At 41.8% G+C, this 248,730-nt stretch overlaps 6 protein-coding genes across 15 annotated transcripts in view; 2 read left to right on the top strand and 4 right to left on the bottom strand.

The window, feature by feature from the left end:
- Positions 1-47,555: 47,555 nt before the first annotated feature.
- Positions 47,556-99,662, bottom strand: LOC113437573 (beta-parvin). 5 transcript variants are annotated; one of them, XM_026702654.2, is made up of 13 exons: positions 99,173-99,662; positions 71,083-71,172; positions 69,217-69,287; positions 67,285-67,387; positions 65,412-65,552; positions 62,515-62,630; positions 61,064-61,122; positions 59,859-59,878; positions 58,724-58,785; positions 56,548-56,616; positions 52,903-53,004; positions 50,191-50,263; positions 47,556-49,223 (listed from the first exon to the last, which is right to left on the bottom strand). In XM_026702654.2, exons 1-13 carry the CDS (start codon positions 99,282-99,284, stop codon positions 49,147-49,149), a joined length of 1,095 nt encoding a protein of 364 aa, XP_026558439.1. In that variant the 5' UTR covers positions 99,285-99,662; the 3' UTR covers positions 47,556-49,146. The 5 variants fall into 5 exon arrangements, with proteins under 5 accessions (XP_026558439.1, XP_087790318.1, XP_026558431.1 ...); XM_087934192.1 differs by lacking the exon at positions 99,173-99,662 and adding an exon at positions 82,550-82,598; XM_026702646.2 differs by lacking the exon at positions 99,173-99,662 and adding an exon at positions 80,786-80,917.
- A 4,805-nt stretch (positions 99,663-104,467) lies between these two features.
- On the bottom strand, positions 104,468-128,205 carry SAMM50 (SAMM50 sorting and assembly machinery component). The gene is made up of 15 exons (XM_026702634.2): positions 128,145-128,205; positions 125,426-125,527; positions 123,852-123,953; positions 122,648-122,735; positions 119,472-119,578; positions 118,492-118,622; positions 116,280-116,367; positions 113,256-113,384; positions 112,854-112,925; positions 111,170-111,256; positions 109,789-109,859; positions 108,052-108,119; positions 106,634-106,780; positions 106,321-106,462; positions 104,468-104,650 (listed from the first exon to the last, which is right to left on the bottom strand). Exons 1-15 carry the CDS (start codon positions 128,163-128,165, stop codon positions 104,605-104,607), a joined length of 1,401 nt encoding a protein of 466 aa, XP_026558419.1. The 5' UTR covers positions 128,166-128,205; the 3' UTR covers positions 104,468-104,604.
- A 4,543-nt stretch (positions 128,206-132,748) lies between these two features.
- LOC113437587 (1-acylglycerol-3-phosphate O-acyltransferase Pnpla3-like) lies at positions 132,749-167,649 on the bottom strand. 2 transcript variants are annotated; one of them, XM_026702667.2, is made up of 9 exons: positions 167,329-167,649; positions 150,243-150,475; positions 149,441-149,506; positions 146,242-146,451; positions 142,685-142,745; positions 139,193-139,408; positions 138,199-138,331; positions 136,465-136,581; positions 132,749-135,196 (listed from the first exon to the last, which is right to left on the bottom strand). In XM_026702667.2, exons 1-9 carry the CDS (start codon positions 167,522-167,524, stop codon positions 134,911-134,913), a joined length of 1,518 nt encoding a protein of 505 aa, XP_026558452.1. In that variant the 5' UTR covers positions 167,525-167,649; the 3' UTR covers positions 132,749-134,910. The 2 variants fall into 2 exon arrangements, with proteins under 2 accessions (XP_026558452.1, XP_087790313.1); XM_087934187.1 differs by lacking the exon at positions 149,441-149,506 and having other exon boundaries at positions 167,329-167,606.
- Positions 167,650-176,157: 8,508 nt separating this feature from the next.
- Positions 176,158-200,770, top strand: SULT4A1 (sulfotransferase family 4A member 1). 3 transcript variants are annotated; one of them, XM_087934185.1, is made up of 9 exons: positions 176,158-176,838; positions 185,867-185,997; positions 187,373-187,453; positions 187,557-187,683; positions 193,957-194,051; positions 195,880-196,018; positions 197,162-197,210; positions 199,026-199,149; positions 200,264-200,770. In XM_087934185.1, exons 1-8 carry the CDS (start codon positions 176,670-176,672, stop codon positions 199,141-199,143), a joined length of 909 nt encoding a protein of 302 aa, XP_087790311.1. In that variant the 5' UTR covers positions 176,158-176,669; the 3' UTR covers positions 199,144-199,149; positions 200,264-200,770. The 3 variants fall into 3 exon arrangements, 2 of the variants coding, with proteins under 2 accessions (XP_087790311.1, XP_026558474.1); XR_015743773.1 differs by lacking the exon at positions 197,162-197,210 and having other exon boundaries at positions 176,167-176,838; positions 200,264-200,286; XM_026702689.2 differs by lacking the exons at positions 197,162-197,210; positions 199,026-199,149 and having other exon boundaries at positions 176,169-176,838.
- LOC148125550 (uncharacterized) lies at positions 178,222-211,708 on the bottom strand. Of its 2 annotated transcripts, XM_087934186.1 has the most exons (3): positions 211,418-211,708; positions 204,436-204,574; positions 200,816-202,255 (listed from the first exon to the last, which is right to left on the bottom strand). In XM_087934186.1, the coding sequence occupies exons 1-3, from the start codon at positions 211,581-211,583 to the stop codon at positions 202,252-202,254; spliced, it is 309 nt and encodes a 102-aa protein (XP_087790312.1). In that variant the 5' UTR covers positions 211,584-211,708; the 3' UTR covers positions 200,816-202,251. The 2 variants fall into 2 exon arrangements, 1 of the variants encoding a protein (XP_087790312.1); XR_015743774.1 differs by lacking the exons at positions 200,816-202,255; positions 204,436-204,574 and adding an exon at positions 178,222-178,659.
- A 7-nt stretch (positions 211,709-211,715) lies between these two features.
- EFCAB6 (EF-hand calcium binding domain 6) overlaps positions 211,716-248,730 on the top strand; it is a 121,583-nt gene continuing 84,568 nt past the window's right edge. For both annotated transcript variants that reach the window (XM_087934184.1, XM_087934183.1), the window contains exons 1-10: positions 211,716-211,863; positions 214,000-214,170; positions 217,013-217,233; positions 219,391-219,473; positions 221,112-221,178; positions 231,071-231,207; positions 234,636-234,757; positions 235,127-235,245; positions 239,129-239,277; positions 247,475-247,585. In XM_087934184.1, coding sequence (XP_087790310.1) covers positions 211,821-211,863; positions 214,000-214,170; positions 217,013-217,233; positions 219,391-219,473; positions 221,112-221,178; positions 231,071-231,207; positions 234,636-234,757; positions 235,127-235,245; positions 239,129-239,277; positions 247,475-247,585 — 1,223 coding nt within the window. In that variant the 5' untranslated portion in view covers positions 211,716-211,820. The remainder of the gene's footprint in view (positions 211,864-213,999; positions 214,171-217,012; positions 217,234-219,390; positions 219,474-221,111; positions 221,179-231,070; positions 231,208-234,635; positions 234,758-235,126; positions 235,246-239,128; positions 239,278-247,474; positions 247,586-248,730) is intronic.

Below are 248,730 nucleotides of genomic sequence, written 5' to 3'. Positions count from 1 at the left end.
ATATTTCAAACACAAAGAATCTCCCAACACCAACCAAGATACTCCAAACGTCCACAAGGCTTGAGTGCAAAAACTTCTTTGCTTCCTGCAAAGAACTCCGGTTTCTCAGCTGGCTTTTATCTCTTAAGGGAGGGGCCATTACCTCCCAAGTCACCCGTGCTGCTGCAGCTGCTCTTTCCTTCGAGCAGCCCTGCGTGCATGCGCACTGGAAACAGGCTCCTCGGGGACCTCTTCATCACTGCTGCCAGCCTCCACAATCTCCAAAGGCAGCACTCCACTCCCTGATGGTCCTGGCCCCATCCCTGCATCACACGCAGGCCCCTCATCTGAGTCCTCGCTCTCTGAGACCTCAGCCATCCACACCTGCTGCCGGCGCACCACAACACCTGTTTTTGCCATGTATAATCATCCACCAAACCATCAAAAGCACCACCAGAAGGTCGGAATCAGAATCCAAGGTTCAAGGAGTTTTTACACACATTCATTGGATGTTTCCCGATTGAGGGCAGCGGTGGGCAGTCCATTAAGCTTCAAAGAGGATGTGTTATAAACAGTGGTGGGATTCAAATAATTCAACCACCGGTTCTCTGCCCTAATGACCAGCCAGGTGGTTGTGGCCCTGGTGAGCGGGGCCAGGGGATGTGACAAGCAGCACTTGGCCTCCTGCACCTCCCTGGGAGCAAAAACAGGCCGTGGGATGGTGCACCGCCCCACATGCCTTGTTTTGGGCCTAGTAGGCCTCCCTGCAGCATCCTGGGAGCAAAAATGGGCCACAGGAGGAATGTCTCTCTCTCACACACGCACACACACTATTTTGGGCCTAGTACTTACCTGGGAGCTACTTATTTGGGAGCCAAAACAGGACGTGTGGGGACTCCGGGGAGGAGTGGAAGTGGAGGGGCCAGCCAGTAATCTAACAACCAGTTCAGCCAAAGTGGTGCAAACTAGTTGAATCCCACCACTATAAAATATTCACTATTATAAAATAGCAAATAGGTGGGAATCATGATTAGCTTCTCAAAACCGAAATCTTTCTTTAGCCTGTGCCGAAGCACTTCTCTTCTAAAATGCACTGCAAGCTTTCTTCACTTCACTTTAACACCTACAATTACCCAGCTCCCAAACAGGAGATGATTTATTGCATATTTTCTTCATACCTCTTAAAGTTGTTAAGGTTGAGAAAAACTTGCCTAATTCCCTCCCCTCCCCTCCCCACACGCACAAACACACATACTGCTAAAACTCAAACCATGATAGGGATGAGAGAATATTATCATTTATCATTTAATTCACACAGTTCCTTTTTAAATGATATTTAGATGGGTGTTTATTTTATATATTTGGGGAGGTGTTAATCCATGCAGAGCTTCCCAAATTCAGATTTGCAGGTAGTCCTGACTATTCGAAGTTACAATGGCACTGAAAAAAGTGACTTATAATCATTTTTCACACTTATGACTGTTGCAGCATCCCCTTTAAATTCGGATGTTTGATAACTGACTCACATTTATGACGGTTGCAGTGTCCCAGGGTCATGTGATCAGCTTCTGACTAGCAAAATCATTGGGAAATTCAGATTCACTGAACAGCCGTTACCAATTTAAGAACTGCAGTGATTCCCTTAACAGATGTGGCAAGAAAAGTCATAAAATGGGGCAACAAATTAACAAATTTCTCACTTAGCAATGTAAATTTTGAGCTCAATTATGGTCATAAGTTGAGGACCACCTGTATTTTATTTCAAGCACTGAAAATCCTTCCCAACATTACCATCTCCATATGAAAAAGATCAGTAAGATAATAAAAGAGATTACATTTCTAATGCCAAATTCTAATATCCTTTAAAATGAAATCTATTAACTATATAGATGACTATGTAAAAGGTAAGCATATTATCATAAAGATAAAACTTGGGTGAACATTACACTAAGCTTTTTATACATATAATACAGTGTTGTTGTTAGAATGCAGTGTTGCGGGCTAATTCTGCCGACTGCCAGCAGTTTGATTCTCACCAGCTCAAGGTTGAGTGAGGCTTCATCCTTCTCAGTAAAATAAGGACCCAAACTTTGGGGGCAATAGGCTGACTCTGTAAACTGCTTAGAGGGGGCTGTAAAGCACTGTGAAACGCAAGGGTGGGCTACCGGGGGTTTGCAAGGAGTTCAGGAGAGTCCTAGCTAAGATTCTGTGCAGTTTGAAGAACCCCCAAATCCCACTCCTGGCTGGACCCCCCAGCTCCCCTTCCCAGGAGTCCCCGTTTTGGATGCAGGTAAGTACAGGGCGCGTGCAGAAGTTCGTGGAGGGCAAAAAACTGGCCTCCCAGAAGTTCAGGACGGTTGAAAATGGGCCTGTATCTGGCTTCCAGAGAGCCTCCAGAGCCCGGGAAGGCCGTTTTTGCCCTTCCAGAAGCCCAATAAAAGCCTCCTGAGCCCGCGGAGGGCAAAAACACCCCCCACATAGTGCAGGAGGCCAACTAGGCCACGCCCACCATGGCCACGCCCATCCAGCAATCAGGCAGAGAACCCATTGCTTCAATTTTTGAAGCCCAACCCTGGTGAAGCGGTATATAAGTGCTATTGCTATAATAAAACACGATACTGTGCTAATAGGCAATAACAGCAAGACATAAACGAGATCAAACAGAAATACAGATCCTATAGAAACACCATAGTATAGTTAAATACATGGAGCTTTCGTTCGATGTATTTATCTTTTATCAGCAGTCAATTTCCATCGAATTTTACAAATTGCTATACAATTGAGCAGTACTCTATACTAGATTAAGATCTAATCTAGTATAGATTAGGAGGGGTGGTGAGGAGGGATTTGCCGATCAGAAACAGGTCCTGTGTAACCTGGAGAAGCCTCCATGTCAGAGATGAGACCTGGCCAACAGAACTGTCAAATAATAACAGATCTCTCTTGCCAGCAGAACCAGGAAGAAGAGGCTGCCTTTTGCACAGAAATCTGACTCGGTTGCATGCTCCTGGGTTATAAAAGCCAAACGTGGGTATGTTTACCAGAGATCCAAAAGTTTAACAACACAGCATCTGTAAAACAGAATTAGCGCAGTCCAAACAAAATGGAGCATTTGGCAGAGGAATCACACCCACAAAGGGAGACAAACAAAAAGCAGGCCCTCTTAAGTTGGCATGAGTAAGAAATACAGCACACAGCACCACAACAACAATTAGGTATTTTCAAACACAATGAAGAAAAGCTGCTTTCTTTTGCTACGGATGACTTCCAGTGTTAAAAACAGGAACCAGCATAAAGAGCAATGCGTCTCTCCTTCCCTTGGTGCATACTTAAATAAAACCAAGGAGCCCCTGATTTTAAGTTAAGGAAAAGGTACAGGGGAAAACTGGGATAAGTTATGAAGGTGACAGCAAGAGCTGGGAAAGTCAGAGCGTTCAGCTGGAAACTCTTATTGCCACCGATTTGCAAATTAATGGTGTTAAAAGGCCAGTCTAACATCACCAAGTAACTATCTCAGAATCATCATGTAACATCCACAGCAATTGACCTTTTTAATTACTCATTTTCTGCTGTTCCATTGCAGTACACATATTGGGGAATAAGGAGGAAAGTAAAAAATTGTCCTTAAAACTTTTACAAGGCACACATTCCTCCATCTACCTCGGCTAGGGGGGTATCAAACTCAAGGCCCATGGACTGGAACCGGCCTGCAGGGGGCTTAAATCTGGCCAGTGGTGGGTTTCAAAGAGGTTTACCACTGGTTCGGTGGGCGTGGCTTGGTGGGCGCACTTTGCACATGTGCAGAGGCTTTCCTACTCACCTCCTGCAATCCCTCTAGCTTCAACAGCAGCAATCTGCTGTGCAGCGCAAAGGAGCTGCGCTTCAAAAGCAGGGAATAAAGGTCAGTATGGCAGTCCGTGGGTGGGTGGGCCCAACAGCAGCTCATCAGAGAGAACTGTTTCAGTTTCAGCCAATCTTCGGTGCTACCCAGGGGTGGGATTCAAATTTTTTAACAATCGGTTCTGTGGGCGTGGCTTAGGTGTTGGGCATGGCTTGGTGGTCATGTGACTGGGTGGACATGACTTGGTGGTCATGTTATTGGCTGGGTGTGGCCAACTCAACATCACTCACATCGAGGCACGCATCTTCTTGTCTGGCCTCTCACGACTCTGGGGATGCTGCAATAGTCGTAAGTGTAAAAAAGGGTCATATGTCACTTTTTTCAGTGCCATTGTAACTTTGAATGATCACTCCACACAAGCAAAGTATCAGCAAAGGAGGGGAAAAAAACTCCGGAGAGGTTCCTGAGACAGGAAGTCTAGTCCTGCCAAGAATGTAATAAGGGTTAATGGAGAGGCAGTTTCTGTAAGCAATACCAGAATGTTTCCTTCCTGCCTTCCTTACAGGATTAGGCCAGTAATTTCTTCTAACAACCTGTTCTAGTGAATAGGTACGAACTGGTAGAATCCCTGTTGAGGTAATTCCCTGTTAGGAGAATGAGCGCACACAGGGAGACGTAGTGAGAGTGGTGAAGAATAACACACAACTAGCACAGATACACTGTATAGTAAAATGTAGGTTTTTACTTCCAATAAATCTTTAAGCAAAGTCCAAACAAGCAGTCCAAATCATTTAAAGCAGTCAGTTTTCAGTCCAGAGATAATCCAATAACAAAGTCTAGTATCATAAACAGTTCAGTAACAGACTTACATCAAATCCAAGAATAACGATGATCAATAACAGTCAATGGGAATGGCAACACTCTCCAGAACAACAGAACAGGAACTAAACAATCCAGATTTCTGGCTCCATCTTATGGCCATTTGAGGAACCACACCCAATTACAGTTTTAGCATTCGCTTAAAGAGACAGTATTAAAATATCTATCCTGGTTTATATACTTTCCAACCCAACTATTAGGTGACTTACATACCTAACATTCTCCCCTTTTGGTAGGACAATATATACAACCTTACATTCTAAGTCCATAATTCTCACAGCAAGCCTTATGCTTTACAGAGCCTTGGGCTTTTGTAAAATGATCTGTGATGTTATGTTCTGACATACAGTATTCCAGCTTAATCATCTTACTTTGCACACATTGTCTTACTTTGCAATTGCACTTATATACTGCTTCACAGTGCTTTAACAGCCCTCTCTAAGCAGTTTACAGAGTCAGCCTCTCGCCCCCAACAATCTGGGTCCTCATTTTACCTATCTTGCAAGAATGGGAGGCTGAGTCAACCTTGAGCCTTGTGGGATTTGAATGGCCAAATTGCAAGCAGCCAGCAGTCAGCAGAAGTAGCCTACAGTACTGCACTCTAACCACTGCACTACCATGGCTCATTGTACAAAGGTCATTCTCCCCCTTCCCATTCTTCTTCTGGGGCATGGTCACAATCTATTTTATGCTATAACTGCCCAGGAGATTGGTCCCCTATGTGAAATTAGCTCATTAGCTCATTGGTCCCCTATGTGAAATTAGCTCATTAGCTGACTTCTCTGCCTCGCTAAGTAAAACCAGACACATCTCTTCCATTAGGGGAAGATCCCATCCAATTCCTCTGGTTCCCAAGAATCCATGACACCTGAAATAAAGCCTCAGATACAAAAACATACTAGCAATTTTTTTCAAGTTAAGTTCACCTCTTGGGGGTTACCTGGATATTTCCATACTATTTGGGGGGCAGTCTTCCAGATGTGATTTGTTTTCAATTTCACATGCTTCCCTGTATCATGGAAATGCCCGGGGAAATAGACCATTCATGGCTATGTCCAAATAAACAATCTGAATAATAAAGCAGAGCAGATTTTATTTATTTTATTTTTTATTTTAAATTTTATTTGTGTTGTTAGTGATCTCTGAACTTGGCTGTTTGGTTGCAGAAGTTTCATTACCTGACTAGGTGTTGTGGCACACCAGTGGCCAGTGGAACTGGCAGCAGATTCAGACAGTGAGGAGGTTGAGGAGGAACATGGGCCAGTCCTAGAGTCTGGGAAAGGCGCTGATGAGTGCTCTGCGTCAGAGGAAGAGATGAGGCCAGGACCATCTGACAGTTATCAGCTGCCTTTGGAGTCGGACATCAGTGAGGCAGAAGAATAGCTGGAGCCTGTTCCCAGTGTGCACATGCACAGAGCTGCCAGAAGAAGGGAACAACTAAGGAACAAGGAGTAAAGCCACAGGTGGATGGTGAATGGCCCCTCCCAGAGGGAATAAAAGAGGAGTGAAAGGGGACTGGGGTTTGCAGGAGACAATTAGTTCATTTGGGTGAAGATCTGTTCCTGTATTCTTACCAAGTATTGTCTGCAACAATGTGGCATCTGAAAGATATCAGCCTGGAAACTCTCCAAGCCTGATAAAGGTCTGTAATTGTGAAATATCTTGAAAGACTGTTGGCCAGGACTTTGCTGGAGAGGAATTCACTGTAAACTAAATAAAAGGGATTTATCGGGACAAGGAGTCAGCTTTGTGCTGTTGTGGAAGCCTAGGTCAGAATACTAGGTAACATCATCAGTGCTAATGAGTGTGAGGTTTGCTCCCTATTTGTATACAGTAGCTTGAAGGATTCTTGTACAAAAATGGTGCCTCTATTCAAAGCCTACAAAATGAACCCAAATGACTCATATTTAATAGGGTTTTTATAGGGTTCGGCAGTTTTCTAACAAGCAATGTTTCATCTATTGCAAATCAAGATATTACCACATTTCAAGTTGCCTACTCATCAGTTTCAAAAAATTTCCAGTTTCTAATGACATGCTCCATTAGACAAAGGTGTTGCAATCATTAGCTACTTTCACATTCCACTGGCTAGGTGCTTAGTGCCTAAAATTCCATAATATCTGGGATTATCTGATGGCCTCCAACAAAGCTTGACAAGAAACCCAACATTTTAAGGGTTGGACAAGATTAGCTAGTGCTGCCACCTCTTGTGACAGTCTTAAGAAAGATCTCACCAAATGGAGAGAAAAAAAAGTCTCATCTCAGAAGATGAGACTGTCTGGCATACCAAACCAGTCACTAAAAAATAAAAAATAAACTCAGGAGACAAGGCTACCATCATCTGTTGAATAAGACTAGGGAACTTTCAAGGTGAAGCTGTGGTCCAACAGCTCTCCTGGCCTGCAGACACTTTCCCAAATCCAACTCTATAGCTGATAAAGGTAAAGGTAAAGGTAAAGATTCCCCTCACACATCCGTGCTCATCGTTTCTGGCTCTAGGGCCCGGTGCTCATCTCCGTTACAAAGCCGAAGAGCCAGCGCTGTCCAAAGACATCTCCGTGGTTATGTGGCCAGCATGACTAAACAGCAAAGGCGCACAGAATGCTGTTACTTTCCCATCAAAGGAATTTTTCTACTTGCATTTTTTACCTGCTTTCGAACTGCTAGGTTGGCAGAAGCTGGGACAAGTAATGGGAGCTCACTCTGTTATGCAGCGCTAGGGATTCAAACCGTCGAATTGCCAACCTTTCTGATTGACAAGCTCAACATCTTAGCCATTGAGCCACTGCATCCCCACTGTAGCTGATACAGATTATTCATTTCCCGTATATTTCAGTTTGAAATCAATTTAGGAAAGGAAAGAATGTTTCACTTGTTTTTTCCTTGGATGACTTGCTTTTAGCATGCATAACATTTCTGGAGCTCTTTAAAATATGAGAGAAATTTAACTTAGCTTAAAATGGGTACTCCTAGGACCTCCAAACATTTTACCCAACAAGGTTGAAGTTATCATTGTTTTAAGATATTTGTGGATGAGTCATGGGCATAGAGTGTAAGCTCATTTTCCTGAACATTTATTTTAAGAAACAAAGTTTTTAGGTGTCAGAATTGAATGTTAATCATTTTCCACTAGAAAAAATATTAATAGTAGGAACAGAATGTCAATAGTTAGCTAAATTCCTACATAAATAAGAGCAACAAAAATTTTAAACAGCATTTGTGGTTGTTCGTAATGCACAGATTTGACCAGTGTATTTTACCAAATAGGAATTGCCTAATTTCATGTGAGTCTCCAGTGATGCCGTTCAAAATTGGGCTTATTATACAAACCTTTCTTTAAGTAAAATGTTTAAGTTCACAAACACACATCTTCATCTCAGATAATAGTTGGATTTTTTCCAAAGATTAATTCTGAAATTTAGACTCAATGTGTCTGAACTTTATATCCAAGGCTGCCAAGATTTTAAAATGTGGCTTGTTTAAATAGGAAATGGAAGCACGGAGAGAATGTAGAATTGTTTACATTCATAGTAAATAATCAGAAAACCTGAGAAAATACACACAATTTACAGGATTATCTCTGGAAATGTCTCTCCTATTTTCTGTAATATGTTCAAGTAGCCTCTGTCTATTAATTCCTAGAAAATTACAAAGCTGCAAAACCTTCTTAGTTTCCAGCACGCATTCCTAACATGTGCATTTGGAGAGAGGTTTTAAATAGCCAGTTGTGAGATGTAACAACCGAATTATTCAATACTCACAACACAGGAACAGGTCTGGTTCACAATTCAAAGGTTTATTAAAGAAAATAAGCATTTGCAAAAAGACCTTCAAGTCCCTTCCAAAGTGGATTGGGTACAAGAAGAGCAAGCTTCCATATTCAAACAATACATTTTATACCCCTGCATGGAACATGCCACACCTAAGAAGCCCTCCCCACACACACCCCTTATTCTCTATATTCTAAACTAAAAGCTTGAGGGTCATGACATTGTTTTCTGTGTTTCAGTGTCTTATCTTGGTTTTAGTGCTGGGCTTTGGGCTTTATCTTGGGAGGATGTCCTTTACGTTGCCTAGCCCTGGCAGATCTTCCCGTTCTCCAAGAAGATTACAACAATGGATCATGTACTTGTGACTGAACACATTTTAGGTTATAGGGTGGGGGGTTCATGCAGAAAAAGAGAAAAGGGGAAGCTAACAAAAAAGCATCAGAAAGAGCAAAAGAGAATCTTCTAGTCTAACTATATAAGTTCCATTATAAAAGAGTAACTTATAATTCTTTTCTCTCAAAGTCCTACCAGCCAGTATAGGCCAAAGAAGGATATGCAAAATATTTCAACTTGAAACTGTTCTGAATAGAATAGAATAGAATAGAATAGAATAGAATAGAATAGAATAGAATAGAATAGAATAGAATAACAGAGTTGAAAGGGACCTTAGAGATCTTCTAGTCCAATCCCCTGCTCAAGTAGTAGACCTTGTATATCATTTTTGACATATGGCAGTCCAGTTTCTTCTTGAAAACTTCCAGTGATGAAGCACCCACAACTTCTGAAGGCAAGCTGTTCCACTGGTTGACGGTTCTCACTAAAACTTTGTTGTTACTTGTGAAGTCGTGTCCGGCCCATCGTGACTCCATGGCAACATTCCTCCAGGCCTTCCTGTCCTCTACCATCCCCCGGAGTCCATTTAAGCTCACTGCTTCAGTGACTCCATCCAGCCACCTCATTCTCCGTCGTCCCCTTCTTCTATTGCCCAAGAAGTACTCATTATATTCTGTTGTTGCAAGAATTGGGCAGTTCAGATGGGGGAGGGAAAATTCCAAGCATTTACATGCAAACAGGAAAGCCTGATCAAGTGTTTGAATCCTGATTTTACACAAACCCATATAAATAGTCACCAATACTACCTACATAGAGCTGGAGTGAAGGCCCTTGGATTTATGTGCCCAAATCCTGGCTTTTGCTACAAACTTAGATTAGCAGAAGTTTCTGCAATACAAGAGCGAAACACTCTTTAAAAAAACTGGGCAAGTGAAGAGAAGGACCAAGGGAGACATGATAACAGTCTTCCAATATTTAAGGGGCTGTTACAGAGAGGAGGGGATCAAGCTATTTTCCAAGGCACCTGAAGGCCAGAGAAGGAATAATGGATGGAAACTGAACAAGGAGAGATTTAACCTGGAAATAAGGAGACGTTTTCTGACAGTGAGAACAATCAACCAATGGAACAGTTTGCCTTTGGAAGTTGTGGGAGCTTCATCATTGAAAGCTTTCAAGAAGAGTTTGGACTGCCACCTGTCAGAAATGGTGTAGGGTCTCCTGCTTGGGCAGGGGGTTCGACGAGATGACCTACAAGGTCCCTTCCAACTCTGTTAATCTGTTAAAGTCTGTTAAGGAAGCTGGAATCTAAGCAGCTGCCTTTCCTGATGTTCATCTGATGTTATTGAAAAGGGTCTGTAGAGACAGGAGGTAAAATTATCAATTTTCCAAGGCTCAATCCTCCCAACAGAATTTGGCCAAAGGGTCCTCTTTACTGGCCATGGGTTCTTTTTAAAGAAATACCATTTGCTCTTTAAACAGACCTAAAAGGAAAAACATAAAATTCTTGAGGGGTGAGGTTTATCGGTTCTTTCACTAAACATAAAAGAAAGCTTCAGTCTGCACTTTGTATGAGGAGAAAATCTCTGCAGAGTCAAAAATGAAAGTATTTGCCAAAAGCTCAGCTAAATCAACTGAAAAGCTGGCAAATACAATGTTGTGATGGCTTTTCCAGGAATATACATTCACGTTAGAAAAGCCTCTTTGGTTCTAGCTGGATTATTTTCAGAAAATCCTGTTTGTCTTTGCGCATGGTAGGTGGGCTGCTTCCTACTATCTTGATGACCTCAGTGGGATCAGATCACTGCAGCTCTATGCCAAGAGCTGTCATGCTGTACATCAGCCATAATTTTTTTTAAAAAAAAAGGACTTTCAAGTTTGTTATTTCAGAAAAAAAAGGCAGCAGTAAAATAACAAGAGATAAATTAAAAGTGACCGGGTGAGATCTCCAAGCTCCAAGACTCAGGGAAACTGAGTAGCGAAACACCTTAATTAGCAGTAGAACGCATACAGTAATTATATTTTTGACATTTTATATTTTATCATGACCTAGCACTCAAATCAAAAGTGGATTTTCTTAGTATTATTCTTAACCTCCATAAGCTGTTCTGGAAGGGGCGGGGGCGGTGGCTTAAAGGATAAGCTAAAATGCTTTCAGGGTTTTTTTTAAAGGGAATAAAAGGATTCCGCAAAAATGTGAATTATATGGATTTGATCCACACACAATTTCTTTCTATACTTGAAATGTTTTACAAGTAATCTACTTAGCATTTGATTGAGAATCATTTTTAATCAGTGGCCAAGCACTTCTATTCACAAATGCTGATTTCTTGAGATTATTATGTGACATCAGAAGAAATACTGCAAAAAAAAATCTTTTTTCAAGATTTATCTGCCTTTATATAACTCCGTAGCACTTATCAAGCAATTGTGTGTGTGTGTTTCATTTAGACCCCTAATTAACACAACTAAACCGGCATCAAACCAGCATGGCAAAGCAAAGACGGTTGTGGGTCATATTATGAATATGATTTTTCACATCTGATACACATTTCAACAGTGCTAGTAACACAGCTCTTGTGCATAGCTTATGGGTTTGTTTTTTTAAAATTTTATTTGGGTTTTCACAAAAACAAAATACAAATAAAACATCTTTTTTGAAAATAGTATGGTCCCAGGTTATCTGTTCCTCATACAGACACAAAACTCAATTTCATGCTCATTTTATATTCTATTCCGTATCTTATTACCATTTTATATTTTCTACATAGTTTTCCCCCTCTTTTAATTTTCTCACCTTTGTTTTAATTATCTCATCTCAATTCAAATCATTATATTTATACTTTTGTCTGTCCTGTTTCAATTTCACATTATCTTTTCTTATTAAGCAAATTTTTCCCTGTAGTTACCAATTAGAGTATGACACCTTTATATCCTTTAATTTTATCCATTCAAACTCTTATTTAAGCTTCAATGTATACCTTTAAGATTATAGCATTCAGTATAATACATAACTTCAAATCAAGTTCTGATTGGTACATTCTTAAAATAGAGACTATATTCTTAAAAAGAAATATATATGTGTGTGTGTGTGTGTGTGTGTAAATAAAACACATATTCCATTCCAATTCAATTCTATCATTAATATGCATTAAAATCTTAACATCTTTAACATTTCTTTTCAATTAAATATCATACTTCCTTGGGAACACTTATAAACTTTCCATAGTTAATTCTTTTTTTCCCCATATTTCTCACTTATATTTTTATAAATCATTACTAATAATTAAAAATGTTCCCTTTTAATTCTCTCAATCATTTTAATTCATCTATTTATTAACAAACATCCCACTACATTACAGTAAATATTTTATCCATCATATTTTCTAAAATTATTTCTATTGATAATATAACAATGCTATCTTATGTACCTTTGCAGAATCCCTTTTGCAATTAAATTTTCACCCATTATCTCTAAACAAGCTTATGGTTACAATCCTTATATCTTTTCTCTGTTTCTCCATTTCTTGTTTCTGTTTTTTACAACTTCTTTTCCTTGCCTTCTTCCTCCTCTTCTTCTCCCTCCCCTTTTTACCCCATTGTCTCTCTACTTCTAAGTCTCTCATCTGTAATCCCCTCTTCTGTTGCTTTCTAATATTATACTTATCTTTCAAATTGTTCTTCTTTTTGGTTGTTTTTTCTAGTCTTAAACCTTTCACTCTCTTTCCCCCCTTTTCTTTTTTTCCCCCACTTAAAATTATTTGATCATTAAAGATGGCTTCTTCTTTTGTCGCAATCTTCTTGTTCTGCAAGCGTTTCTTGTTGCTTCTCATAGTTCCAGATCTCCATTTCTAAGAATTGAAACACGAAGCCAAAAGAACTTCTCCCTTCTTGTGCGTCTTCTTTCCATTTTTAAAGTTCCATTTTCAGTTCTTCTAAGAGTGATACCATTTTAAAAACTTTTAAACAATCACCCGGTTAATTTTAGTCATCTAGATGCAAAAACCAAAAATCACCAAATAATCCAAATAATCCAAGGCTGTTTCTACTTGCTTCTTTTTTCCTGGGGTTCTATTATTTTGTTACCAAGTTTCAATTAAAATGTATCTTTGAGGAATCTTGTTAAAATTTCACTGTAAGTTCCTTTTAATTACAGTTCCATTCCTTAATTCCAGGCAGTCTCCTCCATTTTTCCAGATCCTGCCCTTTTATTATTATTTTTCTCCTTTCCTGCTTTTAAAAACTTTTACATGTCCAGAAATCTTTATTATCCCTTTGACTTTTATTTTCAGCTTAGATGCCTATTAATGTCAAAGTGGATTTTTTTTCAATTTCTTGCTTAAGTCTCTTAGCAATCAGTATAAGGAAGGGAAGAAAAAAAAACCTAATCCTTTCCCTTCTCCTTCGCAGCTTCAAAATCTTCTTTGGGAACAATGTTGTTAAGTTTAAATTCCAGGGTACCTTATTTGTTGCTTTTGCTGTTTCACCCCGTCAACCAAAATTTTCTCTTCTTATCTTCCTCCTGCAAATTCTTTTCCGGTCAAGTTCTTCTTTGTGGTGGCCATTTCTGACCACTGATGCAACCACCTTCAGGAAAGGGAGTAATGACCAGCTGGGGAGGAGAGATGCGGCTCTCCTCAACCCTGCTGGCAGTCTCCCCCTTCTTCACCACCTCTACAGGGTGGCTCCCAGCCGCTCAGAGTGCTCCAGCAGCAAGCACGGATCAAAGCCTCGGAGAGACAAGGTTTCGGTCTGTCGCCAAAGAAGCTCAAACCGTAAGTGCTTATGGTTTTTTTTTTAACTCCCTGTTCTTTTGGGTGTGTAAGTAGGTCCATGCACATATGTGTGCTTTAGATCAGGGCTGTCAAACGCCTGGACCATGGGTGCTGGCCACGCCCACCCCCATTTTAGCAAAGGGGAGGATGTCACAATACATCACGTGACAACAATGTGATGATGCGAGTTTGACACCCCTGCTTTAGAGAGACAGATGAAAAGAGAGTTGTCACCACTGCAAACCTTCCAACTAGCTTCTCTCCCCCTCATGTTCTTCAGGCACTTTCTGGTTTTGTGATACATTGCACTTCCTTCCTAAAGAAAAGATCTTCCCTTGGCCCCTCCTCCTTCCTTTGGCCCCTCCTCTTTCTCTTAGCCCCTCCTCCTTCAACCTGGTTTGTGAGAGAGATGGGGCTCTCTGGTCTGAGCAATTATCAGTAAACCATCCTAATTATGGTGATGATAATGTGGAGAAGGAAGAGAGAGAATTGAACTTTATAGAATTTTGCTACTATCAACCAACAGAGCACTCCAGCAAAGTAATTTTGAGGTTTGTGGACAGAAACAGCAGCTTTCTCCTTTGGAGGAGATTAAAACTAAGGCATCCATCTTGACATTTAAAAATCAATGTTTTTGATAGTAAGAAAGCAGACATGTAAAACTTAAGTAAAGGTAGAGGAAATAAAATATCTAGGCAAGCCCAACCACCAGTGCCTGCAGGGACATCCAGTTATGCACAACGGCAAGCATGACATCTGTGTGTGAAAAAGAAGTGTGGCTCCAATCACAATATTGCAACCAGATTAAACCTGCTTAAGCTTAACTACAGGACTAGATTAACTTAATCACGCTTCTTTTAATATCACGACGGGGGAGAGATTGAAGATTTCATATTGAAAGGGATACATGTGTGCCCACTACAAGTTCTTTTTTAAAAAAAAAAACCTAAATATTCTCCAAATTGGGAGAAGAAATGAATCTGACTACAATAAATAAAAAGAGATATGTCTTTCATTATAAACATGTCTATCTTCCTTTCAATATTTCATTCATTATAAAGATGTCTATCTTCTTTTCGATCGTTTCCAAGGTCATCTAGAAAAGATTCATATCAGACATACATCATCATCACCACGTCCAGTGCTAAGCACAATTGGGCTACAAGTATACCTCACAATTTTCAATCTGCAACTACAGTCTCCTAATCCTTCCATTTTTAGGTTCATGTTTTTGTAGAGAAAAGTAAAGGTTTTACATTAAAGCCAGAAAAACCAAATGCACAATTATAGAATAGGTAGTACCTCACTCAGCAGTAGTAACTGCAAGAGGGATCTCGGATTTCTTGTGGACTTAAATATGAGCCAGCCGTGTGCTGCAGCTGCCAAAAAAAGCCAACACAGTCCTAGGCTGCATTAATAGAGGGATCGACTCAAGATTACATGAAGTGTTAATACCATTTTATAATGCCTTGGTAAAAGCACACTTTGAGTATTGCATCCCGTTTTGGTTGCCATGATATAAAAAAAGAAGTTGAGACTCTAGAAAGAATGCAGAGAGGAGCAACAAAGATGATTAGGGGACTGGAGGCTAAAACATATAAAGAACGGTTGCTGGAATTGGGCATGTCTAGTCTGATGAAAAGAAGGTCTAGGGGAGATATGATAGCAGTATTCCCAATATCTCAGGGGCTGCCACAAAGTAGAGGGAATCAAGCTATTTTCCAAAGCTCCTGAAGGCAGGATGAGAAGCAATGGATGGAAAGTAATCAAGGAGAGAAGCAACCTAGAGCTAAGGTGAAATTTCCTGACAGTTAAAACAATTAATCAACAGAAAGAGTTGTACATGCTCCATCACTGGAGGTTTTTAAGAAAAGATTAGACAAGCATTCATATGAAATGGTATAGAGTTTCCTGCTTGATCAGGCTGTTTGACCTCTCTTCCAATTCTGTTATTCTGTTAAATGTTTGTTTGGCACCAAGTTTTCTTTGCCCGTCCTTTTTCTCTCTGACCATCTGGTGGTATCCAATTGATTATGGTCTTTGCTGGACATTGTTCATTCATGCAGAGCACATGTCCAGCAAAGTACATTCTATGTTCTGTCACCATCTCAGAGATTTGGGGGGAATTACTTCTTTGTAGAATTTCCTCATTTGGGACATGGGCCCTATATGAGTTACAAAAAATCTTGAACACCCAATATTGTTGGAAGATGTTGATCTTATGAACAATTCTTGTAGATTTCCAGATCTCACTGGCATAGATGGCATAGTTGGTATGACAGTGGCATTAAATAATCTGATCTTGGTTACTGTTTATAGCAGATGTAGTCCATATTGAGTGCGTTTGCTGGAAGATAGCAGTTGCTTTATCTAATCAGCATTTCACGCCTGCTTCTGTAACCCCATCAAGGTAGTTAAATTGTTCCACTAATTTTAATGCCTGTCCTCCTAATGGTATCAGAGTGTTGTCTTGATCATTTCCAACTTGAATCAGCTTGGTCTTGTTTCACTAATTTTTAAGTCCACTTTACTTGCCTCTTCTTCAAGTGCTAGTGTCATATCATTCAGCTGTGGCTTAGTGTTTGCAAGTAAAGCAGTGGTGAGATTCAGCCAGTTCACACCAGTTCGGGAAACCAGTTGTTAACTTTCTGAGCAGTTTGGTGAACTGGTTTTTGGAAGAAATCATTAGGGCAGAGAACCAGTTGTTAAATTATTTGAATCCCACCACTGAAGTAAAGCAATGTCATCAACAAAATCTAGGTCAATCCAATTGCCTTGTTTATTCCACAGAATGTTGAAATCCAACGTATTCATTGCCTTTTTTGTGGTGTAGTTCATGATAATCAGAAATAAAAATGGAGATAGAACACAACTCTGCCTTTCACTGGTATTAATTGCAAAGAAGTCAGTATTGCCATTTTTAGCTTGTACACAGCACTGGGTGTTGTTATAACGGTTTTTAAATATGTTAACATATCTCTCAGGCATAATATATGTTTGTAGTGTGTTCCATAATGATTCTCTGTTGACAGAGTCAAATACTTAGAGTCAGATGCTACAGCCTCAGAATCCTGAATTGATTGGGATCATTACTGAGAACCATGAGGGATTCTTTTTCTGGATCACATTCATTTTGGATTGCCATCGTTCAGTACAGCACTATACAGCGCCACCCACACAAACCCTAAAAAGAATTAAACCATCATACATCAAGAATATCTCAGACACCACAAAGAGACAACTACAACCACATGGAATTGGTGTATCACACAAGCCAATGGAAACCCTTCAAAATATCCTAAGCAATCCATAAGACCCAGCAACCCCAGAAGAAAAAAACAGGAGTCATCTACAACATAACAATGTGAGAACTGCAACATTATGTCCCATTATCTAGGACAAACAGAAGACTGGCACAACACATCCATGAACATCAACTGAATCATAGAATCACAGATTTGGAAGGGACCTTGGAGGTCATCCAAGTGCAACCCTCTGCTCTAGCAAGAGAGTCTATTCCAAATATTAGCTTTTACCTAGGATCAAACTCACAACCTCCTGATTGGGAGGCAAGTGCTCCACCTCTAGGCCACGAATGTGCTACTGCATTGGGTAGTTATCAAACGGGGCCTCCCACATGGCAGGCAAGAATTCTACCACTGAACAACCAATGCAAGATATGATTAAAATCCTAAGGGCTTAATTCAACCTTTTTTCCTTTTTTCCTTTCTTTCTTTCTTTCTTTCTTTCTTTCTTTCTTTCTTTCTTTTTTTCTTTCTTAATTTCTTTTTTCTTGTTTGGTTCTTTCTTTTTTCCTTCCTTCCTTCCTTCCTTCCTTCCTTCCTTCCTTCCTTCCTTTCTTTCTTTCTTTCTTTCTTTCTTTTTTCCTTTCTTTCTTTCTTTTTTCCTTTCTTTCTACTTTTTTCTTTATTTTTTCCTTCCTTTCATTCTTTCTTTGTTTCTTTCTTTTTTCTTTTTTTGTTCTTTCGTTCTTTCTTTCTTTCTTTCTTTTATCTTTTTTCCTTTCTTTCTTTCTTTCTTTCATTCTTTCTTTTTTATTTTTCCTTTTTTCTGTTTTCCTTTCTTTCTTTAATTTTATCTTTTTTACTTTTTTCCTTCCTTCCTTCCTTCCTTTCTTTCTTCTTTTTTCATTCGTTCTTTATTTCTTTCTTTCGTTCTTTCTTTTTTCTTTCATTCTTTCATTCTTTCTTTCATTTTTCTTTTTTGCTTTATTTCTTTCTTTTTTCGTTCCTCTTTCTTTTTTCTATTTTCCTTTCTTTCATTTTTTCTTTCTTTGTTTCTTTGTTTCTTTCTTTTTTCTTCTTTCGTTCTTTCTTTCTCTATTTTTTTCTTTCTTTTTTCTTTCTTTCTTTCATGCTTTCTTTTTTCTTTTCTTTCTTTCTTTCATTTTTTTCTTTTTTTCTTTTTTCCTTTCTTTCTTTCTTTTTTTTTCTTTCTTTCTTTTTAGTTTCCTTCTTTTTTTCTTTTTTCCTTCCTTCCTTTCTTCCCCCAGGAATCATCTACAACATACAATGTAAGAACTGCAACATTATGTCCCAATATCTAGGACAAAGAGAAGACTGGCAGAACACATCCATGAACATCAACTGAATCATAGAATTATAGAAAAACAGATTGAAAGGGACCTTAGAGGTCATCTAGTCCAACCCCGTGCTCGAACAGGAGAGTGTATTCCAGCCTTTACCTGGGATCGAACTCACAACCTCCTCCACCTCTAGGCCACCTGACAAAGGGCCAGGAATCTGCTCAATTGGGCAGTTATCAAACAGGGGCCTCCCACATGGCAGGTGAGAATTCTACCACTGAACAATCTGTGCAAGATATGATTAAAATCCTAATGGCTTAATTCAACCTTTCTTTCTTTCATTTCTTTTTTCCTTTCTTTCCGTCTTTCTTTCTTCTTTCTTTTTTTCGTTCCTTTTTCATTCTTTATTTCTTTTTTCATTCTTTCTTTCTCTCTTTCTTTCTCTTTTTTCTTTTTTCTTTCTTTCATTCTTTCTTTTTTGTTTTTTCCTTTCTTTCTTTCATTTTTCCTTTCTTTCCTTCTTTCTTTCTTTTTTCTTTGTTTTTTCTTTCTTTCTTTCTTTCATTGTTTCATTTTTTTATTCTTTCTATTTTCCTTTCTTTTTTCCTTTTTCCGCTTCCTTTCTTTCTTTCATTCTTTCTTTCATTCTTTCTTTTCTTTGTTCTTTCCTTCTCTCTTTCTTTTTTCTTTGTTTCATTCTTTCTTTTTTGTTTGTTTCTTTCTTTCTTTCATTTTTTCATTTTTTCTTTTTTCCTGTCTTTCTTTTTTCTTTCTTTCTTTCGTTCTTTCTTTCTTTTTTCTTTTCTTTATTTTTTTCTTTTTTTCTTTCTTTTTTCCTTCTATTTTCCTTTCTTTCTTTCATTTTTACTTTCTTTTTTTCTTTCTTTATAGTTTCTTTCTTTTATCATGAACTGAATCATAGAATTATGGAAAAACAGATGGGAAGGGACCTTGGAGGTCATCTAGTCCAACCCCCTGCTCGAGCAGGAGAGTCTATTCCAAATATTAGCCTTTACTTGGAATCGAACTCAAGACCTCCTGATTGGGAGGCAAGTGCTCCACCTCTAGGCCACCTGAGAAAGGGCCGGGAATCTGCTAAATTAGGCAGTTATCAAACGGGGGCCTCCCACATGGCAGGCGAGAATTCTACCACTCAACAACCAATGCAAGATATGATTAAAATCCTAATGGTTTAATTCAACCTTTCTTTCGTTCTTTCTTTTTTTTATCTTTCTTTCTTTCATTCTTTCATTCTTTCCTTCTTTCTTTCATTTTTTCTTTCTTCTTTCTTTTTTTTCTTTCTTTGATTCATCCTTTCTCCTTTCTTTTTTCTTTCATTCTTCCTTTCTTTCTTTCTTTTTTCATTCTTTCTTTCTCTCTTTCTTTTTTCTTTTTCCTTTCTTTCATTCTTTCTTTTTTCTTTCTTCCATTTTTTCTTTTTTCTTTCTTCTTTCTTTCTTTCGTTCTTTCTTTCTTTTAGGCTTTCTTTCCTTCTTTCTTTCTTTTTTCGTCCTTTCTTTCTTTCATTTTTTCATTCTTTTTTTCTTTCTTTTTTCATTTTTTTCCTTCCTTCCTTTTTTCTTTTTTTGTTCTTTCTTTCATTCGTTCTTTCTTGGTTTCTTTTTTTCTTTATTCTATTTTCCTTTCTTTAATTTTTTCTTTCTTTTTTTCTTTCTTTTCTTTTTTTGTTTTTTTTCTTTCATTTTTTCTTCCTTTTTTTCCTTTTTGTTTTTTTGTTCTTCCTTTCGTTCTTTCTTTCTTTCTTTTTGTTCTTTCTCTCTTTTTCTTTCTTTCATTCTTTTTTTATCTTTCTTTCATTCATTTTTTCATTTTTTCTTTCTTCTTTCTTTTTTTTCTTTCTTTGATTCATCCTTTCTTCTTTCTTTTTTCTTTCATTCTTCCTTTCTTTCTTTTTTCTTTCTTTCGGACTTTCTTTGTTCCTTTCTTTCATTCTTTCTTTTTTTCTTTTTTCTTTTTTCTTTTTTCTTTCTTTTGTTTTTTTCTTTGTTTTCAGTTTCTTTCTTTTTTCTTTATCCATGAACTGAATCATAGAATTATGGAAAAACAGATCAGAAGGGACCTTGGAGGTCATCCAGTCCAACCCCCTGCTCGAGCAGGAGAGTCTATTCCAAATATTAGCCTTTACCTGGGATCGAACTCAAGACCTCCTGATTGGGAGGCAGGTGCTCCACCTCTAGGCCACCTGAGAAAGGGCTGGGAATCTGCTCAATTGGGCAGTTATCTAATGGGGGCCTCCCACATGGCAGGCGAGAATTCTACCACTCAACAACCAATGCAAGATATTCGTTCTTTCTTTTTTTTATCTTTCTTTCTTTCATTCTTTCTTTCTTCTTTCTTTTTTTTCTTTCTTTGATTCATCCTTTCTTCTTTCTTTTTTCTTTCATTCTTCCTTCCTTTCTTTCTTTTTTTATTCTTTCTTTCTCTCTTTCTTTTTTCTTTTTCCTTTCTTTCATTCTTTCTTTTTTTCTTTCTTCCATTTTTTCTTTTTTCTTTCTTCTTTCTTTCTTTCGGTCTTTCTTTCTTTTGTTCTTTCTTTCTTTTAGGCTTTCCTTCCTTCTTTCTTTCTTTTTTCTTTTTTTGTCCTTTCTTTCTTTCATTCTTTCATTCTTTTTATCTTTCATCCATTTTTTCTTTTTTCTTTCTTTTTTCTTTCTTTCTTTCTTTCATTCTTCCTTTCTTTCTTTCTTTCATTTTTTCTTTTTCTTTCTTTTTTTCATTTTTTTCCTTCCTTCCTTTTTTCTTTTTTTGTTCTTTCTTTCATTCGTTCTTTCTTTGTTTTGTTCTTTCTTTTTTTTCCCTTTCCTTCTTTCTTTTTTCTTTTTTTCATTCATTCTTTCTTTATTTCATTCTTTCTTTCTTTTTCTTTGATTCTTTGATTCTTTCTTTTTTCTTTTCTTTCTTTTTTTTCTTCCTTCTATTTTCCTTTCTTTCTTTAATTTTTCTTTCTTTTTTTCTTTCTTTCGTTCTTTCTGTTTTTCTTTTTTCTTTCATTTTTTTTCTTTCTTTCTTTTTTCCTTTTTGTTTTTTTGTTCTTCCTTTCGTTCTTTCTTTCTTTTTTCGTTCTTTCTCTCTCTCTTCTTACTTTCATTCTTTCTTTTTTCTTTATTTCTTTTTTTGATTTTTCTTTTCTTTCTTTCATTTTTTCTTTTTTTCTTTCTTTTTTCCTTTCTGTCTTTTGTTCTTTCTTTTTTTCTTTGTTCTTAATTTGTTTCTTTTTTTATTTTTTCATGAACTGAATCATAGAATTATGGAAAAACAGATGGGAAGGGACCTTGGAGGTCATCTAGTCCAACCCCCTGCTCAAGCAGGAGAGTCTATTCCAAATATTAGCCTTTACCTGGGATTGAACTCACAACCTCCTGATTGGGAGGCAGGTGCTCCACCTCTAGGCCACCTGAGAAAGGGCCAGGAATCTGCTAAATTGGGCAGTTATCTAACGGGGGCCTCCCACATAGCAGTCGAGAATTCTACCATTCAACAACCAATGCAAGATATGATTAAAATCCTAATGGTTTAATTCAACCTTTCTTTCGTTCTTTCTTTTTTTAATCTTTCTTTTTCTTTCTTTCATTCTTTTTTCTTTCTTTCATTTTTTCTTTTTTTCTTTTTTCTTTTTTCTTTCTTTCATTCTTCCTTCCTTTCTTTCTTTCTCTATTTCTTTTTTCTTTATTCTTTCTTTCATTCTTTCTTTCTTTTTTCCTTTCTTTCCTTCTTTCTTTCTTTTTTCTTTTTTCTTTTTTTTTCTTTCATTTTTTCATTCTTTTTTTCTTTCTTTTTTTCATTTTGTTCCTTCCTTCCTTCCTTTCTTTTTTCTTTTTTCATTCGTTCTTTCTTTCATTCTTTCTTTTTTCTTTTTTCATTCATTCTTTCTTTATTTCGTTCTTTCTTTTTTCTTTGATTCTTTTTTCTTTTTTCCTTTCTTTCTTTCTTTTTTTCTTCCTTCCTTCCTTTCTTTTTTTCTTTATTCTATTTTCCTTTCTTTCTTTAATTTTTTCTTTCTTTAGTTCTTTCTTTCTTTCATTTTTCCTTTTTGTTTTTTTGTTCTTCCTTTCGTTCCTCTTTCTTTCTTTCTTTCTTTTGTTCTTTCTTTTTTGTTTTTTCCTTTCTTTCATTCTTTCTTTTTTCTTTCTTCTTTCTTTCTTTTGGACTTTCTTTCTCTCTTTTTTCTTTCTTTTTTGATTTTTCTTTTCTTTCTTTCATTTTTTCTTTCTTTCTTTCTTTTTCTTTGATTCTTTCATTTTTTCTTTCTTTCTTTCTTTTTTCTTTCTTTTTTCTCTTTCTTTCTTCCATTTTTTCTTCTTTCTTTCTTTCAGTTTTTCTTTCTTTCTTTTTTCCTTTCTTTCCTTCTTTCTTTCTTTTTTCTTTTTTCATTCTTTCATTTTTTCATTCTTTTTTTCTTTCTTTTTCCTTCCTTCCTTCCTTTCTTTTTTTCTTTTTTTGTTCTTTCTTTCGTTTGTTCTTTCTTTGTTTCGATCTTTTTTCTTTTTTCCTTTCTTTCTTTCTTTCTGTTTTCTATTTTCCTTTCTTTTATTCATTTTTCGTTCTTTCTTTCTATCTTTTTTCTCTTTCTTTTTTCTTTTGTCTATTCTTTATTTTTGTTTTTTCCTTTCTTTCCTTTTTTCTTTTTTCCTTTCTTTTTTCTTTTTTTCTTGAAGCTGCTAAATTGGGCGGTTATCTAACGGGGGCCTCCCACATAGCAGTCGAGAATTCTTCCACTCAACAACCAATGCAAGGTATGATCAAAATCCTAATGGTTTAATTCAACCTTTCTTTTGTTCTTTCTTTTTTTTATCTTTCTTTCTTTCTTTCATTCTTTCTTTCTTTTTTCTTTCTTTCATTCTTTCATTCTTTCTTTTCTTTCTTTCATTTTTTCTTTTTTCTTTCTTTCTTTCATTCTTTCTTTCTTTCTCTTTTTTCTTTCTTTCATTCTTTCTTTTTTCTTTCTTTCTTTCGTTCTTCCTTTCTTGCTTTTTTCATTTTTTCTTTCTCTTTCTTTTTTCTTTCATTCATTCTTTCTTTTTTTCTTTCTTCCATTTTTCTTTCTTCTTTCTTCTTTCTTTCTTTCTTTCTTTCTTTCATTCTTTCTTTCTTTTTTCCTTTCTTTCCTTCTTTCTTTCTTTCTTTTTTCTTTTTTCATTCTTTCTTTGTTTCATTTTTTCATTCTTTCTTTTTTTCTTTCTTTTTTCCTTCCTTCCTTTCTTTTTTTCCTTTTTTGTTCTTTCTTTTGTTCGTTCTTTCTTTATTTCATTCTTTCTTTTTTCCTTTTTCCTTTCTTTCTTTCTTTTTTTCCCTTCCTTTCTTTATTTCTTTTTTCTATTGTCCTTTCTTTTATTCATTTTTCGTTCTTTCTATCTTTTTTTCTCTCTCACAAAGAAGAGGCAGTCAAGCTATTCTCCAAAGTACCTGAGGGAAGGACAAGAAGCAATGGGTGGATACTAATCAAGGAGAGAAACAATCCAGAACTAAGGAGACATTTCCTGACAGCTAGAACAATTAATCAGTGGAACAACTTGCCTCCAGAAATTGTGAATTCTCCAACGCTGGAAGTTTTTAAGAAGAGATTGGATAACCATTTGTCTGAAATGGATAGGGTTTCCTGCCTAGGCAGGGGGTTGGACTAGAAGAGGGGTCTCCAACCGTTTGGACCTCAGGGACCACCAAACTCATAATTTATATCCCGCGGACCACTAATATGAATTTTGATGGACGGTGGCTTGCTGACGTTGGTGGGAAAGTTAGTCCCATATTCCAGAGCTGCCGTAGTCACAGGACTGGCCCTCTGCTCATCTCGGAGCAGCTACTCCTCCACCCGGGTGCACCAGCCTGCCATGGACTGGAGGAGCTGCTCCGGGATGACCAAAGAGCCAGTCCTGTGACTATTGCAACTCTGGAATATGGGACCAAATTTCCCACCAACGTCAGCAAGCCACCCCGGGGCAGATTTCTCTCCCCCTCCATTGGTCTTATCTTCCATTTCCAGCTCGTGAGGCTCTACTCAAGGTAAGGTTTGTGCTTGGCCAAAGGTGGGGGCCAGCGGATGGGCGGGCCATGTGGGTGGCGCAACCTTGTGTTCCCATGCGGCCTGGATTAATTGCTTTGGCGGAACATTTCTCTGAGGACCACCGGTGGTCCCTGGCCCACTGGTTGGCAACCACTGCTCCAAAGCCCCTGGGGGCAGGACAAGAAGCAATGGGTGGAAACTCATCAAGGAGAGAAGCAACTTAGAACTAAGGAGACATTTCCTGACAGTTAGAACAATCTATCAGTGGAGCAACTTGCCTCCAGAAATTGTGAATTCTCCAACACTGGAAGTTTTTAAAAGGAGATTGGATAATCATTTGTCTAAGCAGGGGGTTGGACTAGAAGACCTCCAAGGTCCCTTCCCACTCTTATTCTATTCAATCTTTTATGTGACCCATATGGGGGTCGAAAAAAATAAATTCAAAATAAGGAAACTTTGTATTTGGATGTTGGAGGGTACAACAAAAGCACTCTCCTGCAGGAGTGCTGAAAGCTAAGAAGCCTTTTTGAACTACGATGTGCTGTGTTTCCCTAAATACACGTTGTCATCGTTTGAAATACAGGCTGTCATTCTATCAGCGGGAATTGTTGATGGTGCCAGTGTCTTATTATTTTCACTTACATTATTATTAAAACTAGTGGCTGAGTGTATCTTAAAAGCTACTAATGGTACAGATAAGTCAATTCATGAAAAGCATTTATTGGCGACTACATGGATATATTGAAAAGCCATTTTCTGTTAACACCATAGCATCATTGTTGCTTCATATGCTTGGCAGAAAGAGGACATTGTACACTCTGCCTGGAAGGGAACTAATGTCTAAAAAGCAGAGACACCCTGATAGGCTCTGTTGTCCACTTAGGTGAATGGAGAGAAAAGCACATTCACAAATGTCTGCTTTTGTAGAAATTCCAAAAGACAAAATGCTTACCAAAAAATATGACAAAACTTGTGTGAAGAAAAACAAAAGAAAATATACACACACACATACATATATACATATATATACATATATACATATACATATACATACATATATACATCTATATATATACATCTATATATATATATATACATCTATATATATACATATATATATACATACATATATATATACATACATACATATACATATATAATATATATACATATATATATATATATATATATATATATATATATATATATATATATATATATATATATATATATATAAAAAATGCCTCTGCCAAGATGGGTGGCATTCAAGATATATTGACAGAATAAATGATAGATGATAGATGATAGATAGATAGATAGATAGATAGATAGATAGATAGATAGATAGATAGATAGATGAGAGATAGATGAGAGAGAGCGTGAAAGAGAGAGAATGAGAATATCATCCCTTCAAAAAATAGACTGGACCCCACTATGACAGTCCTTCGTAAGGCCCTGAAGACTAGGTTTTGCCAGCATGCCTGGGGAACTCAAGGTGGGATGGAGCCCATCAAATAGCTTATTTGACTGTATCAGAGGTGGTATTCAGCAGGTTCTGACCAGTTCTGGAGAACCGGTAGCAGAAATTCTGAGTGGTTGAGGAGAACCAGCAAATACCACCTCTGACTGGAGATTTTACAGTATTCTTCCCCTGCCACGCCCACCAAGCCCCGCCCACAGAATTGGTAGTAAAAAAATTTGAATCTCACCACTGGACTATATGTCTTCAAAACATCAGGACCAAGGATCATTCAGCAAAGCTGATTGGAAGGAGATGTTAGAACTGGAAAAAGAAAAACATTTCTTCAAGTATCGAGTTAACTTGGGCTGGACCTATTGTAGTTGTTGAAACTAATGTTCCCTTTCTTCCTTATTCTCCAATTCTATTGCCACGTAGCAGTAAAAAATATATATAACTATGAGGTCTGTGCAAGATGAACTTATAAAATAGGATCCAACTGATTGATATTCACCAAATTGATTTGGATGTTGGGTATATTTAAATGGTCAGTTTGAAGTTGAGTCCATTTGAGCTGAAAGTCCAATTCAGTTCAGACAGAAGGACCTATTGCACTGATGGGCTGAATCAGTGTGATCCATGGCATTTTCAGGAAGTTTTTAAAAAAATCAGAATAGCTCTCCCCTGCATGTATAAAAAATAAAAAATTAGATTATGACTGTGTAGTTGTAGCTGCCATCTTGATGTTTGACACCTTGAATATGGTGAAGGTTTGTCCTGTTCATTTTCCCCCAGCCCCCAAATAACCCAGTGTCAATTGGTGAGATCCTTGTCCAGGATTGATTCATACCCCTAATTTGGGAAACCGGTCCTTCTCTAAAATTAGCACAGCCAAAACACTTGGGCTCCTAAAATGGCACTGGAGTTTGTGCTGAATTCAAAAAAAATGGAAGACGTTCTGATTCCTACAAGGGATGAACGGTTGCCAAAGTGGATGGAGTTAGCAGAGATGGCCAAGTTGACTGTATTGAATGAAGAAAAAAAAACACCACACAATTACTTTTGTGTCTACTTAGAAACCGCTTCTGGATTTTGTGCTTTAGGTGGAGGTGGTGGAAATGAAACATTGATTTGGGGTTTTACTGATTAGATATGTTTGTTGTTATAGAAATGGCTGCTTTGTATTATTGTGTAAAAGTAACACAGAAGTAAAGTGCTCGCAACAGAATACCCTACACCACCAGGCTCGAGATTTTGGGCTTGGACAATCTTGAACTACACCACCTACAGTTGGACTTAAACATAGTAAACAAAATTATCTGCTACAATGTCCTACCAGTCAATGACTACTTCAGCTTCAACCACAACAATACAACAGGTACAAACTTAATGTAAACTGCTCCAAATTTGACTGCAGAAAGTACGACTTCAGCAACAGAGTGGTCAATGCCTAGAATGCACTACCTGACTCTGTTGTTACATCCTCTAACCCCCCCATTCCTTTAACCTTAAAATATCCCCTATTGACCTCACCCCATTCCTAAGAGGTCTATAAGGGGCATGCATAAGTGCACAATCCTGCCTACCGTCCCTGTCCAATTGTCCCCATTTATTCATGAACTTTCTTAACTTTAGAAATAAAAGACAAAAGAGAATCTAAATATTATAAAACATGGAATAATTTTTATAAACGGTTATATAGTAGAAGACAAGGTCGAAATGCTAGTAGTTAGGATTAGATTGATTAGTAATTAATTTATTAATAAGATTATAAATGAGGAAGTAAAATGTATATATGTATAACAAGGATAAGTTGAAAGTATTGTGTTGTATTTGTATAATTAAAATTAAAACTAAATTTAAAAAAAGAAGAAGAGATGATTGAGGGAAGATATGATAGCAGCCTTCAAGTATCTGGAGAGATGTCACATACAAGAGGGAGTGACTTATTCCTCCTTCCTCCTTTGTTGAGTTCTTTGTCAAGGGAGGTCTTCAAATAGAAGTTGAATGATCATCAGCCAAAAAAGCGCCATAGCAATGTTTCTCAACCTTAGCAAATTTAAGATATGTGGATCTCAACTCTCAAAATTCTCCAGCCACCCACCCACACATTTTAAAATTGTCAAGATTGAGAGACACTGCCCCAGGGGCTTTTGTGCTAAACAAAGAATTGAAATATATGACATTTTAGTAAGTTTATTGTTGAAACCACAGGTCTTAACATACAGTACTCAATCAAATTCAACAAAATAACAGTAGAATATTAAGATTAGCAAATGAACTAAAGAAAAGAGTGTTAGATGTAAGAAGAATAAAATGGTAAATATAAAAAATGGAAAGAACTAAAAGAGAATACCAGCAAATAGCCTGAAGTAGGGAGTCAGGAAAGTTAAGGCTCAGAATGAACTAAGACTTGCAACAAGAATATGCCAAAAATAACAACAAAAATGTCTTTCAATATGTAAGGAACAAGAAGAAAGTCGAGGAAATGATAAGTCCATTAACAGGAGGAAGAAATATCCTTCTGGGTTCAGTTCCAAGTGGGGAAGAAAGACACTGGAAACATGGTGACTGCATGGAAAGATGGATTATTGATGAATAGGGTGGGTTCCTGGGCAGAAAAGGGAAGAGATGCTGAGAGCCCCTGGGTTTTATGCCCTCTGTTGGGCTTTGAATTTGAGCTTGTGTTCTGATTGGTTGTCAGATTCCCATGGGGCCATGCAGGGGTAACTTTGCAGGTTGTCTTCTGAGTCCCAGGCTTGCTTGAGCATGTAAAAAGGGCTTTGGGCAATTCCTATTATGGCTCTGCCTAAATGAGGTAGATCTTTGTTATGTAAAATAGACTGGCCCAGACCTTAATGGCCCATTGACAAAGATGGGGGGGGGGCTAAGTTTCTGCCTCTCTGAGTTCCTACTTCTCTTTTAGGGGAAATATTCTGCCTTTTTAATATATCCTAAAATATTTCATTTTTTTTCTAGGAGAGGGGTTTTAACTTCCAACAATGGCAAGATGATGACAGGCAACAGAGAGAAAGCAGAACTGCTTAGTTCCTTATTTGCATCTGTCTCCATGCAAAAGGAAAAAATAGTCTAACCTACCAAAAGCAGCACCATGGGAGACAGAACAGGAATGCAGGACAAAATAGGTAAGAAACTGGTAAGAGAACACCTTTGTACTCTAGACGAGTTCAAATTGCCAAGCCTAAATGGTTTACAGCAGGGGTCCCCCAGGCCGCCGGTTTGCTGGGCGCCGCCATCTTGTTTGATGAGAAAGTGCTTCCGGGTGAGCTTTTCCAGTTGGAAAGCGGCGTTTGGGTCCTGAAGGAATCCTCGCGCCTTAGTTTCATCGAAGGGGGGGGGGCTTCAAATGAAACTAAGGCGAAGTCCATCGACAAAGGTACAAAGGAGGAGTTGAAGGTGGCAGGGAGAAGCGGGGGACGGCTGGCTGGCCGGTCGCTCGGCTCAGCTCGCCTTGCCTTGTCATGCGTGCTGATGCCGGTACCGGGCCGCGGATCATTTTGTGATGCTGGTACTGGGCCGTGGCACAAAAAAGATTGGGGACCACTGGTTTACAGGATTCTGAAGGCGCTGGCAGATGGAATCTTGCAACCACTGAACAGAATCTTTCAGGGATGCTGGAGCATAGGAGAACTACCAGAGGACTGGAAAAGAACTGATGTAGTTCCCATTTTCAAAAGGGCTGGGGGAGTGGATCCAGGAAACTACAGACCAAGGGGCTTGACATCAAAACCTGAGAAAATCCTGGAAAAGATAATCAAGCTGCAGATTTAGATATAAACATGTGATTACTAGAAGCCAGCATGGGATTTTTGAAAATAGATCTTCCCAGACAAACCTTATTGCTGTCTTTGACAAAGTGGCTCATTTACTGGATCAGGGAAATTCTGTGAATATATAGCATACTTGCACCTCACTAAGGCATTTGACAAAGTAGACCACAACGCTTCTTAGGTTGAAGCACATTGCTTCAAAACACAAATGTTTAAATGGATTCTTTTCACCAAGTTTCTAAACTTTGTTCACGTTTTTTAAATGGCATTGAAAAGCCTGCCAGCATCTTAATTCAGAACCATACTGCACCATTATTACACAACTGCAGCCTGGGCATGGAGGAAAAAGTCTGGTGTAGCCAGATGGTGGGGGATGTTTATATAATGGCTGGAAATAGCCTGAAATGTTTGCTTATTTTTACAAATGGAAGGAGGCCATGGCCAGGGGGACATTGCCCACCTCCAGCGGGTATGGAAGTTATGGCTTTGCCTGGAACAGGGACCTAGTGGCAGCAACGCACGGTCTCATCACCAGTCATTTGATTATTGTGATGCACTTTACAAAAGTTGATGTTAGGAATGGTGCAGTGGCCTAGAGGTGGAGCTCTCGCCTTACAATCGGGAGGCTGTGAGTTTGAACCTAGGTAGAGGCAGATAATTCTCTCTCCGGGCACACTGAGAATATAACTGCTGAACAAAACTCTGCAGTGGCAACAGGAAGGGCATCCGGCCATTAAAACAATCTGCTAGTTCCATTCAGTTGCCCAGACTATCCCGCAAGGGATTATGGGGTCGTTAAATGAAAATGATGACTTTACAGAAATTGATGTTAGTACAACGATCAACAATGCATATGCCAACTGGCACTAGATCCCATCAAAATCAGGTCCTACTCAAAAGCATTCATATCCTTGAAACATCCTTAATTGGACTAATTGTAACATGATCTACATGGGGCTTCTGTCCTTGAAGACACTTCAGAATTCCTACACCCTGGGTATGTGAGTGCACTGCCTTTCAATTCAAGGTGCTATTATCACCCTGAATACTCTACGTGGCATGAGGCCAGGTTACTTGCTGGTAATCCACCAATCTAACCCACCAGATCTGTCGGGGCTCTCCAATTCCCCTTGGCAAGTCCTAAGAAGCATTCCTCTGACATGGGATCTGCTTTATGGAAGAGTATCTTCATGGGAATACACACTGCCCCAGTCCTGCTGACCTTCTGAACATCTGATTTTCACTAAGCACTGAAGCCAGAATGCAGGATCACCAAATCACAGGATATGGAGCAGGATCACAGGATCACCTGGTGGAATCTGAGACATATGCCTTCTCTGTCATAGTGCCTGCTCCTATGGAGTAAAAATTGTCCCAAGATTCAGATGGCCTTGACTCTACTGCCCTTTGACATGGCTCCAAAATGTTGATGGCTTCCTAAGCATTGGACCAGAGTCAGAGCTGAATCTATTCAGAAATGAAATATTTTGAACTAAATATGAATGAGTTTTTCTCTTCTGGTTGTTTGTTGTGTCTAGTTTTCCATTGTTTACTTTCTATATTGTACCGTTCCTTATTTTCTATACTGTACCTCTATACTGTACCTTTCTCTATTGTACCTCTATAGTATACCTATATTGTACCTATATTGTAAGCTGAAACACAAGTAGAGAGGTCGTACACCTCATATCACATCAGATCAGATCAATTAATCAATCAATCAATCCTGACAAGGAATATATCTGCCCTGTAGCAGTACATGGATTTGGAAAACATTTTATATTTTTCAAGAAAATGTAATTCTCAAATGCACCAGAAAGGAACCATAAAAAAAATGCATCCATTTTTCATTAGAAGTCATATTGTCTTGAATGGGTAAAGTCCAGCATTCATTGCTAATTGCCACCATACTGTTGGCTTTATTATTTGATGCTATTTTAAGTAGCTATTGAAGTTACTTCATTTGGGTTCTTGACCTTACCGTATATTTAAATGTGGTTTCTCATGCTGGGAGCTTTTTAGGAAATTCATATCATTCCTCATTTTGTAGTCTCCTTTGTATTTTGTCATCTTGTCCATGCAGTTGGATACGGTAGGTGACAACGTTGTCACATAAGATTTTGAGGTTGGGAGAAAAACAACGATCAGTTCTTGGAGCAAGTAAGTTTGCAACAGGAGATGTCAACAAGGTTGAGGGACCATGCAATTGAGCTTACCTGTGTTGCAGGTAAAATAGGTGTCAAACTGCAAAATGACTTCAACTTGAAGCCATGCTTACTTTTACTTTGTTTCTTGGTTGCCATTCATGGGAGAAAGGGGGGAACTTAGGAATGTGGTGCCTCAGATGGTTAGCGATAACATCTACCAGCCGGCCTGCGAACCAAGGACATGTCAATGGACACCTGTCAAGGCCAGCTGGGAGCCTATGACTGGATTGATTGGCCCAGATGACTTGAGAGACCTAGAGGGGGTGGGGAAATCCTATTCTTTTACTATCCCTATGCTAATCAGTTAGCTGAGGTATGCAGGAAACATACAACTGAAGAAAGGGGAAAAGTTAACTATCTTAACATCAATTGGGAAAGAAACTCTGCAGAAGTAGATCAAACAACTTCCTGACATGCCTAGCTGACAATTTTGTTATTCAAAAGGTAAAGGTGAGAGCTAGAAGTACAGCTATATTGGACTTTGTACTTACTAATATAGGGATGAAATAGTTGAGGGAGTGGAAGCTACAGGAACTTCAGGGGAGAGCGACAATATCATACTTGAATTCACCATAATGCAACCATAGATAATTGAATGAAAGTCAGACTGTTGTTTTAGACTTTAAGAGAAACTGAGAGAGACTAGGAAGGATTCCAAAGCTGGCTATCCTAAAAATTGAAACAGTTGAGAAACCCCGAGAAATGAGAATAATGAAGAGGCAAGCAAAAACAATACGGCAGGAAAAATAAAAAATAAAAGAAACCAGATGAGACCAGCATAGTTGCACAAAAAGCTGTCTGTCAAAATGAGGAACAAAAAAGGTCAAATATCAAAATTGGAAAGAGAGGCACATAAACCAAACAAAATATTAGTAGATATCCTGAATCTGCAAGGAGAAAGTCAGAAAAGCTAAGGTCAGAATGAACTAAAACTGGCAAATAATGTCAACAACAACAATAATGATGATGATGGTGGTGGTGATGGTGATGATGATAATGTTTTTTTCAATATTTAAGGAACAAGAATGTTCAAGGAAAATCAAGGAAATGATAGGTCCACTATTGGAAGGAGACGGCAAGAAGGTGAAAGGCAGCAGAAAAAGTAGAATTGCTTAATTCCTTCTTTGCATCTGTTGTTACATAGAAGGAAGAAATAGCCCAGCCTATCAAAAGCAGCACCGAGGGAGATAGAAGAGATATAAATATCAAAAAAAGGCAAGGAATTAGTAAAAGAATACCTATAAAGAGCTTATATCAGGGGTGTCAAACTCAAGGCCCGGAACTGAATCCAGCCCGCGAGGTGCTTAGGTCTGGCCCACAGGGCCACCGTGGAAACAGTGAGGGTGTGGCCCTCCCAAGCTCCGTTTTCACTGGCAGAGGGTTGCAGGAGACTGTCGCAGCCAAAAATGGAGCTCATGAGGGCCACCTATGGTTCTCCTGAGCTCCGTTTTCACTGGCAGAGGATTACAGGAAGCCGTCACAGGAGCCCGTTTTCGCTGGCACAATGCTTGAACTGCCACAGGCACCCCTGACACGAGTGACATCAAGCTGGCCACACCTCCCCCGGCCCCATGAGGTCAAACACAACCCTGATGAGGCCCTCAATGAAATTGAGTTTGACATCTCCAGCTTACAAAATGGGGTGGGAATAGATCCAGGAAAATATAGGCTAATGAGCTTGACAACAGTACCTGGGGATATCTTGGAGAAGATAACCAAGTGACAGATTTGTGAGCACTACAGGCAGCAACTTGGCTTATAGCTGACTTATATCAATGAAATAATTGTTTTGAGGGACAAGTTTTACATAGACTTTATTCATATCCATCTCAGCGTCCTGTACCTAGACTTTTTTATGGAAGGTTCCTTTTTTTCCTTTTAGTGTAGTGCAAAAGTTATGGTTTTTCATTGAGTCTATGCCCATGAATTGAATAAAATATATTAAGAAGAAGCTGAAGAAGCTACTTGGGTAAGCAGCAAAACGTTTCAAACCAAAAAGAAAAGAAGTCCAGATGCCACTCAGCTTCCAGACAACCCTACCTGGATGACTGAGAATCTTCATCAATATAAATTAAGTAAAAATTAAGCTTTTATCCTATTCACCATTTGGGGCATTAGAAAAGGGGCACTGGAGCTCCCTTATGGTAAAATCTCTCTCAAGTTACTCTCAAAATGACCATGGTTCTGACCAGTTCTGGAGAACCGGTAGCGGAAATTTTGAGTAGTTCAGACAACCGGCAAATCCCACCTCTGACTGGAGATTTTACAGTATCCTTCCCCTGCCATGCCCACCAAGCCACGTCCAGAGAACCAGTGGTAAAAAAATTTTGAATCCCACTACTATCCAAGATGCTTAGCTTTTGACGATCTGGGTGGCGAGATGTTACCGTTTGCTGCAGACTATTCACCATTCGGAGCATTAGAAAAGGGGCACTGATGAGCAGAAGTCAATGACAGAAATGTGCTTTTTAAATTCTTTTATTTTTTAATTCAATTTTTTGTTGAATATAAAATACAAAGGGAAATGAAAATAATGGAAAACTAGGGGAGGAAAAAGGGAAGAAAAGAGAGTGTAGGGGAAAAGGGGGAAGGGGGGAAAAAACTTCCAACTCTTTTTTAGCACAGTAGAAGATAATAATTATAGCCTCAACGTTTTGCTTTTGCACAGTCATACATACTAGCCATTTCCATCACAACAAATGTAAAGTATGTGGGATTTCTAAGTAGAGGTATACAGTCCTTAGCTTATTATTGTAATTTGAGCCTGGAATTACAATCAGATGTTGTGGCAGTCATTAAGTCACCACCACGTGACCAGAATCGATTTTACATTTCTTGTGGTGGTTATTAAGAAAACACTGTAATTGTTAAGTAACTCCATGATACCCATTGGGTGTTTTTTCGCTGTAAACCAAAATAAATGCTGGAAACTGGCAAAAAATATTGACTGTGGAATGCTGCAAATGAGCATAACGCTGAGCTAAATGTCAAAAACCCAAAATGAGATCAGGAGTTGCAGCCATTGTAACTTCGAAGTCATGTCAAGTAGATTTTCAAGAGGTCTGTCGTGACTTTGAAAGGTTGCTAAGCAACCAATCATACATCGAGGACTGTATTTCAAATGCAAAACAGAACCAACTGAAGATACCACTTCTCCCTGCTTTCTTTAGCCATGAAGAGAGATTCTACTTAAAAGAAATTTTCATTTCCAAATAGGGCCAAGTCTTTTAATAGCTTCCTCTAAATGTCTTCTCACTTCATCAATTCTTCATCAATTCACTCTTTATGCATTTATTTAGACAAACTGGGAAATTAATAAATTCCATAGCTCAGAGCTGATTTAAATATACGTAAATACGTTAATGCTGTGAAAGCAAGAATAAATAAAAGAAAAATAAAATTCAACGATTGGTTGCAAATTGTGCATCAGGGCCTCCGGGTGGCTTCCTTGCAGTAAATAGATCTGGGTTTTCTCCACTGTGGTTTTTTGCAACATCTGCTGCAGAACCTGTGGGATTTTTCTGGTGCTCAGTAGATAGGAACAGCTCAAGAGGAACATTTTAACATCTCTCCCGCTCAACATTTTTATCCTCTTCACAGATGATCTTCTCTTTGCCCCATTAACAGATCTCAGGAATCCTCACCAGAAATGGGCCTGCATATAATTTTTTTTAAAAGAGCCTGCAACTCACTCTCATCTCCATCAATGAATTACCTGTTAATTCTTGCCTTTCATGTTGGACAATGCTGAAGTGTAATTTAAACATTCCATTTATCCCGCATTATAACAGAGTCTCCAGACATCGATGTAGTGCCATGTTCCTGAGGAGGATATAAGCAAAGACCCAGCATTATTTTGTGATGGTGTAAAAAAAATGAGGTAACCAGATGCCTATAAGGCTGAATAAGTCAATTTTGGAGAGGACCTGAGAAAAATAAACAACACAATCAATTAGAAATATGGAAAACTGAAGGGAGTGTTCTGGATATGAATGTAAAAGCAAATCAATTAATATTTAATAGATTTTAGAGTAGGATTAAGGCTTAAACACAAGCCATCACAGATTTCTACCTTCTTAGTTTGAGTCCAATCAACTCCCATTTTGTTAGGATTCAGGAAATTATTAAAGCCCAATCTCTGGTGTCACCATCTATTTTTATTCACCATCTATTTATTTTATTTAGTTGTTTGCTTGATATACTTACAATCAGAAGTGGAATTCAGTAGGTTCTGACCAGTTCCGGAGAACCGGTAGCAGAAATTTCTCCGAGTAGTTCGGAGAACCGGCAAATCCCACCCCTGACTGGCCCCGTCCCCATCTATTCTGTGCCTCCCGAGTCCCAGCTGATTGGCTGGGTCTTTTTTTGTTGCCCTGCACAGAAGAACGGAGCTGGAAAGCAGGTTAGTGGGGTGGGGAGGGAATGGAGATTTTGCAGTAACCTTCTCCTGCCATGCCCACAAAACCGGTAGTAAAAAAATGTTGAATCTCACCACTGCACTGGAGTTATTTTCTCCTCTACCCACCATTTCTCCTCCAAGAGCACCCTCAAATTTCTACTTGGTCCTATAGAAGAAAGGGCACCCCACTCTGCATCAGAGTAAAGACCAACATATGCAGGAAATAATACTGCTTAGCAAGAGAGTTTCAGTCTTCCTGAAATTCAGCCTCGGCCATTTGTCCCCACCCAGTCCAGCTGTCTTTAGCTGCAAATCCAACTAATTCTACCACCTCATAGACTAAAAGACAGTTGAACATCATCTTCACACCAAATCTTTTGATGACCTCTCCCAACAACTTTAGGCAGATACGAAATGGCATGGAAGCAGAGTCTGATCCTTGAGGAACCTTGTGGCACAATTACCAGAAGGCTGAACGTGGCTGTTTTTGGAGCATAGAATTTTGGAGGTAGAATTAGAATCGCTGCCACACAGTGGCAAAAACCAGGGGTCTCCAACCTTGGCAACTTTAAGCCTGGCGGACTTCAACTCCCAGAATTCCCCAGCTAGCAAAGAGTAGAAGTCTTCCAGGCTTAAAGTTGCTAAGATTGCAGACCCCTGGCATAAACTACCAAGCTACAGAGCTGGCCCAAGAAGATAGCATGGCCCACCTCATGGAAAGCCATGGGGTCAGTGGTGAGATGCTGCTGATTCAGATGGGTTCAAGCAAACTGGTAGTTTTGCTGGCCCTGCCCACCTCGTCCCGCCCTATCCCGTCCCATGTTCCCTTCTTTCTGACTCAGTTGATTCGCATGGCCACAGGTGATTTCCATGCCTCAGCTGTTCTACTTACTGAGACTGCCCTAGAAGAGAAGCAGTTGAGCTTCAAATTCCTGTATCTGGAATGCTGCACGCGCTCACACAACCAGTTTTTAAACCAGGTGCAGCACACCACCGCACGGAGTTCAAATAAGTTCCCCCTTATTCCAAGTTTTTTTATATACCCAAATTCTAAGCTTTTTTTTATATGCTCATTCTCCTCTTTTTCTTACCAGGAATATTTAGTATTCTAAACATTTTATGGCTAAGTCCTGCTAGTGAAGCTTTGGCTTCAGCTCTGGGCCTTGAAAATAAGTTGTTCTTTTTTGCAAGCAGTTGTAATTTCCCTCTTATTTCTGATAAGGGACTCAGCCTGCTGAAAGAAAGTAGCACTGCAGAGAACAAAAAAAGCAAACTTGCAGGAGCTTAACTCATGTTATAGAGGATATTATCATTCATACAAAATTTAAAAAATTAAAAAATTAAATAAAAACCCAAAACAAAACCCAAAGAAGGTCTACAGCACCATCTTGTGTCAGGAAAAGTTATAAAACCTTACGAGTGTATTTTCAGTTCTCTTCTGCACCAACCTGTCATAACTAACCAAAAATGAAAAATACAAAAATGTAGACATAGAGAGGTATAGAAAGGCCCTTTTGGGGGGCTCCAGAGAGGGCATGAGAGAATGCCTCATTCCCACATGACCTCCTCAGCTTTTGAAAATTGTCTGAGAACAGGAATGTTTATGAGAATAGTTGTCAGGTGTTGGTGAGCATTAGTATGTCACCCAAAACATTGTGGTGTGTCACCTTTGACGTGTGTGTGTGTGTGTATTTCACAGGTTCTCCATCACTGTTTTAAAAACTGCATAAGAACAGAAAATGGAAACTTATTATATGAAAATTATTTCCATTGTTCTTTTGCTTGGAGACTATCTTAACGGAGATATAGAAATGATACAGTGGTGCTCTATAATTGTGACAAATAACTGAATTTATTCTGTTAAATGTTTGGCAGCATTGTGCTGACATTGGCAATGTTCATTTTCTTAGCATATTGGTCCAGCCCCTTATTTTCTTTTGCCACTACAATGGGTTAATTCACTGAATGTATGTTTTTGCTTTGTTTCATTTTGTGTGTTTTATTGTTATGTATTTTGTGATAAAACAATAAATTTAAAGACAAAACAAACAATACATTTAAAAAGTGAGTTAATTCATTGTCACTATCTGGTTCTTTTGCGCTAATAGGAAGCATGTGTTATGGAATGTACATCACTAGATATCTGTGGCTCCCAATATCTCTTCGGTTTTCCTTACATAGAATTGTTGGACATAAGGCTCAAAGACCCCTACTCTAGGCAGGAGACTTATACCATCACAATCAAATGTTTGTCCAGTCTATTTTTGAAAACCTCCAGTGATGGAGCACCTATAACTCTGGGAAGCAAGATATCCATTGATTCACTGTTCTCGCTGTCAGAAAATTTATCCTTCTAGGTTGGATCTCTGTTTAACAAGTTTGCACTCATTACTTCTTGTCCTGTCCTCTGGTGTCAATCCACTCTTCTTTGGCTTAGAGGTCAGCTTTCTTAAAGTCTAAAACAATAGTCTGACTTGGTTGAGTTAGCTGTTATCGCATTATGGTGAATTCAAGTATGACATGGTCGCTCTCCTTCAAAGTTCCTAAAACTTCTACTCATTCAATCATTCCATCCTATTAGTAACAATTCAGTCAAGTATAGTTGTCCCTCTAGTTCAGGGGTCGCCAACCTTTTGGACCTGAGGGACCACAAACTCATAATTTTAAATCCCGGGGACCATAGACGCTGGGAAAATCCCCCCAAAAGGCTGTAGGAAAATTCCCCACCCCATTTTCTTACCAATCAATCATTCTTTATTTGGGATCTCAGGATACCTTCTCTAGCTCCATTCTTGGGGGGGCGGGAGAGAGAGAGACTTTTGCCTCCATGCAAGGAAAGCAGCAGAAGCAGCAGAAATCTTTCTTTCTCTCCGCCAAACGCCGCCAGAAATGAGTCTTTCCTGGCACAGCCTCTTGGAGCAGGAGGCCTTGCGGGGTCCCAAAGTCTCATTTCTGGCAGAGTTTGGGGGAGAGAAAGAAAGACTTTTGCTGCTTTCCTTGCGTGCAGCCAAAAGCAGAAAAAGAAAGAAGTGGAAAGAAGCAGCCCAGTAGCCAGGCGAGGCACATGAGGTAGCCTTGTGTTCCTGCGCAGCCTGGATTTATTGCTTTGGGGGTGACATTTCTCTTCAGACCACCAAAACTTTCTCGTGGACCACCAGTAGTTCCCGGCCCACTGGTTGGCGACCACTGCTCTAGTTCCCTCTTTCATCTTTTGTATGACAAAGTTATCTTGAAGCAGATAAGAGGCTTGTGCTTCAGACGGAAATGGTAGTATTTAAACTCTTTCTGAGCCATTTTCCTACTAAACTGGGAGTTTAACATCTGTTGGCTTAAGCTGTTTGCCATCCAAATTCCAAATTCAGCTGTGGAATTAATCAGACCCACAAACTGCAATTAGTTGATAGTACTTATCTGCTTTGAACATCCTTGCAAGTACAGCTGAAATTATCAGAACTGTTTATTCTGTTTTGACTTAGAGTATTTTGACTGATCTATAGCCCTCACTAAAGAATGAATAAATTGCAAATAGAAAGAGGAGATGGGGATATTGGTTAAATTCCATGAGTATTTAGCCAGAGAACGCTCTGACATTTCATCCAAAAATTGATTTTAACATTGAAGAACCTCAGGACAAAGTTTTAAACACATTCTTCTAGCATAGCTACTAGGTGTTATAAATGGTGGGCTATGTGTCTCATTCTCCAGCAGGCTCAGTGGTACTCAGCCATCCTCCTCCAGAAACAAATGTGTTTTGAAACAAATATGTTGTTAAAAATAGCCAATGCTGGGACCAGAACTCTTGTCAACACTATCCATTGTAGGTAGGTAGGTAGGTAGGTAGGTAGGTAGGTAGGTAGGTAGATAAGGTAAAGCTTCCCCTTGCACATATGTGCTAGTCGTTTCCGGCTCTAGGGGGCAGTGCTCATTTCCATTACAAAGCCAAAGAGCCAGCATTGTCCAAAGATGTCTCCGTGGTCATGTGGCTGGCATGACTAAATGACGAAGGTGCACGGAACGCTGTTCCCTTCCCGCCAAAGTGGTTCCTATTTTTCTACTTGCATTTTTTACATGCTTTCGAACTGCTAGGTTGGCAGAAGCTGGGACAAGTCACGGGAACTCATTCCATTACATGGTGCTAGGGATTCGAACCGCCAAACTGCCAACCTTTCTGATCGATAAGCTCAGTATCTAAGCCACTAAACCACTATGTCCCACATACATACATGCATGCATACATACATACATCCTTGGTGCCCACTTCTTACATATGACTTCAAGTCAAGGTTATAGACAATTTCCTTTTTAAAGGATGTGCTTTTAAATAAGGGACCTCTCATTACCGATGCCAAATTTATTATTATTATTCATAAACATTCGTGTATAAGAGATGGATTTGAAGGGAGTCATACAGATTCATCAGACAAATATTGAAGAACATGTTGCAAGTTTAGAGCAACTGTAAAAATAGCTTTGATGCGCATCTTTTTTAAAAAATAGGAAATCGGGGAGCAAAATATTTCTTAGCAACTGGCTTACAGTAAACCTTCTGGTTCTACTTTTTTTTTTTTTAGATGGAAGAAATTAGACACATGGAAGTGATTTTGTTCTGTTCACACTTCTTTCTAAAAAGAGAAATCAGCTGTGGTAACGTTTATCTAATCCCATTATGCCCACTCCCCACAGCCCAACATTTTCCTCCTCTCCTGAAATAGGCAAAGCCACTTGATGTGAGCAAAATTTAGCAAAAAAGAAATCACCAGGCATCTGTGGTGCCCTCAGCGGTAGACCAAACCTGTTCCGCCATCTGTACTGCTTAACTGGGAATGTATCAGAGCCAGATACGTAATAACCCAGGATGAATGTCTGCCTGATTCTGTTCCTAATTAAACTGTCAGCCTCGGAAGCCATTTTTTATTTGGAAGCTTCGAAGCTGCCACATTCAGTGCCTAGGAATTTGGGAGGGGGGATTTCATAGTGAGGTGGCAGATTAGACACAACAACATTCTTTCTCAGAGAGTCAAGGACATGTTGCCCTACACCTGGAGAGGAGTGTCTGGAGGAATGTCTCCAGTTGGGACGGCATTTGATTGGACCATCTGATGGATGGATGGGGTGCAGGGGATGGATCTTTGAATTTCTTTTGGGAAGGGAAAAACCCAGAACTCTCAGATTCGGGTTTTTCCAGATGTGCCACTATGACAACTCTAATAAAATGAAACTTTGAGGAAATGTTAGTCTCGGAGTTTGTTGGTTTAGAGTTGGTTAGTTGGAACGCTGACATAAACTTTCACTGATTGGGTGGGGAGGTGAGTTTGAATACTTATAGCACCCAGACAACACCCAGGAAAGGGTCACATTCAACCAGATGGCAGAGTTACTAATTTTCTATAAAGGGGCACTTAGAAAAGGGATGGAGCTTCATAGCAATGTCCTCCTGCGTGTAATATAGCTCTATCACTTGAACTGTCAAAATATGTGATAGAAGCAGGAATAGCTATTTCAGGCGCCTTTGTAGCAATTGCTTGCTAATTCCCATAGATAGAATGATTTCCAATAATCCTTTAATTAGGATGTTGTCGGTTCTTTGCTCAAATTTTTTACAGGTATTCCTTGAGTTATGACCAGTTGAAGTTAAAGCGAACCTGAAAAAGGAGACTTACAATCCGGTTCTGAAATTTTGACAAGTCATTTCTTTTTAAAGAGAACGGAATCTGGGAGACAGGTGACTCCCTTTCAAAAAAAAAAAAAAAACCTCATTATTTAGCCATGAAAAGGTTGCACAAATGGCAGGTGAATGTTTGTACACATCCAAAAATGATACAGCTGGATCTTCTTCTGCCATCCTGTAACCTTTAAAGCAAACTTTTTCATTCCATTGTTATTTTTCCTTCTTCCTCTCGGTATTATTGCATTGGGCAGGTCTGTGTGTTTTTACATTTTTAAGATAAATACTGACTTAACGGACTCTTTAAGATAACAACTGAAAAGGTGGTTAAATATCATGGGAAGAATTTTTTTTCCCTCTAAGACCTAATGTCAAATCTTACAATGATCCTCAATATATCAACATAGCCCCATAAGGTGATGTAATGGGGTAACCCTAGGAATGTCACTTTGGGCAAAGGAATGACTAATCAAATAAGGGGCAGATATTATTTATCATAATGATAAATTGGAGTGTTGGTTAAGTTGATAAGTTGGAGCGGGTCTTTGATGGCCCCAAATTGTAGCAGACAGTTGCATAACTTTAACTTAGAGACTGGACAGCTATTTGTCTGAAATGGTTTCGGGTCTCTTGCTTGAGCAGGGGTTGAACTAGAAGACCTCCAAGGTTCTTCCAACTCTGCTATTCTGTTAACTTTTTTTATTGCTAAAGAGAAGCTGATGATCAGGGCAAGAATTTGCAAAACTTTGCACATTAAGCGGAGCTTTTACCGCCAAATGCAAAACACCAGGAGACCTTAGGGGGAAAATAGACTTTTATTTGTTTATCTATCAAAAGTATATAGCTGCTCATCTCATGGAAAGTGGCTCTTTGTTACTTATTTGGACTGCAGTTGCTGTTTTTCATGGGAATTTATGTGGATGTAAGAATAGTGGGGTAGGGTAGCAAGAGAATTAGATTTAGGCTTATAGAACCCTGTAAAATAGATTAAGTGCTTACCTTTGCAGACATCATCAAGAAATATGAACTGTTTGGGTGTATTGTTACAATCAACTGAAAAAAATGTTAACTTCCTTGTTTTCTTCAGCTTCTAATGTGAAGCTTGGACATTTGTAAAATCAGAAGGAAATCACATCACCATCTGGGCTCAACATCCTCTTAAACAGGTACAAACAGAAAAAAGTTGATATAGAAATCTAAGCACCCACTCTGCCTTTCAAAGCCAAACTTTTAATATCACTCCTGGCTTGTTCCCTTTCTCACTCAAGATACGGTTTTCATTTTTCTTGACAGCAGATAAAGGAAGTTCATGTGTCTGCTTCCCATTTTCAAAGTGAAATCCTGACTTTTAGGACAATATGTGATGACCCAGGGTGGGATACAAAACATAGTCACAGAAAACAGGTGAAGCTTTGCTTCCAAGCTCTGACTATTCTTGACAGAAGACAAAAAACTCCCACACAGTTACAAGAAGAAGGAAAAAAGCAACACAAACCAGGCAAGATAAGGGCTGGAGGACGTCCACAGATAACACAAACTGGGAAGGACACCAAATTCAGAGAGAAATCATCAACTAGAGCTATTTCCATGCTTTGTTTCCAGCGTTCACCTGTATGCACATCCGTTCTCTTATTCAGTTATCACAGCTGCAGCCCATGAAGAGGATCAAGGCCCTCTCCTTCCCCGTAGACCATGTTTCTCCCTTATCCTCTCCTCCCTGCGTGCCCTAGGATGGAGAGGGGATGGGCCTGGGTCCTCCTCTGACTGCCCAGCTGGCCTCTGCTCTTCCCCAGCCTCCTCTACAACTCCGGAGACACACTTCCACTCCCTGTCAGCTGTTCCTCCTCTCCCTCAGAGTCAGTCTCCACCAGGGGCATGACACAACAGATGTTGGTTGCCCCTAACTATTGGTGTACATCTGCAAAGTTATCGTTGCTGCAAGAAATTTTAGGTTTTTTTTAAACTGCTTGCACATATTTGTATGAGAAATATTTGGGGAAGGGCCTCATTCTATTTTTCATCAGCATCTACAGTACAATTCAAGTTAGAGCCAGCATGCAAATTGCCATGGATAGAAATATTGTTCCAGAAAAGTATAGAGGCAAAGTACCCATTCCATTCCTTATGGTTTTTCATTATTTCATCAACATAAAACAAATAATAAAAGTTGGTGAATTTATTCAAATTGCAACTTATCTTTTATTAGATATAAGCAAATCAATTGCCAGGTAATATAACATTTTTTAAAAGGACAGCAACAAGATATCAGCTAGCCTCATTATCTGTGTCCTCAAAAAATGCAGATAAATTAATTTAAATAAATTAAAAGCAAAGGAAGGCAAAAAGAAAATCAGTTTTGTGTAAAAGGAAAAGAGACGGGGGAAAAAACCAAGATCTGTTCCAACTAGAATTGATGGTTGAGATTTACTAAAAATGTGAGATAAACCCCCTTGCCATCAAAGATAGATTATTTCCCTCTAAAGGCCTGGGTGGATTTAAAAGATTTTTGTTCTTTAAATTCAGATCTCCTTCTTCATCGCATGAGGATCAAAACCCCATCATTGCCTGAATCCAGGAAAGATAGAAGGAAAAACAACTTTATTTGCTTTTCATTAGCTGAGGGTCGAGCTTCTGCTTCGGAGGCATCAGTGAGGGAGATGTGGAAAAATAATGTTATCGTTTTTTCTTTCAATTTGAGGAAAGCCGCCTGCAAGATATGGGCATGTCTGTCAAGAAAAACAGAGCAAATGGAACAGTCTTAAGCTGAGTGGAAACAGGAAAACTGGCATGGTAATGAACACATGTGCAACACAGGTTATGTCACGCCCCTGTCAGAATCTGATTCTGAGGGGGAGGCTGAGCAGCTGACAGGGAGTGGGAGTGTGGCTCCAGTGGCTGTGGAAGAAACTGGGGAAGGGCAAAGTCCAGCTGGGCAGAGCAGGGAAGAGGTAGAGCAAAGCAGAGGAAATTCAGGGGAAGATCCAGGCCCACCCACTCTTCATCCTAGGGAACGCAGGGACTAACGTAGAAGGGAGCAACATGAGTTGCGTGGCTTACAGGGGAGGAAAGGGCCCTGATTCCCTTCATTAGCCGCAGCTGGGAACAGTGTTTAAAAAGGGAGTTTGTGCACAGCAACTCCTGGGAAGCAAATCGTGAGTTATCTGTTATGGTTGAGGCTTATCTGGGTTCCTGGCGTCTTCCCAACGGTGTGTGTTTTGTTGGCCTTTCATTCTTCATCCTGCCCTGTCCAGTTAATTGCTGCAGTGTGGTCTGTGTGGATTTTTATTTACAGTTTATATGTACTTCGTTTTCAGACTGAATTTCCTTCATTTAAAAACTGTTCTTGGGAGTGTTTTCTCCAGCCAAAGGTAACTGGACATTGGGGGCAAAGTTGGAGGTATTAAAGGGACTTTTCTTATTTATGTGACTGTGTTGCCTTTGTGCCAAGCCCTGGGTCATCACAGATTAAGAGAACAAGGTATGTCCAGCCTAACGAATAAAAGAATTAAGAGTGAAATGATAGTTGTCTTCTGGTACGTGAGGGTCTGCCAAAAGAGTTGGGGGATCAACCTATTCAGAAAAGCACCTCAGGGCAGGACAAGATGATTAATGGAGTTGGAAGCAGAGGGTCCCAAAGGTGCTTTTGTTCTTTTTTTTTTCAAGAGGCAACTGGACTTTTGTGTTTTTCTTTGAAGATGTTTTCGTTTCTCATCCAAACAGCTTCTTCAACCTTCACTGGATGGCGGGGAATGGAAGGATTTATACTCCTTGCAGACAGCTGGTAATTTGCATTCTTTTAGCGAGTCGTTAAGGTCACCTGGAGGTTTATCCTGTCCTCAGGGTGGTGAGGACATTTGAGTGGTGCAAATGTGTGGAGGTGTGAAGCCTTCTTGGAACTGTTGAAAGGACTGTGATGTAGATTAGAAATGGACGATGATGTATCCCTCCCTCTCTGTTGAGAGGTCTGCTCAGTTTGGGCCTCTTTGACCCCTCATTCAAACCAGCTGGTTTGAAAGAGAGGTCAAAGAGAGGGAGGAATGCGACATCTCCACACTCATTTGCACTACTCAGGTGACCCTGACGACACAGATAAACCTCCAGGTGACCTTAACAATTCCCTAAAAGAATGCAAATGACCAGCTGCCTGTCCTTCCAATCCCCACCATCCTGTCAGAGCTGAAGAAGCTTCTTGGATGAGAAGCGAAACGTCTTCAAAGAAAAACCAAGAAAGTCTAGTTGCCTCTTGAAAAAAGCACCGTTGGGCTAACCATGGGTGCCTGGATGACTGAGAATCTCCATAGATATTCTGATCGTATCAGTAACTTGGGAACCAAAGCCAACATTTGATAAGAAGAAAATGGATGTTTTGGGAGAGACAAATGGTCTCCAACTCCTTAAATTAGTGTTTCTTAAACTTGGCAACTTTAAGAGGCATGCTGGTTTGGGAATTCTAGGAGTTGGGGTTCACATGTCTTAATTGCCAAGGCTGATAAACTCCGTTTTAAAGCATCAAATACAATTAAAAAATAAATTCAACATAACATTAAATCCTAATTGGAAACAATTCCTTGAGTATAATTGAACGTGTGGTTCTGTACTATTCCCCCAATTAGATTTTTTTACACAGTCTATAACTCAACTTTCTGGGAAATTAAATTGCTAGCGTTGATTCATTTCATTATATTTTACCGTGTAAGTTAATGATTTATGCCACAATAAGCAGGCATTTTAACAGGGATATTCTTTTTCTTAGAAGAAATAGATTTATGATCATTGTATCGGTTATTGGAAAATAGTAATTTTTCTATTCTATTTGCTTACCTATGGTCCACTATTTGCATTCTAGATTTTATTCATTTTACGCATTTTCTACGTATATTCTTTCTTTAAAGCCTTTCATAAAAGAAACACTTAAAAAAATAAAAATTAAGTAGAAAACTGCACTTCCCTATGGTATACCACTCTCAGAAATGGGCTTTATAGAATTTCATACTCATTTAAGGATTGGCCCCCAACAGCTTTCCAGGATCTGAATCAGAAGAATTCCCAGCACTTGCTCTACGTCAAACTTAGAAACTTGAAAATATATGGATTCCAGCTCTTAGAATTCCCCAGCCAGTTCTGCTGGCTGAGGAATTCTGGAAGTTAACATGCACACCCATTAAGTTTGAAAAATGTTGATCTAAGTGATCAAGTTGGTTTCTGTGGAACAGGGAGCAAGGAAAAAAGAAAACCAGAATATGAAAAGATCCAATTTCCTTTGGGTACTGATCATGTTGATGGTAGCATGTCCAACCTACCCAGACAGACTACCTCAAGAGAGTATAAATATTGTCAAAACAATGTTTGTCATTTCTGGATTATTTGAAGGAGAGGAGTATGACGGGGTGACTTTAGAGTGGGGAAAGCCATGTTCAAATCTCATACAAAATTATTTTGGCACAGTCACTTTCTCTCAGCCCAGCCTACCTTGCAAGACTGTTGCTATTGACTTACTTCAGGAAGCATCTTTATGGAACGTTTGTGGTGCATGTTTCATCCAATTCTATTCTGAGCGGCTGAAGTTTGAGTCAGCCTTCCTTCCTTCCGAGGTCAGTAAAATGAAGACCCATATTGTTAGGGGCAATAGGCTGACTCTGTAAACCGCTTATACAGGACTGGTAAAGCACTATGAAGTGGTATATAAGTCCAAGTATTATTTTTAAGAAGAGAAAGTTTGAACTGCAGATTGCCAAGAGTTACGAGTCCACTCTGTTTCCTGAGGCTATCAAGAGCGCATATTGTAAGATTAAAAATGACCGTTCCTTCGCAGGCCATCAATCTCAGTCTTAAGGATGAATCCCCATTTGCAAACTGGGGTTTTGGGGAACCAACAACTCTACGCACCCAGAATTTTCATCAGAAAAGATGAATTATTTTATTCCAAACAGGCAACTCTGCCATCCGAGATGTACAATATATATGGAGTGAAGTCATGGGATAGGTGATATCAAAAGGGAAAGCAATGCAGTCAAAGGTTTAGAAAACAGACTTGGATCACCACCACCACCCCACCCCCAAAATGAAAAGGAAGCCTAGATGTGTCTGAATCAGGGCGAAAAGGAGACAGAATCAGTGATCCCAAATGGATCACTGTCTTTCTCATCCGGAACACGTTTTTGAAAACCAGCTGCCACATCACAATTAGCATTCCTATAAGCTTTCGCCCTTCACAAACCCTACAATGACTAGGAAAGTCAATGCTAGGAAGGTCAGAGTTGTTTCCATTATACTACCAAGGTAATGGGACTCAAGCAGTGGTGGTATGCTACTGGTTTGGACTGGTTCCCCTGAATCGGTAGTAAAAAAAAAATAAGCCTCCAAGATCTGCTGAGAGGAGAAAGAAGAGAAAAGCGCAGGGTTGGCCTTCCCATCCACCCCTGGTCTTTTCTCTTCTTTCTCCTTTCAGCTGATTGGCATTGCAGGCCTCAGCTGGTGTGTAGAAAGCTGCGCGCATGCGTTAGGTGCACGAGCGATCACCGAACCAGTAGTGGACCAGGTAGGATCCCACTGCTGGACTCAAGCGTGTTCAGACTCTCACTGCAGAAGTGAGATTTGGAGCTCAGACTAAACCTATGCCAAGCTCCAGACAGGGCACTTTCTTCTCAACAATGCCTCGCCAGTCTGTGACACACACGCCACTGTTGGGATAAGGCACTATTGCTCAACAGGGGAGACTGTAGGCAACAGTTCTGCAGAAAAAGGAAACAGAACATGGATATTTTCCAGGGAGCGAAATTTCATTTCCAAAGGCAGGCTGTAGGGCTTAAAGCACAGAAGGTTTTTTACAACACAAAAAGCAAGCAGAAACCAGCCATTCCCAACCTGGTTAGCTTCTAGATCATGGGTGTCAAACTCAATTTCATTGAGGGTTGCATCAGGGTTGTGTTTGACCTCAGAGGGCCGGGGGGGTACGGCCAGCTTGACATCACTCGTATCGGAGGTGTCTGTGATGGCCCGAGAGCTCTCCCAGTGAAAAAAGTCTCCCAAGCTCTGTTTTCGGCTGTGACGGCCTCCTGCAACAAACACTCTGCCAGTGAAAATGGAGCTTAGGAAGGCTGCCCGCAGCCCTCCCAAGTTCCATATTAGGCTGTGATGGCCTCCTGCAACACTCTGCTAGCGAAAATGAGCTGTTTTCACTGGCAGAGGCACTTCAGGTCAGTCCTTCACTGTTTCCAGGGTAGCCCCATGGGCCAAATCTAAGTACCCCACAGGCCAGATGCCACCCCCGGGCCTTGAGAGGTTGACACCCCTGTTCTAGATTATTGGACAACAGCATTCATTCTTGAACCACTTTCACTCACTTCAGATAATGGGAGCTGCCTACCAACCCAACTGAAGGGCCACCAAGTTAGGAAACTGACTGGAAAGACAACAAAACATAAGAAGGGAAATCGAAAGCCATTTCCTGGGACATCCCTTGCGGTTTCTGGAGAACTTCCGGTCACTCTGCATTCTTGTACTTTGTGAACAAGTTGTATAAAACCCGCAGGGTAGACTTCAGATCCAGGTTGACAACATCTGAGGGATAAACCGAAAGGAAAACATGTAGTGCCTTTTCTTTACCAAAACATGATTTTGAAATGCAAGGGGGAAAGTCTTTATCTTTAGGTGCTAGTTTTGGTTTATATGTTTATGGATTAAACTTCCTGTTGGGCATCAAGGTGAATTTTGGTCTATCTCGAGATCCAAAGTTAAATCCAGTGATAGTTTCAGAATTATCCTAGGATCGAGGATATTTGTTAAGGGTAAAAATTATCATTGGCATTAGAGTGAATTTAGGATTAGGGTTCTCTGGGAAGAAATAATCTGGGGGCAGCCTTAAAGTGAAAGTTTTATCTTTAGTGCTAATCTAATCTTGGAGTACAGATAGCATTCAACATGTGGAGCTAAATATTCCTATTGGAATGAAGTACACTTTAACAGTAAACAACCTTGATATTTTAGGGTTCCATTTCATTTATGGTGAGGTTATATGGTTAGTGTTGTCTGAGAACTGCCCTATAGCACAGTTTTAGTTTACATGTAATGCTTAGGGCAGTTATGGGTAATCTTTTCATTGTGTGCCGAAAGTGTGTGCCTGCACCCATAATGCAATGTGCGCATTACACCCCCTGCCCCCATTGCACATGTTTGTGACCCTGTGTGCTGCATACCTATGCGCATGCAATACCCCCCCCCACGCATGCGCACCAGATACCCGACAATCAGCTGGCTGGCGGGAGGTGTGTGCACATGTGCAGTGGATCTATTCCAGGCAAAGGCTCTCATGCCAGCAGAAATGGCTCTGCGTGCCACTTCCGGCATGCGAGCCATAGGTTTGCCATCATGGGCTTAGGGTTTATAATTCCTAGTGGCATTAGGGCAGTCAGGAACAGTTTGATACTGTTATCGTTTGCAAGAAGCCATTGGCCATCTCCTCCGGCCAGACACGGAGCCTCCTAAATTTATTTTCTGAGGACATTAGTTCCAGGTCTTCAGGTAGTACCTTCCGGTCGCGCTTTTGGTTTCTTGAGTCCCGCATCTTGCATCAGCTCAAAAGAAAAGGAGACATTGTGAACCTGGAGAAGGAATCAGACAACATAAAGGTGTGTTTAGATTCTAGTAATGGATGATAACCCCTTTTCTGAGTAACCAATTTTATGAAAAGGCAACAACTTTCATGAACTGAATCCATCCAATGGCAAGGAGAGGCTAAACCTTATGTTCTTCACCACCACTAGATGGACCCGCAACTGGCTGGCAAACCGTACTCAATGAGTAGTCCTTAATGGGTCTAAGTCTACATGGAAGGAAGTAAGCAGTGGAATGCCACAAGGTTCCGTCTTAGGCCCAGGACTCTTCAATATCTTCATTAATGACTTAGATGAGGGAATAGAAGGGGAACTTACCAAATTTGCAGATGATACTAAGCTAGCAGGAATAGCTAACACCCAAGAAGATAGGCTCAAGATCCAGATGGATCTTGACAGACTAGAACACTGGGCCATATCCAACAAAATGAAATTCAGTGTAGAGAAAAATAAAGTCCCACACTTAGGCAAGAAAAACCAAAAACATATAGACTGGGTGAAATCAGGCTCAGTAGCAGTAACTGTGAGAGGGATCTTGTGGTCTTAGTGGACAACCAGCTGAATATGAGCCAGCAGTGTGCAGCAGCAGCCAAAAAAGCTAATGCAATCCTAAGTTGTATTAACAGTGGGATACAATCAAGAGAGGTACTAATACCACTCTATAAAGCCTTAATAAGACCCCACTTAGAGTACTGCATCCAATTTTGTTCACCACATTATAAAAAAGCTGTTGAGACTCTAGAAAAAGTGCAGAGAAGAGCAACCAGGATGATTAGGGGACTGGAGACTAAAACACATGAAGAACGGTTACAGGAACTGGGCATGGCTAGTCTAGTAAAGAGAAGGACCAGGGGAGACATGATAGCGGTCTTCCAAAATCTGAGGGGCTGCCACAGAGAGGAGGAAGGGGGTCAAGCTGTTCTCCAAAGCACTCAAAGGGCGGACAAGGAATAATGGATGGAAACTGGACAAGGAGAGATTTAACCTGGAAATAAGGAGAAACTTTCGGACAGTGGGAACAATCAACCCATGGAACAGAAGTTGCCCTCGGAAGTTGTGGGAGCTTCATCACTTGAGACTTTCAAGAAGAGATTGGACTGCCATCTGTCAGAAATGATGTAGGGTCTCCCGCTTGGGCAGAGGGTTGGACTAGATGACCTACAAGGTCCCTTCCAACTCTGATTATCTGTTATCTGTTATCTGTAACTTGTGCCGGTGTTTTTCAACTGTTAGGAATGCCAAGATGTGTGGACTTCAACTCCCAGAATTCTCTGGGCTGAGCAATTCTAGGAGTTAAGTTTTTTTTTTTTAATCAGGGCAACCTGGTCTACAGGTTCAAATCCAAGAAGGCTATGGCTAGCTGATGAGAGCTAAATAGCTTGAAACAGATCTATAAAAGTCACCCTTTGTTTCTTTGTTGGCAAACATAAATTTAACACAATTCCAGGAGTTGAAGTCCACATATCTTAAAATGAAAATGTTCCCAATGTTGAAAAACACTTGGCTTAGGCTCACCTAAATGCATTCCATTTCTCTATTGTCTGTTTGCAGGGTGTGGTTAAAAAAAAACGTTAAAATGGTGGCAGCAATGATGCAACTGAAGCTGTATCCATTTAAAAGAAACGCGTGTCATAACTAGACAGACTCTCGGACCGGGCAGTTAACTGCCTTAATTTTTTTTCCTGTCTACTTTTCTGGGGGGGCTCTTACGTTCCAGGTTGCGTTCCCTTCAGGTAAACATGGATCACATTGAAAAGGAATTTGTTGCAGGCCGGTTACATCACTCTGGAGGTCAGAATGAGATCAGAAGCACAATTTGGAAGGAACCCTTCCCCAAATACAGAAAATCAGGATGATACTGAAGATGATGAATGACATTTACAAATGCATGTGGGTGGCAAAAAAACTTTCCTTGTGACAGGACAATAGTTTTCTACAACTCCTTCTCTTTCTCTCTCTTTCTCGCTCTTTTTAATGAACTAGTTTATTAAGGATTACATTGGCACAGTAGGAAACAATTCAGTTAAAACCATCCGATAGCGATGTAAGTTGGGGCGATATAAACAAGAAAATGCATTCTCCCTCTTAGAATTAATGGTGATTTTAAAAGGTTAATTGCACTTTCCAATTCTTGCTTGGTTCTCATTCATGATTGCTGCCTCCTGCTGGTCGTACAAGGCATTGCACCAGCATCAAGGAAATTCCAAATTTTCACCTTTTCTGGAGCATTCTGAATGCAGCAGGATATTGTTCCTAGTGCAGTGACAAAAGATCTCCCAGTGCCTTGGGTACAGAAATGCATAGTTTCCCAATCTCTGACACGAATGCATTATTCCCTCCGCTCCAATATGTAACAGACTTATTTGGGACTTGTTAAAAAAGAAGGGTTTGCAAACATCTCTTTCTCAATGTGCAGCAATCAGAATTTGCATCTCTGGAGAAAGAGGCTGATCAGTTTGTGCTGCTGCTAGTTGAGGCAAAACTATTTAGTTTTAGATCTCTTTCAATGCTACGCTCTCACACATACCCAGGGCTGGAATTCTACCGGTTCGGACCAGTTCTATAGAGCTGGGCGGTCATATAAATTTTCATAAATAAATAAAATGCCCAATCTGGTTACTGCTCACCTTCTGATCAAAACTTTCAGGTGTTAAGAAGAAGTGATGGAGAGGAACAAAATAATCTTCAAGGAGACCCATCAGGAGCACCAGGTAGACGCCATCTGCAAACTGAGAAAAAGGGCCAGATATGAAGATGAGAATCAAGAGGCAGCAGAACCTCACCGGGCTGAAGATCTTCCAGCCAATATGGCCACCTGAGCTTCTGGTTATGCGCGTGCTGGCCACACCTGGTCTTCCGTTTTCTGGCGTGCATGTGTGCGCAAAGATCAGTTGGCTGGTGCGCATGTGCGCCCCAGAAACCAGAAGCTCAGTTTTGCACTAGGGAGCTGCTCTTATCGTTTCAGGTGCTCCCACGCGCATTCCCGTTTTGGCACTTGGTGCCGAAAAGGTTTGCCAACACTGCTTTAGAGGATTGTCTAGAAGAATTCCCAAAGTGTTCCCAGGTGACCCCAAGAATTGATCAATTCCCATTCAGATTTCAACTGGCATCCAGTTGCAAAGCCTCCCAAACTTGCCTTTGAGCTGTCAGAGGCAGAAGAGTGCAATGGTACTTGTTTAGAACAGTGGCCCCCAACCTTTTTTGAACCATGGACCGGTTTCACGATTATTTATTCTTCCACGGACCGGTACCTGAGTAACGCAAGACTCCACCGCCATCGGGATGGCTCTTTGTTCGAAGGCCCCCCTTCGACGTAACTAAGGCGTGAGCACCCAAACGCTGCTTTTCAACTGAAAACCCAGAAGCACTTTCCAACCAAAAACCCGAAACAAGATGGCGGCATCCAAGCTTTGCAGCCCGGTAAAAAATGATCCACGGACCAGTACTGGTAGTTGGGGACCCCTGATTTAGAACACAGAGTAATAGGTTAGAAGGAACCTTAGAGGTCTTGTAGTCCAACCCGCTGCTCAAGCAGGAGACCCTCTACCAAATGGCTGTCCCATTTTCTTGAAAATTTCCAGGATGGACCACCAACAACTTCTGGAGGCAGGAAATTTCTCCTTAGTTCTAGGTTGGGTCTTTTCTTAATGATCTCCCATCCGTGACTTCCGATCCAGCCCTCAGGTGCTTTAGATCAGGGGATGTCAACCTATGAGCTGCGGCCCACTACCAAGCCAGGGCCTATGTGGAACCAGGCCGCACGAGCGGTGGGCCAGTGTGCACACAAATGTTCACCAGGCTGCCGCTCCCACAAGTGGAACTGAGCGCGCGTGTGTCGGCCCGCCACTCATGAGGCCCTGTTCACCTCTCTCCCTTCCCCAGCTGGGTGTTGTGGTTAGCCGGCAGCAGGTGCGGACGGCTGTGGAGAGCGAGGACTCAGATGAGGAGCCAGGACCATTAGGCAGTGAACTGCTGCCTTCAGATATTGTGGGGGCTGGCAGCAATGAGGAGGAGGTTCCCGAGGAGCCTGTGCCAAGTGCATGTGAGTGCAGGATTGCTGGTAGGAAAGAGCAGTTACATCAGCACGGGCCACTCAGGAGTAAGGCTGCAAGGTAATGGCCTGTCCTTCAAGAAGATAAAAGCCAGCTGTGAAACTGTTAGGCATCCAGAAATTTTCCATGGTAATCAATCACTCCAAGACAAGTATAATCTCCAGCTGATTTATTAGGAACAGCTCTGGTGCTTCTATGGCATTTCCAAAAGCGAAAGTCATTTTCAGCGCGTTTCACAAAATCCACCTTCTCTCTTCCCACTTCTACACTTCATTAATCACGAGAACCAATTAAATGCAGCTGGAATTTTTTAATGCGACATACAGCATAACCTTGAACTTTTGAACTCCTCCACCCCCCTTCCATTCCTTTCTTGGCAGCTGAATCTCAGAGCTGACACTAACCTTCTTTGCAGAAGGCAAAGACGTTTTGAAACTACAGCTTTGTGGACATTCCAGTATCCTGAGTTTGTATTTGAAGATTCTTATTTTGCAAATTATTTCTTGTCTGTTATCTTTTGGCAAGGCTCGCTCTGTTTGGCAAGGCTCGTGCTTATCACAGCTAATTATTTTGTAAAAGCATTACAAGGTTTCTGTTCTTTTTGAATTGTGTTTGATTTGTCGGAAAAGGGCGTGAGTCAGAACACTGGGCCACCAAGTAGCAAAGGTTGGGAACCACTGCTTTGGAGGATATGTTGACCCCTTCTTCTCAGCAACAGCCTCTCAAATACTGGAAGATTGCTATCATACCAGCCCTAATCCTTCTCTTCTTTAGACTAGACCAGGGGGGCCCAAACTTGGCAACTTTAAGACTTGTGGACTTCAACTCTCAGAATTCTCTAGCCAGTTTGGAGACCTCTGGCCTAGACGTACTAGTTCTCTCCATCATTCATCATACAGTTTAGCCTCCATAAACTTTGTTATCTTTGTTGTTCTTCTCTGGACGCATTTTAGGGTCTCCACAATTTTTTTTTAATAACGTGACGACCAGAACTGTATGCAATATTCCAAGGACAGCCTCACTAGTATGGTATAAAGTGGTACTATCACTTCACATGATCTTTGTCATGCCCCTGATGGAGACTGACTCTGAGGGAGAGGAGAAACAGCCGACGGGGAGTGGAAATGTGGCTCCGGAGGTTGTGGAGGAGGCTGGGGAAGAGCAGAGGCCGGCTGGGCAGTCAGAGGAGGACCCAGGCCCATCCCCTCTCCATCCTAGGGCACACAGGGAGGAGAGGATAAGGGAGAGACATGGTCTATTCGGGAGGACAGGGCCTTGATTCTCTTCATGGGCTGCAGCTGTAACAACTGGATAAGAGGATGGACCTGCATATTGGTGAATGCTAGAAACAAAGTGTGGAAATATCTCTAGTTTATGGTTTCTCTCTGAGTTTGGCGTCCTTCCCAATGTGTGTTATCTGTGGACGTCCTCCAGCCCTTATCTTGCTTGGTTTTTGTTGCTTTTTTCCTTCTTCTTGTAACTGTTTGTGTGGGAGTTTTTTGTCTTCTGTCAAGAAGCTTGGAAGCAAAGCTTCACCTGTTTTCTGTGACTGTGTTTGTTTTGTATCCCACCCTGGGTCATCACAATCTTGAAACTATCCCTCAAGTAATGCAACCTAGGACTGCATTAGCCTTTTTGGCAGCTGCAGGACACTGCTGGCTCATACCTTGTTGCCATACGCCATAGAGACACAGTTCATCTTTGGAACTTTTTATGTAAAAAAAATTCCACTGAATGTTAGGAACAATGCACAGTGAAATAGCAACACAAATGCCTGCTGGATTTGTTTTGTTTTGTTGGGGATCAGGTGGTAGCTCAGCACAATTGTGCCTGGTTAAAATTTGGATGGGAGACCACCAGGAAATCCTACAGCAGAGAGCTATTGGGTGTGGAAGAGCATTCTGACAAAAAGGCCATGGCAAACCACTTCCACACTTCTACCAAAAAAAAACCCTAACTGCATCCCATAGTCTGTTCAATAGTCTCCTTACCTTTCCAGCTTTTTTTTTTTTTTTGCAGAAAGATTAAAAGCAAAGTAATGTTCAGTTCCAAAATGGAAAGACCTCCTCTGAAAATCTCCCTTCCATATTTGGGGACATAAGCAACCAAATAAGCTGGTAACCAAACTAGTTTCAAATGGGCCATCAATAGCTTCTTACTATTATTACTGATCCAAATAACTGGAGTATAAATATCCAGTATTGTTCCTAGATGTCTTACCTGGCTTTCTAATTCCGACACCTCCAAATTCAGCTTGTTTAAGTGTTTGTTTACAAAAGTGATCAAGGACTGAAAAACGGAGAAGAACACAGTGATTAGAGAAATAAATATCCAACCAATATTCAATTTAAAAAAAAATAACTTAACTATTTACAGTGTTTCCTGGAAAATAAGACCCAAGCAGAAAATAAGCCCTAGCCTGATTCTTTTTCCAGGATTCTCGTAATATAAGCCCTACCCTAAAAATAAGCCCCAGTTAAGATTGCCAGCCAGATGGATGCATTTTAGTTTCGTATTTCCCCCAAAATATGACCTAGATGGAAAATAAGCCCTACTGCATCTTTTGGGGTGAAAATTAATATAAGACCCAGTCTTATTTTCAGGGAAACAATTCATTCAAGCCTTCCATTCATTTGCTAGGACCTGCACATCAGATCTCAGTTTTATTACAAGGAGCAGAAGTTTTACCTTAGGCAGAGTGATGCATATAGAAAAAGGGTAGGGTTCACCTCACGATCCCATAATGCTGTTTGCATCACTCTGCCCCTCCCTCTTTTGTACAACCCCTTGTAGGGTTGTACAAAATTTATAATATTTGGAATTTAGGGGAACTGAAACAAGTTTCAAACAACTACCCAAGAAGTTTAATAATATTCCACATGCTTATTCCCATGAACAGGTACAGCACTGAGGACAAGGTTACTCTAAAGCTGAGCTCAACCCTGGATAATGTTATTCTATTTAAAATAGCAACCTAAAGGGACGAGATTCTGAGTTCTTGGCAGTCATCCACAGGTAGTCCTCGACTTACAACCCCAATTGAGCTCAAAATTTCTGTTAAGTGAGGCGTTTGTTAAGCGGGCTTTGCCCCATTTTACAACCTTTCTTGGCACAGTTGTTGAAGTGAATCACTGCAGTTGATAAGTTAGGAACCCGGCTGTTAAGTGAACTGGGTTTCCTGGTTGCCTTTACTCATCAGAAGGTCGCAAATGGTGAGCACAGGACCTTGGGACACAGCAATGGTCATAAGTATGAACCAGTTGCCAAGCATCTGAATTTTGATCTCATCATCATGGGGATGCGTCATGTCGTAACTGTGAAAAACAGTCATAAGTCACATTTGTCTGTGCTGTTGTAACTTTGAACAGTCACTAAACAAGCTCCTGTAAGTCAAGGACTACTGTTCTGACCTAGGCTTCCTAAACCATAATTACTCACACTCTTATTTCAAAAACAAGACTTATTTTATTGCAACGCTGGGAATTGTTTTCATTCCCAGCTGGAATTAATCTCAAACAGTCCCCCAAGATAAGCACACACCTTTCAGTTCTGTGAAGTGCTGCCAAAAACAGAAGGATCAAATGAACTAGAAAGGAAACCAACTGAAGTACAAAAAAAAAAACCCAATCGAAGTACAAAGAGCTTCAAGGAAGACTCTGAACCAGTTGAACTACTTTGCTTCCTGCAAAGGTTTAGTCACCTTGGCCTGACTTTTATACCTTATGGGAGGGGCAATCACCCCCCAACCTTATTCCCGAGTCGCCCCTTTTGTTTCAGCTGCTCTCGCCTTCTGGCAGCTCTGCGCACACACGCACTGGGAACAGGCTCCCCTTGTTCCTCTGCCTCGCTGCTGCCAGACTCCAGAGGCTTCAGAGTCAGGACACCATTCCCAAATGACATAAGACATAAAACATAAGAATTTATTTGTCATTACACTCGCAAGCGGGTGCAACGAAATGAGGTGCTCTTCCACAAGTAAAACTGGACAACACCATTGAAAGAAAAATAAAATTAAACACAACAGACCATACAATAATCTCTATACAATTTAAAAATGTAAATACCCCATTACTCTCAGCCATTAAATTCCACAAAAATCTTATGACCCTGCATTCAAAACTGCACTTGGATGGTCCTGTCCTCATCTCTACATCGGACACAGGACCCTTGTCCAAGTCCTCTACAGACTTCCTGACTGGTCCCCGTTCTTCCCCACTGTCCGATTCTGCTGCCGTCTGCACTGCGAACCACAACAACTACCTCTACTGCATCCTAGGAGTCTAGCTATCCTGTTCTTCATTAAGTTGCATAAATTGGTCTTTTTCAGTGCACCAAGGAAGCCAAGCATCCCGCAGTAAACAAAAGCAGTGAAGAGGCTCATTAAACACAATTTTACCTTTTTCACCACACTTAGTTTATCTGGAGCATGGTCAAAGAGTGTATCAAAAGCATCTCGTTCTGGTTTAAAAGAGAAAAAGAAAGGTTTGTTAAAATAGTGAGAATTCACAGCATAATATGAAAACATGACTAGACATGGTAAATTTATCTAAAAGGAAAAGGGTTTTAAATTTAAAATGACATTATTTTCTAAGAGAATAAATAAACATAAACACAAGACAAAAATCTTCTATGCTATCTTGCTTCCCAACCAAATCCAGTGGATTTTTCCTCCTTATAAATGTGTACATCTATCTGTATGTAAGCCTATACTTCTATATGTGTATTGTGTGTATAGAGATATGTGTACATAGATATGTGTCAGAAGGCACAGGCTCACAAAACAGCAGACTCCAGGAAAATAAGTGTTTACTTGAATTAACAACTACTGATTAAATTTAATTGCCTGTAAAACGTAACATCCCATTTATCAAATTAATTCATTCTACAACTGCAAATAGCAGCCATTCTCTTGGACACACAAACCATTCTCACACACAAAAGCACAAAATTATAGTGTGTGCCTAATCTGATAGGTTAACTTTAGAAATAAAAGACAAATATTATCTAAATATTATAAAACATAAATTTTATAAATGGTTATATAATAGAAGACAACGTCAAAATAGTAGTGATGATTAGATTAATTAGTAAATATTTTAATAAGATTATAAATGATGAAGTAAAATGTATGTATAACAAGGATAAGTTGGGTATTGTTGTATTCACATAATTAAAAATAAAAATAAATTTTAAAAAAGCACAAAACTACATTCTCTCTCTCTCTCTCACACCCCCTCCAGGAACCCTTATCTTCCAATTGGGTCAATACAGTATCCTAGGTTTGTCAGGATTAGACCAGTAGGCCAGCATGCTGATTAAGAAGCCCAGAAATTTGTCCCCAGCTTGAAAACTGGACTGGACTGAGCAAAACTACCACCAACTTAGACACAAAATGCTTAATACTTTATAATGATAAATGTCTCATATCATTAAGCTTGAAGAGTTCAAGCTACAATTTAAGCCACAATGTCAGTTCCTTGCATCTTGCTCTCAAGATACTTTTATTTTCCAAGTTAAAATCTTTTACTTACCAAACCTTCCCATCATCATTCTGGAAACAAGAAGTTTAAAAAAAAAATTAATGGCTTCCTAATGTTCATAGTTCTTAAGGAATCATGCAAAGAGGCTGCTTTTCATACTCTGATGTTTTTAGCCTTGCAGAGCTTTTCAAGCCAGACAGAATTGCTGTCCACATTGCTGAGGGCATTTTTCTGATTTGTTCCAGAAAATTCTAGAACAAATTTTAGCATTCCCCCCGCCTCCCAAACCTCTCTCCCCACAGCATTTTTTGGCACTTCACAAATGGCTCCTCAAACTCTCTTCAGTTTGAAAGCAGCAGGTGGGGGTGACCAGAGAGAGAGATCACTGCCCCCAAAATATCACAATATTGAAAGTAAAATCTCCTAGCACATCAATAGTGCTCCTGCTTCCTGTTGTCTGCAACTTTTCCTCTGGAAATCCATTCCTACTCCCACACCATTCATCACTGAGGTGGCCCTGAGGACACAGATAAACCTCCAAGTGGCCTCAATGCCCCTCTAAAAGGATGCAAATGGCCAGCTGTCTGCAAGGAATATAAATCCTTCCATTCCCCACCATCCTGTCAGAGCTGAAGAAGCTTCTTGGTTGAGAAGCGAAACGTCTTCAAAGAAAAACAAGAAAGTCCAGTTGCCTCCTGAAAAAAGCACCTTTGGGACTTTCTGATCGGATTCCAAAGAATAATTCTTTTTTCTAATGAAGTTTTATTCAGTTTTCCACATTTTAAAAATATCTTTTTTAGTGAACAGCATAGTTCCAGGTTCTCCCATTTATATACAAACATGACTTTAATTACATACCCATATTTCACATGTAATTTCATATCTTATCATTATCTTACATATTTTCTATCGTTTTTCTCAAATACTTTTCTCCAGCTTATTTTATCAATGTTCAATTCATTTCTTAACCTATTTCCTTAGACTTTAAATAACTCTCATATCTTCAGATTCCATGTACTTAATAGTTTTTATCTGTCAGGTTTGCAATGTCATCGCATATTCTTATTTCATCCTTTCAAAAATTCCGTCTCAGTTCAAACATTTCAAAAAAGAAACATTTTCCCCACAATACCAATTAGAGTATACCACCTCTGTAGCTTAAATATCATTCAGAGAATAATTCTATGTGCCAACCAAACTGAAGTAACATGGAGAGCTCAACTTTGTGCACACAGCAGTAAAAACACGGTGCTCACTCAGTTGTAGTAGTGATCTCCTCGGTCACATGGGCCGTCTGGAGTAACCCTTCTCGCTTCTGGAAGAAAATCAAAGTGAGAACTAGTGAAATGCTGAAAGAAGTAACTGAAGAATACATAAGACTGACATCTTACAAGAAGTGATTGTGTTATTTTTGCTAACTAGGAGCAGAATTAGAAAAGAGTTAGTTCTCCTTTATCTCAAACCAATAGAATTAATAGAAGCGTTAAAAGGCAGGAGACAATCTGATACACTTTTCTGCCTTCAGCAAAAAAAAAAAAAAAAATCTCACCCACATCTGGACAAACTTTAAATAAGAAGCAAACTTTCAAAGCAGAAAGAGGTATTAATCTGCCCCACTGGTGTACAAGCATTACAAACTGCAGATTGACCCAGACCATTTATTGTAGCAGCACTGCTGATGTAGCAGAGGAAAGGGTCCAAAGAACAAACCTCACCAACACAAAACTAGCATAGCATGATGGATGGATGGATGGATGGAGAGAGGGATGGGCAGACAAACAGACAGGTGAGCAGGCGGACAGATAGGATGTCCACAAAATGTGGTAGAAAAGTGAAGAGTGAAGCTGCAATGGTGGAAATAATTGCCCCAAAGAGAACAAGGAATGTGTTGGTGGATTGGTGACTCACTACTTAGAGCAGGGGTGTCAAATTAAAGGCCCGTGGACCAGATCCGGCCTATGGAGTGCTTAGATCAGGCCCGCAGGGTTGCTCTGGAAGCAGCAAAGGACTGGCCTGCTATGCCTCTGCCAGCGAAAATGGAGCTCAGGACGGGCACCGTTTTCAACTGCGATGGCCTGCTGCAACCCTCTTGTCAGTGAAAACAGAGCTTGGGAGGGCCGCCATTTTTGGCTGCGATGGCCTCCTACAATCCTCTGCCAGCGAGAACGGAGTTTGAGACTCCGTTTTCGCTGACAGAGCACTCAGGCCTCCACAGGCACCCCCAACACGAGTGATGTCGAGCTGGCCACACCCACCATGGCCATGCCCACCTAGACCCCGACATCAAACATAATCCTGAAGTGGCCCTCAATGAAACCTAGTTTGACATCCCTGACTTAGAGGAACAGGGTCCCAAAACCCTCACCTGACCCTCACCTGACCTACTGACCACACGAAGCCCTTATAAGCAGAAAAACATCGACAATGACATCACCTAAATTCCACTGAAGATGTTAGCTAGGCTGGTCACGAAATTCGGAAACCAACCCACAAGCTTGGAGAACGAACCTCTATCCTCATATTACACCCGAGCTACATATATATTCACCACTGTCCCAAAACTACTGGCATCTGTCTAGATTTTAAAAATGATTTTTTAAACAAATCTATTTGAAGCGAGGGTTTGATTTTTATATTTTGTATAGTACTACATAGCTTAATTAACACATGCATGGAAAGCTTAAAACTCTTTCTTGGCTAAACCTACCTTTACAACAACTACTTGCACAGAAACATGTTCAGGAAGCCGAATATTAGCCCGGAAATGCATGGCCATAGCCACCAGCAGGTGGAGGATGGACACCAGGTTCTTGCCATGGATCACTGAAGAAGGAAACCAAGAAGTCATCATGGGATGATTTGAACAGACTGGGCTGTTTCCAGGTGGAAGCCTGTTTAATTCCACTCCAGGAAAACTTTGATTATCTATGTCTGTCTGTCTGTCTGTCTCTATCTGTCTATCAACAGAGTATCTATCTATATCTATCTATCTGCCTGTCTTTCTATCTGTCTATATACAGTGTCTGTCTGTCTGTCAACACAGTATCTATCTACATCTGTCTGTCTGTCTATCAACACAGTATCTTTCTATATCTATATCTGTCTATCTACACAATATTTATCTATATCTAGCTGTCTGTCTACATTTCAAAAAGAATAAAAACTAACAAGAAGTAAGAAAAAAGAGAGAAGAAAAGAAAAACAAATAAGAACAAGCTAAAAGTGCAGAAAAAAATTGTAAAGAAATGAGTTCCGATTGTCTTGTACAAGTTATAAGTGTAAATTAACCTCTTCCCTTATTCTTACATTCTTACATTTTTTTCTAAAATCTATTTTTCCCCTAAACATCAAAAAAATATATCATACTTTCATTTTTTTTCTGAATCATGCAAAGTCAATAAGGGTTTTCTAATCAGCATGAAATTTAGATCATCTCTTAATTAAACCTGCCAATTGACCATCTCAGCAAGTTCTGTTCACCATCCATTTGTCTATTGTGGGTAAAGTTGAGTCTTTTCCCCTTTGAGCATATAATCATCTCACTGCAGTTGTCATACACAAAAGTAAATCCAGGAAAATCTTAAGAGAGCCTCTCCTTCATTACATCTTTTGGGGCTTCCTCCCACCCTTGTTAATCACATCTAACTGGAAGGAGATTTATTCTGTTCAAGCTGCTTTTCTTTTCACTTTGGCTCAAATTTGGGACGGAGAAAGACATGCCCCATTCTGCCTCTTCCATCTCTCCTTTGTGGACCTCCTTTCCGCTGCTCCTTTCTGCTGCTGCTACAGCCAAGCCCATTTCTGCAACGCAACCCAACTCCCTACTAGGAGGTCCTTAAAATTTGGGCCTACCGGTTCTCCAGAACTGGTCAGAACCTGCTGAATACCACCTCTGAGCAATACCCCTTATTGCAGGTACTATTCTGAGACATAAAATGTCATAAGTTCCTGGTAGCTGCAAATGGCATAAAGCCAGGCTGTATCAGGACAGAGGCATGCTAATATTTATTTTTGCTACTGTGGGCAGAAGGGGAGCTTTGCAGATTAGGAAAGCTGGCCAAGTCACATGTGATGGGGACGCTCTAAATATTTTCATTTTCCCAGCTTTTACATCTCCATTGCCTCTTAAAAAGGTCTGGATAAGTTTTAAAAGCAAAACAAAACACTCGGATCTATTCCTCATTCTCATTCTGATGCAGTAAAATCGAGAATGGCACGGGAAACATTCATAAAGAATGCAGGCAGAAATAGGGAGGAGTGAGCGAGCCCATTCAGGTCAGGAAATGGGTCTAAAAACTTCATTACAGGTAGTCTTTGACTTACGACCATAACTGAGCCTGGGAATCACGGTCGTAAGTTGTGACAGTCTTAAAGCAGGTCATCACACGACTGACCCAATTGTACAACCTTTTCTGCAGTGATCGTTAAATGAATGCCACACCCGTAAAGCTAATGCCAGAGTCTTTAAGCCCTGTTATTCACTATGTGGTGTTTTTCCTAGAAGCTGGAAGTGTCTCTCTTTTTTTGCCAAGCAGTTTATTAATCACGGTCACACGATTGTGGAATGCTGCTGCAAAAGGCCATTAATGTGACTGGATTGCTGAGCGCCCAAAATGCAGCCACAGGTGAATGTGATTTGCAGAATACAGAAGTTCAGGTGTATGGCAGGTGCAACGGCACAAAGTCCCACCCCTTTTGTACCTGTGGCTACTTTCATGACGCAGCACTGCCATTTTTGCAGATTTTGCTATTTTTTCCCCTGAAGAAACCTCTGTGTGTGACACTTGTCAGAAACCTGTTAAAATATTCCTTAAGCTTGAACAGAAACTCTTTGCAGCTGACATGATCCCAAGAAAAACATATTTAATGTGTTGCTGTTTTGATGTTGTTGTTATTGTTGTTGTTGTTATTGTTATTATTATTAATAATAACAACAACAACAACATTGCCCAGAAGATCATTGGTTGCCCTCTCCCCTCTTTGGAAGAGTTTTATAGCTCCCATTGCCTTAAGAAAGTTCAAAACATCCTCAAAAATCCATCTCATCCTGGGCATCCTTTTTTTTTAACTATTACCATCTGGCAGACAGTACAGGATAATAAAAACAAGGACAAATAGGCTGAAAAACAGCTTCTATCCCAGGGCAGTAACTCTATTGAATTCTACTGTATAGTGCAATATTAATGCAATATTCGGGGTTTTCAAATCAATGTACAGAACGTGAAGGATGTGTGCTTGTGTTTACTTTCATAGTCATAATGTACACTGAAGGTGGTATTTAAATTTGTTGTATGAGGTGCAATGACAATAAACTAAAGAAGAGAGCCAGGCTAATGTATGCAAATAAAGCAACCTCATCTAATCCGTATTAATTGTACGACAGTTTTCATATACTTTCCTAACACTGAATGAAATAAAAATAAGAGGTGGATCCCCATATTTATATCTTGAAACACTGAGATATTGCCCAGCAATAGAGCTTCAATGCTTCCAATTCTTGCCCTTTGGGGTATCTTTTACCCCCTGGGACCTTCAAAGTGAAAGACAATCAAATACTAAGGCACAGTAGCTTTCTTAGTATTCTTTTCAAAGCCTGAAGCTTACGGTCCACGCTCCATTTGATCGTCCAGCCATGAGGTCGAAGTAAATCATAGACGGCTTCCAGGACAGTCTGCAGTTTCTGTTTCTGTCCAATTTCAGACTGTGTCACTTCAGCCACATTTAGTTTTTGACCAGCAAGTTTTTCTAGATTGAAAACACAGATAATCAGAAGCAATTGCAATAGCACATAGACTTATATACAGCTTCACAGTGCTTTACAGTCCTCTCTAAGTGGTTTACAGAGTCAGTGTATTGCCCCCAACCATTTTGGGTCCTTTACCCGCCTCGGAAGGAGGGAAGACTGAGTCAACCTTGAGCCTGGTGAGATTCGAACTGCCGAATTGCAGGCAGCCGTCATTCAGCAGAAGTAGCCTGCAGTACTGCACTCCAATCACTGCGTCACTGTGGCTCAGCAACATTGTTCAGGTAAGGCAGAGGTCTTTACGAAGGTCTTTGCAACAACTTTGGCCCTACCGGCAGTCCTCCTTTATTGACCATTCACATTTATGACGGTGATGAAAAAGCAACTTTGCAGACAATCCTCACATTTAAATGCTCCAACACTGGAAGCTTTTAAGAAGAGATTGGCTAACATTTGTTTGAAATGGTATAGGATTTCCTGCCTATGTAGGGGGCTGAACTGAAGACTTCCAAGGTCTCTATTATTATTAACAGACCTCCAACTCTGTTATTCTATTCTATTCTATTCTATTCTATTCTATTCTAATTCTAATTCTAATTCTAATTCATTCTAATTCTAATTCTATTCTAATTTAAAACCTTCCCAGGGTGGTAAACCAAAGGAAACCTGAAGTCAAAGTGTAAGCACAGTTTATTAGTGACCGTTTCATGTAGCAACAGAGTTCCCAATCCCAATTGTGGTGGAGAGTTAAGTCACCTACAAACAGGGGAACATTTGCAATTTTTATTATTCGGTTTTTTAATTAAAAGCTTCATTTGCTAACACTCACACAAACACTAAACAGTGTGTATTAGTTTGAGTTATGCAAGTAAGGACACTCGCAAGGCATGGTACTTTCCATTATGTGGTGATTCACAGGGCTCTATAATGGCACCCACATTAGTCAACTTAAATATACTAGATATGCCAGTGACAAAGTGCAAATCGTGATACTCTGATGATTTGGCCATAGCAGTCCAACAAAAACAATGAAGGTGGCAGACAACTCCTGTCCAAAGATCTTAAAATCTTGGGAAAACTATTCACTGATTGGAGGCTCACTCCTAGCACCAGCAAAACATAACTACATGCTTCTACTTTACTACCATCAAACTAGCACAGGAAGCCCTGAAAGTCTACTTACTCCCATACAATCCCATTCTACAAAGCCCCTTGAGTAACACTGGACCCAACTCTCTCCTATAAGATAACCTAGAGCAGGAGTGTCCAACCCATGTCATCGCATTGTCGTCACGTGACATATCGCGATTTTTTTTCCCCCTTTGCTAAACCGGGGTTGGGCGTGGCCAGTGCGGGACGCATCCGGTGGCCACAAGTTTGACACCACTGACCTAGAGAATAAGGCAGCAAAAAAATCAACATTAGGAATAACATACTCCAGAAATTATGTGGAGGGGAGCTTCAGTTGCCACTTTCAGGTCATTCGCACCAGGGTTGGTCAGTCCAGAGTAGAAAACTGCCCCTGGATGATTTAACAGCTGCCACACTACCGATAGTAAATTAGACACCAGACTCAGCGATACCATGAGGATCATAAGCAGATGTATTAAACTGGTTGGCTTCCTGCTCTGAGCCAAATAGCACCATATAGCATCACCAGTTTTACGATTTAAGTCTGCGTTTCCCTAATCCAGACCAGTTCCCTTCTCCGCCATTTTCACCATAACATCTCACCTAGCAATTTCTGTAGCACTTGCCCATCATAGACGTCTTCCTCAAGCTGTTTGACAATTATCCTTTCTTCAACCAGGACATCATTTATCCAGTCAATCAGGACCTGAACAATGATGAAAGAGGACAAAAAATTATTCAAGCTGCCTAAAGCAGGAGTCTCCAACCTTGGCAACTTTAAGCCTGGAGGACTTCAACTCCCAGCATTCCTCAGCCTCACGTCTATGAGGACTTCAACCCCCAGCTGGCTGGGGAATGCTGGGAGTTGAAGTCCTCCAGGCTTAAAGTTGCCACGGTTGGAGACCCATGGTCTAAAGAATATTGTGAGGAAAGCAACTGAATGCAGATAGGCCTCAACTTACAACAGTTCATTTAATGACCATTCAAAGTTACACAGAGCTGAAAAAACTGACCTATGATCGTTTTTCACACTTACGGCCTTTGTAGCATCTCCATGAACACATGATCAAAATTCAGATGCTTGGCAACTGACTCGTACTTACAACCATTGATGCGTCTCAAGGTCATCTCTTGCAACCTTCTGACAAGAAAAAATCAATGGGGAAGCCAGGTTCATTTAACAACCATGTTACTAACATATCAACTGCACTGATTCACTTAACAACTGTGGCAAGAAAGGTCATAAAATGAGGCAAAGCTCACTTAACAAATGTCCCACTTAACAATAGAAATTTTGGGCTCAACCGTGGTCAGAAGTCGAGGATTACCTGTGTTGCTTTTAATAACCACAAATTTATTTAGAAATTTGATGTGTTTAATATTATTTTGTACGTTTAACCTTTTACTTTTTAATTCTCTCATAAAGTCAGAGAAACTGATCTAAATTGATAAATTACATAATTCTGATATGAATAAATATATAGCACTCACTAAACAGTCTATGTGTGATTAATATTGATATAAATCCTTCATTTTTATTTTTTGCAAATAATGAAAGAATGGTAACAATTGGAATAATTATAGACTGAATCTATAAAATTTATGCTAAATTACAACTTAGAAAATGGCTAAAAATGTTCTACAGATGGTATACAAATTGATCAATATCTAGATAGAAAATAATGCAGTGATTGTTGGAAATGTCATAAAGAGGAATATTTTTATCATATGGGGTGGTGGTATAACTCCCCGACCATCCCCAAAGCACTGGGAAGTTATATATATTACAATGAAAAAAATGCAATTTATATTTGAAATGAAACTGCATTTTTATTAGGCATAATCTAAGAGGGAAAAAAACATCCTGAAGCACTATAACCTAATGAGAGATTGAGTGGCCTCCTCATATGCTTTGTATTCCCCTTCTCCGCATTTTTTTTATTTATCACCGTTGTTATTTTTTTAAATGTGCCCTAGTTTTAATGTTTGTAAGCCACCCAGAGCCATCTTTGGACAAGATGGGCAGCACACAAATTAGATAGATAGATAGATAGATAGATAGATAGATAGATAGATAGATAGATAGATAGACAGACAGACAGACAGACAGACAGACAGACAGACAGACAGACAGACAGACAGATATGGAAAATGATGGATATGGAAGATAGGTAGGTAGGCAGGTAGGTAGAGATGGAAGGTGATGGATGGCTGGATGGATGGACAAATGGACATGGAAGATGATGGATGGATGGATATGGAAAATGATAGATCGATAGATCGATGGATGGATGGATATGGAAGATGATAGATAGGTAGGATAGATAGATAGATAGATAGATAGATAGATAGATAGATAGATAGATAGATAGATAGACAGACACACACATACATACATACAATTATTTGAGTGATGCTTTTGCACAAAAGGAATCTTATCTTTTGCACAAAAGGAATCTTATCAAGAAATGTACAGAGCAATCCAGATAAGATAATAAGATAAAGATATTATTGATATTATATAGTGCTACTCACCTTGATAAGTTCTTTAAACTTGGCATCCTCCTTTGAAGTGGGATCTATCATGGTACGTTCTTCATTTTCCTCTGGCAATTTCAAAAAGAAACCCCTCATTAAAGCCATCGTGTCACAAACACAGGCTCATTGTTTCAGACATTGCTATTAAAAGACATCAGCTGCCACCTGATTTATAAATGGCAAAAAGTAGTCATTTGATAAACCAGAAGAGGACATCTAATTATCTGCCAGTAAATTGGGCATGGCTAGTTTAGAGAAAAGAAGAACCAGAGGTGACATGATAGCAGTATTCCAGTATTTGAGGGGCTGCCATAAAGAAGAGGGGAGTCCACTTATTTTCCAAAGCACCAGAAGGCAAAATGAGAAACAATGGATGGGAAACTAATCAAGGGGAGAACAGTGAGACCAATTAACTAGTGGAACTTTCAGAAGTTGTAGGTGCTCCATCACTGGAGGTTTTTTCGAAAAAACTGGACAGCTAGTTGTCTGAAATGGTATAGGGCAGTAGTGGTTAACCTTTTTGTCACCAAGTGCCAAAAACAGGAGCGTGCGTGCACCAAAAAAGGCACCAGGTACTGAAACGCACACACACACGCACACACCAGAAACCAGAAGAGCAGCTCCTGGCACGCACATGCACACCGGCCACCTGGTCTTTGTGTTCTCATGTGCGTTAGAAACCCCGGAAGACCAGGTGACTAGCACGCATCCTAGGGAACTGCTCTTCCAATTTCCAGTGCTCCCAAAGACCATCTGGCCAGCGCGCATGCACACCCCGGAACCTGAGCGACATCTGGTGTGCCCGGAGAGATGGCTCTGCATGCCACTTCCAGCATAGGTTTGCCATCATGGGTATAGGGTCTACTGCTTGAGCAGGGGATTGGATTAGAAGACATCTAAGGTCTCATCCAGCTCTATTCTCACTGATTGAAAAAGGCACTGCCCAAAGGGTTACATGGTGTTGGTTGCCTCATAGTGATGGGCCATCTGTTAAAATAAAGCCAGATCATGGCACACACTTCAAAGTAAATCAGGAAACCTGTACTTGTGGAGTCTGGCAAGAACAAAGAATGCTTATCCACAGGAGATAGGCATGTGTAAATCTTGTAACAATCCTAGCTCATTGGAAAGCTGATAAAAGTAACATGGGTTAGCCAACTTGCAGATCTCAGCTAACAGTTAGGGATAGAGAAGGCCTGCAGCAAATCAAATCTGTATTAGGTAACTCCTAGGGCATTCATTAGCTAAGACTTGGGAATAAGGACAGCTAGAGACCAATAGAACAAATTGTAGAATTATTACTAAAATGTTTATTAGATTATATTTCTTATTATTTTGCCTCGTCCCGTCTTTTCCTTTAGTGAAAATGTATAAAGTTTATTTAATTCTTGGTTCTTGGCATTTTGTCCAGGAGCCCTTTTCCTTGGAGTACTCCAATAAAAAGCGATCAGAAAACCTGCACCTCGTGTCTGGAATCTATCATTATCTTTGGCACCAGGCTCAGGGACCCAAATTGGGGACAACAATAGCATGAAGAAGACACTGTTGATGAACTGGGCTTTCAGATCACGTGATATGTGACACCGGGTTGCTTGCAGAAGACTTGACTCTTGTTACCCTCAAAACAGGAGTTTTCCAAAGGCAACAGAGATAGGAAGCAAAGGGAGAATGAAAAAAAAAAAAAACCTTCCTATTTCTCTAGCCATACTTCCATATTAGACACTAGTCTGCATTTTTACCCAGGATTAAATACTGGATTAGACTCGTATCAGGCAGGGTAAGGCTCAGAAGGTACTTAATCTAAATCCAAAGGAAGCTGTAGTTGTTCCCATCATAAGTCTATGATGTTGCATTCATACATACCTAGTAATGTATCTTCTGGATGAAGATCGGTTGTAGCAGGGGACATCGGAGCATTGATAGCATTTTTACCTTCTTCTTGCAGATCAGACACTGAAAGAATGGAGAGGCTCAAAATATTTCATAACTGCATATAGCTTAAAATTTGATCTACTTGGAGACAAATGCTTCATAGATTGTATTTCTCTTTGCTTGGATTAAACGGACTGACTGAAGTTATGCACCTCCAATTTTTAGGGTAACTGTTCATTATAGTCCATAACTATTTCATAGTCTGCAAATTTTGAAGGGTTTTCTTCCCCGTTTTTATTTTACCTCTTTTCCTCAAGTGACTGTAGCTAATTCAGATAATATATTGGAGAGTTAAATCAAACAAATCATTGTGCTCTCATCTGGTGGAGAGAACTGAACATTTCTAGAATAACATAGAATTCTTTATTGGACAAGTGTGATTGGACACACAAGGAATTTGTCTCCAGTGCATAAGCTCTCAACTGTACATACAAACAAGTGATAAATCATGAACCTAATCATAAAATACGATAATTATAAATCATAAGGTACAACACTCAATGACAGGCATAGGATACTAAATAAGCATATTACTTTCAAGTCACATAAAATTCTTTGTATCTTTAGAACCTTGAAACACGAGCAAAATTTAAACTGCAAACTAAGCATGCAAGGGGGCAGCACATGAAAGGGGTTTGTGTATTAAGCAATCTGTGTTATTCCTCCAAATTATTAAAACTATATTTGTTTTAATTTCATGTATCTTCCTCTGTTCTTACTGAAACACAATGAAAGAACAAGCCATGAGAGTCTAATTTTGCTATTCAATCAATTGAAAGAGCGAAAAGCTATTTCACTATAAGAGTCTCAAATGATGAATGATCGATAACTGTAATTAGTAAAAACAGAAGTGGAACAGCCGTACTGCATATGCCAAAGAAAAGCCTCTGAGAAGTTAGCACCCAGTGATTAAACAGAAAGTTTTCTAACACCTCTTCAAAACGTGAGCCAGTTTCAAACTGGAGCTGGATTCTTTTTCTGAATTCTTCAAGAATAAGATAGAGACCAACCAAAATAGCATACTATAATATTGAATAATTAAGATTGATAATTTAATTATTATATGTATTAATATCAAATTTGAAAAATTGTAAACTATTGAATAAGAGGAATATTGTCATATTTTTATTGAAATGTAAGACACTACGGAACCACACTGTTCACACATTGATTTTTATTGTAACAAAAAATAAAAATACTATTGCAAAAAAAAAAAAAAGAATAAGACAGAGACCAACGGAATCAATCCTGTTGGTTGCATCGGCCTTTCAACTTACTCAGCCTTCAAACAAATGCCAGATTAAATTTAAAAAAAACAAAGGCCTTTTTGCCTTTTGGTAAAGCAACAACTATTGTGTTCAGGACAATAAAACTGCGCTGAAGGAGGCCAAGTCTCAAAAACTGAAAACACCAGAACTAAGATGGACTGTTCTCCATCCTGCTTGAATCCTTTTTTTTTTAATTTTATTGGTTTTTAAAAACAAACATAAACAAACAAAACAAAAACATCAAGCTATCTTCCATAGGTGTACATACAGTGTGCCGGTTGGTTTACAAATTGTTTTGTGCTTCCATTTCATAGTCTTCAATTACAATTACATTGCATATGATCTCATATTGTCAATCAAAAATTAAATACCAAGTATCATTATTAATCAATCATTTGACTACAGTTTTATTCATTCATGTTTTACAGGATAATCATAATTTACTTAGTTTATTTTATAACAGTTCATATTATCGTCCCAAATCTATCCTAAAATTATTTTGTAAATATAAGAAAAAAGTACATCTTTATATATTTATTATTTTCTAAAAAGTCTACGTATTTCATTACTGTTTTTTAGTGTCTAACCATTGATAGAAAAGATCACAAATTTTATAAAATTCTTTATCCTCTTGTTCTCTAATTTCAAATGTCAATCTACTCATTTCAGCACATTCCAATATTTTCTTAATGATTTCCTCCTGTGATGGTATTTTCTCATTTTTCCAGTTTTTAGCAAATACAATCCTAGCCGCTGTTAATACATTTACAATCAGGTATTTCAAGTCTTTACTATATATTTCAGGTAAACTTCCCAATAAAAATATCTCTGGGTTCAAATCTATATGTTTTTTTGTCATTTTTTCCAACCACAGGTGGATTTTAGTCCAGTATTTTTTAGCATCCGCACAAGTCCACCACATATGGTAATATGAGCCAGGTATCTGATGACATTTCCAAAATTTTTCAGATTTATTCTTGAACATTCTTGCTATTCTTGTCGGGGGAAATGCCACCTGTAAAACATCTTATACAAATTTTCTTTATATGCTGTTGACATTGTCATTTTATAATTTTGAGACCACAGTTTTTGCCATTTCTCTAAATCAATCGCATATCCAAAATTCTTCTCCCAAGCAATCATAGTTTCTTTAACTTGTTCTTCTTCTAGTTTAATTTCCAATAAATATCCATACAATTTTTTAATCACCTTTTCATCAGTACTGTCAAAATCTTATCTAAGTCAGTCAGTTTATCATAGAAACCTTCTGTTTTAGAATCTTTAGTGTACCTTGAATGTATTTGCGCATATGAAAACCAATTCATCTTTATACCTTGTTCCTCTAGTTTTTGCATAGATTTAAGTTCACCCTTTTCATTCAATATTTCACCATATCTAACTGTTTGTTCCTTTTTCTATATTATAGGATAAGAAAATGCTTCAATAGTCGATAACCAGACTGGAATTTTCAAATAACATTGTCTTTTAATCTTCTCCCAGTTTAGCCACAGAGACTCCCGTATATAATGTCTTCGAAAATAGCCCTGTTTTAGTTCCTTTATACCATAAAAAAGCATGCCACCCCAACAACAAATCATGTCCTTCTATGTCAACAATCTAGTATTTCTTAGTGTTATCCATTCCTTAACCCACATCAGATTTGTAGCTTGGTAGTACAACTCCCAATTAGGCAAACCAAATCCTCCTCTAATTCTAACATCTTGCAAAAGTTTTAACTTTATTCTCGCTTTCTTACCTTGCCATATATATTTCAACACAATTTTATTTAAATCTTCAAAGTAGTCTTTTCCAAGCCTAATTAGAATTGTTTGTTTCAAAAAATATAAAATTCTGGGTAATATATTCATCTTGATTGTTGAAATTCTCCCTATTAGTGACAGTTGTAAATTTTCCCATTTCGCCAAATCTAGTGCTATCTGTTGTTTAAGTTTGATATAATTATTCTCTTTTAATGTACTACATCTTGCTGTCAAATATATCCCAGGTACTTAATCTTATTCGTGACCTGAATTTTCAATAGGTCTGCCAGTTCTTCCTTTTGTCTTAATAGCATATTCTTTGTCAAGATCTTTGTCTTATCTTTATTTATTTTCAAACCAGCCACCTTTCCATATGTCTCTATCTTTTCTATCAATTTTGATGCTGTTTCTAAAGGGTCTTCAAAGATGAAAACCAGATCATCTGCAAATGCTTGCAGTTTAAATTCTTCCTTTTTGATTTTCATTCCTTTTATATTCTTTTCATCTCTAATATTTCTGTTTAGCACTTCCAAAGTTAACACAAACAACAAAGGTGATAGTGGGCATCCTTGTCTTATATTGATATAGTCTGTCAGTTCTCCCTCTATCATTACCTTTGCCGTTTGCTTATAGTATATAGCTTCTATTGCTTGAATAAATTTTCTAGAAAAACCCATCAGTTCCAACAATAATAACATGAATCGCCAATTCACATTATCAAATGCCTTCTGTGCATCTAGAAATATCAGAGCCATTTGTTTTTCAGGATGTACTTTGTAGTATTCCAAGGTGTCCAAGATTACTCTCATATTGTCTTTAATTTGTCTCTTTGGCAGAAATCCATTTTGATCAGGATGGATAAAATTATTTAAATATTTTTATGTCTTTCTGCCAATATTGAAGCAAAGATTTTATAATCTGCATTTAGTAGAGAAATAGGTCTATAGTTCTTAATTTGTAATGGGTCGGCCTCCTCTTTTGGAATAAGTGTAATATAGGCTTCTGACCATGATTTAGGTATCCTCTTCTTTAACATAACTTCATTCATAACTTCTAGCAATTGGAAGATTCAACGATTCTTGTAATGTTTTATAAAATTCAGCCGGAAGTCCATCTGGGCCTGGTGCCTTTCCATTATTTTGCTTCTTGAGTGCTTCAGTTAACTCCATCATCGTTATATTGCTTTCTAACATTTTTTCAGTCTCTTTAAGTATCTGAGGTAAATTAGCATTCTGTAAGTACTGTTTAACTCTTTCCTCATCAATATTCTCTTGCATATATAATTTCCCATAGAAGTCTCGAATGATTTCCTTCTTCTGTTTGCTACCATGGCAAACTTGGCCTTGGTCATCTATTAATTGCAATATTTTCCTTGATTCTTTCTCCTTTCTCAATTTGTATGCTAACCACCTACCTGTTTTGTTTGCGTCTTCAAAGTAGTTCTGTTTAGCACCTCTAATTTTCTGTGCTAATTCTTTGTTTTCTATTTGACCCATTTTGTGTTTAATTATATCCATTTTTAACTTGATGTCCTTTTCCTGTGGCATTTTCTGTAGCTCTTTTTCAAGTCTTTTATGCTCATCCTCTGGGGCCTTAGAGGCTAATCTTTTCATAGTATTCCTTTTCCTTGTATAGTCTATTATCAAGCGTCTAACATATGCCTTCATTGTATCCCATACATTCTGAATTGATGTAACTTCATTTTTGTTTTCTCTAAAGAAAAAAGGCAATTCTTTCTCCATCCACTGTGTGAAGTCTTTTTCCTTTCAAATAGTATTATTTAACGTCCATCTAGATCTTCTTTTTTGTCCTTTCCATTTGTCATTGGACTGTGATCTGCTCAAGTACTTGTTTCAATATTTATTTCTTGAATATTAGTTAACAATTCTGTTGACATCCATATCTTATCTATTCTGGACCATGATAAGTGTCTATTTGAATAGAAGGTATATTGTTTAGTTTTAGCATTTCTTTCTCTCCATGTGTCTTTTAAGTTTATTTCATCTACCATTTAAAAAAAAGATTTAAGGAGAATCTTTCTGTTTTGCTACCACCCTCCAGGCCTTTTTTTTTTTCCCCAGAAAGAGTCACTTCTCTGCATCAAATGATGTTACTTTGGTTTTGCTCTCTGGCTGGATGCTGCATCAGAGACATTCATTGGTGGAGAGGAGATCAAAAAAGGCAGCGTTTTGCCCACAGTGCACATAAAAAAGAAGTGAAGCTTCAATCACACATTTTATTTTATTTCCCACTTCAACCCAAGTGCCCCTGTTTTACTCTCCCAATTTTATTCTAAGTATTTACCAGATATTTCCTTTCCAACCAATTGTGTAGGCTTAATTGGTTATGTAGACACCTTCCCCAACCAAGCACCCTTCAGATAATTTAGGCTAGTGTTTCTCAATCTTGACAAATTTAAGAGATGTGGACTTCAACTCCCAGAATTCCCTGGGCTGAGGAATTCTAGGAGTTGAAGTCCACACAACTTAAAAGTTACCCAAGGTGAGAAATACTCAGACTTAGACTGGAATATCACACCCTGCATAGCCACTATCCACGTGAGATGGGGATAATAGGATCTGTGGTCCAAGACTTCTGAATGACCTGATATTAAAAAAAAAAACCCAACAACCCTCATTTGCTATTAGGTAAAAAGAAAACAGCAGTAAACTTCTCGGCACCAAATCACATAGTTCCAGTTACAACTTAAAAACAGCTGACCATAATCCACATTGCTTTAACAGTGCATCATTATATCACTTCCAATGATGGTCGACATCTCTTACAATGACACGTTTTTCAGCCAATTGTTGAAAAGGTGAAAATCCTTTCAGCTTTTCCTTCCGAACAGTCTCTGCCCGATATAAACAGCAGCAGCAGGCACCCAGCATTTCCCAATGCAATCTCCATGCTCAGAAGCGGAATCAAGAATGTGGAACTAAAAATAAATCACAACACAAAGCTGTCCTCTTCTTGTTACCGTCCTAGAGTGAGCTGGGAGGAGGGGAGGAGGCAGAGAAATGCAAGTATGTTTTCTCCCCACAACCCAGGTGAGAAGCCCTAGATAAGATTCTGGGCAGTTTGGAGAACCCCCAAATCCCACTCCTGGTTGGCCCCACCCACCCTGCCCCTCCCCTCCCAGGACGCCCCATTGTATGGCCTGTTTTGTATGCGGGTAAGTGCAGGGCATGCACATCTTGGGAAAGATGAAAAACGGGCCTCCTGGTAGTTTGGGAAGGCCGGAAATGGGCCCATTTCCAGCTTCCAGAGAGCCTCCGGAGGCCAGGGACGCTGTTTTTGCCCTCCTGGAGGCTCAAGGAAAACCTCCGGAGCCCGGAGAGGGCAAAAATACCCCCCGTGCCATGGTGCAGGAGGCCAACTAGGCCACGCCCACCATGGCCGCACCCACCCAGCAACTGGGCAGAGAACCCTTTGCTAAAATGTCTGAAAGCCCACCCCTGCCACAACCCATTTGTACATTTGCCCAGTATGGCAAAGACCAGACTCGATGCCAACCAGGAAAGGCCCAGGTATCTGCAAGATTTCCCTCATGCAGCTAACCCACAGAGAAGCAGGCATTCAGTCATATTTTTTTTCCTACCTCCTCCTGTTTTCCTGTGTTTTTTACAAAGCAGAGGTGACATACTAGCACCCTGTAGCAAGAAGGCTGCCTCCTGCCGAAAGGAAGTGTTGCCCGTCCAAAGGAGGTGAGGAGCGTGATAGAAACTGACCGGCCAGCTCAGATTGCCTTGGTCACAAGTGATTCCAGAAGGAATGGCAACTCCCAGCAGAGGCAAAGGGTGTAAAAGAAGACACCCTGGCAAGGCTGAGTGAAATTCAAGAAGAATGGATGCTTTACACAGGAGCTAAATAGCTGCCATTCTCTTTGAGTGTGAACAGGGTTTCTAGCTACCAGTCTACAGAGGAGAGTAACCCATTGCTCATCAAATGCCCACGACAGTGGGAGGAAGGCCTGCAGGGTACCAGACCCATCAAAACACGGGAAAATATGTCACAGTTGAGGTTGTACCCAGCAGCCAAGTGGGGGGAACATTTCTACAAAAAATAACTGGCGTTTCTCAGGATCACAAGCTAAGCCTAAGATCACAAGAGGGTTACAAGACTGTCAGCGCATGGCCCATATGAAAAAAAAAAATCCTGCTGGTATCTTCAGGAATTGGTGGAAGGGCACACAGAGCCAGTGAGGTTCCAGTGACAACCCGTGGTGAGGATAGAATCATCTTGATCCGTTAATCTCTAGGGATTATGTATCAGGTCTCCTACTGGTAGGTTTTGGTCCTTTTAACCATGTCAAAAATCCTGGAACTCTTAAGAAGAGCAGGATACCTAGCGGAGAAATAAAAGCTATTTCTCTTCATCACATGAAGTGCTGATACCCTTTTATAATGCCCTGGTAAGGCTACACCTGGAATACTGCATCCAGTTTTGGTCATCACGATGTAAAAAAGATGTTGAGACTCTAGAAAGAGTGCAGAGAAGAGCAACAAAGATGATTAGGGGGCTGGAGGCTAAACTGTTGCTGGAATTGGGCAGGTCTAGTCTGATGAAAAGAAGGATTAGGGTGATATAATAGCACTATTCCAATATCTCAGGGGCTGCCACAAAGAGGAGGGAGTCAAGCTATTCTCCAAAGCATCTGAGGGAAGGACAGGAAGCAATGGATGGAAAGCAATCAAGGAGAGAAGCAATCGAGAACTAAGGAGAAATTTCCTGACAATTAGAATAATTAATCAATGGAACAACTTGCCTCCAGATTTCTCCAACACTGGCAGTTTTTAAGAAGATGTTGGATAACCATTTGTCTGAAATGGCAGGGGGCTGGACTAGAAGAGCTTCAAGGTCCCTTCCAACTCGTGTTGTTCTGTATTCTCTCCATGCATCAACATCACCACTACACCAATAGCATTTAAACTTATATACAGCTCCATAGTGCTTTACAGCACATTATACTGAAGATAACATTGTTCAGGAAACACAGACAGAAACACAGAACACAAGGTTAACTATTCAATTCTGAAATCTGTCTTCTCCTCTTCTCCAAAAAGTCATACAATACAACATTATCTTATGCCAACGGGGACAAGTTCCTTTGCAAAAGCAATCTAAAAATCTAGCAGTTAAAAGTCAAAAGCCCCCGAAAAATTAAATGCAGCTCTTTTCTACATTGTCTCTACAAATGAGTTTCTACAAATGGTAATCTGGATATTCAAAAGAAGCTGGATGATAAGTGCTATTTAATTTTAGCTGCAGTTGTTTCCGGTTATTTCTAGTATTGAAAAACAGCAGCTGCTGTGAAGCCACTGAATAGAGTAGCTAATTATGGGACGCAAGTGCTCTCTGAGTAAATCAAGCTGGGATGGAGAACTTTACCAACTCAAAAAGATCTCAGTTTTACTATCAATTAGAATGCTATAAATAAACAACCTGGGGTTTTTTTAAAAAAAAATACATGATGCAAACAAAGTATTTGATTTATGGAGAATCAAAGCATTGAACTTTGCTATTTTATCAGTGACAGCTCTGCAAACAGGAACAAGCATCATTCTTTTCACTGTCATTTTTCTGATGTATTCTCCATTTCAAGCAATTTTCCCAGAACAAGCAAGAATCAGCTATTTAGAAATTCCAACTCATCACAAGCGGCAAGGCTACTATACTTACAAGCAGGAAATAAAACCAAACAATCGGCTTTGTCAGAAATTTTTCCATCTCTCTTTCAGGGTTATTAACGTTAACATTTGTGTAAATAAACATGATCAGATAGACCAAAGCAACACAGAATGGATACCACTTGATAAAAAGCATCCACGAAAGAGACTTGTAACAAGAGGGTTCAGAATAGCTTGATGAGTTTTAACTTCCCTCTGTCAATGAACTATCTATAGAATCAAATTTCAGAAACACAACTTTCAAATCAAATCTTTCCCTTTGTAAGAAAAGAAGCTCAAGCTCTATTAATGGAAGAATGATGGCTGGACTTAAAAACACACATTGGTTGAGAAATTCTGGGAATTGAAATTTTAACATTTTATTTTTAAACTGCCAAATGCTTAATTTTTTTTTCTTCCAATCATGTTGGATTCTTAGAAACTGCCCGTGCCTGGCTAAGATTAAAATACAATTCCATCTTTATGGTGGGTTCTTGTGAAGCAAAAAAAGCACCAGAGGAAGCCATGTCCTAAGTAACACCCAGCCAACCTTTGCTGATCTTAAAAAGTGAAGCAGTTAGACCATTTGGATGGGAGGCTACTGACAAATCTAGACAGGGAATTTTAAAAAAATGGAAATGACAAACTGCTTCCAGATTTGGCAAGGACTATTCCAATTCTATCTTCATTGTTAAAATTATCTCAGCTGTTTGTTCTCAGCAGGATAGCAGTAGGATCAGATTGGGACAAATTGCTCTTCTGTCAAGCCTCTAACATTTTATATAAACTTACAGACTGAGCACAGGCCAACAGAGGAATGTTAAATAATCAGTTAACCAGCTCTGGCATCCTCTCTATAACATAAGTCTTAGGTAAATTAAGAGTTTAAGTGACTTCTGAAGCAAAAGGAACAGAAGAGGAAGAGCAAATAACTCACTGTAGAACTGGTGGTCCCTCCAAGACAGAGAGATATGTGCAAGAACAGCTTCTGTTCTGAATTTCCAAAAGCCCACTATTGCTTGCAATTATAGAGAACAATTATTTGGAAATCTAAGAACAAAACCCTCCCACTTGCACAAATGACTCTGCAGGAAGATCAGTCAGAAGGCGATAAAACAGAAACAAACCACATAGCCGCTTCAACCCTTTTCTTCCTCGCAAGCCTTATTTGTACAAACACTGCCGGAAAACTGTTAGTTAGACAACCAACTGGTTAATTGTGGCCAGCCAGTAAGCTGTGCAGCTCCATTCTAATCCAGTTTCTGAGTAAGAAAAACTGGAATACCTTTGGTCCAGTCATTTTGGACAGTGGTGGGGTTCAAAGATCTTTACTACCGGTTCTGTGGACGTGGCGTGGCTTGGTGGGCGTGGCAGGGGAAAGGATACTGCAAAATCCCCATTCCCTCCCCACTCCTGGGGGAAGGTTATTGCGAAATGCCATTCTCTCTCCACCCTGCTAACCTGCTTTCCAGCTCTGTCCCCCTGTGCAGGGCAACAAAAGAAGACCCAGCCGATCAGCTGGGACTCGGGAGGCAGAGAATAGATGGAGGTGGAGCCAGTCAGATGTGGTATTCCAAACTACTCAAAATTTCTGCTACCGGTTCTCCGAACTACTCAAAATTTCCGCTATCGGTTCTCCAGAACTGGTCAGAACCGGGTAGTATTCAGTTCTGGAGAACCGGTAGTGGAAATTTTGAGTAGTTCAGAGAACCAGTAGCAGAAATTTATTAAGGGATTATTAAGGGATTATTAAGTACAGGGGACTCCATCTCTAATTCTTTGATTCAAACTTTATAAAATCTTACAAAATAATATTTCATTGCTGCTAAGAAAAGCTTTCTGGTTTACATTTTACTGGTTTAATTCTTCACTCTTCAAAGATTATCAGAGAAAAATTGGCTACAAAATGGCTACAAAAACCTGATGGAGATAGTAGAGATGGCTAAATTCATTGCTTTGATTAAAGGAAAAAAAATACAGATACCTTCATTTCTACTTGGAAACTACTTCTGGACTTTATGCTTGAGGTGAGGGAAAAATGAAACTTTGATTTTGGGTTTTTCCAATTAGACAGATTTGTTGTTATAAAAAATGGCTAGTTTCTTTTATTATGAAAAGTAAAAAGTTGAGGGTAAATCTTAATGCCTTATTCTACTGCACTGTGGTCGGAAATCAATGCCTTTTTTTTCTTTTTCCCTTGCTTTCCCCCACTATCCACTTCCCTTTTTCCTCTAATTTTCTTAGTATTTGCTTTTGTATTCTCTTTGTATATCATATTATAAATTAATAAAACTATTTATTTCAAACAGAATACATCATTCCTGCTAAAAGGGGGAACAATTTAACAAACCATCTCGTCTTCTGTCTCCAAACAGAATCCTGTGCACCTTTGTCTTGGACAGAAATTGCATTTTCCCATTCCCACCCCACTGCATTTTGAGGGGTATCTGTAGGTGCTGTGGTAAAAAAAAAAAAAAAAATCCAGATGGCAGACATAACAATTGAAGTTGTGGCTGTTTTTATGCACATCAGAGCGTGTCAACTGGCTCTTTTGACCAGAGTTTGTGAGCATCCCTGCTTGGACTGGAAGAAGTCACCACAGCATCTTCTACACCTTTATTTTTGCCTGAAAATGAATAATGGTAATGATAGTAAATCAAGCCCCTTTACCCATGTGGTGATGTTCGCAGGCTCCACTTACCAAAGAAAATAGCTGGACTTGGATTGTTGCAAGTATGCCACAGCCTCACAAAAACTGTTAAAAGAAGACATCTTAGGGTAATTTTTTTGGCGCCATAGAACATTGAACCATTACAGAGGAAGAAAAATGCAAGTCATAATTAAGGAAGTCAGAATAAATATTCCTATCCTTGCACAATTCTGCAATCTTTTCTTACAAGGATGAACAAGTCAACATAATTGACCATGCCCTTATTATCAACATGAGCAGCCGTGCAAAACCTATAGTTGTGTGATGAACCTCTTCACTCATTGCAAACCAACTTACTTACATGTCAACACAAATTTTAAAAGTACAGTTGCGTCTGTTTTTAAGAAATATGAATCCAAACAACACATGACTGAAGGGAACGTGAACTACGAAAATGCAAAAAAAAACAAACAAGATAAGGGAAGCATAAGGAAGAAAATTGCATTCAGTTCATTTAGATTTTTGTTTTCTTTTAAAATGCATGCACAACAATTTTGTGCAAATAAGTATTTACTGCGATGATTAAAAAGAATCAAGGGTCCAATCACACTTGGCCAATAAAGAATTCTATTCTATTCAATTAAATTCTCCATTGACTATTAACTTGCTGATTTGATTGGCTTATATGCTACACACCTCAGATATTTGGAGGGAGGGGATGAATTCCTTATAATTGCTTGTTTGATTGTTCTGTATACTGTTAAGTCGCAAGTATTTTTTAATCAATTGTATTATTGATTACAATTACACAGTAATATCAATTATTTAATTAAAAAAAAAAAAATAAAAAGAATCAAGGGTAGTAAGAGTATAAGAATAGAATCGAGAAGTAATTGGTATAGTTATAGACTTTGTTAATTAGTATGAACACAGTTACAGAATCGTAAAAAGTGGAATTTAAAAAAATGTTGAAATGTTGAATAAATAAATATTTTTTAAAAAATGCATAGATTGTATTGGACAGGACATGTAAGTGTATAAAAAACATCATAGTATTGTTTAGTATGTGATTAAGATATGTAAAAAAGAAAAATCCAATAATTTTTTTTTAAAAGAATCAAGGGTAAAAATAATGCTGAATTGTATTTGCAAATACCAAGGTCCGCCCATGGACAATGTTATAGATGTGTCCAAATGTTCATATTATCAATGGTCCTAAAGTGAGACCTTCATTGAAAAGAAGCATTTTAAATGTAATCTTCTATGAGGTCTGTTATGATATGTACAGAATAACCCTTGAGCAACAAGGATATGCACATGGAAACGTTCATGAGAGTACTTATGAATAATTATTCAGCCACACACAGATACACCAAATGGAGTTAAAGTTTACTTTAAGAAATAGCACAGCCCAATAAATGGTCCAGGTCATATATGTATAACAGTCCAAAGAATATCCAATTACAAAGTCTTCTTAGAGGTCGCCTTTGTCATTTACAGTAAACAAAGATATCAAAGTATAAGCACAGCATAAATACAACAGAGAACCTTAGATAGCAACAGAATGTCAGAGAGACAGAATGTCAAAAGAGCAAGCTATGATCTCTAGCTCCCTCTTATGGTAATTTGCAATATAATCAACCAATCGGAATATTGTATAAATGAATACAGTGATTTTGTCTTAAAGCTACAAACATACATTGTTGGTTTATATATTGCCAACCCAACTAATCGGTGGACAGATTCCTAACAAGGTCCCACTTACATAACACTTTGGAGGAAAAAGCTAAAGAATGGCTGAATATAAGAAAATCATGCAAAGCCTTGAAAAATCTATTCAGTTACTTTTAAATTTGAATAGAATAGAGCTTTTGGCACGCAACCTGGAAATGGCATCACAGCCCTGTACATTCCAGACAAGTGGCTATCCAGTCTCTTCTTACAAACCTCCAGTGTTGAAGCATCCATAACTTCTGAAGGCAAGCTCTTCCACTGGTTAATTGTCCTCACTGTTAGGAAGTTCTCCTTAATTCCAGATTGCTTCTCTCCTTGATAAGGTTCCATCCATTGTTTCTTGTCTTGCCCTCTAGTGCTTTGGAAAATAAGTTGACCCTCTCTTCTTTTTGGCAGCCCCTCAAATACTGGAAAACTATTACGTCTCCCCTAGTCCTTCTTTTCTCTAGACTAGCCAAACAAATTTTGCAACCATTTTTCATGTTTTAGTCTCCAGGCCTTTAATCATCTTCTCTGTACTTTTTCCAAAGTCTCAACAATATCTCAATCAATAAAAAAATTCAAAAATGTTCCCCATATTTTTGCTCTATCTTTGAAACATTCCACTGGATCCAAACACTTCCGCTTATTGTTCTTTGGAATCCCTTCCTGAGGCCCAAGCCTGCTGCAGACTGACCAGATTGTTATTATTATTAAAGGTTTTCACCTGTAGACAAAATATTAGTTTAAAATTCCTGATGTGTCGGAAAGAAGGAATTCACAATGTCAGATAGAATTATGCCAACTCCTGGTGCTAATCACTTGAAGAATGCTGAAGAAAAAACATCTATATTGATTTAAATAGAGGGTTTTTTTAATGTAAATCTTGTTTAATCTAAACTCAACTCTCTGGAGTCTATGAAGTCCTCCCTCACGGAACGTTTGGGACAATACTACAGAAGCGATTTGAGCTACTTTCTTCTAAGATGGGTTTTCAGCTGAGATTATTTTTTTTCTTTTAGTCTCCTACCCTAAAATTTCCCAGTGAGAATCTGCCCAAGCTCTAACCCAGGGGTTGGCAACCTTAAACACTCAAGGAGCCATTGGAACCAGTTTCCCACCGAAAAGAAAATACTGGGAGCCATAAAATCCTTCCTGTGCCAGACTATTTCCTGAGTGGCCACAAAACTAGCCTACATAGTTGAATTACACATTCTGTTTTCCTCTGAAACTTTTCTTTTCTTGGATTTACCCATGGCTGGCCTACTGGGAGTCGGAAAGCTCAATAAATCACATGCTGGTGAGTGTCACACACATTGGCAGTTGTGACGCATATTTTGAGTGACAGGGAGCCGCAGCAGAGGGATGAAAGAGCCACATGCGGCTCCAGAGCTGCAGGTTGCTGACTCCTGCTCTAACCATATCCATACCTGCTTAATGTTTCATTTCGGACAGGTTGCTGCTTCCTGCGCTATATTGGCATAAAAACAACAAACATCATTTGAGATAAGAAGTAAAGAAGAAAAAAAGAAAATGATAGTGCCGAGTTATTTCCTACTTTGGCATTTTGTTGTAAGTGTGTAAGGCATGTCTCTAAGATAAATTCAGAAAAAGTCAAGATGGTGACCACCACAGCGGAATCAAAGCTCTGTGCCATCACACAGAAAAATACAGGTACAGCTTTGATCCCATTGTGGCCACTATCTTGACCCACACTCTGCAGTCATGGCTGTGCGCAGATGAAATGATATGAATACTCTTAAAGCATTTGATTTTTAATTTATTATAGGCTATACCTCTAGTTATTTATTTTATAAATAATACAGGGCAGTGAATATATCCAATCTTATTCCTCCTGTTTTTCCCATAACAACAACCCTGGGAGGTGGACTGGGCAGAGAGCGTGACTAACCCAAAGTCACCCAGCTAGCTTTCATGCCTAAGGTAGGACTAGAACTCCTTCTTTCTGGATGATTGGCCCAAAATCACCCAGCCATCTTTCATGCCTAAAGCGGGACTAGAACTCATTCTTTCCTGGCGATTGGTCCAAAGTCATCCAACCAGCTTTCATGCCTAAGTGGGACAAAATTCACCATCTCCCAGGTTCTAGCCTGGTGCAAAATCAAACTGGTTAGTTGTTTATATTGTGTAAATCAAGTATTTTTAAGTGAAATGGTGATGTTTAATTTTCATTTAAAAGAACTGATGAGAAACATAAATAAGTAACTTAATAATAAGCGAAAAAACTACATTTTCTGATATTTCAGACTTCGTGTTTGCTTCCTTGAATTTTACTATTTGTATGTTAGCCATTTATTTATGTTACACATCTTTGATCTTGCTTAGTTCATAATCTTTTCTAATTCTTTTTTCATTGAAAAAAAAAAAGCAACTGGTGCTTTTGAGAGGCCCCCTGAGCCAAAGGTGACACAGGTCTATTGTCTGCAAATTCAACAGGAATTTTTCTTATCTCCCTTTCAGGAAAAGGAAAGGATAAAAGAGCGAAAATGAAGTTTCCTATCTGGAAATGATGCTCACTCTGCAAATAATGTGATTGATAAACACTCTATCTGGAACAGGCCAAACAATCCTGAATAGACCTTTCTACTGAAGTGGAATTTTGCAAATATACCACCCCAGCTGAATGCTGAAAGATACATCAAAAATCTAATACATTTTCCTCGCCCTACCTAACAGGTCTACAAACAGTGATAAACTTTCCTATCTATATTTAACTTTCCTATCTATATTTAACATTATATAAACAAATATCTCTGATGTAGAAATCTATTTATCTAATAATCCAATTGACTTTTCACATATATATGAAGTCAGTTAACCATCTGTCAGCTGTATTTAACACGTAGAAAATCCACAAATGGCTTCCATAAACGCCTCCCAACTTTTCAAAGGCCCTCCAGAGGCTCTTCACCCTTAAAAGCCCCACTCCTTGGCTCAAATTCTGAGCCAAAGTTGACCACACCATCTGGATGGGTTTGTGGGTTGCCGCCTTCCGAGATGGAATATTCTAATCTGGTGTCCTTCTCCACAGGATCAACTGGATTACCAGCAAAGCAGCCATCGGCTCCTGGCAGTCTGGGTAAAGGAGAGGAGAGAAACCCACCAGAAGGGGATTATGATAGTCGTGTCTCCGCACCCAAAAAGCAACATGAAAGAGACATCTGAACAACCTACATCCTGGGTGTTGAATGCAAATGGGAAAAGTGTGTCTCCTCTATCATTATTTGTAAAGCCTTTCCCCATCTCTTGCCATTGTAGAAAGTTAATACCCACCCCTCTCCTAGAAGAATGAAATATTTTAGGAAATATTAAAAATGCAGAATATTATATTCCCTTAAGGCAGGGGTCTTCAAACTTGACACCTTTAAGACTTGTGGACTTCAACTCCCAGAATTCTTCCTCCAGTCATGTTTGCTCAGGAATTCTGGGAGTTGAAGTCCACAAGTCTTCAACTTGCTAAGTTTGAAGGCCCCTGCCTTAAGGAGAAATGGAGGAACATGCTCTTGGAGACAGAAAGCAGCCTCCACCTTTCTTAATAGCCCCCAGCAGATGTCAGCACTTAAAGAGATAAAGAGCTTATTGAAAGAAGCCAAATATCTAGGTAGCCCTATTCATAGGCAAAGCAAATACTGCAGGCAGAAATCCATTCGAGACAGGATATTTTAAAACGAAGGCAGGATGGTAGGATTAGCGCTCACTCAAGATCCAAACCAGGACAAAACCATTAAGCCATAATAGGAATTGCCCAACATCCTTTCAGAACACAAGCCCCTTCATTGCATCATCTCAGTTGCACCACCCCCAGCAAACTTCAACCAAACCTGGGAGCTCAGACAACCTATAGAGCCAGCTATGACCCCTACATAACCCGTATAACAGCCACTAGAATACAAGTTCTTGCATAGAAACAGGAAGCTCAACTGCAAAGCCCAAGAGAAGGTATCTAAAAACCTCACTCTCAACCCCATAGGGTCAGCTGCCAGAGACACCTGTGGTTCTGTTCATCATTAAACCTTCTTTCCAATCAGCCTTCATGTTTCCAGTGTCTTTCTCCTGGCTTGGAACTGAACCAGATGGATCTTTCTTCCAACACCATCACCCCCAGGTGCTACCATGGGTAGGAAAGCACATGGCACCATCCATCAGGGAGGGAAGGCACATCAGATATCCTTTTTACAGCTGGATTGGCCAACAGGAGCCTTATCTGCATTTGGAAGAAGCATTTCAGATTAAAGTATTATCTTCGTGTACAGTTATTTCACAACTGGAAAAAAGATAACAGATCACACTTCTTGCTATTTGGAGAGGGGAAGATGAAGCGAAGCATTGCAGGCACAGAGGCTGCAAATACTTTTCCTGATGTCCGTCGAATTAAGAGCTAAACCATCCCGAGTATTGGGACTACCGAGTGGGACTTCCTCCTGGATAAGTCTGTCTGGAACTAAACATTTTTCACATGGCCCTTTTAAAATGAGAGTAGCAGAACAATCCTGGGGAAAGTTAAGTTTCCGCTGTGGGTACGGATGTGAAACTGATCCTACACATACACACATGCAACTTCAGGTGACTTTTTCCTTCTTTGAATCCAGGACATCGAAGGACCTATATGATTAATTTCTGGTGTTTTTTTCCATCGAGTTAAGAGCTAAATCATCCAGTGTATCGGAAAATACTGAATGGGACTTCCTTCTGGATAAGTCTGTCTGGAACAAAGCATTTTTCACTTGGCCCTTTTAAAATGAGAATAGCAGAGCAATCCTGCGAATGTGTAACTGATCCTACGTACACATAAGCATTGTGCATGCGCGCGCACACACACATCCATGCAACTCTAGGTGACTTTTTCCCTCTTTAAACCAAGGATGTTGCAGGACCTATGACTAGTTTCTGGTATGTCTTTTTTTTTTACTCACCATTAAACTCTGAAATCTCTGAAGTGAAGTTTGAACGAGTGGATTTCACCAACCTACACAAGAAAGCTGCTCTGTTTCCTTTCCCGATTCATGCAGTGACCTAAAAGCCAGGAATGTTCTGATCATCAAAACCATCAAAACAGCATCAGCTAAAGGAAGTGACCACTGGATTTCCTGACAGATACACAAGAAACACTAGCCTCCAGTTATACTCATTTTGAAGTTAAAGGCAAGTAAAGGCTGTAATCAACTTAGGCAATCCTGGGATATTCTTGACCAGTTAATTTTTTTTTAAAAAAATCAGCCTTTAACTGATAAAAGGCCTGGAGACTAAAGCATATGAAGAGCAGTTGCAGGATTAGGGTATGGCTAGTTATTCTCTCCTAAGCTTTCCCCCAAAGCACTAAGCAACTCTGTCTCCCAGCAAAACCTCTTTTATTAAAGGAATGTGAATTTATTGCATTCACATTCAGCCAACGGCCTGGCAAACAGTCTTGAAAAGGTATAATTAGGAGCTCAGGCCTTATCTATCTTGGAAAGCTGTCGGGTAAATATTTCCACACATGGTGTTGACAGGGAAGGGCTGCGCACAGAGTCTCTAGGTTACACAGACAGATCTTCACGAGGCTAGAACGAACGAACGAATTTGTTTCCTGCAAAAGCCCCTTCCCCTTTTGCTTCTCTTTTAATCCTTATGGGAGGGGCCATTCATCGTCAACCTATGGCCTTACTCCCACGTCGACCCTGAGTTCTAAATTGTGCCTTCCTTTTGGCAGCTCTGCACATGCACAGGCTGGAAACGGGTTCCAGAAGCTCCCCCGCCTTACTGCTGTCTGAGCCCGAAGGCAGCTGATGACTGCCAGCCTGCCCTGGCCCCATCTCTGCCTCTGATGCAGAGCCCTCATCCGAGCCTTCCTCAGCCTCCAGGACTGGCCCAGGTTCCTCCCCAACCTCCTCGCTGTCCGACTCTGCTGCCACCGGTGGGCCACAACACTAGTCTAGAAAAAAGGACTGGGGGGACATGATAGCAGTATTCTAGTATTTGAGAGAGGCTGCCATAAAGAGAAGGGGGTCAACTTATTTTCCAAAGCACCAGAAGGCAAAACAAGCAACAAGGGATAGAAGAGAAGCAACCTGGAATTGAGGAGAAATTTTCTAACAGTGAGGACAATTAACCAGAGGAAGAGCTTGCCTTCAGACATTGTAGGTGCTTCATTACTGGTGGTTTTTAAGAGGAGACTGGACAGTCACTTGTCTGAAATGGTATGGGAACATCTCCTGGCTGAGCATGCGCGGCAGATACCCGACAATCAGCTGGCTGGCAGGGGACGCGCATGCATGCGCAGTGGGGCTCTTCCAGGCAACCTCTCCAGTGCCGGTGGAAGTGGCTCTGTGTGCCACTTCAGGACGCAAGCCATAGGTTCGCCATCACGGAACTAAATCATATCCCTGATGAATATACAGTAAAGATGACAAATAGATTTAAGGAATTGGATCTGATAGACAGAGTGCCTGAAGAACTATGGATGGAGGTTCGCAACATTGTACAAGAGGTAGCAACTAAAACCATCCCAAAGAAAAAGAAATGCAGGGAGGTAAAGCCACATTGTAAAATTACATCTATCCTTCTACCCCCTGTTTTTTTCTGGACAATTAGCATTTAAGCAATATAGCCAGGATCCCTATTGCTCTTCATGGTGCACTTCAGTGAAGTCAGCTCTCTTTTATTAACCATATAGCCAACATCTAACCTTTTAGACTAATTATGTCTGGCTCTGGAACTATACATTTTTTCGCATTGTCAGCACCAACCACTCTTGGCCAAACTTCTGAAGATGTCCAACATGCGGCACGCCAGCACCATTGTGGTGGCACAATGACACCCCAGGAGCAGTGGCTGCAACCCCAAGAAACCTCTATTACATACACTTCTTACCTTCTTTTAAAATGTGTCATATTGAAATCAGGGGGAGGAAGAGGCAAAATGGCTGCCACAACCCTTGCAAGTGTTTGAGGCTTCTGTATCAGCCTGGACCCCTCAAAATGCGTTGATCCTCACTAGCCTGAGCAAAGTCTACTGAGGTGGTGGTATAAAGCAGGGGTGTCAAACTCAAGGCCCGCGGACTGCATCTGGCCCATGGGGTGCTTAGGTATGGCCCTCAGGATCGCCTTGGAAACAGTGAAGGGCTGATCCAGGGTGCCTATGCCAGCGAAAATGGAGCTTGAGAGAACCATGTGTGGATCTCTCGAGCTCTGTTTTCAGCTGCAATGGCCTCCTGCAGCGCTCTGCCAGTGAAAACAGAGCTTGGGAGGGCTGTTTTCTCTGGCAGAGCGCTGCAGGAGGCCGTCGCAGCTGAAAACAGAGTCTGGGAGGGGGAGCCATCACATAGGTGCCCTGGGAGGGGTGCACAGGGTGCCCCCTGACACCAGGGGTGGGATTCTACCATTTTGGACCGGTTCGAGAGAACCGGATGTTAAATTTGCATCTGGTTCACCAAACCAATATTTGACTGCCTGGCCCCACCCACCCTGCCCCTCCCCTCCCAGGAGTCTCCACGTGGCCCATTTTCGATGCAGGGAAGTGCAGGGTCTGCACAAAGGCTCCGAGAGAGGGAACAACAGGCCTTCCGGAAGTACTGGAAGTCTGGAAACGGGCCTGTGAAGAAGCCTCTGGACCTTTTGGGAAGGCGAAAAACGGCCCTCCTGGAAGTTCCAGTAGGCCACACCCACCATGGCCACGCCCACCCAGCCACGGGGCAACGAACCAGTTGCGGGGATTTTTGAATACCACCCCTGCCTGACATAAGTGACACTGAGCTGGCCACACCTACCCCGGCCCCGAGATCAAACACTACCCTGAGGCGGCCCTCAATGAAATCCCCCGCCTGGTGTAAAGAGAGCATCCCCAGCCACAGGGAGAGATGCAGACATACTAAGGGCATAATTCACACCATTTCATATAGCTTCATAGCTGGACTTCGTAGCTAGGGATGGCCAGCGCCATTACACGCTCAGCTGGTTTCAGGTCAAACCCAACATTTCTATAAGGTGTACAGGCAGTCCTTTAGTGATCGTTCAAAGTTACAACGGAAAAAATGTCTTATGACTGTTTTATCACACTTATGACCACTGCAGCATCTCTATGGTCATAAGACCAAAATTCAGACACTTGGCAACTGACTCATTTATGACAGTTGCAATGGTCCTGGAGTCATGCCTGATTCCTCCTTTTGCCGTTGTAACTTTGAATGGTCGCTAAGCGAACTGTTGTAACTCAAGGACTACCTATATTCTTGGTAATATTTTCTGAACAATTTGTCCTGGCCTCCGCTTTCTTCTTCTTGAGCTGAGATGGGGGGGCAGGGGGGAAGAGGACAGTTCCAAATTCCCTCAACTAAAGTAAAGACTTACACTTAGGCAAGAAAAACCAAAAGTACATATATATAGACTAGGTGAAACCAGGTTCAATAGCAGTGACTGTGAATCTTAGTGGACAACCAGCTAAATGTGAGCCAGCAGTGTGCAGCAACAGTCAAAAAAGCTAATGCAATCCTAAATTGTATTAACAGAGGGATACAATCAAGATCAAGGGAAGTACTAATACCATTCTATAAAGCCTTAGTAAGACCACACCTAGAGTATTGCATACATTTGTTCACCACATTATATAAAAGATGTGGAGACTCTAGAAAAAATACAGAGAAGAGCAACCAGGATGATGAGGGGATTGGAGAATAAAACATACGAAGAACAGTTACAGGAACTGGGCCTGGCTAGTCTAGTGAAGAGAAGGAACAGGGGAGACAGGATAGCATCTTCCAATATTTGAGGGGCTGCAACAGGGAGGAAGGGGTCAAGCTATTTTCTAAAGTGCCTGTAGGCCAGACAAGGAATAATGGATGGAAACTGAACAAGAAGAGATTCAACCTGGAAATAAGGAGAAACTTTCTGACAGTGAGAACAATCAACCAATGGAACAGAAGTTGCCCTCTGAAGTTGTGGGAGCTTCATCACTTGAGACGTTCAAGAGGAGATTGGACTGCCATTTGTCAGAAATGGTGTAGGGCCGCCTGCTTGGGTGGGGGGGTTGGACTAGATGACCTACAAGGTCCCTTCCAACTCTGATTATCTGTTATCTGTTAACTTCCTTGGTATCTCAGGCAGGTCTGTCCCTGGTCTCTCCACGATTCCTCTAGCAAATATCTCCAAAACTGCATGGCTATGAGAAAACCAGCATAGAGGATCTTCCCCATTTCTCAGTCTCTGCACCAGAACAGGGGTCTGTTCTGACCCAAACCTTGTTCCAAGAAAACAAACACCAATCAGAAAATCCTTTTAATGATTCTTTACGAATTCCGTTCCTTCACAGTTAAAAGGCGGTTTCAAACTAATTATCTCTGATAAGAATGAGCCTTGCCAAGGTGGTGCAAGGCTGCCAAGAGTACTAGATAAAGTTACTAAGAAATATTTCAAACACAAAGGGTCTCCAAACAAAAACTAAGTTTGTCCGAATGTCCAGAAGGCTTGAATACAAAAATTCCTTTGCTTCCTGCAAAGAACTCCGGTTTTTCAGCTGGCTTTTATCTCCTCCCGGAGGGGCCATTACCTTGCAGCCTTACTCCCGAGTCGCCCGTGCTGCTGCAGCTGCTCTTTCCTTCGAGCAGCCCTGCACACACGTGCACTGGGCACAGGCTCCTCAGGAATCTCTTCATCACTGCTGCCAGCCTCCACAATCTCCGAAGGCAGCACTCCACTCCCTGATGGTGCTGGTCCCATTCCCGCATCACACGCAGGCCCCTCATTTGAGCCCTCGCTCTCCGAGACCTGAGCCATCTGCACCTGCTGCTGGCGAACCCAAGAAGCTGTCCCTGCATTGCAGCTAGAAAAGATAGAGATCCTTTGCCAAAGGACGGGCAGAGGATTTGACTGGCCCTGTTCACTATAGTCATCTCCACCCCCATGAAACAATCCAGCGGATGAAATGTTTCCTGCGATAGAAATGGATGCAGCACTCGGCCAACCTTGGCAACTAAACAAGGTGAGATAGGCTTAGTCTTCGGATGGGAAAATCACGAGAAAATAGCAATAGCATTTAGCTTTATATACCATTTTAAGGGGTTAACAGAGTCAGCTTATTGCCCCCAACAATCTGGGTCCACATTTTACCAACCTCGGAAGGATGGAAGGCTGAGTCAACCTTGAGCCTGGTGAGAATAGAACTGCTTGCAGCCGGCAGCAGTAGTCTGCAGTAAGGTAAAGGTTCCCCTTGCACATAGGTGCTAGTCGTTTCTGGCTCTAGGGGCTGGTGCTCATCTCCGTTACAAAGCCGAAAAGCCAGCACTGTCCGAAGACGTCTCTGTGGTCATGTGGCCGGCATGACTAAATGCCAAAGGCGCATGGAACACTGTTACCTTCCCACCAAAGTGGTCCCTATTTTTCTACTTGCATTTTTTACATGCTTTTGAACTGCTAGGTTGGCAGAAGCTGGGAGAAGTAACAGGAGCTCACTCCATTACACAGCGCTAGGGATTCGAACCACCAAACTGCCAACCCTTTTGATCGACAAGCTCAGCGTTCTTAGCCACTGAGCCACCGCGTCCCTGCGGTACTGCACTCTAATCACTGCACCACCCATGGCCAGAAAGTTTTTTTTTAAATGACACCTAATTCAGAGCAATAGGAAACCACTTCTATATAGTTGTCAAGAAAGCTTCGCAGGCGTGTTCAAAAAGTTGACGTTTGGAGAGAGAGTTTTGCCCCTCCAAATTATGGCCGTCTTTAATATAGGTAGTCCTCAACTTACAACCACAACTGGATGTTGGAATTTCCGTTGTAAGTTGTTGCAGTCATGAGTCGAGCTGGACCTGATTTTATGACAATTTTTATGGCAGTCATTAATCACTCTGTCATTAACTGAATCCAGCTTTCCCCAATGGGTGTTTTTTCTTGTAAGTCGGCAAAACAGGTCTCAAATTGTGATCATGTGACTGCAGGACAGTGCAACCAGTTGTAAATGCGGGCCAGTTGCGGAGTGCCAGAATTGCAATCACGTGACCCCAGGGATGGTGCAACCGTTGTAAGTCTGAGTACAAATCGTAACTCGCTTTTTCTGGCTTTGTAACTTCTAAGTGTTCTTAAATAAACAGTTGTAAAGCGAGGAGTACCTCAATTCAAATTTGGTTTTAAAATGTTAATGTTCTTAAAAATATGAATCCACAAATCAATTTGTATCTTTTCTTATATTACCCTCCATCTCTAAGTCAAGGAAATGAATGCTTTAAGCTTCATGTGGCTTGGCTGAACTTGGGATGAGAGACCACCAGGAAATCTCAGAACTGCAAATCTGTGAGGTGGAAAAAATTATCCTGGAAAAAGACAATGTTTAAATTCGCTGCTGCTGCTAATGCAACCATCAAGAGTGTCGAACTCGATTTCACTGAGGGCCACATCAGGGTTGTGTTTGACCTGGGGAGGATAGGCGTGGCCAGGGTGGGCGTGGCCAGCTTGACATCACTTGTGTCGGGGATGCCTATGGTGGCCCAAGTACTCTACCAGCAAAAACAGGCTCCCGAGCTCCGTTTTCTGCTACAACAGCCTTCTGCAACCCTCTACTGGAGCTCAAGGGGGCCGCCCATGGCCCTCCTGAGCTCCGTTTTCACTGGCAGAGGCACCCTGGGCTGGTCCTTTGCTGTTTCCAGGGCAGCCCCACGGGCCAGATCTAAGCACCCCGTGGGCTGGATCTGGCCCCCAGGCCTTGAGTTTAACATCCCTGATCAAGATAAATAAATAGATATGTCATGCCCTTGTTGGAATCTGATTCTGAGAGGGAGATTGAGCAGCTGACAGGGAGTGGGAGTGTGGCTCTGGTGGCTGTGGAAGAAACGGGGGAAGGGCAGTCTGGCTGGGCATTCAGAGGAAGACCCAGGACCATCCCCTCTCCATCCTAGGGAACACAGGGAGGAACGGAGAAGGGAGCAACGTGGCTTGCGAGAGAGGAAAAGGCCTAGATCCCTTTCATTGGTTGCAGCTGGGAGAACAGGATATAAGTGGGGCATTTGCACACGGCTCCTTGCTGGAAGCAAAGCGTGCATTATCTTGGTCGAGGCTTATCTGGGTTTTGGTGTCCTCCCAACTGTGAGTGCTGCATTATTCTTTGAAAGTCTGCAATTTATCATCCTGGCCTGCCCTGTTAATTACTTCAGTGTGGTTTGTGTTTGTTTTTTTAAAATTTCTAATTATCTTTATTTTGGGTTCGGACTGCATTTCTGCCTTTCGTAGACTGTTTTTTTGGAAGAGTTTGTTATCCAGCCGAGGATAATTGGACATTGGGGCCAAGTTGGAGGCATTAAAGGAATTTATTCTACTTTTGTGACTTTGTTATTTTTGTTTCATGCCCGGGGTCATCATAATGTATTAAATCTGAATGGAGCTCAATTGAGAGAGAGCAAGGTAAAAGAATATTCTTGCAGTCAGTGAGCTTACAAGTCTCTGAAAAGCAAAAACAGCTGCTTTGGGGCTCATTCCAGTTTTGCATAATTTATCCGTACATTCCCATTTTGCAAACCTTAACTTATTGCACATCACAAAAACTCCCACAGTTCAGCGTAATTCTTTCAACAGCTTGGTGACACCAAGTCCAGGGATCATCTAGTTCAACTATTGATCTAACTAAATTCACTTAAATTTCAGCTATATGACCAGGTATTGTAAAAATGACCATCATTATTTCATATGCATAAACCCGGGGATCGTAACAACAACCTTGTAGAGTAGGGCAGTCTTACTGATCCTCTATAACGGCAAAGCAAAAACTCCGAGAGAGATTTCAGCTGGGCCCTTCTGTCTAAATACATAAATGCTATTAACCAGGAGGCTGAAATCCCCTCAAGATCATTTTGCATGGATCAAATCCATATGAAAATTCCCACCAAGCAACTGGAATTGCAGAGAAGGGAAAACGAATGGAGAGATTAAGCAGGAGACTTTTAAAGTTTCAGTCCCACTGACTTCTATTTCCTGGGAGGAATTCCTCTGTGAGTGTAAGTTGTTCTGACCTAGGCTTCCCAAGATCATGAAGCCGACTCCTCCTACCGATAAAACCCCTTTTATTTAGGTTAAACTGAATTCCTCTCCAGCAAAGTCCCGGCAAACTGTCTTCCATGAGATTTCACAACTACAGACCTTTATCAGGCTTGGAGAGTTGCCAGGCCAATATCTTCCAAACGCCACGCTGTAGCAGAACTTACTTGGTAAGGTCAGGAATAGATCTTCACTCTAATGAGTTGAACTAACCGTCTCCTGCAAACAACACTCCCCTTTCGCTGCTCTTTATTCCCTCTGGAAGGGGCCATTCACCATCCACCTGTGGCTTTACTCCCTTGTTCCTTAGTTGTTCCCTTCTTCTGGCAGCTCTGCGCATGTGCACACTGGGAATAGGCTCCAGCTGGTTTTCTGCCCCACTGATCTCTGACTCCGAAGGCAGCTGATAACTGCCAGATAGCCCTGGCCCCATCTCTGCCTCCGATCAGAGCCCTCGTCAGAGCCTTCCCCAGACTCCAGGACTGGCCAAGGTTCCTCCCCAACCTTCTCACTGTCCAAGTCGGCCGCCAGCTCTCAACATAGGTAGTCCTTGACTTACGACCACAACGGAGCCCAAAATTTATGTTGTTAAGTGAGCTTTGCCCCACTTTACGACCTTTCTTGCAACAGTTGTTAAGTCAATCACTGCAGTTGATAAGTTAGGAACCCGGTTGTTAAAGTGAATCTCGTTTCTCCTTTGCTTGTCAGGTCAAAAAAGACGATCATGTGATCTTGGGACACAGCAACGGTCATAAGTATGAACCAGTTGCCAAACATCTGAACGGAATTTTGATCACGTGACTATATGGGGATGCTGCCAAAGTCATAACTTTGAAAAACAGAAGTCCCTTTTTTTTTCAGTGCCGTTATGACTTCGAACCGTCACTAAATGAAGTGTTGTAAGTTGAGGACTACCTGTAGAGGCACTCCTGGCTCTCTTACCCAACACAGGCTCCAGCTGCCTTCACACAACATGCCCAATCCAGAGAGAGAGAGATGTTACACCTGGCAAGGGGTTGCAGCTGTGTTTGCAGCTCACATCCCTGACATAAACTGTTTCAACTCCTTCCCTCAAAATGAGAGCCCTGCACACCAGAAGAACTAGACATAAGGACAGATTTTCTCGAATGCCATCACTCAGCTAAACAAATAATTCCCTCAACCCAGTCAAATTAACTACTAAGACTGTATTACTATTCTTCTCCTCATCCTTCGTAGTACTTTTCTCTTCCCACCGATGGCTATATCCATGCTGCTTGTATCTTTACAATTTATATTGTTTTTATTTGTTTCCTAGTATGGTTTGATTGCTTATTGGTATCCTGTGACTAAGTGTTGTATCTTATGCTTCTTGACGAATATATTTTATTTTTTCTTTATGTACACTGTGTGTCCAATCACACTTGGCCAATAAAGAATTCTATTCTATTTCTATTCTATTCTATTCCTTATTCTATTCCATTCCATTCCATTCTATTGGGGTCCCAAAAGGTCCTTTTTTTCCTCCATGAGGGAACTGGACTTTCTTGTTTTTTCTTTTGAAGACGTTTCTCTTCTCATCCAAGAAGCTTCTTCGGCTCTGACCGGATGGTGGGGAAATGGAAGGATTTATACTCCCTGCAGACAGCTGGTCATTTGCATCCTTTTAGCAATTTGGAGGTCAGGGTGGCGCCTTTTATCCAAACCCAAATTTATCCAAATCCGGGAAAAGGATTAATTCCACCGCCAGGTCTCTTCCCGAGCTCCTACCCACCCGGGACACTCGGGCTGGCGTGGCTCCTAACCTGCCCGGCTCTGTGCCTTTCGCGGAGGCTCCGGGCGACGGTTCTCGTTCGAAGCACGCGGGGGGCGGCGGGGAGAAGCGGGGCCGGACGCAGCCAGAAGGTCGTCCCGTCCTCGTCCTCGTCCCCCGGGCTGCCTGCCCACCCACCCGGGTCCGGCTACTCACCCTCCTTGGCTTTCTTCTTCCTGCCCAGCGTCCCTCCGAGTTTCCCCAGGAAAGACTCGTCCTTCCTCATCCGATGGGGCCGCAGGGTGGGCGAGCGCACCGGGGAGGACATCGCGGCGGCGGCGGAGGGTGGCGGTGTTGGGCGTGCTCGGTCCGGGGCTACATGGACCGCCGGGCGAGGGGCTTTTGGAAGGCGCGCCGGGCTTGTTGTGGAGACCCCCCGCTTCCTGGCCGCCGTCGTCGCCGGCGAGGCTAAACGCAGGAAAGCCGCCGCCTCAGGATCGCGCTGTCCGGCTCCCTTCACAGCGCCCTGCTACGGCGAGGAAGTCCGCGGGCGGTGAAGGGGGGTAGAGAGAGACGCGGGAGGAGCTCGGAGAGGTGGGGATGGGGGGCGGCTGGACTGAGAGGCGAGGCGAGACCCCGCCGGCAATGGCGCACAGACGCCCGCCCGCCCGCGTCCGGCTCTTGCGGCTGCAGCTGCTGGATGAGGGGAGGGGTCCCTCTTTCTTTTTTTTTTTTTAGGAGGGGCTGCCCCGCCCCGCCGCTTCCCCTCCCAGCCTGAAGGCTTGACAAAAGGTTTCCCGGCTTCTTGGCGTCTTTCTAGCACTCAAAGCTGGAGGGAAGCTACTCCCGAGTTGCAACAGGAGTGGGGGCGGGGTAAGGAAGGGAAGGGAGAAGTTGTTGCTGGGGGGGGGGGGGGGGGGGGGGGCTCTTGGCTGAGCCAAGCCCGGGATTGAGGCGGGTCAGGGGAACCACTTGGAAATCTCCCTGTTCCGAGAAAGGAGAATATTGGTAGCTCAAGAGTTGAAATGAGGGCCGGGGGTCCTTGCCGCCCTATGAGCTTTGCTCGCAAGACGTTTCATGACCCGACTAGGTAACATCATCCGTGCTAGTAAGGAATGCTTTGCTTTTTTTTTTATATTCTAGTCCACGGGTGTCATGTCACGTGACATATTGCAATGTATTTTCCCTTCATGAAGCTGGGGTGGGCGTGGCCTGCATGTGACACATCTGCCTCATGGACTGCCATTTTGACACCCCTGTTCTAGTAGCTTGCCCTGTCAGTGTTGGTGGGATTGGTCTTGGTCCAGCCAAAGAACCACCAAGACCACACCCATCAACCCTGTCATGGCAAACCACTAGAATATAAATTGAGAGCAAATCCTATTCCCTCCTAACACTGATGATGTTGGGTAATGAAAGGTCAGCAAGAAAACAAGCAAGCTCAGCACCAAGGACGCCCCCTCCCCAAACCTCCGGGCTGTAGGCTAAGTTAGGAAGACAAAGAAGGCAGCAATGGGAAACCACTGAGGCCAAGAAAAGATGGCCTCATAAGGCATTTGATTTTCATTACTGTAAAATCAGGTGTGTCTTTTCATAAAACATTTTAGCTGGAAAAGAGATGATCGGATTTTTTGTTTTTGCTATCATGGACTAACAGTCATACGAATACATACACTATCATGTTTTCAGGGCATAGTAAAAATCACCTTTCACAGAAGTATGTGAAAGTCCACAAGTCTTAAAGTTGCCAAGTTTGAAGACCCCTGGATTACAACACGTGACTTGTTACTCCAAGGGTCTTCAAATTTGGCATTCCTGAGCTAACATGACTGGAGGAGGAATTCTGAAAGTTGAAGTCCACAAGTCTTAAAGCTGTCAAGTTTGAAGACCCCTGCTCCATGTCATCATTTTACAAAACAAAAGCCAAAATAGAGAAACCATATGTGACAAAGTATACCCTTAGTGCTTCCATAGGTATGAAAGCTAAGGTGCTGCTAATCAAAATGTCCTTGATCAACTGATCATCAGCAGGTGTGACTACTTCTATAAAATCTGAACTTCTAGGAGTTTGCTGGTCTGCAGCATTGAGGTGTGTATTAACACAATGCCAAGGAAGAAAGACATCAGCAGTGACCTTGGAGAAGCAATTGTTGCTGCCCATCAATCTGGGAAGGGTTATAAGGCCATTTCCAAACAACTTATTGAGGAAGATTATTTACAAATATTCAAGACATTTGCCAGTCTTCCCAGGAGTGAACATCCCAGCAAATTTGCCCCAATGCTGAGAAAAATCCCAAAATTTCAAAGTTAAATCTCACACTTTCCAGAACTCAGTATGTTAAATGGTTAACATTCATGGCAGTACAATTAGCAAAAGATTGAATAATACGGTTTAGACAAGACCAAAGTGGAGATGTTTGGCTGTAATACACAAGCAGGGCATATCAGCAAAAACATCTCATACTGACTGTCAAGCACGGTGATGGAGGGAAGGATGATTTGGCCTTGTTTTGCAGCCACAGGAGTTAGCACCTTGAAGCAATTGAGTCAACCAAAAACTCCTCTGCTAAAGTATTCTAGAGTCAAATGTGAGGCCGTCTGTCCGACAGCTAGAGCAGGGGTCTTCAAACTTGACAGTTTTAAGACGTGTGGACTTCAACTCCCAGAATTCCTCCTCCAGTTATGTTAGCTCAGGAATTCTGGGACTTGAAGTCCACAAGTCTTAAACTTGCCAAGTTTGAAGATCCTTGAGCTAGATCATGGCCGACATTGGGTCATGCAACAGAACCATGATCCCAAGCACACCAGCAAATCTACAACAGAATGGCTGAAAAAGAAAAGAATCAAGGTGTTGCAATGGTCCAGTCAAAGCCCAGACCTCAACCTGATTAAAATGCTGTGGTGGGACCTCAAGGGAGCTGTGCATAAAGAAATAACCACAAATCTCTCAATGAACTGAAGCAATGTTGTAAAGAATGAGCTAAAATTCCTCTACAACGATGTGAGAGACTGAGAAGAGTCATACAGAAAACAATTACTTACAAGTTATTACTTCTAAAAGTAATTCTGCAAGCTACTAAATCACAAGGTGTGCTTAGTTTTTCATACATGGCTTCTCCATTTTGATTTCCTTTTTGTAAAATAAATGATGGCATGGTGTAATATGCCATGTGTTGTTGTCCACCTGAGGTTGTATTTACCTACTTTTAAGAACTGCTAAGGACCAAATGATTTTTACTATGTCCTGATAACGTAAAACCATAGAACTCAAAGTGGGTGTGATTTCAACATGAATGTTAAATTTACATTACAATAAAACAGTAGCTGTCAGATGATCACAATCTCCACTTTCAATAAGGAAATAGCCCAACAGAACCAAAGCTTCAGCAATCATAGGAAGAATAAACATCCTGTTCATTCCAGGCTCTTCATGACTGGATCAGCTGTGTAGACAGTGTCAATCTTGATTCTCCTGCTCATGTGCAGAGTAAAAATTAGGAAAACAAACTGGGTCAACCAACAAACTTAAAAGAAGCTGTTGGAATTCAGGGTTACAGACAGGAATTCCCCCCCTACGTAATATTAAACATGGTTATTCTTTTTAGTAAAAAGCTACTGAAGCTTATTAAAAGACAGTATCCTCATTTGCTAAGGCAGGGGTCTTCAAACTTGACAGCTTTAAGACCTGTGGACTTCAGCTCCCAGAATTCCTATTCCAGTCGTGTTAGTTCAGGAATTCCGGGAGTTGAAGTCCATAAGTCTTAAACTTGCCATGTTGGAAGACTCTTGTGCTAAGGGAATAAATTCAATCCGTCATTTTCACAAAGAACTGTTCAAAAGCAAAAATGGGGGGGGGGGGATTGTCTCAGGAGCCACCTGAACTTTGCAAAGGATTCCAAAATTCCAGGAGAACAACCCAAAAACTTCTTGTTCTTCGAAAACTTATTTAGAAGAAAAAGGGTTCATAGAAAGATGACATTCCTAGGGCAAACTGGCAATAAGACCGGTCATTTAAATATTATAAAGAAGGAGAAACTGGTAACCACTGAGGTTGTCTCTTGTAAGAGAAATAACCTACATTCTGGTAATCAAAAAGCTCCATTTTATTATCAACTGTGATTTCTAAAATAATTAAGAGCTGATCTACCCTAATCTATATTCTCATCTGGAAGTAATTTTTCTTGATGTAACCTAAAGCCCAATTCACCCACCATAACTATTTATAGGGGGTGGGGGGAGATATTTGTCTTTAAAAATGGTCACATTTTGGAAACCCGCTTAATGTTAGAGGTATTATTCAACACACAGCAGATACAAACTATCTAGCTGGACCTAAATTAAACTCCATCACGTTTGGCATCTGCCCTGGGATCCTTTTTGGAAAAGATCAGAAAATCCAAAGAGATCCTTGGAAATGACCTGAAAGAAGCTGTCTAGAAGTCATTAGGACAAAAACAAGAACAGAAGAAACATGTGTTAAATCCAGGAAGTATTACTCAAGACTGACACACACACACAGCATTTCCTGGGGAGGGAAGAAAAAACACAGAGAGACTTCCTAGATTCTGCTACCTGAGCCCGAGCCCGATAAAGTTTAGTTCTTGTCATTCTGTGAATTGTCCCTGATCTGGTTTACCTCATAGGCCTGACAAAATCATGCTATATAAGTAAGTATTTTTAGGCAATGTGACAAATTTTGCCTGGTAATGACATTTTTTTGTTCTCAAGCTTTTAAATAACAAAAAATGCTAGATGGAAAAGGTGCTACCTTTTGATTTAGGTTTATTTAAAAAATAATAATCTCAAAGAAAGCTTGTTTAATGCAGTGCACAGAGTGTCCCTCCTCAAATGGGGTATTCAGCAGGTTCTGACCAGTTCTGGAGAAACAGTAGTGGAAATTTTAGGTAGTTTGGAGAACCAGCAAATCCCACCTCTGACTGGCCTCACACCCATCTATTCTCTGCCTCCTGAGCCCCAGCTGATCGGCTGGGCCTTCTTTTGTTGCCCTGCACAGGAGAATGGAGCTGGAAAGCAGGTTAGTGGGGTGGGGAGGGAATAGGGGATTTTGCAGTAACCTTTCCCCTGGAGTAGGGTGGGAATGGAGATTTTGCAGTATCCTTCCCCTGCCATGCCCAAGACACACCCACAGAATCGGTAGTAAAAAAATTGAATCCCGCCACTGTTCTCCTCCTCCTCATATGCATTTATTCAAAAAGAAAAGACCAACCCAGCACTTGAAACAGCCTGTTGCTGATGCATCTTCTCCTTAGCAAAGTCACCAAGAAGGAGCAACAGTTGGTTGGTCTCTTTGCTTTCATTCTGTTTTCAGAGTGTTTCACTCTGTTGAGTGACTCATTGCCAGACAGCTTTCAGGTTTTCCCCTGGAAGCTGATATTTCAGTGTCCATGACTGGGATGACGAGATCAAAACCTTGGTCTGAAGGCCAGAGAGAAGGTCACTTTATCTCTGACCGAATCATTAAAGATTAAAAAAAAAAAATACTACACAGAATGTTTTTCTGGTTTTTAATTGAAGTTAATCCTTCATACATAATTATACTTCAATAAAAATATATTTGGAGTATCACCCCATGACACTTGAATTCAGATGTTCCTTTTGGACCAACACCGCAAAAAGGCCGACCAATATTACAGGAATCTTATTCCCGCTCCAAACTGAACTCCATCACATATTCTGGGAAAGCAAAGGGGGAAAAAGTGTTAGGTATAATATCCTCTTTCCCCGCCGCTCAATAAATTCAAAAAACTTTATTTCAACCTGGTATTTCTAAATAAATAAAACGAAAATTAAAATAATAAAGTAAAGAATTACTGAAAGATAAAACCATTTTTTGTACTAACCCAAGGGATAGCTCCATGAAACAAACTAATCCCTTCTATATAATAAATACAGGCTTGTTGCAAACTTCCATCAGTAAGCCTGAGAGTTCAGACCAAGGATCAAAAACAGTACTGGCAATGCCAGGAACAATTTCTCATCTCTAACTAATTCACACCAGCATTTTCAGCCTCTATTTGGTTTGCTTGCTGCAACACAAAACAGAGTTGAATATGGTCTTCAGGCTGGATCAAGGTGGATCTAAGTAGATTAGCAAATTTACAATTTCCAATAATAACAAAAAGTTTTTTCTACGACCGCTCAAAACTCCAGGAAAAATAAAAACAAAATCATAGTTCCTAAAGGGTTTAATCTTGAAGTCTTTTTAATACCACTTTGCAACAGGTTTATTTTGTGATTCAGTGTCTATTTCCTAGGACTACTAATTTTCACCTTCCGAACATCCAGCACTAATACAAATAAATGTTTTAAATCTAAGGGCTTGTAGATGCTTCCTATAGATAGGAGACGAATGTGTCTACAGCTACATTTTATCAATCTCTCTAATGGAGAGAGAAGTCCCTTTATTATTGTTTCATGAAAGCAGCTTTGTGCCTGAAAATGGTTTGGAAGGTGCAAAACATGTCAGGTTGTGATCCTGAATGGCTCATTCTTTTACTTTTAAGAATGATGAAATGTTCTTTATAATCACCGAAAAAGAACCAATTCGATATATCTCCAATATAAGCCTGCGGACTCAGTAATCTGAACAGATAATGGTAATGACAGGTTAAATGCTATACTTTCTGCAGGGAGTGAAGGAGCATTTCCCTCTGCTAGAACACATTTTCTGCTCTCAAGGCCCCAATTCTGATTTTAGGTCAAATGAAAAAGAACAACAGCAAACAAAAATCTAACTCCTTTTAGCCCAGGGGTTGGGGTATACAAAACATTTTGAATTAGAAACACGCTCTTTGAAGTCATGAAGTGATTTTTTTTCCCCCGAAAATGTTTGCACCCAGATATTTTCTACTTGAAGTGGAATTACTGTCTTGAAGCATGAAAGGGCTTTGGGTATGAGCTGTAGTATTCTGACCCAGCTTCCCTGCCACACCTATTCCTCTCCGCCCCCTGCCTTTTATCCCCAGAGCTAAGGTGGGGCCTCGCTAGCAGCGGTGGCTCTTCCTTCCCAAGGACCGGCCCATAGATTTCCACTGCTCTCCTCTCCTCTGCCTTCTGCACATCCACGCATCAGCCACTGGACCCAGCTGTTCCTCCTCTTCTTCATCAGCCACCTCCAGACTTGGGGGCTGTTGACTCTCCATCTGAGGGCTGATGGACAGCCCAGGCTCTGCCTCTCTCTCTCTCTCTCTCTCTCTCTGCCAGCTCCACTCCCTCTTCCCCCCTCGGAGATCCCAGGTTGCCCTGATGCTGACCCTGACTCCCAACACCTCCTCCTTCTTCTCAGATTTGGCTGCTGAAGGGGCCACAACATGTAGATATTGAACATAAACAAGCCAACGTACCTATCTCCACTTTGTACTCCCATCGGGACACAATAGTTGAGTTCTAATCGTGCAATGTTGCCAAGCTTCAGGATTATGCCAGCCCCGTAAGACCACCGGATGCAATCAGCCAGTTTTTGAAGGTGAGCCTTCGGTCCTTCACCTGAGAAGTAAAAGGAAGATGGGAAGACTAGCAGCAGACATCGCCACAAACAATGCAGCTTGCAGAGCCTACATAACGCCCCGCATTGCTGCATTTTGCACCACAGAAGCTTCTGAACATTCTTCAAGGCCAGCCCCAGGTACAGCGCATTGCAGTAGTCCAGGCCCTTACCATAATTAAGGTTGCAGAGATTTCCAGCGTTGAGAAAAAAGTGCATTCGAAAGAGGTCTCCAAAACCGCCTTGGCCTGGCCGAAAAGGAAGAGGTGTGTAGAGATGCAAACCCCCGGCCCAGTAAGCTTCTCCTCCAAGGTAATCACCTAAAACCACAGAAAACATTTGCCAAATTACAAACCCAAGAGACGTTTTTCAAAGCAAAGATTCTTCTTCATCCGAAATAAAAATTCCCAGTTATACTCTGCAGGTATTTTTTCTCACAAGAAATGCACTGAACTGTTTCACGCAGTGTCTGATAAATCTTAGCAAACAGCAGCAACACAATGGAGGATATATACTGAATTGCTAGAAAGGAAGCTGGGGAAAAAAAGCAACCGCAGCTGTACTGAGTACTGTTTGTCAGCCAGTTACCAATCTATCTGGTGGTGATGCGGTCTATCCCACATTTTTCTAGCTTACCAAGAAGTAGGTTCTGGTCTACTTTGTCAAATGCCTTACTGAAATCTAAGTATACTATGTCCACAGTGTTTCACCAGTCTTCTAATTTAATCACTTTGTCAAACAATAAGACTGAATATATTGAGATAGAAGTTAAATCTCCCATCTAAAATAAATTACAATATTCTGATATAGACATAACTAGGGTGCGAGTGACTATGTTCAGTGCATTCTATTCCAAGTAATTTCACAACTGAAACACAAACCAAAGCTGTGCAAAAGCCACTTTAATCATGGTGTCCACAGAATAGTATTTAACATGTAATACGTTTTATCAATGGTTAGAGATAAGAGGTAGAAATTAGATGAAGAAAGAGCATTGTTATGTTTAAGTAAAATATGAATGTTGTTCATAATTACAAGTATGCTAATATAGTTAACAGGAACATAAACAAGCGAATATAATTGTAAATATGGCCAGAATTATTTTGTTATATTATTATCATTCCTGTCAGTATATGTGTTATTTTCTCTTTCCTTTTTGTAAAATGGTATGCCTGGACAATACGCTGTATTCAGAATACTTATATATAAATTTTAAAAAAACTTGGAGAAAAAAAAATCACAAATGTCCACTTGCTCTGTAAACAGAGCTCAGGAGGAACCCCAACTGTGATCGTGCTCTTGGGGAGCACAACTTTGTTCAGGGCCAAAGATGGCTCTGTTCTGAAACTACTCAGCCTCTGAAAGAACAGGGATTCCATCTTCTTTGAACTAGAACCTGTTTATCCCTATTAGGGTGGACTCCAGAGTGTGGTTTCCATTCCTTCTGCCAACAAGCCAGGAATGGAGGTTGATAGTTTATACGTAAAACTGCTCAATTGTAATTATACGTAAAACTGCTCAAAACCTTTCAGCAAGGATTGCTTGATCTCTAACGCAACTGCTAAGTGACTGTTTAGAGAGAAAGGCATACCTTCACTTTGAGGTCCAATACTGTACATACTGAATCCACGTACACTTGTGGGTCCACCAAGATAAAACCTAAAGGGCAAGTGGAGGGAAAAAAGAAGAAAAATTCAACGAAACTTATGTCTACATTACAAATGCTAAGCAAATAATTATAACTTGAACATTTTACAGGGTAATCTGCTTTATGTATTGGATGGATACCAGTCTCAGTGATTTTGACACTTTTTACCACTGTACATTTGCAGCCTAGGTAGTGTAAAGTACTGCAATAAATCCAGGACCCTACATTAAAAGTCTTTTTGATTAACAACTGAAACTTAATTAGCATATTAATACTAATAATAATAAAATAGTAATAATGTCTACAAACAACGGTATGACAAAGTAACAATAGTGCATTAGAAATCTGCAAGAAATACCATCTGCCTGTAAACAAGAACTGACGGGACCATAAAATAGAGAAAGTAGTAGAAAATGAAAAGGTTCCCAGCAATTCAGACACAGAAAGAAGAACCCTCCTTTGGAGGACTTATAGGGAGTTTAGGTTCTTTCAATGCGTTCACAAAACAATAAAATGTAAGCATTAAATATTGAAAAAAAAAAGAAAATGAAAAGGTTCTCTGGGACTTTAGAATTCAAGCAGACAGGCACCTGCTAGATTACATTCCAGACAAAACTTCTGTCAATAAGAAAGACAAAAATGTCTGGATAGCGGATGTGGCAGGATCTGGAGACAGCAGAACCCAAGAGAAAAAACTGGAGAAGGCTTTTAAACTGTTGACTGGCAAAAATGTAACAGAAGTTTCATATTCTTCTATACAGTAGAAAAAACTCACATTAAGATGACCATGTTTCTCCGAAAATACAACCTACCCCGAATATAATCCCTAGCCCAGTTTTGACACCTGTGCCTAATATAAGCCCTACACCATCACCCCAAAATAAGCCCTAGTTAAGCCCTGCTCACCATCTGGCTGTACAAGTTGGGGCAAGGCACAGGTGTAGATAACAAGTTAGGGCAGGGTAGGAGGGGAGGTGCCCCCCTCACACCCCACACCCGCTTGCCTTGTTGTGCCAGTGGAGCCATTCAAAGCAGAACGACGTGAGGCTTGTCTCTCGCGCACACAGTGCCACACCACCACACAGCGTCCATCCGCAAGCGGCTTCACCAGCGCAATGAGCCTCAGGCACAAGGTAAGCGGGTGCCGGGGTGCGTTGGGCACCTCCACCTCCAAAATAAGACATCCCCCAAAATAAGCCCCAGTGCTTATTTCGGGGCTCAAAAGAAAATAAGACTGGGTCTTATTTTCAGGGAAACACAGGTACTAGTTATGATCCACTGCTAAACCATTATATGCTCATGATAAAATATTTTTAATTCATTCTAAGTAGTCCTCAAAGTTACAACCATAACGCAGCCCAGAATTTCCATCACAAATCATGACAGTGGTAAGTGGGCGTATCTGATTTTATGGCTGGGCATCATCCATGGTTTCAGTCTCAGCAATTTCTGGATTGAATTCTGGGAGCTGAAGCCCACACATCTGAAATTTGCTGAGGCTGAAGAACACTGATTTAGGTAACGCTGCCTAATGGCAAACTCCTACATTATACTAAATAGGGGAATAGGTTGAGTGGACCTCAACAGGATGAAATATGTCAAGGGAATTTTACAAAATGTGCTGCCTGTAATGAAGGGAGAATAAGTCCAATCCAAAGCATGCTAATCAGCCCTACATACCTGTCTGCAATACTAGATGGTTTGTCTCCGATGGGAACCAACATTCCACCCCAAAGAGAAGCCGAGAGAACCTTCAGAAAAACAGAAATCTCTTAAATGGGAGTTATTTATTACAATAAAATGTGTAAAAAAACAAAACATTTGATCCAACTGACTTTTTTGCGCGCACACACTTTTTTTAATATACGTTTTCATTAGCAGAAAAGCATTTTCAGTTCATTCAAAAGAATGGGACTAAGATGAAACATCTGTGCCTGTACTCTCCAAGATCTCTGCCAGATCCTCCTAGGTCCCTGAAGGTCACTTTAAAAAGTCAGTCAAAACAGAAGCATACACCATTTCCTTGGCTATCTTGTACACAACAACTTTGAATTGGTTTTAAATAGTTCCTTAACCTCATGAAAATAACTAAACTTTATCCCATGCAAACATTTTAATTATCTCCGAGCTTCTACTACAATATTACCAAATACTTCTGAAACTGTTTTAGGTTTCAGAAGAATTTGTTCCATGACAGGGAGTGGCTGTTGTCCAAGAACCTATGATTGAAATCTCTCCTACCTCACATGACATACCCAAAATAGTAACATCTCTACAGTTCCCCCTTTGAAAATGGGTTCCCCCCTTATGCTTGTCTGCATAAGCCAATGTCTTAACTTTAGCAGCTTTAAGATGAATGGACTCCAACTCCCAGAATCAACTCACTTGCTGGCTGATGAATTTTGGGAATTGAAGTCTTAAAGCTGCCACGGTTGAAAAATGCTGCTGTAAAGAAAGAACTAGTTTTACACTGACCTGTTCATTCAGTGCTATACATGTCAGGGTTACGAGTTGACAATACAATTCAATATTTTTTTAAAAAATAAACATTCTAAATATGCTGTGTTATGTCTGTCAACTGCCGCCTCAATGCTTGCTTGTGCTTCTTTGCCATTCAGTGCCAGACTATTCCCTACTATTTTCAGTGCCATGAACTAAGGGGAGGGTTAGGGGAAAGCAAAGGGGGAAATGAAAGTAAGTGCTGTATTTCTTTGAGAAGCTGCTTCAAGATCACACAGCATACCAGCTGCATACCATTCTATGCTTGACCATTACAAAAACATTCTATCTGAATCTGACAGTAGGTGGACAATGGAAGGTAACTAAAGGAGGAAACGGTTTAAGGGATTTTGGCGCACGATTCTCAGTTCTGGCTATATGCTTTACAGCGATACACTTGCCTTCTAATAAAAATATACCTTTCCCAACAAATGGAGTCAAGGATCGCTTCTATTTGGAGGTTTAAGTGGCAGCAGGCCTGACAATGACATTCCAAACGAATGATGAAGGAAGTCATTTCCTGCCAGGAACAATGAGTGAAAGGCCGAAGCGGAGGTCTTACCGAATCCCATAAGAGGCGCTTGTTTAACTGAAGTTCAAAATCCTCCTTCAGAAAGCTCACATCGCCACCAGTATATCCAGCAAGCTCCTGGGGAAAAAAAGGGATTTTTTGGGGGGGGTGGGGGCAGGGGGAATTCAGAGACAATAAACCGAGTGCCTAATAATCTACTGATTTTAAACTAATAAACTTAGTGCTGCTATAAACGAAAATGACGCTATTTCAAAAACTGCTCGACAGTGCACAGTGCCAAGCTACATGATTGATGTGGAAGAGGGAATTCATGCTGCAAACCTTGCAGTGGGGAAAGTATGCAGAGTATGACAGAATCATAGAGCTGAAGGTAATTTAGAGGCTACCTAGTCCAATCCCCTTTCAGTGTAGCATTTCTAACAATCACCCGAGCCTCTCTTTGAGGACTGCCAGTGAAGGAGACCTTGTTCCATCGCGTGGAGCCTATTCCAAAAGCTGACCGTCATATTGTCCGGAAGTGCCTCCTGAATTCTACACTGAACTTCCTTTGCTGGAATTCTAACTTATGGGTTGTGGTCCCATACTGTCTTCCTCAATGTGACAACTCTTCGAGTTATCTGAAGGCTTAATACAGTTCCCTTCAGGTGTCTTTTTTTGAGGGCTAAACATATCCAGATCCTTCAACTATTTCTAGAAGGTTTGATTTCTAGGCCCTTCTTTGAATTCCAGTCTATCAATGTCGTTTTTAGATTGTGATGCCCAAACCTGGACATTGGATAGAGCTTTGGTACTCTCTAAGCTTTCTTGTTTTCTTGCAGATAGGTATCATCTTCAGTACTAATAAGGAGTGGGGTTTGCTGTCAGTTTACATTCTAATGGCTTGCCCTGTCAGTGTTGGTGGAGGAGTTCCATCAACAGGGCAAGCCACTGGAATGAAAACTGACAACAAACCACACCCCTTATTGACACTGATGATGTTACCTAGTTTGAGCAATGAACATCTGCAAGAAAACAAGTAAGCTCAGAGAACACCAAGGATCCCCTCATTACACCCCTGGGCTATAAATATTCTCCTTTCTTGGTACAAGACACAGAACAAAGTTACTTCCCATGATCTAAACCAGGGGTCTTCAAACTTGACAGCTTTAAGACTTGCGGACTTCAACTCCCAGAATTCCTCCTCCAGTCATGTTAGCTCAGGAATTCTGGGAGTTGAAGTCAGCAAGTCTTAAACTTGCCAAGCTTGAAGAGCCTTGATCTAAACCCTTGCTTCTTTTAATGCACCACAAGATAGCATTGGCAATTGCATCACAGTGCTGGCTCATGTTTAAATTGTGGTTGACAAAGTTTCACCATTCCCTTTTTCACAGACTACTGCCAGATCTGTGTAGTGGTAAAACATCAGGCTAGAAACTGGAACTGAGTTCTAGTCCCACCTGAGGTATAATCCATCTTGAGTGACCTTGGGCCAATCACTTTATTTCAGCTTTAGGAAGAGACAATGGCAAACTGCTTTTGAGACCTTGCCAATAATATGGCAGGATTTATCCAGCAATTGCCAGGAATCAACACTGACTTGAAGGGACCAAAAAAAAAACCCCAACCCTGCCATATCCAATCTCCCCATTCGCCATTTGGATTTTCCACCTTTCTTATCCAAATGCATTGTTTTTCTCTATATTACAATGAAACTTAGCAAATGAGGTATTAATACCTGATTTATCTTCAGCAAAGCTCCTCGTTTAGGCAAGATTGAGGAGTTTCGAGAATCAATTACCATGGCATGCTATAAACAAGAAACAAAATATGAAGTTTTGTGAGACAGAATTAAATGCTAACATTGTAGGCTAAGAAAACATTGCTTGGAATCTATTATTTCTTATTTCATTGTTACAGAGCTTCAAAAGGAAAAAGAGAGGTTCTCTGGCAGTTTTAAACTAAATAGCTCCATAATTCTACAGAACCAGTAGATTTGAATCCTTCTTAATGAGCAATGTTCATCTGATTAATCTTTTTTTCAGCACTAAACAGTTTATCTCATTTACCATACTAAACAGCCATCGTTTGGCAAACTGTGTTACTTTAACATTCGCATTCCAATTTTTAAAAACCTTACAGATACAGAAGACTTGAGGGAGTGTCCACTTTCTTCTCGAACAGAAAATGAGGCCGTTCTTGAAAGGCAACCCAGTTCTCTCCAGACTGTCTCCCACTTTAGTGTGTGGTTGGTCTTCCAGATAGGAAACTTTGAAAGAAAAAAAAATAACTTTGGATGAGGAAAAATATATATATATTTTCTCCATCTTCTGTTTATTTCAGAGGTCTCCAAACTTGGCAACTTTTAAATCTTGTGGACTTCAACTCCCAGAATTCCTCCTCCAGTCATGTTAGCCCAGGAATTCTGGGAGTTGAAGTACACAAGTCTTAAACTTGCCAAGTTTGGAGACCTTTGTAATAAACCTTGGATGGATTCACATATATAAAGTGGAATGTATTATCAAAACCCAGCAAAATTATAAAAATTTATACAGAAGAAAAACATTTGCTGGGCATGTTTGCATAATCTACCGTACGGGTAGATTATTTAGTGACTGTTCAAAGTTGTGACAGCATTTAAAAAGCGACTTATGACCATTTTTTCCCCCTTGCAACCTTTGGGGCATCCCCTGGGTCATGTGATCAAAATCTGGATGATTAGCAACTGGCTCCTATCTATGACATCTGCAGTATCCCTGGGGTCATAAGTGTTCATCTTTTGCCACAATGGAGCCCCAACATTTCTGTTGATAAAGCAAGGCATTTGTTAAGTCAGTTTCGTCTCATTTGACGAACTTTCTTGCCAGATTTGTTAAGTGAATCACTGCAGTTGTTAAGTTAGTAATGTGGTTGTTAAGTGAACCTGGTTCCCCCATTGGCTTTGCTTGTCAGAAGATGGCAAAAGATGACCACTTGACTCCGGGACACTGCAACCGTCATGGCTCAGCTGAGATGGACTACTAGATACCGTGAGATCATTCCAGCCTCCTCCTGCCAGAGTTGCTAATATAGCCATAGGATGACTTTGTTTGTGAAAAGCAGGTATCAGTCAAGTCTAGCAGCTCGCCCTGAAATGAGGGGTGAGATGTTGAGATACAAGCCAAACTGTTAACTCATAAAATATTTCTCTGGTCTTTTGCAGTTGCCAGCAGAGAGGGAGGGCGGGGGAGCAGTGCAGCAGCTTGCAAAACCGAAGCTGCATTCCATAAATGTTTTCATAGTTTCTAGGCGACCGAAGTTTCTGCCATGCAAAATTCTAACTGGAGAGTATGGTTGATGACTCTTGGCTATGGATTTGTCCCATTGGAGAATATCAATTATGATACACCCAGGGGGTGGGGGAAAACCAGGGTCAAAGGTGACAATGAATGAAGCGTCTGAGTCAGCTAGCTGTCAGGGCTTGTCATGCCCCTGGTGGAGACTGACTCTGAGGGAGAGGAGGAACAGCCGACAGGGAGTGGATGTGTGGCTCTGGAGGTTGTGGAGGAGGCTGGGGAAGAGCAGAGGCTGGCTGAGCAGTCAGAGGAGGACTCAGGCCCATCCCCTCTCGATCCTAGGGCATGCAGGGAGGAGAGGGTAAGGGAGAGACGTGGTCTACTTGGGAGGGCCTTGATCCTCTTCATGGGCTGCAGCTGTGACAACTGAACAAGAGGACAGACATGCGTACGAGCAAGCGCTGGAAACAAAGCGTGGAAATATCTCTAGTTTATGGTTCCTCTCTGAGTTTGGCGTCCTTCCCAGTGTGTGTTATCTGTGGATGTCCTCCAGCTCTTATCTTGCCTGGTTTGTGTTGCTTCTTTCCTTCTTCTTGTAACTGTTTGTGTGGGAGTTTTTTGTCTTCTGTCAGGAATATTCAGAGACATATCATTCATTATCACCCTTGATCCTGGTTTTCCTTCACCCCCTGGGTATATCGTAATTCATATTCTCCGATGGGACACATCCCTAGCCAAGAGTCAATCATACTCTCCAGTTAGAATTTTGCATGGCAGAAAGTTCAGTCGCCTAGAAACTATCTATGAAAACATTTATGGAATGCAATTTCAGTTTTGCAAGCTGCTCCCCACTCCCTTTCTGCTGGCAACTGTAAAAGACCAGAGAAATATTTTATTGGTTGACACATACCTTGCTAATTTCAAGAAGCTGTGCGGGTACAAAAAATGATCAATGCCAGTTTGTTGCAACACCACAGCAAAAAAAAAAAATGCAATGACACAGGAACAGGAAATGTTGTCTGTCAGCAGTCCGCAAGATTGTTTGTAATCCACTAAGAGCTCAATGACAAGAGCCTGATGTGGGACATGCAGCAGGCAGGACGGTAACCAGAGAAGCACTGATGTTAGGGCTACGTAGTACCAAACTGGAGCTTCAGAGCTCATGGGAACACAGAGATAGCATCTGCCCTCCATTCCTTAAAGAGGCTGCACCTTTCCCCAGGGTGAGAATCTCAGGAAAAGAAGTAGCTGCCTCAAACAGTTGCAGACAGGTGTTTGCTTTGCTAACTCTCAACCAGTTTTCTGAAATCCAGTCAAAAATTAGGATAGGATAGGATAGGAGCTGGGAGGGACGTTAGAAGACTTCTAATCCAGCCCCTTGTTCAAGCAGGACAATTTATACCCGTGTTGGTGAACTTTCTCAGCACCAAGTGCCAAAACGAGAGAGTGTGTGTGCCAGCAACCGGAAGGGCAGAGATGATTTTCTGCTTTCCGGCACGCACATGTGCACTGGCCAGCTGGTCCCCGCATGCACATGCATGCCAACAACCAGAAGACCAGATGGCCAGTGCGCATGCACATGCCGGAAACCGGAAGAGCAGCTGCCCAGTATGCACATCCACACCGGGCAGCTACTCTTCCGGTTTTTGGCACTCCCACGTGTGTGAAGACAAACTGGCCGGCCAGAAGAGCAGCGGGCAGTAGCTCGCGTGCCCAGAGAAATAGCTCTGTGTGCCACTTCTGGCACGCGTGGCATAGGTTCGTCATCACCTATACAATCTGAGACAAGTGACTGTCTAGTCTCTTCTAAATAATCTCCAGCACTGTGCCATCCCAGTTATTCACCATCCTTCACTAACTAGTAAACAAGGTGGCTCTATTTTACCTACATTGACTTCGGTTGATATTCCTCTGTCAGTTTCACGTAAGGAACTCCAAGGAAATTGTCCAGTTATTTTGTACACGTTGAGAGAAATGCTGGAAACAAGCAAGACACCAAAATTAAAAATTTAAAAAAAACCTACAACAAAATTCCAACATAGACTTGAGAAGGACAGAACACTTCTGCTGCATCGGTCTCTATGAAGGATTTGACCCTAAAGAATAAAATGTACCATTGCACCTGAGATTTGTTGTTGTTGTTGTTGTACTTTTAAGGTTCGGGTTAAAAGAAAAAAAAAGCTGATAGATTAAAAAAAGTAGCCAACAATTTAATGCTTAATAATCTTTGGCATCTCGTGAAATATTAATAGCTCAGATATTTGTATTAATTTCAGTTTGTGGTACAACTATTTGAAGACTGTGCCATTGTAATAGAAACCAAGCTTGTGTTAGCAAAATAAATGTTTTTCCATCATGGAAGAAACAGGATGTTTATAAGACAGGATGTAAGTAACAGAACTTGTGGTAAGATTGTGAGAAAGGAAACCCAAAGCACCTGGAAGGTACCAGGAATGGTATCTAGTCATCTAATAGCCTTTACCCCCACAACAGATTCTTCCCCATCTATAATCTGTTTATTACTAAAATCTATGAAAGCGATTAGACAAAACCCAGACTGCAAATAAAGAAAATAAGAAAAGAACTCATTGATAGAATGCAGACTCAAATTATCTTGCCAGATTTTATTATCCTAATGGCATGATATTGATCTTCATGAATAACAAGAAAGAGCAGCTATGTAATCCTACATCCATTTGTTCCTTTCCAAGTTCCCTAATGTCAGAAAATAACATAATTGAAAATAAATTACAATATAATCTCAACATAGGAATTTAAAATATAGGAAATTAGCCTCACAAGACGGATGTGTAATTTTGGAAGAAAAACTCCCTTTGGCCAAAGCTAAATATTTAAGAGAGAATTTTGAGCTTGATTTTCACACAGAGGGGCATGTATGCACAGGATCCACAGTATAACTGGGCACCACTTACCCCTGCCTATACTGGAGAATTAATAGCAATCAGATTGTTTTCCCATTGCCTGGTGCCAATGTGCAAAGAAGCAAGTAGCAGGGAAAATGTGAGATGTCAAATGTTAGAAATATCTGCCTTCCACTCCCCAATCCTCGGAGGCCTACATTTCTCTTCAAAAAAAGAATGGCAGAAAGTCTGCAGAGATTCTCCGTCATCCGGGTCATGGTTGTTCCAAAGGTGCTTTTTGGGGGAGGCAACTGGACTTTGTTTTTTGAGGAGGTTTTGCTTCTCATCCACGAAGCTTCTTCATCCTCAAAAACGTCCTCAAAGGAAAAATAAAAGATAGAAAGTCCAGTTGCCTCCTGAAAAAAGCACCTTTGGGACAAAAGGATGGCAGGTAACAATTTTTATAAAGATTTATAAGTACTTCAATTCTTGTCCATTATTTCCATACCAAAACTCCCTTGAAAACAAAAGCAGAAACAGGTTTATTGGTTCAAAACCATTATTTCCCCCCCCCCAAGGTATCTTTTGGATGTAAATAAAAAAAAAGTTAAAATCTTGCTCAAGACTTCTGCTAAAACATTACATTTACTTAAGAACACTGAAGTTGATTCTTCCCCTCACTGCAGAGTACTGTTTGTGCAATAGTTTAGCATCTTACTAATGCTAAACTAGCATCTTTTTCCTTTCTTATAACTTAGGAGTTCGGGTCCCGAACTCCTTGGCCGTGTACTGACACCGGTCTGTTGCCCACCAGGAACCAGGCTGAGCAAGTGAGTGAAGCCCCATCCGTGCATGTGCGAGATCCAGGCAGTGAACAAAACCAGCCCTTCCCCCATCGTCCACAGAAAAACCGGCCTCCACAGAACTGATCCTTGGCACCCAAAAGGTTTTATAAATAATGAAAATGCAAGGGATGATCTTGCAGCCTGCTCACTAAGCAAATTATTAGGAAAGCTAACTTTTTAATATATGCAAAAAGAAAAAATAGGCTCAGAGTTGGTATATTCTGGGGAGAAAAGTTATCAATGATCACACAATATTTATTCTGAAGAACCTTACAAAAACCTAAAGAGCTGCCCATTTATGTTTACTTGGTTAACAAGCCCTCTTGATTTAATGGGAACTTTAGAGACTCTAAAAAATATATGCCCATAGCATTCACGTACTTTAAAAGTCTTACTTTCTTTCAAAGTGACCAGGCTGTGGTTTGAAGACGGAGAGACCGTATGAAGTTTCCTTGGTGCCATAGGAGAACTGGAACGTCACCTTCTCAGCACGCCCCAAAATATTAGGCAGTTTGAGTCCAAGGACCTGTAAAACATGATAGATAGTAAGCTAGTTTGTGGCTCATACAGACACGCTCTCTACCATTAGCTTCTCTATCAGCTTTTCAAAACTTTCATTCTCCTTACAATCTTAAAAAGCCAATTCTAAACATTAATTGTTCCATATTTTGTTATTATCAACAAGAAAACTATCTATCTTTCTTCCAGACAACAACAAAAAATCACTTCTTGTTCTCTTAATCTAAGGCAGGGGTGTCAAACTCGATTTCATTGAGGGCTGCATCAGGGTTGTGTTTGACCTCGGGGGGCCAAAATGGGCATGGCCAGTTCAATGTAAAACTCATGTTAGGGGTGCTTGTGGCTTGAAAACTCTGCCAATGAAAACAGGATCCTGAGCTATATTTTCAGCTGCGACAGTCTCCCTGCAACCCTCTGCCAGTGAAAATGGAGCTCGCGAGGGCCACCTGCAGCCCACCCGAGCTCCGATTTTCACTGGCAGAGGCACCATGGGCCGGTCCTTTGTGTTTCCAGAGTAGCCCCCTGGGCCAGATCTAAGCACCCCATGGGCTGGATCTGGCCCCCAGGCCTTGAGTTTGACACCCCTGATCTAAGGTAAAAGTGAAGATTTCCCCTGCCCAGGCATGTTCCGCTCTAGGGAGTGGTGCTCCTCTCCATTTCTTACGTTAGTCTAAGGTGGATTAATCCCAAAAGCATAGAACTCGTATTTCTAAGTAATTACAGAATAATCAGGAATAATGGGCAGTGTACAATTGGAAGACTGTTTTCTCAAAATGAAGCCAAATCGTGTATCTATTTAAATGGCTGTCATGTTTCAGAGCCAACACTCGGAAGCAACCAATGATGCAAGACCTACCATGCTTCCTTCGTTGTTGCCAACCATGGTGTTGTAACTTCCAGTTAATCTTCTCAGTTCTGTTACATCAAAGGTGACGTCTAACCCATTTGGAAGAGCATTATCACCTAAACCCACAAACACACACACACACACACATGCATTTATTAGTCAAGGAAACAGTGCTGACCTGCCTGGCCAAAAAGATATGCACAATTTGAACAGTGAAATAAGATTCAGATTGAGTTGCACAGAATTTTTTAATGTAAAAACTGGGCAAACTAACTGTGATTTACTTGTCTCGGTGATACCATAGGCTTGGCACGCATCCTGGGGTAGTGGTTACAGGGCCAGACTGGCACCAAAGAGACATGGGCTGAAGTTACCCTCATTTTCTTTTAGGTTTCAAGTGAGAAAACTAAGAACTTTGGTCCTGTACTGCCCTGTTTCCCCCAAAATAAAACCTACCCTGAAAGTACAACCTACCCTGAAAGTAAGTCCTAGCTTGATTTTTACACGTGCCAATATAAGCCCTACCCACAAAATAAGCCCTAATTAAGATCCCGCCCACCCCAGAGTGGATGGGTAAAAATTAAGCTAGGGTGGGGATGGGGGTGGTGGAGCTGCCCTACTTCCCTTGCCAGCCCATTTCTTCTGCAGCCAGCAAGGCTTTCCTGAAGGCCTCTGTGATGACCCAAGGTGGGATACAAAATAAACACAGTCACAAGAAACAGGTAAAGCCCCTTTTATTCCTTCACTTTGCTTCCAAGCTCCAAATATCCTTGACTGGAGACAAAAACTCCCACACGAGCAGTTACAAGAAGGAGGAAATGCCATTTAAACTAAAAATGTCTATAAATTATAAAGAGTATAAACAACACAAATCAGGCAAGATAAGGGCTTGAAGACGTCCACAGATATCAAAACACACACTGGGAAGGACGCCAAACTCAGAGAGGAACAATAAACTAGAGATATTTCCACGCTTTGGTTCCAGCTTTTGCCAGTACACAGGTCCGTCCTCTTATCCAGTTGTCACAGCTGCAGCCCATGAAGAGGATCAAGGCCCTCTCCTCCCAAGTAGACCATGTCTCTCCCTTATCCTCTCCTCCCTGCATGCCCTAGGATGGAGAGGGGATGGGCCTGGGTCTTCCTCTGACTGCCCAGCCTCCTCCACAATCTCCAGAGCCACACTTCCACTCCCTGTCGGCTGTTCCTCCTGTCCCTCAGAGTCAGTCTCCACCAGGGGCATGACAGCCTCTGTAGCTCATAACAAAGCTCCGGATCGATCCGGAGCACTCTTATCGGCTGCAGAGGCCTTCAGGAAAATCTTGCTGGCCGCAGAAGTTCCCAAAGGCCTCTGACAGCAAAAAGGAGGCCGGGGGCGTACCTCACGCACAAGTAAGGTAAATCAGTGGATGACATTCCCAGAAAATAAGACCCGGTACCTTTTTTGCTGGCAAAAAAATAATAATTATAAGACAGGGTCTTATTTTTGGGAAAGCACAGTAGCTGGGAGCTGAAGGCAGAAAGCCCCAGGGGCCACCCAATTTCCCACTCTTAATCTAAGCAGCCTGATTCCAAGTACGATGCCCACTGGGCTCAAGCTCTGACACAGTTAATTAAAATACTGGTCTCTCCATCTGTTATTGGGTTTCGCTTCCTTAAGAAATGCAGCCAGCCCTCGATTTATGACCACAATTGATCCCAACGTTTATGTTGGTAAGTGAGAATTTTGTTAAGTGAGTTCGGCCCCATTTTACAACTTTTCTTGCCATATTTGTCAAGTGAATTGCTGCAGTTGTTAAGTGAGTTAACCCGGTTGTTAAGTGAATCTGGATTCCCCATTGACTTTGGTTGTCAGAAGGTCGCAAAAGGGAATCATATGACCCCGGGACACTTCAACCGTCGTAAAGAAGAACAGGTTGTCAAGTGTCCAAATGTAAATCACATGATCATGGGGATGCTGCAATGGTCATAAGTGTGAAAAATGGTCATAGGTCACTTTTTCCAGTACTGTTTAAACTTCAAATGGCCACTAAAAGAACTGCTGTAAGGCAAGGACTACCTGTGCTACAGAAATTTCAAAGGAAGTTCTAACACTGATCTTTTTAATGGCTGCTTTTTAATATAACAATTTAAAACTAATTTGCACTAAAGCTAAACCAGACTTCAGAACAAGTAAGAAACACCCAAATACACAACGGCAATTAGCAAGACTATTGGACTGGATAAACCAGGCACGCAAGCAATTTCCAAGCTCCAGGTAAGCCTTGAGACTGGCCCTTCCGTGCTTCCGTAGCGCTCTCCTTCTGCATGCTGATTCCTGCAAATGCAGCATGAAGTCTGCCATTGCTTTGATCCTCAGCAGAGAGATGTGCCAATACCTCCCAAGCCTCCATCTCCACAACAAGAAGAAAAACTGGCGGAAGGGCGGGCTCATCCCTTGATCTGGCTTAGCTGGGATTAAGAGGAATTAGCTGGGCCTTGCTACTGTGTATAAGACGCACTCTTCCTTTTTATTTCACTTGACTTTTGTTTTGGTCCAAGATTGGCACTTTAACAAATTTAATTATAAACAGATAAAGGGGGAAAAACAGCACTATAATCAGGATAGAACTATCTTTATTGTAGGGAAACACAATTCTTTTTCTGGCAATTTAACTGTATGTTGAAAAAGCAAACAACCTGATGTCCTCTGTGATAAACTGACTACAAATCCCAAGATCAAAAACGTTGGATGTGCTACTGATCCACATCTTATAACTGTTTTGTCTTCAATCAACGTTACGAGAATCTTTCCAATCGCCCCATGCAAGGAGCAAGACAACAACCCATCGCTTCAAATGATTTGAATTTGATCTGGTTTGATTTCAACTGACGAGAAGGAAGCCAAAGGTGCTTTTTCAAGAGGCAACTGGACTTTGTGGTTTTTCTTGGAAGGCATTTTGCTTCTCATCCAAGAAGCGTCTTCAGCTAATCAAGGAGAGAAGCAGCCTGGAAATAAGGAGAAATGTCCTAACAGTGAGAACAATTAACCAGTGAAAAGGCTTGCCTTCAGAAATATCACTGGAGGGTTTTAAGAAAAGTCTGGGCAGCCATTTCTCTGAAATGTTATAGTGTCTCCTGCTTGAGCAGCGGGTTGGACTAGATGACCTACAAGGTCCCTTCCAACTCTGTTATTCTGTTATTATTACCTTGACATGTATCAATCAGTACATCAACTTGTCTGAATATTCCGAGGCGGAGGAGCTTTTCACGAGCTTCATGTGATTTCCTCATCACCTTCAAAATGTAAAAGTCATGTCAAAACATAACCAAATTATTACAAATATTTCCAATACCGATGTGTTAAATCAACACCCATTTATTTGGTGCCAATTAATACAACTAACTCAATTAGAATTCTTTATTGGCCAAGTGTGATTGGACACACGGGGAAATTGGCTTGGTGCATAGGCTCTCAGTGTACATAAAAGAAAAGATGCATTCATCAAGAGTCATAAGGTACAACACTTAATGAAAGTCATAGGGTACAATAAGCAATCAAGTCATACTAGGAAACAGTCAGTATAAATCATAAGGATACAAGTGACAAAGTTAAGTCATACAGTCACAAGTGGGAAGGGATGGGTGATAAGGAGTGATGAGAAGATTAATAGTAATAGTAGTGCAGACTTTGTAAATAGTTGGACATGATGAGCTCTCCATGTTCATAAAAAAATTTGGATTTTCTGAGTACTGTACTTGAATTTTTACAAAAATAGATTTTAATTTTTTTGGATTACATACTATGTACTTATCCTTCCATTAAAAAAAGATAACCAACTTCCCAGAGATCACTTTACTGTCTTGAAAATCAATTCCTTTTCTCAGGTATGTGCACAGGTACATATTTGACTAATTTACTGATCCAGATTTCAAGATCAGATGTAGAATTGAAGGAGTATGGAAAGATCATGGCAACATGGAAAAGCTACACAAAGAAACTGACATTAACAACTATGGAATGTTTCATATAATTTAATGAAAATATGCAACACTGAAGCTTAAAATGCCTGTGGCAGCTCATTTCATATTCAAATCAGAGAGCTGAGTTTGAGATAATTCATACTGAAACTCCCTACATCCCACAATGTTACAAATAACCCCTGAAATTTGTAAATCTGTGTCCGTTAGATTCTTTAAAAAAATCAGTTATCTTTCCACAATCCCAGATTGATATAGTTCAAAAGCTACTTCCAAAATACTAAAAACTTTTTAGTAAAATTTTGCAAGATTATTTGGGCACATAAGTTGAGCAATTATATTTTTAAATTTCTATGGAATTAAATAAAAATGTTAATATAACATAGTTGTTGAGATTTTTGGAAAGTGTGTTAAAGAATTTTTAGTACTCACATCAATCAGATTTTTAGCTTTGAAAACTTCACCAATTTCATACATAATAATATCATCTTTAGTTCTTCCAAGTCCCTCAAAGTGTATATGCTGAACAACAACCTAAAAAGCAAAGTAATAAGTATTAAATTATGGGCAGATATTAGAAATTATTGCATTAATAGATATAATGATTCCATCAGCATGAAGATTTTGTCACAAATTTTGTGAAAAGATACATTCAATATTAAGGAGATCCTCTACCATCTAAAAGTTGGCATTATCTAGACTAAACAATTTCGGTGAGAAGATCAATATTTTTAATTGCTCCAAGGTCTTCAAAACTAAAGCCCAGGATTTTATTGTGATTAGATCAAGCCAAATGCTTCCCCTATCCAAACCCATTAAATACATCATCTTAGTTTTTCTGGTATGTTTCCCCAAAGAGGTAATTGTATCCTTCTGCTTAAGGTTTTTACTTTTTTAAAAAATTACTTAACTACATTAGCCCACCTGAATTTATGCAAGGTGTCACATAAAAAGACACGTTTATTTCTAAATGTGTCAGGCACAGTCGTTTCAAAGATGTATCATTTGTAACAGTAATCATTTTTATTGCATACAATGCTCTATATCAGTGGTCTCTAACCTTTTTGGTACCAGGGACCAATTTGATGGAAGACCATTTTTCCACAAACTGGGTGAAGGGAGGAGGAGTTCGCAACCTAGATCCCTCACATGTTTACAGCAGCATTCACACTCCTATGAGAATCTAACGCCTGATGAGCTGAGATGGAGCTGAGGTGGTGACACTAACTCTGGGGAGCGGCTGCAAATACAAATCACTTACTTGCTGTTCACCTCCAGCTGTGTAGCTGTCATGCCCCTGTTGGAATCTGATTCCGAGGGGGAGGTCGAACAGATGACAAGGAGTGGGAGTGTGGCTCCGGGGGCTGTGGAGGAAACTGGGGAAGGGAATAGTCTGGCTGGGCATTCAGAGGAAGACCCAGGGCCACCCCCTCTTCATCCTACGGCAGGCAGGGAGGAACGGAGAAGGGAGCAACAAGGGTTACAGGGGAGAAAAAGGGCCTGATTCGCTTCATTAGCTGCAGCTGGGAAAACAGGATTTTAAAAAAATGTTTGCGCACAGCACCTTGCTGGAAGCAAAGCGTGCATTATCTTTGTTTGTCACGTCTTATCCGGGTTCTGGCGTCCTCCCAACTTGAGTTTCGTTATCTTTTGAAGTCTGCAATTCCTTATCCTGCCCTGCCTCGTTAATTGCTGCCGTGTGGTTTGTGTTGGTTTTTATTTATAATTTATATGTACTTTGAGTTTGGACTGAATTTCTTCTCTTTAAAAACTGTTCTTGGGAGAGTTTTTTCTCCAGCCGATGATAACTAGACACTGGGGGCCAAGTTGGAGGAATTAAAGGGACTTTACCTACTTCTGTGACTTGGTTGCTTTTGTGCCACGCCCCAGGTCATCACAGCAGTCCAGTTTTTAACAGAACACAAACTGGGATTGGTCTGTGGATCAGGTTTTGGGGGTCCCTGATCTACATAACTAAGGGGAAGACAGGAAACCCTTATACTTACATCTTTATTTTCAAGAATTTCTTGTTTAGTTTCTGGTTCAACTTCCACAAGCTCTGCTTCTTCACGAAAATCAGGACCACTCATGGGAAGAGGCTCCAAACTCTGAAAATGAAGATTCAGTAGTTTACAATCAATCAAATAAACTACTAGATTACTGATCTGTTTCTTTTTCCAAAAGGAAGTGTATGTATTAAGTAGGTACCATCACTGTCCCTTTACACTGGAGACGCAAGTACATGGGATAATGTTGTGTTCATGCAGTACAGCTGTGCATTACTATTTCACTGCAAATATTAGCAGTTGGAGTATCTACAGATGAGCCCTGGGTTACACCATGAAAAAAAATAAATCGGCGCTTGGGACACCAAAGTTTCTTCCCCAAGCTGTCCTCTCCTTACTTCCTTCACTGCCACACTCAACTTTAGTTTTCAGCATTTACTGAGCCTTAACATCTTGGCTTTTCAATTGTGACCATTTTACGATGTACGGACTTCCAACTTCCAGAATATCTCAGCCAGCACGGAGGAGGAGTATTTGTTCATCCAGTCAGGGTAAACCTAATGGGCCCACCAAAATCCACAGTGAGTAACCCATGCACTGTCTGATACAGGTAGTTCCTGTCCTGACAGTCGACAATTGGGCCCAAAATTTCTGTTGTCAAGAGAGACATTTGTTAAAAGAGTTTTGCCCCATTTTAAGTCCTCCCTTGCCACATCTGTTAAGTGAATCACGGCAGTTGGTAAGTTCTTAACCTGGTTGTTAAGTTAATCTGGCTTCCCCATTAACTTTGCTTGTCAGAAGGTTGCAACATGTGATCACGTGACCGTGGGACATAGCAACGGTCGTAATTATGAGTCAATTGCCAAGCCTCTGAATTTTGATCACATGAACATGGAGATACTTCAAAGGTCGTAACTATGAAAAACGGCCATAAGTTCACATAAGTTTTTCAGTGCCGTTGTTATTTTGAGCAGTCACTAAATGAACTGTTGTAAGCCGAGGACTACCTGCACTGGATAGTCTGATACTGGGTGCCAATCTCTTGAAAGCTCCTCTTAGTGGGAGCAGCCAAAAATAAAACCTTTTTTCCTTTTTAAAATCTTTATTAATCATATTTTCACAATTAAAAACATATTGACTGTTTGACATATTGACTGTTTCCTAGTATGATTTGATTGCTTATTGTACTCTATGACTATCATTAAGTGTTGTACCTGATGATTCTTGACTCTTGACGAATATATCTTGTCTTTTATGTATACTGAGAGCATTTGCACCAAGACAAATTCCTTGTGTCCAATCACACTTGGCCAATAAAGAATTCAACTCAACTCAACTCAACTCAACTCTACTCTACTCAATTCTATTCCTGTTCCTTTTCCTTTTCCAATTCCTATTCTATTCTAATTCTATATTTCCACTCATTATAGCAGTGTTCATTCACACTGACATATTCCTAAATATATAGGTTATTACTGAGTATTTAAGGCATATATTCATATATTTACATATTTACGTAGTTATACACAGCATTATTTCATCTTACCATAACTCCTACCTTTCTTTCATCTATCTACTTCTAACCAGTTATACCACAGGTTCCAGATCTCATGGTACTCTGTTTCTTCTCTCTCTTTCATTTCCATCGATAGCCTGTCGGTCTCTGCACATTCTAAAACCTTTTTTATTATCATGGTGTCAGAAGGAATATTATCACATTTCCAATTCTGGGCATTGGCCACCTTTTTTTTCTATACCTGGACAGCATCAATACATGGGGGCAGCACACATATGTGTACACACACACGCGTGCACGCACACACTTGAGCACTGGCTAAAAATGAGAGCCAGTCTGAAGAGTGAAGGTGGGTTAGAAACCAGGAAACTAAAGTTTTCTGGGGCCGGTCCTGCCTCTCCGTCCAGTCCAACACACAGGGTCGTTGTTGCAGGAGAAAACGAGGGCAGGGAGGACGAGGCATTGCCCAAATTACAGGTGGTCCTCAATTTACGTCCACACTTGAGCCCTTCGTTTATGTGGTTAAGCAAGACATTTGTTAAGTGATCTTTGTCCCATTTTACGACCTTCCTTGCCATGGGTGTTAAGTGAATCACGGCAGTTGATAAGTTAGTAGCCCGGTTGTTAAATGAATATGGCATCTTCCCCCCACCAACCCCATTGACTTCACTTGTTGGAAGGTCGCAAAAGGGGATCCGGTGACCCCGGGACACCGCAATGCGGTCATAAGTCCAAATCAGTCACCAAGCTTGAAGTTTGATCACAGGACGCTGCAAAAGGATGAAAACCGGTCCTAAGTCACATTTTTTTTCCAGTGCCACTGTGAACGGTCACTAAACGAACCGCTGCAAGACGAGGACTACCTGCGCGGTGGAAAAATAATAATGCATGCTATCAATGAACCCAACTGACATTTTTTTTGGGGGGGGGGGTTTCCACTTTATTTAAAACGGGAAAGGATTAGACGGCAACCCCTTTCTCTCCCCCATCACATGGGAGGAGGGCGCTCTTCCAGGCAACCGAGACCCTCCCTCCTTTTGCTGGGACACCCGAGGTCAGACCGCTCGGGGGAGGCGCCCAGGTGGTTAGAAGCCTCCCACCGTCCCCGGAGAGGGCACTCTGCACACGCCCAGGAGACCACCGTCGCCCCGTGCCCCCCCACTCCTTCCTCCCCCCTCCAAGGTCAGCCGGGCGAGCTCCTACCCGCGCGTGAACCGTCCCCATGGCCTCCGCCTCGGCCTCGAAAGCGCGCCGCTTCGCCTCCCGCGCATGCGCAGCGGCCCACCGCCTCTTCTCCTCCTCTTCCGGAAGCTCCGAGGCGAAGGTCGCTTCTTGATTGGGCCTCAGATGAAAAAGGGGCGGGAAAGGATCGCTTCCCCACCCCGCAACCCCCGCCAGCGTGAGTCTTTAGAGATAGAAAGTATAGCGAGACCCCCGTGCTAACACTTCCGGCAGTTCTTTTCCAGCTGTTTCTCTCCTTAGGGCAAAGCTACGAGAGGCCCGAGCGGCCACTGGAGGGCAACAAAGTCACGCTGGAAACAAACCCTCCACTGCCCCCTGGCTGAAGGTGGTAGGGAGGTTTGCCCCATTTTACGACCTTCCTTGACGCAGCTGTTAAGTGAATCACTGCAGTTGATAGGTCAGTAACTTGGTTGTTAAGTGACTCTGGCTTCCCCACTGAGTTTGCTTGTCCGAAGGTCGATTACATCCCCTTGGGATACTGCCACCCGCATAAATGTGAACCAATTGCCAAGCGGCTGAATTTTGATCAGGTGACCATGCAAGGGTCGTAACTGTGAAAAAATGGTCACAAGTCACTTTTGCTAGTGCCGTTTAACTTTGAACGGTCGCTAAACAAAGTCTTGTAAGTCAGGGGCTACCTGTAATCGTACAACTATAGAATCATGGGATCAAAGGCTTGGAGTTCGTTTGCTCAGTGGAGGATCTGCCAGAAATGTATTTTTCAAACTTGGCAACGTTAAATAGAATAGAATTCTTGTATTGGCCAAGTGTGATTGGGCACACAAGGAATTTGTCTTGGTGCAAATGCTCTCAGTGTACATAAAAGATAAGATACATTCGTTGAGAGTCAAGAATCATAAGGTACACCACTTAATAACAGTCATAGGGTACAATAAGCAATCAAACCATACTAGACACAGTCAGTATATATCATAAGGATGCAAGCGACAAAGTTACAGTCATACAGTCACAAGTGGGAGGGGATGGGTGATAGGAACGATGAGAAGATTAACAGTAATAGTGCAGACTTTATAAATAGTTGGACAGCGTTGAGGGAATTGTTTAGCAGAGTGATGGCGTTTGGGAAAAAACTGTTCTTGTGTCTAGCTGTTCTGGTGTGCTGGGCTTCATAGCGTCGTTTTGAGGGGAGTTGAAACAGTTTATGTCTGGGATGTGAGGGGTCTGTAGATATTTTCACAGCCCTCTTTTTGACAGAATACAGATCCTCAATGGATCTGGTTGGTAGTAATTGAGATATAGATTTTAATTCCCAGAATCCCCCAGCCAACATGCCAAAATAAAAAAACTGACCACTTCATGTTGCAGCCTTACTAAAGGCTGGCAACTGATAAAATCTTCTTGTGAGGTTTTGCTTCTCCCTTTTTGGAGAAGAGGGAATGATTCTGCTCCTTGAAGGCCCTTGAAGATTGATGACCTGTCACCCCTAACCATCTCTTTTGAAGGCTTAACATGCCCAAATCTTTTCACCATTCCTTGCAGGGCGTAGTTTTCTCACCCTTCACTATCCTCTTTGGCCTTTCTCAAGACATTATTCCAATTCATCCTTGCTATTTTTCACTCTGGTGCTCCTCATCGTTCCTGGTGGAATCCAACCAAGGAAGAATGGATTAATCAGTTCCCAAAGTGTGGACTTTATGCTCCTGTTAATGCAGCCCAAGATAGCCTTGGCATTTTTAACAACTGCATCACACTGCTGGTTCATGTTTAACTGGGGGTCAACAAAGTCCCGCTTAGATATGCTACTACTAAGCCAAGTCTTCCACATCCTATCCTGCTTCCTTACTTTTTTTGCCTCTGCCCAGCTGCAAAACTGTCTATTTCTCTCTATTAAATGCCATCTTTTTTTTTTTTTTTGGCCATCCGCTCAACCCTTGCTAGACCATTTTTTGAGTCTTCTCACTCTCACCTGAGAGGAAACCTATCCCAGCTTTGTGTCATCTGTCAACTGCCCACCAGAGATGGTATTCAGCAAGTTCTGACCAGTTCTGGAGAACCGGTAGCAGAAATTTTGAGTAGTTTGGAGAACTTGCAAGTACCACCTCTAACTCGCCCTGTCCCCATCTATTCTCTGCCTCCTGAGTCCCAGCTGATCGGCTGGGTCTTCTTTTGTTGCCCTGCACAGGAAAACAGAACTGGAAAGCAGGTTAGTGGGGTGGGGAAAGAATGGGGATTTTGCAGTAACTTTCCCTCAGGAGTGGGGAGAGAATGGAGATTTTGCAGTACCCTTCCCCTGGAGTGGGGTCGAAATAGGGATTTTATAGTATCCTTCCCCTGCCACATCCACCAAGCCACGCCCACAGAACCGGTAGTAAAAAATGTTGAATCCCACCACTGATGTCCCCTCAACTCCCTCATCCAAGCTCATTGAAAACACACTGAACAGGAGCATCCACCGGCCCTCCATCTGATATTCTGAAGGTCACTCACAGAGGTGTTTCATTCTCTTGAGGGCTCCGTTCAGCTGACCACGTGTCCTTCTCACAGCATCATTCAGCCATCTTTTACCCATTTGCCACATTCTGAAGGAGAATGCAATCAAGCTCTCCATCTAAAAAGCTTTGCTTAGATCAGGGGTGTCAAACTGGACTTTGAGGGCTGGAGCAACATTGTAGTTCTCTGCGGGCAAGCCAGGGAGGCAGGGGAGAGACAGGACAGATGCCTCCTACAGCACCCCACTGGCCAAAATGGGGCACACGGGGCCACGCATAGCCCCCCCCCCCTTATTTTCAGCCTGGATGGCCTCCTGCAGCACTTTACCAGCCAAAACAGGGTGTGGAGGGACTGTGTGTTCCCCCCCCCCAACCCATTTTTGCTAGCAGAGGCACTGTGGGCCAATCCTCTGCTATTTCCAGGCCAGCCCTACAGGCCAGATATAAGGACCCCACAGGATTTATCTGCCCACAAGCCTTGAGTTTGACGTGCCGAGTTTGACATATAGATACTACGGCTATAGCATTTCTGCATGCCGCTTAGCTAGTCACTCTATCAAAGAAGAGCATAAAGTTAATTTGACAGAATTGCTGGTCTTCACTGGTCTTCAGGAATTCTCCAGGATTTCTAAGAGTGGTTCTTGAGTCATCTCTTCTAGTCCTTCAGGACTTTGAGAGATCAACCAGCTGGTCCTGGAGACCTGAATTCATTTAAATTAGCCAAGTTCTCTCTTAGTCCCTCCTTGTGTATATCCTAAACTTCAGTTTCCTCCTTCTCTTGGCAGCATAAGCCGGTACCCCATTTCCTTTCTGAGATATGAAGTTCTGCATTCTCATTTTGATTATCTCTCATGATAGACCCATACATTCTTTGGATTTTCTTATTTCTAACTTATCAAAAGTAGTTTTGTTTTTGTAATTGCTCAAGTTTCAGTTTATTCTGAACACCAGCCTTTTTGGAAAGTACTTCTATAGTTTCTGAAGACTACTTATATTCTTCTTTGGTGATGTGCCCCTATTTCTTGTATTTTTTTCCCCTCTTAAGTTTTTTAGAGTTTTATTTATGATAAGGTTCCAAATCTCTCTGGAGCCATACATTCTACCAATTCAAAACTATACTTAAAACATTTGTGGTTGATATGATGCTTACTCTTCGGTTTCACACTAATAAAGCCCTTTTCAAGTTGAGTTTGACTTCTGGTGATTTCATGGATACATCCCTGTATGTTTTCTTGGTCACAGAATGGAATTGTTCTCTCAGGACATAATTTCAGCTTCTCAGACTAATGTAAACTGTTGAATTTCCTGAACACTTTGCATGAGAGGTTCAACTTTGCTGAATTATTGGAAGCCAAGATCACCAGAAATCTGGAATGCTTAATTCCTAAGTCACAGCATCTCTAAATATTGTTACTTATTTTATTGAAGGTAATCTATGTACAATAAGGCCATTCTTTTCTGTTCCATTTACTACAAACTGCAACTAAACAATTTTGCTCTGATATTTTGATCTATTCAAAATATTCTGTCTCTTATAAATTCATTTTTAATATTTTTTTGTGTTCCATTTTCCACAGCCTGCATTTTCTTTTCAGTGCTTTAAAAAATAAAGAACTTTTGACAAATTTAGAAAGAACTCTGAACCCAGATAATTACTGGAGAGCTATAATCCTTTTGTGTATATACACATGGATTTTGCATTCGGTTTAAAACCTCCACCTTGCCTCCCCACCAAAATGTCTCTGTTTAAACGACTTGATCTACCCCCAATCTCAGAATATAATTCATAAAATGTTAAAACAAAGCCAAATACTCTGCATGGATTTTATGTTTTCCAGTCACTTGAATTTTTTATGAAAAGGATCAGATCGCATAAACTATTGTTTGTAATGAGCTCTGTTAAATCACTGTGAAAAAAGGAATTATAGAAAGGAACATTTTACCATTTGCAAAAAAAAAAAAAAACTCATAGAAACACAATGTTTACTGCTTTGGGCGATAATTCAAATGTCAACTTGCACAATTATGAACAATTAAAATGGTATAGAAATGCAGTATATTCATAGATCACATCATAAATCTGTTTTATCCAACAATTAAGCATTTGACTTGTGATAATGAACAAAATACTGTGATCACCAAACACAATGTCTCTTTATTCTTCTTTAAAAACACTGCTGATTGCAGAAATATTACAAATAGTTCATTTTGGAAACACAAAAAAGTTTAGGAAAATAAGTATGACCAGACGTCACACAAAACAGTACCTAGGCACTGGCTGAAAATAGCACCAAAAGAGTATAAATAAGTCTCTGTCCATGCTATTAAACCTTTAACACTGTGAAAAAAACTGTTTTAACTACATTTCATTCCCCTCCTCTCCACTCAGCATTTTTTAGATTTTCTTTAAAATTCCTAAAAGGAAAAACTCTTAACAGATTTTTTTTGTCAAAACAAAACCTGCTAAAAAGTTGACAATTAATTTGAAATAAATAAAAGCAGCTGGTTGGATTCTTATGGGGATATTATTCTCCACTTAATTTGTAACAAGTTTCCAACTTATCCCTAACCCTTTGATTGGAAAATTTATAATACCTCACAAGAAAATATTCTAATAAAGAACTGCCATTACAAATACTTTAACCCATCACAGTGCCAAAGTGTAAAGCTGGTAAGTTGCTCATAGCAAAAGTCTGATTTTCCAAAATACAACTTCAATATTTGTGCATCATGTGCAAGAATTCCTGTCACTTTATGCAGCAAATATTGACACACAAAATATCCAGTACTGTATTCCACAGAAATTGTTGAATCCATTTGAAATATGGCTGACTTATGATGTCACATTATTGTCTCTTCCTATTATTATTGCAAATTAAAGCTTAAGTTTTATGTGTGTTCATAAAGCCTGGACTGAATAATATATGGAATTTATTTATAATTTAAATTTAAAAGGAAGAAAAGAGGGTATCGTATGAGTTTTCTGTTCTGAATGCCTTTGCTCATTTTTTGCTCTGAGGTAAATCAAGTTACAGTGAAGAGCATGGGAAAAACTTTCCACAAATTCCAAATCACATTATAGTTTTTCTCCCGTTAAGGAAACGGGACAGTATATTCGTTAGTGACAATCAGCTCTCAAGCTCACTAATACAATTTTAAAACCCTGCATCTCTCTTCCACCAATGAATTATTTTTTTTTATGGTTCATGCTGCTTGGGAATTCTGGGAAATGAAGTCTACACTTTTGGAGGGCTTCCAGCTTAGAGTGGTGTCTTCAGTGAACTTCAAGGAAAAAAAAATAGCAGATGGAAGGCATTTTGGAGTGAGCCCCAAGGATTAGAAAATCCTTTGCTTTTCTTGTGGCAGTCAAGCAGTTTCAAATAAAAAAAAGAAGAAGTGACATGAGACTCACTCCATCCCAGCTGGTGCTCCTGGAGATTAATTTCAGGAAAAGTCCAATAAAAAGAGGAGAAATTGGGACCTCCAGAAATTCCCTGACACCTTCTGTTTCCAACGTCTCCGATAACATTAACAATATAAACAACACATTTTTAATGAAAAAATAGTTTCTCCTGTTTAAAAAATAAGCGTATCGAACATCGTTCCTCTCTGCTCCCAATCTGCCTACCTGTGATAGGCAGGGTGTTTTCTTCATTTTGAATGAGACTCCTCTGCCAGATGCGTCAAGTTAACAAAAGGAACTCCTCAAAGATCATGGATTCTCTATCTCTTTAAGCAGGAGATGTGTAATTCCACACAAGTGTGGAAAAAAAAACTTCTCAAAAAGTCACATAAGAGTTACAGATCTTACTGTAATTTTTTTTTAACAACAACCAAAAAAGTTAATGTCCTACAAATGCTTATCCCAATATCAAACCATCAACAGAGGAGTTGCAGATTGTCTTCCTGCTGAATTTTTGTTTGTTTCTTTGGGTACAAAAATGCTCTACTGCGCTTCAGCTTTCTCAATCCTTTGTCCACTATCAAGAAACCAGACAAGAAGCCTAGTCGTCATAAAAGATGCCTCAAAGGCAACAGAGTTGTAAACAAAGACTTCCTAGTGTTTCCCAACCTCAGCAACGTTCAGGTGGGGTGGGCTTCAACTCCCAGAATTCAGATGTAGTAGTGTGTTGAGTTGAAAGTCTACTTCAACTTAGCACCTCAAAGTTGCTCAGGTTGAGAAGCAGTTATCCTAAATATTGTTTGGCAAAGTGCTAGAAGAACACATACCTCAAAGATGTAAATTTCCCTGCCTAATGTTGTAGCCCCCCCACTAGCTAATCTTCAGAGACAGAATAAAAACTTTTCTCGGAGGATGAGTCAATATCCGTGGACACTCTGGATGTTTCGGTGTCCATGAAAAAGGAAGTGACGGAACCAGAGATGTCGGAATTACTACAGGCACCCTTCCCCTTCATCAAGTCTTCGTGATAGGGGAGACTCCAGAGCCATTCTTCAAGATTGGGGGAAGAGCGAGAGACTTTAGGAGGTGGGTAGGACAGATGAAGGCAAGGCTTCCCTGGGGCCGTCTGGCATCTTCTGAGCAGGATTTCACTTATTTTGCTGTAAGGACAACAAGAAATCATCATTAGTAAGCCTGGGATTGTTTTTTCTGGGGAGAAATAACAGAATAACAGAGTTGGATGCGACCTTGGAAGCATTCTAGTTCAAACCCCAACTCAAGACTCTGAGAAGACTATACCAGTGATCGCCAACTATTGGGCTGGGGACCACTGGACGTCTGTGAGAAAATTTTGGTGGTCCGCAGAGAAACATCACCCCCAAAGCACTCCCCAAAGCAATTAATCCAGGGTTCATGGGAGCACAAAGCTGTGCTCCCACATGGCCCGTGGGAACACAAGGCTCACATTGCTTGCATTGCGAACAAACTCCACCAGAAATGAGTCTTTGGGACCCCGCAAGGCCTCCTGCTCCAAGAGGCTGTGCTGGCAAAGACTCATTTCTGGTGGAGTTTGGGGGAGAGAAAGAAAGACTTCTGCTGCTTCTGCTGCTTTCCTTGCATGAAGCTAAAAGTCTTTCTCTCTCTCTCTCTCTCTCTCTCTCTCTCCCCCTGAGAATGGAGGTGGAGACGGTATCCTGCTATCCCAAATAAAGAATGATTGATCGGTAGGAAAACGGGGTGGGGAATTTCCCAGGGTCTCTGGTCCATAGGATTTAAAATTATGAGTTTTGTGGTCCCGGAGGTCCAAAAGGTTGGAGACCCCTGCTCTACACCATTCAAGACAAATGGCTGTCCAGATTCTTCTTGGAAACCTCCAGTGATGGAGTGTCCACAACCTCTTAAGGAAACCCAGTCCACCGATTAATTGTTCTATCAGAAAGTTTCTCCTTAGTTCTAGGTGAGTTCTCTCTTCCACACATTACTTCTTTTCCTGTCCTCTGGAACTCTGGAGAATAAGCCCTCCTCCTCTTCATTAGCTGCTGTCATGTCAGCCCAGCCCTTCTTTTCATTAGACTAGACACACCCAGTTCCTTCCTCCATCCTTCATGTGTTTTAGCTGCCAGTCCCCTAATCATCTTTGTTGTTTTTCTTTGTGGTCTTTCTTGCATCCTTTAAATGTTACATTTTTTTTAAAATAGAGAATCTATTTAGCCATTTATAACAGGAAAAATGACACAGCAAAGTGGAAGAGAGGCTGCAGTACATCACTAAGGAATTACTCAAAATGGAGCAATTCCTATCTCCACTCCACCCCCCTTCATTTCAGGTAGAGAAAATGATATCGCGATACAAATTTTCCAGAGGTTGTCCAACTCCATTATGCTCTCAGAAATATTTTGTGCTTGGCCAAAGAAGTGGTCAAACATACCTTGGGGTCTTCAGGAGCCCTTTCATTGCTCGGCCATAGACTGAACCCAACATTTGGGAAAGCTGCCCCTGCATCCATTGCACATCCTCAGGGATGTCAGGAAACCACTGGACTAATCTGCAATCGAGAGAAAGGAGAAGGTCCTTCAAAACAAACTTTTTTCAAGATGGGTGCTTGTTTTTAAAGTGTTCACCCAAAACATCTCCTTTCGTGGTATCAGGTAATTTTTAGAAGGAAAAAAGTATTTATTGGCTTTTTTTTTTTTAACTGTATTAAAAATAAAAGTATTAATTGTTTTAACAGTAAAAAAATAACAAAAGGGTAAGATTTTCACAAGTGCATTCTTGCCAGGTACAAATAATGGACTTAAATAGATATTAAGGCTGTGACTAAAACATAGGTTAAGGATTTTTTAAAATATTACACACACTTTTGTTTATGAAGCTGAACACAAAATGAACAGGAAAATGAACATACTGGTATTTATGATTACCAGTAAGTATCCTCCTGTTACCAGTAAGTATAAACTGTACACACATAATACATTTTATAGCAATAACTTATATACATACCACTTCACGGGGCTTTACAGCCCTCTCTAAGCGGTTTACAGAGTCAGTATATTGCCCCCAACAATCTGGGTCCTCATTTTACCGACATCAGAAGGATGGAAAGCTGAGTTTCAACCTTGAGCTGGTGAGACTCGAACTGCTGGCAGCCGGTGATCAGCAGAAGTAGCCTGCAGTACTGCATTCTAACCACTGCGCCACCACACTTCTTATAAGTATAAACAGGAGTTAAGGAGAGAGTAATACAAATCAAACAGACCAATCTAATCTCAGCCATGAATTCACAAGATGGCAGGTTTTCTTACTGTTAAAGATATGTGAGCTCAATGGGCTTACTCCTAAGTAGCTTTACACTACATACAAGCTATGAGCAACTTTCTTTTCCTAAAGAACATCATTTATTTGCAACATATAGAGAACCAGTTTGTGACTTCTGATAATGACTTCTCATCTTCAAACCTAGGCAAGAAACCAGGTTTATCAGCCTCATCCACCCCACAGGGTTGTTGTTATGGGGAAAAATAGAAAGACAGAGCATTATATACCAGTGGTGGCTAACCTTTTTTGGGTCCTGTGCCGATAATTGCACGAAGACAATGCATACTGCCTCCCAATGCTCCTGCACATGTGATTCCCCACATGCGCCATGCACCTGCACGCACAATCCCCCACACGCCGTACATCTGCGCATGTGCGCACAATCCCCATGTGCTGTATATCTCTGCATGCACGCAATCCTCCCATGTGCGGTGTCTCTATGCATGCACGCATCTCCCATGCGCTCCCCCTGCCCATGCATGCCAGATACAAGACAATCAGCTGTCGGGTGGCGGTGGCGCACGCGCATAAGCAGTGGGGCTCTTCCGGGCAAGCTCTCACGTGCCGGCAGAAGTGGCTCTGTGTGCCACTTCCGGCATGCGTGCCATAGGTTCGCCAACACGGTTATATACACTGACTGCAGCTGCATTAAATAAAGGTGGGATATATCTATCTAGCAAACAGATAAATATATGCAGGTTTAGCCTGCAAGGTATTTTGGACATCTGTCAGAAAAACGGCCTCAGAAGGAAATGGAACAGTTTTTGGAAGAATAACACAGGAGTAAACTTTATGAAAAAGGTCCCCAATACCTTGAACATTTGGAAATTAGATCATATACACTCACCTTACAACCACAAAGAAGGCAGACTCTACCGGTAAAGTGTATGGTAGCATCATATAGGACATTAGTCTCATTGGGAGAAATTTTGAAAGTTGAGCATAGAGTCCACTTTTTTCTTTACAAGCCTCTTCTAATGCTGTAAAATTTAAATCATCAGAACTGAATTCATTCATGGACGATCATGCAAGTACAAATACGGCTGGGACGTAAATCAATGTTTTCCCCATCTGAAATGACTGAGGAGGCCTCTCTAGTATTCTAATCAGGTTATCATCAAATTACATTTTGCTTGATACATCTTTTAATTCATTTTAGTCCTCTTTTACTGGGATTCAATAACTGCAAATTCCCTGAGTCATGAAACTCTGGATCATCCTAGCATTGTGAATTAAAGACATTGCACTAACTCAGCTTGTCTAATTTCTAACTAAAATGGATTCATAGAAAAATCATTCTTTGACACTGAAATAAAATAAAAAATAAAACTGTTTTAATTTGGAAAAGGAAGCCAATTTGGGCTGTCAGGGGCTTGACAAACACACTGCATAGCTAAATCATCCAATAGTTCAAGCCAAACTTAAGTTAACATCAACTTGTCTTCCCATAATAATTAGGTGACAAATGTATCACGAAAGAATAAAGGAGGATGGTTAACCTAGTTTGATTATGTATATAGGTTTGATTATACACCCCTTTCCTGGAACATTCAGCAACCAAATTTCATCGGTGCAAAATGAATGACATTCACCAATGTAAATTCTGAAACAAAACTTTTTAAGTAAATTAATTCATGAAACCTTCAAAGTAGCCCATTTAATGGCCTGCTTATACTTTTCGCCAGCTAAAGGTAATTGCCAAATCTCTCCAGTCTTGTTTAGATAATAAATTAAACTGCTTCAGTACAAATTGAAAAAAAAAAACCAAGCAGCAATATTCTCTGCGCTAAAAACATTAAACATAATTTTTTGCAATTAAAACCGTTAATTTAGAATTTTACCTTTATGTAGTCTAGGAGGCAGCTTCTCAAAGATAGTCCCATCCAATGGCCAGGATGTTGCCTTTAGCTGATCAATAAATATTTTTTTGTCTTGCATCTCTTTTTTGTCTTTAATTGCTGCATTTTTTCTATCATTGTATCCTGAGATTTGAGAATATCTCAGATGTTTCTGCTTGGTTAAGGCTAAGTCAGCAGATATTGATTCTTGAAGAAAACCTTAATAGATTAAAAAAAAACAAATGCTTCTGCTATGAGTGACAGTATGCAAAGCAATGCAGACAGTTAAAAAAAAACCAAGAAGGTTTTTTAATCTTCACTTTCAAATCTTGGACTAAGAATGTTATGCTTGTTCGCAATTGCGTTGCAACTTCCACCAGCTTCTTCCAACTTTTAAAGGCACTCTTGCTAGCAAACGGCAATGAATTAGCAAACATCTAGTTTTATAGCATGCCCTTTTTGGTAAGACTTTGGGTTGCTTAAAGTACCAATGTTCATTGGATGAAAGTATGTCAGAAAGAAAATTGCAAAGCTACTTCCAACAGCATACGTAACGTTCAAATGAAAATCTGTCAAATTGAATACAGGTAGCCCTCCAGTTACGACCCATTGGAGCCCCAAATTAATCTTGCTGAGTGAAACACTTGTTAAGCAACTTTGTCCCACTTTACGACTTTTCTTGCCACAGCTGTTAAGTGATTCATTGCATTTGTTAAGTTAGCCACCCGGTTATTAAGTGAAGCTGGATTCCCCATTGACTTGGCTTGTCAGAAGGTTGCAAAAGGGAATCACACGAGATCTCGGGACACGGCATCCGTCGTAAGTATGAACCAATTGCCAATCATCGGAATTTTGATCCTGTGACCAAGGGGATGCTGCAACGGTCATAAGTGTGAAAAAACGGCCATAAGTCACTTTTTTCGGTGCTGTTGTAACTTTGGTCACAAAATGAACTGTTGTAAGTCGAGGACTACCTCTACTGGTGATCTTCGAATTACAACTTCAGTTGGAAGCAGAATCAGCATGGCTAACTGTCAAGCAAATAATTTGACAACCGTTTTTGCCACGGTTGTTTAAGCGAATCACTGCTGTTACTAAGTGAATCATGCAGTCATTCAGTGAAGCCAGCTCCCCCAGCTCCTTTGACTTTGCTTGACAGAAGCAGGCTGGGAAGGTTGCAAAGGATCCCAGAATAATGCAAACAACATAATTACATGCCAGTTGCCAAGCAACGGAAATTTGATCAGAAGGTAGCGGGGAATGCTGCCACGGTTGAAAAAAATATGACGAATAGTCATGTCACCTTGTTTAGTGCCGTTGGAATTGGAAATGGCTGCTAAACAAACGTTGCTCAATCAAGGATTATTTTCGTGTTCAGAAGAATCCTCTCTGGCTTGATTGGAACTCAGCCTGTGTTACTAACTCCTCCTGGTCAGAGTGCCTTCCAAATGAGCCCCTGTTGCAGAGCTGGTTTTCAGCAGGTTCTGGCCAGTTCTGGAGAACCAGTAGTGGAAATTTTGAGTAGTTTGGAGAACCAGCAAATGCCACCTCTGACTGGCCCCGTCCCCATCTATTCTCTGCCTCCCATTGAGTCCCAACTGATTGGCTGGATCTTCTTTGGTTGCCCTGCACAGGAGAACGGAGCTGGAGAGCAGGTTAGTGGGGTGGGGAAGGAATGGGGATTTTGCAGTATCCTTCCCCTGCCATGCCCACTAAGAGACGCCCACAGAACTGGTAGTAAAAAAAAATTGAATCCCACCACTGCCCTGTTGTCTCCGGAGTGCAGCTCCCCTTGGGCCACTTGGTGGCTGCTGCGACCAACCGCTGCCCACAAGATGGCCATGGAGAGGAGGAAAGCCATCCTCCAGGGCCAAGAACTGCCCAGGGTCCTCCTCTCCATTGACCTGTGCCTTTAGCATTTCAGATAGCAACAGCGATAGCCCTTAGACTTGTACATCGCTTCATAGTGCTTTACAGTTCTCTCTAAGTCATGGTGTCAAACTCAAGGCCTGGAGCCCGGATCTGGCATGTGGGATGCTTAGATCTGGGCCAAGGGACTGCCCTGGAAACAGCGAAGGAAGGAAAAAGAGAGAGAGAGAGAGAGAGAGAGAGAGAGAAGAAAGGAAAGAAAAGAAAAGAAAAAAAGAAAAGAAAAGAAAAGAAAAGAAAAGAAAAGAAAAGAAAAGAAAAGAAAAGAAAAGAAAAGAAAAGAAAAGAAAAGAAAAGAAAAGAAAAGATGCAAGAGTCCTATAGTTGGGACTTCAAGGGCCAGAGAGAAATCTTCAGAATCAGACCCCTTTTCAGAGTGTTATATCCTGGAGGAAAAAATGTTAAAAGGAAGACCCACCCTCCAACACTCCAGGCCCAAACCAAATCAATTTAAATTCAGCAGGAACTCTTGTTGGAGGATGTGCTCCTGAACATAAGCAGAATGCCGAACAGACTTTTTTTAATGGCTGTGTGCCATCAAATAACTGTTGACTCCTAGCAACTAAGCACAGTATGGGCTTAGTCAACAACGTTCATTACACCTGAAGTAAAAATCAGATTTATTACAAAAAATAGGTAAGAGACAAAAGCCCAAACTACACCTTGAAAGAGGAAAGCCCAAGACAGACAGACCAAGAAAAGTTTCATCTGACTCTTTAAGTGCAAACATTAAGATTAAGACAGATGAGACCGGGGTGATACTGGTTCACCCCGGTTCAGGCGAACTGGTATCTAATTTTATAATTTTTAATTGCCGGTTTGGCAAACCTGGCTGGCCCCACCCACCCCTCCCAGGAGTCCCCACAGGGCCCATTTTGGATGCCAGGTAAATACAGGGCCCACACGGAGGCTCAGGGAGGCAAAAAATGGGCCTCCTGGAGGTTCCAGAAGACCAGAAACAGGCCTATTTCCAGCCACCCGAGGGCCTCCGGGGCCTGAGAAGGCCGCTTTCACTCTGCCGGAGGCTCAAGGAAAGCCTCCAGAGCCCAGGGAGGACAAAAATGGGGGCCTCGTCGTGGTGCAGGAGACCTAGGCCAGCCCAACATGGCCACACCCACCCAGCAACCAGGTAGAGAACCAGTTGCTAAATCTTTTGAAGCCCACCCCTGGATGAGACTGACACGGGGACAGCTTGTGGTATTTCTTGCCATTTACTATGACAATCAAACAGCTCAGAAGTTCCAATAAATAATTTCCAATCTCACTGCAGTTTCCATATCCATGAATTGTGTTCCCACCTATCACCCTCCCCTCCTCCATCCTGCTAAGTCAATAGCAGGAAGGGCAGGTCTGTCAAAACCTGGAAATTTAAAGATAACACCTGAATTTCAAGAGACAAGACAATGGCCTCCCCTACCAGACGGGGGAAAAAAACTGTTTTGCCTGCACCAGAAAGAAAACATCAGAAATATGTGTTTCCGCCTACAACCAATCTGAGCATAGTAAAGCATTCTGGACACTCCTTTCTGCTACATGAAGTAAATAAACTTGAAAACAGTAACTTACCGTTTTCTTTCAAAAATCTAAGAGCATCTGAATATCCTTGTTCACAGAGTTTAGCTAGCAACTGAAAAGAAATGTACAGAAAACCAGTTAAGTAAATTTTAAAACTTGTGGAAAGAACATTTTACATACCTTGTGCCACTTATATTCATGGAGAAAAATATTAATGTCTTGCTTCCGGGCAAATAGGACAAAGCGTTCAGAACTAATTTACTTCCACAGACAGCCTGAGATTAAACGAATACATCCTTGAGAGAAGATTTTATGAAGATATTCCTACTCTCCATAAATTGTCTCCCTGCACAACATTAACTGGCTCTCCTTTCGCCCACACAACAGGGCACTGAGCAACATGGAAAGAAAAGACAGCAGCATCACAAGCCACGCGCAATTAACCATGCAGTCTTCCTAAGGAGCTGGTTTCTCCAAAATCACTCCTATATCCAGGGGTGGGCTTCAAAATTTTTAGCAACGGGTTCTCTGCCTGGACGCTGGGTGGGTGTGGCCATGGTGGGCGTGGCCTAGTCACCCTCCTGCAACACATGGGGGGGGGTGTTTTTGCCTTCCCAGGGCTCCGGAGGCTTTCCTTGAGCCTCTGGGAGGGCGAAAATAGCTTCTCCGGGCTCTGGAGGTTCTAAAAGCTGGAAACAGGTCCATTTCTGGCCTTTCTGAACTTCCGGGGGGGCCGTTTTTCATCCTCCCTGAGCCTCCGCACACACCCTGCACTTACCTGCATCCAAAACAGGCCATGTAGAGACTCCTGGGAGGGGCGGGCTGGGGTGGGTGGGACCAGGGGAAGTGGGATATGCTGGTTCTCCAAACTGTGAAGAATCTTAGCTAGCGGTTCTCCCGAATCCCTGCAAACCCCCAGCAGCCCACCCCTGCCTATATTGTGAGAATAACCCATGGTATCAGCTGAACCATGGCGTATTTAAGCATTGTAGAATTTCTGAATCCAGTAACAGAAAAAGAAATTTGAAACACGATGCCCGTGCAACTAAAGAAGGCTAAAAAGACAGGCCGAAAAAACAACCTCTCTCACTGTCTCATTTAAAAAAAAAGGAAAGCCAACTAATCAATTCAATATAGCAGAGTAATATTTCACACATTGGTGTGGCATCGAAGTTCTCCACCCTTTGATTATTTAGTGCAATCTTTGAGGTGTGTGGAATTAAACTTCCACAATTCTCCAGACAGCTAGAATTGAAAAACACTGAATCCACCTGATTGTATTGTGGGTTTTTTTTTTACAGTTCAGTTGTAGCCCTGGCAGTAACTATGGTAGAGTGGCATCCATGATGACCTCAAATGACATCTCACGCAGTGTCACACAAATGGCATGCATTATGTAACTCCTTATTTTTCAACCGCATGGGCATGACAAGACCTCAAAGGTTCTGGGAAACAACCTTGGATTCCTGAGAGGGAGCCTGCCATAGCAGAAATAATTCCAGAGATCATCTCCCCAGAAACTTAATTATGGACCTTCCTTTCTTCCTGTTTCTCTTTCTTTCTTTCCTTTCTTCCTTTTCTTTCGTTCTTTCTCTTTTTCTCTCCTTCCTTCTTTCCTTCCTTCCTTTTTAATCAATGGGAATGAGAAAAAGGTGTATAGGTGGTGATCCCGACATACAATTGAGCTCAAAATTTCTGTTGTTAAGTCAGACGTATGTTAAATGAGCTTTCACTCATTTTATGACCTTCCTTGCCATAGTTGTTAGGTGAATCATTGCAGTTGATAAGTTAGTGACCTGGTTGTTAAAGTGAATTTGGCTTCTCCCTTGACTTTGTCAGAAGATCACAAAAGTTGATCCCATGGCCGTGGGACACAGCAATGGTCATAAGTAAGAACCAGTTGCCAAGCATCTTCAATTTGATCACGCAAACATGGCAATGCTGCTAAGGTCATGACTGTGAAAAGCACTCCTACGTCACATTTTTCATTGCCATCATTAACTTGGAAGGTCACTAAAATTAACTGTTGTAAGTAGCGGACTACCTGTACTCAATCTCATAATGTCATTCCATTCAGCAATTATGTAAACAGCAAAAGGCGATATAATTTACTTCATGAAGAGATCGTTGCCAGCTTCTCACAGACTTCAACATGTGTTCGGTGGCTTTTTCCCTGGCTTTAAATTATATCCATATAGGAATGAATCAGACTACGTATGAGCACACACATCCTTTCAGTGGTGGGATTCAATTTTTTTTACTACCGGTTCTGTAGGCATTGTTTGGTGGGCGTGGCAGAGGAAGGATACTGTAAAATCTCCAGTCAGAGGTGGGATTTGCTGGTTCTCTGAACTACTCAAAATTTCCACTACCGGTTCTCCAGAACTGGTCAGAACCTGCTGAATTCCACCTCTCCATCCTTTATACAAACATGGGAAGACACATGTGGGTATACATATGCATTCTTTTTAAATTAATGGACAGCTTATGTTGAAGATCATATTTTTTAAAAAAATTAAGTGCAAGGAAGCAAAACAGAAAACCACTGTGCAAAACTAATTATCTACTTTTACTAAATGATAGATAACTTAACTCAAAACCTTAAGCTAGCTATGGACTTTCAAACATGACACAACAATTCAATAACCTTTATGTGTCTGTGTGCGTGCCTTTGAGTCAGTCATTCCTGGCAACTTCCTGGTCTAGTACCTACAGTTTTCAGAAGTGGTTTCCCTTTGCCTCTTCCTTCCTAAAAATGAGCAAGAGAGATTGTGTGCAAGGCAGGACTAGAACCAGGGGCTGGATTCTACCAGTTCAGACTGGTTTGGGTGAACTGGATGTTAAATTTGCATCTGGTTTGCTGAACCAGTATTTGAACCCGCCAACTGGCCCCGCCCACCCAGCCCTTCTCCTCCCAGGAGTCTCCATGCGGCCCATATTCGATGGAGGTAAGTGCAGGGTCCGCGCAGAAGCTCTGGGAGGGGGAAAAAAACAAACCTTCTGGACGTCCAGAAACGGGCCTGTTTCCAGCTTCCGGAGGGCCTCCAGAGGCTGGGGGAGGCCATTTTCGCCCTCTCAGAGGCCTGAAGAAAGCCTCCGGATCATTGGGAAGGTGAAAAACAGCCCTGCCGGAAGTTCCTGTGGGCCATGCCCTCCACTGCCATGCCCACCCAGCAACTGGGCAGCGAACTGGTTGCTGGGATTTTTGAATCCCACACCTGACTAGAACTGACAATCTCCTAGTTTCCAGCTGGGACCTCATCGCTGCACCCAAATTGGCTCTTTTCAGTAACTGCTGCATCAGCCTAAAAAGAGTCTACAATGTATTGGAATGTTTCATTGTGCTCTTTTATAAATTTAACAGCATCCGCACTGTTCCTAGTATACAGAACTGCAGAACTTTTCTACCTTGCCAATTCCATCTGTGCCAACCAGCATGGCCAAAGGTTAGGTTTGCAGATTACAAAACGTTCATTGAAGTCCTGTAACATTCTTGGGTTTTGTGCTGCTTGGAAAATATTTATATCATTGTCTCAAAATCATACAAAGAACTATCAACATGAATAAAAAGCATGATCCCATAAGAGGCAATGTTGAACATACAATACCTGAGGCTCTGGAGGAAAAAGTGCTTGAGTTAAACGATACATGTTCCCTAAGCTAAGCTGAATGCTTGTATTGGTTAGATTCATCTGGTGGAAGTTTGCAGAGTTCCCCTTGGGACAAATGTCACATTCCCCAGAGAAAGGAGAAACGGTTATGGTGTTCTTCGAATTACAGCGAGGTAAGTTGTCACTTAATCCACCGTCCACGTAACGCTTTAAGGAAGAGAGGAAGAAGAGAAACATGAAAGGCTGTACTTGCTTAATTAAGCAAAAACTCATCGTATCTGACCCATGCAAGATAAGCTTAAAAGGTTAGAAAACCCTTACTAAATGCTAGGAATTAATTATTGGGATTCATCACAATGTGACAGAAAGCTACCTGAATTGGGGTGGAGGGAACTCTTTAAAACCAAGCCTATTTTTTTGAACAACATGAGAAAATTTAATGGGGAAGGAGGAAAGATACTGGCAGCATTTTTTCAACCTTGGCAAGTTTAAGAGTTGCAGATTTCAACTCTTGAGAATTCTCTAGCCAAAATTTTCTAGCCAGCATGCTTGCTGGGAACTGAAGTCCACATATCTTAAAGATACCAAAATTGATAAAGCATTTGGTTCTGATATAACTTACTGCACCTCACTATTTAAAGGAATTGCTACGTATATTATCACTTTCTTAAACAATTCTTGTTCTACTTAGAATTTAAATAAGGCTACCATTTGATTGTCAAGTTTTAATTTACTATTTATCAGGATCAATCTGCTATGATTCAACAATTTCATTTTTGCCATTTCTGTCCAGAGTTTATGACCTCAATCCTCTACTGCACCCATCTTCTACACTTCACAACAGTAATACAATAGATAGAATAGAAAAGAATTCATTATTGGCCAAATGTGGCAGAGAAATAAAAGTGTGTTTGGAAATTCAGGAAGCATGTATTATATTTTCTCACTTGGCTAAACTCTTTTAGATGATGGCACAGTCAAGTGAACTAAGAAAATCTATCTAAATAGATACCCCCCCCCCCAAAAAAAAATATTTGTATCATCAAACCACACTGAAGTATTTGTAAGAAAAATTAAAACTATCATACGCAAACTGACCTAGCTCAGGGTCCCAAATCGACTACTGGACCATGGGCTATTTGGAATTGGGTCACGCAAGTGGCTGGCCAGAGCACGGAGGCATGTGTGCCCAGTCAGCTTGCGTGAGCAGCAGATTGGGAGGGCACTCGTGCACACACCAGCACGCTACTCGCGCAAGTTGAGCTGCGTGTGTCTGGGCTGGCCCGCCACTTGTGCTAGGGCTGCTGCACGCGTGGCTCAGTTTCCCTCTTCCCCCACCCAGCCAGGCCCCAAAGCCACAAAGGTTGGGGATGGCGGAACGAGCTATTATCTGCTCCAGAACACTTGCATCGGTTTACCTTTCTTATTACTAAAGCAGAAAAGCAACAAGTAATGATTAATACTGACATAGTTCCTTTTTAGCCAAGATGCGGATACTCTTTAAACTTCCACGCCTGGCCCTGAAATACATTGCACAAGGGAGTACTTTAAGGTAAGAGGATTAATCATTAGCATTCATCTTCAAGAGAGGGTTTTTTTTTTTTACTGTTATGCAGGTCAGTTCTCAACAGTCTCCTTTCCAAACAACAACCGTATTTGTGCCCTGCAAATCTCTGCAGATATCTAGCACTTAACTCTAAAATCTTGCAGTAGGTACACAGTACCCAGAAGCACAATGAACTCACATATCAATGTACTGTACCTGCGTAAAGTCTTACCTCCAATACCCAAGGTGCGACATGATACAAGCCTTAGGTAGTAAGAAGAGTGAAGAATGCAAAAAGAGGAGTTTGGGACCATAAAATCAAATATGTTAGCCCACCCTGACCATAACTGATGAAGATTGGCAGCATGGCTTCCCATTTTGATATAACATTGCTATGCTTTAAAGAATGGGCATCATCCAGACTCCCTCTAAAAATCCTAAGGAAAAGAAAGGCACTTTAAAAAGCACTATTATACCTTTGAGACAGAATACAGGTAGTCGTCAACTAATGACCACGATTGAGCCCAACCTCTCTGTTGCTAAATTAGACATTTGTTAAGGGAATTCTGCTCCATTTTAGGATTTTTCTTGCCACAGCTGTAAGTGAATCACCACAATTGTTAAGTTAGTTTGTTATTGGTTGCTATGATTAAAAGACCCCGGGACATTGAAACTGTCATAAATATGAACCACGTGACCAGGTGTCATGCCCTTGGTGGAGACTGACTCTGAGGGAGAAGAGGAACAGCCAACAGGGAGTGGAAGTGTGGTTCTGGAGGTTGTGGAGGAGGCTGGGGAAGGGCAGAGGCCAGCTGGGCAGTCAGAGGAGGACCCAGGCCCATCCCCTCTCCATCCTAGGGCACGCAGGGAGGAGAGGATAAGGGAGAGACGTGGTCTACTCGGGAGGAGAGGGCCTTGATCCTCTTCATAGGCTGCAACTGTGACAACTGAATAAGAGAACGGATGTGCGTACAGGTGAATGCTGGAAACAAAGCGTGGAAATATCTCTTAATTTATGGTTCCTCTCTTGAGTTTGGCATCCTTCCCAGTGTGTGTTATCTGTGGACATCCTCCAGCCCTTATTTTGCCTGCTTTTTTTCCTTCTTCTTGTAACTGTTTGTGTGGGAGTTTTTTGTCTTCAGAGCTTGGAAGGAAACTGAAGGAATAAAAGGGGCTTCACCTGTTTTCTGTGACTGTGTTTGTTTTGTATCCCACCCTGGGTCATCACACCGGGAGGGGAAGTTGCAACAGTTGTAAGTGTGAAAAACGGTCATGAGTCACTTTTTTCAGTGCTGATGTAATTTCGAACAGTCACTAACGAACTGTTGTATGTCGAGGACTACCTCGATCATGTAACAAAATCTAGTTTTAAATCAAATGATCGTGGCATTCAATACGCAGATTTTTTTTTAAAAAAAAAAATCAAATATTTTCACAGAGCTCTCTTATTGGTACACTTTCTTTCACACTTCTTCCCACAACTCTAAATAATATCTGTTATTTCCGCCACATGATTTTCCTTCACCCTGAGGATTGCCACATTTTAATTCTGAAGAGGAAAACCTGCCGTCCCATCAAATTACACCAAGTTTCAGCTCAGTTTATCTCAATAAATCTCATGCTGATTTAAAACCAATAAACAATCCTTACCACTCCTCTAAATGAAGGTGGAATGAGGCCACAATATACCGGTACAAATGAGCTACAAAGCAGGGCCTAGGAAAGATTTTTTTTAAAAATAAAGATTAGTTATAATTATTTCTAATTGCAGGGGGGGAAACATCTTATAACAGTGGTGGCTAACCTTTTTGGGCTTCTGTGCCAAAAATTGTGGGTGCGCTTGCATGCTTGCTTTTGCATGCCAGCACCCAGAAGGCAATGCACGCCCCTGCACCCCCCCTACACATTCGTGTGCAATTCCCCTGCCATAGCCCCCTTACTTGCACTGCACCTCACAGCTGATTTTCGGCGGTTTGAGGCCTTTTTAGCCTCCCAAAGGCTTGAGGAAGGCTTACTGCAGGCTTCAGCAAGCTTTGTAGGCCGAAAACTAGCTCCGTTTCATCACTTCCTGTTTTTCCAGAAATACTGGAACTGATGAAATGGGGCTAGTTTTCGGCCTACAAAGTTGGCTGAAACCTGCAGAAGCCTTCCTCAAGCCTTTGGGAGGCAGAAAAAGGCCTCAAATAGGCTGAAAATCAGCTGTGAGGCACGCACATGCGCAGTAAGGAAAGTTTGCCTGCAGCTCGCGTGCTGGCACAAATGGCTCTGCGTACCATCTGTGGCACACGTGCCATCTGTTCATCATCACGGTCTTATAACAATGCAGGTCACAAATCTAATTCCTGTGGAGAAGGCTTTCAACTGATCAGACTGCTGACTCCTGGGGATAGGATGCCCCATGTTTGTAAATATAATAAGGTTAAAAACAAAATAGTGATAGTACAGAACATACCTGCACAACCTCTTCTTTAGAATTAAAATCAGATATTAATATGTTTTCCCCATCAGACACTCTTGTTAGAGAAATTGAAAGTTTATCTGATAACAATTTGTAACTGTTTTCGGGGAGATTTTTGTAGAGGCCATCTCTTATTATTTTCATCACGTTGAAGGAAGGATGAAGAGGACCGAGATTTCGTTTCCTGGCTTCTTTGGCGAGACCCAAAACATCTGCACAAGCTTGTGCTGAAAGATATATAAGCATCATGAGACAAGGTGTCAGATATAAGTATTCCTTTCAAATGCATTTGTTTGCCATTCTTTCATTTTTAAATGTTTTTAAAAGAGCAAAAGAGGGAAGAATGTGTCTTAAAATATTCCAGAGCTAACATTCATTCCATAACCACCTGATTTTATTAATACCATCCAGATGATGGCATCCTTTCCTATGCAGGTATCTGGCATCGTACAAAAACCTCAGTGAGAAAAACTCTTACCTGTCTGCAGAGTGAGCTGCAGATTCTCTGTTCAACTAAAACACCAGCAAGAGAAAATTGGTCTTGTTTCAACTGGAGGCAAATATATATATATTTGCAACTTGTTTCTGTGTTCTGTCTCATTACTCAATTTCCATTTTGTAACTTTTCTCTCTGCCCTCCTCTCCGTGGTTCCAAGATGAATCTATCTAGGATCCCAGGGCCATTTGGAGCTCAACAAAAGAGGGTCGAGAGCTTAACTTGTTCAAGAAAAATGCCATCTTCCTAACAGGAAATCCAATCTGGCACTCAGCTGACTTAAGATGTTTGTATGTGATGCAAGATAAATTAGGATTCCATTAGTAAATATTTCTCTTGACAACTGGCTGAAGAGAGCTGAAGGGCAGCGCTGCGCATGCCAAAGTTTTGGAGGGAATCTATAGTATCTACACTGAAACTACCCTACTGGAGGTATAGCTCAGCACCTCATGGGAAATTTGGCATCTTCAGATATGCCTCAGCTAATGGATGGCCCCAAAAATGGAACAGGACACACACTTTCTATTCAACTAAAGAAAATCAACCTCATGAGGGAACCTGAAAACTAGATTGGCATGAACAGATAATCTAGGCAGGGCTGGGCTGCTGAGGGTTCGCAAGGGTTCAGGAGAGCCACTAGCAAAGATTCTATGCAGTTCAGAGAACCCCAAATCCCACTCCTGGCTGGCCTGGCCCACCCCACCTCTCTCCTCTCCTCCATTTTGGATGCAGGGCGCACATGGAGGCTCGAGGAGGGTGAAAAACGGGCCTCCCGAAAGTTCTGGAAGACAGGAAATGGGCCTGTTTCTGGCTTCCAGAGAGCCTCCGGAGCCTGGAGAAGCCATTTTCGCCCTCCCGGAGGTTCAAAAAAAGCCTCCGGAGCCCGGGAGGACAAAAACGCCCCCCCTCCCCCCCCATGGTGCAGGAGGCCGACTAGGCCATGCACCCAGGCGACGCTCACCCAGCAAACCGGGAAGAAAAGCCATTGCTAAAATTTTTGAAGCCCACCCTTGCTCCTAGGCCTGACTTATTTTAATTTTTAAAAGAAATACACATTTTCTTTGTAAGCTATAATCAAAGCCGTTGGCTTTCTAATGTTGGCTGACCTTGATTACTTTCCTGGATATAATTTGTCACCAGGCTAGATAATATGACGGGTGCCAGGGAGAGGGAAATTGGCTGATTGCTCTCTCTGGCGTCTCTGAATATTGGCTGCAGGAGAGACTGTTTCCTAGGTTGTTTTTTAAATTGTTGTTTTTGAACAATAGGCAAATTGGGCTTGCCTTCTGTGTCAAACAACACTCAAGCATTGCTCATATTGATAAGATTGACAATTACGCTACTTCTGAAAATAAGGATGGTTAATTTATTGATAAGAGCTACAAAATCTGGCTGGTAATTTATATCAAAATATTTGTTTTTATTCTCTCTTTCAAATCAGGAGATCCAACTCTTGAATCATTTGAAACTTGGGGTTAATTTGCAATCTCTTCTACAACGATAGTATTTGTTTTTTAAAATATAATGAATGTCTGTCATTTTTACCAGTATTGAGTGAAATATCTACATATACTATCAATTTACTGAAAAATTCTTCCTTTGTTTAGTTTGAAACATCAGTTCAATTACTACTTTAAATGAAACTGAAATACTGTACTATGAACATATTAAAAGAAAAAAATGGTGAAAAGGCAAACGGGTTAATTCTTCAAGCAACAACAGCTCCCCAAAATATGGTGTGGCAACATACAGACCCAAGGCCAGATACAAACAAAATATCTAATAAAAAGTATTTTTCCAGGCAAAAACTCAATAAATGATCTCTCAAGTCACCTAGTTTTGTGCTACCATTTGTGAAAAATGCCACACCATAAGTTAGGTTTGGAATGTCTTACAGGTAGTCCTCTACTTACAACCAAAACTGACCCCCAAATTTCTGTTGCTAAGCGAGACAGTTGTTAAGTGAGTTTTGCCCCACTTTATGATCTTTCTTGCCACCGTTATTAAGTGAATCGCTGAGGTTATTGCGTTAGCAACACAGTTGGTTAATGCTTTTCAGAAGGTCACAAAAGGGAATCACGTGACCCTGGGACATGGCAACTGTAATAAGTGCATACCAGTTGCCGAGCGTCCAAAATTTGATCATGCGACTTTGAGGATCAGAGGTAGTATTCAGCAGGTTCTGACCAATTCTGGAGAACCAGTAGAGGAAATTTTGAGTAGTTCGGAAAATTGGCAAACACCCCCATCTGACTGGGGGTGGCCCCATCTATCCTCTGCCTCCCGAGTCCCAGCTGATCAGCTGAGTCTCCTTTTGTTGCCCTGCACAGGAGAACGGAGCTGGAAAGCAGGTTAGTGGGGTGGGGAGGGAATAGAGATTTTGAAGTAACCTTCCCCCAGGAGTAGGGAGGGAATGGAGATTTTGCAGTATCCTTCCCCTGGGGTGGGGAGGGAATGGAGATTTTACAGTGTCCTTCCCCTGCCGCACCCACCAAGCCATGCCCACAGTAATAGTAAAACAATTTGAATCCCACCACTGATAGGGATGTTGTATAAGTCACTTTTTTCATTGTTACTTCGGTCACATATCAAATGGTTGGAAGTCAAGGACTGCCAATATAATAGTACTTTATTTGCATTTATTTCAGTATTTTTAATTATTCTTAGAATTCTACTGCATTGTCTTTCTTATATGCAGATATATAGCAGGATGTACTGTTTATTGTTCTGTTTTGTTTGCATTTGCCCTTAGGGCTGTAATAAACTTAAAGAATAACCATTAATCAGAGGGAGTATTAAAATAAGAGGAAGTCTGCTATGGAGCCAGGTCCTTTATATTCACAGATTTGTTTCGTGGGCCAAGGCTGAAATTGAATATTTATTTGTATTTGATTTGATTTGTCAATCGCTTACAAGATAATAGGTATAAGTATAAACATGAGTAAGAATACAGGAAATAGGTACGAATAAATGGGGATAATTGGACAGGGACGGTAGGCAGGATTGTGCATTTATGAATGCCCCTTACAGACCTCTTAGAAATGGGGTGAGGTCAATAGTGGATATTTTAAGGTTAAAGGAATGGGGGGGGGGGTTACAGGATGTAACAACAGAGTCATGTAGTACATTCCAGGCATTGACCACTCTGTTGCTGAAGTCGTACTTTCTGCAATCAAGTTTGGAGCGGTTTACATTGAGTTTGTACCTGTTGTGTGCTCTTGTATTGTTGCGATTGAAGCTGAAGTAGTCATTGACTGGTAATATAATACAAGTGTAATAGCAGAGTTTGGTTGTAAGAGATGAGAGACTTCCCTTCTGAATTAGCCATAATGAAAGATGTACTTTGGTAGCTTATCAAAGACTTGCTTAACCAATGACCTTCCCAGCTTTTTGCTAGATTAGATGTTGTCATTGGGGGCATCTGTTAACTCTGCAAAAATCTGTCCAGGAATCTGGTAAGTGAATGCCCTGCAGTAACCTATTTGGCAAAGGGAGATAAGGGGGTGGTCTGAGGTATCTGCTGAGCCTCAGCTTATTTTCCTGACCCAATCAGGAAAAGGCATTTGCGTTTTTATTATGGGTTGCCCTAACCCAGTCACAACTTTTATCCTCTTTCACTTCCAGAGAAGAAGTTAAGAGTCAAACTTTCCAAAAGGAGTTTGACCCGAAAAGAGATGGCTCAATCAAAAAAAAAAAAAAACATGAAAGGGAACAGCCTGAAAACCGGCTGTAGTCCCCAATTGCTTACATACTGATGAATGAAGTATTATCATTACATCTGTCTGTCTGCATCTGTATACACACACACACACACATACCGCAGGGTAGTTATGCCTAGAGAAAAGAAATGCCTTCCAGAAAGAGAAAAGTTTACCCAGACATTTTAACAAGTGATTTGCAGACACAAACTAAATGCCAGTTATTCATGTCTCTTTTAGCACATGTGTCTTTCAATCCACTTGGCTCTTGTAACTGTCTGGACAAGTCGGCCATTTTCTTGGCAATGTTTTGGGAAATGTTTTGCCCCTGCCTTCTTCCCAGGGCTGAGAGAGTAACCGGCCCAAGATCCCCCATCTGGTGTTATATCCAAGGCAGGACGAACTCATAGTCTCTGTCTCTATCTCAATGTCTTAACTGTTTCACCAAACTAGCTCTCATGTCTCATTTTAAAGTGCAGCATTGAAGCAAAGTAAAGCTCTTTCAACTCTAGTTTTGGGACTTCATGGCTGCATCTACATATTTTTCTTACCCATCGCATGGATCCTATGCACTTCTAGATTTTTCAAAAATATAGTATTTTCCTTTTGCACTTTGCTTCTACAGTCCTTGAATGTATTGATAGGTATAACCCCATATGTTATGTTTTAGAAACAATCCTTAAAATCCATTTTTAAGTGCTTTCAATTAATAAGCACAGATATTTTTTTCTTCAGAATCCTGTATTTCCAAAAGCCCACATCTGCATTCTACTATTCTTCCTCCAATGGCATATACAACGGGTATAGATAATCTACACAGTGTTAAAATGCCTGGTTTTGAGATGTAAAAATCAGACCAAGATTAAATCACTTCAGAATTCTTTCCACCTTTAATGTAACATATAAGCTGTACAATTCAATTGAAAAACAAACTGAAATCTTTTTTGGGGGGGGGAATAACCATAACATTTAGAATAGCATGGCTGCATAACTATTCGCACCCTCTTATATGTAGGAACGTGGCAATGTCCAGAAGTAACTAATCACATTCAAACTGATGCTAAATAGAACCATTAATTAAAGTGACTGAACAAGCCCAGATAAAGTTTAGCTGTGGTAGAATTTTTCTGACATTCACTTAGTTGTCTCTTAAAACAAACGCCACAAGTTTCCAAAAGAGTTTGTTGGCAGAAATATCCATTTAATTCGTTTCCAAACCGGGAGAAAGACACTGGAAACATGGTGGCTGATTGGAAAAATGGTTTAATGGTGAAGCAGGACCACCAAGCACATGATTCTGGGCTGCTTACTACATAGAGTTGAGAGTGGGGTTTTTTTATATCTTCTCTTGGGCTTTGCACTTGAGCTTCCTGTTCCTGTGCAAGAACATGTATTCTATTGGCTGTTGTAGGGGTCATAGCTGGCTCTGTAGATTTGGTTGAAGATTGGAGGGTGTGATGCAACTAAGATGAGGCAATGAAGGAACTTGTGTTCTGAAAGGGTGCTGGCCAATTCCTATTGTGGCTGACGGCTAACCCTACCTTTGTTCAGACCTTGCTGCAGGGAATTTGCTTATGAATAGACCAAAACTCTTAAATGCTGACATCTGCTGAGGGCTATTCAGAAAGGTGGGGGCTATTGACAGTGAGTCTGCTTCCTGCCTGTAAAAAGAATCATGTTTCCAGGAAAATACAATATTCTGCCTTTTTAATATTTCTCAAAATATTTTATTCTAGGAGACGGGCAGGTGCTAACTTTCTACAAGTTTACAAAGCAACAAAGGGATCTCGTGGGGAAGCATCAGTCAGGAGAAAGGCAAAAAAACTTTCCAAGGCATTACATATATCATGGAACAGAGTGAAGGCAGTTATCAACAAGTGGAAAAAATATGGCACCACAGTGACATTACCAAGAATTGGATATCTCCCCTAAATTGGTGAAATAATAAGAAAATTGGTCTGAGAGGCTGCCAAGAAGCCCACAGCAACATATGAGTTGCAGGGATGTGGCAAGTATAGATAGTCCTCAACTTGTGACCACAGCTGAGCCCAACATTTCTGCTCCTAAGCAAGGCAGCTAAATGCATTTCGACCCATTTCACTTTGTCACCGTTAAGTGAATCACTACAGAAGTTACGTTAGGAACCCGGTTACGGGAATCTGGCTTCCCCATTGACTTTGTTTATTAGAAGGTTGCAAAGAATGACCACGTGACCTCCGGAACACTGCAATTATCATAAACATGAGTCAATTCCCAAGTGTCGAAATTTTGTGTCCCAAGTGTCACGAGGCCATGGGGATGTTGCAATGGTCAGAAGTGCGTTTCACTTTTTTCAGTGCCACTGTAACTTTAACTTTGAACTGTTGTAAGTCGAGGACTACCTGTACTGGTTATGTATTACATGTGACAACAAACTTTCATATTCTTCATATGTCTAGTCTGTGGAGTAGGGTGGCAAGATGGAAGTCTTTTCTTACCAAAACAAAAATAATCCGACCCTCAGACAAGCCTGGCTTCATTTTACAAAAAAACTACAAGACTGACAAAAGTATGTGGGGAAATGTGTTGTGTTCTGAGATGAGGAGGTTGGATTTTGTCCATAATTCCAAAAAGTACCATATTTTTCGGAGAATAAGACACTCCAAAGTATAAGACGCACCGAGCTTTTGGGGAGGAAAACAAGAAAAAAAAAATCTGCCTCTGCCTCCCAGCAATTTGCCTCCTTGCAGCCAACAGCAAAAAGCCTGTTTCAGCTTCACCACAGCCTGATTAGCACAAGCAGCTGATTTGCCGGTTGGATTGGCCTTCCAACGATCAGCTGTTTCAGGCTGCAGGGATTGCTGTAGCCTATTGCCGCTTCCACACGACCCATTTTCAGCCTCCACCTCCTGTTTTCAGCCTCCACACATTCCATTTCCAGCCTCCGTGTGCCCCATTTTCAGCCTGTTCTGGGCGATAGAGATCAGAATGGGCAGAAAAAGGGGCACGCAGACGTGTAAAGGCCAAAAATGGGACGCGGAGGGCGAAAATAAGGCACACGGAGGCGGCAATAGGCAATGGCAATCCCTGCAGCCTGAAACAGCTGACTGGCCCTGCCCCCATCTATTCTCCGAACTACTCAAAATTTCCGCTACCAGTTCTCTAGAACTGGTCAGAACCTGCTGAATACCAACTCTGGTTTGCACCCTATCTTCTATCTTGTCCACATTTCTGGCAGAATTGGTACTTGGTTAGGCCGTCTTCTCCCAACTGTTAATGTCCAACAACAAATATGTGAATATGAATTGTGAAAGGGATTCCGGGATCTACAGTTCTTTTTCAGAAAGAATGCTTCATCTCCAGAAAAATCCCAGCAGGGCCAATGACCGAAGTCATCTTTGTCACTGGAGGCCAGTAGAACTGCTTTTGTAGACCATTCTGAAGCCTCAAAAATGACTGAACTCTTAACATACTGGGTCTTTATTTATTTTATGTCTGCAATGCTTAAAACAGCTTCTGCACTTGGCAAATATTACATTGAATCACAAACTTGATCAGCTGGGCAATTTCCAGCAGAGGAGAAAAGCATATTGACAGATCAAGGCTGACCGTTTAAGAGTAGATAATTTTGTGGGGGGACACTGCCCCAATTACCTACTAACCTCAATGCCCCAATTACCTACTAACTTTCTCTATGAGGCATACAGGTGGGTAAAAGATCCTTTGTACTTTTGTAGCATCCTCTTGGATTTTTATACATTTAAATTGAATTTAGTTTGCAAAAAGTAATACTAATATATCCAAGTGGAAGCTTGAATGAACCCCAATGAAAGCTTCAAATGTCTACATGAAAGGTACAGTTAACTTATAAACCAAATCAAAGCCTTTAGATGTATTGGAAATAAGAAAATATGCTTTATTTTTAAAAGACCAGACAGACCATTTATAAAATATGAAATTACATTCTATATGTCACACCTAGAATCTATTAAGACAGGGGTGTCAAACTGGTGGCCCACAGGCCAGATGCGTCACACACAGGGGACTCCCACCCCAGCTCCGCGAAGGGGAAAATGCCACATGATGACAACGTGACGATGCATGTTTGACACCCATGTATTAAGAATACAAGGAAGCAGATGAAAGGCTCTCTATTATATGTATTTTCTTGTGATATAACTTTCAGGTAATGTAATGTTTGGAACATGTTTCCAGCTTCTAGCCTTAAGTCTTGTGTAAATTCATTTTTATTTTCTACCTTAGGTTTATGATAGTGTAAAGAAGAAACATAACTAAAGCAGCTGACAAAAGTATAGATAGGGATTATTATGTATTACTAATTCCTCGTGAACTAAAGTGGCTCTTCTTTAACAAAAATATTTCATGAGAAAAACAAACATTTACTCAAAGAGGAAAAGCTACCCACAAAAGTAGTTTATGTAACTTGTGATATTTCCTTCTTGGTAATCTCAGCCAATCCATTTTTTTCTCTCTTATTTGGTCTACTGTATTAATACAACCATCTAAATATGTTGCAATCAAGGCTTCTGATTCACAATACCACTATCACAGCTTTCCCCATTTGGTTAACATTCCAAAATACAAACATTTACAGAATAAATACTTCCATGCCTACTTGGAAGAGGCTACTATACAAAAGGAGAGGCCATCCAAATTTCATTACTATTTCTTAGCAAGAAGATAATTACATCATGGGAGAATAACCTTAAACATGTTGGAGAGAGAGGGGAGGGAGGGAGGGAGAGAGGGAGAGGGAGGGAGGGAGAGAGAGAGAGAGAGAGAGAGAGACTAAGAGGAAAGCCATCTTCAGTTTGCATGCACAGTTTTGGATACACCTGGAAGTGAAGAGAAGCTTCCAGAATGAAAAGAATCAGATGCAATGCAAAATGTCAGTTCCATTCGCTTTAATGTGTTAAACACCTCTTGAGGAATCAATAAAAACTTCAAGTATTTGGCTCCAAATACTCATCAAGACTCCTTGAATGACACATTCAGATTATCTCTGGCCATTTTTTTTTCTTTTAAATTATTGGATGAGGATCCAGAACTAGACTATCCAGGTGTAAGTCTCAAGTTTATCTTGTGATGAATTTCTCTGAGCAACGCTCAATTTATACTAGTCTGAGATTTAAAAGAATGGGAGAAAATAATAACTTTCACTCATATAATTATATGTACACATGTATGAAAGCATTATAGCTACATGAAGTTATGCATTTACAGCTTCAGGTCCCTACTATGGACCCCAAAGTTAGGTCATTTTGAGAAGTACCTCTGTAGTTGAAGCTTGTTTGCAGTATTTTTAATTACATTGGGAAAATACTCAATTTGATTACAATTTTTTCAGATATTTTAGACAGGTGGAGTGTCTTTTTCTCCCTATTTAACTTCAACATACATGTTAAATGAAATAAAGCTACTAATTCTTCTCTATTAGTAATTTTCCCTCCATAAATAAGGAGTTTTTATATTTCTAGAATACAGGTAGTCCTCAACTTACAACAATTCGTTTAGTGACCTTTCAAACTTACAACAGCACTGAAAAAAGTGACTTATGACCGTTTTTCATATTTAGAAACTTTGTAGTAGCCCCATGGTCACGTGATCAAAATTCAGATGCTTGGCAACTGACTCATACTTATGACCATTGCTTTGTCCCAGGATCGTGTCATCCCCTTTTGCAATCTTCTGACAAGCGAAGTCAATGGGGGAAACCAGATTACTTAACAACCGGGTTACTAACTTATCAGCTACAGTGATTCACTTAACAATGGTAGCAAAAAAGGTTGTAAAATTGTATAAGATGTTTTACAGGTGGCATTTCCCCCCGACAAGGATAGCAAGAATGTTTAAGAACAAATCGGAAAAATGTTGGAAGTGTCATCAGATACCTGTTCATATTACCATATGTGGTGGACTTGTGAGGATGCTAGAAAATACTGGACTAAAATCCGCATGTGGTTGGAAAAAATGACAAAGAGACATATAGATTTGAAACCGGAGCTTTTCTTATTGGGAATCTTACCAGATGTTTATAGTAAAGATTTGAAATACTTGATTGTAAATGTATTAACTGCGGCTAGGATTGTATTTGCAAAAAATTGGAAAAATGAGAAAATTCCATTGCTGGAAGAAATTATTAAGAAAATATTGGAATGTGCTGAGATGAGTAGATTGACATTTGAAATTAGAGAGCAAGAAGATAAACAATTTTATAAAATTTGGGACCTTTTCTATCAATGGTTGGATGATAAAATACAATAATAGAATATTTAGAATGTTAGATAATAAGGAGTATTATTGACTTTTCTTCTCCCTTTTCGTTTGTTACTTGACATTACATTTATAAAATGTTTTTTTTCTTTTTTCTTAGGATAGAATTGGTATGATTATATGATTTGTTATAGAATAAATTACTTGAATTATAGTTATCTCATAAGGCATGATTGAATAAAAGTATAGTCAAATCTTTTTTTTTTTAATAATGATATGAGGATATACAAGTTTGGATTGATAATAAGAGTTATTATGTAACATAACCGTAATTGAGACTACGAAATGAATGCGAAATGAATGCGGCAGCATGGAATAGGGCTTCCAAAACTGACATCCATTTTGATTTCTTGGCAGAAGTGTTCAATCCTGTCTTCTTCCAGGATTTGTCAGGCCTGCAGCCCTGGCATTTTTCAGGGTTTCCTGATCAACATTTTGGAATCAGTCTAACACACATTTCATGAAGCCACAGTGTGAGCTGAATCCACCTGTGATCTAGCCCAGGGGTGTCAAACTCACGGCCCGTGGGCCAAATCTCGCCTGCAATAGGTCCAGAGTTGTTCTGCGAGGCCGTCCCAGAGACGGCAAGGGACCGCCCCATGACACCCTGGCCCCACCCATCCAGGGGCCATAACAATCAGGCCACATCCACCCCAGCCCCCCAAGGGCAAACAAAATCCTGGTACGGCCTGCGATGGGATCGGGTTTGACACTCCTGATCCTAATGCTAAACTGGAATCTTCTGGGAAACATCTGATCTGGTCATCCATATCACTGCTACTTGATTAAATATCTCTTCTTGAAAACGACTACCTTTTATTCACACTCACTAGAAAACCTCACTCACTTGGTCTTTAAGCAGTTGGTGAAAAATAAAGGCCCAGCAGTGCTATTGGAGACCCCTATTCTCTAATTCGAGATACAAAAAGGATTTTTATTTTATTTATTTATTTTATTTGATTCTTCAATGAATACGCAGAATTCAAAACTGAATCTGATTTAACTTGATTTTTCTTCCTGAACTTAGGGGTGGTCCTACTCATAGGCAAAATTGCCAGGCATACAGGTATCCTCACTTCAGCAACCATTCAAAGTTACTACGGCCCTTCCCAGGGGTATTTAAGACCCAGATCCAAGAGTTCATTGGCTACACCCCCCCCCCCAGGTCACATGACTGCATTTTAGGCACTGGGCAACCAACTCACATTTATGGCCATTTACAATGTCCTACAGCCACACGACATTTTACGTTTTTAGATAGACTGGCGTTTATGGTTTTGGCGAAACAGGCCCAGAGCAAATTGGTTTGCTTAACGACCACTGCAAAAAAAGATACTAAAAATCAGGATGGTCATTAGGCTGACTCACTTTACAATGATCATGACCTTACGATCGTAACAGGTTATCAAGTTATGGCTGTAAATCGAGGATTACCTATACATACCGTACTTCCCTCTTTCTTAAGGAAATTAAGATGCTTCTAGGCATAAGTCAGAAAACTAGAATGCCAAGCATGCTTTCATGGTATTAATAACTCAGGTAGCAGTTGACATACCTGTATATCAATACACAGTAAGAAGAGCCTCCAGGGTTGCAGTTGATCCAGAAGAAAACCTGGACTTTCAGCACTATTACAAGAACCTTATTAACATCAAGACGTTTTACAAGGATACGCAGGTAGGGATTGCCCAATCCCTATGATGTTTGGCTTTTCCGTGATATGGGACTCTATTCTATCTATCTTTCCCTTCCTTTTAATTGAAAGCCGCCTAATCTTTGAGGTCAGGCAGCCTGAAAATTAAAAGAAAAGAAACATTCAGTCTACAGTAACAATGTTGAAAACCTGGAAGGGTCTAGTTAAAAAGAAAAGCTCTCAAAATGGCTGCCATCTGCAGGATTATATAAATCTGTGTCATCTGCTTGCAGGAAGGCAATTGCTTCAACTATGTCAACAAATATTACTACATAAACCTAATATTAAGGTATTGTATTTCATTCTGCCGCCAAAGCCCAACAATATAATGGAGGTGAACAATATACGCCTATTATACTGTTTAACATGGCTCTGCCCTGGAACAAGATCTAGTGATCCACTCCAGTTTTCTCTACCCAAAAGCGTTAAGGATCGACTCAAAGATGTAGGAGTTATGGTATTGAGCAGTATGTGCCTCTGGCTTGGGAGGTACCTATAAATCTGCAGGGGAAGAGCAAAGAGACTATCATACTAGCAGAAGCATCCATAATGTGGATGGGGTAAATCCTAATGGTCCTTCAGCCATTGACACTGCTCCTAGTGAAAAAAGAGCTCTCCAATGTTCAAAATTGGGAACATGGAACATCAATGGCTTAAATCTAGGAAAGTTGAACATTGTTAAAAACAAAATGAATAGGCTCAACATTGATATATCAATCAACGTTGATGTACCAGACATCAGTTAAGCTCATTGGACTGGCTGTAGCTTCTTCAACTCTGATGGTCATATTCTATACTACTCTGGCAACGATACCATCAGAAGAGGAGTAGGTTTCCTACTGTATAAAAAAGTGGGCAAAACCATGGAAAGTTTTCAAACAGTCAGTGACAGGATAATTGCAACACTTATCAACAGAAAACCTCACAACATAACAATTGTGCAAGTTCACGTTCTCACTGCAGACTCAACAGTAGAGAACATCAACAAATTCTATACTGAAATTCAGGAAACTCTTGAAACAAACACCGAAGAAAGACATTATATTATTGGAGACTTCAATGCAAATGTGGGAGAAATGGAATAAAAGGGATCACAGGCAAGTTTGATCTTAGTGAAGGAAATGAAGCAGGAGAACATCTGATTCAGCTAAGCACAATGAAGATGTGGTTTGAATAACACAATTATACACTTGGATAGAGAACCCAAATCAATTATGTATTACGTCAAAAGAAGTGGAACATTCCATCTTCACCGTGAAAACACTCCCTGGTACAGATTGTGGGTCAGACCATGAACTGTTAGCCTGCCAAAGAAAAGTTGCCAAAAACATTGCAATGTCGAACAACCACCCATGATTCAAAAATGTGAAGCCAGGGAGATTCCCCTGGCATTTGCAGTTGAAGTTAAGAACAGATTTGAACTGCTCAATATCATAGAAAGACAACCAAATGAGTTATAGGGGGAAATAAAAACAACTGCCATTGAAAAAGCGTAAGAACATATAGGAAGCCAAAGAAATTGGCAAGTTGGATGTCAGAAGCTACAATAAAAACATCAGATGAGAGAAGGAAAGCAAAAGCCGCTGGTGACAGGGAAGAAATGTGGAACACTAAATGCAAAGTTCCAGAGAAAAGCAAGAAAAGATAAAAGAAAAATACGGGGCTAAACAATGTAAGAAGCTAGAGGAAGCAGCCAGGAGAGGTCATACATGAGAGTGTTTCACTTATGTGAAGAAGACCAGAAACTCCTTTATGTCAAGAAAGGCTACATGGTCAGAGGATGGGATGGGAAGGAATTGCATGACCAACAAGCAATCAGAGAAAGATGGTGGAAATATGCAGAACTTTACACCAATGAAAAACAAGGCCAAGACATAAGAGGAAGACCTGACCTACCAGAAATGGAACCCGATATCCTGGAGGAGGAGGTAGTATGGACACTCAACCAGTTGCCTAACCACAAAGTCACAGGAGTTGATGAAATTCCTGCAGAGTTGCTAAGATCACTGTCAACAAAAGCACTGAGAGTACTTTGCCAAAGTGTATGAAAGAGTGGTCAGAAGATGGGGGAGGAAAATCAATATTTATCCCCAAACAAAAGAAAGGTGATAAGAAAGACTGTTCCAACCACTGAACCATAGCCTTGATATCACCCATGAGTAAAATTCCCTTGAAGATAATCCAGCAACATTTTAATCCAACTGTGAATATACAAGCAGGATTTTGGAAAGGAAGGGCAACACACGGGATCATATTGCCAATCTAAGTTGGATGGTGGGAAAAGTAAAGAATACCCAAAGACCTCTACATGGGCTTCATTGACTACACAAGAGCCTTCAATAGTCTTGACCACGACAGGCTCTGGAATTGCCTCAAAGATTTGGGAATATCATCACACCACATCTAGCTCATTCGATCATCGTATTCTGATCAGGGACTCTGGAGACCCAAATTGGTTCAGAATTAGGGGGGAAAGCACATGACATGTTTACTTCCTATCACCTATACTGCTCAACATGCATACAGAAATAGCTGTGAGAAATGCACATTTGGAGGGATCCTGAGAGTTAAAGATAAAAGTGAAAAATTTGGACAACACTTAACATCAACAAAACAAAGATAATGACAACTGCAGGGAATACAGAGGCCAGAGAGCAGATTGACGAGACCATCAAAACAGTAAAGGAATTCATCTTCCTGGGCACAAAAATCAAAGTGGTGGCTGCAGGCAGTTCAGAAGGCGTATAGCACTTGCAAGAACTGTAATGTCTAACATGAATAACACCTGGAAGATTAAAGACATCAACCACACAACCAAGGGCAGATTTATAGTTAACACAATAATTTTTCCAACTGATACATGGCTGCGAAACTAGGACTCTGAAAAAGGCAGATAGGAGATGTCTTGGAACTATGGGGCTGGAGGCTACTATTACCCATCCCAGATTGCCCCCACCCCAAAAAAAAAACCAACCCAAAGAAACTTTAGGCCAATCCTCACCAAAAATATCACCTGAAGCCAAGATCGTCAAACAGAGGCTGTCATACTTTGGTCATGTCATGAGAGCTGATTCACTGGAAAATTAAATCATGTTGGGAGCGACAAAGGAGAAGAGGCCGCTCTAGTACCCTCTGGCTAAACACTACAAAAGATGACACTGGGACAACCCTGGCAGACCTGAAGGACGTGGTGGGAGACAGAGGGGCATGGAAAGTACCGATCCATAGAGTGGCTGAGGGTTGGACATGACTAAAAGGCTGACAACTTCATTCTGGTTGCTTCAAGCTTGGGACCCTTTCAAAAAGTTCAAAATAGCCATTTTATGAACTTAGATGGACATTCTGAGCTTAACATGATTTAAGGCATGGGTGTCTAAACTTTTGGCTTGCCTAGGCCACACTGAGTGAAGAGGCATTGTCTTGGACCACATATAAAATATATATTGTAGTTATACCGCATATATGTATAATATAATATATAATAATGTTTATATAATAATGTTAAAACTTTATGATATTGGGGCATGGATTGGAAGATTTAAGCTAGCATTCCTCATTTTTAATTTCTACAGCAGCTTCTCTCCTTTCCAGGAGCTCCAACATTTCAAACCCTCGATTCCACTTTTTAAAGTCCCATTTCTATCTTGCACATTATAATAGGACTACAAATTTGAAATCAAATGCAGCAAAATTTGAAATACAATGTATTATCACCCAAAATTCTGACAAAACCAGGATCCAGAAAATTGTCTGCTGAATTCAAAGTCCTTTAAAATGAAATTTACTCAATCAAGGGTAAATTATGTGAAACTTTCTTAACAATGAGTACAAATCTATTGTAATACACGAAGATATGACCTATGCCTCCATAAAGATCTTTTGAAGTCTGTCAGCTTTTCTCCAGATGGGGAGAGAATGTTATTTGTAGTTCAATACAATGGGCGAAAATATAAGTGAAAGGGTGCAAAAAAAAATCGCAAAAATGTTTAGACTTTTCCTCAGTGAGCCACGCTGTCTGGATTAATAAATACGTCTGCATCACTGCTTTTTCAACTGGGACAAATTTGACAAGGTTCATTAAGTTCTAAAAGTTAACAAGAGTTTTTTCTGACTGGATTCCCTCCAAGCTCTTTGGGGACTGTGCAGAAATGAATACAAAAAGGCTGAGCCATAAAACACGATTTACCTAATTACAATGGCATTCTGACACCCGGGCTGGATTCACAACGCAATTAAAACACAACATGTGAACACAGACAAGTGTTGAGGGGGGTCTGGTGGAAAATATTGTTTTATTATTATTATTATTATTATTATTATTATTATTATTATTATTATTATTATTATTATCTACATATTGCATTATTTCTGTCCCTCAACACCGCTTCATCTCCCAAGTCGAAGGGCCTTTCACCAAAGCAACCCATCTGAGATAAATACAGTCGGGCTTAATTAATCAGATCAAGCCACTAATATAATTAACCCACTAACCCACCCAAGATTAATTACATCCCTAGAAGAGAGTGCAATCGTGCTCTCCTCTCAGGTCAGCCTACCACTCTGTTGCTGCAGGATCAAAGGGAGCCCCCCCCTCTCAGTGCTTTAAGATTTCTCCAGGCACGAAGCGGCAAACCACAAATCAGGACTACCTGGCATCAGCAGCCCTTTCCAAAATAATAATAATAATAACAACAACCAAAACAACAACAATAGTAATAAATCATCTCTGCTTTCTCCATTCCCACGAATGGAATCTGGACTTTGTTCACTTAGCCAAAGCTTTTCCCCATGCACTCACAAATTAACCAACTTTACCCAAGCCGAGGGCATGCCAGCCTGCGCGAGAGCCTCGCGACCCGGATTCCCCCAGTCGGGACGCGTTCCCACGACTCTTCCCGACTAGGCGCAGGTCAGACCCACCCAGAGAGCCGCCTCCGATGAGGACGGCACCGGCCAGCGCCCCCGCCGAGGCCCCATATATGCACCGGGCGTCGCGGAGGATGTGAGGGACGCGCTCCTGCAGGCAGGTGGCAACGCCAATGTGATAGACGCCCAGGAAGCCGCATCCCGCGAACGACACGCTCCAGCCGTCCTCGCCCTCCAGCAGTTCCACCATCGCGGCTAATGAAAAGACAGCAGCGGCAGCGGCGGCGGCGGCGGCGGCGATAAGCGCCCAAACTGCACCCGGCCCAGCCGCCACACTGGCCGCTAATGAAGCAAGCCGGACACACGCCTCCGCTTCGCCCCGCCCCTGGATGTGGCGCCGGACCCGCCGACCAATCGGCAGGGCGATGCAAAATAGACGACGCGGGGGGTGGGGGGGGGGATTGTTGAAAAGGTGCCGGGTGGCCCTCGCAGTTCCCTCTCTGTTTTCTTCTTTTTATCTTTGCCTAGACTACTAGAACCATGGAAGGAGAAGCGCGAAGGCCTCAGGCTGGAAACCGAGAGACACCCTCCCCCGCCCCCTCCCCGAGTTCGAGTCCTGCCTTGGACATGAAGACTTTATGTAGACTTAGACTAACTTTACTGTCACGCTTTGAATGTACGCTAATCGGCGTACATTCAAATGAAATGTCCTTGCGCACAGCACTCAAAGGGTCTCCACCTCCAATATGCACTACTACATAAGCATGGCTGTCTGACCCCAAAAGGTGCTTTTTCAGGAGGCAACTGGACTTTCTTGTTTTCTTCTTTTGAGGACGCAGAGAAACATCCCAAGTGCTTCAATGACTCTACTTTAAAAGGATGCAAATGACCCAGCTGTCTGCGAGGAATATACATCCTTCCATTCCCAGCCCCCCAATCCAGTCAGAGCTGAAGAAGCTTTTTGGATGAGAAGCGAAACGTCTTGAAAAGAAAAAAACCAGAAAGTCCAGTTGCCTCCTCAAAAAAGCACCTTTGGGACAACCATGATCTGGATGACTGAGACTGACTGATGACTGAAAAAATAATAAAATAAAATAGAATAGAATAGAATAAAATAGAATAAAAAGCAAGCTATTTGTGGAGCCCTGAGCCAGTCCCTCTCACTTAGCCTAAGGAAGGTAGCAATGGCAAGCATTTCTGAAAAACCTTGCTTAAAAAAAAAAAAAGACCATATAGGAGCTGACCCAGGCAGTCGCCAGGAGTCAAAGTGGCTCAAAAGCCCCCACTTATATCATAAAGTGCAATAAATCATAATAGTAATAAGCAATATTGGAAATATTATAAATTGATAATAAGAAAGGGGAACAAGTAATACAGCCGTGTTTAGGGTTACTCTTATTCATTCTGCATCTATGCTGTTTGCTCTGACTATATCAGCAGGAAGCCTGTGAAGATGGAAGCTAAGCTAATTGGGGTCAGAATTTCTTAGTAATTGGAGGGGAGACCACTAGGAAATCCCAAAGTTAGAGGCAAAGCTGGGAAGTTGAAAAAATATCCTGCCAAAACAAAAACAAAAGGCAGGGCTAAGCTTTGATGAAATGGGCCAGAAGGAATGAGACTGAGAAAGAGCTACTACCAAGATGTAGGTCAGATAAAATCTGAGTCCACGGCAAACCCTGCAAGATTGAATCACAATAGTTCTATAATAAAAGTATTCCTAAACTGCATGGCTTTGGTTTCTTTCTCTGGTTCACGCAAAGGGCTGACACCAATCTAAAAAGCCTGAAAGCACCTCTCCCCTGCCTCCCTTATCTTTGTAAGAATTGGGGAGCATCTTTTCTGAGATACTCTCTCAGGTTAATATTCTGATGATATTTGATCCTGTGCAGATGGGCAAGCAATCTCCCATAAGTTCAATGGCATTTCCAAATGAGAGCAGTTCAGTCCCTCACCTGCAGTTTGCCCCGGCAGTGTAATGCAATTTTCCTGCCAATTAATGTTGAGACACTTCCCTCATCCCCAGCCCAAAATTCATACCAGTCTGGTGCCCAAAACAACCAATCAAGTTGTCTGCATTACAACCAAAGCAATTAAGGCAGAATTAAAAATAAGCATCACTTCTCAAATGAGATACATAACTCTTAAGCAACATAACCAAGTGTTTCAGAAAAAACCCTATTTAGTAATAGTTCTGTTGTGTAGTGATGTTTGGCTATTAATTACTAGCATATTCTACTACAATGAATGTGGCTACATATGCAGTTAGTTGGGATCCACATCAGAGTAAAGATGTTGAACATGAGGCTGATCAGAGAAATCTGGATTGGATTGTATAAATTTATCTCTGGATTAAAAGACAAAATGCCACTGCTCCATCTTTTGCAGCAGTTTCCTAGAGGATAAGACATCTTCTGTCAGCTTTTGAGGGCAAAACATTTCAGTATTCAGACATGCTAAGCTGAGCTAAGTATCCTGCTGGTTTCAGTATATTTGTTAAATTTCCTAGCAAAAGAATAGAGATTCGATATGGCAATCCAGATCTACAATCCTTGATCTAAGCTCTGTTCCAACTTGCTTAAACTGCCATAGCCCAACCCATGGGCTTCATCGTGACTTTTTGGAGTGAAGTTATATCCCCTTCTCTCAGGATAGAGATGGGGTCAATAAGAGTCTTGACCAGTTAACCTGAAGCCCACCTACAAAGACCAAGTGCTTGGCTAGCAAGGCACTAAGAACACCATCTAAATTCTAAACAATTCATTTTAGGGCAGTCATCCTATTTCCTGACCTGCATGTTGCATTGAGAATCAATCACTCATGAAGACACACCTTTCAGATCCATGAGCTGTCTTGACAAGTTAGACAAGCCAGAAAGGGCTGAGCCATCTTCACTGGATCCAAAGAATCAGATTTCATCTTCAGGCATTTACATATTGAAGACATCTTCCCAATGGCCCACTTCTGAATTCTTCCTCTTCTTGAATTGTGGGCAAGCTGAAGTGAGAATTAAGCCAACAGATTGACAAAGGCCAAGATATATATATAAGTTTTCAAACAGTATAATTCAGATTGAGAGTGGTCAGATCTGCCCTCAAACTGCTTCAACCCTGATTTGCTTCGCTGTGATGGCAGCCTGCCATAAAATGTGGGGAGGGGGAATGGGAAGATAGGGAGAAGGGATGGCAGAAAACAGAGGTGCCATCCAAAGACAACGGTTGAAAGATTCAAGGACACAAGCCTGGGAATGGAATGAGAAACGCCCATCCAAAGAGGTGCCAAAATGAGGAACTGTTACCAAAACACTAATTTGAACCTTATGGCACACTACCAAGATGACCAAGGGAGGAAAGTCTAGGAGGAAAGACAATTACAGGGGTTACATGGGAAATCCTCAGATCTGGCTTTGCCAATGGAGTCGAGGGTCTTTCTTTCCTGATTGTTCAAGTTGGGACAGGTATGACAAAGAGTGACTCCTCCTCTTAAAGAGAAATCTGGAGATGCCGCCTTTTACCTTCCCTCAGAGGAAATAGGACAGCATTTACAAAGTAAGATTTAAGCTGCTTTCTTGGCAGCTTTACAAGGCCGCTCAGGTCATATTTCTTACAGGACATACCTATCTTGTGGATTAAGGTCCGTTAAGCCCGTTAGGGTTTTTTTATTGTAGTTTCAGTGCACCTCATGTTAAAGAAGCTTCTTTTATGACCATTTTTAAGCTGCTTTGGTCAGGTAATGTGACCAAAGTTTGGCTGTTTATAAAATTTGACAGGAGACAAAGTCTAAATGAACCTTTTTGTCCTCTGATAGCAAAGTAGTGTACATAATTTCATTGTTATCTTGTTTGTTGAACTTTTAAAGAGGGAGTAAACTATCCAGTGATTCCCCTCCCCAATTTTTTTAAAGAGTTAAAACATGAACTCACATAAAAACAACTAAGAACAGAACAAAATTAAACAGGACAAAAAACAAAAATACAGTAAGTGCATTTAGAAAAAAGGCAATACACATGTCTTGTCCATTGTCCCCCACCCTCCATTGAATGTTGATAAATATATTACAACATTTGTGGTTTCCCCCCTTGTCAAACAGGTCTACAATATACAAGCTTTTATAACTCTGTTCGTAAAAAGAAAAATAATGTAGAAAGTCTGCAACAACTTATCAAACAGATCAGGATATTTTATCCCATAGTAGAGACAAAGGGAATTTCCTGTCTCTTTAAGGAAAAGAAAAAAACAGAGAAATATTCAAAAATAAAATGCAGTAAAATAGCAACATTCTTGTAAAACTAGTGAAATACAAATTCCTTACTATAATAGTCCAGCGTCAATCAAAACACTTTCAGTACAAAGAAGAAACCTTCACATTGTCAACTTCCATGTAGGTAAAGCAAAAGTTTTTTCATGGCTCCGGAAAAAAAACTGGTAAGAAAAAATTAAAAACAAACGAACCTCGCATTAAGGAGCCTCTGTGGTGCAGTGGTTAGAGTGCAGTACTGCAAGCTACTTCTGCAGCCAACTGCTTACAATTTGGCAGATCGAATCTCACCAGGCTCAAGGTTGACTCAGCCTTCCAACCTTCCAAGGTGGGTAAAATGAGGACCCAAATTGTTGGGGGCAATATGCTGACTCTGTAAACCGCTTAGAGCAGGGGTCGCCAACCTTTTGGACCTCAGGGACCACCAAACTCATAATTTTAGATCCCAGGGACCACTAACTGGTTCTGTGGGCGTGGCTTAATTTGTGGGTGTGGCTTGGCGGTCATGTGACTGCTTGGGCATGGCTTGTATGTAAATATTATAAATATTTATATAAATATTGATTTTTTTATAACAAGAGAGCAACTTTTACACAAAATCAGGCAAAGCAGGCAGATTAAGGTGCTCACAGAATCATTCAGTGATCTATCTATCTGCCATTGGCTAGCTCAGTCTCTCAAATTTGCTTGCCTTGAATCTGCACTGAATTTGCTTGCAAGCAAACCTTCAGTCCTAAGGGAGGTTCGGCTGTGCTGAGCCAAAGATCTAAAGACTAGCTAGGAAGCAAGAAATCCATCCATTCCCTGCTTCCTAGCTAATCTAAATCTCCCAGCACAGCAGAACAGATGATGGTCGGAAAAAGGAAAAATAGCAATTTAGCAGGCAAGTTTAACGGGTAAGGAGTGAGTGGGCGGGAAGGGTTCCCACGGGCCATGTGGGCGGTGCAGCCTTGTGTTTCTGCATAGCCTGGATGAATTGCTTTGTGGGGGTGCTCTGGGGGGTGAGATTTCTCTGCGGCCCACCAAAATTTTCTCACAGCCCACCAGTGGGCTGCAGCCTACCAGTTGGTGACTGCTGTAAAGCACTATAAAGCGGTATATAAGTCTAAGTGCTATTATAATCCAGCAAAGGGTAAAGGATAGTTCAGCATTCACCAGATTTAACGTTTAAAATATAAAAAGCAAAAACAAATTCAAAAAGCCATGTTAAGACAAAGACACCCCGAAAAATCCACAGCTGATAGGAAAATACGATACTAAATGTGTCTATCTGGCTGACAGTCTTAACTGGGCTTATTTTGGGGGTAGGGCTTATATTATGAACATCCTGATGAATCATGCTAGGGCTTATTTTCTGATTGGGTCTTATTTTCGGGAAAACATGATAGTGTGCGTGTGTGTGTATAAAATTTGTCATTAGGTACAAGTAAAACAGGTAGAACATTTAAAACTGAATTTTACTGATGTGTTTCAAAAAAACTTGTTTTATAGTTATCTGACTGTTGCCTATAATTTTAGAATTTTATCTATGAATTGTCTAGCAACAGAAGGAGTCCGGAGAAGCAAAATCAGTCTATTTAATTTTGATCCTTGACCAAATACATCCCAATGCAAAGTTGTTCATGTATAAACTACTCCTATAATGTAATCTCATTGTAACATACTTAAATTAAGCCAGAAAACACCTGTGAAAATGACATGTACTAATGAGTTGCTACATGTATAAGTAGGATGTCTCTATCATTAAATACCACAGAGATTAAGAAACATAAATTAAAAAAACCACAAGTAAAGCTGTAGAATCTATAAACAATCATATCTGATAACATACACCCAGGTATGTTTTTATAAATGATATAAAATCACTGATTGGAGGTCCTCCAAAAATGGTGCCCTCTGTGGCTGGGAGGCTTTTTGTCCTGTTGACAAACAGCTGATGTCACTTCCAAAGCTCTTTGGTGGTTACTCGCTCTCTAGATCCGAATGAGAGCAACTTGGAACAACCCTAAATAACTTTCAGCTGGTAATTACCTGCAAAGAAATCTTTTTTTTTTTTTTTGCCTAGACTACTAGAACTACTAGAAGGGGAAGCGCGAAGGCCTCAGGCTGGAAACCGAGAGACACCCCCCCCCGAGTTCGAGTCCTGCCTTGGACATGAAGACTTTATGTAGACTTAGACAAACTTTACTGTCACTTTGAATGTACGCTAATTGGCGTACATTCAAATGGAATGTTGTTGTGCACAGCTCTCAAAGGGTCTCCACCTCCAATATGCACTACTACATAAGCATGGCTATCTGACCCCAAAGGTACTTTTTCAGGAGGCAACTGGACTTTCTTGTTTTCTTCTTTTGAAGAAGGACATCATGGCTTCAAAAGCTAAGGGACTGGTTTAGGCAAAACTCAACAACGTTTTTGTGCAGCTGTTGATAAAAATAGGATTGCCAACGTCCGATGACAGCTATGGCACAAGAAGTGTGTGTGTGTGTGTATGCCCGTGATATAACTAAAGGAGGACGCCTACTAAATACTGTGGAGAAGTCCATAAGAGTCCGGGTGCCTCCCAGGATGTGTGCTAAGCCCTTCCTTTATTCTTTCTACACACAAGACTGTGCCCCATTGTATAACACTAATGCAATTATCCAATTTGCAGATGACATGACAGTGGTGGGGCTCATTAATAAGAACAATAAATCTGCTTATAGAAAGAAAATACAAGGGCTGACACTGTGGTGTTGTAGCAGTAGAAAAAATACACATAAAACACTTTTATATTTAGCAGAAGTCCCCCAATTCTCCAAAGCTTTGCTTAATACAATATTGTGCAAAACCACAAAGTTACTGAACCAAGGAACTAGCCATGTTCCAATAAGCAAGGGTGGATATGGAAACATGGTATAAGATAAAATGAATAATTAAATGTACTTCTCCTTTTTTTGGTATAGTTTAATAAGAGAAACGCCCCGGGCTAAGCTGAGGTCACAAAATGTATAAAAGTGATGCCTCAGGAAGAGCCAGGGGTTCAGAATTTGCCATTCTAATGCTCTGAACCTTGTGCACAAATAAACCTGTATTCTCCAACCTTTCGTGGTCTCGTGTCCTGATTTTGAAACAGGATCTGCTGCAACAGTGTAAAGAAAATAATCTTACACTTAACACCAAAAAAAAACAAAAAAACCTGAAAAACTTATAATAGACTTCAGGAGGAAGAGGGATGTACATTTACCATTGTACATAAATGGCGAGGAGGTGGAGAGGGTTGGTAGTTTTAAATTTCTGGGCATTTATATCTCGGAGGACCTCTCATGGACTAACATGCTTATGAAGAAAGCACAGAAGAGGCTGTACTTCCTGTGAATGTTCAGGAAGATAAATCTATCTCAGCATCTACTTCTGTCCTATTACCACAGCACCATTGAGAGTGTCCTGACATACGGCATTCTTGTATGGTATGGGAGCAGCTCTGTAGCGGACAGAAAAGCTGTATAGAGAATCATTAAAACTGCCCAGGACGACATCTTCACATGTCGTTGTTTGAGGAAGTTGTACAACATTCTCAGAGACTCTTCCCATCCTGCTTCCAGGCTTGCAGGAGGCGAGTTAGAACACCTCTGTGCCTGCGCAAAGTGTGCATTTGGCACACACATGCACACAAAGTGTGTGCACACTCGCAAAGTGAGCCCACCAAACCACGGCCACCGAAACGGTGGCAAAAATATTTGAATACCACCACTGGTGTTATGTGAATTTCATTGTATGCGTATACTGTGTATATATCTACAGTGACAATAAGGCAGCAATTGCCAACTGGTGGGCCGCAAGAAAACTTTGGTGGGCCTCCCTTAGGACTGAAGGTTCTATTGTTCAGTGCAGACTCACGGCAAATTTTATGTGACAGACTGAGCTAGCTGATGGCAGACAGATAGATCACTGAATGATTCTGTGAGCAACTCAATCTGCCTGCCTGCTTTGCCTGATTTTGGGTAAAAGTTGCTCTTTTTTTTATAAAAAATTCAATATTTACATACATTGTGTGTTGTGAGTTAATTTTGTGAGTTTGCTTGCTAGCAAATTTTACGTGAGAGACTGAGCTAGCTGAAGGCAGACAGATAGATCTCTAAATGAATCTGTGATTTTGTGACCAACTCAATCTGCCTGCCTGCTTTGCCTGCTTTTAGGTAAAAGCTGTTTTTTATTAAAAAAATCAATATTTATATAGATATTTATAAAATATTTACATACAAGCCGTGCACAGCCAGTCACATGACCACCAAGCCACACCCACAAATGAGGCCACACCCACAGAACCAATTAGTAGTCCCTGGGATTTAAAATGATGAGTTTGGTGGTCCCTGAGGTCCAAAAGGTTGGCGACCCCTGCTATAAGGTATTTTTATTTTATTTTTATTGTATTATTTCATTTCATTTCATATTATTATTATTATTATTATTATTATTATTATTATTATTATTATTATTATTGTTGTTGTTGTTGTTGTTGTTGTTTTGTGGTTGTGTTTATTTTGTTGTTGTTTTGTTGTAATAATAATCATCATCATTGCTATTATCATTATCATTATTATCATCGTTATTAATTTTCCCAGTTCACAGTGGCGTTTAGATTCGGTCAGAGGGAAGTGCCTGATGAGGGTCGTGTGAAGCCGGCCGGCGTGCAACACGGGTTCTGGGCTGGGCTGCTCCTGAGCATCTCCCAAAGGAAACCCGCCTGCGATCGTGAGCCCTCGCCACAAGCCCACTTCGCTCCCGGAACCCCGAGCGAGCCTGGCGCCAGGCAAGGGAGCCAAGGCGGCGAGAGACGCCAGGCACGCCGAGGGTTAAGGCTCCGCCGTGCCGCGGCGGCAGCGGCGGCCTCCTCCTCCCCTCCTCCTCCTCCTCCTCCTCGCCGCCTCCTGAGCGACGTCGCATTACACCATCGCCCCCGGAGCCCATGCGCTGAAGGCCGGTGCCTGCCTCCCTGCCTGCCTGCCCCGCGGAGCGCAAAGCTTTGCCGCGGCCCGGAGCGTCGACACCCAGCTTGGAGGGCTGACTGACGGGCGGGAAGGCGGGCGGCCTCCTTCTTCGCGCCGGGAAGGCAGCGTCCTCTGCGCCCTTTTGCAGCAGCCGGCTTCCCGCGGCGGAGGATGGCGGAGAGCGAGTGCGAGACCCCCAGCACTCCCGGGGAGTTCGAGAGCAAGTACTTCGAGTACAACGGGGTGCGCCTGCCGCCCTTCTGCCGCGGGAAGATGGAGGAGATCGCCAATTTCCCCGTGCGAGACAGCGACGTCTGGATTGTTACCTACCCCAAATCAGGTAGGAGGCGGGGCGGGCAGGCGGGGGGGGGTGTGGGAGGGAGGGAAAGGAGGCACCCCCTCCCCTCCCCGCTCCCTCCATCCCTTCTCCTCCTCTCCCTCCCTCCGCCCTGACGCTTCCCAGCATCGCCTGTTTTCCCTCTCCCGGTTTCCTCCGGGTTTTTTCCCCCCTTCGCCCACCTGACTCCGGTGCAAAGCCCCGATTGTGCTCTCCTTTTTGGGGCTTCTGGAGGCCACCGGAGGGAAGTTTTCTCCCCCACCCCTTTCATCTCTCCCACCCCCGCAGTCAGGTTGGGAGACGGCCAGCGGAAAGGGAGCCTTGGCCGGTGACTTTCTTGGCTTCTCCTTCTTGGCCTTGGGGAAGAGAAGGGGCGAGGGCTTCTCCTTCCCCTGGAAGCAGGCTCCAACCTCCTGCGGGTGCCACTGGGTTCCTGGGGTGGGGTTTGGGTTGTCTTTTAAGGGTGTGTGGTCCTCATTTATACATAACAGCAATAATAATAATAATAATAATAATAATAATAATAATAATAATAATAATAATAATTGTACTCTGTACTCTGGGTGCTGCTGTGCCTAAAGACCTAGGCAAGCACTTAAAAGCGATTGGCGCTGACAAGATCACCTTGGTCAGCTGTAGGCCACCTTAGTGAGATCTGCTGGCATAATCCACAGATACATCAGGCAGTCCTAAACACTTGGGAAGTGTTCAGCTAGTGATTTGTGATACGAAACCCAGCATGGTTATCTCCTCTGCTGTGTATACTGTCATTTTTGTGTATAACAACAATAATAATAGCTTACGTTATCTTGATTGCTGTGTACACTGTTGTTTTTTTGTGAGTAATGATGATGATGGCTGACCTAGCTTACTTCCTCTGAGATTCTAACTGGGTTGGACCAAGGATATAAGGCCCAGGGAGTTGTAGAGATGGGCTTGGCTAGCAGAGATGGCCATTTTAGGTCCTGAAACATGCAAGGTGAAATATGTACATTGCAAATGAATTTTTTTTCCCCCTTCCATACCTGGAAGCTTTAGGCTGAGATATGGTGCACTTTTATGTATTACAATTTTTGAAAACTGGTGATGATGATTATTAAATTTTTAGTGAGATTCACAGCCTTTGGGGCTGGTTGGTAGCTCAACAGCTCCAGTCCTAACCAAGAGCCTAGGAACTGTTAAAGTAGTGTCAGAGGATATAAGCTGTTCCAAGTAGGGTGGTTTTTTGTAGAATCAGGGTATTCAAGTCTGATAAATTCAGAATTTCCAAATAGCGAGGTAGCCCTTTAGGTATTGCTCCAAGGGCTCTAATTACAACAACAACAACAACAACAACAACAACAACAACAACAACAAAACAACACTTATTATTAATTCTAGGTTGAAAGCATTGTTAGGGAGGCATTTGCCCTGAGAGATAACCTTCGTTAATAAAGGAAGGGGTTACTTTCAGATCAACAGAGGTGAATCACAGGATTTCCCTCCCCCTTTCTGGATTATCAACACAGCTGGGTGCAGGTGGAGCAATTAGCCAGCCTCAGAAGCTATACCAGGTCAGGCCTGGTTCCTGCTTGAATGGAGACTGCTGGAAATCCAGTACTGTTGTTGGCTAGATAGGGAAGGCCCATCTTGAAGGAAAACAGTGGCCCTTGAATTACAGGACATCTGAGAGAGAAGGCAGGCGATGCAAAGGTGGACCGGTCCATATGAATGCTGCAGAGGGAGAAAACGGATTCTTTCCTGCTTAATGTTGCAGTCTTCAGTCTTTCCATCCTCCTGACGTGTTCCAGATGCTCAGGCTACAAGGGATCTCAGCGGAAGCTGCTAAGATGAGGGGAAGAAAAAAAAACAACACCAAGGTTATTCCAAAGCAGACAGGAAACAATTCTCCTCTAATTTGGACGTGTGAACCGATCCATATTTATGGTGTTGCCTATCCCAGACACCCCCAACCTTTCTGGCTTTACAGATGGCAGGGGTGTGTGTGGGGGTGGGGTGGGGGAATGGTTATGCACGAGCAGCAAGCAAGCAGCTCCTTTTGCACAAGCGACAGGCACCCTTGCCAGCTGCCTGCATGTGCACTTGCTTGATGCACATGCGTGTGCTCACCCGCCACTTCCACGGCCCCGTTCTGAACAGGCCGAGGTCCTGGTGTTGGGGAGCCTTGACCTATCCTGTCTCCAAGCAGAATGATGTTAGGAAAGAGCACAAAAGTCCATTTGGGTTAATTCTTGTGGCCTAATGTTCTTAATGGTCACTTGCCTAATCGGCGCAGGTACTTTTCAGATTTGCGAGATTGATTTCAACCTTCCTGGGTAGGCCAGCGAGGAAACATGATCAGAGGTGCTAATGCTACTTCATTGTAAGACTTCTTTAAAGAGAATTTTGCAAGTCTGGATGAACCAAATCTCCCGTGCTTCTTCAACCAGCATGCAGATCTGAGCATTCTATGGCTTTGGGCCACTTCCAGTCCTTTGACTGTCCTTGTCTGGCTCACATCAATTGGAAATTAGTAATCAAATGCAAATACAAACTGCTTGCTTCAGAGGGGCAGGAGAAGAAGCCAAGTTGGGTTTGGCACTGCACAGTTGCCATGTATTCCTTTCCCTCAATGTCCCAGAGATGATTTGGGAAAAACAGTTAAGAGATTGAGCTGGGAGCAAAGCAGAGGTGGTATTCAGCAGGTTCTGACGAGTTCTGGAGAACCGGTAGTGGAAATTTTGAGTAGTTTGGAGGATTGGCAAATCCCACCTCTGACTGACCCCACCTCCATCTATTCTCTGCCTCCCATTGGGTCCCAACTGATCAGCTGGGTCTTCTTTGGTTGACCAGCACAGGAGAACGGAGCTGGAAAGCAGGTTAGTGGGGTGGGGAGGGAGTGGGATTTTGCAGTAACCTTCCCCCAGGCGTGGGGAGGGAATGGGGATTTTCCGCTTCCCCTGCCATGCCCACCAAGCCACACCCACCAAGCCAAGCCACGCCCACAGAACCAGTAGTAAAAAAAATTGAATCCCACCACTGGAGCAAAGAGGTATGAATTAAAGCCAGCCTCTCGGATCAGATATTGATTGACCTTGGAAAGCCATGTTTCTTGTAGTCTGTACTCTGCTCCACAGTTTCTGAGGCAGGGCTTAACAAGTAGGACACGTTCTGGAAGTTGTAGGACTGCCATTCCCGTTGCATTGTCATGATGTCTGCAGGGGATGGATATTACATGTCGTGTGGACGGTCATGTATTGTTTGGATAAATTAAGGCTTTTCAAACTTGGTAAGTTTAAGACTTGTGGACTTCAACTCCCAGAATTCCTGAGCTAACCTGACTGGAGGAGAGATTCTGGGAGTTGAAGTCTACAAGGCTGAAAACTGTCAAGTTTGAAGACCCCTGAGATAATCTCATGTTTCTTTATTCTTAGCTTGCTCTGTTTGCTTACATTAAATAGCAAGAATGGGTTACAGAAAACTGATTGGTGTTTGGTAGTTCAAGACTCTAATAAGAGTGCAGAGAAGAGCACCAAAGATGATTAGGGGACTAGAGGCTAAAACATATTAAAAAATGGTTGCTGAAATCAGGTATATCTAGTTTAATGAAAAGAAGGACTAGCGGGGTGACATGAATAGCAGTCTTCCAATATCTTAGGGGCTGCCACAAAGAAGAGGGAGTCAAGCCATTATACAAAGCATCTGAAGATAGAACAAGAAGCAATGGGTGGAAATGAATCAAGGAGAAAAGCCACCTAAAACTAAGAAGAAATTTCCTGACAGGACAATTAATCAGTGGAACAACTTGCCTCCAGAAGTTGTGAATGCTCCAACACTGGAAGTTTTTAATAAGAGATTGGATAACCATTTGTCTGAAGTGGTATAGGGTTTCCTGCCTAAGCAGGGTTGGACTAGAAGACCTCCAAGGTCCCTTCCAACCTATTTTATTCTATTCCCTGAAAAAACTGTTTAGTAAAGCAGGGGAACCCATTGTTCCCAAGAGATTCAGCTCAGCTCTAGGTCTGTAAATCCAAGGTAGAAAGATATTTTTGGTTAACAGCTATATGAGTCTCTCACACTGTTCCAAGGTTGCCCTGATGTATTGGCTGAAAGTCCTGTAACGTGAAGTCCATCCTGTCAGGGGAACATCCAGTTGGAGAAGGTAGTCAAGTATATTAGAGTACCATTGATATTTTTTAAAAATATTTTGATATTTTAAAATCCATTGGATTTTTTAAAACTTAAGCCGCCTTCAATAAGTGCAAAACCTTGAAATGGTTATAGCACCAGAAAGTTTAATTTTTCAGAGCACGTGAAAGGATATGTCCATTGAAGCATTGCAGCTTAATTATACATCACAGTTAATGACTGAGCATTAGGTGCGAAATCCATCCTGCTACTTCTTTGAAAAGTGAGTTGTACATTGTGAAGCTAAACAGGTTGTCATGTAGGCCAGCAAAGGGGGGGGGGGGCGGGAAGGATGGTTTGAAGGCCCTATATGTTTGTTTTGCATCTGGTTATTCTACCATCCCGTCATTTTTTGGTACGAAGGATTTTCCCCAGATTCTGGGCAAAGATTTAATCGAATGTGGTAGAGAAGATACAATAGCATGCAAAAGCCAGATTAGACCAGCTGGCTGCATCTTTATTGCTTTCTGAAGTTGCACATTTGAAATATTTATGACCTGCTGCCAGTACTAAAAGCTTCTACTTGATTTCCTCCAGGCTTCGGAGAAAATTGTTTTATAAACTGCAGACGATACTGTAAATTCAGACTCATTTTGTAACTCTCTTTTGTTCTTGGGTTGCTTATAAAGCTTTAAACCTGGTTGAGTTAAACCTTAGGATACAACATTCTCATGTGCTAAACCCCAACCACACAAACCATAATATGGCTTATTATAGAGCAGGGGTGTCAAACTCAAGGCCCAGGGGCCCAGATCTGGCCCGTGGGGTGCTTAGATCTGGCCTACGGGGCTGCCTTGGAAACAGCAAAGGACCGGCCTGCAGTGCCTCTACCAGCGAAAGCGAAGCTATGGAGAGCTGCGTGTGGCCCTCTGAGCTGGCAGAGGATTGCAGGAGGCTGTCACAGCCGAAAACGGAGCTTGTGAGGGCCACGGGTGGCACTTCCAAGCTCGGTTTTCACTGACAGGATTGCAGGAGGCCGTCGCAGCCAAAACAGAGCTTGGGAGCCCATTTTTGCTGACAGACCACTCAGGCCTCCACAGGTCCCCAACAAGAGTGACATCGAGCTGGCCCCCCAAGGTCAAACACAACCCTGATGCAGCCCTCAATGGAATCCAGTTTGACATCCCTGTTTTAGAATATAAATTTACCGTATATATAGGTGTGTGTGTGTGTGTGTTTACCTTTATTTTTTATTTTATTTCATTTGTACATATTTTTAACACAGAAAGACATGCATGAGATACAGGGGTGGGATGCCACCAGTTTGGCCTGGTTCTATAGAACCGGTAGCTCTGAAGAGCAGCAGACACAGAAGCGGTTCACCGCAATGACCTTTTGCTCACCTGTTTGGCCTACCTGCCTGCCTGGGCTCTTGGCTGTCCTTTATTTCTTGCTTTTGCAACCTCAGCTGCTTTGCGTGACACAGCTGAGGTTGAAAAAGCAGGAAAGAAGAGGATTTTTCCAATGCTGTGCATCTGCACGCAGAGCTTGTCAGCTGTCAAAATGGCATTTTGCAATTACTGTACACGTGCGCGCAGCAAAACGCGCTCTCCCCGAACCAGTAGTAACACCGGTTGAATCCCACCCCTGAGGAGATATACATATGTTTTATATTTGTATATGTCCTTTTTGAGTTTTTTTCTGTCATTTTATATGTTATCTATCTTTTATAAAGGATTCTACCTCTAGGGAATTATTTTAAAAAAACTACAAATAAATTTTTGCATGAGGAAAAACAAAACCACAAGGAAAGAGGCTAACAATATTGCTGCATGCAAAGTGTGTGCAATGTTTGTATTTCTACCCGAGGAGAACTCAAATTACACTTGGTTGGACTACTAGTTGGATTACTTGAGGAACAAATGAAGACTAAGCCAGTAAAACTCCAGACACTCCTACACGAGATACTCTTGAGTTTCAGTGGTGAACAGATTGAACACGATAAGCTCCTATTAAATTCTCTGTCCAAACTGAGCATATCAAGAAAGATGAATTGGAAGTCTCCAATCAAATAAGAAAAGGAAAAGGAAGGCAGCATGTCATGCTCAGAACAAGAAAACCCAGGAAGGCAGCTCCTGCCCTCTCTGCAATGGAGTACAGGTAGTCTTCAACTTATGACCACAACTGAGCCCAACGTTTATGTTGCTAAGTGAGAAATTTGTTAAATGAGTTTTGCCCTGTTTTACTTGCCCGAGTGGGTAAGTGAATCGCTTCAGTGGTTAATTTAGTAACACGATTGTTAAGTGAATCTGGCTTCCCCATTGACTTTGCTTGTCAGAAGGTCACAAAAGGAGATCACGTGACCTTGGGACACTCAACCATCATAAATGTGAGTCCGTTGTCAAGCGTCCGAATGTAAATTACGTGACCGTGGGGATGCTGCAACGGTCATAAGTGTGAAAAATAGCACTTAGCAATAGCACTTAGACCTGTATAACACTTCACAGTGCTTTGCAGCCCTCTCTAAGCAGTTTTAGCAGAAAATGGTCATAAGTCATTTTTTTCAGTGCTGTTGTAACTTTGAACGGTGTTATAAGTCAAGGACTAACTGTCCTCAAAAAGGGACGCGGTGGCTCAGTGGCTAAGACGCTGAGCTTGTTGATCAGAAAGGTCGGCAGTTTGGCGGTTTGAATCCCTAGCGCTGTGTAATGGAGTGAGCTCCCCATTGCTTGTCCCAGCTTCTGCCAACCTAGCAGTTCGAAAGCATGTAAAAATGCAAGTAGAAAAATAGGGACTCCTTTGGTGGGAAGGTAACAGCATTCTGTGCACCTTCGGCGTTTAGTCATGCTGGCCACATGGCCACGGAGAAGTCTTTGGACAGTGCTGGCTCTTCGGCTTTGAAATGGAGATTAGGACTGCCCCCCAGAGCCAGAAATGAGTAGCACGTATGTGCGAAAGGAAGCTTTACCTGTTCTCAATTTTATATCCTCCCTCAGGAAGGAAACACCCAGAAATACCTGAAGAAAAGACATTGCCAAATTACCAGGGATAAGAAGTAAAGTAGATTAGACTTCCCCAAAGAAAAAAATTATGTCTTGCTGATTGAAGATTTACTACTTAAAGGAACAGAGTCAACAATTTGTGGACTAGACAAATTCTTAAGGGAAAGGTATTATCTTCCAAGTGCAAAGAGGCTCACTAAAATGATGAAGCCCGCTGATCATTATTTCTTTTTCCTCTTTCGTGCTGTGATGAATGATGCAACACTGAAAACAATTTCAATGGACTATGAGCAACAAGCAGGATAATCAAAACATTAAGAGCACAGGTGGTAATCTCATCTATATTTCAACTGAAGGTCAACATCCAATGAGGGAACAGGGAGTTTTAGAATTAAATTGCCAGCTCAAAGGATGGTGCTTGTTGTGAGAACTTTAGCTTTCTAGATCTTGGATTGCACTACCTGCTGGAAGGCCTTCCAGCAAGAGTTGGATGAAGACCATGGATGAAGACCAGCAATAATATGTTCGGCAAATATCTGCTTATCCGGAACGCTTTAAGCTAAAACTGGTAGGGCAGGATGACCAACTAATAGAATTAAACCACAAATCCAATAACAAGAAGGGAAATGGTGAAGAAAGGACTCACCAATACAAATTAAGGGATACAGGAAGCAAAACTAGGAGGGCTCAAATAGACTTAAGCAGTGGGGGGAATGGACTAGAACAGGGGTCGCCAAACTTTTAGAACTCCAAACTCATACTTTTAAATCCTGGGGACCACTAATATGAATTTTGGCTGACTAACATTGGTGGGAGAGAGAGAGGGAGAGAAACAGATCTGATCTAACTTTTCTCTCTCTCCCTCTCTCTCTCTCTCTCTCTCTCTCACACACACACACACACAAATACACAGAGGCAGGGATGGGATTCAAAGTTATTAATCAGTTCTGTGGGCATGGCCTAATTTGTGAGTGTGGCTTGGTGGTCATGTAACTGGTTGGGCATGGCTTGTATGTAAATATTATAAATATTTATGTAAATATTCAATTTTTTATAAAAAAGAGCAACTTTTACCCAAAATCAGGCAAAGCAGGCAGGCAGATTGAGTTGCTCACAAAATCACAGATTCATTCAGAGATCTATCTATCTGCCACCGGCTACCTGAGTCTGCACTGAATAATAAAAGCTTCAGTCCTAAGGGAGGTTCGGAAGATCTAAAGATTAGCTAGAAAGCAAGAAATCCAACAGTTTCCTGCTTTCTAGCTAATCTAAATCTCCCAGCACAGCAGAACAGCTGATGGTCAGAAAAAAATAAAAAGGAAAAATAGCAATTTAGGAGGCAAGTTTGCCAGGTAAGGAGTGAGTGGGCGGGGAGTGGGTGGTTCCCGTGGGCCATATGGGCGGCGCAGCCTTGTGTTCCCACACAGCCTGGATTAAAAAATTTCTCATGGACCACCAGTGGGCCGCGGGCCATCGGTTGTCGAGCATTGGACTAGAAGACCTTGAGTTCTCTTCCAACCCTATGATTCGATGATTTAGTTAGTTGTTACTTGATCTGTTACTTGTCTGAAATGGTACAGGTTTCCGGTTTGAGCAGGGGGTTTGGACTAGAAGACCCTTCCAACTCTGTTACTCCGTCACCTGCTGGACTTTCCCATATAATTCAAAGACTACTCGAGATGAAATTATGAGTTTTATTCATTTTGAGAATTTATATACTTTCAGTGACTCTAGGCAGCTTACAAATATTTTTTTTTTTTGAAGTTCATCACATCTGGAGGTGACTAGGTTGGGGAAGTATACACTGCAGTAAGATGCAAGAAGATCTGGAGATAGTGTTGATCATCTGTTGACAGTCGAGAACTTTCTCTTCTCTTGGAAAGCTTGTATTTTGTCTGATTATTTTTCTCAATAATTTGCAGGCACAAGTTTATTGCAGGAAGTGGTGTATCTTGTGAGTCAAGGAGCAGATCCTGATGAAATTGGATTAATGAACATAGATGAGCAGCTTCCGGTCTTAGAATATCCTCAACCCGGTCTGGATATTATCAAGGTACAGATGAATCCTCAGATCTGTGTTAAAGTTTTGAAATTATGTTGTTGATGCTTGACTGAAATAGTTGTTTTCAAGCTCTGTTTGATTCCTTGATGTATTGGAATAGTTCATCATTATGAACATTATAGTTTTAATGCTTTCAGATGGTATATAACTTCGTATATAATTCACTCCTTCAAGTGATTCTTGGACCCAATGATTATGTATTGGTCTTCTGTGTTTTTTTCTGTATGAAACCCTTCAAGTACTTGAAGACTGCTTCCATATCTCCTCAATTGTCTATTTTGAAAGCAAAGTATACCAAGATCTGCACTCTTTTACATGGGCTGATACTTAGTCCTGGCTCCCAGCTGTTCTGCCAAATCAGAAGGGAGAAATGATATATGTTTGGGTGGCAAATAGTTGAAAATCCAGCAAGATGCTGATGTCATGGCTGCTGTCATGCCCCTGTCGGAGTCAGAGTCTGAGGAGGAAGACGAATAGCTGACAGGAAGTGGAAGCGTGGCTCTATTGGCTGTTGAGGAAACTGGGGAAAGGCAAAGTCCAGCTGGGCAGACCAGGCGAGAGGTAGAACAAGGGAGAGGGAGTTCAGAGGAAGACCCAGACCCACCCCTCTTCATCCTAGGGCATACAGGGAGGAACGGAGAAGAGAGCAATGTGGGTTGCATGGCTTACAGGGGAGGAAAGGGCCCTGATTCCCTTCATTAGCCACAGCTGGGAAGAGAATTTAAAAAGGGGGCATGCTGAGTGTGGCAGCTGCTGGGAGCAAACATGAGTTTATCTTGTGTTGACTTTGGTTGTCTGTGTTCCTGGCATCTTTCCAACCATGTTGAGTTATTGTTCCTGCCCTGCTGGACTAATTACCTCATTTTGCCTTGATTGGACTTATAGTTACAGTTTTTGTTGACCACGTTTTTGAACAAGGGCTGTTCCTGGAGAGTTGTTCTCCAGCCAGGAAGTAACCAGGACATTGGGGGCAAAGTTGGAGCTAATAAAGAGACTCCTACTCATTATCTGACTGGGTTGCCTTTGTGCCATGCCCCGGGTCATCACAGCGGTTCTCAGATGTAACACTTTAGACCAGTGTTTCCCATCCTTCACAATTTTAAGCGTTGTGGACTTCAACCTCTACTGGCTGGGGAGTTGAAGTCTACACTTCTTAAGCTGCCAAGTTTGAGAAACATTAGCCTAGATTTTTGAATTCCTCAGATACACACAGTTCCTCCACCAAGAAAAAGCATAATCTATTGGCTTTTTGTTAATTCCTTTGTACCTCTTATTGTTTCATGTTTTTTGGAGGGACATGTTTGAATATTTATTATGCTGGCCTTTGTCAGCCCTGAGCCTTCATGTTTTTCCCTGCACATTACAGGAACTGACATCCCCTCGCCTGATCAAAAGCCACCTGCCATACCGCTTCTTGCCTTCTGACCTGCATAGCGGCGAATCCAAGGTAGCCTTCACGGGTCATTTGCGTTACCTCTGCAGGTTTTCTGACCTAGGGAGATGGGATGGAGGAAGCATTCTGCCCCATGAATTGTTTTTCATCTCTCTAGATCATATACATGGCTCGTAATCCCAAAGACTTGGTCGTATCTTACTACCAGTTTCATCGCTCCCTGAGAACTATGAGCTACAGAGGAACGTTTCAGGAGTTCTGTCGGAGATTTATGAACGATAAGTGTAAGAATTTCCCATCTGTTTTGTTAAGCACTATTTTTCACTCTGTTCTACATCATGCAGAAATCATGGGACATGTGGCTTGGGGTATTAACTTGCCATCTAAGGCAGCCTCTCTCAATCCCAGCAGCTTTTAAAGATATATGTACTTCGGGTCCTAGAATTCCCCAGACAGCCATGATCTAAGATAGAATTCCCCAACGTTTCCGGCTTTGTGGACTGGCGCAGTAGAGGATGAGATGGTTTGCGCAAGCGGCTGGCAAGCAGGCACGCAGCTCTCTGGGCGTAAGCGGTGTGTACACGTGCTTGCAGCTCACACAAATGGAGCACAGGTGCACAGACTCGTCCGCTGCTCGCACAAGTGGGGATGTGTGCGCGCAGCATAATCTCCGGCTATTTCTATGGCACAGTTGCAAACCCCTCAACAGCTCACTAGTGGGCCACAACCCATAGATCAGGGACTCCTGATGTAAGGGATGAGGGGAGATGCTCTCTGACCTTTGAGGACATGAGGAGCTCTGAATTAGCAGGGTGACCTCTTCAGCTTCAAGAGCTAAAGGGAATGTTGGTTGGCAAATTGCAGGCTGGGTATGGACCAATGGGATTCAAATTTTTGTACTACCGGTTCTATGGGCGTGGCCTGGTGGGTGTAGCTTGGTGGGCCATGGCAGGGGAAGGATAGTGTAAAATCTCCATTTCCTCCCCACGCCACTAACCTGCTTTCCAGCTCCATTCTCCTGTGCAAGGCAACAAAAGAAGACCCACCTGATCAGCTGGGACTTGGGAGGCAGAGAATAGATGAGGGCTGGGCCAGTCAGAGGTGGTATTTGCCAGCTCTACGAACTACTCAAAATTTCCGTTACCAGTTCTCCAGAACTGGTCAGAACCTGCTGAATACTACCTCTGGCATGGACACATCTAGGTCCCACACTGTTCTGACCCAAACCTTGTTCAAATCAAAGAAACATAAAGTATATATAAAAGCAAACCTTTTTTATGCGTCTCTGTGAACTCTGTTCACACAGAGTCATTACAACTAATTGTCCCAGATAAAAGCAAGCCCTTTCAAGGTTATGAAAGGCTGTCAAGAATACAAGATTAACAGCAGAGAAATATTCCAAACCAAAAATCTCCAAACATGAACCAGAACAGACAGGACTTCCATGAGAACTTGGAGTTGAAAGAACTTCTTTGCTTCCTGCAAAGAAGCCAACTGCAAAGGCTGGCTTTTATCCCATATGGGACAAGCCATCACCTTGCAGCCTTACTCCTGAGTCACCCGTGCTGCTTCAGCTGCTCTTTCCTTCAAGAAGACTTGCACGCATGCACACTGAGCACAAGCACCCCGGGGTCCTCTTCATCACTGCTGCCAGACTCCACCCCACTCTCTGATAGTCCTGGCCCCATCCCTGCATCACATGCAGGCCCCTCATCTGAGTCCTCGCTTTCAGAGACTTCAGCTGTCCGCACCTGCTGCCAGCGAACCACAACACACAGACTCATTGGTTAGCTGTACGGAGAATCCTTGACAGGCAACCACAATCGGGACTGGAAAATTAGTCATTGTGAGGCATCATGTGACTGCACACACATTTTATGATCTTTTTTTTGCTGTGGTAGCTAAGCAAGACATGATGTGATCATGTCTTGTGATCTTCCCCGCTGTTGATTTTGACGTTGCTTGTGAGAAGCTGGGTAGGAAGGTTTCAAATAGCGATCGTGTGAATCAGGAACAGCAACAACTGTTCTAACTACAAGCTAATTGCCAAGCATCCAGATTGTGATCAGATGACCGAAGTGACACTGCTACAATTGTTAAGGGTGGGGACTGGTCATAAGTCACCAGTCCTTAAAACTTAGAATGATTGTTAAACACATAATTACCCAAGAGCTTGCTATTCCTGAGACCATTGTCTGTGAACTGTCCTTAAATATCAAATTTCGGTTCTTACTATGTTACAGAGCCCCTGATTATGACATCGAACATGCAAACAAGCTAAATTCACTACTAACATGGGCAGCATCCTGTCCACACGCTTTTATCTTTCTTGGTGACGTTTAGTTAAGGAAATAGGTCTATAGTTCTTGATTTGTAATAGATTGGCCTCCTCTTTTGGGACAAGTGTAATATAAGCTTCTGACCATGATTTAGGTATCCTCTTCTTTAACATAACTTCATTCATAACTTCTAGCAATGGAAGGTTCAGCAATTCTTGTAATGTTTTATAAAATTCTGCCGGAAGCCCATCTGGGCCTGGTGCCTTTCCATTATTTTGCTTCTTGAGTGCTTCAGTTAACTCCATCATTGTTATATTGCTTTTTAACATTGTTTCAATCTCTTTAGGTATCTGGGGTAGATTAGCATTTTATAAATACTGTTTAACTCTTTCCTCATCAATATTCTCTTGTGTGTATAGTTTCCCATAATAATCTCAAATGATTTCCTTCTTCTCTTTACTACCATAGCAAACTTGGCCTTGGTCATCTATTAATTGCAATATTTTCCTTGATTCTTTCTCCTTTCTCAATTTGTATACTAACCATCTACCTGGTTTTTTTGCATCTTCAAAGTAGTTCTGTTTAGCACCTCTAATTTTCTGTGCTAGTTCTTCTTTTTCTATTAGACCCATTTTATGTTTAATTATATTCATTTTTAACTTAATGTCCTTTTTCTGTGGCATTTTCTGTAGCTCTTTTTCAAGTCCTTTATACTCATCCTCTAATGCCTTAGAGGCTAATCTTTTCATGGTATTTCTTTTCCTTGTATAGTCTATTATCAAGCCTCTGGCATATGCCTTCACTGTATCCCATACATTCTGGATTGATGTATCTTCTTTTTTGTTTTCTCTAAAGAAAAAAGCCAATTCTTTCTCCATCCACTGTGTGAAGTCTTTTTCCTTTAATATAGTATTATTTAACGTCCATCTAGATCTTCTTTGTCCTTTCCATTTAATTGTCATTGGATTGTGATCTGCCCAAGTACTTGTTTCAATATTTATTTCTTGAATATTAGTTAACAATTCTGTTGACATCCATATCATATCTATTCTGGACCATGATAAATGTCTATTTGAGTAGAAGGTGTATTGTTTAGTTTTAGCATTTCTTTCTCTTCATGTATCTTTTAAGTTTATTTCATCTACCATTTAAAAAAAACATTTAAGGAGAGTCATTCTGTTTTGCTTTATTGTTTTCTGTGCTGTGTAGACCAGTTTATTGTCTACAATTCCATTAAAATCTCCCATCATAACTATATTAGCATAGTCCAGTTCAATTATTTTCATATGTAATTTTTTATAAAATTCTTCTTGATTGTCATTCGGGGCATCAATTGCAATCAGGAGTGTTTTCACATTATTGTCCATTATTTCCACCATTGGTATTCTTCCATCGTCATCAGTATAAATCAATTTCACTAGGATAATATCTTTAATATATAGAACCACTCCTCTTTTCTTGCATTGTGTCAAAGAAGTAAATATTTTCCCTAATTTTGGCTGTATCAACAATTGTTCATACTGCTTTTTGATAGGTACTTCTTGTAGGCAGATTATATCAAATTTTAATTTCTCTAATTTATAGAAGGTTTTCCTTCTTTTAACAGCTGAGTTAAGTCCATTTATATTAATTGTAATCAGTTTTTTCTCTTCCATGGTTATATTTTGTAGTTAGGTTTAGCAGCTCTCGTAGATCTTGGTTCATGTTGTTCTTTGGCTTCCACCTTTCCACTTACTGTACCTTCTTCTTTTTCAGTCGTCATTTGGCGAATGAGTTGGAATTCAATTAGTGAAATTTCTTTTTCTGCCTCTTCCTCTTTCCGTCCAAAAAATTCTGTGTAAAATGATTCAGCTTTGTCAATTGAGTCAATTCTATATCTCTGTTCTTGCCATGTGAACATTAAACCTTCTGGAATCAGCCATCTATAATTCACCTCTTTTTTAAGTAGCATTTTGGTCAGGAATCGGTATTATCTTCTTATCTCTCTCACTCTTCTGGGTACTTGTTTCAAGACCACAATCTCCTTGTCTTTATATTTCAATGTTTTCTCTTTTGCCACTTGCAATATTTGCATTTTAATGGCTTTCTTTGTAAATCTGATGTGAACTTCTCTTGGTAAGCTATTTCTCATTGTATATCTTGTGAAGACTCGATAAACCTCATCTACTCCATCCATCATCTTCTCTTCAGTTATTTCCAAAGCTTCAGCCAATATTTCTATCATTATCTCAGCTAGGTTTTGTCCCTTTTCTTCCTCTATGTTTTGGAATCTAAAATAAAATTCTGATCTGTCCATCTCCCATCTCAGCATACCATTTTTATCTTGCTCAACCACAGTTAATCTGTTATCAATATCTCCAATCTTCTTGTCTCTTTGTTTATCTTCTTCAATTTTTTGGAATCTCTCATCATACTTCATCATCATTTGTTGAATGTTCTCCACCTTTTCATCAGTTTTCCCTGTTCTTTGTTCGATGTTCTCTGTTCTCTTTTCAATATTCTCTGTTCTTGTTTGAATATTTTGAATTCCTTGCATAATCATCTACAGGCGTTAAGAGTTGTTAATCTAATCTTATGTAGCTTTTTCTCTGGTAATATTACACTAATAACTAGAGCATACAAAACATTTGCTAGACCAATACTCAAATACAGCTCATCAGTCTGGAACCCACATTACGTATCTGATATTAACACAGTTGAGAAAGTCCAGAAATATTTTACAAGAAGAGTTCTCCACTCCTCTACTCATTGCAGAATACCTTATGCCACCAAGCTCGAAATTCTAGACCTAGAAAACCTAGAACTATGCTGCTTTCGGTCCGATCTAAGTATAGTATATAAAATCATACATTGCAATGTCCTACCTGTCAATGAATACTTCAGCTTCAACCATAACAACACAAGAGCAAGCAACAGATACAAACTCAAGGTTAATCACACCAAACTTGATTGCAGGAAATACGACTTCAGCAACAGAGTGGTCAATGTCTGGAATACTCTACCTGACTCTGTGGTTTTTTCCCCAAACCCCAAAAACTTTAACCTTAGACTGTCTAGTATTGACCTCATCCCTTTCCTAAGAGGTCTGTAGGGGGCGGTCTTCAAACTTGGCAAGTTTAAGACTTGTGGACTTCAACTCCCAGAATTCCTGAGCTAACATGACTGGAGGAGGAATTATGGGAGGTGAAGTCCACAAGTCTTAAAGCTGTAAAGTTTGAAGACCCTTGCCCTATTGCAACATAATGTTGCATCCAGCCATCTCATCCAGGAAAACCTCCCTTCATATGAACCACTGTTGGTCAAACAAAGAGATCTGAGCAGGAAAGACTCTGGCAAGGTCCAGATAACTTCCTCCACTGTGAATTAGCAGCTTGTTTGCTTGATGGCAGGAAAAACGTAGACTCCCATGAGACACAAAGAGTCTGCTTTCCCCAATCTTGGCTTGGACGGAAGATCACATCCCGAGGAAGAAAGTCTGGACGGTCTACTTTTCTTCTGAACATCTTTTAGAATGGTAGGAAAAAAGTAGACTCCATGAGACACGAAAAGTCTGCTTGGCCCAAACCAGAGCTGGTATTCAGCAGGTTCTGACCAGTTCTGGAGAACCGGTAGCGGAAATTTTGAGTAGTTCGGAGAACCAGCAAATCCAACCTCTGATTGGCCCCGCCCCCATCTATTCTCTGCCTCCCACTGAGTCCCAGTTGATCGGCTGGGTCTTCTTTGGTTGCCCTGCACAGGAGAACGGAACTGGAAAGCAGGTTAGTGGGGTGGGGAGGAAATGGGGATTTTACAGTATCCTTCCCCTGCCACGCCCACCAAGCCACGCTACACCCACAGAACCAGTAGTAAAAAAATTTAAATCTTCAGATGTTCTTCCCCAGGTTGAGGTCTTCAGTCCAAGTCAAGTTTGGGTCAAGCAGACTTTTCGTGTCTCAAGGAGTCTAACTTTTTCCCTGCCATCGAGCAACTTTAGAAAGGGGGGAAAGCCATGCTATACCCTTGCCAGTTGGCCCCAGTGATGCCCAAGATACCATACCCTCCTAGGAAATTCCAGGAATGATACAAGATAAGCTGACTATGTTGTGATTGTGGGAGTAAGGCCAGTTGGAGTTATTTTCTTGGGTTGGATTTTGTTAGGAATACACCAGTCATCTTTTGAGAACAAAACAAAAATATAAATGCAATATAATGAGTTTGGTGTTCCAGTGAAAGTTTGCCCAATAACAACATTAAAAAAAATATATTGAGTATTAGCTGTTGTGTTTTCTGTCTCTATAGTAGGTTATGGATCATGGTTTGAACATGTCCAGGAATTTTGGCAGCATCATATGGATTCCAATGTGCTTTTTCTCAAATATGAAGATATGCACAAGGTAATTATCCAAGCATATCAAGGACTTTCTCCCAACCTGTAAGCAAGAAGCTTCCACCCCCAGCCCCCCCCCCCGGGTTCCTTTAAAGAAAGATCACAAACTTGGCAGGAGACAGAGATGGGGGTTAGGGGCAAAGGGTTTCCCCCTCTTGGAATTTAAGCTTGGTTAATTAATATCACAAGCCAATGTTTTATTACTTTCAGTGCCAGGGGTTTGATAAGCTGTTTGTTCCTGGGCTGTCAGAAAAAATAAGTTAATAAAGTTTAACAAAATAAATGAAGTGTATGATTTGATAATCCCACCGCCCTTTGCTTTAAACTTTAAGAGAATATTTTCCTTAATTTTAATTTTAGCTTTTAGGATTTGTTTGTTGTTCTAATAGGTTATGCTTTCCTTCTGTTAGCTGTTCATGAATGGCTATTTTGATTCATTATCGTTGTGATTGATTGCAATTTATGAAAATGCCTTTGGTTGGTTTACAAAAACTAAAAATTCAGCAAATGGAAGAAAACAGTTTTAAAATTCCATCTATGCAGAGGCACTGAAGGAGCAAGGATCAGAAAGAACATGGGGTTTGTTTTTTTTTAGAACTATTGTTCAGGTTCTGCTTTCACAATGAAATAGCAGTTGTATGTGTGCTATTTTAAAGCCCCCAGAGTTTAACAACCAGATGTTTGTGTTTCTTTGGAGAGAGAAGCACCAAGGGTCAGCTGTTTGTTCCTCTTCTGATTTGTAAATATTTGCACACAAGTCAGTAACATCATAATGTGAGGAACATTGACAGAGTATTGGGGCTTCATAGCAGTTGTAGCTACATTTCGATTTTCATGTTGATTTCCATGCTGATGTGCCAGCAGTCAAAATCCCAAAAGTGGATGCAGGTGAAGCAGCCCCATTCCAACTTCAGGGGAAGTGTTTCTTGGTAAATACAGGGACTTTTTCCCTTCTCAGACATGCTGTTGGGACCATCTGGTGTGGGGAAAAACCTCTTTCCATGGAACCAGTCCCTGGTGCCCCAAAGATTGGGGGCTGCTGATTTAACATATAGAAGCTGCTGCTGTCGGAGTCTGAATCCGAGGAGGAAGCCGGATAGCTGACCGAGTGGGAGTGTGGCTCTGTTGGCTGTGGAGGAGTCTGGGGAAGGGCAAAGTCCAGCTGGGCAGAGCAGGGGAAGAGATAGAACAAGGGAGAGGAAGTTCAGAGGAAGATCCAGGCTCACCCCCTTTATCCTACGGCACGCATGGAAGAACGGAGAAGAGAGCAACATGGCTTGCATGGCTTACGGGGGAGGAAAGGGCCCTGATTCCCTTTATTAGCCACTGCTGGGAAGACAGCTATGTCTTCCCAGACTGTGTGCGGCAGGCTGCTGGGAGCAAATGCGACTTTATCCTGTGTTGTCATGGCTTATCTGTGTTCCTGGTGTCTTTCCAGCAGTCAGTTTTGCTGTGCCTTCAAGCCTGAGATTCTTGCTTCTACCCTGCAAAACTAATTACTTCAGTTTGGTTTGTTTGGACTTTTAAGTTACAGTTTGTGTTGCTCATGTTTTGGACTTAATTTTCTGCAGCCAATGGCAGTTCCTGGGAGAGTTTTTCTCCAGCCAGAAGGTAACCTGGACATTGGGTGCGAAGTTGGAGATAATAAAGGGACTCTTATTGCTTATCTGACTGTGTTGCCTTTGTGCCACACCCAGGGTAATCACACTATTGCTAAGCCTGCATTGATATTTTTTTGGGGGGGGGCAATAACTGGTAACCGGGATGTACTTTTTTGAACTGCCTTAATTTTGACTAATTTCTTCTCTGCTAGTCGATATCTTTGTCTTTCACAGGATCTTGCAACCCTGGTCGAACAATTAGCGAGGTTCTTGGGCGTCGCCTATGACAAAGCACAGTTGGAATCGATGGTTGAACATTGTCACCAGCTCATTGATCAGTGCTGCAATGCTGATGCCCTTTCAGTGGGCAGGGGTAGGTGTCAGACCCTTTGCTAACTTGAGCACGGGTGGGATGGGTTTAATGGAAGTCCACTTTTATGACACTTCCAGATTGGAACACGTAGCAATTATCCTTTTTTCAATGTTAATTGGTTAGAGTATTTTGAAGACAAAGAATTGGGCTATAAATCTGAACCACGGTTCAGTCAATGAGTCTGAAGCTAAAATTTTTTTAAAAAAATAAAGGGTAGATGGGGGAAAAGGTGCATTTCCTGATCATGGAAAGCTATCATTTGGGAGGCCTTTTAAATCCTGCAGGCTTAGAATTGTTTTTGTTTAATTTGTTTAAAACATGCAATTATTATCACCAGAAGAATTACAGTTTAGAACTCTGGATGTATGGATTTGTTCTCTCCCCAGCCTCACCAACTTCATGACTTCGAGTCCCTGAACTCAATAAGTCCCAAGAAGATTGGGCTGCCATTTGTCAGAAATGGTGTAAGGTCCCCCACTACACCATGGGTGGGGGGGTGTTGGACTAGATGACCTACAACAGTGGTGGCTAACCTTTTTGGGCTCCTGTGCCCGCTTTGTCACTTCCAGTATTTCCGGAAAAACAGGAAGTGATGAAACAGGCCTAGTTTTCGGCCTGCAAAACCCGCAGAAGCCTTCCTCAAGCCTCTGGGAGGCTGAAAAAGGCCTCAAACCAGCCCAAAATCAGTTGTGACGCGTGCGCGTGTGCAGTGAAGTAAATTTGCCTGCAGCTCACATGCCAGCACAATGCTATAGGTTTGCCATCATGGACCTAGAAGGTCCCTTCCAACTGTGTTAATCTGCTAATCTTAAACTGCATCTTAATCTTAAAACTGCAACGGTTAGGAAACACTGGTTTAGATTAAAGATATAGGGGCAGAGGAAAATTTAATCCAGGGTTTCTCAACTTCGGCAGCCTTAAGATTTGTGGACGGCTAGGGAATTCTGGGAGCTGAAGTCTTAAGTTGCCAAGACTGAGAAGCTGTGATTCAATTATTTTGGCTGGAGATGACCAGCTAAACATTTACCTGGTATTTGGTTAGAGGACCGTAGAGAACTCATGGATGTTCGGATGCTGTTTGGCCACTTTGCACTACTCTTCTGCATATAAACTTTCAAACTCTTCTCTTATTACGTGATGAAGGGCTTCGATGTATAAAAATAACTGAAATGCTACTGTGTCCATGTTTCAGGTAGGTTAGATCAAGGAAAAGATGCCATAATGGAAAAAGGTAGTTCTCAACTTAACAACCAGTGGCTTAACAACTGTTTGAAATTATGATAAGTCCTGAACAGGTGCTTTATGACCCATAAATTACTTTATGGCTGTTTTAAAATGTGCCAATCCCCCATTACATGAACTACATTTCAGGCCCTTGGAAACCAGCTCACCTTTATGACTGGTTGTAATATTCCTGTGGTCATGTGACCACAATTGTTTTATGTTACTTGCTTCTAGCAAACAAATGCCCATTTGGAAGAACAGGATTGCACACATGACCCTGGCATTCACTTAATAGCAATAGCACTTAAAGACTTATATACCGCTTCCCGGTGCTTTACAGCCCTCTCTAAGCATTTTACAGAGTCAGCATATTGCCTCCAACAATCTGGGTCCTCATTTTACCCACCTCGGAAGGATAGAAGACTTGAGTCAACCTTGAGACAGTGGGAATCGAATTGCTGGCAATGGGCAGAATTAGCCTGCAATACTGCATTCTAACCACTGCACCACCATGGCTCTCAGTGGTGGTGCGGTGGCGCTGTTAACCAGTGGGTTCACTTAGCAACCAGTGCATAAAATGATAAAGAGTGTAGTAACAGAATCTTGAAAGCCTGACAGCATTCTCCTCCTTCCTCCTTATATCAAAGTGAGTTGATCTTGATTTTTTTCTCACCCTGTTGTTTTTTCTGGTCTAAATTTATGACTTCCTAACAACTGTCATATATCTTCTTCTCTGCACTGCCACAACTAGTTTGTACCAGAGACTTCACTATCATGGTTACTTATTTATCAGTGCTCAGGAACACTGTGGCTCGAATGGTTAGGATACTGGGTTGGAGGTTAGCAAGCCCATGTTTGAGTCCCGAGAGTTGAGGCAGAGTTGAGCTCCCATCCTTCGCTCCAGCTCCTTGACGGGGACATAAAAGAAGCCCCTAACTGGGCATCTCCTGCCTGGGCAATGTTGATGTCACCAACTAATCCTTTCAACCCTGTAAAAGTGTCTCGACACTCCTGATAGGAGTGCAATTTATTGATGCTTCATAAAAGGTTGCAGATTTGAAATGCTTCAACCTTGTTTACATTCACATTGAGCTGTTTGGATCTCAAGAATTTTCCCAGAACGTGAGGACTCTTTCATAAAGGTTGAAACTTGAAACAGCTGCTTTGAGAGGAAAATAAGTTTGTGCATCTGTAATACTCTTGTTTGTTTTTCCCCACTAACATCTGTAACACCAGGTTACCAGAAATAATCCCCATGATGGTGTGCAGCAGGAGCAATCATGGTTCCAGGAGTGTCCATCTGGGAGTGACGCACATATAAAAGGGGGCAGCTGTGACCCCACATGCATGTTTGTTCCCTTGAATTTTTTGAACATCTCACCTGCTTCTTTCTGTTTCTTTCCTCTCAGAACCAAAGTTAACCAAAATACAGAATTGTTTTAGTTTTCCTTCATTTGGTCCTGAGCAAATTGTACTAACCTCAAAATTTCCCCCGAGTCTTCAAATCTATTGCATTTGCACATTGCCTGCTTTTTCTGCACACTTTTGTTTCCTGCTTAATTTTGTTCATCTTTCTCACACTTGTAACAATTTTCTTTTCCTTTTTTTCCCAAATGCATCCTGAACACTAAGGTGTTTTCCTTAAATGTGTTTCCATGATTTAAAAAACTGTGGTCTGTTAAATCTTTTTAATTTAGCTTAATTTAATTTGGTTTATCACAATGTACATTTTCCTATTTATTTTGCATCATTTTGTTCATTTTTATTTTGTTTTCCTTTTTAGCTTATTGATCTTTGCCCAGAAGCTCACTCTCAGTTGCTGGGAAAATGGGCTCTTGGTTAGCTCACCTTCCTTCCCACTCAACCTCCCAAACCAGTTGCATGAATCAAATCATGAATGAACCCAGGTGGGTGACTCTTTGACCAGCTGTCCAAAATGGCTACCAGAAAGTAGAATCATACACTGTATTTACAACCTATTACAATGGGAACAAGTGTTTTGGGGATTCAAGTGGCAAATCAGATCCAAGCTTTGCTGTGATATCTGCATATCGAGTATGGTTTGGTATGGTTTATATTTAAGAGCAGATATCAAAGATGATGCAAAAAAGGAAGCAGGTGTCTTGCTACTTACCTCCAGGCCCACTGGTTTTCCAGTTCTTGGTTGTTTTTCTCAAGAGGTTCACTTTTAGCAGGCAAGAACCACTGGAACTCTGCTTTGTTGTCTGAGGATGTTATTGTTCAACTGGATCTTGAAAACCTTGTAAGAGTTTCTCTCTTATTCGTCTTATACCCAAGAAAATCAAGGCATCTTTGGTTCCTTCCTCACTGTCTCCTCCTTTCTAGGGCTAAGTGATGTTTACATAATGGCGTCAAGGCCATCTCCATAGTGTTCTACAAGTGGCTTAGTGCATTTCAAATGTCCCTGGAGTTGGCAGCTGTAGTAACAACTCTCGTTTTAACTGTACGCAGACCCAGTACTTTATCTTAACCAGAGAACTCAAGATGCGGCCTTGTAGCTTCTAGCAGTATTGTTTCTGGAGGGGGAGGGTGAAAAAAAAGTGAGAAAAGGGGGGAGGGCAATCCTGTGGTTGGATACCACACTGCCCTCCTTTGCCCTCCTCTTCTGTGGTTTTCAGAGATGTCAACAAGCAGGGGTGATGGAAGCTGGACCTTGGTAGATGAGGAATATGCTGAGAGAGGATTGATGGAGAGATGGTGAAGGCAACACGCAGATCTTCACGTTTTAGACAGAACTGGATTGTATGAAGTTTTAAGTCTAACTCTTTGATTGATAAAGGTGTAATTCCCACACTCCTGATGGCAAACTTTTCCTTTGGACTTGTTTTTGCTGTTGCGGGACTGGGGCTTTCACTTTCCAGATTTAAAATGGCCAAAAGATTCTGCAATTCGCTGGGTGATTTGTGGCAGGTTTTAGTTCTTCTGAAAGGTCTTCTGCATTTTATAATAACCAGCATATTTTTTCCTTCCCTCTGTTCCCTTCCTTTTACTATCTTTCAGGACGAATTGGGCTGTGGAAAGATATCTTCACTGTCTCGATGAATGAGAAATTTGATTTAGTGTACAAGCAGAAGATGGGAAAATGTGATCTCACATTTGATTTTTATTTATAAAGCAGCCAAATGAAAATGCATGTGTATAATGCAAAGAATCTAGCTAGAAGTGCTTTCTGAATTTATTTATTCCTGGCTGGACATAGTACCATATTTGTTATGTGTATCATATTAAAAAAATAAAGGGCACACCGCATTGGGATGCTATCCTCAGAGGGTGCTGGGTCAGGCCAAAGGTCTACTTAGAGCAGCAATTTTTTTTTTTTTGCAAGTTTGATCAGTCGAAAGCTACTGGATAGCTTTCAAAGTTCTAAAAGCAGCAGGTATATGAGTCTAGTGCACTCTGTATGTTTTTTTTCTCCATGTAATCGACGCAGAAAGCAATTGTTACAGGGCAGCTGAAAAATACAGTGGATTCATAAATAAAGAATTCTATAATTTTATCATGCAGAAAGATTTTTCCCCTCTTTTTCTTTGTAAGTTGCTATTAAGCAGCAACATCCATGTGTGTGTGTGTGTGTGTGTGTGTGTGTGTGTGTGAAAAAGCCTAAGACGTTGCACTACGGGGCTTCAAATCACAACCTGTTACCTCCATCTTGTCTTATGGATGCAGTTCCTATTGAGTGGCCCGAAAAAGTCCAAAAGTTGCATAGAAAAAAAAGCCAAAGCACCAATTGTACTTCTTAAATTTTTTTATATTTTAATTTTTATAGCCATCTCAGCAAGTGAATCTGGGTCAGACGTGGTATTCAGTAGGTTCTGACCAGTTCTGGAGAACCGGTAGCGGAAATTTTGAGTAGTTGGGAGAACCGGCAAATATCACCACTGACTGGCCCCACCCCCATCTATTCTCTGCCTCCTAAGTCCCAGCTGATCGTCTGGGTCTTTGGTTGCCCTGCACAGGAGAACGTAGCTGGAAAGCAGGTTAATGGGGTGGGGAGGGAATGGAGATTTTTCAGTAACTTTCCCCTGCCACGCCCACCACGCACCACATCACGCCCAAGCCACACCCACAGAACTGGTAGTAAAAAATTTTTGAATCCCACCACTGATCTGGATGGCATACACCATCTTTTTGACACACTCTGTGGACACCCCTGCTTGATTCATACTTTTTAATGAGATAGTTGAGGTCTTTGTGCCACTCATATTATTCATTATATATTCTTAATCATGAATATATTATATTCTTCTACCATTCTGCTGGCAAACCTGTTTTTCATGTGCCCACATTTGTGCTGTGGCTCGTTATTTATTTTGTGTGACAAATTGTTCAAGTCCTGAACTTGTCATGTTTTGGATGGTATTTTTTGTGTTTCTGATTTTTGGCCTGGTCCAACATGATGATTGGTTTAAGCAGCATGGACAGACCCCTGCTACTTGCGAACAGAATTATAAGATGCACAAAGAGTTGAAGAGGGGTAAATGACAGATCTTAAAAATACTCTGATCTGTGATATTTTCTTTCATTTATCTCACTAAGCCTTTTAATCTCATGTTAAGTTTCTGGAAATACCTCCTGGTGTTGGGATCCTATTTTGCCCCAAAATTCTAACCCTGTGAGTTCAGAGTGTTTTTCCATTCAATTCAGCTGGTTTGATTCGAATATAGTAACACTCTACTACGCTGCAATATTGATTTTCCAGACTAGAAATCCTGGATTTACAGACCATGATAATAGGAAGCTTTACATGGAACAGCTAACATCCTGCGATGATGCCTCTTTTAACACCATCAAATATCAACATCTGTTTATCCCAGTCCTTGGGAAGGAATTGACAGGCAGATAAAAAAAAATGCCAGATCCGATCTGAACATCTGGCTCGCTGTGCGAGACTAATTTTAGTCGAGATAAGTATTAACGAATGTCCAGCAGAGGGGGATATGACACCCCAAAAAGCAACATGAGTTCAACCCACCATTGTGGTCACATCTCTACCTGTGGGGAGAAGAAAACAATGCATAATATTTATCAACTATCCTTTTATTATTTAATGATCTATCTTTTAAAATATGACTTCCCCATTTCTCCCCATGCGGAGCAAACATTGTACAACTCTCAAAGATAATTTCCTATAGTCATAACTTACACCACTTGCCTTTGAACATGAAAATGACGTTTGCTATTACAACTTAAAGACTAAGGTATATATTCAGCAAACAGTAGTAGGGTTCAGAAATATGTATTGCAGAGATGGCCGGGGAGGGTTTTTTAAAAAGTAAACAGTTGTCATGTGATTGTCCTTTTTCAGGACAGACCCAAATATGATACAATATACACTCTTAGGCACTGGCAACCTACACAGGGCAGAGAGGTTTTTGGGGGTGCCTGCACTTACTCATATGCCCAAAGAAGGAAAAATATGAAGAGGGATGGTGCTTTCATTATATATTTGGACTTCGAGCCCAGCTTTTCGGCTGGCTGAGTACGAACTGAAGACTTTACTTGCACATATTCCTATTCTCCCATCAGGTTTCAGGGCTGTAGGTTCCCTTGCAGGAAAATCCAAAATCAAGCAGAGATGATCTGACTGGAGTCTGTGACAATTTGCCACGGCCAACTCACCATGGCTAACTCGCCACAGCCAACTTGCCGCAGGACAGCTCACTGTGAGACAAGGGTTACACTAATATCAAAGATATGGTAGAATAGAGTCATTAAAGAAAGGAGGCAAGAGGAGAGTGAGAATGAAATGTGAATGGCAAAGATCAAAATAATTTTTATTTATTTTAAATAATTAAGTAGAATTGTTAAAATTGTCCTGTGGTGAGTTTTCCCGTGGCAAGTTGGCCGTGATACGTTGCGAGTTCGCCATGGTGACGTGGCCATGGCAAGTTGGCTGCAGCAAGCCCCATTCCCCTCTAGTGTGCCCCTTTGCTTGCAGATCAGTCTCTGAAACTCAGACACATCATCGGTGCATTAGCCAAGTCTGTATCTGTGAGGGATTGTGACATCACCAGGAATAGGGCTACACCATCTTCTGTGTGTTCAAAGCTCTCAATTGCCTGCAAAGGCCATCAAAGCACAACTATGGTTGTATTAAGTGCCTCTTTGGGAGGCCTTATAAGGCTTTGCTTCTGGCATTTAACTCAGTTTGTCAACCCACAGGAATTTAAGTAAGAGTTGAACCGAATCATCTGGGGATCACCTTGACCAACCTTCAGATTCCTATTCCAGTGAGATTGCTAGACAGAAAAAATACAAGGTGTGTATATTTAAGAATGAAAAGCAGAAGTATTGCGGTGAAGGAGTGGGAGAAGGTTTGGTATTGATTTTAAACTAATTGAACTGAAATACAGCCACAACAAATGGCTATACTTTGGCTCAGCTTCTTAAAAACCTAAGCAAGGTGCAACTTAGGTAATGTGTGGATGATTAGTAAATCCAGAGTTATAAATCATGTCCTTTGGATAACCCTGCATAACAAAATTAAATGAAGGGTATCTTTATCTTTACTGATTTATACTGTAACTTACATTTTAATGTATTTTATACTGCTTTTTTACTTAGTTATTCTATGCTGTTCAAAGTTATTCCGTGCTGTACAAAGAAAGTAAAAACCATTCAAATGTATGTTAAAATTACAGAAAACATGTTAAAGTGTGGGAGGAAATAGAGAAAAGGACAAAACACATTTATCCTTAACATTTCACATGAGCTGGTTGCATTATTGGTAAGAAATTAATACACTTTCACGGAAAGGCTCAATTACTTGCTGTTTATATGTACACCAGAGACAAATTCCTTGTGTGTCTGATCACGCTTGGCCATAAAGAACTATTCTATTCTATTCTATTCTATTCTATTCTATTCTATTCTATTCTGGGGAAAAGTCTCCTAAGGGTTTGTTGTAACTCTGAATGCTGCTAAGCAATGGGTAGTAAGTCAAAGACTGCCAAGTATCTGCCCATATTTCAGATTTTCTTGCAGCAGAAAGATTTGCTTGATAGGTATTTTAATGCACCTGTAACATCATCACAGGCTCCAACTAAAAAACTGCATTTTTAAATACTCTTCCATGGAAACCAGCATCAAATTGGTTGTAATTATTTTTAAAAGAACATGTCATTTGAAAGGTCTGTTTTTCTCTTCTTCCTATTGTGCAGCCTTGTACTCACAGGAGGAATAGCTTCAACCACTTGATTCTGATAATTATAATGGTTGACTCTGGATCCACATGTCCTAGTATGTCGTTTTTATGCTTTTGCCCGTTCTGGATAAAAGATAATAATTCGATGCTTACATAAAGCTCAAGTCCTAAAAGCACCAGAAAACAAGGAGATTAAACTCTACCATCTCTTGCATTTGATTCTAGAGAATCCCTAAAAGAGTTTTACAGAGAGCAAGCTAAATTCAATGTTGAAATCCAAAACTTTTGGTTCACAATTCCAAGTCCACTTTTAAGCATAATCAGCACGTTTAACAGTTTTTCAGTTTTACAAAAGTTTTGGGGGAGATAGGATAAATGAAGAGAAAACGTTCTCAAGATTAATGTGATTGGAATTTCTCTCCTTTCTGACCATTTTGGGTCAGGCACAAGAGCAGTGTTAAATAAGGTAAATCAAATGAAAAGTAAATACACTACATTTGCGATTTAATTTTTTAAAATGAGAAACACCAGCAAGAACTAAATTTCCATGCATTTCCATTTGGGGCTATTGCTGATCACCAGAGGTACACATCTCCTCCATTAAACTATGTCTAATCCACTTGGAAAAATTTCCCTTGTTACACAGGAAGGTGGGTTTAGTGGCTGTTCTTAGCTCTGATTAATAATTAGATGGAGATGATCTGGAATGTCTAAAGTGTTTCTCAACCTTGGCGAGATGTGTGGACTTCAACTCCCATAATCCCTAGATGAGCATGCTGGCTGGGGAATTCTGGAAGTCCACACATCTGCAAGCTACCAAGGTTAAAAACCACTGCTCTAGATACAGACTGCTCTAGAGCTACAGACTAAACTGGAAAACTGAAAAAAAGCAGCCCAGAAAAACAAAAAAACACCTGTCATCGTACCACAGAAATTATAAGAGCATGTTTATGTGGGAAGGGAAGAGAGAGCTCAACTTGGAGAAGCCTTTATTTCTATTATAGTAGTTTAAGAAATGCCAAGGTATCAGCACTGTTGAGTTTGGTGGATCTTGGATAGGTAACGGAAGAGTTATGTTGGGATCTGGAGTTTCTTGGGGAAGAGATTTAACTGTTTCAAGAGCCGCCTAATCCCATAGCCAAAAAGGGAAAGGCTAAATATCCATTAAAACATGGGAGATAAATTTACCCGAATTAACTGCTGTAGAAGAAGAGTTCCCAGTTCTTGTGGACAGATGGCAATTAAGTGGCTCCATGCAAACAAGCTATAAAGATTGCTTTGTGTTGAGGGCTCCACCTGTTTTTCATATATGTTGCCATTGTGGTTGCCATCTTGACTTCTTTTGTGGCCATCTGCTGTGGGCACCCCCCCCCCCCTCAACACTTAGGAACCTCTGCTGACTTTGAGCCAAAGAGCCTGACAGCTAAATATGGTCAGATCTGGTTAGATTTGATTGGGAACCCCCAGAAAATTGACTAGACTGGAAAACAGAGGGGAGAAAGGGAGCTCTTAGAAAAAGCCCATTACCTGAACTTCATTTCTGGGCATGATAATAATACTCATGAAGTTAGAAGAAGATGCAAGGAATATGGTTAGCGGCTTTTACAGCTAGTCCTTGACTTACAACAGTTCTGTGATGACCGGGGGCGTGGCACAAAAGCAACAAAGTCACAAAAATAGGTAAAGTCCCTTTAATACCTCCAACTTGGCCCCCAATGTCCAGTTATCATCAGCTGGAGAAAAAACTCTCCCAAGAACAGTTTTTAAAGGGAAGAAATTCTGCCCGAACCCACAGTACATATAAATTATACATAACACAAACCACACTGCAGCAATTAACAAAACAGGGCAGGATAAGGAATTGAAGATTTCAAAAGATAACAAAACACACACAGTTGGGAGGACATTAGAACTCAGATAAAATTTGACAAACCAAAATAATTCACGCTTTGCTTCCAGCAACTTTGCTGGGCGTAGTTTGCCTTTTTAAACAGTTTTCCCAGCTGCAGCCAATGAAGGGGATCAGGGCCCTTTCCTCCCTGTAAACCACACAACTCACGTTGCTCCCTTCTCTGTTCCTCCCTATGTGCCCTAGGATGAAGAGGGGGTGGGCCTGGGTCTTCCTCTGAAAACCCAGCTGGACTGTGCCCTTCCCCAGTTTCCTCCACAGCCATCGAAGCCATACTCCCACTCCCTGTCAGAATCAGATTCCAACAGGGGCATGACAAGTTCATTTAGTGACCGTTCAAAGTTACCTCATTGAAAAAAAATGACTTATAACACTACTTTTCACACTTATGAGCATTTTTTCACACTTATGAGCATTGCAGCATCCTTATGGTCACATGACCAAGATTTGGATGCTTGGCAACTGGTTCATATTTACGACGGTTGCAGGGTTTCCAGATCATCCAAACATCTTTGGCAACCTGACAAGCAAAGTCAATGAGGTAGCCAGATGCACTAATTCACTTAACAACTGCAATGATCCCCTTGTTTCTCACTGTGGCAAGGAAAGTCATAAAACGGGCCAAAACTCACTTAACAAATGTTTTACTTAACGATGTAAATGTGGAGCTCAATTATGGTCGTAAGTGGTGGCTAATCTTTTTGGGCTCCTGTACCAAAAATTGTGTGCGCGCTTGTGTGGCAGCACCCAGAAGGCAATGTGCACACCTCCCAAGCCCCTAGGGATGCACCCACAACACACACACCCATGCTCCTTACTTGCACTGTGCCTCACAGCTGATTTTCGGCCTGTTTGAGACCTTTATCAGCCCCCCAGGGGATTGAGGAAGGCCTCTTTCCGGAAATACAGGAAGTGATGAAACAGTCCTATTTTAGGGCCTGCAAAGCCTGCAGAGGCCTTCCTCAAGTCTCTGGGAGGCCAAAAAAGGCCTCAAACCAGCCGAAAATCAGCTGTGAGGCACGCGCATGCACACAGTGAGGTAACTTTGCCTGCGGCTCGCGTGCCGGCACAAATGGCTCTGCGTGCCACCTGTGGCACGTGTAGCATAGGTTCGCCATCACGGTCCTAGCTCTTATTTTTGGCATTTCATTCTCAATGGGGTTGTATGGCTTGATTCCTATCAATCGCTAAAAAGTGGACAGATTTGATAGCAGTTGTTTTCCTTTGACCACGTGAGAATGAACTTTCATGCCAAATACTGGAAACAGTCTAGTAAAGTTGACATTTGGAAGAGACAAATCTGGTAGAATCAGATGACCAAACTGGATGGGATTTTCACCCCCTAAGCGCAGCAAACCCTTGCTGGGCTCTAATCCAGGACAAGATGTTTCTGGAACAGACAAGATAAACTCCCCTTTGCCCCCAATGCGCTGCCCAAAAGCCAAGACTGATTCATCTTTAGAGGTTAACACTTGGAAAGCCTCTGCTATCATCCCTGAAGGCCCTAGACCCGTCTTTCTCCCTCTTTGCTGATGACAGAGTCTTAAGCTTGCAGAAGTCAGGCATCACAAAGAGTTTTGAAGGTTTCAAGAACGGCCCGTGGAGGGCCATGCCAGCTCTACCACCTGCTTCCTCAGACAGCCCCTTCGCACTGTCTGGTGATCGAGTTGGCTGAATGGGAGGTGAAAACCCACCCGCTATGGTAAGGGCATAGTACATAGGCAGGTTCCTGGTGAGTGGATGAATTGCATCCCTGCAGCTGCTTTCCTCGAAAATGTCAGGCTGAACTTATGGGCAAGTTGGGAAGCATATGCTTGCAGTCTACTAAACCAGGATCGAGTCTTGAAAAGGCGGTGTCGGGCCCCTGGGTAGTTAGGACTGAGGCACATGCGAACTATCACCTTAGTGAGGCCTATCTGCCAGCAGTCTGGTCGTCGTCATATGCCAACAGAAGGAGAAGCTCAGCTATGACAGCAACTGCCCGTATGTATCTATGAAGCTAAAAATGCTAATTAAGGTGTGGGTTTACCATCCCTTCTGATGCGGGAGGGAGGGTGAGATGAGGGAGGGAAGGGAAGAGTGAGGGAGAGAGAGGGAAGGAGAGAGGAGAGGAGGGAGAGAGGGAGTGATAGTGAGGAGAGAGGGGGGAGGGAGAGAGAATGAGAGCAGAGAGGGAGGGAGGAAAAAGAGGGGGGAGAATGAGAGGAGGGAGGAAGAGGAGGGAGGGAGGGAGGGAGGAAAGAGTGAGGGAGAGAGAATGAGAGGAGGGAGAGAGGGAGGGAGTGATAGAGATGGAGAGTGGGAGGGAGAGAATGAGGGAGGAGAGGGAGAGAGAGGAGAGAGGAGGGAGGAAAAAGAGGGAGGAGGGAAGGGGAGGAGAGAGGGGGAGGGGAAAGGAGAGAGTGAGGGAGGAAAAGAGGGGGGAGAATGAGAGGAGGGAGGAAGAGGAGGGAGGGAGGGAGGAAAGTGTGAGGGAGAGAGAATGAGATGAGGGAGAGAGGGAGGGAGTGATAGAGATGGAGAGTGGGAGGGAGAGAAAGGGAGGAGAGAGGGAGAGAGAGGAGAGAGGGAGGGAGGAAAAAGAGGGAGGAGGGAAGGGAGAGGAGAGGGGGAGGGGAAAAGGAGAGAGGGAGGGAGGAAAGTGAGGGAGAGAGAATGAGATGAGGGAGAGAGGGAGGGAGTGATAGAGATGGAGAGTGGGAGGGAGAGAAAGGGAGGAGAGAGGGAGAGAGAGGAGAGAGAGGAGGGAGGAAAAGAGGGAGGAGGGAAGGGAGAGGAGAGAGGGGGAGGGGAAAGGAGAGGGAGTGAGGGAGGAAAGTGAGGGAGAGAGAATGAGAGGAGGGAGAGTGATAGAGATGGAGAGGGGGGAAGAATGAGGGAGGAGAGGGAGAGACAGGGAGAGAGGGAGGGAGGAAAAGAGGGGGAGAATGAGAGGAGGGAGGAAGAGGAGGGAGGGAGGGAGGAAAGTGAGGGAGAGAGAATGAGATGAGGGAGAGAGGGAGGGAGTGATAGAGATGGAGAGTGGGAGGGAGAGAATGAGGGAGGAGAGAGGAGAGACAGAGGAGAGAGGGAGGGAGGAAAAAGAGGGAGGAGGGAAGGGGAGAGGAGAGAGGGGGGAGGGGAAAGGAGAGAGGGAGGGAGGAAAGTGAGGGAGAGAGAATGAGATGAGGGAGAGAGGGGGGAGTGATAGAGATGGAGAGTGGGAGGGAGAGAAAGGAGGAGAGAGGGAGAGAGAGGAGAGAGGGAGGGAGGAAAAAGAGGGAGGAGGGAAGGGGAGAGGAGAGGGGGGAGGGGAAAGGAGAGAGGGAGGGAGGAAAGTGAGGGAGAGAGAATGAGATGAGGGAGAGAGGGAGGGAGTGATAGAGATGGAGAGTGGGAGGGAGAGAAAGGGAGGAGAGAGGAGAGACAGAGGAGAGAGGGAGGGAGGAAAAGAGGGAGGAGGGAGGAAGGGAGAGGAGAGGGGGGAGGGGAAAGGAGAGAGGGAGGGAGGAAAGTGAGGGAGAGAGAATGAGATGAGGGAGAGAGGAGGGAGTGATAGAGATGGAGAGTGGGAGGGAGAGAAAGGGAGGAGAGAGGGAGAGAGAGAGAGAGAGGGAGGGAGGAAAAAGAGGGAGGAGGGAAGGGGAGAGGAGAGGGGGAGGGGAAAGGAGAGAGGAGGGAGGAAAGTGAGGAGAGAGAATGAGAGGAGGGAGAGTGATAGAGATGGAGAGGGGGGAAAGAATGAGGGAGGAGAGAGGGAGAGACAGGAGAGAGGGAGGGAGGAAAAAGAGGGGAGAATGAGAGGAGGGAGGAAGAGGAGGGAGGAGGGAGGAAAGTGAGGGAGAGAGAATGAGATGAGGAGAGAGAGGAGGGAGTGATAGAGATGGAGAGTGGGAGGGAGAGGAATGAGGGAGGAGAGAGGAGAGACAGAGGAGAGAGGGAGGGAGGAAAAGAGGGAGGAGGGAAGGGGAGAGGAGAGAGGGGGAGGGAAAGGAGAGAGTGAGGGAGGAAAGAGTGAGGGAGAGAGAATGAGAGGAGGGAGAGAGTGATAGAGATGGAGAGGGGGGAAAGAATGAGGGAGGAGAGAGGAGAGACAGAGGAGAGAGGGAGGGAGGAAAAAGAGGGGGGAGAATGAGAGGAGGGAGGAAGAGGAGGGAGGGAGGGAGGAAAGTGAGGGAGAGAGAATGAGATGAGGGAGGGAGTGATAGAGATGGAGAGGGGAGGGACAGAATGAGGGAGGAGAGAGGGAGAGACAGAGGAGAGAGTGAGGGAGGAAAAAGAGGGAGGAGGGAAGGGGAGAGGAGAGGGGGAGGGGAAAGGAGAGAGTGAGGGAGGAAAGAGTGAGGGAGAGAATGAGAGGAGGGAGGGAGGGGGGAGAGAGAATGAGGAGGGAGGAGAGGGGAAGGGAGAGACAGTGAAAGGGGAGAGGGAGGGAGGAAAAAGAGAGGGAGGGGGAGAGAATGAGAGGAGGGAGGGAGAGAAAGAGGGAGGAAAGAAGAAGGGGGAGAGGGGAGGGAGAGAGCAGAAGAGAAAGAGGCAGTGGTGTATTAACCATTAAGCGGACTAAGTATGTGCTTAGGGCACCAGGCTCAAAAGGGGCGCCACAAAAACTTTTAGGTCGCCTCAGCTTGGCTTCCTTCGCACAGTATGAAGAAAGGGCGGTGGGGGCAGGAGCACCAAGATGTGCTTAGGGCGCCGGTGAGCCTTCCCGGTGAGAGTGATTTTGACTGACGTGGAAACAGTTCAAGAGAGGGGGGGGCTTCAACTCCAAGAACGCCCCACCCCAGCCAGCCAGCCAGCCAGCGAAAGAGAAGGTTCAGCCACGCCGCTTCGGAGCGCAAAACCTAAACGAGGCGTCTTTCTCGAGCTGCTGTGCGAGGAGTATGAACGCGTGCAGGACGTTGGCGAAGCTGCTGCTGCTGCTGCTGACGTTTCCAGACGGTCAGCTCGAAAAATCCCCCCATCTAAACCAAAACGGGGGGTGGAGGAATCTGACTGCTCTTTTTGCACCCAGAGGGCGAGCCGCGACCCCTCGCGAGTTCCCGCAAAAAACCGCCCGATTCGCTTCCCACGTGCACCGCTCAGGGTCCCGCGCACACAGCAGTCCTGCTCTCTCTCTCACCTGATTTGCACCAGGGGGACCTTTCGGGCTTGGCTTTAGGAGCCAAAGCCCCTTGAACGGGGATGCATTCCGAGGAGTCCGCGACAGGAAACCCGGGTGGGGGGTGGGGGGAAGGTTCGCGTGGCTTTCGGACGACGGGCCCCAGACGCGAAGGCTCTCCAGACATGTGAGCGCAATTGTCGCCCGTTACGGTTGCTAAGCCCCCTGCGCGGCCTCTCGGCGAATGGGAAGCCGCTCCGCGTTGCTGCGGCTACAGCGTCTTGGCAACGCCGCGTTTCAGGCAGCGAAAGCCGCGAACTTTGCAAGCGGGACGCGGGCATTCCGAGCATCTTTCTCCCGCTCGCGGTGGGAACCTCCTTCCCTTGCTCCAGCCCAGACACCGCTGCCTACTTTTCCGCCGATAATGACGTCTCAGGACGGAGGAGGAGAAGGAGGAGAGAAACACGGTTGGTTTCTTCTGCGTCGGGAAAACAAAGTTTCTTTTTCTTGCAAAGAGATGCGGGAGCGTGTTGGAAGAACTCTAGCCCCCTTACAGCCCAGGAACGGCTCTTTCGATGCTGGGCTTCTTATAACCCGTCAAGATAGATAAGCTTGAGAAAGTAGGATTGGCCGTCCAGCAATTTGCACTGGAATTTGATCTCACCTTTTTCCCAGGCAGGGCTAATTCTGCCTAGTATCGGGTTGTCTCAAGGTACGATGGCCAGGTCTGTGTTTGCGGTCGCGTTGCGAACAGAGTTAATCCTGCTTTCTGAATTTAGGTAACCTACAAGGGCTTAAGGAAACAAAACAGTGAGGTGTCAATGTAATAAGTAGGTAAGTAATAAGCAAATGTGCTGAAGCACAAACTAGCCCCAGGCAAACCAACCAACCAGACAGGAAGAACACACAGAGTTACACAAGCAACAAACTACAGAATAGTTAGAAGTACTAACCTGTAGCATCCTGTATAAGAATTCTGAGTGAGCACATTTACATCATCACAGATACGCAGTATTTCTACTCATTGGAACAATTACAATTTTAATCGTGGTCTGAGCAAAATATACTAATTGTCTGCCTGCCTATCCATCATCCATCCATCCATCCATAGATAGACTTCTATTTAGTTTAATAAACTAAATACATAAAGAACTTTTCTGTATCACCTTGTTCCACTCTGATATTGTATTTACCCCTTCATATTGCTTTCTACAATATGTCCCATTTTTGAATTAAGAATTACATCTGATCAATTTACAATATGGTTATTAAAATAAACAGATATAGCAATAATTACAAATTAAATACTGCACTTAGTGTAGATGTGTGTGTGTGTGTGTGTGAGAGAGAGAGAGAGATTTAGATTTCTAAGAGGCCCAAACAAAAAGTGTTTAATATATTAAAGTATGAAATAATATTTTTATAGATAATTTCTATTTATAAAGTAAATAATATGTATTTAGCATTATATGTTCAACTTGGCTGTGTAGCCTTACATAGAATAGAACAGAATAGAGTAGAATAGAACAGAATTCTATTCTATTCTGTTCTATTCCTATTCTGTTCTATTCTATTCCTATTCTGTTCTGTTCTATTCCTATTCTATTCCTATTCTATTCCTATTCCTATTCCTATTCCTATTCTATTCCTATTCTATTCTATTCTATTCTATTCTATTCTATTCTATTCCTATTCTATTCTGTTCCTGTTCTGTTCTGTACTGTAAAATTTCTATTTCCTCCACACTCCTGGGCGAAGGTTACTGTATAATCTCCATTCCCTCCCCACCCCACTAACCTGCTTTCCAGCTCCATTCTCCTGTGCAAGGCAACCAAAGAAGTCCCAGACAATCAGCTGGGACTCAGTGGGAGGCAGAGAATAGATGGGGGCGAGGCAGAGGTAGTATTCCGAACTACTCCAAATTTCCACTACCGGTTCTCAAGAACTGGTCAGAACATGCTGAATACCACCTCTGGAGACATGGGGCCAAACAACAGTAGGGCTAGCTGGCCCTAGGAGAAGTCCCCTCCCCATATGTATTAGTAACTAAGATGGGTGGACTTCAAATCCTCACATTCCCCAGCCAGCCATGCTGACTGTTTTAACTACTTTTGAGAGTAGTTTAAGCGTGCAAGACTATTACTGGAGAGCATGATTGATGACTCTTGGCTATGGATGTGTCCCATTGAAGAATATGCATCCAGGGGGTGGGGGGAAGACCAGGGTCAAGGGTGAAATGAATGATGTATCTTAGTGTCAGCTGCACCCAGGTGATGCCGACATAGTCACTCCTAATAAATCATTTTTTTTACTCTGAAAGATGTGGCTAAAGACTCATGATTTGAATGGGGATAGTTTGTCGGAGCATTGACAACCCAGTCCAGTCATGTGGTGACCTGCTCTATGGCCTCACAACTTATGGCTGAAATTGTGGGCTTAGTTATGGTCGTAACCTGAAGACTTCCCGTAGTGTCTTTCGTCTTGGGTGGCTTGTTTAATTTTCTCTAGTTGATTTTTCCAGCTGTCCCTCTTTGTATTGTGCTACCTTGGCTCCTTTTTTGGGGGGTTCAACTTCTTTCTTTGTTCTCCCTTATTTCTTGCAGGAATAATGTCCAGAGTGGTGAATGCATGTGATTTCAAGACTTTATGCCCTCAGTCTCATGGGATTGTTTTCAATGCCAGAGTCCAATCCAACTCATCAGGGCGATCTTCCACACGGAGTAGCAGCACCAGCAGTAAGAGCAGCAGTGAAAGCTCAGTCCAATCTGCCTCAAGTAAGGACCTTCTCGATGGTTCTGATCCAAATTGTGGGCACAAACATGCAAAAGATTTGAGATTGAACTTCCCCTGTTGGAGATATCATGTGTAACCAGCAATGGTCATGCCAATGGACAGTGTGTGATGACCTGGAGCGTGACACAAAGGCAACACAGTCAGATAATTAATAAGAGTCCCTTTATTATCTCCAACTTTGCCCCCAATGTCCACATTACCTTCTGGTTGGAGAAAAACTCTCCCAGGAACTGCCATTGGCTGCAGAAAATTAAGTCCAAAACATGGTCAACACAAACTGTAACTTAAAGTCCAAACAAGCCAAACTGAAGTAGTTAGTTTGGCAGGGCAGGAGCAAGAATTTCAGACTTGAAAACACGGCAAAACTCACATGGTTGGGGAGATGCCAAGAACACAGATAAGCCACGACAACACAAGATAAAGTAACATTTGTTCCTAGCAGCCTACCGCATGTAGCCTGCCTTATCAACTGTCTTCCAGCTGTGGCTAATGAAGGGAATCAGGGCCCTTTCCTCCCCCATAAGCCAAGCAACCCACATCGCTCTCTTCTCTATTCCTCCCTGCGAGCTCTAGGATGAAGAGGGGGTGGGCCTGGGTCTTTCTCTGAACTCCGTCTCCCTTGTTCTCTCTCTCCCCTGCTCTGCCCAGCCAGACTTTGCCCTTCTCCAGCCTCCTCCACAGCCAACAGAGCTACACTCCCACTCCCTGTCAGCTGTTCGGCTTCCTCCTCGGATTCAGACTCTGACAGGGGCATGACACAATGGTTCTCAACCTTTTCTTCACCATGGAATCCCCTTTAAATACTTTTTGTGGCCACAGATCCAGGGGTGGGATTCAGCCGGTACTGGTTTGGGTGAACCGGTAGTTCCGGCAATCGTTTGGCCCTGCCCACCCACCCACCCACCCGCTCTATTCTGTGCTGTATTTCTTTTTTTTGAAGCCCGGCTGATTGGCACGGCAGCCCAGATTGCCCTGCCTTGGCTGTTTTTACTCACCCGGGCTTCAGTACAAGGTAAGTTTTCTTGCTGTTTTCAAAAGTACTGCGTGTGCGCAATGTGTGTGTGTGGCACGCGTGTGCATGAAGCGCATGCCCACCAGTGGTGGGATTCAAAAGGTTTTACCACCAGTTCGGTGGGCGTGGCTTGGTGGGCACGCTTTGCGTATGCGCACACACTTTGCATGCACGCACGCACCAAATGCGCACTTTGCACAGGTGCAAAGGCGTACTACTCACCTGCTGCAAGCCTGCACTTTCCCGGTTGCTTTAGCAGCTGCCGTGTGACGCTCTGCTGTGCCGTGCAAAGCAGCTGCACTTCAAAAGCAGAGGAGAAAGATGAGTGTTGGAGGCCGGGCGGCCAGGTGGGCCCAACAGCGGGAGAGAACCGGTTTGGTCTCCTCTGCTCATCACCACTACTGGCTTGGCAGAACCGGGCTGAACTGGTAGAATACCACCACTGACGCCCACCAAAACGGTTGTAACACTGGCTGAATCCCACCACTGCATAGATCCCCAAAACTTAAGATTTAAATCACAACAAACCTTTTCCGTAACAATCATAACCACGAAGCTTTGTGGATTCCCTGTGGCGACATTGTGGCCCCCTCAGGAGTCTATGGACCACAGGTTGAGATCCACTGTCTCAGGGAAATGGCTGAAATGGACATAGTGAAGTTGAGTGATGCTTTTATGTCGCTTTGGCACAAAACATTGCACAACCTTCAGTTTTCAAAAGTTCACCTCTAGGCAAAAGATTGCAAAAAGTAGTGAGTGAAGGAAGATACCAGTGGCATCACTTGCTTTGCCTTCTGGACCCCACGTCAGCAATTTCGTCTCAAAATGAAGATTGTAAACTCTATGCCTTTGTTCACAATAGGTTACTTTATATTCCTGCAAACAAGTAGTCTTTGAATTACTATTGGTCTTCAAACAAAGTTACAATGGACTTCAAAAACAAACTACTTAGAACTAGGGGTGGGATTCTACCAGTTCGCAGCTATTCACAAGAACCAGTTGTTAACATTCTAAGCAGTTCGGAGAACCATTTGTTGGAAGAAATTACTGGCCTAATCCTGTGAGGAAGGCAGGAAGGAAACATTCTGGTGTTGCTTACAGAAACTGCCTCTCCGTTAACCCTTATTACATTCTTGGCAGGATTAGACTTCCTTCTCAGGAACTTCTCTGGAGTTTTTTCCCCTCCTTTGCTGGTACTTTGCTTGTGTGGAGTGACCATTCAAAGTTACAATGGCATTGAAAAAAGTGACTTATGACCATTTTTCACACTTACGACTGTTGCAGCATCCCCACAGTCATGAGAGGCCAGACGAGGAGATGCGTGCCTCCATGTGAGTGATGTTGAGTTGGCCATGCCCAGCCAGTCACATGACCACCAAGCCACACCCACCAACTAAGCTATGCCCACAGAACCCGTTGTTAAAAAATTGAATCCCACCCCTGCTTACAACCTGTCTCCAAAGTTACCACTGCCCCCTGGTGGTCACATGGTCACATTTAAGTGTTTGGCCACCAGCTTGCATTTACAACTGGTTGCAGTGGTCACTGGCAGAAAATGGCCAAAAATGTCCATCGGTTATGCTGAATGTGCATAACATGGTTCAATTAATCATGATAAAAATGGAAGCAAAATCAAAATTTGGTCATGACAACCAAAATTCTGGCTCCCACTGTGGCCATAAGTTGAGGGGCTACTTGTAAAGAAAAGATTTGCTTTGGAATGGTTTGCATTCCATTCTGTATCTTAAACTTGATAATTCAATTTGTATCTATTTTTAAGAAGGCTTTACAACCCATCCTGTCTTTTGCAGCTGTTTCTGTCAAGTCTGTCCCTGACTCCACGCTGTCACCCGATGTTATTGAGCAGATTTTGCTTCAGAAAATAACTGCAAAAGAAGATGAAATCAAAAAAGCATTTCAGATTATTGATATCGATCAGACACTGAAAATCACTAAGGGTGAATTTAGAAGAGTGATTGAAACATTCATTTTACCTCTGACAGATGAGCAGTTTAATGTGTTGCTAGCAAAGGTATGTGTTCTCATGACAGCGGCACATAAATGTATTTGTGTTATTGAACCCAATTCAGTAATGCATTTGTTGACTATATTCCATTTAAAGAAATCGCAGCTAATCAGGATGACTTAATTAATCAATTTAATCTGCAGGAAATTGCATTGTAATAAAACAGTGGCTCTGCATAAGGCGAGGCATTATATCTTCCAGCCTGAGATATCCTTGTGATGATCCATAGTGTCTCAAAAATAGCACAAAAACTAAAACATGAATCAAGGTCTTGTAATGCCTTCAACTTAACTTCACTGTTTTATTAGTCCCAGTTTAAATTCAAAAAGTAGATAATGAAGCAAAAGGTAACCAAAAACAAACCGCATTGACGAGAGTTCCAAGGCAAACCAAGATAATTAATCACACATTCCAGGAAGATAACTGGGGAGAGTCCATGGGAGGAACACCAACGAAGTTAAATTTCATCCAAAGAAAGCATAATTTGACTCCAGTGTCTGTGAACACGCAGTTTCAAACTCTTATACAGAGCTCACAGCTGCAACCCATGAAGAGGATCAAGGCCCTCTCCTCCCAAGTAGACAACATCTTTCCCTTATCCTCTCCTCCCTGCGTGCCTTAGGATGGAGAGGGGATGGGCCTGGGTCCTCCTCTGACTGCTCAGCCGGCCTCTGCCCTTCCCCAGCCTCCTCCACCACCTCTGGAGCCACGTTTCCACTCCCTGTCAGCTGTTCCTCCTCTTCCTCAGAGTCAGTCTCCACCAGAGGCATGACAATCCTGGTGATCTCCTGGTGTAATGGCATGTGGGAATGACCTTGGGAGACTGGGGGTGAGGTGGGGAGAGATGCTGCCTAGGGAAGGATTGGATAAGAGCTGCACAATGGGCAGGAAAAGAAAGCCCAAAAGGAAACCCCTTAACTTCTCGGGCTGTAAAAGAGACAACGGCAGATTTGTATTATAGGACAAGGGTCCCCAACTCCTAGGCCGCAACCCACTACCTGAGCCGTTGCCTATTCAGAACTGGGCCCCGCGAGTGACTGGCTGGTGCACATGCAGCTCGACTTGCACAAGGAGTGGTCCAGTACACAAAAAGTGTGCACTTTGACTTGCATGAGCAGCGGGCCAGCACATATTTGTACAACTTATGCAAGTTGGTTCCCCTCTTCCCCCTCCTCCTGTCAGATGGCCAAGCCATAAAGGTTGGGGGATTGCTGCTATAGAACTTGCAAGATTTCCTTAATGTAGCCTCCCAATAAAGTAAAATTAGCTCATCTGATCGTGTTTCCTGTCTGGTCTACCTGGAAAGGCTGATATCTGTTCAATCTGATCTAACCTGGCTTATGTTTTTTCAAAATGAAACACCTACAGGAGAATGAGCCCATCACCTCCTGTCTCTCCCACTGTGGAACAAATTTCGTGCCATTCATGGACATGTCCATGTCAACTTCTTGACCACAGGGTCAAAGTAGTTCATTATTGCTGTCCTCCAAGATATGGATATTATTTTTTGTTTTGATTTCTCAGTGTAATATACAGCCCTGGGATTTCCTAGTGGTCTTCCCTCCCAATACTAACTGGATCTCACCCTGCTTAGTTTTTTTAAATCAATCCAGGCTAGTTAATAGCAGCAGAATGATAGCCTTTGTTTTTAAACACGTATGTTTGGAAAGTGATCACGGCAGATGGTAGCCAACTTGACTGCTGTTGTGAAGAGAAACTGAATGTACCGTGCTTTATCACACAGGAAGTATTGTAGTCTGGGAACATTTTACTACTTAACTCCTTGGAATGAATGACTTAATTGTGAGATTAGAGACCTTGGATATTTTTGTCTTTAGAATTCTAACTGAATTAATACTCCTGTTAAATAGGAGCAGTATGTTAAAATGTTATATAATGAAATAAATCCCCCGGAAACCTGCATAGGATTTGAAATAGTTTGATATAACTTATAATAGGTGATATTGAGAGCATTTGAGATTGCAAATGTTTTGATGCAAAAAATTAACTGTTTGGTGAAATTATTTATTTGGAAATATATAACCAAAGAAAGGTAATTATGCTTTTAATTATGTACTACTGAAAGGAAGAATGAGAAGGGATGGACATGATCATTCTCCACTATGTTGAAAAATAATCAGCTTTTTTTTAAAATTGAAACAGGTCCCAGGAATTACCAGAGTTACAGTTCCATATCTTGAGTTCTTGTCAATGTTTGCGAGGCCCATCAGTAGCATCAGCACAAAGTAAGGATGTTGATTCAATTTATTTCGTGCTATTTGAAGTAACAGAAAAATGAAAATAGCAAAATATGAATAGCAAAGTATAAGGCCAGCAATGTAAACAGCATTTACTTACAGCAGCAATAAGCAAAATTAGGCAAACGAGTGAAAGGCAAACACTTGCCTCGGGCTGCTGTTTTCAGCAGAACCTCCATGTATACAATAGACCATGTATACAGTTTTTCTGGTCAAGACTGAAGGACAAGCTTGTCTGACCAGATACTGCCTCATATTTCCAAGCAGAACTGGATGATCTTTATCCCCCATCAATATTTATTTGGTAGACTTATATCTTATCTAAATGCAATATACGTAGCACACTTTATTCCATGCCAGAATATCACCCAATGACCTTCCTTGGCTGAGAATGGATTTGAACCTGAGAGTCTTCCAGGCCTTGTCCAACTCTTAACTGCTCTGGCTCTCTCAAATTATAGTTTCATCTAGGCTGTTTTAGTTGGCTACAATCAATAGACATATTTTCTGTGGGTTTAAAGCCAGTGTAAAAACCACTTTGGTTTTTCCTCTTTATGACCTTCAATGGGTTGCACTTTAGCCAGATTAGATTCACCAATGTAGGATCCAAAAAACCAAGAAAGTCTCCCTGATTATACGATTAGAGCCCCCAAAACACTTCTTTTCTGTAATATATTCTATATTCATATGTTACTGTTGGGAAAGTAAAGTGCTCTTTCTCCCTTCCTGTTTGAGGAAGTTAGCTAAGGAAAGATTCTGATCTGAACAATGACCTTCTAAAACTAAATTAAATAAAATTCAGGGCTGTGAATCTAGTGCTTCAGTTGTTTTGCTTTCCCAAACTGGCTGAAGGACATAGAATCTGTTGGCAGCCCTTAAACCAGCACCAAGGAGTAACAGCTTTGAGATGTGAAACAGAGGCGTGAATCTTTGTTCCTCCTGTCCTGTGAAGACATGGCCTCTGAAGTGTTGCACAATCTCATAAATGCTGCATAATTGATGACACTGTGTAGAAATAAATCCTTAGAGCAGTGTTTCTGAAACATGGCTATTTGAACTGTGTGGACTTCATGCTGGCTGGGGAATTCTGGGAGTTGAAGTCCACACATCTTCAACTTGCCAACGTTAGAGAAACGCTGCCTGACAACATACTTGCCTTATTCTTTGCTCATCTGCAAACCAACATTAAAAACTGAGGTAGACGAAATGATGGGAAACCCACTGCCAGACAGACAAGGGGAGATGAGAGGAGAGATATTTAGTTTTATTCAGCATCTGAAACTGAGTTCTATTTTCTTCTGTGCTGCCAAAGAGGGGGATGATTTAAATCAGGAAAAGGTGTGGTGCAGAGGTTTATATTCTCTACTTCGTGGCAGAATTCCTCTCTTCTTGGCTGTTCAAACTAAAACTAAAAAGGAAGATGTAAAAAAAATTGTAAGTCTCATGGTTCCTGATGTCGATTTCTCCTCAGAAGCAGCTGTGGCCCATTGCTTCCCACTGACCAGGCTCAACTGCCACCAGGAGCTGGCAGTTCTATTTTTATCCCCAGCTAAAAATATTGGTAAGAGAGCAGGCTTGATTTAAAAAAAAAAGTTGAGTGACCTTAATTTCTGGTTGGTTTTTCAGGTGGAATAATCCCCGAGAAAGCCGAACCAGGACCTTAAGCCAAATGGAGTGCCTCTTACGAGAGAAGGTAACACCCCACAAGGGGCTTCCACTTTGAACAGGACCCCCCAATGTTGCAAATCTCATGAGTTAGTCCTAACTCAGAAAGGTCTCACAGAAGGGGCCCCTTGCAAAACTTTTTTCCCTCAAATCCAAAGGCCTGCATTCTTGTAATCGATCTACCAATTTCAGGAGAGAGCAGAGAACAATCCCCGTGCATTTTTGGGGGGGAGAGACAGTGAAGGATTCAAAGCCTTTTTTTATCCTGCGTTTGATGATCCTTGGTGTCGTAAGTGCTAAGAGAAAGACCAGTGCCTCATGCATTTCCATCAGCTGTAGAGATTCTCAGCAGTTGTGCAAGAGAATGGTGTAAGACAGTGGTGGCGATTCAAATTTTTTACTACTGGTTCTGTGGGCGTGGCAGGGGAAGGATACTGTAAAATCCCCATTTCCTCCCCACCCCACTAACCTGCTTTCTGTTAGGTTCCGAAGAAAAGGGAGGCCACACCAGAGCATTCTGTAACACGCTTTATTCAAGGGAATAAAGGGGGCTGTCGCGTCTGTAGCTAACAGCAGACTAGCTAGCGAACAGCGACTGGCTCGACCTAGCAGCCGGCTTTTATAGCCGGCTGTCGAAGGGAGCCAGCCAATGGGGTTGCAAACGCCCCCACAGGATGGACGGACCTGATAGAGAACTTGTGTTAGTCCCGGGGACATAACACTCCTTCCCCCAGATAGGAACACGAGTAGTCCTTTAAATAAGCGGGCGGCTTGTGCGAGCGTCCAGACCGGCGCAGTTCTGGCGAGACACAAGGTGGCATGGAGTTCTGGGAGTCCGGAACTGGCTCTGCTGGACCCTCGGATCGAACTGGGGCCCGGTCGGGCGTATGGGAATGGTCACAGCCCTCGGGTTGGATTGTTAAATTGTCATTGTCACGCAACCCGGTGGTGTCGCTGGTTGGAACGGCTGATGCCTCTGTAGGACGGTCCCGGTCTACCGTCCGTTCTCTTGGCTCGGCTGGTGATGACTGGTCACTCTGGAGGTCGCAGCTGGGATTCGGATGCGGCGATTGGACAGTCACCGGAGTCCCTGGATCAGCGTTGGCATGTTCGCTCTGGCGACTTCTTATCTGGTCCAGATGCCTCCGCCATATACGACCATCCTCTAGCTGGACGCGGTATGATCTTGGGCCAGTGATGGCTACGATCTTTCCGGGTACCCACAGTGGATCGCCTGCGTAGTTTCTGGCGAACACTTGGTCCTGTAACATAAAACTCCTGACCCTACTGTTAGAACCAATTGGTGTGTCAGGGCAGTAGTGGGGATGCAGTCTATCTAACACTGTCCTTAAGCGTCTGCCCATCAATAACTCGGCGGGGGATTTGTTTGTGACAGTACAAGGGGTCGAGTGTTGGCTTAAAAGAAAACGAGAGAGTCTGGAGTGCCAGTCATCTTGAGTGAATCTTGCCAATGCTTCTTTCGCTGTCCTAACGGCTCTCTCTGCCAACCCATTGCTGGCAGGGTGAAAGGGAGCCGTTAGGATATGCCGGATGCCCAGGTTGGTGACATACCGACTGAATTCTGTGGAGGCAAATTGGGGGCCATTATCTGAGACTATGGTGTCAGGTAGACCATATGTAACAAATAAGCGGGTCAGAGCCTGGGCAACTGCTCGGGTGGTAGTTGTGAGTAGGAGGGCCACATCTATCCATTTGGAGAATGAATCCACGACCACTAAGAAAGTCTTGCCGTGGAAGGGACCTGCCAGGTCAATGTGCAATCGTGACCACGGTGCGTTGGCACTCTCCCATTTGGTTGGGGTAGCAATCGGTGGTGCTGGCCTGGATTCTTGGCAGGGGCGGCAGGAGCTTACCCATTTCGCGATTTCGTCGTCCATGCCGGGCCACCATACATAACTCCGAGCCAATGCTTTCATCCGGACGATGCCGGGGTGCCCCTCGTGTAACGCTTTCAGGACGGGCGTACGCAGCGGTTTTGGAATGACCACTCTGGTCCCCCATAGTAGGCAGCCCTGTAAACTGGAAAGTTCCTGCTGGCGGGTTTTAAACGGTGAGAAATCAGTTGACAGATTACTGCCCGGCCACCCCCTCCGTACCCAGTCCAGGACCTGGGCGATAAGTTTGTCTTTCTTGGAGTGGAGAGCTATGTCACCGGCGGTGACTGGGATGTTAAACTCACTGGCATCGAAAATTGCATGGACCGGGGCCGGGTCCTCCACGGGTGCTGGCAACGGGCAGCGGCTGAGAGCGTCGGCGTGGCTAAGGTTTTTCCTGGGCGGTGAACCAGTTTGTACGAGTAAGCCGCCAGGAATAAGGTCCACCTAGTCATCCTGGGAGACAAGACTTGCGGTGTTTGTTTTTCTCCTGAGAGGAGTCCCAACAGAGGTTTGTGATCTGTGACAAGTTCAAAATTGTGCCCAAAAAGAAATTCATGGAATTTTTTGACCGCAGCAACGGCGGCTAGGGCCTCTTTGTCGATTTGGCTATAATTACGCTCGGTTGTTGACATGGTTCGAGAAAAGAATGCGATTGGAGCTTCGGTGCCGTTGGGGAGTCTGTGGCTTAAAACAGCCCCAATTCCAAAAGGTGAGGCATCTGCGGCTAAGACTAGAGGGAGGCGCTGGTCGAATTGAATTAGGACAGCTTCTGAAGTGATTAGCGTTTTGACTGCCTTAAAGGCGTGTTCCTCTTTGGGTCCCCAATGCCATGGAGTGTTTTTGTCTAGAAGTCTATGCAACGGTTCGGCTACTGACGCCTTGTGGGGTAGGAACGACGCATAGAAATTTAGCAGACCCAGGAAGGCTTGTAATTCTGACTTTGAAGAAGGAGTAGGTGCCTCGTGAATGGCTTTGACTTTGGACTCCACCGGGTGGATGCCTGAGGCGTCTATTTTATACCCAAGAAAGTCCACCTGCTTAGTGGCGATGGCACATTTTTCCCTTTTTAGTTTGAGGCCATGCTGCCTAAACCTATCCAATACCGCTCTGACTCTGAGGAAAAGTTGGGGTCTGTCCCTGGCTGAAACCAAGATGTCATCAAAGTACGGAACTACGCCAGGGAGGCCTTGCAGTATCCGTTCCATTAATGACTGGAAAATACCTGGGGCGACGCTAACGCCAAATTGGAGGCGCTTGCATCGAAACGCCCCTCTGTGGGTGACAATTGTTTGCAATTTGGCCGTTTGGTTATCCACAGGAAATTGCTGGTACGCCTGTGACATATCCAATTTGGCGAATATGGTTCCCGGTTCAAATGTGTGTAGTAAGTGTTGGATTACTGGGACTGGATATGCGCTAGTCTGTAGATAGCGGTTGATTGTGGTCTTGTAGTCAGAACACATTCTTATACTGCCATCTTTTTAAGGGGTGTGACAATTGGAGTCTCCCATTTAGCAAAATCTGTGGGCTCGATCACCCCTTGCTTAAGCAATTTATCTAGTTCTGCATCCAGCTTAGAACGCAGAGCAAATGGTACTCTCCGTGGTTTCAAGCGGATGGGGACAGCTTGCGGGTCCACTGAAAAAGAAATGGGCGTACCGTTGTAACAGCCCAATTCATTGCTGAATACATCAGCATAATCTGAAAATAGGGTGTCGATATCGGAAGGTGAGACAGCATGTACTCCCGTTAAGCTAAGGCCGAGATAGGGGAACCAATCCAACCCCAAAAGGCTAGGGAGGGCACCATCCACCACCACTAAAGGCAGATGGCCTTTAAAGGATTTGAATCTAACAAGGAACTTGCCTGTTCCGAGTACTGGAATATTCTTCCCTTGATAATCCCTCAAGGTGAGGCGACTTCTCTGGAGCTGCTTCCTGGACAGGGTAGGTCGTATTTTCTTGAGCGTGCTCCACGAGATGATCGAGAGCGCTGACCCGGTGTTGACTTCCATAAGGCAGGGTTTACCTTCTAAATGGATAGAAAGTGTGATTTTATTAGGGGTCAAAAAGGTATGGTTAGCCTGGTAACATGTATAACAATTTTCTACTTGCCTGGGTGGCTCGGAAGGAGAGTAAAAGGATGATGACCTTTGTGTAGCTGCGTGCGTTGCCTGGCAGGCCCTGGCGATGTGGCCCTTCTTGTTGCAATTGTTGCAGGTGGCGTTCCTAAACCTGCAAGTTGTTCTTGCATGGGACCCCCCGCAGGAGAGGCACAACAGGTTGTGTTTAGGTGTGCTGCTGTTTTTTAGTCTAGCTCCTACCTGAGGCTGTTTGAAGGGTTTGAGGCGATGGACCTCTGAGTGCTCGATGGAGTCTTCTTCGCTTACCACTTCCTCGGAGTGGACAGTGACCGGGTTGGCTTTGGTTGCGCTACCTTGAATTTCAGCGGCCGACTGAGTTGCTAGTTCTGCTGCCAAAGCTTCTTTGATTGCCTGAGTGAGGTTGAGGTCTTTCCTGGCCAGCAAACGCCTCTGTAATTTTATATCTCTGACTCCACAGACGAGTTGATCCAGGAGCATATCGTCTAGGTAATTTCTGAATTCGCAGTGGAGTGCTGCGGTTCTCAAAGCGGCCATATACTGATTGACAGATTCCCCATCTGCTTGCTTCCTCATACGAAAGGCGAAGCGTCTCGCTATCTGTGATGGCTTTGGGGAGTAATGATTGGAGAGTGTCTCCAACAGTTCGGACCAAGGAACGTTCTTCAATTCTCTGGGGGCGAATAGCACTGTGGCGGTATCGAATACTGCGGCCCCGCAGTAACTCAGGAAGTACGACTTCTTCCTGTTCTCTGTAGCATCGGCCAGACCGATGGCATCAATGTAGTGATTGAAGCGGTTCCTGTAAGAGTCCCACTTGTCTTCATCTGGCTTGAATGGTGGAAATGCTGGATTTGAATTCATGTTGAAGTTCAGTCTGTTGTAGACTGACCAATCTCACTGGGAATGCAATGGCCCTGATAAGTGTGGCAGCTGCAGTACGCAGTGCTGCTTCAGCTCTATAGGATCTCTCTGGGTTACACGCTCTATGTGGCTATGGCTGTATAGCCATAACTGACTTCAGTTTGAAAATCGCGCCCTTACAAGGGCGTAGGCGGCTATGGCTGTAGCCCCGTGCTGACAGCTATTCAAAATGCGCGCCTAATTGTATCCTGGCGGCTGTGAGTGCAGCGCCGGAACTTCGCTAACAGCAGAATCCGAACTGTGACGGTTGGATTCTGTGCTCAATGCTGGGCGGCTGAGGTTTTCAGTGCCCTACTTTCACGTAGCTTTTTAACGAGCGGCTACACGCTCTGCTTTCACTTCCGCAATCCACACTGACCGAGCTCTCAGCGACGCGGCTACGGTTCAGCGTTTTGGTGTGTGATTCAGCTCTTGTTAGTTGCTGCTGGTTGGCCACATCCCATCCTCGTCGCCAATGTTAGGTTCCGAAGAAAAGGGAGGCCACACCAGAGCATTCTGTAACACGCTTTATTCAAGGGAATAAAGGGGGCTGTCGCGTCTGCAGCTAACAGCAGACTAGCTAGCGAACAGCGACTGGCTCGACCTAGCAGCCGGCTTTTATAGCCGGCTGTCGAAGGGAGCCAGCCAATGGGGGTTGCAAACGCCCCCACAGGATGGACGGACCTGATAGAGAACTTGTGTTAGTCCCGGGGACATAACACTTTCCAGCTCCGTTCTCCTGTGCAGGGCAACAAAAGAAGACCCAGCCAATCAGCTGGGACTCAATGGGAGGCAGAGAAGAGTTGGGGGCAGGGCCAGTCAGGGGTAGGATTTTCCGGTTCTCCAAACTACTCAAAATTTCCACTACTGGTTCTCCAGAACTGGTCAGAACCTGCTGAATACCACCTCTGGTGCAAGAATAGGGTGCTTGCAGGATGGAGCCAAAAAACCCAACAAGTTATATGCTCATAAAAAACAGGCAGAGCTTCAATGGCCCCGCCATGTTGACCTTTTTTAACTACACCTTGCAGTATCTTTACGCTAGAAGTCTCATTCTATCTCAGCATTCTCTCCCTTTCAAGATCAACCATCCTCTAGAACAGTGTTTCTCAGTTGTAGCTATTTGAAAGTGTGTGGACTTCAACTCCCAGAATTCCTTAGCCAGAAAGGCTCACTGGGGAATTCTGGGAGTTGAAGTTCACATATCTTCAAGTTGCTAAGCTTGAGAAAACATTGCTTTAGCTAATGAAGTCTAGATACCTGGAACAGGGTACTCATTGCCAATAGTAAAATGTCTGAATTGCACTTCATTCAGTGTGAATACCGCATGTTGGCCTAACCCTCCTGACCAGGGCTGGTTTCTCAGAGCTGTTTGAAGCAACAGTCTGACTCTAACCTGAAGCTGTTTGCTGCAGCCTGGCCTTTGCACGCTGGCACCACCCAGTGTATGCCTGCATGCCCAGGTGGCTTTCTCCCAGGTGCCAGACAAAGTCCCTGGCAAATGGCATCTGTCTCTGGCACCCAAGACTGTGAACTATTTGCATATTAAAGAACTGTCAAGACAGATTGCAGCCAAGACATGCTTTCATCACAGCAGTGAAGCCTCTTCATCATCACTCAGAGCTTCAATGGCTGTGTTGTGCTTCAGTTTGGCTATAAAGGTGAATGAAGCAGCAGAATCACCACTGAATTGCAATGTTCATGAAGTGAAGTCCTGATTCAACTATTTTAATTTTTATAAGATAGGATAGAACAGAATAGAACAGAATAGAATTTTATTGTCACTTTGTACACTGATCGGCATACATTAAAATGAAAATTTGTTGCATACAGCTCTCAAAAGGTCACCACTTCCAATATCACTACATAACCAAGATGCAATAAATAAATACAAAATTATGCATATACCCACATATATTATATGATTCAACACAGAAAAACACAGTCTAGTTTGGATGTATACATGTACTTGGTGAGAAAAATGAATCTTGGGATTTTACCTGACGGGTGACATAGGGAACAAGGCTGTTACAGAATCTGGTAGTCCTGCTAGAAATACTTCGAAACTTCCTCCCAGAAGGGAGAAACAGAAACAGACCGTAAAGTGGGTGTGTGGGGTCTCTAACAATGGTTTGAGCTCTAAGCAAATAACGCCTATAAGCAGTATCCTGAATGAGTGGAAGTGAGCTTCTTATAATCTTCTCGGCTGTCCTTACCACTCTCTGTATGGACTTTCTATCTGAGGCACTGCTGCCACCAAACCAAGCAGTGATGCAGTTTGTTAAAAGAGCCTGTGTTTCTGGGTTTCACGGCAGACACTTGGAGGTAAAGCTCATATACAAGCAGTCCTCGATTTACAACAGTTCATTTACACACCCTTATTACATTCTTGGCAGGACTAGACTTCCTGTCTCAGGAACATCTCTGGAGTTTTTTTCCCCTCCTTTGCTGGTACTTTGCTTGTGTGGAGTGACCATTCAAAGTTACAACAACACAGAAAAAAGTGACTTATGGCCATTTTTCACACTTACGACTGTTGCAGCATCCTTTATATTGAATTCTAATAGGACATGGTCATTCTCACCTAAAGTTCTTGTGGCACGCTGATTAGGGAGTTCTGACAGTTGAAGTTCACATACCTTACAGTTGTCAGGGTTGAAGAACCATGCTACAGAGAACTCTGTTCAGCTTTCTGAGTTACAGAACAGAGCAAGCCTGGTTTAAAATCCAGCCTCCCTTTTTCATTCTTTAAAAAACCCAGCATCAGGAATCTCATTAGCATCACATCAACAGGGACTTCACATATGCAATAAACAACAGTATGTTAAGGTGTAAACATCTTTCTGCCAACATAAGGGCTTTTTTTCAATTGCCAGAACAACACGAAGCAGCCTGAGAGGAAATGGAAAGAGGGGGAAAAAAGGTTTCCATCCCTTTTTCTTTTTTCCCCTTTTCATTTTTGTGTTTATGGGGATTTGAAAATAATCTAATTCTTTCCTATCTGGTTTGGCCCGTCTTTACCAGCTGGTAAATAGGAAATATTCGCCATAGGAAGCCAATCCACTGCAGAGTGTAAACAGATGGAATCAATATAAAGTGACAAGTTAGACTGTGCTACTGAAAAGAATGGAGCCAAAATGAACAGCATAACAGTCGCTGTACTTATTTTGTTCCAATTCATTTGGTGCGGAGTAGCACTTCATATCTTCACAGCTGTGGCCTTCCATATCTTTGATTTTTTTTTTTTTTTTTTTTTGGTGTGTGTACAGGTTTTTGAAAACAATTTCACTCTGGCTTTGGGGCAGGGAACAATTCCAAAGAAATTTTTTAATTAACAATTTTGTACAAAGAATTTCAACTGCAAAGTGATGCAAAAGCATATTTATTGCCTAGAAATTTGTTATTATTTTCTTTTTGGATTATTTTTAAGACCCCATGTCTTTCTGTTTCTATAAAAAATACTTTAAACAGAAGCATCTTTCTTGTGGTCAATCACCCATTGGCATTGTTCTTTGTATACATTCTTTGTATTTAATTAACTGCATTGAAAGCGACATGTTTGTTCATTTTTTTAAACTGACAAAGACTTCGCAGAACTCATATTATAAACCACCGAGAGTTAATCTGCATGACTAAGGCTTTTTGGGTTCTCCTACCCTGAATGGGAGAAAAGCAATCTTGAAATGAAAAGGGGCTCCTCCAAGAAGTGGCCTGCAGTAAGAAACAAACAAACCCAATCCCATGTTGTGCCTTCAAGGATTGTAGGTTAAACCCTAGTTGCCAAACTCTGTACAGGTAGTCCTCAATTTATGACAATTAGGACCAGAATTTCAGTTGTAAGTTATTGCAGCCATAAGTCAAATCACCACACGACCAGACTCAATTTCACTACTGTTTTACAACAATCATAAAGAGAGTCACCGTGGTTGTTATTTGGTGCTCAGTATTCAGCAGAACTTGCTTTAGTTCAAAGAAGCCCAAAACTAGGTCAAGCTAAGAAATAGACCCCAAAGAGATTCTAGGAATTCTACTTTATAATAAGGTCTCCTAGCAGAATCTTGAAAGTCCATCGACATCCTTCCTGCCCTTTTCTAAGGACCACAAGATTCTAACCCTAATAGAAAATGAAAAAGCTAAAGTACTCTGGAACTAGAATTCAAACTGATGAGCATCGGCCACAGAATACCCCAGACTTAATATTTGTCAATTAGAAAGACAAAGAAGCCTAGATAACGGATGTGGCAGTACCTAGAGACAGGAGAAGAGAAGGAACTGCAGAAAATAAAAAAATACAAAGGCCTGCAAATAAAAGTAGAATGACTGTGACAAAAGAAAGCGGATAATACCAATAGTGATAGGCATTTTGAGTGCAACCCCAAAATACATGGAGAACATCACATTCTTTCTGCCTTTGAAGAATAATTTACTATGCAGAATACTAGCATTTGGCAAATACTCACCCAGATGTTCCTTTTAACTAGGTTATCCTCCTCAATATTATGTTTAGTCAATCTCCAGCTTTCAATAGTTGAACAATGTCTTGTTTGTATTTCCCTTTGTTGTTGTTGTTGGTTGCGAAGTTGTGTCCGACCCATTGTGACCCAATGGACAATGTTCCTCCAAGCCATCCTGTCCTCTACCATTCTCCTGAGTCCATTTAAGCTCACGCCAACTGCTTCAGTGACTCCATCCAGCCACCTCATTCTCTGTCATCCCCTTCTTCTTTTGCTCTCAATCGTTCCCAGCGTTAGGCTCTTCTCCAGTGAGTCCCTCAGGATAAAATATAGTTTTGGAAATTAATTTTTGCAAACATAAGTTTGAAAGAAGCCTTTCCACTGTGCAGCTTCTGTAACATTGGTTTTTTGCCCTCATGATATTTAGAAAGGAAATCTAAAATCCTTTGGTGGAATAGTAACTCATACTATTAAATAATTTGATATCAGAACTCAATATTAACGTGAACTAGCACTATGAACACTTTGGTATTTCAATGCAAATCTTTTGAAAATTCTTAACAGATTTCTAAAAAGATCAAGCACTTCATCAAAACTTGCAGGCTTTTTGACTATAATCAAAATGGACAGATCCAGCGCCATGAACTAAGAAGGATTCTTGAAATCAACTGCTTCAAGATGACAGATTGCGAGTATGATAAGTAAGTAAAAGCACAAGTGAAAGGCTCTTGTAGAATCACTGTGGGAAGCTTACCTTACATGAAGTAATTACTATTATATTTATTCTAGTAGACGGAGGCTAATTTTAGTAAATTATGTTTCCTTGACAATGAAAGTCCTAGATAATAGATATTAAACTATGTCTGCTGTAAACTGTGGCAGTCTTCTATTTTTCCATTGTTATTCTTTAACATAACTTAACAATGTTATTCTGACCTTGGGACACAGTGGTTCTGTTTGATTTCCTGGTTCATGGAAGGGATCATATAGCGTAAAATCCAGCTAACATATCCATGAGAGTAATTCAGAGAGCCTTGATCAGGTGGTTTTGGGCTGAAATAACTCTTCTTGATCAACCATAGCTGAAGAATTCATCCTCTTCATCATCATCACCTGGGAGGAAATCCACTAGAGATGGTATTCAGCAGGTTGTGAGCAGTTCTGGAGAACCAGTAGCAGAAATTTTGAGTGGTTCAGAGAACCGGCAAATACCATCTCTGGCTGGAGATTTTACAGTATCTTTCCCCTGCCATGCCCACCAAGCCATGCCTACAGAACCAGTAGTAAAAAAAATTGAACCCCACCACTGATGTCCACATCTTATATAGGTCCTCAAAAGTAAAGTTTTCTCAGGGACTCTCTCTCCATGGCCCCATGGGAGGGAACACAAAGAAGAAAATTGGGTGCAATTCCACAATTTGTTTGCAGTCCAATGCAAGTTGCATTTGTTCGTGGTGGTGTTGAGGGCTGGCTCCCAGATTTGGGCTACATAAACGCAACCAACTACTAAGTGGCATCAAAGAGTTAGCATGGTCCATCTCTTTGTTGCTGTTAAGCGCCCCAGGCTTTTGTGGTGCAAATATGGTCACTTTAATATGAGGAGTCTGTATCCTCCCTGAAGCCTGGAAAAACTTTAATTTGGAAGGTTTAGAGAGCTGTAATGAGTTGCAATAGCAGAAACATTAAGCTGAAGAAGGGAGAGAAATTAGGACAGACTATTTATTTGTTTTGCTTTGCTCTAAATATTTTATATCTCTTGTTACCAGCAACCTCAAAACAAATTTTAGCCCATATTTACAAGCTGGGCTTGCTGTTTGATATTCCTCTTTTTTATGGGCACTTGGCATGTTCTCCAAAATTAGATGAAAACAAAGGAAAAACCCTTCTTATAATTTGGTGCACATAATTACAGAACAGAAGCCATGCTTTTTAAAGTAGAGCAATGAAAAACAACAAAATGTGGTTTTATTTGATAATAAATCTTGTACTTGGCATCCAAGTCTTCAGTGTGATAAATCTAAATGGATGTTACTAGAACAAAAGGGGTGTTCATAAAAAGTATCAGAAATTTTTATCTGGTGCATTTAAATCTGAATTAAAATGATGAGATTTATTCTCTAGAGTTTTGTAAAATGTCTGTAGCCAACTGGATTCATCTTTGGTTGAATTTAAAATGGTTCTTAAGGAAGCTGCAAGGAAACTCTTCAAAGTTTCTTCCATAATGTCTAGTTTTGAAACAGGTTCATGTTTGTTTATTAAATTGGTAAGGTAAATCTTGACTCCTGGGAACCCCATGGGACTGTCCATATAATTTTCTTGGCAGCTATATGGAAATACTTCTTTTGGGAATTTTTTAGCATCCCAGTCTAACATGCAGTTTTATCAGCTATCAGCTAAGTCAGGGGTGTCCAACCGTGGCAACTTTAAGACTTGTGGACTTCAACTCCCAGAATTCCTCAGCCAGAATTCTGGGAGTTGAAGTCCACAAGTCTTAAAGTTGCCAAGGTTGGACACCCCTGAGCTAAGTGAATAGGTGATTCAAAATCATCTTGCTTCAGGCTGAAGCCCTGGTGACTTCATAGACACATCTTGGAAATGGTCCAGAACTACTCCTAAGATTTATCTTTGTTATATTCCATTTCAGCATATTGCCTCAAAAGATAAGATGCTTTGGAAGGTGCCCATCCAAACACTGACCAGGCCAAACTCTGCTAACCTTCTGACCCAGGGGTCAGCCTATGACTATTCTAGCTGTACCCATTATTTTCTTTCTTTTTGTAAAGGCCCATGTCCAAGGGTTTAGAAGAGGTATCAGTTGTCTTACTTCTAGGGATAGTCAGAAAAAGAGCTAGAGTGAACCCATACGGGCTTTTGATCATTGGGATCCAGAAACTCCATGGTTTATTTACACAAGTTGCTAATCATTCCCCTTTAATCTGTGCTGATATTATGTTACAACATCTAAAGATAATAGCTGGAAACTGTCTTTAGATGTTTGGGTGAAGGAGAGATCTGAGCTCAAAAGAGGATATTGACTATTTATGAAAGCACTTACCAGGGACGCAGTGACTCAGTGGCTAAGACATTGATCAGAAAAGTGTTGATCAGAAAAGTCGGCAGTTTGGCGGTTCAAATCCAGTGGTGGGATTAAAAAATTTTTACTACCGGTTCTGTGGGCGTGGCTTGGTGGGCGTGGCAGGGGAAGGATACTGTAAAATCTCCAGTCAGAGGTGGTATTTGCCGGTTCTCTGAACTACTCAATATTTTTGCTACTGGCTCTCCAGAACTGGTCAGAACCTGCTGAATACCACCTCTGTTCGAATCTCTAGCACCATGTAACGGAGTGAGCTCCCGTTATTTGTCCCAGCTTCTCTCAACCTAGCAGTTCGAAAGCATGTAAAAATGCAAGTAAAAAAAATAGGGCCCACTGTGGAGGGAAGGTAACAGCGTTCCATGTGCCTTTGGTGTTTAGGCATGCCGGCCACATGACCATGGAGACATCTTCGGACAGCACTGGCTCTTTGGCTTTGTAACGGAGATAAGCACCACCCCAGAGCCGGAAACAACTAGCACGTATGTGCGAGGGGAGCCTTTATCTTTACCTAAAAAGCACTTGACATTTTTTTAGAGGAAGAAAGAGAGGGAAAGGACTTGCCATGAGTTACAACCTTCTAATGGCTTCTTCTAAGTCAGTCTTGGCATCTTGAAAATACGTGGTCTTGGACTCCCTGAAAAGATGACAACTATGCTAGCTGGAGAATTCTGGGAATCAAAGTCCACACATCTTCAAGTTGCCAAGGTTGTTCTAAGTTGTATGGGTGACACAGACAATGCAATCAAAACATTTCTTTCTAGGTGTGTTTCAAAAAAAGAAGTAAAAAGATGAACAACCCTTCCTTTTAGAATCTTCCCAAACTGATTAAGAAAAGGGAAAAATTGGTTCCTAGAAAGTAACTAATACAGAGGGGAATGATAAATAAAACATTTGGGATGAGAATTTACAAAGTAAAGAAAATATCTTACATCGTTCTTAGTTTGATTATTATATTCATCATATGTATGTATGGTTAAACATTACATTAGTTTATTCTCCAAAATTTAATGAACCTGTGTGTGGTATTTTTTTTAGATTATGGAATCGGTATTGTATTTCAAGAACAAATACACTGAATTATAAAGAATTTTTGCAATATCTTGGCATAAGTTTGGAGAAGAAAAAGAAAAAGAGAGCTGAAAAGATAATAGATTCAGGTAGGCATCTTAAGGGGGTTGAGGGAAGGAGCATTAAACCATCATTTCACTGCTACAAAGCAATTCTGGGCAAATTTAAAAATTAAATCAACAGCCAATGTTTGCAAGATATTTGTTCTTCTATAAAATCTTGCAATACGTTGGTAATATTTTTCAATGAAATACACACACCTATTTTAATATTGCTCCTTTTCTCCCCAGTTTCTGTGATATTTTACAAAACTCTGCAACAGTGAAAATACTGCTACAGGGTAGTGTTTTGAACATCAAGTTATTTGCTCTGGAGCAATATAAAGCAGTAAGCAATATTATTTTTCTTGTTCAAAGAAAACTAATAGAACCTTGCTAAACCATAGCTTTTCTTAACAGCACAGAATGAATCCCCAGAAAGCAAGAGTAGTGATTCAAAGATATCTTTGCCTGCCACAACTGGATACAACTTGACAAAGATCCATCTAGATACCACTGCAAAACATTTTAGAGAAAAGGTAAGTTCTTTGATCAATGCCAAGAAGTTTTACAGAAGTATTGAATAATAGGCTTTCATGGAAGAAAGGCTAATGGCTCCATATCAGAGTGTTGAAAAATTGCTTTATTAGTTTTAATGTACTCATAGCATCATAAAGTCTTATAGCTGGAAGGGACTTCAGAGGTCTAGCCCAATCCCTGCTCAAGATAGGAGCCTTATACCATCCCAGTCAAATGGTTTTCCAGTCTGTTTCTGAAAACCTACAGTGATGGAACACCCACAACCCAAGGAAGCAATCTATTCCTTTGATTAATTGTTCTCACTATTAGAAAATTTATTGTTCTAGGTTGGATCTCTCCTTAACAAGCTTCCTCCCATTACTTCTTGTTCTGCCCTCTGGTGCCTTACAGAATAAGTCCCCGTTTCTTTGTGACAACCCCTCAACTGTTAGAAAACAGTTATCATATCCTTCCCTAATCCTTCTCTTCAATAGGCTAGACTCGATTTCATTGAGGGCCACATCAGGGTTGTGTTTGATTCCAGGGGTGTGTGGCCAGGGTGGGAGTGGCCAGCTCAATGTCACTCATTGAGGCCTTATTTTTGGCCACGTCAGCTCTCCCGGGCTCCGTTTTTGGTCATGATGGCTTCCTACAGCCCTCTGCCAGCAAAAACAGAACTTAGGGAGGCTGCGCACGGACTGCACAGGCCCTGTTTTTGGCCACAATGGCCTCCTGCAGCCCTCTGCCAGCAAAAATGGAGCTCAGGAGGGCTGCACGTGGCTCCCCGAAGTCCCTTTTTGCTGGCAGAGGCACCGTGGGCCGATCCTTCTCTGTTTCCAGGGTGGGCCCATGAGCCAGATCGAAGCACCCCATGGGCTAGATCTGGCCCCTGGGTCTTGAGTTTGACACCCCTGGGCTAGACATACCTAGCTCCCTCAATGATTCATCATGCAATTTAGCTTCCAAGCTCTTTATCGACCTTGTTCCTGTCTTCTGCATACTTTCCAGAGTCACAACATCTCCTTTTGTACTGTGGTGACCAGAACTGGATGCAGTATTCCAAGTGTAGTCTCATCAGTGCAATATAAAGCAATACTATCTCTTTTCATTGTCTTGATGTTGTCCCTCTCTTTGATGCATTGGCTTTTTTGGCAGCTTCAGCACTTTGCTGGCTCATACTTAAGTGAAGGTCTACGAGGACAACTTATATTTCACTCACGGTTACTACTGTTGAACCAGGTGCCACTTATTCTTTACCTGTGCATCTGGCTTTTCCTATCTAAGTGTAGAACCCTATTTTTCTCACCACTGAACTTGTTGGATAGGGCACAACATTCAAGTTTGTCAAGTTCCTTCTGAATCTTGAGCCTATCTTCCAAAACCCAAGAGTATATTATAGTCAAATTTTTGCCCACCTTATCCTTGCAACTTTGACTTGTTCATTTTCCATTTCCATTTTCAATAAAAGTGTGTATATTTTAGCAGCAATGTGTTCATCATTTGTACACAATTCCACATCAAATTCAGTCTTACACCTTTCAGTTATCCTTCTGTTTATCAAAATTAAATCTTCAAGGTGATTTCTTCATAAGAAAACCAATGACATATAAAACCTTCCAATTCCAGATATTTTCTTGTTTTAATTTAAAAGTGTTTTTGAGAGAAAATGTATCTTTTCTTTTATGTATACTGAGAGCATTTGCACCAAGAGGCCGATAAAGAATTCTAATTCTAATGTTAAGATATTTAAATTTAGTAGCTGGAGCAGTGAGGTTGTGCAGTGAGCCAGAACCCATAGTTATAGTTGATTGATTGGAGAGTGCTAGATCCTGCGTGAGGCAATCTGGGCTGTGTTTGGTTGCTGTGGTTGTGGAGGGAGAGTTCCCCTTTTCCCCTGCCTTTTGTGTGTGTGTGTGTGTGTGTGTGTGTGTGTGTGTGTGTGTGTGCCCTATGTGCTCTGTGGTTTACCTCATGACGTAGTGATGTGCTGACTATTTTATCCAATGTAAATATAGATGTCAAATATATTTTATATTTACTTATATAAAACTACAAGTTTGTGTCAGCGTCTCTGGTTTCATTTCAGACATCTGCTGTGGAATTTCCTGACAGAAAAACAATACTTCGTCTTGTTAGCTATTTTTGTTTTAACTGTCATTCTTCTTCTAAAAAAACCATCTTCTTGGGATGACAACTACAAAGTTTTTATTTTATATTTCATTTATTTATTATTTTATTGTTTTTATAAATAACCCAAGGCAGTGAACATAACATTTTAGAAGAAAATCTTAATAAACAATGTTCTTAGTGGTATAAAATACCTAGCAGCCGTATAAGGACACTCACAAATACTGTATTTTCTGTCTACAAGATGCCCCCATGTATAGGATGTCCCCCCTTTTCTTACCCACAATTCAGAAATCCATATTTTAAGCAATTGGAACTTTCACTCATGAGGATAGTTTGCAGAGATAAGGTGTCAGCAGTTTTGTAACCATGGTTCTCCTTTCGGGCTCCCCCCCCCCCCCTGTATACAAGACGCCCCTCCATTTTTAGGTAAATATCTTTAAGAAAAAGTATTGTCTTATACACAGAAAAATATGGTACTAGTAGGACATGACTACTTGGGAGGTTTGGGTATATGGTCTACACTGACAACAAATGTTCCAGACTACATAGCATTATAGTAGGAGGCAGGAGAAGACGTCATGGGTGGAAACTTGTTAAAGAGAGATCCAACCTAGAAGAAAGGAGAAATTTCCTTACAGTGTGAACAGTTAATCAATTATACATCTTGCCTCCCGGAGTTGTGGGTGCTCCATCACTGTAGGTTTTCAACAAAACTCCTGTCATGCCCTTGTTGGAATCTGACTTGGAGGAGGAAGCCAAACAGCTGACAGGGAGTGGGAGTGTGGCTCAGTTGGCTGTGGAGGAAACTGGGGAAGAGCAAAATCTGGCTGGGCAGAGCAGGGAGGAGGTAGAACAAGGGAGGGGGAGTTCAGGGGAAGATGCAGAACTACCCCCTCTTCATCCTAGGGCTCTCAGGGAGGAATAGAAAAAAGAGCAATGTGGGTTGCGTGGCTTACGGGGAAGGAAAGGGCCCTGATTCTCTTCATTAACCACAGCTGGGAAGAGAGTTTTAAAAAGAGGCATGATGAGTGTGGCAGCTGCTGGAAGCAAACATGAGTTTATCTTGTGTTGACTTTGGTTATCTGGGTTCCTGGCATCTTCCCAGCTGTGTGAGTGTTGCCATGCCTTCAAGTCTGAAATTCCTGTTCTTGCCCTGCCAAACTAATTACTTCAGTTTGGTTTGTTTGGATTTTAAGTTATAGTTTGTGTGTACCTTGTTTTGGACTGAATTTTCTACAGTCAAAAGCGTTTTTCTCTAGCCTGAAGGTAACCTGGACATTGGGGGCAAAGGTGGAGATAATAAAGGGTTTCTTATTGATTATCTGACTGTGTTGCTTTTGTGCCGCACCCCAGTTCATCACAACTCCTATTTGACAGGAATAATATAAGGTTTTCTTCCTTGGGGAGACAATTGGACTAGAATACCTCTGTGGTATCTTTCAGCTGTATTATTTTATGTTCTGTGTTCACCTTTAGGATATTTTACAAAGCACTTGGTAGCCTTGAAACTGAGCGGTTCTATTCTGGAAATGATAGTTTTTGCTCTGCCTTTCTTTACAAATACATTCTTGTTTCTAAAAACACCAACCATAATTTTTTGGTGATGACTACACCTATGGAGGTTATGAAGGAAATAGTGAGTGCGTCACCCTGCATAGCAACCATTCAGTAGTTGGGAATTTCTAAGCCTTGGAAGGAATTGTTATAATAGCAGCAATATGTCTTCAGTTCAATATTTTATAAGTAACACTATTGTAAATCTATTATTTACAGTTGCGTTCAGCCCATGAGGATGTTGCAAAGGCCTTCAGAGCATATGATGTCGGTCGAAGTGGATTTGTTTCTTTGGAATATTTAAAATCAGTTCTTAGCACATTTATATTTCCAATACAGCAAGATGTCTTCCAAGAATTAATGAATAGGTAAGTCAACTGCTATTTTTCTTTCAAACCAAGTCAACCCCATAAGAATTTATTACCCTTGTATTCATAGTACAGCATATTCAGCTTAGAGACATAAGTCATATGTTTTGCTCTGTTTGACCAATTTATGGTACTGTTGTGATATTTGGGTATGCCTGTAGCATGATAATTTATAATATATAAACATTCATCATCTCACTCCAAGCTAGAATCGTATTTGATCTTTCTTCTGCGAGAAGCTCCATATAATTTTGATAAATCACTCTGCATTGAACTGGTAGATGTTTATTGAAAAAATTGGGAATTCATCTAATGGGAAATGATTACTGTGTTTATTATCTGAAGCAAATCAATAGCACTTACTTCTAAGGAGACCCATAGAAAATAGGACAGGGCACACCTTGGAAGGGATTTGAAAGGGGTGCTTTTGAGGCTTTCTATTATTAAGCAAAAGCTTTTAAGCTTTTGTGTGGACCTGAAAAAAGATACCATTGTTGTAAGGAAGTAGTGTTGTTTAAAATAGCACAAGTTTTTCAGAATCCTGAAAAACCCCACATACAATTTAATCAATAGCAAGGAGAATTTCTTTAAGTTGTTTTTAAAGCATGCCCCACTCTTATTTTTTTCAAAATAATGCTTTGAAACTTCTTTATTTAATAAACTTTATTAAAAGCATTAAAGGGAACATAAAAACTAACATAAGGTAATGCGAAATGGAGAGAACAAAGACAGAAAGAGACAAGAAAAAAAAAAGACAAGTCCAGTGAGAAAGAATAAAAATAGAAGCTTCTGTTTTCCTCTGCAGCAAATACAATTAAGATTACAAAATTATCTCTTACTGTATGATTTTTTAATTTTTTTTTCTATTATTCATCAAAACCAGTGCATTTTTTTCAGTTTCATGCAAAATGTATGTAAGGGATTTCCAGTCAATCATAAATATAGATACTGTCTTTTTTTCCTGATCTTGGAAGTTATTTTAGCCATATCTGCAAGTTCCATCATCTCCACCATCGTTCCTCCATTGGAAGTAGTCCTGAACCTTTCCACTTTTGAAAGTATAATAGTCTTGCTGCAGCTGTCATACGGCATATGGAAACAAAGCCCCATAACTGTTTTTGTAGCAGCTTGTCTAGAAGAAATGATTTGAAATTTCAAATGTGGGAATTTAGTAAACATTTTACAAAACACTAATTTGAAATATTTGTTTATACATTTTGTGAACTTTGGTGACCCAGTAATAATAAACTATTCCTGTTACTCATTTTTACCTTTCTGGAAAAAAAAGAACTCTATGGAGTTTTTACACGAAGGCTGTAAAATGACTTTTAAATCACTGTGATCCGATAAGAACGGCTATATTCAGCAATACAAGAAAAACATCTTCCATTTTTAAGGAAGGTTGTTGAAAATGCAAATTCAGAAAGCCCTGGATTAAGCAGAATATCTGGATCTTTTTCAATTAGATTTCAGGCTTGGACATAGTAAAGAGAAAGCATTGCACATGCCTTTTGATGACATTTGGCAGAGTGGGATAGCAATATCCATTTGGATTAATTAGGGGATTTGAGACTGGGAGGCATCATATTACAGTAGTTTTCTGCCTTCTTCTTGGTTGGTTCCAGTTGTTGATTTTGGGGGTGGATGGGAGAGGTTAGACCTTAAACCCCTAATTCGTTTGAACATCAGCATTGATGTTCACACCCCTCCTGTTTAATCTTTATAAGAGGACCACTGGATAAAATATAGCTCAACATGAGATCTATGAACGAATACACTAATAATCTCCATCTGTATATATGTCAGTCACTGGTTAAGCAAGTTATGCTTGAAAATCGTGTCCCAGTACCTGGAGTGTGTGAAGCTCTATATCAGGCTCAAGCTCAACCATGTTAAGGCTGAGTAGCTCTTGGACTTCCTGCTCCTGAGAAGTTTCCATTGTTTACCTTCCCTAGATGGAAATGGGGAATAACGCTGTGTTCGTGAAGTTCTTCGCACAAATCCATTTTGCACACCAATTACATTCATGTTCCCTGGATCGTAGGCCCTCTTCATAGTATCTCATGCCTTAGCCACCCTTTGGTGGAAGCTTCAGCTGATGCACAATAAAGCAGAATAAGCAGATATGGGCATGCCACAATATATTAACTGTTAAATCGGTGGATCGGGTCACATAAGAGGCGAGACGCAAAGTGAACAATCAGCTCTTTATTGTAGCTTCAGAACAAGGACAGCTAAAGTGTGCGAGCCGCTTGGCTTTATACAGCCGGCCGGCGGCTCGGCGGCCAATGGCAGCGCTTTGAATCTCCGCGATCGGCTCGGCCAATCGCGGTAGATTCTAGTGTTCCAATCACAGTCATTCAGTGGACCAATCGGGTTGCGGTCCGGGTGGACCAATCAGAATGCGAGTCTACAAGAATGTTAATACAGAACACCCTCCCCTCATGGTTTCGTCCGACGCAGCGTCGTGGACGTAGTCGCGCAGGTAGGTGGGGCTCCGACTCTGTCTAGTTGACCTGCGCGGTTCAGTCTGTGTGTGATTGTCGGCCGGTTCGGACGGGCTCCGCGTCGCTCTCAACTTCGTTGATGGAACCGCCTGGAAGGGTGAGCCGGGCCTGTTGCCGCAGCTCCCGCCCGGACTACCTGGGTCGGTCGAGTTGCGGTTCCTGTTGCTCTCGCTTGGTCTTTCCGGGCTGGTTGAGCTGGCTTGGCTGTATCTTCCAGGTGAAGATCCCGTCTGCGACAGTTCGAGGTCTACTGGTGAGTATGGCTGGTTTATTTGAATGTTGCTGTCTTCTGGTGGGGGTGTTCGCTGCGTTGGGGCTGTGCCGTTGACGATTCCGGCCTTTTGTTGTTCCCTAGCTTGGTTGTTGAGGCTTCCCCTCCCTCTCTGCTTTCCGTGTTTGTTGTTGCCGAGGCGTCGGGGGTGTTGGCGGCTAGTCTGGACCGTAGCTGGTCGATGTGCCGCTTCCAGCTCCTTCCGTCCGTCGTTTGGAGTCTGTATGATCGGGCCCGGTTACCTGTGTTATTTGTGCAGGTACCCAGAGGGGTCTCCGTGAAGTTCTTTGCGTAGACCGTGTCCCGATGTTGAACGCACGGTACCGGCTGGAGGAGTCTGGGGGTTTCTCTGGGTTGTAGGTGGGGTGTAGGCGGTCCAGTGGGGACCTCAGTTTCCTTCCCATCAGTAACTCCGCTGGGCTCTTGTTCGTGGTTGTGCTCAGCGTGATGTGTTGTATGAAGAGTAGCTTGTTTATTTTTCTTGGATGTCACCGGTTTCGATTTTTGGATGGTTTTTTTGTGTATTGGACCATCCGTCCGCCCTACGCTCGCCGCCGGGTGAGCCGTCGAGGTTAAGGCGTGTCTGATGCCCCGTTCGGCCAGGTATTTTTCAAATGCCAGCGCCGTGAACTGTGGCCCGTTGTCCGACACTATGACATCCGGTAGCCCATGCGTTGCAAAGAGTCTGTTGAGTTTGTCGATGACCGCTTCTGTTGTTGTTGCCCTCATGGTGCTTACCTCCAGCCAGTTGGAGTAAGCATCTACGGTGATGAGGAATGTATGCCCCTTGGTTGGCCCGGCGAAGTCTATGTGTAGTCGCGACCATGGTCCTCTGGGGGTTTCCCATTCCAGGATCGGGGCGGCGACTCTTGGGGTTTGTGGTCCGTAATGATCGAAAAGTTCCTACCGTAAAGGTACTCGTGGAACCTTTTCACTCCGGCGATGATGGCGAGGGCTTCTTTGTCCAGTTGACTGTAATTTCTTTCCGGCTTGGCCAGCGTTCTGGAGAAGAAGGCGATGGGTGCTTCCTTCCCGTCGGGTAGGGTGTGGCTGAGGACTGCTCCGATGCCGAAAGGTGATACGTCGCAAGTTACCGTGAGTGGGAGGGTCTCGCTATACTGGATCAGGACTGCGTCCGATGTCAGCAGGTTTTTTGTTTGTTGGAATGCAGTCTCCTCCCACTTCCCCCAGGTCCAGATGGCCGCTTTATCGAGTAGCCGGTGTAGGGGTTCCGCTACGGTCGCCTTCTGGGGTAGGAAAACATTGTAAAAATTAAGCAGTCCCAAAAATGCCTGTAGTTCTGCCTTGTTTGTTGGTGTGGGGGCTTCCTTGATGGCTCTGAGTTTCTTCCCGGTTGGGTGTATTCCGTGCCGGTCCAGGAGGTACCCCAGGAATTCGACCCTCTCGGTGTGGAGTTGGCATTTGTTTCTTTTGACTTTAAGGCCGGCGTCTTTGAATTTGCTAAGCACCGCCCTTAAACGGGTCTCCAATTGTTCTCTGTTGGCGGCTGCGATCAGCACATCATCGAAGTAGGGAACCACCCCTTTTATTCCCTGGAGGAGCCTTTCCGTGAGGCTTTGGAAGACTCCTGGGCGACACTGACTCAATTGGAGTCGGTTGCACCGAAAGGCCCCCGGTGTGTAACAATCGTTGCGCTCGGCTGTCTCCGCATCGACCGGCAATTGCTGATACGCTTGTGCCAAGTCGAGTTTTGCGAAGACCCGGCCTCCCCAGTGAGTGCAGAAGGTGCTGTACTACTGGGACTGGGTAGGCGCTTTGCTGCAGCACGTGATTGAGGGTGGCCTTGTAGTCCCCGCAAATTCTTATGGAGCCATCGGGTTTGATGGGGGTGACTATGGGCGTTTCCCAACGGGCATGGTCGATGGGCTCTAGGACCCCTTGCGCGATGAGCTTGTCTAGTTGCTCGTCGATTTTCGGCTTGAGCGCAAAAGGCACTCGCCGAGGTTTGAGGCGGATTGGGGCGATGTTAGGGTTAAGGTTGAAAGATATAGGGGCCCTCGGTACTTGCCTAGCGAGTTGTCGAAAACCTCTTGGAATTCTTTTACGAGAGTCGCTTCCCAGTCGGCCTCGTCTGTGTGATGGATGCCCGTCACCTCGATGCCCAGCGGGGAGAACCATTGCAGGCCGAGCAAGCTGGGGCGGTCCTGGTCCACGATTCTGAGTGGCAAGATGTCGGTGTGGTTCTTGAATGTGACCTTAAAATGCCCGATGCCGGCTACAGGGATGCGGTTTCCCTGGTAGTCTTTCAGGATTAGCTTCTGGTCGTCTAGTTCGTTGCGGCGGATGGTCGGGACTAGGCGCTTGATTGTGCGCCAAGAGACCATTGAGAGGTAGGACCGGAGTCCACTTCCATCTCGCAGGGCTGGTTCTCGATGCACAGTGCCACGTGTACCTTTCGGGCATCCATGGTTGACGAATGGCCGATGACGACCTTCTGGTGGGTTTCCTCGCACCGCTGTGCTTCGCTGAGTCGTCTGCTGCGGTTGTCGCGCTCCACCGGCTCTCGGTCGGGCGGTCTCGGTGCCTGGGGGTGCCATCTCGACGTCGTGGGCTGTTTCCTCGTCGCTGCGGGCTGTAGCTCTTTTTGTTCCAGCACACCTTGGCGATGTGCCCCGCTTCTGCAATGCCGGCAAATGGCGTCGAGGAAGCGGCATTCGGAGGCGGGGTGATCGCCGCAGCTGGCGCAATGGAAACCCGACTTACGTCCCCTGCGGTGCCGGGCGGTCACGCTCGGTCTGTAGCCGATGAATTTCCTCGTCTTCGTCCTCGGTGTCGGATTGGGGTTCAAGTCGCCATGATGCGTGGTCGTTTCTCGCGGCTGGCTTCCCCGGGCTTCGCAGTGGCTGAGGTCGCCGTTGGTCGGTGGCCGTTCAGTCATGTTGGCTTGTCTCATCCGGGCTGCTGATTGGCGGGTGGCCTCGGCGGTAGCCTCGGCGAGGGCGTCGAGGGAGATGTTGCCTTTGGCCATCAGCCGGCTCTGCAGCACGGGGTCTCTGAGTCCGAGGACGACTCGGTCCCGAAGCGCCTGGTCCAGGTCGGGAATTCGCAGGGCCTCCCAGGTTCCGCAGTTGAGCCACGAAGTCGCCGATGGTCTCGCCTTCGCGCTGATCTTGGCGGTAGAAGTCGTGCCTACGGATGAGGATGGGCACGGTAGGGGCGTAATGGCGTCGCAAGATGGGCTCGAGGTCAGCCCAGTCCATCTCCTTGACGTCGGTGGGCTTTGCCAGCGCCTTGGCCATTTTGAATACCGTGGGGCCGCAGTGTGTTAGAAATACTGCCCGTTTCCTCTGGCCGTTGGCATCCTTGAGGTTGCTGCATTCCAGGAACATCTGGAAACGATCGATGTACGACTCCCAGTCTTCGGTTGCTGGGTCGAACGGAGCGGGCGGCAGGGTGCTGGCCATCTTGCTGGTCGTTGAGCGCCGTTTGCCACGTGCTAGTTGGTCCTCGCCTCACGATTCCACCTTCGGCGCCAGTATTAAATCGGTGGATCGGGTCACATAAGAGGCGAGACGCGAAAGTGAACAATCAGCTCTTAATTGTAGCTTCAGAACAAGGACAGCTAAAGTGTGCGAGCCGCTTGGCTTTATACAGCCGGCTGGCGGCTCGGCGGCCAATGGCAACGCTTTGAATCTCCCGCGATCGGCTCGGCCAATCGCAGTAGATTCTTAGTGCTCCAATCACAGTCATTCAGTGGACCAATCGGGTTGCGGTCCGGGTGGACCAATCAGAGTGCGAGTCTACAAGAATGTTAATACAGAACATTAACACCTTTGCTACTTGAGCACACTGATTCAGCAGGCTTCTGAGTGCAATTCAAGGGCCTGGTTGCAATTGATGAAGCCCTACGTGACAGAGGGCTTGTCATTTGAGAGACCTTCTTTCTCTCATGGTATTTGCTTTTCTGTAAGATCTAAAAGAGTTGGCATGGTTTGTGTTTCATTTTTCAAGCCTGCCATGTGATAGGACCTAGGATGTGGGTCTTCTCTGTCATGGCACCAGCCTCTCGTCATAGTATCCCCTATAGTATCTGAGATGCAAACAGTCATAACTCTATAGTCTTTTAGACTAATTTTCAAGCCCTCACTCTTGACCTAAGGTGTGGTATAAACTTAACTCTGTGTTGGTTGCCTTGTTTGAGTGTTTGCTGTTTCTCTCTTCAGTTGTATTTTCTCTCTTATGGTTTCCATTGTTGTTTGACTTTTTATGTTTTTAATCTGAATGCTGCTTAGAGTCGCTTGTGTGGGCAGATTTCAAATGTGATAAAGAAATAAGAAACAAAAGGAAATAAATAATAGTTTCAGCAAAGGAAAACTGTACACCAATATCAGAGCAACACCTTTAGCTCCTTAAAGCGGAAAAGCTTCTGCTAATAGAGCGTACATAGAGAAAGACTCACAGCTTTTGCTATGACTTCACTGTGTTGTGTATTTACCAAATAAATCATAAATGTCTTCAACTAATTTCCAACCATCTGTAGTAATCATCAATTATTGCGCTACTGAAAATACTGTGGCTACATTCTCCCACTTCATTTTTTAAAAGGTTAGATGTAACCACATAATTGTGATAGTCACTGCTTACAACTTTCCAGAAGAAACTTTTTTCCTATGCATTTATGTATGCAGTGATTCTCAGCCTTTTTACTTCAGTAAGAGGAAGTGCAATGCCATTCTAATAGTGCTATAAACAGGAAAGTTCAAGTTTTGAGCTGCCACATCTATTAGGGTGATATTGCACAAATATGCTAATGTGAATACAACGACAAAGATGTGATGCAGAAACGAAACATACAAGTGGCTTTCTCTAGATTAAAGATTCATTATGTTAGAAAGATTTAAGTTTGTGCTTAGCTCTAGGAATGCACAAGTTGTGGGAGGCTGCTTTAAAATATATACATATTTTCTCTTTTGTATGAGATGGTAAGAAACTATTTGTAATTTTATTGTGTTAATAAAATATTTATGTGTCAACATTTTATAGTTGCTTCTGCTAGATGTTTGATATTGTAAAATCTTGGATTGTTCACAATCCATTTAGCATATGTTCCATTGTAGAGTGGCCTGAAATTGTGTATATTCCTAAGGATAACATTGATTATTGTATCAGTTATCATTGTTCTAATTCTATTGCTGGAAACTGTTGAATTGTAAGATTAAATCCATGAAATAGTGTATATTTGGAGATTTGTCCTCTTCACCAGATACTAGAAGTTTATAATCTATAGTGTTTTGTATTTGGTGGGAGATATGTTGAGAAGAAAAATACTGCATAATTTTCTTGCTCTAAGATTTCCTCTTCTGTGCTCAGAGAAGTGTTCTCAATTGTACTGTTGAATTCCCAGATATAAAAGAAAGGCATAGTATTAAAAATATAAATACGCTATTTTGTTGTTCAGATTTGGAATAAAATTATCCAAAAACATGGCTTGGGAGAAGTTTCTAAGTAAATTCCAAGAGCCTTTGCTGTTTGATAGTGGCCAAGTATCTTCTAAAAGAAAACATCACAGGTAGGAGAGAAATTCCACTTATAGATTCCATTTATTTCTATGCTTCCTGTAATGATCCTCTGCAACAGTTTTTACCGTTACATAATACAGAGAAGAACAATGAAGATGGTGGGGTCAAATCCTCTGAAAAGCAGCTAAAAAACTTAGAAAATATTTAGCCTAATGTTTCTCAACCTTGGTGACTCTATGATGTGGGCATCAACTGCCAGAATTTAATTCTGGGAATTGAAGTTCACATATCTTAGCGTCACTAAGATTGAGAAATAGTGGTTTAGCCTAAAGGGAGTCGTGATAACAGTGTTCCACCACATAAAGGGATGTCACATGAGAGTTTATTTTCCAGAGCACTTGAGAGTAAGAGGAAAAACAGTGGGTCACAGCTTTTCAGAGGGAGATTCAATTTCAAAATTAGGAGACATTTCCTGACTCTGAAAGCCATGGACCAGCCCGCAGCTTAGAGCTGGGTGGCTTTCAAGCAAAAATTAGGATATCTGAAGAAGACCCAGACAGGGAAGGTGGTCTAGTTGACTTCCAAACTCCCTTCCAGCCCTATGATTCCGTAATCCTATCTTTCACATCTTATATGATAGCAAATTCAGATGTGTCAAGAGTATAAACAGAATGCAGGCCGTTACAGGGGAAGATGCCTTGAATATGTCAGTGGGTTGTTTCACTCACCTGAGTTCATTCCCAATTCCTGGGCAGCATCCCTTGAGGTTTGGTTGCTGCTAGTGAATGCAAAGTCAGTCAATAATAAGCTTCTCTTATTCAAGACCTTATTGAGGGGGAGGGTACTCCTGGCATGCGTCACCAAGACCTCCATGACTCCAGAAGTGGAGGTTTCCCTCTTGGAGATGTTCCCAACCAGGTTTAGGGTTTGGCAACAGCCAAGACCCCGGGGTAGGAGAGTTGGGGTGGCAATGGTAATCCAAGAATCTCTTGTAGCACTCAGGGGCCTCACTCCCCAAGTTTCTGGTTGTGAGTTACTGAAGCTGAGCTAATGGGATCAGTTGGGAATGTTACCACTGAACCAGCCTCCCTACCCGAGCTGTTGGAGGTTATCTTGGGGCTGGTGGTAATGTTCCCCAGACTCATGGTTCTGGGCAACTCTAACCTGCCGTCTTTGAGTGTGCCTCAGAAGCAGC

Source organism: Pseudonaja textilis, chromosome 5, assembly GCF_049901715.1.
Source record: "Pseudonaja textilis isolate UNSWEBS1 chromosome 5, rPseTex1.2, whole genome shotgun sequence".
NCBI classification, from domain to species: domain Eukaryota; kingdom Metazoa; phylum Chordata; class Lepidosauria; order Squamata; family Elapidae; genus Pseudonaja; species Pseudonaja textilis.
This window is presented reverse-complemented; position numbering and strand designations above follow the sequence as displayed.

What these genes read in the sequence shown, in the direction of transcription:
- LOC113437573 (XM_026702654.2), bottom strand. Translation starts at nt 99,284, where the DNA reads ATGTCCTCCCCGGTGCGCTCGCCCACCCTGCGGCCCCATCGGATGAGG. An exon ending in TGCAAGTAGTTGTTGTAAAG is followed by an intron (nt 61,123 to 62,514) that starts GTAGGTTTAGCC and finishes ATTTTCTTCCAG; the next exon opens with AAGCGAGAAGGGTTACTCCA. An exon ending in AACTAAGTGTGGTGAAAAAG is followed by an intron (nt 56,617 to 58,723) that starts GTAAAATTGTGT and finishes TCCGTTTTTCAG; the next exon opens with TCCTTGATCACTTTTGTAAA.
- SAMM50 (XM_026702634.2), bottom strand. Translation starts at nt 128,165, where the DNA reads ATGGGGACGGTTCACGCGCGG. An exon ending in AAGCTAAAAATCTGATTGAT is followed by an intron (nt 122,736 to 123,851) that starts GTGAGTACTAAA and finishes TACATTTTGAAG; the next exon opens with GTGATGAGGAAATCACATGA. An exon ending in CCTGGTCACTTTGAAAGAAA is followed by an intron (nt 116,368 to 118,491) that starts GTAAGACTTTTA and finishes GCTTGTTTCCAG; the next exon opens with CATTTCTCTCAACGTGTACA.
- LOC113437587 (XM_026702667.2), bottom strand. Translation starts at nt 167,524, where the DNA reads ATGGTGGAACTGCTGGAGGGCGAGGACGGCTGGAGCGTGTCGTTCGCG. An exon ending in TTTTTCCTCCAGAGCCTCAG is followed by an intron (nt 142,746 to 146,241) that starts GTATTGTATGTT and finishes ATTTCTTTTCAG; the next exon opens with TTGCTAGCTAAACTCTGTGA. An exon ending in GGGCTCCTGAAGACCCCAAG is followed by an intron (nt 135,197 to 136,464) that starts GTATGTTTGACC and finishes TTGTCCTTACAG; the next exon opens with CAAAATAAGTGAAATCCTGC.
- SULT4A1 (XM_087934185.1), top strand. Translation starts at nt 176,670, where the DNA reads ATGGCGGAGAGCGAGTGCGAGACCCCCAGCACTCCCGGGGAGTTCGAG. An exon ending in TGTTACCTACCCCAAATCAG is followed by an intron (nt 176,839 to 185,866) that starts GTAGGAGGCGGG and finishes AATAATTTGCAG; the next exon opens with GCACAAGTTTATTGCAGGAA. An exon ending in TGCATAGCGGCGAATCCAAG is followed by an intron (nt 187,454 to 187,556) that starts GTAGCCTTCACG and finishes TCATCTCTCTAG; the next exon opens with ATCATATACATGGCTCGTAA.
- LOC148125550 (XM_087934186.1), bottom strand. Translation starts at nt 211,583, where the DNA reads ATGTCTGGAGAGCCTTCGCGTCTGGGGCCCGTCGTCCGAAAGCCACGC. An exon ending in GTCCCCCTGGTGCAAATCAG is followed by an intron (nt 204,575 to 211,417) that starts GTGAGAGAGAGA and finishes TGGTGCTTTTAG; the next exon opens with GACTTGAGCTTTATGTAAGC.